The sequence below is a fragment of the Indicator indicator genome, chromosome 7 (assembly GCF_027791375.1).
Source record: "Indicator indicator isolate 239-I01 chromosome 7, UM_Iind_1.1, whole genome shotgun sequence".
Lineage (NCBI taxonomy): Eukaryota > Metazoa > Chordata > Aves > Piciformes > Indicatoridae > Indicator > Indicator indicator.
Window position 1 is genome coordinate 11641458 of NC_072016.1, and position 253125 is coordinate 11894582.

The following is a 253125-nucleotide window of genomic DNA, read 5'->3' on the forward strand; positions in this document are numbered from 1 at the left end:
GGAAGAACAGCCGGGACGCGCCCGTCCCACCTCCAGGCAAGACAAGAACTTGTTTTTTATTATTACATTAAAAAAATTAAATATTTCCATAAACGCAATTTGCAGGACCCCTCTGGAGGGCAGGGGGGTGGGACGGAGTCGGCGGGGACGTTTCAGGCCTCCCGGCAATGCCAGGTTCTGTGGATGTCAGAGATTTAGCAGCTCTCGGGATCCCCCTGTTCCATCCCAATCCTGGCGGAGGCAAGGCTGGGTCGCGGGGCAGGCGGAGTAGACCGGTCGGAGGGGGTCGTCACAGCCGCCACCCTAGCTGTCACCTAGGTCACTCCCGGTTTGGGACGCGACACAGCCTTTCCCCCAGCCCTCTTCAGCTACTGGAGAAACCGGTGCTTTGAGGCAGCGGAGCTCGCTCTGAGACGGGAGGGAATGGGCGTAGGGGAGTTGAGAACAGGCTGCGCCCGGGGTCAGCTGGGTTTCCCTATCGCTCCCGGGTCCCGCGGGGCTCGGATGCGTGTGGCGAGCCCCGGGATGATGCCCACCTAGGCCCCGAGAAGAGCGACGGAGGAAATGCCCCCTTGTCCCACACCTTCGCTCTGGGCTCGACAAAACTTTGTCAGACAGGGCGAGGGGACGACGACAACGATGACTACGACGATACAGCCACCCAAGGGCTGTGACAGCCGAGCCTCACTGGCTCCTCCGAGACCTGTAATATTTCCGCTGCTCCCGGCACGCGTGAATAATTCACCAGGCTGCCAAGTACAAGTAACATTTGTGGCAGCTATGAAGGAGCTGGGGAGGCGAAGGTTCGTTTTTGGGGGGCAGGAGGAGGTGTGGAGAATCAATTGAAACTTAATAAAGGGAGTGTGGGGGGGAGAATGGCGGAAATAAGCCAGGCAACTTTTAATAACAACTTGGTGTTAATAATTCAGGAGCAGTCATTGGATTATAGAGCAATATCCGAAGTACGCGTTGCCGGCACAGTGCGGGTGGATAATGTAATCGGAGCTCATTTTGCCTTCCAATAAATTACAGCAGCAAAAGTTTCCTGTTAAAGCAGTTATTTGTATTTCTTTTTTTTTGAAGGCAACCCCCCCCACCTCCTCCCCTGCCAAGAACTGTAGCAAGGAAAAGAATTAAAGACTAATATTTCCACCTTTCACAAAAACGGCACCAAGATGCACAGCCAGAGTTTGGCTGCGATCGCTTCCAACTTTGAGTGCTGCTCCTCCCTACAAGTCACTTTTCTTTCTTCCAGTGTTCCTATTTTTTCGTCCCTCATTTTTTGCATCCTACCTCATCTGACCTCAACAAGCTCAGACAAGTGCTGCGAGAAAGAAAAATGTCCCTAAAAATCCATCCCTTCATGTTAGGCTTGCTGTGTTTGCTCCCCTTGTTCCTCTTGGGTCCTATTATGAAGTGGTAGGAGCTAGAGATAAGGTCAAACAGCAGTCCATTTGTTGTTCAACTCACATGTGAGGTGAGTTTGCAAGGCCTCAGATGAATCTTACTCTTTTCCTTCCAAACCACAGCACAATTTAGCTGCAGGTACATCAGCCAGCGTATTGCAGTTTTCCTCTTCTCTATTCCCCTCTTTATCTTGCCAAAATCCAGACTATACTATTGCATCTTTATGGCCTCCAACCATGGCAGGGGTTCACAATATGGTTCTCAAATCTCTCCCAGCCCTTGCTGCTAGACACAGGGCTCCTGTGCACTGTTTGTCAGTGCCAAGGTGCTCTCTGCATCCTGCTTGAGGCTTGTCTCAGACCTGCCTTGAAAATCTCAGACCTGCCTTGAAAAGTGACCTTTTCCCAACAGCTTGTCCATGGTCAGCAGATCCCTCTGATGGGACACTTTACAATTGTTTATTTTATGCTGCTTTCTGCCCCAGGAATCTTAGACACATTCCTTGGATGGGTTCTTTCTTTGGGTACTTTTAGCATCCTGTAATGGTGGCTGGCATTTCCCATCCTGCGTAACAGCTGCTGTCACCTTACATTGTTTCAGTACCAATTTCTCCTGGGTCAGGCTGTCTCCTTGTTTCCAGTGCTACCTGGCAGCATGATGGAGAGAGAGAGAAGAGCTTCCTGAGGGAGGCTGGGGGTAAGAAAAATCTCTCCTGTTAGGCATTTTCCTAATTCCCACTCTTCAGGAAACGATTCAGGCTCTGAACTCTGAGGTTAAATATTGCTACAAAAATGCCTCATCTTTAGTGATTCTACCTCTAGGCTTCCTGAGGTCCAGCCCATCTCCCTTTTGTTCAGCTTGTGCGATCTTGTGGCACCAAATTCCCATATCCTCCTGCTTGGCACTCAGAGATCTTTCCAGCTGATGTACAGTTGCTTGTGATGGTGGAACTTGACTGCCTGGGCTTTTATCTTTATCTTTTTTTTTTTTTTTTTTTTTTTTTTCCCTGAGTAAAGCATGTATAGTGAACAACATCAAGATTTCTCTCATTTTTCTGCTCGAAATCTCCTCTGGGTCTATTTAGCTGTGCTGCTTTTTACAGGTGTGGAAAGAAGGTCTTTGCTAATGCCAAATATGCTGCAACACGTGGCTCTGGATTCTGCTTGTCTATGACAACACCAGTCAGGTTCTCCGCATCTGCCATTGTTAGTGTCACAACTTAATGAGGGCCTACCAGTGTTCCTCAGTAATAGCTGTGGGTGGTGTGCCAGACCCAGAAAGGGAAGCGTTTAAACTGCAAGCAACAGGTAACACAGTCTGGGGCATGTGAGGAGTTGTCATGGAGTGAGTGCTGAGGAGGGCAATGAAGCTGGTGAAGGGCCTGGAGAATTAATCTTATGAGGAACGACTGAGGGAGCTGGGGCTATTTAGTTTGGAGAAGAGGAGGCTGAGGGAAGACCTCATTGCTCTCTACAACTACCTGAAAGGATGTTGTAGAGAGGCTGGTGCTGGTCTCTTCTCACAGGTGATTAGTGATAGTATAAGAGGGAATGGCCTCCAGCTATGACTGGGCAGGTTTAGACTGGACATTAGGAAGAAGTTTTTCACAGCAAGAGTGGTCAGGCATTGGAATGGGCTGCCCAGGGAGGTGTCTGAGTCACCAACCCTGGATGCGTTTAAAGGTGGCTTGGATGAGGTGCTTGGGGATGTGATTTAGAGGTGAACTTTGTAGAGTAGGGTTATCAGTTGGACTTGGTGATCCTGAGGGTCTTTTCCAACCTGAATATTTCTGTGATTCTGTGATTCCCTCACACCAGGGAAAGGCCACGGCTGGTTTGTCAGGCCTGTGGCGAGTGGGGCTGGAAATCTTGTGAGGCATGGAAGAATAATCCTCGATGCGCAGGACCCAGAGGGGAGCCTCTGGTGGAGGGGTGGCTGGGCATCAGCCACTAGAGGGGGCGCACGGGGTGTGCAGGGTGCGCGGCCGCTGCCCGCCGCCGGTGGGGAGAGGGACCCTAGGCTCACGGCCGCTTCGGAGGTAGGAATGAAGCTATGGAGGGGTCAGTTCGTTCTACGCTGAACCATGAGTTAACTTTCCAGGAGCAACCCTTCTCCTGCACTTTAAATTCTGTGATTTCCTTCTTGGAAATTTGTGTGCCTGCTGCTGCTTTCTGTCTCAGTAAAGATCGGGGTGTGTGCCCTGCAAACCCATTGCCAGACTCTAGACGGTCCTTTATTATACCTGGAGTGTCTGTGAGCCTTGGAGTACATGGACTCCAGGACAGGGTAGATAAGTGACTTCAATTTCCCAAGGTTAAACACTTGTCTGGTTAAGCACAGTAAAAATTAGGGAAGACAGGATTTTTTTGAGATGAGCACAGATTCTGAGGTGGTGACCTCGTTACATACAGGGGCTGTAATCAGAGTGTAAGGAGCAGTGAAGTCCAGTAGTGGGAGAAGGAGTGCCCATGTTCCCCATGGCTACAAAGCAGTTGCAATGCTGTGGGTACACCAGGACCACTCTTCTCTTTGGTCTCTGCCCTTTTGCCCTGGGCATGTGTGTAATCTGTGGACCCACTGGCTCAGCTTTGCAGAGGTGGGCACGTGGTGCTGCAAGAACATGACCTTTTGCTCTGAAGATGGCAGGAGCTTTATGCTGGCAGCAGAACAACATACCCAGTACAAATAGAATCATTCTGATAATAAATCACCATCCATAATAAGAAGACATCGTTAATAATAAGTCATCCGGGGGCCTCTGGAGACCAGTGTACAACTTACTGTAAAAATAGATAGGAAACATGGTGTGATCATTACAAGCAAGATAACAAATAAAAGAGAAAATGACTTTTATAGGCATTTAGCTCTTCTCTCCTTCCCCCAGCTTCCAGCCAGTTCTGTTATCAGTCAGGATGGCTGTGATTTAAGTTTGGTCACAAACCAAGACTGGATTTTGTAGAAGCAGAGCCCTGGGTTCACAGCACCTGTGAGCTGGTCAGATCACTACCTGCAAAGAAGTGCCTGGCAAAAATCCCTCCTGTTGTTTTTTTCTTCTTTCCTGTGTTTCCCCTTCTGTTCTTAGTTGTCTCAATTTGTCCAAAGATCCTGGATACAGGATCCAAGCACTCCCCACTTACGATATGCAGGAACCAGCTGAGGGCTTGCTCATGGATGTCAGCTCTTTCTGTACCTCTTAAGCAGGCAGGATCTGTTGCCTGGCTCCCATGGGTCACTGGACTTCAGAAACCAGAGAATAGTGAGGAGCAAACACATGGCAAAATCCGAGCTTTGAAATGAATGAATGTCTGCATTGAGAAATTGCCAGACCTGGGAATATTTTCACACATAAACTGACTGGGTTCAAAAGACACATGAAAATTTCTCCATGTGCAGAAGCCAAGGGAATCTGACATGTTTGTGTAAGTACAAATTTTGCAAGTGGTGCCTTGCAGTGTTCTGTCAGCTCTGAAACAGATCTGCTCAGGGTGTCAATGCTGCTTTCTTGCAGCAGAGGGGAAAGAGGTTAGGGCTGTTCAAATCTTTCTTGGTTTCTCCCCTTGTTTGCGTTTGCCAGGCAAACAATAGCAGATGTTATATAGTCAGTTCAGTTCGCTACTAGTCCCATTATGTTCTATTTATGTTTCACTTTATTGGCTTTTTTATTTTTTTTATTTTCCTATTATTGTTTCACTCTGGGGGAGGCAGAGGATATAATATATTCATCTTTATTATACAAAATCTGTGTGAAGCATTTAATAAAATGCTGTTTCCACACAGCTAGGAATATTACTGTTAGCTATTCTTAAGTTAATGCTCCTATTAAAAAATGTTTGATGGCTGCAGTGACTGGAACTTGTGTGGACAAAAACCACACACACCACTAAATAAGGCACTCGTGGCAATTTAGAGATCTCCCAATGCCTTGTGGAAAACTTCTGTTTAGCCAGATTTCTGCTTACTTAGCATATTTCCAGCATTGTTCTTCCTGGTTTTATTATTAGTTATACTTGAATAGAAAATAAGTTTTGCTTTTTCTTCCCACAACTTTCTCCTGGTATTGAAGGGGTCAAATGTACACCCCATCCCCAGGTCTTTTTCCCAGGTGGAAGTTTCTTCAGAGGTAGGAGCAAAGGCAATTAGGGCAGGGTGCTGACAGGCACGAAGCCATGTTCGTTATCTGAACTAGGACCAGCTTGAGTCAACCCCATGATGCTCTCCTGCTCCAAAGCTGCTAATTCAGTCCCCAAAATGCCTGCATGAGGTAAGCTGATCTCATTCTGCTTTGCAAACCTGTGGACAGGGGAGGGGGGTGGGTGGTCTTCACTTGCTCATGGAGATGTAGCAGGGAAGTGTCTGAGACTACATGTCACAGCATCTTGCTGTGCCGGGAATAGGAGTGGTTCTTCATGGACCAGGAGCACAGGAGGTGCTGCTGCTTCTGGGGGTGCTGAGGGGATCATGAACAACAGCAGTGAAAAGCCAACATTATTACATCAGATGAGAGGATATGGGTGTTAGAAAAGAATATGAGTCTGAGAAAAAAAGCTGTTTTCAGAGGAAGGTCTTTCCCCAATTGATAATTTTCCAGGAAGGACGAAGACATCCACACCTGAGGCAGCACTGATTTGAATTTGGTTTTAGACCCAGAGCTCAGTTAAACACACAGCTTAACAGCACGATTCAGCCTTGCACAGGCAGGGGTTTGACATGCAGATCTAGGTTCAGGAACCCTCCCAGAATCCCTGCCTGTCTCTTCAGAAGATCAACCAGGAGTTCGGTGATGTGAGTGCTACGTGTTTACAGGAGTGCAAATGGCAGCAAGTCTGGCAAAGATCACCACATACAAGGGACTGAAGAAGGCTATATACATCTAATGAAGGTCTGCCTGGTCCCATATCCTGGCTCCACCACTGGCTGGTGATTGATGTCTGAGACAGCAGAAGACCTGAAGTATATAATTATCACTGTAGTATTACATTGTAATATTATATAAAAAAAATATAAACACTAGCAAGTGTATGGCATGCTTCCCTGGGATACTTACCCAGCCCCTGGCACTTTGTGGTTCAGAGAGCCCTGAGCCAGAAGTGATACCTTAGTGTTTTATAGCCTCAGACAGATTGTACTTCCATGAACGCGTCTAACCACTTGTTCAACCCATATAATCTTTTGGCATCCCTGATATCCTGGGGCGATGAGCTTCATGGCTGATCTACAAGCTATGCAGATAAGATCTTCCTTTCATTTGTTATAAATCTACCTCCTCATAACTCCATGTATGCTCACACTTGTTCAGGGAGAGGTGACGCACAGTTAATCCCTGCTCCTCTGCTCTTCAGCCTGGCTGACAGCACAGGCATCTGTAGTCCTTGGTAAAGCCTGGCAGTCTGGAAACATGGAGCTGGCTGTGGGAGTGGTGAATCTCCTATCGTCCAGGGACAAGGAGACAATGGAGTAGACCAAGAAAATCCAAGATGCAACTCAAAGGGAGAACAGCATTCGTGGTCTAGCAGGTGGTGGGGAGCTCTGCAATGTCCCAGTTGGGCAAACACCCAGAGAAGGTGTTGGGCCACCAGGATGAGTTGCAGGAATATGTCTGCTGGGCTGATGTGTGCGAGGAGACGCGTGAGAGAAGATTGGTGACAACATGAAGGGTTAGTTATGTGGGGCTGCAACATTGAAACAGAAAAAGTAGGTCAGGGAGCTCATCTCAGTTGGCAAAAACCTCCAGTTTCCTGGAGAGGCAGGGAGAAGCACACACTTTCTTGTGGTGGACCTAAGATGGGCATCAGTGCTTTGAAAAAAAGTGGACAGCATCTACTGACAGCACCCACGGGAGCACTGCTGGGATGAGAGACTATCCTCAGGCTGGCTCCATCATATGCTGCACTGCTCTGGGTTTGTTCCCTTACCCATCCAGGGTTTGGTGCTTTTGTGTACCCCACATTCCCAGGCCCAGGAGGGCTTTGGCAGATGTAAAATGTATCATCCAAGCAATTTGGATGCATATCAAACATCTAAGGGACTTTTGGCCTATGCTATGAAATTATCATGCTTTGGGATTGTAGCAGAAGTGCAAGGACAAAGGTCCCCAGCCTCCATGAGGTTTTTCTAGGCTGTTCTAAACATGGTGTCCTGTCTGTTGGATAGGGAGAGGAGCTGGGGGAGGACATGCCTACTGTCAGAGCAGTCATTTAATGACACTGCATTCTCCAGATAAGAGCACCTGTGAGACAGAGAGCTTGGTGAGCTCCAGAAAGTGGAATTTTTTTTTTTTTCTTATATAAAAGCACCATAAACATCTGCTGAGAGGTACCTGGGAACGTGACTATGAGAGGGAATGAGGAGGTGCAGTGAGGAGGGAGAATGGGTCTTTGAAACAGGTTAAATCCCTCATCCCTGTGGGGGTGATGTGAAAGACTTGCTGGCACCCTGGGGGGTACCAGCCTTGCCAAGCTGGGGATGAAGCCCCTGGAGAGACTTCCTGAGGCTTTTTCAGTGTGATAGGAGTGAGGAGAGAGCCAGATTTGCTTGAAATACTTCATTTTAATTGCAGAAGGCTGCCTGCCGTCTCCCTGCTGCCTTGCTGGGATGTGTTTCTGTCTCAGTCATATGCATGCAACTTTTGGACTGGTGAATGATGCCAGTGATGGGCAGGAACCAAAATATCCTTAATGTAGATGTCTCCCTCAAAACAGTCCTCTAGGATTTATGCCTTAGGGCTGCACATTGCCCTGCTGGGTAGACTCCTTGGGTCACACAGTCTCATTGCTTCACTGGATTTCTGCAAATTTTTAAATGTGGGGAGCAGATTGGCTGGCATATGTGAGATTTTTTTTATCTGAGTTTTGTGGTGATAGAGGTACCCTTGAAGATGAGCAGATGTTATGGACAAACCATTCAGGACAAGGGACAAGAATAAATCACACTTCTTTACATTGGTTTAAGCATTGTCTCATGATCTTGAACTTGCTTCCCAGGATTTTTTTTTTTTTTTGGCTTCTTGGTGTTGACAGCACTGAAACAGAGCATGGGTTTCCTGCCAGGATCCACAATTCTAGTGATTTTCCAAAATCCCTCAGTCTCCAGAAGCCATTAAACAAAATCACTTTCTCCCCTGCAAACTCTCATTGCAGTTCCTGATCTGATGATCTGCACTGTTGTAATGCACAATACCCAAAGCTGCATCCCAAAGGACAGCTCTTAAACCCTGGGTGTTTGCTCAGTGCCTCACAAATGAACTGCAGGCTTAGCTGCTGGCTGCCCTCAGCTCTATCATGCTCCCCTGGTACTTCAGTTTCCAGCAAATTCACTAGCAGGAGGTGAGCGGCACAGGGAAATTTCACCTCTGTTGTTCTGTCTGTCCATCTCTCTCCATATAAACCTATGGTTGAGAGAAAAAGACAAAGTTGTATTTCAAGTGCTCCTTGTTGCTGAAGAGTGATCTATACAGGGAGCAAATTTGTGTGCCCTGGAGGCAGAAATGTGCATATGGTTTGGGGAGATGCTCAGGGAAGGTGTGGTGCAGCTGTTTCACCCCTCAATGTGGGCCTAGAAGACCTAGCAGAAACTGTGTGTTTATCCACCCCTTCATCTCCTAAGGATAAATTGGTCCTATTTGGATTTGTGGGAAATATAAAACCTTCCCCAGCAAGTAAACAATGATCTGCCATTGCTTCAGGTTGAGAGAGATGATGATGCTGGTTTCCCTCTTGTGCTGTTTCTTCTGCTCTTGCTTGTTTTGAAGGCTGTTATGTTAAAAATTCCTCCTGGATGTAATATCCGAAATAATTTCCCATAACTAGCATTGGATAGTACTTTTCTATCACCCATCTTAAAACACAGACCCTACACTCTACCCCTGAATTAGCCCAAATCAGATGCCTCTACACTACTGTATTCCCTTCCATTAGCTTAAAAGTTATTCAGAACTAGTGGCAAATCTCCCTAGTAGGGCCTGGGGTGGAAGCTGCCTCAGGCCTGTCTGTAGTGGTATCCTGGTGTGGATTGTACTGAGGGAGATCATCATCCCACGGCAGGAATCTTTCCTTTCCCTGGACCCCCAGCTATGGTGTCCTAGAACTGTCCCGTGGAGCAGAGCCTGGTGGGGTTTGTAGATGACATGCCCAGTCCCCACTGGTACTTGAGCTCAGAGGAGGGCAGTTGCCATAGCTGTGGGGCTAGGAAGAGCAGGAGCTGTGGCAGTGTGGGACAGTCCCCAGCCCGTGCGGAAATAACACTGGGGGAGTGGTGAAACAGATGTGGGAATTGGGCATTGTGAGTGAGCAGAGCATTGCAGGCAGCCCCTTCCCAAGGTCTTCCTGTGTGGGAATAGCCTCCTTCTTATCACAGAATCACAGAATGTTAGGGGCTGGAAGGGACCTCAAGAGATCATCCAGTCCAACCCCCCTGCCAGAGCAGGATCACCTATACCAGATCACACAGGAACTCATCCAGGTGGGTCTTGAATACCTCCAGAGAGGGAGACTCCACAACCCCCCTGGGCAGCCTGCTCCAGTGTTCTGTCACCCTCACAGTGAAATAATTCTTCCTCCTGTTTCCATGGAACTTCCTGTCCCTCAACTTCCACCCATTGCCCCTTGTCCTGTCCTTGGGCATTTATCCCCACAAAACTCCTCTTCTCACGCACCCCTTTCCTTTCCCTCTCCCGTGCAGCGCTGCGAGCAGCCGGTCAGGTGGGTGCACGTTTGCTGAGCCCCGGCTGCTTGCTATCTCTCCCAGCGTTTGCTCTGGGGAAGGCCCCTGGCGCTGTGCTCTGCTGTCTGCCTCGACGGCTTTTGAATCCTGTTTCCCTGGTTTCGCATGGCAGCAGCCCACGTTCGCCTGTGCAAAGCCTTCCTCTGCATTTGCTGGCAGCCGTGCCTCCAAACCCAGCTTGCCAGTTATCCCCAGAGTGGTGGGATTGATTGGCTCCAGCCGGAATGGGCATGGCTCTCCGCTGCTTGGACCGAAATGCAACCATCTGTTACACCTCTAGTTAAAAGTACATAAAGTTGAGCATTTGCGTGTAGACAATACCACCCCTGATACGCTTTCCGCCGCACATCCCTCTCATGCTTTGGCAGGATCTGGCACCGCGATGGGCCCAGTACAGGCAAAGCCGGCACTTTAGCTCTGCTGGAACCGAGCAGCGTGGAGACGGCGTGGGCGTAAATCAGCCTTTCCTTCCCCTGCTGCAGCCGGCTGCCGTCAATTTTGCAGCGTGCCATGCCCCAGGCTTACCCCTGGCTGGGCCTGGTTCTGCTATCCTCTCCCCACTGGGCTGAAGCCCTCCCGATGCTGTTGGCCAGGCTGCTTTGTGATGACTGTGGAAGCGGCAGTGCGTCGCTGCGACTTGGGTGGATGCTCCTGTCAAGCAAAGACGCTGAGGGTAAAAGGGCAGCAGAAATGGGGGAAGGTGAGAAGGAGCGTACAGGATGACCTGGAGAGTGGTGGTGTGGAGGCTAGTGTGGCAGATGCAGTGGTCCACATAGCCCTGCACCTGCAAAGGCCTGGCCCACACACCTGCTCTGCTCACCACCCTGTGCTGCCAGCATGGCCCCATTTGCTGTCTAAATGTCCCTGCACAGCAGTACCAGAAGGGAAAAAGCAAGGCAGTGGTGTGGGAATGTGGCTGAGCCATTGTGCCCTTCCTGAAATGCTGAGCACAGGAAGACTCTGCCATGGCTACAAAGAGATTTCCACGGGCAAAGGAATTCTGGCTTCTCCAGTATTACTTCCCACTTCTCTTCCTTTCCCAGCTTTGTGATTTCCCTTCCCTGAAAGCCTCAAGCAGACGCTAGTGGGGTCAATGGCTGTTTGCCACACTGCACTATAGCAGCATCTGCTTTACATCTGCCCATCCTGCCCCTACTTCCTTGCTGTAGCTTTCTGTGTTAACCACCAAGTCCATGCTCAGAGATCCACCAAAGCATCTAGCAGTCTCCTATTGAGGTCCTGAATGGGCATAGCATTCAGCTTGTGTTGGATGGATATGGGTAGGCAGGAAGACTTTCAGTGTCTGCAGGCTGGGGGAAAGCCCAAGTGTGCAGCAACAGCCACCGTTCTTGCTCTTCCGGAGGCAGCAGATATTCCAGGCGAAATCAGCCCCCCTCATTATTCTTGTTTTGCTCCACAGAGGCTGCATGCTGCATGGACAAGGCAGAAAGGTTAAGGAGAAACTGAGGCACAGGGGTGGAAAGTGACCCCTCCAAGGCCAATGAGCAGGTGAAAGGCAAGGAAATAAATTACTTTCCTCCAACCCATAGATACTGCTGTATGAATGTTCCCTTTGCTTGGCTGTTCAACTTCACCAAACCATGGAGCTGAATTGTTTCAACGGGATACCTCCTTTTGGAGAGACTTAGGACAGAGGCAATCCAAATTTTCCAGCCTGCCAAAGGCCACAAGTTTGGGACAACATGTATCCTCAAAGTGCAGCAACTTTCCCCTATCACTGTCAGTAACTCACTCTGGAAATGATGGTCTTTTGGTGCTTTCACTGGAGCTATAGCTTAGATGAAGTGAGAAGAACATCATCTTTGCAGCATCAGCATAAGTGATGTCCCCGGGAGCTAATGGATATTTGTTAGCTAAGCCTTCTCCTACATCTCTCCTGGATTACAGAGGGACTGATGGTGATGTATCACCCATCACTGACCTCCTTTGTTTTTGTGGAACAGTGGATGTGGTGGGAGAACTGAAAGGCTAAATGCATATCCTGGGAGCCAGGGTGGCACTGAAAGCTGAGAGGAAAGCTGGGGGCTGGGGGAGAGGGAGAGACATCTGAGCTCAACACAGGGACAGCAGATGGATTGAAAGGAGCATAACCTTGTGGCAATGCATGCTCTAGTCCCTGCAGCTAGCATTAAGGGTCAATTATTTTCAGTGTAACAACTCATTTCTAACTGGAAAGAGAGCGACCTAATGACACTGATAAGGCCTGCTGATGTCCATCTTCCTGCTGTGGGAGAAGACAACAGCACAAACCTTGATCTTTCTTTGTCCTTGATGTGTGATCAGAGATCATTGTGCCTGGATTCCCTTCTAGACCCTTCATTATGCTGGAGCTGGCACATCCAGATATACCCAGGGGGAGATCAGGCACATTGAGCTCTGAGAGGGCAGCAGGGTGGTGTGGATGCGAGGGGGGGAGGCACATTTTGGGCATCTATCCCTTTCAAGAGCTCTAGGAAGTGCCATCTCCTTCTTCCAAACCATCCACATTGGATAGATTTAGACCCTGTGTCTGAGGTCAGAGCCCAGACCAGGTCAGAGTCATAATGGCTGGAGAGGGCTGAGACAGGATCCTGCTGTGGTGGAGGCTGGATGCCAGCCTAACCTCCAGCCCCAGGTCTCTCTCACAAGTAAGAGCATGTACACCTTGGCTCTGCTTCTTTTGGAAAAGAATCTCCTCGAGGACAGAGGAGGTGCAGTTCAGCAAGGCAGCAGGGTGTGCATCAGGCCTGCTTAGAGGCAGCAAGGCAAGATCTGGGTGCTATCCTTGCTATGAGGCACTGGTCACTCATCTGCAAAAGGCCATTACTGTGAATGATGACCTGGTATGGGCCACATTTGCCTGCCAACGTCACTTGATTAACATCTAATATGCACTGCTAGAGAGATGGAGACTTGACTTTACAGACACAGGCAGCATCAGAGTAACAGACTCAGGATAAGCACTTCTCTCCTGCAAGTTCAACACCTCCCTGGCAGGATGGCCGTCTCCCAGGGGCTGTGGTGGACAGCTCTGGCAGCCTGGCTCTGCCTGTGCTACAGCCAGCGCTTGAGCAAATTGTTGCCTTGCTGTGCTCCCCCACTCCTGCTCCCAGCAGCCTCCTGGCTAAACTCAGGAGCTCTGTGCTACTCAGGAAGGGGTCCAGTCTGCCGAGATGAGGTACATTACTCCAACCAGTGCCATCCACGTCTGGATGTAAGTGACACCCTCAGCTGTGCCAGGTCCTTGACCTGGGAAGAATTGCTTGTGCTGGCAGAGTGCTCTGGGCTGCACTGACCACCCAACCACAGGGGCAACCTGCTGTGGACTGAGTCCATGGCACAGTCTCATGCCAGGCTGGATGGGCTCCTTTGATCATCCTTCCCTGCTGAGGTCACATGACACCCATGGAGGTCCACATGACACCTGTGAGGTCCACAGGTGACCCACCTGCCCCACAGTGTGAGGAAATGGGCATTTCTGGAGGAGGATGCTGGAGCAAAGTACCCTCTTGTGCTCACAGTTTCCAGGATGCAATGTGGTTCTGGTTCGGTCACCTGGTTTTGAGACCTATACTCATCAGCACACCCCAGCATGCCAAACCAGGTAAACACTGTGGTGGTTGGGTTGAGCACCCTAAATCACAGCAAGGCTGTGACAAGGCTGTGACAAGACAAGGGAGTCTGCTGGCCACCTAGTTTGGTAGGGAGAGGATCCGCGGAGGCAGAAAGCGTACAATAAGGAAGGGCAAAAAGGACCCCAAAAAGAAATGGGGAGAAATAATCAGAACAGATGGCAAAGAAAAAGAGAGAAGCAGGGGGAGAAGACGAAAGGAAAGATCAAGGTCCTGCTGTCAGTCACCCCTTCAAAGGCCAAGTGTAAAAGGATCTCAAAAGAAGTGGAGGCAGGTCATGCCAGCCCACATCCCGGACAAAGGAGATGATGACAAGCAGCTATTTTAGCTGATGGCTTTCAGCCATCTCGCCTGGAGCAGTGCACTGGTCAAGTCCCCTAAGCTAAGCAGAATTCGGCCTTGGATCTGGAGTTGGGGGGGAAAGCCAAGGCAGTGGGATGAAGGGCTGGTCTCCGTGGGGCACTATGAATTAGCAGGGTGCCCAGCTGTGGGGCTATGGGGAACTGCCCCCTCTGAGGGGGTCACCTTTAAAACAAGGTATTTGATGCAGTTTTGCTATTGAGGACTTCTCTGCTTTTACAAGGACAGGAATGTGAGCCACAGTGCCATGTCCCAGCGTGGGGGATCCTAGCATCTGGGGGGATGCTTCGGGATCTGGGGTGCCTGGGGATGAACAAGGGGTGCCTCTGCTCACCCACTGATGAATGAGGCTTACAGGGGACTTCGGCTTTCTGAAGGGGTATCTTTTTCTTTGATGAAACAGAAAATTAATGGGGTCCATGCTTTTGCTGAGATGCAGAATGCACACCTGCTCATGAGGTGCCTTGGGAACCGGTAAGGAGAAAAGATGCTTTTCCACGTATTTTAACTCTCTTTCTTTTTGTAGTTTTTGTGCTGTAGCAAGAGCTGTGTGGGAGTCAGGCACATCGGGAGTTGCTGGAGTGCCCTGCTGTGCTACACAGCAGGGGGCTGTTGGGAAAACAACCAGCAAATAACCTGAGTATCTGTTCTAAAATCTCTCGGTGTTGTCTTCCGGGGATCATGGGAAGATAGTGCATCTGTTAAAAGGACGCAGGACTCAATCCACAAAGCACCTGCTTTACTTAAAGCACTTAAAACTCCTTGAAAGCCAAAGAGATTTAAACACGTGCTTGGAGTGAAGCCTGGCTGTCAGCATGCTTGTTGAATCGGGATGGAGTCTGTTACATAAACATCAAAACTGGTTTGCAAACATGACTGCTTTGAATGCACCATACAAATCCACATGTAGGCACCTTTCTGGATATCCCAATAGCCAAAGCAGTGCTGCTGGGTCATGGGAAGCTGCCATTTATAGAAGCCAGACCCTAAGCCATGCCAGGCAGGCATGGAGCAAACCCAAGAATCTCACACTTTATTTGAATTGAGACATCATTGACAGCGAGAAAAAAAATCCCACCCAAAGCTCCTAAATCTACCAAGCTCTAAAATGCCAGGAGAGAAGAAGCCAAGGAAATTACACTCAGGATGAACTTGGCCCTGCTGCTCCCTCAGCAGTGATACCTGAGGCAATGTTGAGTCTAGCATCTCCTCTGGCATTTTTATCCTATTTCGTTCATTCTGTTTATTCCTGATCCTGTTAACGTTATCCTATTGATTTAAATGCATTTTCACACTCCCTTACGGTTGCCTTTTGCATCACTTTCAGCTTTTAGGCAAACAGGACAGGCTCTTTGGGAAAAACAATGGTTAGCCCAAGAGCACACTTCTAAACTCCCCTCCTGGGGTTTATTTATTTATTTTGCTTAGACAAATAGCTTCATTTTCACGCAAAATAGGATGTGCTTCTGAACACACAGAGAAGAGGTCAAAGGGTTTTAACCATGCAAAGGGCAAAATCTGAGCCTGTTGAAGTGATGTTGGTGTAGTTGAGTGTCTCTTTGACTGGAGCCATCCCTAAAGGCTGCAAAAATACTGGGAGATGGAGATTTACATACCCGCCTTCTGCTGCAGAGGAGACCCAGTGTTACTGCTGCCTTCTGCTTTGTGTTAGCTGCTGGTTACAGATTTTGAATTCAGGAATCTTGGAGGTGTTTGATTTTACTTTTGTCTGTTTATAAAGATACCTTTGGTATTTAGATAGACCTGCAGCAGAATGCTGAGCACCTCCAAGACTCAGAGAGATGTTCTGGTGCAGGTTTGGGTGTATGAATACTAAAGAGGAAGGGTGACAGAGGTGCATGGCTATCTGAAATGGGGGTTTTGTGCACCCAGATTACTCACCAGTAATTTCTGTTCTAGCACAGGCAAAGACCTGCCTCAAGTGGAACCACAGATATTTGGTACTATGAGACTGGGAGAATGGGGCAAGCAGGGAATTTGTCATCTGCAAGAGTCATTATTTCCCATAGTACTTTCCCTAGCCTGGCCACCTCTGCTATGAGCAAACTGGGACATTTAACAAGCAGGTCCCAGTGGATCCAGACCTGGGAGCAACAAGTGCGGCTTACACTGCTTAGCTCTCCCTACATCCAAATTTTGCTTTCAAGTACAATTTGTGGGAGCCCAGACTCCCATGCCTTCCACATTGTCCCTTTGCTTGTGCTCATTTGGGCTAAAGACCTATCTTGTGGCATGTACATTCAGGCTGGGAAGAGGAATAAAAGACCTGGCTGTAAATAAACACAACCCCCCAAATGGCATGCACAGCGCCTTGTTCAAAGCGCTCGGTGTGTTTGAAATCATCAGCCCCATAAAATCTGGATGGGTTCAGAAACTCCTGTAGTCACAGGATCTCCCCACATGAAGGGCCTGCCTCAGCAGCTGCCCCTCACTGGGGTATCAGAGCTCGCTTCTTGAGCCAGTGAGGCTCCACTGTTCCCCACCCAGTAGCTCAGGGCCGTGTCTCAGGACACGTAAATCAGAGCCTTCGACCTTCGCCATGGCTCTTGGCAGCAGGGCTGGGGGGGGGGGTCATGAGCTCACCTCTCAAAATAATCCTGGACAATCAGGAAGTGTTTCTTGTTTGATGAATTAGGTGTATAAAATCCGTGAAGGGCTCACGAACGGACAGACCTTTTCCTTTCTTCATGGGGATAATATTTCATGATTCAAGGAAGGAAAGAGTGTAAAGGGAGGGTGGGGGGAAATAATTAGTAATTTGTGATTAACTCTTTTCATGGGTATTCTGTTTCTTTGTTCTCTGATGCCGCCTGGAGCCATTTAAAAAATGACTTAATGACAAGACCCAAACTAATCGCTCTTTGTAACTAATGGCTGTGTCAGAACTTGGAAATCAAACCGAAGGGATCTTGGAAGAAGTTGCAAGGGAGATATTGAGTGTGGGAGAGGGGGTAGAGAGGAATTCCCTCTCTGGTGTCGGATGTTCAGAAAGGGCCTCAAGATCTGCAGCAACAAAAGGAAAGACAGAAAACCTCCCTAGAAAGCTGAGGACTATTCTCCCTGATCCAAGCCAATTAAACTGCCTGTGATGTACCCCTTCCTCTCCCCACAGACAAAAGGTTTTGTTCAGTCACGCTTTGGACCCAAGTCCTCCAAGAGTTCCACTTCAGCTCTTTGCCAGACATGTTGCTTAATATCATAGAGTCATGGGATCACAAAATTGTTTAGGTTGGAAAAGACTTTCAAGATCATTGAGGTCAACTGTTAACCCAGCACTGCTAACTCCACCACTAAACCATGTCCCTCAGCACCACACCTACATGTCTTTTAAATACCTTCAGGGCTGGTGACTCCACCACTCCCCTGGGCAGCCTGTTCTAGTGCTTGACAATCCTTTTGGTGAATATGTTTTTCTTCATATCCAATCTTAACCTTCCCTGACTCAACTTGAGGATGTTTCCTCTTGCCCTGTCACTTGTTATCTGGGAAAAGAGACTGACAACCATAGATAATTGAATCCTTCAAGTCTGGAGCTTTGGGTTGTTAGGGAGATTCCCAATGGGAACGAGAAGGTCTTGATGGCACTCTGGTGTTGTCTCCTAAGATGAGTTCATCTTCATAAATGGCTTGGAGGCCTGTTCCTATGTAGACCTGGTACATGAATCAAAGACAGAGCACCACTGCCTGCCTCTGGCTTCTTGAATGTGTCTTTTGCTGCAGACCTAGGGCAGCTCTTGCTGTCAGAAGTTGAGAACTGAGGAGTGTGGGTGATGGGAAGCGCAGAGGGATGGGGTACAGGGTGAGGTGTCTTCTTAATCATGAATGCCACCAACAAACAGCACCTGTAAAGCAGTCTATCAGCAAGCAACTGGGGCTCAGAGTCTTGGGGTCTCTAATTGGGTCACACATAAAATAGAGATTCAGGTTGAAAGCCTTTTGCAGCTATGATTTAGAAAGGCAAATCCATCCAGGTATCTGATTATGACCCTGACATTAAAAGCACTGAGAACCTCTAATCGATGGAGGTTAATTTATTTAGATCATAAAACAGGAATTAATTTGAAAGAGGCCATGGTAGAGCAGCAGATGAGATTCCAACCATCCCCTGTGTGGTGCTAGCAGGGTGACACGGATGTGTTGGTCAAACTGAAGGTGGAGACCACAGCTTCTTTGAATGGGAATCTCTCGCTGCCTATCCCTTGTTTCAGCCCTGTGCTGACTGCAGGTTCGGGACATCTTATTACAGGGATGGTAGAAGTTGAGTCTTAGATGAGGGTTATCTTTGATTTACCCTGCAGTGGAAACTGAGCACACTTGTTAGCACACAGCTAACATGGCTCAGTCTTCCAGCAAGTACTGGTGTGTATTTTGTCCACTGTGGAACCCCTTGGGTAGAAGTGACCAGATCCCTTCGGGTTTGGAGGAGTCTGGATACAAAGGGTGATAGCAGGTAGCTCTGGTCTAGGCCAGCAAAGTTCAGCTCTTGGCTCTTGCCTAGGGGAGTGCGAATTGGAAGAGATTTCCTTAGCCTGCCGTTTATATTTTCCTTGGTTATTGTTTAAAATGCAGAGATTATGAGGTCAAACTTTCCTAGCCAATATTGTTCCTAATGAAAAATGTAGTAGGGTACAAGTCAGTGACTGAATCTATATGTTGAGTGTTCCACACTACAGTGATTTCCACAGACAGAACTTCAATAAATCTTGTTTTCGGAGAAATTATATGAGGCCAATGCTCTATTTTTGCCAGTTTAAGATCACTTTTCTCCTATGGTGTGCTCTGTCCAGGTGGAAATTTCTTCCAGCTGAGATGAATCTTTGCTACAGCAGCACTACATCCGCATGGCTCCAGAGCGAGCAGGGCAGGGAGATGAAGGTGGCCACCAAAGTTTCTCTGGGGTCACTCCACATGGCAGAGTGGTTGTGGGGGTCCCTTTTCCAAAGACCTCACAGATTCTCCTTAGACTCAACAGCACCGTTTCCCTTCAATTTTCCAACCTGAGGCATTTAGGCTGAGTACTGACAACCCTGGGTACACCACTGCCTTTCCCATGGAGGGGGAAGAGACATAGGTGTAGGATGCACATGAGTAATGATGCTCCTGCTACAGACTTCGTGGGTGGCCCATCACCAAGCTGTGTTTTGTGAGGGACACTCACCTTTGTCTTTCTGCCATGCACGGTTCTGTCTCTTGTCAATATTATGTAATGTTGGAACTGCTCTGGCCTCAGTCAGCATCTCACTGTGCTGCTGTCCCAGCCCTGCCAATCTGCACATACCTGCCTGCAAATTCCCCTGTAATCACAAGATCACAGGATCACAGGATGTTAGGGGTTGGAAGGGACCTCCAAAGATCATCGAGTCCAACCCCCCTGTCAGAGCAGGACCATAGAATCTAGCACAGGTCATACAGGAACACATCCAGATGGGTCTTGAAAGTCTCCAGAGAAGGAGACTCCACAACCTCTCTGGGCAGCCTGTTCCAGTGCTTTGTGACCCTCACAGTGAAGAAGTTCCCCTTCACGTTGAAGTGGAACCTCCTATGCTGTAGTTTATATCCATTATCCCTTGTCCTGTCACAGGGTGCAACAGAGAAGAGGCTGTCTCTTCCCTCTTGACAATACCAATGGTGCTGTTGGATGGATGGGAAAGTCCTTCAACATCCTCTCTCCACTGCAGCTTAGGAGTTTTCCCCTGATTTCCAGGCTGGCTTGGTGATGCCCATTGGGTAGGCAGAGGTGCAGGGGGCAGCGTGCTCCTCGTATCGACTGCCCTGCTGTCAAGTGCCTCCGCCCGTGTGGCAGATCCAGCCACAGCCCATGCACAGCAGTATTTCACAGCCTGTCCATAGGATCAATATGACATTTCCATTCGTCATTAAATATGTCTTCTTTACTTTGTGCTGCATAAATCAACCTTTCAAATGTGGCTCCCAGAGTGAAGAGTTGCTCTCAGGGACCACTGACCCAAAAGGCGTTTTTTTTCTTAGTGGCCTCAGAGTTCTCATGCTCTGCTGGAATAAATGATGTAAACTTTGGGAAGAAACACAGAAATTAGATGCCTCTCGCAGGTGTTGGGAGAGGTTTAACCTTCCTGCTGCCCCTGCATGCTCTGCTGTGCTGCTTGATGCAGGAGGTAACACGCTGGAACAGCTTGTGCTTGCCCCAGGGGCTGGGAAGGTACCAAGGTCACCGGTCTCAGACTGTGCTGGATTTTGTAGCCTTAGACTGATCACAAACCAGCTTGAAGTGAGCAAGGTCAGGTGCAAAGGCACTGGGCTCAGGCCAGCCCTAATAGAAACGCTATTGGTCCATAAAGGACAGGGGCTCCTGACAGGGAAGGAACAGGGCAATTGCTGTGCTGAGGTGAGTTACCCTGTCCTCTGGAGACAGACCAGGAGGTGTAGTAATAGTTATCTCGCCAGATAAACACAATTCTGGCTCAAATCCTCTCCCAGAGAGGGGCTGGGGCAGGCTGGAAATACAGTCCCTTTCTCACCTGCCCTATTAGGATAGACAAAAGGCATCCTATCCTTCCCACCATGACACACAGGCCTTCCATAGGATCCATAGGATCCATAGGATGTCTAGGCAGACAGGCATTTTTGGATCTCTCCACAGCCAGCCACTGCCCTCGGTGGCAGTGGAGACAAAGGGAATGACTTGAAGGGTGAGCACAAAGCTGGCTCTGCGGCACACTCCAATCTCCCTGGAGAAGAGTGGAGCCCTCCCCGTGCTCTGGCTTTTTGTCAGCAGGCTCCCTTGTCCCTGCCAAGCACACACACATTTTAGCACTGTCTGCAAAGCAGTTTGGGAATCGATATTGCAATTGTGTTGTAAGTGAATTAGTTATAGATCAGCTTGGGGTAGGATTAGCTTATAGATCAGCAGGCTGGCAGGTTGCAGGGAAGGAGCACAGGCAGACATGCATGCACACGCATCCCCCAGCATGCTGCTCTGCTGATGCCCAGCAAGAAGAGGAGGGTGACCAGGGCTCTGTGGGCCATGGACTGCTGCTATGCAAAGTGCTGCCATACACAGACATTGTGGGAAGGCAAACACTGACTCTTGGGCTTTGCAGTACTTAGAGCAGAGGGGCAAGGCTTCAAGAGTAGCAGAGGTTATGCTATACACTGATCTTGAGTCTGCAGATGTGGAATGAATATCAGCTAGCTCCATGCAGTCCTGGCCTTGTGGCTTGCATCCTTACTGTGAATGCTTGCACCTCAGCCAGGGAGCTGGACCTTCATCTGCTAAAAAAAATGTCTAAAAAGACCCCAAACACAATGCAGTCCTCACAGATTCCCTTTTACCTTTCCTCAGAGACTGAAATAAACTGTTCCTTTTCAGCTGCCATTTGCAGACCATGGTTACAATCCCTTTAGCAACCTCATGTGAAAGAAGTGTGCCCACACAGGGATGGGGAAACTGAGGCACAGAACAATAAGCTGCTTGCTGCAGCCAAAGTGGCTTATTCAGTGCATCCACCCAGGCTCCCAGCAGCAGTCCATACACGGTCTGCCCTGGACCTCAGTTTCTTTTGGTGCACTGCCCACTTCTTAAAGTCCTGTTAGTCCTGTTGTGTCCCTTGTCACGAATCTAGGATATTCTGGCTTCTAAAATTAGCCCAGTGCTTGGGTCCATGCTCAGGGGGTTTCCTTTTAAATAATCCCCCTGCCTCCCCTCCTGCTTTTACTTTGACTAAGCATGCTGCAAAAACAACTTGCTTCTAAAATAAGCATCTCCTCTAACTCCCAGTTTAAACCTGAGTAGCCAAGCATGACATAGCGGGGTTGGGATGGCAGCTGTGCCATCTCTCCAGCCACCTTTTGCTGCAGCGGCACCTGGAGTGGCTAGGGTGAGGGTGCATATGGGTGAGGGCTACGTGGGCTTCAAACAGGAAGGGCTCTGCCAGGAGAGGAGGAGAGTGGTGGGGCATAAGGACAGATATCTCCTGCCAGTGGTACACTCACTGCTGGACAGCCCATATTCCCTGAAGAAGAATGTCTGACATCATGACATGGTTGTTTGACACCAGGACATGTTCATTTGATGAGATAAAATACAGGCAGATCTCCAAGGAATGCCAGCCCTCTAGGCAAGGGATAGCAAAGTGATTTCTCCCTGGCAACTTGCACTGACTTTCCTAACTAACCCTGTCTCCAGCACCCTTCTCCTTATGTCAAAGCATTTTTCAGCCATGGGGCCAAGTTGCTGGAGCTCAGTTTATACCCACTGGATTTGAGCTAGGGCCAAATTCCAAGCTCAGTTTCACAACCATAAATCTGGAGTAGTTCCACAGAAGTCAGGAGAGTTAATTCCAGATTTACACCTAGTGGCACTGAGGTGGGACCCAGAACCTCTCTGGCTTTGAGGGCAAAAGGGGTAAAGGCAGGCTATAGGGCATTTACCCTGGCAGGCTGCCTTGCTTGATCCCTGGAAGCTTAGGGTGAGTATTTTGAGGTTGAAGTTATTAGAGCAAGCCCTCTCTTTATTATTTGATATAATTTACTGCTATCCCGTTGGGTTTCCCTCATTCTGCACTCCGTGAAACCAAGTGGAACTAACCCGAATAGGAGGATTACGGACTCCAAATGGAAACAGTCACATCAAGCCACCAAGCGGAGCACCTCGCGCTGAGCAAAGAGGCCGGCTGACAGCCTCAGTGACATGGTAGCACTTAAAATGCTGATGATGGATGAATGTCATCCTGCTGGGAAGGGAAGGGGGGCAGGAGAGAAGGGAAAAGGCATAATGGGGAGGGGAGGGAGGGTGGAAGATGGGGGTGGGGGGTGGTGTGGGCAGGGAGGGGAAGGAATCCAGCCCGGAGGAGCCAGGGAAGAAGAGCTGGCACCAGAGTTGACGTTCACATTGATCCTCATCCGTGGGCTGTGATTCATGGGGAAAAGAGAGGGCTGAGCTTCTGTCTGCAGGCCCTGCTGCTTTCTCCACGCTGGATTGAAATTTTACTGCTTTTGGCAGCGTTCTTGCCCACAGCACAGGAGCATGCCCAGACATATATATTTATGTATGCACACACAGGACACGTAAGAAGAAGGTTGAACGTGTGCAAATGTGTGTGTGTGTGTGTATTTACATGTGCAAATGTGTGTACATGTCTTTATATACAAACACCTCCCCTCGACACAGGCACAAACATAGGAGATTTCCTCCAAGACACTTCATTAAAGGCCGTCCTTGTTCCCACCTTTCACTGTATATTACGTTTCATCCACAAATCACATCTGCTAAACGACTTTAAAGGTTTTCTGTTGTGTTGGTTTTTGTATTCCCCAGATGTCAGGGATGTCAGTGAGATGGCTGCATTACTCAGAATATTGCGGGTATGTCTCCAGAGTACCCAGGCAGGGGTTTTCTCTCTGTCTCCTCTTGTATTCCTGACAGCAAAGTAATTTGCTTGTATAGATTCTGGCAACAAGAACAACACATAATCGGGCTGCTTGACAGTGTTGCATTTTTAACTCAAGGTTGAGCAGCTTCAGTCTGAAAACCTTTGGGATCCTGTTCCTGGCTTGTTGGCTCCTGGGATTTGCTCTGCTGTTGGGTGACTCTAGATGGGACCACGCTGGTCCCTTCCCCAGCACCAGGGCTTTTGAAAAGGGCTCTACTGTAGGCTGTGGCCTAGGTTTAAGGCAGAGCATGATCCTTCCTCTGGGCCAGTGTCCTACACTGTGCCACGGTCCCTTTCTGATCAAGAGCCCATACTGCAGGCATTGCATCCCACATGGGGCTCCCATAGCTGTTCCCAGAGGGACAAGTCCTAGAATGACTGGAAGTTCATAGTTATGCTGTAAAGATGTGAGCCAGGAGGAGAGGGATGTCATGCCTAAACATGCCTGTGAGGAGAGCACGTGTCCTCCAGGTGTGTGAGCAAATCGATGCTCTGGCAGCTGGTGTCTGGCCAGGCAGCTGACGTGCCAGAAAACGAAGCAGAATCCATCTCGGTGTGTGCTAGTCGTGGTTCTGCAATGCAAAGAGGGAGCTAAGCTTGAGAAAAGAGTTTGTAGGCACAGCTCTGGGAGAGGAGCTCCGTTCGGGGCTGGGCGCGGCCCCGGGGAGAGGCTGGTGCACGGCGCTTCGGCAGGCGGCGCTCCCTGCCCTCTCTCAGCTCTGACCCCAGCACCCCTGAGAGCAATCCTGTCACCCACCTCCCACAGCAGCTGCTTAACCGCGCACAGCGACTCTTTGCAGCAGTTTCAGCAAGAAAAAGAAGGAGCCTGTATCCAATTGAAACCGCAGGGGGGATTTAGAGAGGCAGAAGGTAATTTCCCAAGCTGGAATATGGCCAGGATACAAGGACTAATATCCTGGCTCTTGGGGAAACAATCATGGGATCTTTGCTCACTAAGAGTCATCCTGATCTCTGCTTTAAGTGAGATCTGGAAAAAAAAAAAAAAGAAAATGAGACAAAGGTTTCCAAGATGCCAAGGCTTTAGGGCACTTCTTAAATCTGCCTACACTACAGGGGAGAGCTTTCTGGGGAGAGCTGCCCAGCACTCCAGTCATGAAGGCCTGGCATCTGCTTCATCCCCTTGCATGGGCAATCTGTGCCCGGCGCTCCTCCGAGCACCCCAATGGGGCTAAGGAGTGCCCTGGTTCCCAGGAGGGAAGCAGAGTGTTAAAGTCCATCAGCAGTATCACACAAAATATTGCTATAACCTGGTCATATCCTTGCACTGGTGCTTCTCTCTACTGGGAGATACCATGGAGGCTCAAAGGGCAAAGCAGATTTGGGGATGCTGGCACCAAGCATCCATCCTGCAGCCATTTTCCCCTTGGAATGACTTGCTGGTTGTGTCCAAAAATGATCCTAGTGAAAAGATAATTTGCTGAAGAAACTCCACAAAGGGCAGGAGCATGACTGTGTCATCCAGACTACCTTTTTTGATGTCTTTGTGGACTCAAAGAGGTTGGGAAGCTGTAGTCATAAAGGGATAAGCTCTGTTTTCTCCTTTACTTCCACAGAGCTGCTGGGCTCGGGGCTGATCCTTCAAGGCACCATGATCCCATGGAGGGAGGTTTCTTGGCTGTCAGGATAATCTATTCTGAGATGCAAATACCCCAGATTAGTTGTCTGGGAAGGTCTAAGCTGGTGATCCAGGTAAAGGGCCAGGGGAGGCAGGGAGAAGTGGTGCTGCCTTGCAGAAGCTGCCCTGGCCCTTCCCTATCAGCACAGACCTCTGGCTTGCAAGGAGAGAGCTGGAGACCTTCCTGTCTCGGTTGTCACCATGTCCCTGCTAAGGACACAGGGTAAAGCAGACATAGCTCCCTTGCCTGTGGGTGCTGCCACCCAGCACTCGTACATACAGAAGAATCATAGAATTATAGAATGCACTGGGTTGGAAGGGACTTCTAAAGGCCACCGAGGCCAACCCCTCTGCAGCAAACAGGAACATCCCCAACTAGGTCAGGTTGCTCAGAACCCCATCAAAACTGACCTTGAATGTCTCCAGGGATGGGGACTCCACCACCTTTCTGGACAACCTGTTCCAGTGTTCCACCACTCTCGTAGTAAAGAATTTCTTCCTATTGTCCAATCTAAATCTACCTTTCTCTAGTTTAAAACCATTGGCCCTTGTCCTACTGCTGCATGCCCTTGTGAACAGTCCCTCCCCAGCTTTCTTGTAGGCCCCTTCAGGTGCTGGAAGGCTGCTATAAGGTCTCTCCAGAACCTTCTCTTCTCCAGGCTGAACAGCACAATCTCTCACAGACTGTCTTCACAGCAGAGGTGCTGCAGCCCTCTGATCATTTTCATAGTCCTCCTCTGGACTTACTCCATCAGGATCATGTCCTTCTTGTGTTGAGGGCACCAGAGCTCAGGGAGTGTGTAACACTCAGTGTGTATGACACTGTCATCCTTTGTTTCTGATCTTCCTCCTCTTGGGCCTTGGGGAGGTATGAGAACTGACATGATCCTAAACTGCCATCATTCATGAAGCAGGCAAGTCCCAGGTTTCCTCCTTCCACATCTCCACAGAGCATCATATCTTTCTGCTGTTGACCCTTCCAAATGCCCAATCACCCAGCAGCTGCTTTAAAGTCTCTCTCAGGGACTTCTGAGGTGGCTCTATGGCCCCAGCTTGGAAACTTTTGCAGAGAGGCAAGTGGGGAGGCAGCCAGTGACAGGAGCAGCAGTGGTGTGAGCACTGGAAAATGCTGCTCTCCATGCAGATGTCTCCTCTGATGCTGGTTTCTGTCCTCAGGAAGGGATTCCACCCACTCCTCAGTGCCACTGAACTGGCAAAAGGAGAAACATCCCTGACATGTTGGGGGCAAGTGAGGGCAGGCAGCCTTGAGAGCTGCCTCATTGTGGCTCCCTGGCTTTTATACCACTGCTTTGGTTAAGTGCTTTACTCAAGCAGGGCAAAGCAACCCCAGCTTGTGCTTGAGCTCAACCATCTCGGTGAGAGGTGCTGAAGTGCTGGTCTAATGGAAGTGAGGGCTGGGTTAACACTGCTGGGGCAGACCGACAGCTTCCTGCCTGTGGGAAGGAGAGAAAAAGTCTGCTTTAAGATTTAAAACTCTTAGAGACAGCACTGGAAGCCCCCAGGTTAGGAATTACTGCTATGCCTGCTGTGGCTAGAAAGCCTTGAATGTAATCTATAGGATAGTGTCTCTTTAATCAGTGTCTGCAGCAGGTTAACAGCTAGTTCTCTACTCACCTTTACAAGTGATCCTTTCAGGCCGTTTTTTTCCTTATGGTTGGGCTCCTGGGTGGCTGGCAGCGACTCTCCACGTTGTCCCCTTGTCTGTTGCTGCGACAGAGCAGAGGATAACAAGCAGCAGCCCATCTCACTGCTCCATACATCACAGCCAAGGTCTGTATTCTGACAGTTGCATTTTGTCTCCTCCTTTCTGAGCAATGTGCCCTCAGAAAGTCAGGACATGAAAGTATCCTCGGGTTTGATTGAAGATCCAGGGCAGGCAGACACATCCTCCAGACCACCTCAGGAGATCTGGCTGCTGGGAGTTGTTGTCCTCCTAAATCCTATCGAGAGAGCAGGAAAGCTGCCAGAGCTTTGCTATGCTGTGTAGTTTCTCTGTCTTGCCCGTTCCTCCACCCTGGTTCCTGCCTTCTGGCGGCCAGAAATGAAACCAGCCAAGCCCTAGTATTAACAAGCCCTGACCAGTGCACTGTGCTTAACTGGGTTTGCATGTTTAGCAAGAAGTGCAAATTGGGAATAAAGGTTTTGCTGTGGGGAAGTTTGCAGCAGGCTGCTTTCTCTCTCACACACATGCACACAGACACACTCAATGTCTCTGGGGTTTAAATCCCCCAGGCACAAGCTGATGCTTGGTGCTGAGGTGCTGTCCCACCATAGGGGACTTCATCAAAGTGGGTATATCTGCCTCACATACAAAAGTGAGCTTTCACAGCCCCATGGACAGGCTGGGACCTCGTATTTTTGTAGGCGGTATATTCTCTCAATCCAGACTCTGAAAATGCTCTTATGCACAGACCCCTAATGCAGAAGAAAGGAATGATTTTCCTAACAGCTGAATTTGCTTGTCCACCCATCCATCCATCCTTGAGTCCCCATAAGAGGCAAGATCTGAAGTCTGCTCATAAGTGTTTAGGGCTGGGTCTCCACAGTGAGGCGCAGTGGCTCGGTGGGCACCAGCTGCCCTTGTACCTGTTTGCAAGCCACAAGCAGGTTTGAAGTTTGGGACAAGAGGTTGGTTTCCTGTGGCCGAGGTGACTGTGAGGCATCCCTGTTAATGAACCTGTCTGGAAGGCCACAGCTATGCTTCATGTGAGGTCAGCAGGCAGCTGTGGTGTGGGTTTGGAGGAAGCAGGGAGATTTTCAAGACATGAAGGAAACTAAAGATCCTGCCAGGACCTGTGCATCACTGACACAGTGATGTGGTGATTGCCCAAGAGCCACAGCCTGCCTTTGGTATACAGAGTAAGACTATTCTGGCCATTATTCATAACACTCATGGTGGCAGCTTTATTCCCAGCTATGCCTTCTTGATGGATCAAGTCTGTTTTACCCTGCCTAGCAGAGAAACCAGCTCACAATCTTCTCACTGTCCCTCCAAGGAAGCTGTGTTTCAGAAGCAGTGGAAGACATGGCTCCATCACGCTCAGTGGGAGACAGCGTGAGCACGTGTGTGAGAGCAGCACTGTATCGGCCACTTGCAATTCTCTGAGGGTCCTGGGTCTTTGCAAAGGCAGCTCTGTCAATCAATAAAAAGCAATCACAGTAATGAAGTATCAAGCAGGAAGAAAAGGTTTCAAGCTCTACATTGTTGGGGGATTGGGGGGTTTGCTTTGAATGAGGTGAGAGAGGCTGGGAACACAGAGCCTGCAGCAGGGACGACAAACCTGCTTCTTTTGCACAGGGCAAGTGGCAGGACCGCAGCCCCTCCGACCAGATCCAATGACAAGGGAAAGGCTGGGAAAGGACCTTGTTTCTGCAGACACAAAGGGCAAGCCCATGGCGGCGACTTTCTCTCTGAAAAGTCACGTTTGCCAGGAGAGGTTGTGAAATCCAAGCCGTTCCCAAGAGCTCATTCCTTCCCCCCCCCCCCCCCCCCCACTCTGGGGAAAGGAGTCCTTCTAATTTTGTTTTTATTATCATTATTCCCTCCTTGGTGAGTGCTGGGAAAGTGGTAAATTTTGCAGCTGCCCAAGAATCAGTGGGAAGGGAGATGTGAGGGACACATGCCAGAGTGAGGTTTCTTCTCACCTTCTTCGTGGCTTCCCATGGGACCAAGCATAACAGAAACCAGAGCACCTCCTGTTGTTTCTCCCCTCCATCTCAGTCATCCCCACCCACTTTATTTCCCCCTGCACAGGACCCATGGACTGGCCTGTGGCATGCAAAGTCAGCAATGCCACCAAGCATAGAATCATAGAACCACAGAATCATAGGATCATAGAATCACAGAATCAGAGAATCACAGGACATAGAATCAGAGAATCAGAGAACAGTTTGGGTTGGAAGGGATCTTGAAGATCATCTGGTTCCAGCCCCCCTGCCATGGGCACGTGGGACTCTGCTGGCTGTATTGGCAAAGGGACAGGGAAAGTTATTTGTCACAGCAGGCTTTTAAAAACTGAGCCATGAGCCTTCTTACACTGCCAGGGAAGTTATTGTGGACTTTGGGTAGCAAGGCTGGTTAGAGATGGGAAGCTCCCTCCCAACAGTGCTTGCCAAACTGTCCCACCTTCCTGAGGCAAGGTTGGTCTTAATAGAACTTTTTTAATGCCAAGGCATGCCACTCAAAACATATTTTCTAATTAAACCTCCCACAAACTGTAGCAGTCTTTAGTTGCAGCCAATGTGGTCTTCGATAGGGCAAAACTCTTTCCTGCTGCCATAGCAACATCAATTAAAAAAAAAAAAAATCAATGAGATCTCTACCTGGCAACCAAGATCTCCACTGATCCATGGCAGTAAGGGCTGGGTGCAATTGCATGTAGTCTGAGAAGGCCTGAGACAGGGTCTGGGATTGCTGTGAAGGCATATAGGTCAGTCAAACTGTGTTTCACATCTGTGATGCCAGCTTGTGAGGATTTTCAAGTGGTGCTTTACAGATATGGATTAATCATGGCCACAGCCCAGGGAGGTCAGTGAGTTAGAGAAAGGGATATATCCATGGCCACTTTTGCAGAGAGGAAGATGCTTACCCTAAGCCTAGGTGTTCATGCAGGGCAGCTGTAGTCTCAGTGCCAGCTTCACCTCTTGCCTCTCCTCCTTCCACCACCTTGTGCTCCCCTTTGCTTTGCTTGTACTGACTGACAGATAAATGCCTGGGGTATGAAAGCTGTGGGCTGTGGGTACCTCACCAGTGTCATAGAATCTTAGAAAGGTAGGGGTTGGAAAGGATCTCTGGAGATCATTGACTCCAATCCAAAGCAGGACCACCTAGAGCAGGCCACACAGGAATGTGTCCAAGGATGTTTTGAAAGTCTCCAGAGGAAGTCTTCAGAGAAGAACGCTCCACAACGTGGATTTTTCCTTTGTGGATAACTCTGTCTTGTACTACATCTTAAATGGAACTCAGAGAGCAGCACAGAGAGAACAAAATCCCCTGACTTATTGGATGTCCTAATGCTGCTGCACCTTGATCTTCAGTGCTACAGGCATTGGGTCCAAGGCAAGCTGTTCCAGCTGGGGACTTGGCTGCAGCTTGTCCCCTAGTAATGGCCTTGCAGCTCAGCCCAGGGAGCCTCCACCCCCTTTTGCCTTGAGTCTTGATTCGTTATCAACGAAGACCCTGGTTCAGAGACAGGGCCAGAAGCTCTTCCTGTCTTCTGTGAGCTTTGTCCTTGCCGAGGAGATGAAGATGTGGGAGAGAGATACACTCTGGACAGCACAGGCACATCTGTACAGGTGCTGTCTGAAAGGCATCTTCTTGCCTTTTTATGAGAGGGAATGATAGCAAATACCACCAAACTCTGCTTTCCTGGCATGAAAGGAATATTTGCTTTTGCTCTCACCTTTGTCAAATTGGAGGGACTGTGCTGTTGCTGGAGCCATCTGAGGTTCCAGGAGAGGAGCTGAGCCAAGAACAGCCCTGAGTTCCTCTTTGGTCCTCCCTTCCAGCCCAGCACACAGCCTCCAGCTCAAGCCACGAGAGATGGGAGGAAGAAAAGAGGGCAGATTTACTCAATGAAATTAATGGAGTGACACTGGGTGTTAATAGCCTATTTACCAACATCTCCTCCTCTGTCTTTCACTTAGCCAGGGAAACTGCTTCCTACCCTCAGCTGTGCCCATGGCACTTGCCTCCAATTTGTTTCAGACTCCCAAGGAGAGGCCTCACTCTAAGGGAAATGGGAGGAGAACCCCAGAGTAAGGATACCCCCCTTCCTTCACCCCCCCCCCCAGACCTGACTCAGTTTACCTGAGGGTATCAAGTCCACGTGCACTCACTCCCACCTTGTCTATACTGGCTGGAAGGAAGGATGAAGTTGAACAAACCATTTACACGCCAAGTGGATTAACCAAATTGTGTTAAGCCCCCGCAGGGATGTCCTTGTTCACAACCTTCATTTGATTTCTCTTTCAAAAGCCCACCAAGCTGAATGTGATTACAGCCTCTTAATCCTGCCTGCACGTGTCCACGTGGGGTTAATGCAGCGTAATAGATGCCCTTTAGAAGTGCACACTGGTGACTGTTCCTGCATGGCTAAACCCTCAAGCCCAGATGTTTGGCAGAGGTAAACCCAAAGCACAGACCCTGAGTGCTACTGCCTGGACAAAGAGTTGCTCTCACAACCAAAATATAGAGGGGAAACTCCATCTCCCCAAGGCTGAGCAACAAATCTGTCTCAGAAGCAAGAACCACTGGTAGCACTCAGCTTCAGATCAGTTCAACTCCTGCAGCACTGACATCCTTGGCAGGTCCAGTTTGTGATCTCAGATTTTTGCTGCCTTTTTTTCTTTTTCCTTTTTCTTTCCCCCTGGAAGTTAGGAAGTGATACTGGAATCACCCATCTGGATGTGTTCCTGTGTGACCTGTGCTAGATTCTATGGTCCTACTCTGGCAGGGGTTGGACTCGATGACCTTCGGAGGTGCCTTCCAACCCCTAACATCCTGTGATCCTGTGATCATGGCTTCATCAGGACTGCCACTCTCCTGGTCTGATCCCTACTTGGCAGTACCTGCAAGACTCTGCCCAGTGTGTCTTTGCTGAATGGATGTGTTTGCTTTTAGAAGAGTATGGTGCAGAAGCTACAAAGTGTCAGTGCAACCAGACGTCAACAGTGGAAATCCATAGAGCTGCTCAGCTACTTAATGCAAAGCTGTCCAGCTCTGCACAGCCAGGCATGGGAGACTGCAAAACACAGGGAAAGGGATTTACATCAGTTCCCTTTTGCAAGTAAGAAACCAAACGGATGCTGCCTTCAAGAAGGGAGAGCTGCAAAAGGCAGAGGGAAGCATTCTCCAAACTCATTATTAGCATCAGCCAACACCTAAAAAGAAATCTAGGCAGGTGCAGCAGGATTTGCCCTGGCCAGGGCACCTCACCCTGTTTTCACAGAAGAAACAGCCCATAGCCATTGACACCTCCGTAAAAGTCTGCCACAGCAAGATGTGCAAAGTGCTCCATTCAGAGCGAGAAATCAGCCATGGTTCAGTCCTATTATCATCAAGAAAAAAACTCAAAGACCTTCTTGTCTGGAGACAAGGGGGGGTGAAACCGCAGGGGGTAATTCCCATAACCCTTTCAGCCAGAACTCAACACACAATTTCTTTTTTCTCATAGTCAGACTGCCAGCCAGGGGAGCAAATCCATTCCCTTGGTATCTCAGAACTGTACCACATAATCCCTTTAATAAAGAAATCAAGTTCCAGACTAAAACCAGTCAGATTTCTACCATGCTGGAAGGTTTTTTCCAGAATATCACTAGTAGGAAACCTCCTTCAAATGTGCTGCTTTTTTGCTGGACTGACCAAAAAAAAAAACAAAAACCCAACAACTCCACAAGTAAACAGTAAAACCTTTATTTCCCCATGGAAATTGTTGGTTTTGCCAGAATGATATTTTCCATTAAAAATGTTTTGTTGGAGAATTCCCAACAAGTCAGGCTGCTGCGTCACTGATTTTAATCACACAGAATCACAGAATCAACCAGGTTGGAAAAGACCTCAGAGATCATCAAGTCCAACGCATCACCTAATACCTAACACCTCATGACAACTAAACCATGGCTCCAAGTGCCATGTCCAATCTTTTTTTTGAACACCCCCAGGGATGGTGACTCCACCACCTCCATGGACAGCACATTCCAATGGCCAATTACTCTTTCTGTGAAGAACTTTCTCCTCACCTTGAGCCTAAGCTTCCCCTGGTGCAGCTGGAGACTGTGTCCTCTTGTTCTATTGCTGGTTGCCTGGGAGAAGAGACCAACCCTCTCCTGGCTACAACCTCCCTTCAGGTAGTTGTAGACAGCAATGAGGTCTCTCCTGAGCCTCCTCTTCTCCAGGCTAAACACCCCCAGCTCCCTCAGCCTCTCCTCATAGGGCTGTGCTCGAGACCTCTCCCCAACCTCATTGCCCTTCTCTGGACACGTTCAAATATCTCAAATACAGAAATTCTTGTTTCCCTTTGTTCTTAAACTTCTGTTCAGGAGAAGGGATGGTTACAGATCTGTCTGCCCTTCTCACCAGCAATGTAATGTAACCCACCAGGTGACTTGTATGAAGAAGGAGCAATGGCTTTTGCTACAGCCAGCTCTCACCAGGCAGAGGCATAATCTTTCAGAAGGCTGACTTGGCTTTCAGAACCTCCTCCATCTCCAGCTAGTTTTTTGGAGATGCCAGTTTTCTTAAGCATAACTCTAACAGTGTGGCTGTGCTGAATTCACAGATAATCAGTATCTAATTGGATTAGGAGCTGGTAATATCTTTGACCTTTTTTAATGGCTTCTCTGGCCTGCTTTTCTGCAAGACTGAGGCTTAATTTTAGGAAAGAGTTTTTTCCACAAGTGAAGCATGACCCTGTTAACCTCAGAATCAGAGAGGTGACCTTCCCTCACCCCAGCTGTTGTGGGGCTGTTGGAGATGTTGACGCACACACAAGCTTTACACATCTGTGTACAAATAGACTGAACCTACCTAGAGAAGTCAGATTCAGCATCTGATTTTCAGTTGGAGCTGGACTGTTGCAAAAACTACATCCTCAGGCAGAAATGGTGAGTCAACGGAGCGTGAAGCTCCTGCAAGGCCAGCATCCCTGCTGGTTGCTCCTGCACAAGCCATATCCTTACCAATTCTTCCATATGAGATGTGGAGAAAATGGATTTCCACTGTGACAAAAGATCCAAAGATGGAGGTAGTGGGTGCTTGCAAGACAAAGGCACAGGGATGCTTGTGTGCTTTTGTGGTTATGTCTTGCTCTGGTTCACCTAGTCCCATGGCTGCATCTAAGTATGTAATCCCACACATGACCAGGCTCATACACCAGCCAAACACACTAAGAGCAGAGACTGTGTTTAAGTTACACTTGGCTCATGCTCTTCACAGACATGCTCTGTCTGAACACAGAGATAAGATGACTGCAACCACAAACAGACAGACCTCTACCCTCGTAGTCTCACCTGTGTGAATGCATCCCATGAACACAAAGGGATGCCTCCTCCCATGTGCTATAAACATGTGTCATCATCCATCCATTCATCTACTCATCCATCCACCCATCCATCCCCTCCACCTGCCCTAGCTTCTTTCCTGAGGCTCAACCAGGCACTTAGGATCTCTAACTGCTCTTCATCACACTGTCCTCCTTCATCTGCTGCCTATCCCATATAAACACACACACACACATTGCTGCTCCCCAGGACATGGAGCAAAATCCCATCTTTCCTCTCTTGAACCAACACACAAACACTTTCTTTTTCATATCCTCTCTGCACATCCACCAACTTCTCTTCTGCTCTCACTCGCACAAAGTGCTCCACATGCTCCATACAAACTCCCTGGCTATAGCAAGGCTTTCAGACCAGCTTTGACAGCTCCTTCAATAAGGGTTTAACAGGCTGAATTTTGGGGCACTGGGATTTAAGGAGACAAAGGGAGCAGGAGTGAGGGAAGGCTGCCTGATGAACAGCAGATGTTGGTGATCACTGGATGAAGCTGTTAATTTAACTGGAATTTATTGAGTGGCAGTTAGGTGGGGCCTCATTACTGTAGCCAAGTGGCACAAAAATATGCTGTAAAAGCCCAGGGAACAGGGATGTGCACAGGCAGGATAACAGCACTGATGCAGTGTTTAGGATCTGGAGCAGTTTATGATCTCATTCACCCAGAGGTCCTTCTTCGGATGGTGCCAGCTGGAGCTTGGGCACCTGAGCCCAGCTACTGGACTGCAGATTCAGCAAGGGGCAGTGGGTGTGTGTGCTCAGGGGAACAGAGGATGGGAAAGAAACAAAGGTCTGAAAACAGTGACTGTACTGAGGCGTGGGTAACAGCCTGGGTAAGGTGGGCAGTTCTGTAGCTCAGTTAAGGAATAAGGTGGAAGCAGAGCAAAGGGTGAAAGAAGAATTTGGAGCTCTGTAAAATCTGGGTGTCTCAATCTGTCAATGGGCAGGACAGGCTGCCTTGGCGTTTTAGACATATTACCCCCAGACAAGCAGTGCAGAATCCCAGCAGGGCAGGTTTCTACTTCATGTGTTTAACTGCTGCCCCTCCAGCAAGCTGAGCATTGTCTCTCACACCTTTCCTGTGTGGGGTGGCCCTGATATTGCTGGGGAAAAAAGCCAGTGCTGTATTCCTGCTCAATGTGGGCATAAACCCCACCAAGAGTGTTTCCCAAGAAAGAACCAAAGATGCCTGTGTCAGCACTGCCTGCACATTCGGTGTGGCTTGACCAGTGCAGAAAGGGCAAGGAAACTTTACCACCTTGTCCGACTTTAGCCTTTTAACATCCAGTGGAAAGGAGGATCCAATGAGAGGTTAGAGATAGCACAGAAGAGTTCTGAGCAGACCTTGCTCCTAGCAGAGGAGGCAGTGGTACACACACAGACGCAAAGCCACGCTCACTCCTGTAGTGACATGGTTATATTTTGCTTCTGTCTTGTGGGAAAAACCAAATGATCCAAATTCAAATACAAACAACAACTTCTGCTAAGGAACAAATTGCCAAACTAGAGCACAGTAGGGGATTTGGAGGGTTAAAATGTTTGGGATTAACTAACTAATTAATTAAGCCCTCACATCAGCCTCCATCCCAGCAGCCCTGCTATGGCAGGAGGGGTGTACTGGGAGTGTGTGATCTTGTCAGCAAGATGCAGGAATGCTAGGGGGAAGGTGCTCAGCAAGGGAATTCAACGCAAGCGTTTGGGATTGTGGGGTTAAATCTGGCTGTGCCCCGCAGACCTTGTGTGAGACGCTCTTGCACCTCTGCTCTGATCAGAGTAGCTGTACACTAGGACTGCTGACTGCTTTGAGATCTTAAAGGAAAAACTTAGTCTGAAGAAGGCAATGGATTTCTATCCCCTGCGGGGCTTCCCTTTGCTGAGAATGTGACAGCAGCCATGCTCTGCTCAGCAGCCCACGATTCCCATCACCTGCTATCCTGGAGGAAGGGAGCAGTGGGTGCTGCACTGTGGTCTCAGAGGACAGTAGATGTGAGAGCATTTTTGCACTCTCTGAGTTTTTAGTGTTCAAAATTGGGTGGGACTTTTCATGAATGGCCAGTCTACTGCATGGGTTAAAAAAACAAAAAACCCTATTTATATCTATATCTATATATCTATATCTATATCTATATCTATATCTATATCTATATCATCTATGTATCTCTCTATCTCTATATCTATCTTTTAGCTTCTTCCCTCACCATTCCCAACCCACAAAACCACCAAAGGAAATCTCCCCATGCCATGAAGCCATGTGCCCAATTCCCATGTCCTGGCTTAGTAAAAATCTCTCTACCAAAGGTAGCACTGGTGGATCTGGTGCATAATGTGCTTGTTGGGTGCTAGTAAGGTTTTCAAGACTTGAAACGCTGTTGTATTCAGTGCTCCTAGTGCTTAGGCCATCTGTGTCCTGTGTTTTTCTTCCATCAATGGATCTAGTGTCTGGAAGATTGCAAGTAGCCTTTGTTCACTAGTGAGATCTGGCCTGGACACTTCCAATGACATTCTACAGATTTCACCTGGGTAGATCTCTCGTACATCAAGAACAATATTGGAAACCTTGACATGAGAATCAGAGCGAAAAGAAAGAAAAAACCTCATATGGACCTGCATATACAACATGCCATTAGGTACTTCACACCATGAATCTCCACTGGGCATCTGCACAAGCCAGGAAAAAAAAAAAACACAAAACAAAAGAAGGGTGGTTAAAGCAGCAGATAGAGGATGTCCAGGCAGATTAAAATAGCCTGCCTTGGAGGTGTCCCTCTGGGAGTAGATGGTACAGGCTTAGCTTGTCTCACATGTTTTTATTTTGCTGGGTGCAAGCAACCAAAAGGAAATGGCAACCGGAGCTCAGCCCACCACTGCTCCACAGCTTGACACTATAAATAAAAGTATTGAGCTCTTGCACCCACCGAATTCTTCCCTATCTTCCGGTCTATGGCAGTGCTGGGTCTGGGCTATGTATAGCATCAGCCCCTTTTGCAGTGTCTGCTGTTTTCATTCAGGTCCTGGCTCCTGGCTTCAGTGATTACATGGGTGGCTCTGATGGTTTTTCATTGTTGGTTTGGGGTTTTGTTTTGTTTTGTTTCTGAGGAAAACAAATCTGTTCATAGCTCAAATGGCCAGGAAGAAAAATTCAAGATTAGAGTACAAGTGTACCTAAATAGAAGGAGTTTATCTATTTTTCTTAAGAATATGGGGTAAAAAATGTGGTTATTCCAACATTAAGATTCTTCTAAAGAAAATATTTTGGTACAGACTTTTTATTTTCTCATCAGGAGAATCAAAGCAACAGTATAAATCATTCTACCTTGAAGTTCCCAGGCCAAGCACTCTTCATTTTAAAACATGGCAAGAACATTCTCCTTTCCAAGTTGCACTTTCACTGGCAAAGTAGAGAATTTTCTTGCTGATGTTTTCACTTTCCACATTTGCTGTTTAGCTGCAATCTGCAGTTTGGAGACTGTTTTCTTTTGCTTTCCGACATTTCAGCTTTCCCTTCTGATTCACCACAGAGATTGATTGGGAAACACTTTTCTGTCATTTCTTTTTCCTCCCCAGCTATGCTGAAAAACCAGAGGGTAAAGAGAAGCAGCTCCAAGCTTCAGGTCAGATGTTGTGGCTTGGGGACTGTGTATGAATGTTGAATTCCTGGTGCTGGCAGCTTAGACAGCCCTGAGCCCATCCCAAGTGAGCTCTGTGAATATGTGGAGGTATCACAACAGCTCTCCCTGGTTGCTCTGCCTGCAGAACAGTTCATTGCAATGGTGCAGCACTGTCCTGTAGAAAATAAGCAATTTCCACATTGCAAATCCCACAAGTGTTGCACCATTCATACCAATCCTCAAGTGTGGTGGAGTTAAAACCAAGGACAGAAGAACTGTACTGTTCATCAAAGGGTAAAATAGGTGGCACAGGCTGTAAAGTTTGCAACATCCACACTTGAGTCCCGGTGGGCTTACCTGGGAAGGGATCCTTCAGCTGCTGAGCTCACATGGGGACGAGAAGCACCTGTCCCACAGGGCACAGGCTTGAGCTCACTTTAGAAGAGACTCATTGCTATGCCCTGAGCAGCAGCAGCACTGCTACACACTTGCTCTTTTTATTTACTCCAGCCACGCCTCTGAGGGTCCTCATAGTCCACATAGGATCATGCCTGATTCTTATTCTTCATGAGTTTATTGTGATTGCAGCAGTGCCTGGAGACCTCCAGGGAGATGCTGGCCCTACTGCTGGAGCTGTTGCATTTCTCCAGGGCACTAGGCAGGTCAGGATCTAAGCAGACAAGATGGATGCACAGTGCAGCAAAGAGAAACACAGTGACTCCCATTTCAGAGACAAGAGAAATGGAGCAGAAAAAAAGATTAAGGCCTGGTTTCCTCCAGAAAGTTTTGCTGACATGAACTGGAGTGTATTCATGAATCACAGAATCACAGAAACATTCAGGTTGGAAAAGACCCTCAGGATCACATCTAAACCTACCCAGTTGTAGCTTGAGGCCATTCCCTCTTGTTCTATCACTAATTACCTGTGAGAAGAGACCAGCACCAGCCTCTCACAATGTCCTTTCAGGTGGTTGTAGAGAGCAATGAGGTCTTCCCTCAGCCTCCTCTTTTTCAAACTAAACAGCCCCAGCTCCTTCAGCTGCTCTACAAAAGGTTTATTCTCCAGGTACATTCCAGGATCAAGTCTCTCCATTTGCATTGCCTAGCTTCATCATCACGGGGAAATATCTGGGTTCAATACACCCTAGGAGGGCATCAAGATGTACAAACTGCTTTTAGTCCCCACTGCCCTTAATCTGCAACTGTGGCTTCATTGCTGCCCTGAGGAAGGCAGAGCTGGCAACGTAGTAGTGCTGGGTGCAGGGTGTCCAGCTCTGTGCAGGCAGCCTCAGTGCCAGCTACGCTGAGGATGGGGTGCCAGGGACAGGGCAGTTCTCCTTGTCCAAAGGGCATGGGGATGGCAGCCAGGACAGCCTGGAGCACTTGTTGGGGTGTCATGATTTCTGGGCACTGGGAGAGGGCATGAAAGGAGGCAGCAAGCTGCAGCCAGCCATGAGGTGGAGAAGTGAACTCAGCAACTGTCCTTGCCGATCTGTTGTTGAGTGGGTCAGGACTTTACATGAGCTGTGAGATGCACCAGCCTGGCAGGAGGTCAAAGCAGACTCCAAAGCACGCTCCAGCAGAAAGAGGCTGCACAACCACTGCCCATCCAGAGTCACCCTCTATGCCTTTGGGGAGTGGGAATGGGTAAACAGCAGATAGCCAGCAGTCAGGGTGTGCTGTTCCGTGTCGTTTGGGGAGAGGAGAAGGGGAGGAGAGCTCAGGAGCTGACGCAGGAGGATGCTGCTGTGAGTCAGAGGCAGGATACTCTGAGCACAGGGCTGAAGGCCGGGGGAAGGGGAGGGCGAGCTGCCAGCGCAGCCCCCCGGTGCAGAGTGGTGACACTTCTTTTTGTTCAGCCTGACAGCAAGCACCTGGTGCCCCCAGACGGGGGGCTGCTGGCCGCCCCCGGCCCGCAGCGAGCGCGCAGGCACAGACGCGTGCTCGCGCGCAGCCCCGCGGCTCGGGAGCAATGCAAACATATGCTGCCATTAATGGGAAAATCACTTCTGCAAACATGAGGGTCTCTATTCATGGTCTTCCCCTCTCCCGGCAGGGAGGAGGAGGGTCAAGTGCAGACCTTTTATTTGAAATCCCTGAAAGGGACAAGGGGGGGAAGGAGGGGGAGATGGATGAGGCTGATGGTGATGGGGAAAACACGGCAGACTAACCTAAGGGAGCTGATCTCCTGCCATGAACTATGCTAAACCTGCAGTGCTGCTTTCTCTTCTCCCTCCAAACACCTCCCTGATGCTGCCCTTTTGTATTGCTGATAAATGTTGAAGGAGCATATAGGTCTCAGAAGAATGATATGACTGGATGCCACAGTGATGGGAGATCATATAAGAGCTGAGAAGGCAAATTTCTGAGAAGGTGGCAAGCTCCCCTTCTGTGGTTACAACAGTGCTGATGAAAGGTGCTAGCTAGAGCAGCTTTGATGACCAGCATGGGAGTAGCTAACCTTCCCCCCAAATCACAATGTATATTTTGGTCATGCTGATGTGCCTGTGCTCTGTGCACTGTGCTGCACAGGGCTAAAGTAATTTCAAGTCAATGGAGGTTGGTTATCTGGGTGCTGCTCCTCTGTCTGCAGTGCTTCAGTGAAGAGTGGGACTTGCTCCAGACAAGAGAGCTTCCTCCTCTTTGGGCAGCCTGGCTTCTCTGATGTCCTCCTCTATTCCGGTGTTCTCCTGCTGTGAAACACTCTGAGGTGCTTTGCCCTGGCAGCAGCGTTGTGGACATGGTGGGTGGGCAGATTTGGTTTACAAAGCATCAATGGTCTTTAAAACAGCTGGGAGGGCCTCACATGCATCTGAATGTGAAAGGGAACACAGCTGACACCAGAAGAACCAAATGGAGTTTCTGGACCTTACAGTCATTTGTCAAAGGCTTTAGAGCAACACTGTGAGATTTCATTAAGGTGCCTTGCCCCACTCTGCCTCCAGCTGCCCCATGAGATGGGCTTTGTCCATTGTTCTCTACAGAAACACCTTTATATCAGAGAATATCTTCTAAATACCTGCAAAATCTCTACTCTCTTTTGACTGTTCCATGCTGCTGCTCTCATACAAAAAGTCTTCTACAAAGCTGCAGTTTCACTGCCTGAGATAACACTTCCTTTCTTGGTATCTTGTTTCTCAGCCCTAAGCTTTGTTTTAAGGGGCAAAAATTTCCTGGCTCAGCTTTATGCCTGTCTTAGACTCATCCTAAAGCACCTGGTACTTTACAGCCTCTCCATTTTGTTTCCTTGCAATGTTCCAGCCCAAGCACGTGTGCTGAATTCCCCAGCATCTGGCCTTCACTCATATCTATCTGTTGGAAGCTGAATGCATCTCTGATTTGGGAAATCAATCACACTTAATTGAAGGCTGATTGTTTTCACATACGAGCCTGCCACATCACTTTCATCTTTATCACATTCCCTTTCTCTCTGGGTTTTGTGTGACAAGATACTGCAGTGCAGGAGGGAAGAGGTCGCTGACCTTGGACCTGGATATAATTGAAAGAAGGAGGGCAGCGTCTCCTCTCCTTCCTCGGCTGGATCAGTTTGCATTTCCTTCAGCTGTCGGATGGAGCACATGCGCACGCACCCAGAGCCATATTTAATCCATTCTTGCACACAGCTGTTCTGTGATGCCATGCAGCAGAACAAGCTGGCATCCAGAATGGCTGGTGGCTCTTGCAGAGCCATCGTGGAGATCACAGGATCACAGGATGTTTAGGGGTTGGAAGGGACCTCCGAAGATCATCGAGTCCAACCCCCCTGCCAGAGCAGGACCATAGAATCTAGCACAGGTCACACAGGAACACATCCAGATGGGTTTTGAAAGTCTCCAGAGAAGGAGACTCCACAACCTCTCTGGGCAGCCTGCTCCAGTGCTTCGTGACCCTCACAGTGAAGAAGTTCCTCCTCATGTTGAGGTGGAACCTCCTGTGCTGTAGTTTATATCCATTACCCCTTGTCCTATCACAGGGTGTAACGGAGAGATACGTCTCCTCTGTGCATCACAGTAGGGAAAAGGGAATGACACAGGATGAGGTCTGACTTGTATCAAAACATTTTGAGTGCCCAGTGTTTCTGGGTGACTCCAGGCATCGTGAAGAGCATCCTCAGTGAGAATATCCTGGCTTTTTAATGAGATACTAGGCAAGCCTTTTTTCTGTTCCCTCTTACCTGGTCATACTGAAGATGTCTTGCACCAGTGTGGTGGGTTGAAATTACCCCCCAACACAAAATTGACAGACCAGCTCACTTGAAAACATGTGAAGCTGTATTTACAAGCAAAACTACAACCTAGAGGTATGGAATGCAATGAATATGTACAAAATATACAATATTTACATATATTTATAATTTATAAGCAACACAACAACCCCCCTGGATAAACCAGGGGGTTACCAACAGTTTCCCCTTCCCTGCTCACTTCTGCCACCCTGTACAAGGTAAAAGAGAGAGAGAAGAGCGGAGAGTAGGCTGTTCGTACTTAGCCACAATGTAGAAACACAGCCAAGTTCAGGAACATCCAAAGGAAAGCTACCAGCTAATACCTGCTAGAGTGAAAAAGCAGAAAAGAGCAAGAGTTAGTTTATACAACTAACTTTATATTACTAATCAGACCAATGGAATTATTTATACCTTATTATTATTTTTCTTTTGCATCCAATGGTAACTTATTTACATTCTACCATTTTTCTACTCAAGATCTGTGGAAAATTTTCTAGGCACAGCCTGAAACTACCACACACCAGGACTCAGTTTTTGTTTTTTTTTTTTACTGGAACATTGCAATGCATGGCAAGGCTCTCATTTCCTTCAAGAGCTCCCATAATACAGACAGTGCCTGAGCAATGCCGTGTGGTGCGCCTCTGCTAAGACTTGTGCCCAAGTCCGGTCCCATGTAGCTGCCTGTCGTGTCATCCCACTGGGATGTGCCAGTCCAAAGTGTTGATGAGCTCTCACCACACAGTGATGCCTTCCCATCTGTACCAGCAAGCTGAACTGTAAGCTGTTCCCCAGCCTCCAGTTTGAAGGTCTCTATAGTATTGACTTTCTCGCACTTGGAAGTGCCTCATTTATCTTATGCTCTGCATTTGTCTTTGCTGCCAGTGCACTAGTAAGTGACTGAACCTCACTGCCAGCTTTTCTGCCTTAATGACATATCACATATGCAGAGAAGGATCTGAACAAGAGCTCTGGAGTCAGTCCTTGCTTCCTCGCTTTGGTGAAATGTATCTTAACACACTATCCTTCCTTCCCAGTTTGTCTTGGGGCTTGGCAATGAAACAGCTCCAATAGCCCTGAAGGCTGTGTTCCAGGGCACATCTCCAAATTTTGGACTCATCTGAAGGCTGGTGCTGTCAATAGGAAGGCTCCTGCTGGCTCTGATGACTCTTGGACCAGGCAGTCCCAACTATCTCTGACTTTGGTTCTTTTTTCCATTGTGGTCGGATTTGTCCCTTCCAGATGTGGGGAGAGCCTTTGCCAGCAAAGTCCCAATACAAACCTTCTACCAGACAAAGTGCCTTTCCTAGATAGCATGGAAGGAATTTTAGGTGTGACCACATGGCGCCTGTATTTTCTTAGGTCCAGTATGGGCCTCTCTTTCTGACAGGTGCTGATGGTTTGCAGCTCAGGCAGACAGGGCCAAAAAGGGTAGAAGAGCTGGAGCTTGTGTGATGGAGCTGTGAGTTTCATTGATTTCTAAATAAAGTTTTCATCAAGACACAGACCCTTACTTCCCTCCCAGTTTTCTAAAGCTCCTGTCAATCTCTGACACAGATGCTAGGGGAAAAAAAAAACCCTCTGCCAAGATCCCTGTGAAAGGGTGTACAGAAGCAAAGCAGCAGGAGGGAAGTTGGATGTCTTCCCTCTGCAGAGAGGAACCACAGCCCAAGCCATGTACCTAATATTGCCATGTACCTAATATTGCCATGTACCTGCTACCTGGCTTTCCCTTTGTGCCAAGTTACCTCACTGTGCTGAGGATGCTCTGGCCCAGAGGTCATTTGTGTTTGGAATGAACTTTGTGGTGCCTGTGTGGGTCACAAATGACCTTTTGCAAAGTCATAGTACTGGAACTGAACAAGGAATTGTGTGATGTTCACCAAAGGTTCAGAGGGGTACAGCACTGCTCAGGGTCAGGTACTGAATGAGGTCTCTGGGGCCCCCCTGCCATGGTAGCAAGTCACCATCCTCAGATATTCTATTCTGAAACCTACCAGGAGTGATTGCATGGAGCTCGTAGGAAAATCTTTTATTGCAAACTGTGTGGCTGTTGTCTTGAAGGGTGGAGCCTTTCCTATCAGCGTAGAAGGCAGTGGACTTGCTCTTCCCAGGCACACCAATGTGGAAGACACACCAAATCCCTGCCCAGAAACTGTTATCTTCTGGATGGACCAATCAAGCCAAAAGCAATGATCCAAGCATTATTTGCCTCTTGCACAACATTTTGATGGAAATATGAAAACAGATTGAACATTTTCAGGGTTTTACTAAAAACACAAAGTCCAGAAATTTGAAGGCAATTGAAGAAATTTTTAGACTTCCCTGCCCCCATCTTAGCAAAAAATAGCTGATTATATTTTCTATCACCAAACAATTCTCCCCCTGAGACTTAAATGTAACATCTTCTGTGTTGAGTAGAGCTGAGAGGAAGAAGAAGCCCTTCCTATTCCTTTGGCTCAGGCCAAATGGGATTGGTGATCCCTTGCTGAGAGTCTTTCTCTCTCTGGCTGGAACACAGAGAGAGCAGAGGCTCTCCAGAGTACTCTGAGTGACTACTGTGTCTCAGTAAGATGGCAAAACCTTGCCTTTGTGATCGTGAGCAGCACCTGCCATTTTAGTCTGTGCTCTAGGAGCTCACAATGGCCTGAGCAGTCCACTCTGCCTGGCAGAGGGAGCCACTGGGGCTTTTGGGAAGGCTGAGTCCCCTCTGAGCTGAAGGAAGGAAGAAATCACAGCAGGGGTACATGGTGGCATGGACCAGTGGGTGTCCTGGGGACATCCACAGGAGAGTGGGCTTCCCTTAGGCAGCCAGAACATCTTGTCCTTGGCAAGATCTTTGCCTGCAAGAGTCGAGAGAGTGGAGCTGAACACCTCCACCCTCATCCACAGCCTCCCTCCTCCTTCCACTGGCATTCAATTCAGACATATACTAAAAAAAGAGCTGTCCGTTGAAATAAGATCTGCTTTCCCAGCTCCCAGAGGACCCTCTGACGTGACCTGCAAGGTGTTGCAATCCCTCTCTGCCACTGGCCTGCCTGTTTTGTTTTGTTGGGTTTGTTTGTTTTTTTTTTTTTTTTGCCACACATGCACACACCTTTCTCCACTTTCCACAGTGCCTCTCACGAGCGTTTTGGTAGAACTGCCCTTGTCATATAAATCTAAACATAATTCTCTCTTTCCTGTTAAGCTAAAGAAAATAAACGTGTAGGGCTGTTACTGGAAGCCAAGCTGTAGGACTGCCCTAAATTCTCTTCTTATTGAGTCTGGGCTGAAAATCACTCAATTCTGCTGAGGACACACATCTCTGCTTTGCACACGCAGGGAGGGAAGGCGGGAGGTGGGGCGGCGGGGTGGGGGGGGGTGGGTTGAAGCTGAAAGAAAGAGAGAGAGAGAAAGAGAGGGAGAGGACGCAGTGTGTATAAATATCTCCAGCTCTCTAGATAGTCGGCAGATTTATTCCGCTGCCAAGCCTGCAGAAAATTGACTTGTTTCATGGAGGCAGGCTATTGACACATTACCGCGAGGAGGGTTAGGAGAGAAAGCGGTGCGGCTGGCGCCCCTCTATTATACGATAATGTAATCAGCATTGTGGGAAATGACTGTGGGTAAAATGGCATCGCTGACATTTATATTAGAGGATATTGATGGCAGGAACTGTGACCACATCTATCGTACCTCCCGTTTGCCAGGATTGACACAGACGGCTCTTGTTGGCTGGATTTCCTCTCTCTCTCTCTCTCTCCCTCTCTCTCTCTCTCCTTCCTCTTAGCTCCGTTGCTCACTGCTGTCACTGCAGATAGATAATTGAAAAATGGCTCTCACCTTTCCAGCAAACAGGAGTGGTTCAGGCAATTACTGCAGAGGTTATCTACTCAATCTCGAGGCCTCTTCTCCGAGAGAGATTCAGAGGAAATTGGATTTTACATGGATGTTTTATTCTGCAAGGGCTTTAGTATAAATAGAGGCAAGGAGACACCAGTGGACTGCATGGCTGAGAATCACATGCAGAGGGGTAGAGTGGGGTTTTGGCAGGGGGGCTTGGCTTTAGACATGGTGGTAATACCATGCTGTGGCCCTCTGCAGAATTTCTGATCTTGATTTGTTTGTTCTCAGGTTGCTGTTGTATTTTTTTCGAGGTTTTTTTTTTGTGTGTGCTTTTTTTGTGGAGTTTTTGTTGGTTTTGTTTTTTGGTTTTTTTTTAAGGTGGAGGCAAGAAGAGGCTATCCTCACCCACAGCTACCTGGTTACATTTTGCTCCTGGAATCTAAAAACAAAAGGGAGACATTCCCAAAGGAAAGAAAGGCAAACAAATGGCAAAATTCTCTGAAGATGTGGAAGGGCAGAGGAGAGTGAGATGTATGAAAAGAGCTCTGGAAACCGTCTGGCTCTTAAATGAGAGGAAGTGCTCCTGGAGAGGGGATATTACCTAAAGTCCTGTGGCTCAAGAGCATCCTTAAGAGGGCTAGGTCTTGAAGTGTTTGGCTATATGAGAGGCAAAAATATACCCATGGTCCTTCAGAACACCCTGTGATGCCAGGCTTTGGGCCGTGCTTGGTGGGAATCCAGTCCTTGAAAGCACTTTACAGGAGGTACCCTTGCCTTCAGAAACTGCTGAGTTGGGGAGGTCAGAGAAGGACCTTGAGGGTCTTGGTGGCCTTGACAATTTGGTGTCGCAAGAGGAGAAAGAGCACCACACAGGCTGCAGCTCACATGTAGATGCATGTACACGTGGGGTGATCACACCTGGCCTTTGCTTAGAAACCTTCGTGGGAATTCTCTTGCTGGAATTCTGGTCTTGCAAAAACAGGGCATTATTGTTACTGCTGTAGGACCCTTAAAACCGTTTCATGGATAACTGAGATACATTGCTGTCCAGGGATGTCAGTAGAGCACCTTTCATCAGCACCGGACTTTTTAATTTTAAAATTTAAAATGAAATTTTAAAGAGAAAAAAATTTGGAAGGTTTTTTTTCTCTCAGTGGCTTGGTAAGCCTGGTGGCTGAGATAGTTTTGTCTGGAGGAGTCTGGGTCATGCAGGCTGTTCTTACTGCTGCTCAGTGAGCTCAGAGGAAAGCTGTGAGGTGGCCCACAGAAAGGCTCAGCAAATGTGCCTTATGGGTGAGAAAGGCAGGGTAAAGTGGGATCTGCCAGGAAGAGTTTGGACACAACTGATTCCCCACTTGGGGAATTCATCCATCTTTTCAGAGGCGATATACAATGTGTGGAGTGTTTGCACAGAGGGGTAAATACTCAAGTGTGGGGGTAAGAGCAAAGTGCCCTTGCACCATCTCTTGCTGGGCTTCACTCCCAGCCAGTGCAGGATGCACAGGGACACAGCTTTGCACCAACAGTGCTTGAACTGTTATCCCAGGTGGAAGCAGTGGGGCTGGTTTTGCACAAGTAATTCAGCATAGCATCGGTCTCATCAACCTCTTGGCTGTCCCCAGCAGAGGCTTTTGCCCTGTTTGTGGGTGCTGCCCCCTAGCCCTGAGTCTCCACACCCTGCCATGCACTGCAGTCCTGCTGTCCATCACCAGCTTTTTCGCACTCTCCTCTGCCTGTCCCCTGATGTCAGTGCTAGAGGTGCTCATCTCTCTTGCTGATCAAATCATTCCTGACGTGCACAGCAGCAGCTTCTTCCTTGCTGAAAATCTGTCTCCAGGGTCCTAGGTGAGGTCCTGCTCTCTCTTCCCCATGCAGAAAGAAGGCAGAGATGGGGGAGGGTGGTGAGTAGGGGGCTAAGAACAGTCTCCCCTACTCTTCACACCACTTCTCCCCATGATACTGAAAGACAGAGGGCTCCCACAGCCTGTTGCCTGTTCTGGCAGTGAATGCAGGGCTGGAGATGAAGCCAGACGGCTTTGAAGGAGCAGCAAAGCCCATGTTTTCAAGCAACTGAAGAGATGAGCTGCTGGAGCTCCAACCTAAGGCAGGAGCAGCTGTTAACTTTCCTGGAGATCCCTGAATCTGGGAGGGATGTTTTCTGGGAAGCCAAACACAGGTAATGTGGCCAAGATTTAGCTGAAATCTCACATCACAAGGCTGGCAGTTCAGGAGGGGGAAAGGGGGGCCAGGACAAGTAAGGCTTTGTGCTTGTGCTCCTTCCATATCAGCCGTGGACTTCCACTGGTGTTCACGACAAAAGGCCTGGTCTCCTACAGTGGAACCCCAAAGCATGGTCATTCATGTTCAGCAGAAGTAGGTGGCCAAGCTCTCTGAAAATGTCTTAATTAAAAAAAAAAAAAAGAAAAAAAAAGAAGAAGAATAGAAAAGTATGCACAAGATCAAGCCTTTGGAGTTAAAATTTTCATCTTGCTTTTCCTATCTTTTGTAAGTAAAGAAAATGCTGAGCTTCTATGATGCATCAAAACCTTGCCTTCTCTGAAGAATGACAAAAATCTGCTTTTTTGAGCTGCAGAAGATAAACTGAAAGAGTCCGGCTATGAGGAAGAACTGTTTAAAATATCAAAAATCAGCAAAAAATTTCAAATCACAGTGAAATAACACACTGGCTTCATTTCCTTCTGAAATTTTTCATTTAAAGAAAAAGGCATTGAAACACTGCTGAAATGACATTTTTGACAAAGTGCCATTTTCCAGCATGACCTCTTAGACCCACTCACACCAGTGCTGCTAACTAGTTCTGTGTTCATCAAAGCCTGCAGGAGTGGAGGGCAGCACACTGAGCAGAAATTCTTTGGCTTTTTCTCTGCCAGCACCTCTTGGGTTCTAAGTCTCAGAGCAGCTTCCATTAGAGATGTTCAGGTTGGGCTAGTGGTGCATGCAGTTTCAAGGCCACAGAAGAAAAGGCAGGGACTTGAAGAATCACAGAATCAACCAGAAGCTTCATAGTCATCAAGAACCTCCTCTTGTGGATGCCATTTACTTCTGGGTATTGTGTGCTCCTGACAAGCTTGTAACAACACAACCCTGAAAGGGGAACACGGTGTTCAAAAGCCAGCAAGATTTCCATCTCCAAGCTTGTGGTGTCAGTAGATAGCTTTAAGACAGCACATGAAGAAATGCCTCCTGCAGAGTGGGGAGTGCCCAGGGTGGGGCAAGAGACCACACTGGTGCCACAACTGAGGGTCTCTGTGAGGGACCACATTAGGTTGTGCACACCACAAAAAGTCCCCTAATGTATCTAAAAGCCTAGCAGTTCTGCTGAGTGTCCTGGTTCATTGTTTTCTCCATAACCCCTGTAATTGCCCTGGCTATGGAATTTGCTTTCATTTCTTGGCCTAGATTGCTGTGGACTGTTATTGCATGCTCACAAATAGCTGCTGTGTTCCACCTTGGAGGAGACTACACTCCACAAAGGTGGTGAGGAGGCTTTGCCGTTGTCTAAATAAGCTTTCCTAAAGTGAGATGGATGCCATGAGACTGAGTCTCCTTCAAAAGCTTTGAGCTCCTTGGATGGAGGAGTACAATATTATTTTATTAGCATTACCACAGTTGTTAGTGGTATTACTAATATCAATCTTATGATAGTCATAATATCTGGTGAGGATCAAAAGCGATGAAGCTTGGGTAGTTGGCTGAAATGCTGCCACATGCCAGAAGTTTCCCTGGTGGGCATGTAGCAATAGTCTACCAATGATCCCAGCCCCACTGTGGGAGAGGAAATAAAACCTGGAAATCTTGTACAATGCAAGACACAAGCATGTCGCTGCTTTAGAGTCAGTTTTCTCCAATATTACCCTACTGTGGTGAGATCTTCACCTTGGATCAGGGTCCCCTCTATCTCTCCAGCCTCAGAGCATAAAGAGCTGCCTCTAAATTGCTCCCAGTTAAACATGCTTAGAGACACAGCATTGGTGAGCTTGGGTGAACATGTTCAGCAGGCAGGGAACAGCTGAATGCTCCCATCAGCAAGCATTTCCAGCACTGATCACTGGGGGACCACATGAGGCATAGAGTTGCTGCAGCCCAGCCACCCAAAGGGAGATGAGAGAGGCATCAGCACCTTGGCATGTCCTCTGACCAAATGGATGAAGAAACACTAATCCCCCCCTTGCTCACTCCTATATTTGCAGATACATTTGCTCAGCCACAGGGTGAACCACATCCACCTGCAGCTCCTGTCTGGAGGCATTTAAAAAGTTGTGTGCTTTGCTCAGTTTGTGTTTAACCTCTCCTCATGTCCTTGCCCCAGCCCTGCCACCCTCCCGCTCCTGACCAGACCATCTTTCAAGCTTTGCTTTCATTCCCACCTCTCTTGATATGCATTACATCCACCCTGGGGGCGGAAGGAAGGTGGGAAGGTTTCATGGCACTGATCAATAACTCTTTCCTGCCCAGCTAGGAACCCAACCCGCCCCAGCTTTATTGCTGCAACCAGATCCTGGCTCGAGGCATGTTACGACAACCCGCCTGGGACGAGGGGGCCAGAAGAACAAATACCTCCCTAACAGGCATGACTTCAGCCCGCACATGCCCCGCTCCCCGGATAGCTCCTCTGACAGAGGAAGCCCCCGCGAGGATTTACGAGTCCCAAGCACTTCCTGAAATCGCCACTTCTGCTTCTTATCTCACCCTCCCATCACCTGCACCGCTCGGCTCCGGATCCCTGTTTGAAGCGAAAGGAGAGCCCTGAGAAGGAAGAGGAGGAGGTGTGCAAGTCTGGTTGATCTGGCCACGGGGCTGAGGGATGGCAATGGACCCCAAAAGTGAAATATCTGAGTGCTCCAGCCAAGTGCCTTTACTACCTGTGATGGAAAATGAGTGCCAGCTGCAAATCAGGGATTTCAACAGCCTCTCGAAAGCATGTCAAGCATTTTATGGCTGTAAATACATTTAGGGTTTATCATAGGCTGCCCACTGATCTTTCTTGCATGAATGCAGTGGCCAAACCCTGTTCCCACCCTCCCTTCAAGTGGGGAGGGGTCCCCCAAAATCAATCGATTTTCAGATGGCAAATTGATTGGTTCCATCTGCTGCTTCTCTGCTTTCCTGCTCCTGAGAAAGGATTTAACCTCATGTTGAGACAGGATGGGAGCTGATTCAGAAGGCAGCCCTGTCTTGCAGCAAGTTGCAGCATATGTTGCAGACCTGTCAAATGTCACACACAGCAACACTCACCCTATGGCTCTCTTTGCAGCAGGACAGGGCTCTCCCCAGCACTGTGCCCTGGCCTCCCCATCCTCCAGTACCCAACATGTGTGAATCCCACACCTTCATGTGAACCCATGCTGGGTCTTGGGAAAGCAGGCCAAGCAAAGGGAGCTGGGCCTCCTGGAGGTCAGGAAGCTGCTGCAGCCAGGATGCAGCAATATGGCGTTGCAAACCAGCACACAAGCTCTCCTGGAGCCTGGGCACACTGGCTGCTGGACGGAACACCTCTTGGCTTCACTGCTGGATGTGCTGCAACCAGGTATTCATTGCAGTGCAGTCTTCTCTAGATAAACCAGGACTAAACTTTGCAGCAGAGCAGTCAAACTATCTGCTTCAGGCGTGCCTAGCTATACTGATCAGTGCAAAGGGGATAATGGTCTTTCACGACTTGAGCTCTTTCTGTCAGTGAAGGTGTTCATTTAGGTCTCTCCTCTTACATCTGCTTGCACTTATATTTCTAAACCCTGCCATTATTTCACACCTTTGAAGCCTCCTCCTTTCTGTCAAAATCATTTGAAACTGTCCAATAGTTTCCATAGGAAACCCGAAGCTAAACTCCAAAACTGCAGACTTTTGGGCAGTGACTATAAATAACAGACACTGGGGCTGGGAACAAAAGCATTTGGCTTGTAGGAATAAGATGTATTGGTAGCCAGTGGGACAGATCTGTTCCCAAACTCTGTAGCAGATGACTATATCCCTCTCTCTATATGGAAGACCACATGTCTGGCTTTCTCAGCAAGACTTCTTGAAGGAACCCTCTCCATGTGCTTGCCAAAATGGTAATGTAGTCTTCTTACCATGCAGCAAAATAAAAGATTCCCTCAGAAAAGCAAAACAGTTGATGCTCTTGCTGTTCATCTACCCTCCTCGCTGCACCTCACTCCTGCTTGCCCCATTATGAAGCGGTAGGGTTGTGGGCACCAGAGCATCATAGGCTGGGTGCTGAGAGGCTTGCTAGACAATCATATCCAATCCAACCCTGTTCATTAATGCACCCAGCAGGATACCACTGGTCTTCACTCTGCTCAGCTGTCAACCACATCCTTTAGCATTGGTAGCTCCCTGCCTGTCCTTCTGTCCACCCTCAGGCTGGGTCTCTCCTCTTTGCTCTCAACTCAGGTTGCTTAAAGAATATTCTTTGTCCCTGCTGGAGAAGCAGATCCACATGTCATGCACACCTCAACCATCCAGGTCCTTCTGTTCAGATGCTTGTTTAATTGCTCCTTTCTATGGATTAGTCTCTATTCTTCATATTTTCAAGCTTTGTCTGCCAAAGTAAGAGTGACATGGAAATTTCGCTGCAGTGTCCCGGTGCTAAGAATTTGAAAGTGTGCAGAAAGTCATTGCTGGGGATAAATCAGGAGAGTGTACGTGAGGAAGGAGGAAGAACAAAGTAATGAAAGGAGGAGAAGAATTGGAGTAAATCTGAGGAGCTCCAGTGAAGGATGAAGCCTGCTATCATGTCACCTCCTGAGGAATCAGGAGTGTGAGGTCCAGGGTGGAAGAACCACACTCCACATGCATCTGGGGACAGTGAGGTTGTAAATCAGCTCCTGCTGAGAGCTGTGGCAGCTGTCTTAGACTCTGCCTGGCCACCATCTTGACTGACCCACCCTGGCTGGTCTCTGAGTCTATAAGCACATCCCCCTGACCTTTTATCTCTGAATTCACTGTAGGATTTCATTAGAATCACACTGTCCATGGCTTGGGTGCCAAGGAAGGGCTGTAGCACCCCAGGGTGCCTTGGCTCCAAGTGCTGCTTGCTTGGCAGCTGTTCTCACTGGATGTTTGCCTTACCAAGAGGAGCAGATCATGGAGTCCAGTCTGGGGTCCCAGTGTGGATGCCCATCCCCTTGTATATTCCTGCTACCATCTGCTGGAAGGAATCAGCCTGCACACTCACCTGCCAGACAGAAACCCTGTTGGGAGCCATAACTGAGACAGATCAAGGATGAAGGCAGCACTGGAGTGAACCTGCCTGCTCACTGCCTTCACACCCAACCTGTGCTCAGGGGACCAGGATGCCCAAGTCTCTCTCCTGCCATGTGGGCTCCTGTATGTTGTTTAAAGGCTGCAGTTCCAGAGAGCTTCCTTAGCTCTGACACTGCTCTGCTCCACAGTCTTGCACTGATTTTGTCTGTACCTTCATTTCCCTTCTGCTACTTAAAACACCAGCCCTTGGTGTTGATCAGCCCCCTCCATTTGACTTACTGTGACTGTAAATATTATCCCTTCCTAGACAGGCACCATTAGCTTCACCATGTTCCTATCCCTGCTCCTCCCCACAATTCCGAGTTCCTATCGAGCAGTGCTCCCCTGCCACAGAATAACAATGATGCCTTGAGTAGGACACGTGGGCTGCTCATCTCTGACTGTCTGGGGGTGAAAAAAAAAAAAACAACCAGTGCCAAAAGCCAAAATATCAGCTCACCATGCTCTCCTCTGCAAGCTGGGCCAGGGACCAAAGACACTCAGTACCAGGCTGGAAGCTTGTGCATTTTTGTTATGGGTTGTTGAACAAACCACACAGTTTTACCCTACAGGGTATCATAAATAAACAATGAAAAAGCAGAGAAGTGAAAAGGAAAAGTATCTGCCTGCAAAAAATATGCCACGAAGTAAACGAGTCAGAAGGACATAGGCTGCACTGTGTAGGGCCCTCTCTGACTAGAAGTAATGCATTTAGAAAGTAGGGAAAGTGATTTAAGAGACTGCAGGTAAACATGGACTCCCACGTACCATTCTGGGGAAAAGTGGCAGAATAAATATGCAAATCCTTCTTATGTGACAGCTAGGATGGTGGAAATGATTATGAAATGGACCTGGAGAAGGCTGATTAATAATTTATCCTCAAATGGAAGTTAATTCTTGGCTGAGCAGTGAGGATAATAAGGCTGAGGAATCAATAAGAGCATTTACAACTCTGTAAAATGTGTTTACAAGTGCAAGAAGATGGGTTGCTTTGTGGCCATGCCTCACATGAGCTAGGAGAGAGGAAAGGGAGAGCACATGACAGTGATTGTGCAGCATTGGTCATGCAGTCAAGTCTGGAGAAGAACCCGGTCATTGGCAGATGCCAGTGGAGCTGAGCATCAACTCTGGATCACTACTGCAATCTGAATGGTCCTCCATGGTTAATATGTGCCTTGACAACCCATGGAGTACACATTAACTAAGTCCAGTCACTTATGGAGGTCCCCATAATGAATGCAGTGTTGACAGAGCAGTTCAGTGGGGCCTCCAGCCAGAATATGACAGTCCTCAGGGACACAGAGGAGGTGACTGGCTGGGACACCATGCTCTTGGGTGGCCCACACACATCTAGCTAATCCACCTCTTTACCACCCCTTGCACCACAGCACACATGGCTAGGGAACCCACCTTGATCTTACAAAGAAGCAATATCAGCAACCTCCTTTGGTGTAAATTCTTTAAAATGTGTGCCTCAGATCTCAAATAATATCCTCAGTGAGATCCATTGGCAGTTGGATGTTCATTGTGTATCCACCCCATCCTCTCTGGGCTGCAGAGAAAGCTGCTGTAGCACTGCTCTGGGCAGCAAGAAGGCTGGAAGTACCTCCATGTGGCTTGGCTCAGAGCTAGGAGTAGGTATCTCTGCCTTGAGAATGGGGGTCTCTCAGCCTGGCCCCAGATGCCTGGCAAGTTTTCCTTCAGGGTTTCCTCTGTAATTAGAGCAGTGACATTTTGGGGGAGCAAAGGGAGGTGAGAAGGCAGTTCCCACTAAAGGATGTGCCTGATACTGAGACCCACCCTGCCTTCAGCAGAGAGTACAGATAATAGATTTGCACAGATTTCCTCTTAGTGCTGTTCAACCCCTCAGGGCCTTTGGCAGAGCGTCTCCAGCCCCCGGATGGCATAGTCTGTCCTAGCCGAATGGTTCGACAGAGGGAACATGAAGAGAGAAATGTGAGGCTGGAGGGACCCTGATAGATAGTCTTGCAAGACAGCTCTCCTCAAACCCTCCCAACAGATGGGTGTCCAACCTGCTTGTAAATACTGCCAGTGAAAGAGGCTCCATCCCTTCCTGACAGCTTGTTCCAGGGTTTGTGTATGCTCAGAGGTGAAGTAGTTTCCTAACACCTGACCTAAATCATCTCTGCTGCAAATGGAGCCTTGTCTTGTCCCCATGTGTAATATGGAGAGCAATCCATCCTTGTCCTTGTATAAAAACTCTAGATATAGAAATATTTTTTACTTGCTGCCTTCTGGTCCTTTCCTTTTTGGACAAAATCAGTCTAGTTCCTTCAATTTTCCTTTCAAGGTCAGATTTTCCAAGGTGTTTATCTTTGTTAGAGAGTGATGCCGAGAATGGCACACAGCCCTCTGGAAGTCCCACCTGCTGTGAGCAAAGAGGAGTAGTTATTTCCAGAGTGTGCTTCTGGTCTCCCTTCTCAAAAGGGCATCTAGCAGGACTTCATGAGAAACAGGGAAGGGCTGCAAGGATGGTTCAGAGGATTACTGCCAAGCATGAGCTGAGACCCTTCAGCTGGTGAAAGACTAGAGGCAGACCAGTGATGGAGGTGAATGTGGTTGAACAGGTAAATAAGGAATGACTGTTCACTGTTTCTTTCAATACAAGAATCAGGGCTGCCAAGTGAAAGCAGCAGGAGAATAAATGGAAAGATAAACTCTTTGTGTTGTGTAGAGCTAACCTGAGAGACTCTTTCCCTTAGGGTACTTGGATGTTAGCTGTTTAAGGGGGTTCAAAAAGGAACTTGAAAAAGGCACAGGGAAAAAATCACTAGAGCTGGATTAAATACAAACCCATAAGGTCTGGCTGAAGAAGTCCCCTACCAAAGATCTCTGGAGACTGAGAAACTATCCTGAAGAACCATCATAACACATCAACCCTCTTCTCACACAGTACGTGTCCTCTCAGACATGGTGCAAGCCTGTATGGACCTTAGATCTGATCTAGTATGGCTTCTCCTGGTCTAGCTCATAGTGCCCCTGTTGAGTATCTCATCATGCTGTTTGCTTTAGTGAAAAACAGGTCTGATAATAAATGAGTTTAGCAATAGCTGTCAGAAAGGTACTTGACTGACTCAAGTCATCTAGATTCTCTCAATACCCATATAGAGAGGAGACCTGAGAAATATGAAGAGAGAGAAAGAAGATGTCAATGCATCTTGTATAAACTCACATGAGGACAGATCAAACTTGGTCCAACTTAGGGTTTTCTTCTCTAGCATAATAAGCTGTGGACTTAAAACCACGGCTCAGCTAAAAGTGCATGCTGGGATGCTGGGACACCGGGTCACAGGGAAGGTGACCTACCTTGAAGTCTTGTGTGGCTACAGATTTGTTCATGTCTCTGCCCCTGAACTTGAGGCAATTTACAGTGAGATTTTGCACATCCCATCTCAGCTCAAAACCACTGAAGGTGATGTTTCCTGTGGGAAAAAGTATGTTATCTGCTCTTAGAGAGGCTGGAGTCATTGGTAGAGAGGGGAGGGTCATTCCTTAAACTGCATAGGGCCCCAACACATGGAGTGAGAGGAAGGGTGGACACAGATGTGGTTTTCCAATGCTTTATTTTTGCAGTTCTCCCTTTTGCCACCTTTCCCTCTGAGGTGTCTTGGAAGCCAAGACTGACACCTGCCAGCATGTGAGATGTCCAGATAAAATCAGAATGATCCTCTACAAAGCTGGAGCAGGGGGGAACCAGCTTCAGCCCCTGCAGAGATCAAAGGGCCAGCTGGGTCTGGGATTGCAGAGCTGGGCAATTCCCAGGTGTGGAGGACCAGGGAGGTGTCAGTCATGTCTCTGTGCACATGCTCCTGCAGACGCTCAGCGCATGACTTTGGGGCAGCTGGTGGCAGCTAAACCTTGGCCTGCACACCCCCTTCCTTGAGAAGCATGACGGAAGGGATTAAGTGGCTTGTAAGGTGACACGGGCTTGATCAGCTGTCAATGGCCTGGTGGGAGGGGAGATGTTGAACTGGCTTTCCATCTCTGCCCTTGGTCTCCTGTCCTGTTGCTACCCAATGCCAGAAGCTTGTTCTCACTGGAGCTGGAGGAACAGCAGCTCCTGTACAAGCCATCTGTCTTTCAGGACTCACCTCTATGTCCTTTTCTTTCAAGGAGGGCAAGATTTGTCCCTCCAGCCTCTTCTCTGTGTCTCCAGCAGTGATCCTCTCAGTAGGGTGCCTCCAGGAGATGGAGGTGCAGAGGATGTGTGGGGGCAAGTAGATGTAATTCAAGCACAGATGTGCCCATTTGAGGGAAAACAACTGAAGTTTTCCATCTGCATATTGTGGCCTCCTTTCTATCCTTCCCTCCCTGTGGCAAGGCTTCAGCATTGCTCAGAAGAGGAGGAATGATCTGCAGCACAAATCTGCTCCCCACTTCAATCCCTCTGTGTCTGCCCACTACAGGGACACAGGAGCCAGACTTGTCCAAACCTAGCTCAGCTCACACAAGCAGATCAACCATCACATATCACAGCGCAGGGGACAGAGCTTCCCAGGGGCTTGAGGATAGCCCTTGCCTGGCCATTAGGGTGAGAAATCTCTGAACGCAGCCCTGTGTTGAAGGTGTGAGCATCACTGATTTTGATCCCCCCTTTCCTTACCTTGGGTCAGTCCTGCTACGGTCTTTTTTCCCCACATGGCACACAAACATAGTAGGACTCTACCACGTTCTGGGGGTGACACAGAAAGAACGTGCCACATAGAAAGCTTTCCTGCATGCACAAGTGTTTCCAGCATCTCCCCACAATCCCTCCTTCAGCCGCACTGGTCTATCTTTCTTCCTACTGTCAGCCCCCTCAGCAGGTGTTTCTGGATTACTCCCATGCTCTTCAGTGGACCAACTCTTGTCCCCCTCAATGGGATGCCAGCACACAGGTCTTGCTAGCAGAGCCCTAACAAGGATCAGGATTAGCAGCTCCTGAGTTATCTGTATTTTCACATGTTCTTCCTGCCCTGGTACTATCTGCAGCCTTCCCACACTCCAGTGACACCCAGAATTCCTGTAACACTTACTCCTCTCATAGGGAGGCACCAGAGAGCAGGGAATGAATTTATGGGACTAGTTCCAGTAACTGGTGAGGGCTGTCTACTCTCCACTGCTAGCTCAGGGGCAGTTACTGAGCTTTCGCCTTCCCAGAGCAAAAGACAGGACACATCAAGATGTTAGTCAAGTGGTGGAGCATGGAGCAAGGCATGAGGCTGCTGCTGGCATGGAGACCCCCTCCTGTGGTCTCCATCATCTTTCCTTGCTGCTATATCCCCTACAGTCTCCCTTCTGATTCAGGATGCTATATGGAAGGCACGGCTGCACCAGTAGTAGATGTCAAGAAGCAAGAGAAATGCTTGGTGCTGCAGACAAGTGATATCCAGACTGGCTTCAGGGCAGGAGACAAGGCTGTGTATTTAATCCTTGAAGCTCGACAGCTTGGCACTGCCCTGTAACAGGATTCCCTTCATTGTGAGAGCCCACTGCTGAAGGCTTAAACCAAAAGAGGTGAAAAGCCTCATGAGTGGCACCACTAGTGGAAAAAAAAAGCATCTCTAAGCAGCATCTCTAGTGGAAAATCTGGCATTGCTAGTGGAAAAAATCCAGACCGTCTAAAAAAGAAAAAAAAAAAAAAAAAAAGAAAATCCAGTTCATCTAGAGAAGAAAGCTCAGACAGTGCTGCACTGTTTAAATATATCTCCATGAAGGTCCCCCAGTGGTTGCGTCGCTGTCCTGCCAGAGGTGATGGAGGAGCAGAAAGGAGCAGGTGCAATACAAACCTGACAACATTAGAGGGAGCTTTGGGAAGGGGTCTGGGAAGAGTCGGAAACAATAAGTAGATGTAAATTACATTTCGTGAGTTTGTTTAAATAAGGGATCCAGTTTAATCCTATTGACTGTTTGTTTAGTGTACAGCTGAAAATTAGCATCAACAATTTTATGCACACTAATAAATTTAAGCCATTACTCTCTCCATCTGCAGCTTCATTCATAGAGTTTAAGAATCAAAGTGATTTCCCTGCAAATTTCTAAGGCTCAGTAATTTGCTCCAAAGAATATGAATAGAAAGTGCCTGAAGGCCCAGCGTGTTGGTCTTGTAAGCCTTCCCTCCCCTTCCTCCTCTTTTCTCTTATCTCAGGTGAAGGAGATGCAAGATGCCCGACACGGGGAACAAATGCAGATGCCAGGATGTGGAACCCGACCGCCTGCTGGTGTTCTGCTAGATGATGATCTAGGGAAAGGGAGCCCTTCGCACTGGGGCATCGGCGTGGGTGCCACATCGTGCTCCAGGGGTGGCCGCACGGAAATCAATCATCTTTATTGTTCTTTGCTCCTCCGGTCCGAGTGGAACATTCCTCCTAAAGAGAAACTTGTTATCCTCCCTAGCAGTGTCCCTGACGAATTCCTGGCATCGGCGGCTATAAATAACCCCCCGTACATGAGAACAGCATGTGGGCAAGGCTCCCAGGGACCGCAGGCAGCACGGGGCCATCCTGCAGGCACAGCGGACCCTGCCGTCAGACCGCAGGGAGAGCTTCGCAGCAGGCTAGGATAGGTGCTTTACTCATTCTTAGGTTAAAAAACAAGGGAAAAGAGGCAAAAAACTTCCAGGAAACCAGCTAGCTGGATGTTCTGACTCCAGGGGGTTTAGGTTTGGCCCGTCTAGCTGGGGCAGGGACAGAGCTGCAACAAAGATCTCCATCGTCAAGAATTTTACAGCCTTGAAACATGGTTGGCATTAAGGTTTAGAAAAAAACCCTCTCTTTTTCTTTATGAATTGCAGAAGTGTTCTATCCCAAGTCAGGAAAAAACCCACTGCAAGCCACAGCAGTCTCCTTCCCATCCCCAGAAATATGTGGTCAGAAACCTGGATGAATATTTTTGTATGTGCTACTTTGAACCACTGGGTTTCAATTTTCAACCTTTCATCAAACAGTTTGAAAGAAAAAGCTCATTTTAAGCAGAAAACAACTCATTTTGTTGTTGCAGAGCATGTAAATTATTTAAAAATGTTTATACATATACATATATAATTTTATAAAATAGAAAATATATCTAAAACCAGGTCATTAAATAGTTTAATTCCAGCAAATCAAGAGATAAAATGAATAAACCACTATTCTTCTTAGGCAAAGTGTCTCTGTTTTACAGTCAAGGAGTCAACTCAATATGCAAGAGGTTTGTGGCAGAACAAGGAGCTGTTTAGAGGAAACTACGGGGTGGCAGGAAAAAGTGCAATGGATGCTGAACAAAGATACAGCAAGAAATACCTTCCTAGAAGAAATCCATGCTTATAAATGAAAAACATTTGGTTACAAAGAACTGAAGCTCTGGGATTTGGACTGGCATTGGGACTACCAATTTTAAAAGCTTGTATAGAATCAAGCAAAATAAAGAGCTGCTCAGAGCTCTGCAAAGTGCAGAAGTTTGCAAAATCCAGAGGGGAGAAGGAAGGCTGAGAGTTCCAGATGTGCAACACTTAATTAGAAATGTCCATCTTGTTCCCTCTCTCCTTTCACTGATTTCAAAACTATCTGCAAAGAAAAGTCCTCAAGGACCACTCATTTCAGATCAGATTAATTAATTTCATTTGAAAGTCAAGGTTTAAAAGCATCATAAATGTTAAAACAATAAAGCCATGTCTAAACACCAAGCAGAGTAATTTTTGAGAATACAGAAGTCAGGTCCTTAAATACTGACTAAACTTTTCCTCTGGATTTTCTTTCAATCTGGAACAGCATTGGAAGAATGGACTATTCTGATAGATTACTGTCCAGCAGAAATTTTTTTAGACATCTTGCACTATGGCTGATTTTTTGAGCCCTGCAGAGCTATGTCACAAGGGAAGATAAAAGCTGATGGTGTGTTTCGTATGAACAGATCTCATCTGAGACACCCTGGCACACTGGCATCAAGCTGTTGCATTGCCACAGAAGTTGAGACAAGCTGGATTGCTCCCAGAGGCCATGGGCACCACAAGCCAGGTGAATACGGGTGGAAATGAGGTCCTGCAGGTAGGGATGAGTGGAAAAGTTTGTGATAGTGTTCAAAATAGGTAATAAACACTGTGCTCTCCACTGGGTATAAAAAGAGGAGATGAGAGGAAATAAAAAATCTGAATGGGAAACTGGATGCCAACACCCCACAAAAGCCAGTGAGAGAAAATCAACATATACTGTTCAGGGTACACGTTCTTATGGAAAAAGAAAAGCTGATGAATGTCCTTATGGAATGATGGTGGAACAGGCTGAATGACTTCTAAAACTGACAGACTATCACTGTCTGAAGACAAAGGTTCAGAAATGGATGAAATGAACAGGACAGAGGACATTGATCAGCCCAGCATCTCTGCCCAAAAGAGAAAATATCCAGGCCCAAGAGCATCCAGTGAGAATAGTGCCATGACTGGGGTTCTGAAGAGTGTAGCAAGAGGACCAGCAGGACCTGAGGTATTCCATACCATGAACGCAGATTTAAGAATCCAAAAGATGAGTGCTAGGGAAGAGGAAGCACCATCAGCTAGTGGATTTCTTTGGGGCTAGATTAAGCAGTTGTTTTGGGATCAAGACATGATTTACCAGCTGACTTTACAGAGCTGGACCTTACCCCTGTTCACAGTGTCTGGGCTTCATTTGGACAGACTCTGATTCAGCTGCAGCTAAACACAAGGTTACTCTCCTGAAGGTGACAGGCCAGGTCAGTAATGCAGTCAGCAATCTTTTGAGCAGGTTATGCTAGCTGTGGATCCAACCAGACTGAGCTGGAACATCTTTGCAGACCACAAAGGATTGATTCATACTAGACATCAGACCTTGGTGGTTGGATTGCTGTACCACCTTCCTCATTGCTGCATTCACACGCAGCCTGTGGCTAATCCTACAAACATACTTTCTCTCTCCAGGCAATAAATTGCAGGCGCTGGGGAACAAAGCAAATGTCAGGGTGATGTGAACCCCTCCATCAAAGTCTAAGTTTGATGCATCCTCTGTTTTTCCAGCACCTCATTTTCCCTTCCTGTGTACCAGTTAATAGAGTTGTTACCCTGTTAGTTTAAAGGGCTGCTTGAATCCTATTAGAATATTAAATTATCTGGTATTGTGCTGCTGGCAAGAGCCAGCACAGAGGGCTGTATGTTAGCTTGACAGATAAGCTGCCATTCTCTTAGGTTAGCTACATTTAAAAGCCAATGTCTTTGTTAGATCAGAGGAGAACAGCAGGGTGAAGCAATTGGAGAGAGGACATTCCTCCTTACCTACTGACACTGTTGTGCTCCATCAGGTGGCATGGACCAGCTGATATAGTCTTCCCACAGATGGGTTTGGGAAGCCTCGTCTTCAGGTGGTGCTTCCCTTGCCTGCTTCCATGAGAGAGATGGAAGTGCCACCACTTGGCCCAGGATGTTGTCTGGGTCTCTTTGAAAAGCCACGTTGAAAAGCAAGGAAGGTATGAAAGGGAAGCACCACAAGAAGCATCTCTGTGCAGCCAGAGAAAGAATCCTCTTCACATCTGTTGGATGGACAGACACTATCTTGTCCTGAAGTTCTCTGTTTCCCTACTAAGCTTCTCCAGGAGCAAGCAAAGCTTTAGGTTTTCCCTGAGAAGATCCTGGAAGTGCCTGTCTTGCTTAGGGTGACTCCTGAACATCTCTGTCCTGGAGTGGACATGTGAGGCACAGCATCTACCCGCACTCCTAGCAAGACCATGTCAGCCAGCAAGGCATGGGAGCTAAGGTGGTATGAACTCAGCCCAGATGTGCTCTCATCTGGCTGCAGAAGCAAAGCAGCTGCACTACTTCAGTGCCCGATGTCCTTATCACTTATGGAGAGAGGAGGCTGAACGAGCTCGGCTTGTTTAGCCCAGCATGACACCTGCTGAGAGGGGATCTGATTGCTGTCCATAAATACATCAACAGGGCTAACAGCAGGGAAGAGCTGCTGCAGCCAGAAGAGGACACTGGCACTGGAGCAAACAGGGCTAAAGCAGAAGGAAAGAAATGTAGACTGGAAATTAGTGGCAGATTTGTAACCATCAGAGCAAAGAGCAGCTGGAATAGGCATCCCACAGGGCCAGAGTGGGTCAAAGTCAAGGCTTGTGTAAGACAGAGCCTTGACAAAGCTGCTGTGCTGGATGCATTCAAAGCAATAGTCCCCAGCACTAGGAATGTTTCCTGTGCAAGTCAGGCATTGCAGGTGAGAGGCACCTTTCTTTGGCTTGTGTCCCTCAGTGGAACTGATGGCACTGGGAATCCCACTTTCTCAACCAGGTGTACCATCTTCTCTGCTGGGATGTGGTCCTGCTCCCAGGTCTCCAAGGGCAGCTGGATGCTCCACATCAGGTCCAATCCACCTGAGGCATGGCTTAAGCTGTGCCCGTTCGCTGTGCTAGTAGGAGCATGTTGAGGTATCATTTGGTACAGCTAAGCTTGGGTGAATTGATTTGCAGCAACATCCCCACTGCCTGCCCTGCCTCTCCTGGAGGGACCATTCCTGGAGCAGTCAGCAGAAGGCACTAACAGCATAGCCCATTTGCAGCCTGATGTTTGAGGTGGCAGTAGTGGAGGCCACGTCCCCTTCCGGTCTTTCTGCTCCCATATCCAGCAGAAGGGCAAGGCAGCCAGCAAGGGAGAGCAGGAAACAATCCAAATGCTGCAGACCAAGGTCAGATGGTAGATGTGCTGTACCCCTAACCATCTGACTGGCCCCAGACAGCTGGGTGGCTGTATACTTGCTCCTGAAATGCCACATCTTAAAACCTAACATCAACACTGCTGATTTCACTCTGTTGATGCCTTGGAGGCTAAAAGCTGGGGGTGGATTGGGGTGGCTCTGGGTTGGGTGCGTGATGCTTTCAGCTGTCCTGGCTGTGGAGGGCAGCAACATCTGGGCAAGCATGAGGGAATGGCTGTGAGCTGATGTTGCACACATGCCTCCCACTTGTGTTGGGAGCTCCAGTGCACCACACTGACAGAGTCTGATGGGTTCAGGCTGCAGCCAGACAGCTGGAGCCTGGGGAGAACAAACGGACAGGATTCAGCCATCAGCTGGGCACAAGGAGCCTGGATCGGGTCCAGTTTCTGTCCAGCCCTGGAGCAGGGCTAACTGGCAGCTCGGCTGGAGGCCCTGCAATGTGAGCAGCTTGGGTGGCGTTTAGATCTCATGGGGTTTTGGAGTGGGCAGTGCAAGCTCAGCAGGTTTGTGCTGGGTGACTTGGTTTGCCTCAGGCTGCAAGTGAGCTGTGTGACTGGGTGCATAGCAACCCCAATCCCCACTATCAGCTTGGGCCAGGCATCCCTTTTGTCCTCTATGCGCGGTGCAGCTCGTGTTTTATGATGAATTGAATTTAGTTACGTGGTTCATTGACTCTGTGCCCTGGAATTCCCTTGCCTCAAGCACCTCCTCCCTCCAGCACGTGCTGGAAATCTGCTCTGAAGCAAATCCCCTCTGATATTCACTAATCCTTTCTGTCTCACTCCACCCCACCGTGCCCCAAGCTGATACCACTCTCCCCTTGGATGAGCAGATCCTTCCCCAGCGACTTGCCTAACAGGAGCTGCTGCAGACTTCAGCACTGTCTTGTCCTCTCCTAACCAGCCACTGGTGCTGGTTTGGGCTGATGGCAACAGGAACCATAACTGGCGTCCGCAACACTCCTCTCCAAACAAGAAGTTCCAAGGCAGCAGTAAACCCTGAAAGCTGAGAGTGGTGCTTCTCCTGAGCTTGATGCCTGCCATGAAGTTTATATCCTGGTTCAAACATCTCTTGAAGCAAAAGCCACTCCTCCACCTGCAGCAGCATTATCACCTTCCGACCACCTTGCCTGATGACAAATTGCTGTTTCGTGCAGGCTCATGACTAAGAGATCAGTGCCCAGGGGTGGCGCTTTCCCCGGCAAACGCTGTGACGGCAGCTCTGTGGCAGGCGGGGGAGGGACACAGCCCCGGCCCCTCTCCTGGTCTGCTCTCCCGACGACGATGTTGTGTAAATGTTGAAATATGGTCCTTTTTTACTCCCAGTTATGAGAGGTGGGTACCCTGCTTCGATCTGTCTCTCTCATACACATTCATAACATTCAAATTTATAATGTAATCTTACTTGCCGTTCCATATTTATGAGAAGTTTTGATGGGTGTTTCTTTATGTGATAATATCAAGCAGAATGCTAACCCATTGCCTCAAACCACTGTAAAGTCGTTTTCTTACATAATTGACACCAGCATATTCTTTCATTATACAAGATTTAGCATGCATCTGCTCCAACATTGCACGGCAATAGATGACTTTTTCCAGAGTCTCCTATTATCAATTCAAATTAGCCCCATTTCCCGAAGCTACTGTATGGATTTTACAGTTGACAGTAAGGGAAAAACACAGGAGCATAATGACTCTATTAAATTATTCAGGCCTAGTTAAACCCAGTTTGGTCTGAACCGGAGAGCAAGAAAACGGGGAAGAAGGGAGAGAAAGGGGGGGAAAAAACCAGCCTTAAACTCCACGCAACTCACTGGTTATAAAATGCAGCCATCTTTACAATGAGTTATAGAGTGCATCACCTGCAAGAGGCCTGGAAGTCCTTAATCAAAGAGAAAAGTCTGTCATATTACAGCACATTCATTTTAGTTAGGGTAATTGGGTTCAGCAAGAGGCTAAGAGGAAAAGTTTGGTGAAGAGATGGATATCTATCACCTTTTATCTTCCCCGGTTTTTGGTCCCTGCTTGTTTTTCTTTCCAAACTGTCTCATAGGATTTTCTGCCTCCTGCTAATCCTTCATCACTGCTTTTCCTGCTGTTAGGATGTGCAACTGGACAAGGTGCCATTTGGTTTTTCCCACTGGTGTCATCCTAACAAACCATACTCTGCTTTGTTCCCTTGGTGGACAGACAGACAAGCAAGTGACTTTAGAGAGGGAGATACTGTGTGGGAATGGACAGGTAAAGGGATGACACTTGGCTGCTCGTGGATGGATGACTGGAAAGACAGTGAAACAGGACTAGTTTTGTAGGTTCTCATACTGAAATGTATGTTGGATGTGATCAGCTGTAAATGTTAAACAAACAACCCCTTTGATATACAGCATGGCCAGGCAGCTGTCTCCCCTCCTCTTGGCAGCCCATCATCTGGTCTCCTTGGCCCAGCTGTACCTCCAGGTTTGGCTTTGTGTTGCATAAACTTTAAGCTCAGTGTAGACAAATGCAAAACAGCAGCCTCAGGTAGAGTGGTGCTCCTGCCACTGTGCCTGAATTACTGACAAGCCCCAATGCTTGTCCGTGTCCTGCAAAGCCGTGCACAGTGAGATGTTAACAACTTGTAGCTTGCCCAGCTATGCCCTTTAACAAGCAGCACCAAACCCACAGCACTATTCCAAACCAGGCCCACCATGGCATCAAGATTTTCATCTTCATGAGGAAAGCCTTCCACTAACCCAAGGTCGTGAAAAAACGGGTGAGCATTGGAGCAATATATTCTTTTTGTAGCTGCTGGAGGAGCAAAAGTGATTCAGAGATTGTAGGGTTTTTTCCTTTCTTTCACAGGACCCTTTTTGGGAGGCAGAAAACCAGCAAAGAAGACAAGGGTCAGAAGAAGCTTTCTGGGAGTCATTCTGCAGCCTTGTCTTGAGATCATGAAAGGCACAAATGAGCTTCTCACAGTGGCTTTCTCCTGCCTTAATCTGTTTGCCCAGATTGAAAGCAATGACTCCAGCACAGCATAAACTTGTTGCCTGACAGGTTGTTATAATGCAGCGTGTCCTCTCACTGCTGGTGGCTTTACCTCACATATTGGCTGCTGGGTCTTTTACAGAATAAAGATTGTCCTTCAAATCTGAGGGCTATAGGTTGAGCCCCCCTGAGGAGCTACACAGGGAAGTGATACTTCCTGTTCTGCAGAGACACTCTCTTTTCCTGTTCTTGTTGCAAACAAGTATTTTGGCAGCTTTGAAGCAGTAGCCAGCTCTGGAAAATCTAGAAGAGATATTCTGTCAAACATAGCATGCTAGCACCAACCACCATGGGACGAGCTTGGTCCAGCAGCTGTGCTCCATCAACCCCCCAGTGCCTGGGTGACAGCTGAGCCTCGATGTATGGATTCCAGGCTTGCAATGGCTTGAAATGTCTCGGGTGTGCAGAAGCAGGATGGGAGCTGACGTCACCTTGGACGTCCTGGCCAACATAAATTGCTCTCTGTTAACAGAAATGAGGCTCTGGGATCAGGAGCAAAATGCTGCTGGAGAGCAACATTAACCCTTCTCCCCATGATGGGCTAAGAGGAGCTGGTAGACTTGCCTCACTTGGGACTTCCTCTCAAATGGGATCTTTCTCTTCTTTTCCTTTTTGTGTTCAGTCTGTACTCTTCCTTCTTCATCTGTTGTGACCTGCTTCAGTAACTGTTTCTTGCTGTCTCTCCCACAGCATGTGCCTGGGGTCTCACTGAGTGCTGGGAGTTTCTTTCTCTTTTGCTTCACATCAGTAGATGATAAAGCAAAAAGAGAATGCCCTAGGGAACTGTGCCCAGCAAACTCCTGGTTGGAGAGGATCATTTAACAAAGCAGGGAAGTGAGTGGCTCAAATCTCAGGGCTGTTAAGGACAAGCCCAGACTGAGGACCCCTGTCCCAAGTTCCTGCTGTCTCCCCTTGCTCAGCAGATCCCAAAATGTTTTAGATCCACGTTTGGTGATGCTGCCTGATTTAACAGACAGGCAGATCAGAGGAGCCCCAGCAGCAGAGCTGGCAGGGGCTATAAATCTCCCCCAGCTACACAAGTGCTTTAGCTGTGGGATGGTTTGGTGCTCTTAGAGCAATGTCTAGACTGAGCTGTGAGTGGCATGGTGCTCAGTCCAGCTGGCTGGATACACAGGTCCTCAGGTTCCACCCTTTAGTCCATGCTTTTGCACTGCAGGGCAGGCTGCCCTGACCATCCCTAGTCTAGCATCGGGGTGTGCAGGAATCCAGCTTCAAATTCCTCCAACCCAGATCATGGCTGATCTCTTCAGAAAATTTGTGTCGAAGGGCAAAGTCTCTGCATAGTTTAGCAGCAGCTGTTTTGCCTGATTTATTGGCTGTTGCAAAGGCCTGTGCAAATGTAGCAAAGTGGTCTATTAGCGCAAGATATATCCAGTGCCCCCTGCCTCCCAGATGACTGATGCCCTGATCCAGCAGCTTATTTAACACCTGTTCAGTTTTAAGCACGTGGGCCCAACCCTTTGAAGTCTTCTGGGGGCGGTGGCAGAGCTCACAGGCTCACGGTTTGAGTGTGTGCTTCGATATTTTGCATGGATTGGGGTCCCAGTGGGGATTAGCTTTAAAAGACAGCAAGGGGCAGGACAGAAATCAATCTGTGCGAGGACTTTAACCCACTTACTGGGTGCAGAGCTGCGTAGGGTTAGGGTACACTCAGACAGAGGCTCAGCTCTTTGTGCCAGTGTGAGGTTCAGGGTAATGTCTGTGCTCACAGACTGCAAAATTGCAGAGCAATAGGGCATGAAAACCTACAGAAGGGAGGCTAGCAAAGGCAGTGAAGGTACAGCAACAATTTAAACCCCAAAATGTCTTGCATAGGACAACAACTTTTGTTTCTAATGAATAAGAATGAAGCAACACCAAGGGTACCCTCCTATTATTCTCACCTCCCTTCTGGGTGAGGAGTTTTCTGGATGCAGGGTTGATGTGAGATAGGGCTTTAAAGAATTTTAAGGGCAGGAAAAATTACAGGAGGGGCAAGTTGCTAAAAAAAAAAAAAAGAGTTGGAGCTGCCATGAGTCCTGGAGTTAGGGATGAAGAAAGCATGTTCTCATCAGGGAAATGAGAAGAGTGTGACCCTGTCACCCAGTTGCAAAGTGGACTACCATTTTCCAGCAATGATGTCTGGTGTTATGACAGCTTTTAATTAAGCTGTTAATGATCTGGGAAGAGGCTGCTTCATTCCTGAAGCCTGTAGGTGGTAGTAAAGGCAGCAACAGACAGTGAAACGACACCAAAATATTTAGCACCCTGTTTTATTCCCAGTGAGAGCTGGACAGAGCCCACGAGAATGCTGACCTAGGGTTTGAAATAGCAGATGAAGGTCAGCCTGGGAAAACACAGCTGATCTGTAAAGGGGAAAGTAACAGATGGGCCCCATCAGCTTCATTTCAGCTCACAACCCAAAATACCCAGCAGTGGCTTGTCTTGTCACGGAGGGAAAGCCTCCTGATCTTTTTTCACCTGTTTCACTTTTCAAGTGAGTGGCCACCCATTCCATTGTGAGCTTAAAGGAAACCAGGCTGCCTTTTTTTCTTTTTTCCAAATGAATAAACAGAACGAAACGTTATGATGTGGGTTTTTTTTCAGGCCACATTGGTTCAGCTGGTGTTAGAAAGGGAGAACATCATGCCTGGGCATAGCCATGAGTAGCTAGCAGAGAGAAGGTTGCCATGGGAAAGACACCAATATGATTTGGGATCGAACACAGATGCACAGAGGGAAAAATTAGTCTGGGGACACCCTGAGCAGCTCTGCTTATGGTCCAAGTAGAGTTACAAGGGTTGTTTCCAGGCCTATGACCTGAAAGCCACTGGCATGATTGGAAGACACTCAGGAAAAGTGATGAAAAGAAGCAGAGGTGCAAAGGGAAAGATTTACAAGGAAAGATTAAAGGAGCTAACTGCAAGAGCTTAGCCTGATGATGACTCACTGAAGATACGATGATAGCTTGCAAATATCTGAGGGGTATTAGCACTAGGAGCCAGGCCTGGGGGAATGAAAGGGTATAATTTAGAGGGACAGGCGGCAGAGAAGAGAGATAAAATAGTGAAGGAGCTTCAAGCTCCTTCAAGAGAACCAGGAGCACTAGGAAATGGGACGTGCTCATCCTGGCAGGATGCAGCCTAGGACCAACAAACAGCTTGAACAGGGAGCTGGAATGTGTGCTGGGGGCACACCTGGCATTAGGGACAAGAGTGGGCTGAGATCACGAGCTTATCACTCTGCTGGTCCATGTGGTTCCTGGTGTGATGGGCTGGCACGCTGCTAGGGAGCAATAAAACACCAGGCACAAGAGGCAAGCAAATGTTGGGGGCCTGTGCCAGCTGGGCATGGCTGGAAGCCAGATAAATCCATGCCTTAGCTGAACTCACACATCAGTTGGGGTACCAAGTCCAGCTCTTTGATGTCTCACCCTGATTTTTTTGCTGGTGCATCTTCTGCATCTCTCCCAGAGCTCCCCAGTACCATCTCTGCCATTGCTGCTCAAGCTCAGGGACCCTTTGCTCTCACTGCACCCCTGGGCTCTTCCTGCACCCCGCCTCTCCTCTCAACCTCTGCCAGGGGAGTTCTGCACATCTTCTGTGCCATGGCTGGGCTGATCTTTACCATCTCTGCTATTCAAACCCTCTGTCTTTCCAAGACAAGGATTCTCAGCTACCCTAAGTAGCACACAGAGGGACCTTTCCATTTTTTGTGATACTGAATATCCACTGTCAGCAGGCTTTGGGGTGAGCAAGCACCCTCCAGCCACCTCCCTGCGTGTCCCCATGCATCCTAGCAGTGCCAGATACAAGGTCACCTCCAAAGACAGGATGCCACATGGAGCAGAGATATGTCAGCCTCGTCAGCTGATGCAAACACTGCTCCTGCACCCAGGGACCAGTGCCAGGCACAGAGAAAAGAGGAGATGGGAGAACAGGGGAAGACTGATTGCTGAGTCTGATCTTACATTTGGACCTCCAGAAGCTCTGCCAAGCTTGCCCACCATATGGTTTCCTGAGGAGGAAGGCCAGCTCTCTCCTCTGCATCTCTTCCAGGCAGAGATGAGGCCCTGGGGATAGGAACCCCTCAATCACATCTTGCTCCTATCCATGGGTTGACAGGTGGCCCTTGCAAAAGGCCCCTCAGCATCTCTCCAAAGAGAAAACCTGTCCCAGACTCGCTGAGATAGTAACCTTAGAGGTGGGGATGGGGTGGGCACAGGCCAGGGGAGCAGAGCTGCAAGTGGCATGTTGCAGAGGTGTCAAGGGAAGCGTGATGAATCACCTGGTGTCTCCACTGCAGGACAATCAAAGAATTCTGCCAAATGGTTAGATTTATCCAAAAGTGATGTGCATCTGGGTTGGGGGTGGGGAGAGAGGGCTGGCAGGAGACTCTTCTTGTGGTAACAGCTGGGACCAGGCCTAAACATGATTAATTAACATTGTTAAAAAAAAAAAAAAAAAGGAAAAAGAAAGAGCAAGACAGAAAGTAAGAGAGAGACGAAACAAAAATCCAAGTCGCAGACACAATTAAGATTTATGGGCCCAGAAGGATGAGGAGTCTAGGGATGGAGGAGAAGAAGGAGGCACGGAGAAAGAGTGCCAAGGAGGTGAATTACAATTTAATGCTTCTTCACGCTCAAAAATTACAAGAAGGGACTCTGTCAATCCTTGAAGTGGAGACTTCTGGTGGTTGTCTGGGCATGACTGATGATGCAAGTAGAGGGGTGAGGACTTGCTGTACTTTTTTTGGGGGAAAATATTCTGAGTGAGATCCTACTAGTGGAATGTGCAGGCATGATTTACAACCTGCAGGACAGCCTGCCTAGTTACACCATGCAGTGCTTCTCTGAGTCATGATGCCTCAATGCTGTGGGACCCCAAGTGGTATGGGGCAAGGGGGCTGGCCAACTTAATCTCCCAGGCTACGCCCATCCCATGAAAGGCTCCTGGGAAGGAAGGGCTCAGAAAGGCACTGAGAAAGATCAGAACTTGTTTTGAGCAGAACCAAAGTGCCGTGATGAGGCATCCAGCACTGCCTGAAAACTTTCGCTAATGGAAGCCGAAGCTGAAAGTGAGATGGAATAGGAGCTGGGACAGGTGACCCACTTTGGACAAAATAGGAACCAGCTGGGACCTCCTCCTGAAACTGCCCATCACCCAGCTTTGCTCTACCCCACTCAACGCATCAGTAATTTATGGAACAGAGGGTATATGATCCCAAATAGCCCTTTCACATCTCTGTCTAAGAGCTGTCTCGTACCAGCTAGAGCTGTGACAAGGCATTGACATTTTCCTTCTGCATCTCTGAGTTTGTGTACAACTGCCAACAGCTTCACTTTTTCTCCCTCTTCTTCTTCTTCTTATTTTTATTTTTTTCCTTACAGATGAGCAGTGACTGGAAGCACCACATCCTTCCTCTCTCCTAAAATCAGTTTTTAAAGCCAGATGTTGTTAAATGTGCTGGGTTTCTCAAAAAATCAGAACAAACCTCTGGTTGTAATTTTTTTCTTTATTTTGCCTTGCTGAGATCCAAACTGGACACAAGGGCTCTCTAGAATTATGAAAAAGCAACAAAGGATTTTAAATGAAGTTTCTGCAAAGGGTTGGGTTTGCTTTAAGAAATGTTTTGTTCAAAATGTCACCCAGCTCCATCAACATTTGATGCAGCTGTGCAGAGCTCATGAGCAGGGTTATCCTTTGCCCTTCCCTGTTAACTATTTGGTGTCACCAGTCTCTTGTCTCTCATCTCACTAGGAAAATAAGGCTATGTCTCCCCTGACTCCATCCAAATAACACCTTGTGGCTTGTCCTGAAACCACTTGTGGCATGCAAAGCACCGCCCTTGCAGGATCTCTGCGTGCCCTCTGACCAGCTTGGCTCCTGTGACAGGCAGCAGATGCAAGACGTGGAGAGCCAAGGGGTTGAAACCTAGTAAAGTGGGGGATTGCTGCTGTCTTGTGCCCATGATTTGTGGCCCTGGGTAACTCCAGCCACACTGCAGACCAGTGAAGGAATATTAGCTTCAAGCCCCAGAGCTCTGCAGACTTTTTTGATGGTGTAGGAATCACATGGTGTTTGGAGGAGACAGGGACTAGCAACCTTCTCTGTTTCCCCAAGTCCTTACATATTCATGTCTATTCAAGGGTGCAGAAAATCAGTGCAAAGGTCTTGGTGGCTGATCACACAGTGCCACAGATGGCACAGGGGAAAACACAGACTCAGGAGTATCCTGTATCTGGCCCTGTGGGGACAATGCACTGGCAGGAAGGACATTAATCCTGGCTGCTTTGCTGCAGCTCTTCATGCCACATGGAATGGGATCCACGAGCAAGGCGTCAAAAGAATGGCATCGAATTGTTCTCAGAAAATGGAATAAGGAAAAGTTTGGGGTGTTGGATTTCACTACAGCAGATGGGAAAGTAAACTAATATGAGGAATTTGGGAATTTAGACCGGAACCTTGACTGGATCCACCATCCATCTGGGCTGCCCTTCATTCATCCTTCCATCCAGGGATCTTTCATGAACTACACATTCATCTGTTTCTTTTCCTCTTCCTGCCTACAGTAATTGTTGGCACAAGGCATTGCACAGAGGAAACCAGCTGCAGAGCACAATGTCAATTTATATGGGCACTAATTCCCCAGGAATGATGCTTCATGGTCTTACAGGCATTCTAGTTGCCCTTTACATGTTAACTGTTTGCATGTAGCAGAGCAGCCGCTTCAGCATTTCCATGCTGAGGGGGCTTACCCAGAGAGGAGCATCACACTCAATCTGCTCCACATTAAATCAGGATATGGGGAAGCAAAGAAGCTGGTGGAAAGACCAGCAAACAGAGCAGAGAGGGAAGCAGAGAGGGAAGCAGAGAGGCAGGGGTTGGATGCAGGCTGATAGGAGATACCTGGTGGGATGAGGTGAGGACAGGAGAAAAAAGGAGTGTTTACAGGGAAATGGGCAAGAAGGAGAGAAGCAGAGTTGGCAGCTGCAGTGCTGGGAGCAAATGGACTCATGCTGTGCATGGATGTCTTTACAGGGTCCCCCAGTGAAAGAAAGAGCTGGAGAGGTAATAAGAAAGGCAGCAAGACCTGTCTTCTGCATCCCTTGGAGGTAAAAGGTACTGCTGGCTCCCCATCCTGGCAGGTTGCTCTGTCTCACGCTGTGCCTCAGCCCTATCAGTGTATTCCCATTCCTTCTCCAGGGAAAATGCTAGGCCTTCAGCAGGAAAACAGAAAGAGAACAGGTGTCATAGTGTCCAGAGTAATTCTCCATTGGACCCTGGAGCAGGTGATAATGACAGGTATACCAGAGGTGAGCCACGTGTCACTTCCATCAGGACCAAGTGGTTATCCTGTCTCTGCAGCACTGGCAAGCTGCTCCAATTCTGTGTCCAGTTTCATAGGGCAGTGGAGAAGCCACTTCTTCTGCTATTCTGCACAGTTTTTTTCTCTCCCTTTTCCTCCCCCTCTCTACTCTGCTCTGGTGAGACCCCACCTGGAGTACTGCGTCCAGTTCTGGAGCCCCTATTACAAGAAGGATCTGGACATGCTGGAACATGTCCAGAGAAGGGCCACAAGGATGATCAGAGGGCTGGAGCACCTCTCCTGTGAGGACAGACTGAGAGAGTTGGGGCTGTTCAGTCTGGAGAAGAGAAGGCTCCAAGGAAACCTTATTGTGGTCTGCCAGTATCTGAAGGGGGGCTACAAGAAAGCTGATGAGGGACTTCTTAGGATGCCAGGTAGTGATAGGATTAGGGGGAATGGAGCAAAACTAGAAATGGGTATATTCAGATTTGACGTTAGGAAGAAATTCTTCTCCATGAGGGTGGTGAGATGCTGGAACAGGTTGCCCAGGGAGGTGGTAGAAGCCCCATCCCTGGAGGTTTTTAAGGCCAGGCTGGATGTGGCTGTGAGCAACCTGATCTAGTGTGAGGTGTCCCTGCCCATGGCAGGGGGGGTTGGAACTGGATAATCCTTGAGGTCCCTTCCAACCCTAACAATTCTACGATGCTATGATTCACATTTTCCCCTTCCCTGTCCTCTCCAGCTCTCCTATGACGGAAAGTTTTTCCAGATTCTGTCAAAGGCTTCAGCCAGACACAACCAGCCAGGAAAAGCTGCAGTTTCAAGATCTTTGTAGGGAAAAGAAATGGCTTAATGCTTAAATACCCTCCCTGCCATGTTGACACCTTCCTCCCCCCCAACCTGGCGCGTGTTGAGCGAGCAGCAGGGTACCCCAGGGAGCTCTGCTCCAGCTGCACACTCATCAGCCATACGGGGAGCGCACAGCGGTTCTCCGCCACTAACGCTCGCTGTGTTTAATCACACATCTGTGGGTTCAGACAGATTTAGCCAGTGTGGGAAGGGACATGCCAGGTAGCAGCAGGTGACAGAATTTGCTGATTCTGGTTAAAGTGTGAAAAACGGAGAAGTTAGGGAGAGTAGAGAGGCAGCCTCGTGAGGAGAGAGGAGCCACAGGTATCTTGGCCTGGGCATCTGGGGTAGCAAAAAGGTCTGGTGTGTGTCTGTGTGTGTGTGTGAATACACCCACGTGCATATGGGACTATCCAGATCTTTGCACCTACATTTTGATCACCTTAGGGTGTGCAGCCTGGGTCTGCCATACTCCCACTACCTTGTTCACACATGGTTTGGCAGCACCTGTGCATGTGGGCGACACCTCCGTACACATAACAAACCCAATGTCAGTTTGGGCTGAGATGTTCGTGTAGCAGTTGGCACAGCCTGCTCTGATCCCACTTGGGTGTGTTGGGATAACAGTGTATTTCTGCATGTGACAGAGCCCTGTGTGGATGGTTAGCAGGAAGAAACCTTGAATTTCATGTAGCTGTTTGCTGAAATCTGTGACTGTGAGAGGTTTTCTTTACTTGTTTGTGAGCACCAGCAACAGAAATGATCAGGAATGGAGAGTCTTAAGCACCAGGGGAGGTCAGGGATGGGAAATGAGGTTTTTGGAGCTTAGGCTCCTTCCTTTTGCATGCACGTGCTCGTTCACCCTGCTGACAGGCACATGTATGCAGGGAGCAGGTCTGTGTCCCACATCCACACATGCACTCAGCCAAACACCTGCACTCAGGGTCCTGAGGAAGGAGGCAGGTGAGTTGTGGTCTCTGGCTGCTGGCTACAGCAGAATTTGTATGGCAACATAGGCAGCACAGAGCAACCCCTCTCTCCTTGTGCCCCTGGCACAGCCTCCTCTGTGGCTAGGGAGGGGAAGAGGACTCAGCCTGAGGGCTCTTATGGCCAGCAGGGCTGCCATGCCCAGGGATGGGGAGCTGGAGTGTAGGGGCCTGATGCTGCAGCTCATGAGCAACTATTTAGGCAGTTCCTGCTAGCTGTCAGTATGGGCAGTCAGAGGGTGCCCCAGGATCCATTTTCCTCCAGGGATGCTCCCTACCTGCCTGTGCACATGGTCTGACCTTCACTCTGCTGTCCCTGTTCTCAGCTCCCTGGTGCCCCACTGCCACCTCTCCTCTTGCCTTCAAGCCCAGCCAGCAGGCTTCATGTTCTCCCATTTCTGAGTGTATCCAGGCAGTCCCCTGCTGCCTCCTACCCGTGCCAGCCCATTGCCCTTCAGTTTCAGCCTACCCTGTGTCCGATATAAGGGGTGTCCTGGCTGGCAGCCGTGGTGTGCCGGCTGGTGGAAGGGACAGGTGGGGTCAGAGGCAATCTCTGCTCTGCAGCATGGCACAGTTCAGAGCCACATTTGACTCTCTCTGCAGGAGGGAGGCGGGTGAGGTAATGGCTGCTCTTTCGGGAGCATGAGCATCCATCTGGTGTGCTGAGGGCACAGGGGGTTTGGCACCCAGGAGCTGGCTCTGCCACCATGTGTCCTTGGAAGGGCCAGGGATGAGCTCTGCCTGGAAAAGGAAAGTTGTCCTTCCCTCTGACCTTGGGGCTGTGCAGTTCCTGTGGAACACACTATATCCCTCAGTTCCTCTGTTCTGGAGCAGCTCTCTACACAGACTGGGCATAGTCTAGCCTCTGCCTGTCTCTTCCCAGGCTGTGCCTTGCCCCTGATTGTGAGACCAGATCTGGGGGCTCTTGCTCTGAGCCCTGCACCTAGTGCCATTCCTCACATCAATGCAAAATATGGGTGTGACAGCATCACCTTGGAAGAGCATTTAGTAGACCTGATTTGTCTTTGCAAATGACCAAAGGGTAAGGAGTCTGGAGATGCAAAGAAATTCCTATCATAGCACTGCAAACTCAGCAAAGAAAGAAGAGGATTTAGCTTATTCTTCTGCTCTCACCGCTTCTGCAATATCTGCCTCACTTTCCCCATGCAGAACCAGCTATTTTTATTTCCCTCTTCCGTTACCTCACACTTGGATTTTTGTTATTCTCTCAAGCAGACCCCAGAAACAGAAGGTAAACACACCCCTTGGATACCAACACATCTCTGCAGATGCAAGAGCCTGCTGGAAGTTGCGTCCTTGGGAGGAGATGGCAGGGACACCTGGATGCCAGTGTAACCTCAGTGTTACTGCTGACAGATGCACAGTTAATCGTCTGTCCTTTTAATGTGTGGCACTTTGGGATCTAAAAGCCCAAACCATTGAGTGGAAGCCCCCTTGTGCTGCAGCATCAGGGCACTTGCTTGAGTCCTAAGCAGAGCAGTGAATGTCCACCCCTGGATCTCCTCTGTGTAAGTGCCTAGGGGAGCCAGTGGCCACAGTATTGCAGCAGAAGAGGTTTCCCAAGTGCTGCTGTGTGAGGAATTGCAGCTCCTGGAGTGGAGTGTGCTCTTGGGCTTACAGACTCTCCAAGGCATCTGGGGTAGGACAGGGGACAGGGCTTGCAGTAGACAGAAATGTGTGCTAGGGCTGGCAGAGGAGGATTGTGCTTGAAGATTTAAGAGCTCCTTGAGCATCATTCTTTCCTGAGGATGGATTTATGACATAAGGATTTACCTGTGTCCCCACTACTTGCTGCTGCACAGAAATCCAGCACTCTCACATGTGCCATGGCAAGGGCTGGAATTTGGAACAGAAAGGTCCAAGGCTGCCCTTCTCCACAAGAAGTCTTTGAGGACCAAGGGGGAAAGTTGGATGATGGATGTGACATGCAGGGTCCACAGGTTGCCACACTGACTCTCCACCTCACAGAAAACACCAGCAGGCATCGCTCATGCCTTCAAAGCACCATGACATTTGCATCATTCCCCACCTTTCACTGCTCCATGCTCACCCTCATGCTGTACCTGCAAAACCAGACCCACGGCTCTGTTTCCCCTGGCATCACCAACAGCCAGGGCTGTGACTTACACACAAACACAGCCGGGCGCTCACATGCAGTGCCCCCCACCCCGCTCACAGCACGGTGCCAGCCCACGCTGTGCCAGGAGCCCAGCGGGCAGCAGGCACCAGCACTGCCTGCGGCCCCATGCTCCAGGAGCCCCCCACGCCTGCTCAGCCGCCCTGGCTGCTTTCAGTTTCTCCCTACTGAAGAATTATGTAGCATGAAGAAGCAGGCTCCACCATCTTGAACTGGCAGTGAACTTTGCATTCTACATATAAATACAGATAGCAATCACACCCCAATCAGCACACAAGCTTCAGGGCATCATCACGGCAACTCTAACTTTCCCATTACGATAATGTGATTTTCACTCAGTCTATAATATCACCAGCCATGAATAAAACAACTGGCTTTTTCTCTCTTTCTCTCTCCCTTCCCTCTCTCCCCCCTCCCTCCCTCCCTCTTTCTTCCTCTCTCCCCCTCTCTCAGATCACAGTCTTTGCATACTAATGATGGCTGAATATGGCTTCCAGGATGTGATCGCAGATGGAAGGGGGAGGTCAGGCTCTGGGTGGATCTCCGGTGCCCTCAGGTCCACTCGTGCATCTCTCTTCAACCCTCATGGATATGTGGAACCCAACTGGACAGACAGACCTGGCTGGACAGACAGACAGTCACTTGCTTCTTGTCCTGTCTGCATCATGCACCTAGAGTGAGGTGGGGACACGCTGTGGCTTGTGTGGCCAAGTGAAAGGGAGTTTTGGTCCCCAGAGCCTTCCAGCCCCTGCCCAGCTCCCTGGAGCATCCTCCTTTCTGCTTGGCGGCTCTGGTGTGTGGGAAATGTGTCAAGCTGGGATTAATCCTGCCCCAGGGTAGCTCACCCCTGCCGCTCAGCCAAGCTGTTTGTCTAACCCCGTTCAGGTCTGCAGTCCCTGAGGATGCGTGGAAGCCAGATCAGGAAAGCAATCCAGCTGAAAATAACCCTATCACAAACACACACATACACACAACAATAATTCCCAGGGCATCAGGTCCCTGAACCACCCCACTGTACAAAGCAGGGCTGTCCAAGGGGCCTGCCTGGATTTTCCCTGCAAAAGGCAACCTGCTGGATCAGATTCTTCCTCTTCGGGGTGTTCTAGTGCTGCCAATATCACTAAAGGCTACTGCAGAGCAGAAACCCCTTTTGCAGCCTTTTAGGGAATAACCCTGACCAGCAGTTCCTGCTTGTTTTGCCACCTCCAGAGCTGCATAAAGAGCTCCTGGCTGATTTTGGTGATTTCCAGCAGGCTGAGCGTAACTGTGCATGTTCTGGTGGAACCAGGGAACCAGGGCATGTGGTATGACATGCCCTGCTCTGCATCTAGCCCCAGAAAATGTCCTATGAGTGCTCTGTACACCTCTGGTTGGAGCTGGTATGAGGATAGCATGGAGGGGAGCACTGCTATATGCAGGAATTCAAACAAGATGTATCAGAGTGATTTTATTTCCCATTCACCCTCTGGAAAATGCCATGCCAAGACACAAAAAAATAGGAGCTGTTTTGCCCTTCCCAGGCCATGCCGATCCAACACAAAGCCAGAGCTCAATTCACTTGCATCCTCTTCCTGGTTTGTTCTCAGCCACCAAAGTTTCCAAATGTCTTGTTTGGGGACAGAGGTGGCCTGGAGCACTGTGACATTCTCTAACACCAAATCCCACACCAGAGCCAAGCACTACTCCTGCAATTCTTCCCCACCTAGTGCTTTAGTTAGGGTTATTATCTAGGGGCAGATAATTAATTCCCTTGAATGTCATCAGCTGGTCCTAGGTGGGAACTATGCTGGGAAGAGAAGAGGACAGGAGTGGGTTATAAGATTCAAGAACACCTGTTTGTGTTTCTTTTTCTCCCCCTATAAAGTGGGAGAGGAAGAGTCAGAATCTCTCTCTACTTTATACCAGAATGGTGTCTGTGGGCAGGCTCCAGCATGGAAGTGACTGGCTCTCCTTTTTGCAAGGTAAAGGGATACATACATCACTGATTGCATGAGTGGCTATCAAAATTCCCATGTTGCTGAGCAGTGCTGCTGCTTGCTGTGTTGGAAGAGCTGCTAAGTGAGCGTTGAGTTACTGAAGTTCCCCTAAAGGGTGTCTGAAGCATCAACAAAAGGAATTGGGACCACAAATGGAATAGATTGGTACCTAAACTTTGCAGAGAGCAGATGTGGATGTTGTGGCCAAAACTAGTTACTGAGTGAGTTGTCTTGCCAACTTGCAAGCTTTGAGTGCCTAAAGGGGGGAAAATAGTCAAGAAAACAGAAAGGAGCAGTGATATCCTAATTTGTGTTACAGGTCTCTTGCAATGCATGAGGGGTGACAAGAGTGCACAGGGTAGACTCTGCTTCTGCTAACTTGTGCCAGTGCTTCACTGCTGGGGGCTGGGTCATGGCTAACCTGGCAGGACAGGTGCACACAAAACCAGCTTTGCCCATCCTTAGCCTGAAAGTGTACTGCCAGGGGTTGCTGTGTTCACAGAGCTGCTGTGCAGCATTGCTACTGCTCCTGATGGCTTTGCTGGAAAGCCACACAAGGAGGTGGGAGACTGCCTCTGCAGCCTCTTTCTGGGACAGGATGAGCAAGAAGATGCATATTACAGGCACTTGCAGCAAAATCTGGTACTGAACCCTCCTGGTTAGGACATACTGGTGGGGTGGCAGTCAGGGCATCTCCCAAAATGAAATACCTGGACAGGCTGTCTGTTCACTCCTGTGTATGAGCACTCACAGCTTGCAAATGTCGTCATATAAATGAAGCTTCTCTCCCAGCTGGTGGCTGTCCCTGGAGTCTGGATGACTTTAGGGGTGGCTCTATCTCTGCTGTCTCTCAGATGTGAGATAGGCTCATCCAGAAACTGCAAGGGGTTCTGCTGCAAGCAGCTTGGAAAACGTTCACAGATGAGAAAAGCATGCTGGGCTGGCGTACTCCAGGAATCTGTTCTGGAGGGCATCATTTGTCCTTTTTTTCCAACCCCAAGTAGTGCTCTGGTCCTGGGATGCAGGATGCTGTGGGGTTTCAGAGCCAGGCAGGGCTGTCTAGAGCATCACAGCTGTCTCTGTGTCTTCTTGAGCTGGTAATGGCTTCCTCACCTTGCCTGCCATAGAGAAGAGCAGAGGTGTTTCAAAATCTGGCACCTCTGCCCACTGATCCTCCCCCCCAATGGCCTTACCCCACACAGTAGGGGACATGCCCCCTGGTAAGTGACAGAGCTGGCTGAAATGGATGGGGCTGTAATGAAGGCACCTGCCAGCAGGGCTACCTGGGAGATACTCTTATCTGTCATCTGATTTATCCAGGTTAAAAGGCTGCAATCAGTCACCAAGGTAGATTCATTCCCCAGTAAATAGTGCCCGAGGGCTTCCAGGACCTATTTTACTGCTAAGCACTCTCTTTCCAATGCTTGAATACCTTTGTTCCCAATGGAGCCGTTGCTGGCTGATATATATATGATATGGGGAGTCCTGGTGACTTTTTTATTTTTGCTCTGCACAGCTCCTAGCTTTGTCTCAGCTGCATTGGACTGCACGATGAATGGTTTGTCCAAGGCTTCCTGGTGTCTGGGGCAAATCCAGCTGAGACTGCTGTTGGCTGCTAAGGGACCTGCCTTTGGAACAGGCTTTGCCCAAATCCAGGGGGATGGGCCCAGTGAAAGAGGAGGGGTTTGGAGGAGAGCGAAGCAATGCTCAGAGTGCTGGTGAGACTGATCCAGGTTTTGGGCTGGGTGCTGTGTATGGCCCAACTCTCCTGCCCTCACTGCTGTTGCTGGAGCAGCTTGGGGGGTGTGGGGTGACAGAATGGGCTGAGGATGGGACACCTGCTGTGAGTGACCAAGCAATTGCTTTCTCCAGTGGCTCATTCCTGCTGGACCTGCCCAGAGCCTGTCCTCTGTCACAGCTGAGTTCCTTCCAGGTTTGGGTACCTTCAGGTTCAGGAAGGTCTCCCCCAGCTGGGAAAAGCAGTGATTTGACATAACTCTGACAGTGATGTTTGGACCCCAGTGATCCCCAGAAAAAGGGCTGCCTCTGCCTTCTGAGGTTCAAGTGTCACCTGTCCTGACATATTACAAAGCCATTCTGGATTCCTCTGGGCACTGAGCTGTATTGCTCTTTGTGAGCAGGTTTGTAGCTGACTTAATGGTGTAGGAGAGGAAATCTCAGGCAAGGAGGCTATGGATACAGTATCAGTTTCAGTCCTCGTTTCAATTTATTTTACTATTTTTCATCCCAATTGAAAACAACAAAGCAGAGCCCCGGAATTGCTGGCAATGGATTGCCTCTCCATTCAAGCTCCAGGTGTTGCCTGCCTCCTCATCCCAAGGGCCAGGGAAACAGCTGCACCCTACCCTCTCCTGAGGGGAGAGCTTTGAAGCCCTTTTCTTATGCACCTATTTCCTATATACCTTTCAGGCACTTGTCCTATGATCATCTGAGATTTGGCTGCTTTTATTCTCTTTCTTATCTTTGACAAACCTCTTATGTAGTTCATCAACCAAAATCAGTTTGCTAACTTCCTCCCCCTTTTCCCAATTCCTTCCCACTCCTCCCCCTAATTAGAATGAAGGGCTAATGGAGTATTACTGTGAGGGACTAGGAAAGCTTCCCAAAGTGCTTACCTAAGGGGAGAGCACTTTGACTAATAGATGAGCATTAAGGTTCTGCATCCTCTTTGTCCTGACAGTGGGAGGAGGAGGGCAAGAGCCCAGAGCAGAGCTCCAGATATCAGACTCCCTTCAGGTTTCCAGACTGTGCTGTGTAGTCGGACCATTAATGCTCTCACATGAATTCTTAGGATGGGTTTAAAATCTAACTTGCTCTTTGGTTACATCCAAGACAGATTGATTTGTCTCCTACTAGGTGCATCATGGTTCTTTGCCAGCTAGAGATACGAGGCTGCCTGGTTGGGGGAAAGATGACTTTTTCCTCATGCTGTGTTTGTGTGGCACCTAGTGCAGGATGGATCCCTCAGTCCTCTGGGGGTTTTCTGAAGTGTACTGGATTGCCCAAAGCTGCCATGGGACAAGACTGGGATGCCAGGAGAGCAGAAGGGTCTGCTGATGGTACAGAGCACTTCAGGAGATACAGTATACCCATATCTTGCTTCCAATATAATAAGAATTTTTTTTCCTGCTGGTGCTTTGACTTTAAAGGCTCCTGTGCATTTTTCCAGGGACTCCACCCAGCACTGGAGGGTTGGAAGCTGGAGCCATGCAGAATCAGAGCCTGAGCTTTGGGGACATGCTGGGATGATAGGCAGTGATGATCAGTTTGTTTCTCTCTCTGCGCTCCTGCAGTTTTGCTTCTGAACCTGTGCTAGGGTGCAGAACTGATTGGATCAGCCTGGCAGCCATCACCAACGTCATCTGCAACCTTCAAGTGTTTTGTAGCTCAATCCTCTGGACCCCTGGAGGGCATCACACTGACATTTTAAACTCTGTAAATGGCAGAAGAGCTGGGAGGCACCAGAAAAAAAGTTAAATGTTTCAGTAAGACATGGACAGGTGTGGGTTTCCATGTGAGTGTTTGCTGGTTAAGTGGACTGGGACACCTAAAATTGTGAGAGAGGTAGAAAAGGGAGCTTGGTTCAGATGAAAACCAGGGGTGGGCAGAGGGGATGGGAGAGGACAGGAAAATGGGGAGGAGTGAGATGGGGATGTCATGGGAGAAAGGCTTCCCAAAAGCCAGGTTTGGAGAAAGTCATGGTGTCTATGAACTGTGGTAGCCAGGTTCAGGGGACTCCCGATGGCTGAGTCTGGAGGTGGAATCAGAGGACAGCTTACGACGTGTTTCCAATACTCCTTGTTTGACCAGGCACAGAGCATCTCGCTAAGCAGACACAGCATGTGTGTGCAGTCAGCTCATCATCCGTGTTTCACTTGGGCTTTCCAGGTGTTGCCACATTTCTCTCTGCCACTTCTTACTTGGAGGTAGCCTTTTGGTCTCTGACCAATCCTGCCTCTGGCTCTTTGGGAAGCTTTTCATGTGCTTCTGGCTTTGTTCCCTGGTTAGCTGTAGCTCTTCAACAGAGAGATGTAGGGATAGATATAGGCTGGGTTCAACTTGTCCAGCATCACTCACTGAAGTCAATACCTGTTCCAAATCTTCATGAAGACAAACTGAGAGTTGGGGCTATTCACTCTGGAGAAGAGAAGGCTCTGAGGAGACCTTATGGTGGCCTTCCAGTATCTTAAGAGGGCCTACAAGAAAGCTGGTGAGGGACTTTTTAGAGTGTCAGGTAATGATAGGTCTAGAGGGAACGGAACAAAACTAGAAATGGCTATATTCAGATTGGATGTTAGGAAGAAATTCTTCTCCATGAGGGTGGTGAGATACTGGAACAGGTTGCTCAGGGAGGTGGTAGAAGCCTCATTCCTGGAGGTTTTTAAGGCCAGGCTGGATGTGGCTCTGGGCAACTTGATGTAGTGTGAGGTGTCCCTGCCCATTGCCCGGGGGGTTGGAACTAGATGATCCTTGAGGTCTCTTCCAACTCTAACAATTCTATGATTCTACAGAAAATACCAGGAGTTCAGGGGATGCTTCAGGAGGCAGTTCATCTCTCAGCAGTTCCCACCTCTCAGGCTGCAGGCTTCAGCTTTTTGGATTCTGGTAACTAACGTGGTGTGTGCTGGGAGAAGCGAAGAATCCACTGTAGCAAAAAGAGCATCCCCAGGATGGCTGCCTATGTGCACGCAAAGCTGAGAGTGGGGGTTACAACACCCTCCTGTTACAGGGAGGGCAGCTACCACCATTCTGTCCACCCACCAATGCAAGGGGTCCCCTGCAATCTTACTTATCCCAGCACTGGGGAGGAGGAATATCAGAGCTGGCCACCGCTCCCTCCTTGCCTTGGCGAAGCCTCAATGTGCGGGCACGGAGTGGGGTCACTCGGTACTGCTCCCATCAGGGAGGAAGCCTTCCTGCGCCCCGGCAAACCCCTAGTGAAAGACAATCAGGCTCACTGTCACTGAGCTAATTCCGACGGCATAAAAGCAGTAATGAAATTCACGGCAGGATTAGCCTCTCCATCCAATGGGCCGGCGCCGCAGTGACATATCGTGCTTCTTGCCCGAATGTAACACACCATCTAATTTACGTCGTGTAGCGAGCGGGAATGAAATGTTCATAAAGAATTGCTGAATCTTGTCACCTTAACTGCGGCCCCAGGCTCTGAGGCATCTGTCAGGGAGAGGAGAGTGGAGAAAGGAGGCTCCTGCCTTGCAAAGCTACGACCAGGGCTTTGGGAAAGGGGAGATGGCTGCATTAATCTTCCGGGTCTGTGCGACGGAGATGCAGCATGCGGGGATGAGGACTCCAGGCTGGAGGAGGGGGGCTGTACGTCTCCCTTGCCTGTGCATGCTGTACTGAGTGGTGGCAGGGATAGGAAAGGGGCTATTTTTTTCCATCCCCAAAACTGTATGTCTGGAATGCATGAGAGGGGTTCTGTGGTGGTGTGGAAATAAGGGGCAGTATCCCTGGAGATCCACGTGCTCACAGCAGAACACAAGTTCTCAAATTCCATGTTGGGTTCTATGTTCAGGTACACACTAGTCAGCACTCACAGATGCTTGCCTGTCTCAGGAAGCACATGCATGTGTGCACAATCCTTCTGCTGTGGCTTAGCAACCCCTTTCCCCCCCTCTCCCCAAATGTTTATTTGCAGTTAATTTTCATGGATCCTAATGGCTGAGATCCTGCTAGGGGGGATTGTGCTTGCCTCTTCAGTCAGAAAGGTTGCAGAAAAAAATAGCCCTTTCCTGTTGTGTTTGGAGTAATAGCGTCTTGGTGTCCGGAGGGGAGTTGGCAAGGAAACAGGGAAGTTTATTAAGAGTAAGAGATTGAATTCCACTGGGTTTAATTGGAAGTGCTTGAGCAAGTAGGGGAGGGAGCTGTCCCATACAGCCCCATGGAAACAGCAGCGCTGTCTGCATGTTCCACGCCCATGGGGCTGGCTGGTCCCAACGCCACCTCGTCTCCTGGGGAAGCTTCAGGCTCTGGCTTGTTAGCTTCCTTGGGGTTATCCATGTACCTCAACCTTGGCTTCCTACTCCATCACGTGGCAGGATCCCCAGTAGGCTCTGGAAATGCTGGGCTGAGAGGGATGCAGCTCTGGGAAAATGCACTATTTGAGTTTGCATTTTACTTTGAAAGCTGGTTTAGGGACAAAGTGTGCAAGTGAGACAGGAGTATTGTCCCTGCTGTACTGACTCAGTTGCTTCCCAAGAAAATCTGGGTTTTCTCCCTGGGTGAGGACAGCACAGCTCCATACTGGGGCTCAGCAATGGCTGCATAAGGTGTAGGTATCAGGTATGTAATTTGCAACTGGAGTATGTTTTGGGAGAGTAACATAAACTTGAGCAGCCTTGCTCCGCTTTCCCATTTTAAAGCAAAGGAGTGAAGCTACTTTTGGATCCTAATCCCCACACCTTCCCTCAGGGCACACAAATGTTTTCAAGTTGGAGTCCCATGGGTGAAACCATTCCCTTGCCTTTTGCTGGGCTGGACTCTGCCTGCAGAATGAGCTCCAGCATCTTTGTGCCTCTACAACACTGATTCAGGCATGTAAAGCAATGTAGAAATATGCCTTCATGGCTGCAAAATGAGCTGAGCACCAAAAGCCTGGTCCCCTCCTAGAGAAAACTTCTGCAAGATTACATCATATCCCACACTGAGTTGAGAGTATTTAATAACTCTTTCTTTGCTGATGAAGGCAAACAGGGGCTCAGGCGTTTATTTTACCTTAAATTCAGCCGATTGCTCTGCTGAAAAATTACAAATTAAAGAACAATAAATAATTTATCACTGTATTTACTTTAATTCAAAAAATTGCTTCCCCACAAATTAAGATATATTGCTTCAAATTAAATGTTTCATTAAATCTGAGATTAAATTTTTGGGGGCTGGGGAAAGGAATACTTCAATTTGGCTGAAAACTGCCATTTCCCATTGCTTTAATTGCAAACTCTGAAACAAAAATTGACAGAAATTTTACAAAGCTCAGTTGTGCTGGATTGGTCTCTGCTCCTGCCCTTCTGGGAGTCCAGTGGGTTTCTCTTTCAGATTCTTCCAGGGTGCCACATGGCTGCAGAATTTCAGCTGCAAATCCAGAGTGAGCATGTCTCTAATTTCAACCAAACCTCACAGGAATGTGCTTTAATTGAAGCACTTCTGAGGCTCTCTGGCTTTGCAAAGCCTTGTTTCTCCACAACCTCACTTCACAGGTAAAATTGCCAAAGTGGCTGGCTGTGCTCCAGCTTTCATCTTTAAGAAGAAAGCTGGGAGTTTCCAAGCTACAACTCTTCCCAACCTTGTCCTCTTTTGTGTATAACACACTGTATGCACTTTGGTGTATATGTATACACCTTTTTAACTTCCTTTTGGCTGATGCCCTGTGCTGGGACTTTTAAAGTTGGTTTTTCAGCCACGTGCTCTACCCCAGACTCCATATGTGACCTTCACCTCTGATGAATGTGTTATTATAGAATCATAGAATTGTTTTGGTTGGAAAAGACCTTTAGGATCATTGAGTCCAGTCATTATCTAACTCTGCTAAGCCTGGTGCTAAACCATGTGCCTTGACATCACATTTATTCCTCATTTAAATACCTCTAGGGATGGTGATTCAACCACCCCCCTGGGGAGCCAATGCCAGTGTTTGAGAACCTGTTTGGTTAAGAAGTTTTCCCTAATACCCGACCTGAAGATCCCCTGGTGTAACTTAGTGCTCTTTCCTCTTGTTCTACCACTTGTTACAATGGAGAATGGATGAATACCCATCTCACTACAACCTTTCAGCAAGAAGGTCTGCCCTGAGCCTCCTTTTCTCCAGGCTAAACAATCCCATATATTTCAGCCTACAGCTGAAAAAAGATTTGTCATAAGACTTGTTTTCCAGACCCTTCACCAGCTTCGTTGTCTTTCTTTGGATCCACTCCAACACTTCAATTTCTTTTCTAGCAGTGAGGGCCTCAGAACCGAACCCAGTACTCAGGGTCACCAGTGCTGAGTACAAGGGGCCAATAATTTCCCTGGTCCTGCCTGTCACACTATTCCTGATGCAGGCTAGGGTGCTGTTGGCCTTCTTGGCCACCTGGACACACTGCTGGCTCATGTTCAGCCAGCTGTCAATCAACACCCCCAGGCCTTTCTCTGCTGGGCATCTTTGTAGTCACTCTGGCCAAAACCTGGAGCATTGACTGAAGTGCAGGACTCAGCACTTGGCCTTGCTGAATTTTACCTAACTGGCCTCAGCCCACTGATCCAGCCTGCCTAGGTCCCTTTGTGGAGCCTTCTTGCCCTCAAGCAAGTCAACACTGCCTTCCATCTTAGTGTCATCTGCAGACTTACTGAAAGTGCACTCAATCCCCTCATCCAAGTCATTGATAAGAACCTGATAAAGATATTTGAAGAGAACTGGCCTCGTACTGGGCCCTAGGGAACACTTGTGACTGCCTGCAACTATATTTAACTCTACTCACCACCATTCTTTGGGTTTGGCCATCCAGCTGTTTTTTTTTACCTACTGAGGTGTCCACCCATCCAAACCATGAACAGCCAGATGTAATTTCATGTTTCTGTTTTCTTCTGAACTTGTCCGTGGGGGGGTTTTCTACAGGTTCTCACTAGTGTCATGACCAAGACATGGAGGTGAATGGGACAGACATTCCTGCACAGGTAGAAATCTACGTAGACTGAAGTGAATGACTTTGCTAGTTCTATTGGCAGTAATCTGCTTTGTATTGCCCCTAGAACATTTGAGTCTGTTATAGGGTGGGATTTCTGGGACCTATCTGGCTGCTCCATGTAAGTACAAGCTTTTGTAATTTATCAGGGACTGCTGGAGTCACTTTCAGTTCAGCACATGTCTCCCTAGGTACTCCTGCACCTACTTACCAGTATCACTGCAGAGCACCTTAGTGCCCTGTGTCCTTACACAGTGAAAAACTCTGTGCTGCTCGATTTAGGAACAACCTACACAGACACAATTACAGAAGCAAATAATTGCTAAGAAATCCTATTCTTTACCCTCATATTTTGCAAGAAAACCCAAGTTCCAGGTAAAGGACAAGCAGAATTACTGCAGGTCCTATGAAATGGTGCAGGAGAAACACTCTCTCCTTTGTCAGAAGTAACACTGGCTGACAGGCTTTGAATGGCAGAAGTACACAAACTACTTGGTCGTAACTGCACCCTTCCTGGTGATTTCCTCTCTTCCTGTTGCTGCAGACTCACCACTGTTAGCATATCCTTCACTTGTGATGGTATCTGCCCCAGGTTTGCAAGATTGGAACTGCATTTGTCTTTTACAGGAGGGTTAGAGTAGAAAAAGGAGTGTGTTTGGGATATTGGGTGGTGTCTGATGGAGGAAGAAGGCATTATGATGCCTACTCTGGGCTGTTCTGAACCAGAGTGGTAGAAACCTGGGCAGAAGTGAGGCTGTGTTCTCCACTTCCCTATGGGTTTAAAAAGATTTCCCTAGAGGGAAAGCTCTCCTGTGAGGGTCTTTTTGCTTTAAGGAGAGGTTACCCTCTAGAAAACATTTTGAAGGACTAGGAAATTTTCCTTTCCTGAGCTGTCCTTCAGGCAGTGAATTTCAGGGACATGCCCTGTGAGGAAGACAGCACACAGGGTACAGGAGTTGGCTTTGCAGGCAGGATCCCAAACTCCTATCCTGAGCTGGTGACACACTGCATGTTTCAGCACCAGGAAACTCAGGTCACTCTTGGACTCATTGGGACCACAGCAGAAGGCAATTGCTTTTGGATCTATTAATTGTAATGTCCTTTCAAGACATGGGGAAAGCTACAATTGCTGCAGCAAGTTGGCTTTTGCCAGGCAAACTCCCTTACGTACTTACTATGCAAGTCAAGAGTATTTACAGGAGATCTTGCTGCCTGTAACTTAAAGCTTTAGCGAAACAAATTGGAATTGCCTTCTGGAGGCCATTGTTATAAATTACAGCCCCAACATCTGTCCACATCTGCAATGTCTAGACAACATGTCTCTGCTAGGAAAGTGAACTGGGGGAGGCTGTGATCGCAGAGGGGAGAGGAAGCAAAGGGCTTACACAGGGGCTGGCTTGTGCTGCCGCTCTGCTTTTGAGCATGGTGCTCAAACTGAGGTCCATCTCAGCCCGGGTGGGTGGGACTTCTAGGGGCATCTGAGCCAGAAGGAGCCCACATCTGTCTTCCCCCATCGCAGCCTGCAGATTGACACCAGCAACCGATTTGGCCCTTGGAAGCCTCGACTGCTGGTGCCTTATTTATTGCATGTTGGAGGATGTGAGGGAAGGCAGCGCCTTCAGGCAGGCTTGTTCCTGTCTTAGCCTGGCCCCTGTGCAGTGCTTGTGACGAAGAGGCTGGGCCTGTCAGCTGAACGATTGTATTTTTTTTTACAGTTCCTAGCGCAAACCTTCTCATTTATATGTAAAGTAGCCATTAGTCATAGCTCTGTTCCCTCACACTGCCTGATGTACAATCACATTTTGCAGTGGATGAATCTTTCCACACAGCTGCTCTGCTATGAATAATCCGTTGCCGGGCCCATAAATCAGAAAAAAATCATGCACCTCCTTTGCCTGATCCTTACACAAAGTCATATATTTTACATGAGGACAAGCTAAATATTCATAAGGCTTTAAAAGGGCTGTTCTGACTACAAGGTACTTGTTGGGGTTGTTGTGTTCTGTCGGGTCAGGTGTGGTGGTTTGGGGTTTGTTTTTCATCCACATAAGAAGAAGCCTTTCTTCCTTCTTTGCCACCCTTCAGGCAGTAATGCTGAGCTCCTGGTGATGCTCCTCTGGGCTCTTGTGTATGCCAAAGGACTGATGAATTCATCATCACTTCTATCTTAAGGATGGGCTGACAAGAGGTGCTGCAAACACTGGAGTATGCATTCCAGAAGTATGGAGAGGTGGCCAGGAATCAGAGAGCAAAGGAGATGCTTTTGGCAGTGAAGAAGCATTTTCAGATCTGTACTGGGGGTGCCTGACCAGCCATGAGCCAGGGTATGTGTTTCTGTATGTGCACAGCTTTGCAGGGCAGTACAGTGCTTTACACCAAGGCCTCTGGCAAGGTTTTGGGGGAAACTGGGAAGGCTGCTGACAATGGCTAGAGCCCTTGTTCAAGAGCTGTCACCCAGATTTATTTTAATCCATATTTTATACAAAGTACCTACAGAATCTATGGTGTGGATTAGAGCTGGGGCTTCAGCTTCTCCTGCTTCCCAGTAGCCAAGCAAATCTGGTGGGGGATGGAGGAGCAGCACCATGTAGTCCTAGTGGAAGGATGGAAATTTGGGAAATGAATTTCCAGGAAATGCAACCAGGGTTACATGCTCAGGATTCCTGCAAGGAACCCAGACTCTCAGGATTTGGCCTTCTTGAGACATTCCCCCACTGTCTGAGCTGGCCATCTAGAGATTCCAGTGGCAGTGATAATGCTGTGTGAGCAGAGAGGGCTCTCATCCCCTGGAAAGGTCAAGAAACACTGACAGCATGAAGATAAGAGATTTTTTTCACCTGATATTTTCTGAATTAGCAGCTTCACCATAAGTGAGAGGGACCAACCTCATCTTTCTCTCCTTTGCCCTGGACAGCAATTCCCACCCACCCTCACAGTAGCTCTGCCATTTGATCACAAGAAAAGACAGTTTGATTCACTGACAACTAGGGGCTTAGTTTGTATTTCCTGATTATCATTTTTCTGTACCTGTAGTGAATTCAAACAGTCCATTGGGCTACCAAACACCTGTCAGAGCTGGCACAAGGTGAGAAGGGGAAGCATATGACTGGCAGAGACAGGATAGGGGATGCAGCTCCCCTTTTCAGCAGCACAAGGGATAAATTCAGCTCAATCTGCAATGCCAATTTATAGCCTGACTGTTCTGATTTCTTTGCAGACAAGTCTCTCTGGTCATCTCCTCCACACGTGCAGCCTTATACATCTCCTTAGTAGAAGGTAATGCATACTGTCCTCCTTCAGCCATACAGTGAGCTTAATTCATAATACATAGTCTTGGACTCTCTTCTTTTGTTTTTGTATGACTGAGTGGCAATGTCCCTTTGCTCTGAAAAAGCCCCTTTACCCCCTGGCTGCAGGGAGCCATCCTGCACCCAGATCCCCCAGGGCGCTACATACCAAGCTGAGATGTCTGCGCCCTGTGTGAAACATACTCCTGTTATGGGATGTGCTGGGATGGAGAGGCTGAGCTCAACCACTGGGATGTTTCTGGGTGCAGAGCCACCTGTATCCCTCTCTTGAGTTCTTATGTTATCAAATGTCTGTGTGCTCAGCCCCGTGAAACATACCCACGATAAAGGTTGCTGCTGCCAAGAGCTTGCAGGACAAAGGGAATAACAAAAAGAATAACAAAAGGTTGCTCCACTGGTGCTCTCCCCTCTTTTCTCTTTCCTTTCTGCTGCAAGTTGGAAATAATGAAGTCAAAGGACTGCCAAAGCAGAGGAAAACAAGGCCAAGCATAGGCAGATGGCAAGCCCACAAATCGAATTTAAAAATCATCCTTTATTATTCAGAATATTAAAATTCAGGCAATAATGCCCAAAGGAACTCTGCTGATTAAAGCTCCCTAATGTTTCATGGCCAAATCTTGCTGCTTCCTCCAAGGGTCACTGGGACAAGAAGTGGAAACCCCTCTGGAGCGCAGAGAGAGGTAGGGCTGTACCTGCTGTAGATCACTTAACCAAACAGTTACTTACTGACCCAATCAGCTTCACTTAAAGCAAAGCACCAGCTGTTCCTTACCCAATTAATGACTGCCACAGCAAATTAACATGGCGTTACACCAGGCGTGGATGTGGTCCGCAGAGTCTGGAATGCACAGAGCAATATGCTGTTGCAAAAATAATCACAGTAATATCTTTACCATTAGGTAGCATCCTTCATCTGCAGAGATGCTGAGCTCCCAGTGTGCTACATGGCTTGCTTCATGCAACATGCTCTGCAGTGAGGGGATGAAGGGCAGGAAGAGTGGGGGGTATAATGACTGCTGTTTCAAGGGGACAGTAAAGAAGAAGTGGTCAGGGCAGATCTGCTGTGGTAGAACCAGCACTGATCACATATGTTTGACTCCTGGTTCTTGCAACCCAAGCACATCATTATTTAATTGATTGTAAATCAATCAATAATCTGAACTCATAGTGTGCCTTCTCCCTGCCCTATACACCTCAGAGCTTTCCAGTGCCTCTCTTCTTGCTGTGTGATGTGTGATTCCTGCAGATGCAGGAATCCAGGTGAGGTTCATGTGGCAAACCATTACCTCTGTGCTCAGTGCTGCCAGAGCAAGTGCTACTCTCTGAGTCCTTCCTTGGTCTCTCTGTGCTGTGGTGGAGACTTTTGCCCTGTTCCTCTGCAGTCGTCCTGCATTGTGGGGTTCCAGTGGCAGTATAGCAGAATAACTGAGCCACTCTCTTCTGCCAAGGTGAAGTCCAGCACCTAAACACCCATTTAGTTTTTACTCCAGTTCATTCATACTTATGACCTAGAGACATTAATCCCCTACAAATTACAGTCCAGACAGATCAATCAGCCTAGAGGGCCTTGGGACAGTGATGTCTAGTGCTAAAGCATTACGCTTTTCCCTTTTCCTACAATTAGACCAGCATCAGATATTATTGACAAATAAACTGTCCAATCAAAGCCTTGAGCCCATCATGCTGCTACAAAAGGGATCCATTTACACCCCAGTCAACTGTAGGATGCAAAGAAGGAGGAGACACAGAAGAGCTATGTCCCAATTACCAGCAGCCTCTGGTTGCCTGCAGTACTGTTACAGGAGCTGTCCCTTTGTAATTATAGGACTCCCTCATTATAATTACTGTTATTTATATAATTGTGGGAAGTGTTTTCAGTTCTGTCAGCAGTCTGGAAAATGCCCAGCCCCATTACAGCCAAGCGTTTCAGGCGTTTCACTGCTAAGAGTCTGGGCTTAAAGTATGATGACCAAGAGTATGGCTGGGCCAGTCTAAGAATAGCAGCCCATGTCCCGGTGACCTGAAAGCTTTCTTCAGATTTCTATGCCTTGGAATTGTAGAGGGAAGACACGACGTTATCCTTGCCTCCTCCTTTCAAGCCACTGCTCTGGGAGCATAGCTCATTCCAACATCACACCACAGATGGGCTGGCACTCCTTGTCACCTCTGCTGGGTCACTGGCTTGAGGGGATACTCCTGGCACTTGGTCATGAAGCACCATCTAGGTCATATGTCCCTGCAAGGAATCCAGCAGAGGGTATATTCTCTGCATCTTTTCCTCTCTGATTATTTTGTTTAAAAATATGGAGTAGATGGGGTGCATGGAGAAAAGGAGGGAAGTGTCTGGTGCACAGGAGGTGACAGTTTCATACCTGCAACTCAAAGCTTTATTTTATAGGTCAAACAGAGGAATGGGCTGCATGTCAGCAAGCAAGTGCTGGTGTGTGCATCTAAATAGGAAGAAATTCAGAGTATCTCACTTAAGATGCAGGGTGAAATATACAAATGGAGCAAGGAAAAGAATCTTGAGTGTTTCACTGGATGACAAACTGTGTAGGAATCAGTACTAAAGAAACAGGAGGTGTGTCTTTGCTCATTGCAAGGTGGCCTCAGTGTGTGGGCACACTGTGAAAAATGTAGGAAAACTAGAAAGAGATTATACAACTTTAACAAACCCCAGAGGATTAGAAGCGATGGCTGCCAAAGAGTGAGCTGGTCTTTTTTTAGTGTGTAACAGAAACTAAAGAGAGATGGTGAAGAGGGAGGGCATATGGTAAATACCCTCCAGTCTGTGTGCAGCTACTATTAGAAGAATGCTGATCAATTCTATTTATTAATTTTTTTAATTCGTTTGCTTCTTGCTACAGCAAAGAGGACTTGGCCCAGTTTTCAGGGGAAAATAGAAACATTAGAAAAAAAGAGTAAGGAAAGCACCACAGGAGGCTGGCTATATGATTTTTCTCCAAGGAAGCCCTGGGGCTGGGAATGACTCCCAGCTATCCCTGCGAAGCAGGGCGTCCCTCGGTCCCCTCCCCGGCTGCTGCCCTCCCGTCACACCGGCACAGCCAGCAGCAACTACAACCCTCGTCGGCCCCCTCTCCCGCGGACAGCGCAAGCGCCAGCCGGCTCCCGGCGTGCCCCCGGATCGAAGCCTTCTCGGATTTGTAGTTTTCCTGTACGAATCGAGAGCTTACCGGCTCGTGGTCGGGGACTCCATTTCCCGTGGGCCTTCGCGCAGCGCATGAGCTTTGCCGGCAGCGGGGCGAGGTGGGGTGGGGGACGCGGGGCAGCGCAGGTTCCTGTCTGCGCTGGCTGCGGCCTGGCACTGAGGAGAGGGGCGGCCCCGGCCCCGGCCGCGGAGGACTATGGACCCGGCTGAGGCCGTCCTGCAGGAGAAGGCACTTAAGTTCATGGTGAGGGGCCGCGGCGTGGCTGGGTACCTATGTGTGTGTGTGTGTGTGTGTGTGTGTGTGTGTGGAGGGGCAGCCGGGGAGGAAGGGCGAGTAATGAGGAGGGGCTATGGTGGAGGGGCTATGGTGGGGAAGATGGGGCTGGGGGCATGGAAAGGGGACCCCTGGGGGAGGCCGGGCCTTTACGGTATGCTGGGCCTAGGGGCGCCGGGTTGGCAAGGGGCCGCTCGTTCTGCGGGCAGGGGAGGGCAGGGAGCAGGGCCTCGGCAGTGGCGTGGGGTGCGGGAAGGGGGCTATCTGCTGGGGGGCACTACGTGTCGGAGCGGGGCCCTCACATACCTGAAGTATCGTGTGTTGGAATAGGGAGGCTGTAGGTGTCATCCGGGAGCAGGAGAAGTTAAACTCGAGTGAGGCAGGAGCTGGCAGAAGGGGCCCATGTGCATCGGGGGGAGGATGGGTGGATATGTCATTCTTAGGGGGTTATTTTTTATTTATATATTTTAGTCTATCTTTCTGTACTGTATAGTGTCTCTGCAATTTTATTTTGTTTTTCCTTCCATTCTGTCGTAAGAGTGGTAAACACAAAATCTTTCACCTGCTGCTGCAGGTGTATCATCAATAGTCAACCTGAAGAGCAGTTCACATTGCTTAGGTTTTTGAGTTGGTCTTTGGTGTGGAAAACAGCCTTGGGTGCACTTCACTGCGTCCAGGAAGCTCTTCAGATGTGTCTGTTTTGCTTAGGTTTGAGACATGATGCACGTAAATTGTAGTTTCATTCTCTCCTTTTTCATTTGTTGATATTTGTGTTTTGGGCAGAAACATAAGAACTAGAAATCACGATAGAAAATATATCGTTGCCAGCTGAGTTGAATGTAAATTTCAGGTGCCAAAAACGTGTTTTGTTTGTTTTCCTGTAAGGATGTCATGTAAATGACTAACACCACTAGCTAAAAGTTTGTGTTAGGTTAATACTTCCAATGGTATGGAATTAAATCTAGGTTTATCAGGAAGAAGCAATTCTAGTAGGCCTTCAGAGTGTACGCCCAAAATGAAATTGAGGAAATGCTGGTTGCAAATTTTAATTTCTAATTTAGCTTTGAAACACTTGTTTGGCTTCCCCTTTTTTAATCTTGCAAAACTTGTTTCTCTTGAGACTTTTTGACCCTTTTGCTAGTAGTCTCCAAGTTTGTCAGATTTATAGAGTTTCAGCTCAGTGAAGTGGGAGAAATGCTATGGATACCAGAAAAGGCAAGGCAGCAATTAGTAATAATAAACTACCCTCTTTGGTGTGTGATTGGCCAAAGGAGTGTCACAGATCCTGTTGCACTTGTGTTGGGCCGAGCTTAGTAATTACAACCTACCTCTAGATAGTTTCATATCCTGAAAAGTTTCTGCTGAAGTGTTTTTTGTCGTCTGCCAGGCAGTACTGTGAACATGCTATGCTGTATTGTCATATGCTGCTTTTTTCACCTCTTGTGCTAAGAGTCCTATCCAAAGGCTTAGTCCAGTTGTTTGAGATAATCTGTAAGGCTGGGCCTGAGGGAATCACTGTCCATCTTGGGGCTGGCTGTGTTCCACTTGAACCATAAAGCTCTGTGATACTAGGGAGAGACCTGAGTGTGAGAGAGAGCTGCTCTTACAGGAGATGGATCTGTTAAGAGCACCAGATAAAAGGGGGAATTATCAAGATCAGGTTGCACTCAGAACTAAAAGCTAAACCAAGTTCCTCAATGTTTTATTAAAATGCTTCTTACATGCAAAATGCTTGTAAAAAGTGCAGTGAAAGATGTGGCTTCCCTCTCTCTGCTCTGAACCTTTTTAAAAATTGTTGTTGGGTTTTGTTTTTTTTTTTTTTTCTTCTTCTTACAGGTTGAGAGGAGAGTGAGAAAAGCTTTTTTTTTAGCTCATCTCAGGCTTTTGCTTTAGTGCATGTCTTTCTAGAACATGATTCTTAGTTATGCTGAGGAGGTAGTTTTTGTCAGACATGGATCTTTTAGTGTTTGTGGAGGCGTGGCGCAGGTAGGTTGTGTTGGTCCATGGGGTATCATTTGCAAGCATCAGCTTGGCCCTCCTAGGAAGCGCCTTGTTTCTGCCTTTTTAGCACTCAAAAGTGCTTACATACTGCAGTAATAGCATTGGTACAATTGTCTGCACAGAGGTAGATGATCATCTCATGTGTCCTCTCAAGTAATGCTGAATCACTCATCGTGTGTTATCTTGTTCATCCAAGTGTGTGATATGCTTCATGTACATCTTCCTTGTTAGGTGAACTGCAGTTTAGATTGAGATGGGCTTTGCTATTGATTAGTGATTTTTCCCCTGAGAGTTTCCCAAGTGCCATCATGGATAAATATTCAAGCATCTTTTGGCCTATTAGCTTTCCAGCTTTTTGTAGTTTTGTTTTTGACAAGGATTTGTGTCAGGTTTCACTTAATGTTGAAAAGCAGTCATGTAGGTTGTAGTGGATTTGTAATTTTCCAGAAAATAATACTTTTTCCACTTAAAAATGAGAGTACCTAATTTTTGGCACCGAGTTTGAGCAGCTTTCTTGAGTCACACATAGCAGTCAAGATAGGCCTGACAATTTGGGTATTTTTAATGTCTAATAAAAAAAAAAGTCATGTGGAGACATCATGCAATGTTAATGTTATGAATGAAATCATCTTGCTTTAAAGTATCTGTATTTGATACTGGACTCTCTCTGCTGCTCATATGTAACTTTTTGGTAGAAGTAAAACAAAGTCACCTTCTTACTGCTGGGCATGGCTTGATTACTTGCCAGTGAAACAGTATTACATTTAGCTAGTATCTGCTACCAGTTTCTTGGTCTGTGATCAGCTACAGCATGTATATGCAAATACTTTAAGGTTTAAGTAATTTAACTTCATTTGCATGCTCAGTTTACCTCTACATTTTAAGAAGGCCTAATTTATTTCTGATATTAAATTACTGTGTATTAGCATTATGCAATACTAAGCCACTGCTCACTAGGTAAGACTGTTCTTGCTGGTGTTTTCTGTCTCATGTATGCCACATGTGATCTTTCAAAGACTTTTTTTTTTTTTTTCCCCAATGAAAGTCAGATCGTAGATTTAAAGTATGATTTTGTAAATTATATAGTCCAGTGTTCTGCAGCTACACTAAAGGTTTTACCAGAGTGGGACATGTCTCAGTTCACCTCATCTCCTTTTCATGTTTCTACAATAGTATAGATAAAGTGACACTCTGAAAAGTACAGCACCTAGAAGACTGATGCACAAGCTAAAAGAAGAGATTAATGTGCCCATTATCTCCACAAAAACCCAACCAACCAAACAGAAAAACCCTCCCCCAAATCCTTGCCTTAGAGAGTTCTGTTTTCATGCCTTCAAGAATATGGGACTTCTGTTGTCATAACCATTTACAGAAGTGCTGGAAACGAGGTGCTCAATTAGTAACTTTCCTATTTGAATAAAGTGTTTAAAACTGTAGATACAGTAGAGTGCAATAGGCTCAACTGAGACTTTGATTAAATGTCATATAAAGTAAACTACATATGCCTGCATAGAATAGTAGATATTTTTTCAAAGTAGCTTCAAATGGTTCTGTTAAGTATTCGAATGTTCTGATGATTATCTTTTTAATTAAAATGAGAAATCTTTGTTTAAAGTGGCATTCTTTTTTTACGGCCTGTTACAGTCTCTGTAACAATCATTTCTTAAGTCTGAACGTTTTTAATTCCAGGAATCCATTTATATAAAACTATGTTTAGACTTAATTAAGGAACGATTCTTACAAAGCTTGTAAATAGCCAGGAAAAAAGGGACAGAAAATAAAACTGACATTCACACTTAACAGAATGATTGTTACAAGGTATGTAATATGCTATAAAAATACAATAAAGCCCTTTTTATAAGAGTTCATATTTTTTGTTCCTCATTTTGAAGGGTATTTAAGAAAAATATCAAAGCTCTATGAAGCAACATCTGTTTTCTTGAACGGACTAGTGACAACTCTAGTCGTGTTTAACACTGCTTGGAGCTGTACCTGACCAGTTTGGGATCCTATCTGGGATGGTTTGGGAGACAACAGTGTGATATTTAACAAAGTTTCACTTTATCAGTTTTTCTGAACTGATCAATTTGCCATACTTCATTTAATTTCCTGCCTTATGAATAGGAAGATGTGTTCTTCATGAGGGTCTCTCTTCCATTCTCCTTTTCATTTCATTTCCTCAAATTGCCATTCTCCTTTTCATTCTGGGTGATATAGGGAGTCCTGTTGGCCTTCCAGTTTCGCAGGAGAGCCAAAACCTTTTGGTTGCTTTTAAAAATGCATCTGTGTTTTATTGTTTGTTTGTTTTATGAGAGAAAACCCCTGAAGTTCCTTAATTTTAATATTCTTGGTTTTATTTGAGTGCACTTCCATACAACCAGTAGGTAATACAGTCAGGAGTAGTCAGTGTAATTGGAGGCTGAAGGATAACAGGCTAGGAATCACCCCTCCTCCCCACCTACCTTTTTCATACCCTCTGTGTGTATGTATATAATATATATGGAACAAGGCTTATACTTTCAAAGAAGTTCTGTTTGCACTGAACTCAAATGATTTATGCTGTTGGTAGGACTGGGGTTTTTAAGACTTAGGACTTGTTAGCTGTTGTTTTGAAATTCTTGAGAATGTTACAGTCTTCCTAATAATCTATTTGTGTTGTGGTCGTTGTACCAGAGGATCCTGGCTATCCAAAGCCAGGGTGGCATGAAGGCAATAAAAGTAATTTTGTAAAATAGCTGGAATAGCAGTGAGTTGCAGGGCCGAAAATCCTGCTTAGATATTAGACATTAAAAATGCTTACTAATTTTTTCCAATGGAACTGAAATAACATCCTCTTAGTTTAAGACTTTGTTGGGCCTACTATGTTGTAAAGCAAATGTTGATTTCTTTTCTTTTATTCCAAGTCTGTGCTGTAGATTTTTCTGCTCCTGGTACAGGCCTTTGGTACTTCCGTAATTTCACTCTCCCTTCTGTGGCAATGTTTCTTTTCAGCCACTTTGCTCCATTAAATATTTGCAATTACAAAAGCAAATGGCGAATTTGCTATCACATCACTGAAGTATTTAGCTTCATAGACTTAAAAAGCAGAATTTGTTGCACTGTGCTCTCTGCACTGTAATATATACTATAAACATCAGAGGGAATAGGCTGACCTTAATATTTGCTTCCCAGACTAAATCGCCGCCTTGCAGCAGTTATTTCCCACTGAATAAAAAGTTTAATTTCACGCCCTGATTAGTGCTAGTATGTGCAGGTGGATATTTATTTTATGCAGCTAAACTAATCTGCCTTGGCAAATTATTTGCCAGTCAGCAGAGCTATAATTCCTCATGAGTATTTGGTACTAAATTATCATTCTCATTAGTAAGATAAAGCAGACTGTTCTAACCACAAAGTTTGGTTAGGCAAAGGGTTTCCTAAATGAACGTTGGAAGATATAAGACATGTGCAGTGGCATCAATATTCTCAATATTCTGAAGTGATTTGTGATAAGGAGGATGTAAAGAAGATCTCAGAGGAAGAAAATAAAATTATCCTGTGTTTGTGTATTATCTCCAGAGGCCAGGTAGGAATGTACAGTGTTTGAGATCCCATCCTTAAGAGGTGCCTAATGAAGAAAAAATGAAATGTTGGTCTCTGGAGTATTTCCAGTGGCCAGCAAAATTATGATCTCTGGGCCATAAAAGAGATGCAAATATAAAGTTACATTGTTTTCTTGTTTATTCTCAGCATTAGCAGCTACTGAGGTAGTGGAAAGAATGAACTGAGACTAGAAGTAAAATGTCAGAAGAAACAGGAAACTTCATGGTTTGGTCTCATTTAAAGTTCACTTCATGCTGTAAAAACACTTCAAGTGGAGATCAGAAAGTATTTCCTGATGTGCAAATGTTGACTGGATATGCTTGTCAGGTGAATCATGGAATCACAGAATGGTTTGGATTGGAAGGAACCTCTCAAGGTCATCTAGCCCAACCACCTCAGCAGTAAACAGGGACATCCTCAACTAGATCAGGTTGCCCAGAGCCCTGTTGAGCCTCACCTTGAATATCCCCAGGAATGGGGCCTTACCCACCTCCCTGGGCATCCTGTTCCAGTGTTCTACCACCCTCATGGTAAAGAACTTGTTCCTAAAATGAGTTCATCCACTGTTTGTTTTCTCTCGATTTTACTGTATTGGTAGTTTGTATCATAAAACTTATTAGTCAAATGTACTTATGTTCTATTACAAGGAGAGTAATTTGTATCTGGAAATAATGAGTTTTCATTAAGAATTGAGTGAAGGCAATCCACTGACTTTCCTTCATCTGTTTGTACCCACTTCTTGTCGTATTCACTTGCTGCAACTGTGTTTAAGGTATAAATGATCAGATCATGTGTAAGACCAAAACCAGCAAACCAAGCGATTTGATTTGATTTTCATGCTGAATTCACCAATGCGGATGGAATGAGCTATTTCTTCACTTCCTTGTCTGCTTATGTTGTGTCATCTCTGACTTCCATGTGTGCTGGTGAGATCCGTGTAATACTTAAAACCATTCTTGGAGACAAACTTACCTTGTGTTTTTAATACTCAATATTTTCTTCAGTCTCTCCTAATTCATCTTTCTTGCAATTCAAGAGGTGCTCAACAAGGCATATTATTTATATATTTTAAGTTATTTTGCACAGAAGGGCTGAATCCAGTGTGCATTTAGCTGTGGAAACTGAAAATGAGTTGCAGCATAGCATAGTCCAGTAGCAGTGGCTGCAGCTACATAGTAAGTGCTCAAAGTACAATTAATAAGCAATCAAACATGAAACTCTTTTCTTGACAGGATGCTGATTAGTGCAGAGGAAAACTTGTTGATCCCATGGAAACTGTTGAAAATAAACATCCTGGGAGTTGCATTTAAATGTGTCCTGCTTGTTAAACAACAGTGCTTTCTAATGGTTCTTTATCTGAGGTCTTGAGGAACTCTGCTGTTGGATGAATACTACCCTTGCTCTGCAGAAAGAGAAAGCTGAAGCTCGCAAGTTTGGCTGGGGTCACGGACTGGAAGAATTTGCATAGAGTTGTACAGTACATTGATAATAGAAGACAGAATAAAAAGAAACCTGTTCTAATAGCTAGCCTTGTGCTTCTGACCATGTATTGGTTAATTTTACAATTGGCTAGCCACCTGGTAAAATAACACATTTTATCATTAAACAAAATTAATTTTAAAAATGGCTTGAAACTGTCTGTTTTTAATGGGATCTGAATATTCTTAGTTTTAATCTGCCTCATGAGGCTTGTCTTTCTTCTGGGAAGTACATTGTTACATCATTAAAATATCATCCCCTACTGAGAGAGAAATCGGTCCCATTCACTAAATGGCAGTGCTGCAACAATGACAAGTATTTCTAACAACTGCATTAAAATTCATTTTTTCCTCTTTCATCTGCAAGTTCTGTGGTTCCATTAACCAATGGGTGCTCAGCCTGCATGCAGCTGCATGTGCACAGCCAAATTTGCTAGCTGTGATGGCAGAAGGTTTGAGAAGGGGCAATGAAGACTTTCAGTCGTAAATTATTTCACTTATCCACAGTAATTTTGCTTGGAAACAAACAGCTGATCGTAATTTTGTGCTCTCTAGCTGCTTCTAGTCCTCCTCTGTAGTAAGAATTGAGAAACCTCCAGTTTAATTTTTCTCTTCCCCCACCACCACCACCCCCTAACTACTGAAGTAGGGTCTGTGCATTCATCTTGATGAGAGCAGCCGGAAGGAGAGAATGAGGAAGAATGAGAAAGCACAGCAAGGGGTCTTTCCAGTCTTCCTCAGGGAAGGACAGAAGTGTTTACAGTCTGTGAGCAGGAACTATGCAACCTCTTGGCAGAATCCAGTGGAATAACCAGTTTGGACTAGCAGAAGCAAAGAGCCTTAGTGCTGATATAGTTTCCTTCATCCTATAGTAAGAAGGGGGAAGTTGTATGGACGTACTGTGAAGGAATGGAGAAATTCTCAAGTGCAGTTTTATGTTAGCAGAACAGTAGCATGTCCTTCTAACTGTAGTGTAGATAGACCATCTTCAGAAGCACCTGGAGCAAAATAGAAAATTCTAGAAAGGGAGTTTGGGAGATAGCAGCCAGTGTAGAACTCTGGTGTGTTTTTTCTGTCAGCTGGCTTTGTGCTTACATGTAGTCTCTCTGTTTGAAGAGTTCTCTCTCTTGATGTTCCAGCTAAGGACGTAGTTATTCTTACAGATTGTGATTTTTTTTTTTTTTCTTCCAAATACGGGAGGATGGATTAAATACTAGGGAGAAAAGTGATGACTGTCTTTGCTTGGATACAAAGCAGGGCTAGACTGTACTCTGAGTAGAAAAGAAAATCTTAAATGTTTCCAGGCCTGTCTTTATAGTGACCAAAACAGTCTCTAGTTGTTGCAGAGAAAAATGGTCTAGTGTGAAAGTCCGTCATACAATACAGTCACTCTCCCTTTCTACACACATCATTTGTAATTTATTGTGAGAGTGATGCAGAATGGAGCAGTGTTTATGTGGGAGTTGCTTTTAGTTTATGGATAGTTGGCCTCGAATTCTGTCTGTTAGGAAGATGCTGGCAATTCTCCAGGGGGGTTGTTCGTTGGGTCTATTCAATGCCCTTCTTATATGCCAATACTCTCAATGGGACTGAGAAATGCAGCCAGTTGTCATTCATCTCCTGCAAATTAGAACAATGAGAAGTGGGTGTAGTCTCAAGAAATGATAGATCGTTCCTGTTTTAGAAGATGAGGCTTGGAAGCATCTCAGCAGTTTTCTGAACGAAGCAAAACAATGTTGATGCCCTCTTCAAATATGACAGAAGGTGTTTTCTGGTGCTGATAGGTTTGAAAGGACGAAAACTGCATTCCCTCTTAATTTTATTTTAGTATTTATTTTTTGTTTATTTTCCCCTTCTTTTAAATGGGATGACTCCAGTGAAGTGTGTTGCTCTTGTACTTTGTCACAGCTGTTGTTTATAAGCAAACATAGATGTCCTGAAAGCTTTTTTTGCTGACAAGAGGTTCCTATGGATCTGTATCTCACTGACCTTAAAATAAGAGGCAAAACATTACAGAGTACATAAGTGAGAGGAAACAGCTCTGCATGGGATTGGAACAGGTCTTGTGGAAGATGGGTTCAAGGCTGATGGTGCTAGACTGAACACTCTAGTCTCTTTTGCAAACTACTCAAAGCAGTTCTTAAATGAGTCGAGTTCTCTTTGCTGTGACTTTGTAGAGCTATTCCACTACTTTGAAAGCTATAATCTTTGTTCCTATTTTCTAGGTTAACATTGTTCATAGCTAATTTATTCTCATTTGGTTTTGGGCCAATGTTGTTTTTGATCTGAAGTATCTCTTCTTGCTCCCCTGTGGTCTTCTGCATATATTTGTGGTGAGCAGTTACATTCTTCTCTGAGCTAGATCTGGTCAAACCAAACCAGCATTTTATTTTATTTATTTATGTCCTAAGTTGTTTTCTGTAATTCTTGATCATCTTAGCAGACCTTTATAAAAAGCTAAAAAACTTGGTTAGTCAAGAAGATGAGTGACCAAAGCTATAGTGAACATTCTAGAAAATGTTTTACTGGTTCTTTGTACCTAAGCAGTAATCCTAATTTCTCCCTTTTGGAAAATCTTTTGCTTTATGCAATATCCTGTAGTAATATTTGCCATCCTCATGGCTGCATCTTATTGGTGAACCATCATTATCTAGTGAGTAACATATCCTAGGGCTTTGTTTCCTCTTGTTGGTTACTGAATCCTTAGTTTATAATGGAAATAATATTACTTTTTAATTTATGTACATCTTGGGTTGATTCTGTTACCTAGATCTTCAGGATACTGTGTCTTATATCTTTATGATGTCTCTTAAATTTGTCTTTAGCCAATTTCACTATCACTGTGGTAACACTGGTGGGGTTTTTTAGCCATTAGCGAGAGGACTTTAACATTAATTTCAAGATTAATAATGGATTTCAACAAGGATCAATCTCTGTACAGCTTGATGGTTCTTTTTCTGAAATAACCTGTGATCCTCTACCCATTTTAGTTTCTTATCCTTCTTACAACTCTGGTATTAATCCTAATCCTCTCCATTTTAACTACTAACTTCCTACATGTCATCTATCAAATGCTTAACTACTTCTAATTTGTCTGGACTTCAGTGATCTTCTTAAAGAAGAAGATTGGGTTAGTCTAGCACTAATTCTAATTTGTTCTAAATTGGGAGTAGATTTACTTACGCCTCCTGTGGTGACTGCTTTGTTTTGGCAATAGTGATCAGTCTCAGTAGCTTTCCTTTCTTAGGAGACAGGACATGCTATTTGTTATTTTTTTGTGTCTGTGAGCGTTTTTGGGTTGTTTTTTTTTTTTTTTTCCTTTTAAGGGTTTGCCAGTCATTTATGCAACATCTTAGACTCATTCTGGTTAGCATTCCTACAAATACTTGATCTGCTTAGGGATCTTGTCGGTGGGTTCCTGCTAGGTAACCTCTTCTGTTGCCTCTGGTTCATTCATAGTCCTCTGAGACAGGTAGCTTCTTTGGTACTCTTTTTTTTTTTTTTTTTTTTTTCTTTTTAAAGGAGGAGTTGCTTCTAGTTAAACCTAGCAAAGGAGCTTTTACATCTTGTGCTAGTCTCAAGGATTTGAGAACTGTCATTGAGCTGACCTCAGTACAGGGCATTTAGGTCAGGAAAGGAAATCTAATATGTCTTGGTAAATACTTGGGGCAATTAGTTAAGGATTCTGAGTTACTTAAAATGGATGAAGAGGTCCCACGTTGTAATTGTAGCATGGTGCTTTCTGAGAGAGATGAATTGGGATAGAATGTCCATTTCTGCAAAACCAAAGTTTCTCCGTTGTTTTGTTGAAGAGGACATTGTTTGGTTTGAGTGCTGGAGTCTGCTCAGAGACAAGAGCTCGCTAGCTAAGCAGAGAATGTCGTGGTCGAGTGCTGGAGTCTGCTCTTGAAAGCATTTCCATTTCTTTAGAGAAATAGATAAATATATATTCCTTTTACAAATGCATCCACTAAATCTGTGAACTGCAGATTTCTTTCCAGGATAGTTGGCACAGACCTGTAACCCATCTCTTTTGCAGGCTTTTTTAGTTAGCTACCTACAACTAAGCAGGAGATCAGAAAGGTCAAAGTTAGCACTGTGGCTTTTGTTAGTTATGGAGATTGCAGTTCTCCAGACTTCTTGATTTTGTTCACTTTTCCTTTATTTTTTTTTCTCAAGCACAGAATTTTCTATTCCTGATGCTCTGAATTTCAGTGAAGAATTAGAATCCATGTGAGTTTCCTGACTTTTCTATGGACTTAGAAAAAGGAGGCATAATACTTAAAAAGACATCAGCTTCAATTTATTGATCTGTACACAAGCTTCCAGCTTCTCTTTTATACCTAATGCTTGCCCTGTGAATGCCACTGTTCTTGTTGGATACTTAACCTGGCACAAGTTCAGGCAGTAGCATGAGAAGTGTAGATTCTCTTCACTACAGATCTGGCAGTCTTGAAGGAGGCTGAGTATAGGACTTGAATTTCATATTGAAAATGTCAAGTGGTTGTGAAATCAAGCATGTTTTTACTTACGGGCATGAAGAGGATCTCTTTACACTGCATGTTTGCAGAGCTTGTTTTTACTTTGTCCAGAGATTAATGGAGTGCTGTCACAGATCTGCATTTGGTTTTGAATACTGTAGTGCAGGATTCTTGTGAATGCTTAAGAAGGTTTCCAGGTGTTTCATATTACAAAAGTAGTTCTCCTGGCAGCTGTTACTCTTCCAGGATATATAAACTTCTGTCTTTTTATCCATCAAGGAATACAAATAGACGTTTTCCAGTGGGAGCTGGTTTTGAGCAGATCTTGGTCAACATACTCACTCAAGATTCACTCAAGAACTGAAGCAACCATGTTCTCCATGTGGGGTGAATTCATTAAGTTTGCAGGCAGTCAGAGCCTACTGTTGGAGTGCTGTGCCCTTCAGAAGGAGTTTGTATCAAACTGTGAGACCTGACAGTCAACCGACTCGGTGTTTGTTCATTCCTTCTACAAAACCTCAGAAAGGACACACTTGAATATTAACAGCTTCTGGTTTTAGAGTCAGAGAGCTCATGGATTTCTCTCATAATAGTAAGGAAAGATTTTGAAATCTTATCTTTGTTTTTGGTGAATTAGTGCTCACAAATCTAACTGTGCCTTATTTTGAGTACTGCGTTGGGCAGTGGATTAAGGTGCCTCCTTGGGCCATGAAGTTGTATATTCTATATTAGGAATTCAGTTTATTGCTGTAATGCATACAAACTCATTAACAAGTTTTAGGCCACAGGGGCTATTTTCCTGTGCTATGGAAGTTATCTCAACTGGACAATCTTCAGTGCAACTGGCCATGCCCTTCCATGTCAGTGACTGACAGATCTAATTCTGCCTTTGTAGCCAAGAGCCTGTTAGTTAATGGAGTCGTGAATATTGTTACTCAGAGGCAACCTTCAGAATATTAGAATGCATTATTCCTGTTCTTCACTCGATATTTATGAAACAGGGTGTTACACCTAATGAATGCAGTGTTATCGTCAAATAAATACTCTGTGTGGATCATAACTTAAAAGAAATGAAAATGTAAGTAGCTTCACTATTGCTTTGCACTGACAGAGAGAGATGGGTTTAACTTGCCTGTTTAAATCCTATGTGATGGAAACCAGAGTGAATGCCCTCTCTGAGGGAAAAGGAAGCATTATGGGTTATGTGATCAGATTCACAAGATCCTTAGTACAGATATATTTCATACAGGTCTCAACTTTCTCCCCCCCCCCTTCATTTCTTCTTACATGGAAGGAGATGAAATGGAGAAGCAGCAGTACTGCCTTGCAAGCACCATAGTAGGCTTCCTTTAGTAATTATCGTTCTTGACATATTTATTCTTTCTTATGGAAGGGAAGATGCAGATATTTAAGAACCCTTCTTGCACAGAAAAGCCCAATTTCCGCTCAGTACTTAATTAGCACTTGTTTATGACACGGCATCTGATTTGATTTTCAAAACAAATTGCACAGTAAAGAGGCTGATATTTAAACTGTATAGTAACCACAGCTCCAGCTGTGACTCAAATATTGTAAGCCTTCAGGGGTTGTGTTTAGGCTTAGAAAATAGGAACTCAGGCCTGTAATTAAATGTCCTCTAAAAAATCAGCCTTTGTAGGGAAGGGAAGAGGGTACCACTGAATTTTAAATTACTGGCTTGTTCTCAGGAATCATTCTGTTGTTCTGGGCTTTGCTAGGGACAGCAGAAATCAAATGGATTTAAAATGGAAGAGTAGGTTACTAAAAGAAAACACATCAGGGGTTGCAGGAAAAAAAGATGAGCAAAGTAAGCTATTCTGGCTCATGGGTTTATAGACAATTGCAATGTATCAAATAATTTTAATATATGGGTAATATATAGATGACAAGTTCTGTGGCCACCAAAGAGACTAAAGAGAAAGTAGGCATTTTATACAAAGTAAAATTGCATGTCAGAACTCTGAATAAGTTGCTGATGGTTATGAAATAAGCCATATGTGGTGACGGGAGGCTCATTTTTAAAACAAGTCCTCAACAATAAACGTGAATGTCTTGGCAAAGGAAGTAGACAGAGTTATATTACAAATTAGTAACTTAGTCACTTAGATAAAAATGTGAAATTTTCAAAAAATTAGTATGACATAAATTAGCAGTTAAAGTGCTTCCAGAGTTACATTTTGAGGAAAACAAACACTTGTGGCTATTGAAAAAGAGAGGAAAATTATCCTAGCAGCCTGACTTTTAGTCATGGAAAATGCTGGAACAGATGCCAAGAGAAAATATTATGCTTGTGAATTATATTGAAACATGAGCATAAATGGTGTTTTCCCATGAAAATACAGAAATGAGTCATTTTTACAAAAAGAGGCAATTAATTGTATTGCTCATAGAATGGCCTTGAATGGATGCTGATTGTGGAAGTGTTGATTGATGAAACAGTACAGCTTTCAAACAAGGCAGTTCTCTGCATCCCACACCTTTTAAAGGCTGGTGGAAGAGGGGCATTTTTACTTCACTTTTTAAATTGCCAAGCATGTATGAGTTTCGAGTTTGGTTGTAAAAGTTTAGCCAGTGGTGAATCTGTGAGATTTTAATTAAATTACATATTCCTGTCCTTGATGTGATTGGGAGCTCACTTGTGCAAATACTGCACTTTAATGCCTTACGCAGCAATATGTGGCTAAGTGACATACCTCATACTGCTACAATTTGCTTCTCCTCTCCTGAGATGAGGATAGATTTGTCCAATGTAAAGCAGACATTCCTCACTGAGAGGATTTTGCAAATATGGTGTTGAGGGATGAGTGATGGGTCTTAACCTTCTCCTATTTGTATATTTAACCTGTCAGCACTGAAAAATAAACTGAGCTTTCAATTAGTGCTAATCTGCTAGAAACCCTGAATACTTCCATTGCTAATACTCATGCAACTTTGTTGAAGTCACATTGAACTTGTGTTGGTAAGAGTTGTCTAGATAGAAGGAGCTGTCTTTGATATTGGAGGCACTTCTGTAAGAGAGTATTCCTGTGGATGGCAACAGATCTGTTAATACACTTACATATTTGCAGGACCAGGATCTTCAAATTAAATGGTTTAAATCGGTGTCTTAAACCAGTCGGCTTTACAAATGTTAAGCAGCCTTCCAGTCCTAAGAGAGAGCTTGACTGTTACCCTTTAATTTGTAGGTTAGGTGGCAGAAAGAAATGAAGTAATTTTTCACAATTGGTTGCGTGAACCCGGGCAGATCTGAGGCTGGCGTTCAGGTTTCTGTACTCCTGACACTGATTTCAAAAGATTATTTCTGCTTGTTTATGGAGGCTTTTTTTTTTTTTTTTTTTTTGGTATTGAGAGGTATACTGTGTTGTGCTACTTTGAAAGAGCAACCAAAGCACTTGTGCCAGAAGCAAAATGTGGTTTTCTGTGGTCTTCTTGCTAGATATGTAGCACTTCATAGAGTTTCTTGCGTTTTCAAAGCACATAGAAATGTCAGCAGTTCCTCTCAGCAAACCTGTGAGGTGGGTTAAATGAGTGTCGTCCTCATTTTGCAGTAGTAGAGAGGGTAACCACCCATGAAGTTAGTGCTGAAGTAAGGATTAGGTCTCAGAGCACGATGCTTCTAGCTGTGTGAGAAGTCCCCTAAAACATAGTTTGTTAATGTGTTAAGCATTGCTAGTCCAAACTCAGCAGGTGAATGCAGTAACCAGATATACTTGACTTTAATTTATCAGCACAATGGTGGTTATTAAAATTCATGTTTAACTGAGATTACTGGCAAGGACACCAGGGCATAATCTTACTACTGCTTTGAAAGATTTAGCAGGATTTAAATTCAAACTGGAGAGAAGCAAAAATAACTAATGTTCAATGTGTATTGTAAAATCCTGTATGTGTACTTCTCTTTAGAGGCAAGATTTTAGTCTGTTCTAATTCTTGCCTAATTTGGAATTCTAGTGCTGGAGTACTTTCCCACCATTGCTGTGAAGGTTTGTCATTAAGTGGTGACAAATTTCCTCTTCAATCAACTGTTTTTTAGTGTTAAGAGTATCAAGATGGATACAGTTTGTACAAACTAAACACTGTGTTCACACAAGGACAAATAGGAGTAAACTCATCTGGAATTAGAACCATTCTGAAAAGGAGTAAGATTTTTTTTTTTCCAGCCTTCCAGAAAGAGCACACATCCACTGGTTTGGATGGGAAGTACAGTGAATTAAGAAAGAGATTATGAAGTAAGTTTCCAAAGTAAGAAAGATCACTGGAGTTTCTATTCGCAGATATTCTGTTGCTTAGATGTCAGTTTTATTTCTAAGCATCTCCTTTCTTTTTTTTGTGTGTGTAGGGGGGAAGAGGGCATAAGGGAGAACAATGAGAGGGAACAAGTGAAACAACTTGATTATGAGAATATTTTTGAACTGCAAAGGAATGTCAGTACAGGCAGTATTTAATTTTGTTGTTGCATATATTTTTCTAGCTGTAAGTTATGCTATATATGTTTCTCCTTCAAGAGCAATTGGGTATCTTGTCTTTTTTCCAACCTGATAAAGCATGTAAACAATAAATGGGGAGGAGATTGTATTTGTCTGTGAGTTTGAGGTATAGTTTATGACAGTGTGTGAGAATAGTTTCCTGTTAGCCCGGTATTAAGGCTGCACCTCTTCAGTGATTTTCCTTAATCTTTTCATGTTGTCCAGTGTCTGGTCTGACTGTGTTCAAGATGGTGACTGTAGAAACATTCTCATAGCTTGACTGCTGCTGTTTTGACACCATACAGCTTTATGTAGCAGCAAAAGCATTATTGAGCATTAGTCTCTGCTAGTGCACCCACCACAGAGGCTGTGCTTATCCAAGTGCATTTGTGTGGAAATTGTAAAGAAATACCTATAATCTACTGAGTTGCTAAGGACAGTGGTGCAAATCGTAAAGATTATGTTGGCTTTATTCAAAAAGTAATATTAAATCAGCAAATATCAGAGGAGTAAACGAGAACTAATCTGGGGACTAAACTTTCATATGTTGCTTAAAAAGATTGGCATTGTTTAAAATGCTCCAGGATTTAGACTTAGGTTAGCTAGGTCCCAGTGTAAAAGGAGGTCTCTCTTTATGTCTATTCTCTCCTAGCCCCGAATTCACATGCCAAAAGATGGATTCCAACTTATATCTTCTGGATACCAAGCATGGCTAAAGCAGGTTGGACTGTATTATTGTTATTCATCTCATGTGAGGGACCGTGTTGGACACCTGTGCTTGTCTCATTAGTGAAGTACATAAATGAGGGTGTAATGAAGTTACGGTGCCATGTTAGCTGATACCCCTCATAGCCATCACTGTTTTGTGTTTTATGCATGCTGTGTTTGTATAACATTTTCTCACCAGTCTTATCAATGTGCACTTCCTGTAAATAAAAGTTCAAAATGCAGTCACCTAAAAGCAAGAAGGGTCAGAGTTTGAAAAGAAACCTGCAACAACAGCTCGAATTACAGAATTGAAATGGGCCTTCAAACACAAAGCTGCATGGTTGTGATGCTGGTAATAATGGGGAGGCCACTGGGTTAAAACTCCAGAGAATTGCATCGAGCGTCTAATTCAGATCTGCCTGGGTGAAACACGTATGGACACTTACTCGCATCACATAACAATTGTGCAGTTTGACACAGTCTGACACTGTGGGGAGTCCCCATTCGGAAGTGGCCTAGCGCTATATTACTCTGGCTGTTATTAAAGGCCAGGCTTCAGATGTCTCAGCAGTCTGCCTCTAGCAATTGATGTCAACTTTTCACTTTTGTGAGTGAAAAATCCCCCCTTCAGAAAAAATAGATTAATTTACGAATTGCTTGTACAAATATCTTCTCTCATGAAGATACACATATGGTGAATCCTACCTCCTTGAGAATACGTGGCTAAAAGTACCTGTTTTTGTGGAAAGCCTGAATGATTGTGTTGTTATGGCAACAAAAACTGGAAATATGAAAACAACACAGATAAGCTTCATCCTGTTGTCGTGGCAACTGGGGTTGTGGCATGAAGAAATGTGGTGAAGGCGTCTATGGTATCCTGAGCTCAACGAAACAAAGTGCCAAGTCACTTGAGCGTAGTGGGAGAGAATGAGAAACTACAGCAGTACAACCCCTTAAAACAAGAGTTTCATTGCAGGTGCTAACAGGATGGCTCTACAGTCTTGTCTCAGTATCTTGCAAGTAGTAAGTAGTAATATGTTTGTGCAATTTGCTTACTGCTGTCAACTTACATTGACTTCTGTGAAACTAAGAGCTTGAACACATATAAGAAGAGCAGCATTGAGTCCTGTGTTATGTTTGCAAACCAGTTCTTTGGATGAGCGATACTGCAAAGGTGGAACGTGCTTTGGAGCTTCTCTCTGAGAGACCATTTCTTTCTCTCTTCAGGTCCACACTAGTTGAAGGTCAGCTGGGACACTGAAGCTGATGTTTTCTTGATTTAAACTTTGCTGAGCTGGAGGCAAGGTGTCTCAGAGGAATCTCAGCTCTGCAATTACCGTCTCACAGAGCTCAAGTTTGTTGACCTGTGGGGCATGGCATCAGTTTCTTATGTGGTAGGTTGGGAGAACAATAGGAAGAGGACTGTGTGGCTGTTCTATTTTCTTTTACTTCTGAGGCAAACAGACCTGCATCTCTTCATGCTAGGTTATATTGCCACTGCTCTGATGCAGGTAGATACATGCTTTTTTGACTGAAAAGTAAATTTTGGGGTCAGATAACCCCCAAATGCTCAGTTAGTGATTTTTTCGAAAGACACTTTAACATTAAGCAACCTCAAATAATAGAAGAGCTTATGTTTTTTTTAAAAAATATTTTTTTCACATGGCTGCTTCCTTTTTGGTTTTTAGTTTACTGTTAATGGTTCTAAAGTCTGTCTTAGATTTTCTTACTCCTTCTTGAGCCAACAAAAAGTTACAAGCCTGGGCTTGTCATTAGCAAGTGCTGTCATGAAAATAGCACTGAATTTAGAATAGCAAAGCTGTGATTTTACCACAGGAATTATATGGGTGAAGGGAGTTGACACAAAAGGTGGAAACATTTAATCAAAAGAAAAAGCTTTCATGAGAAACAGAGAAGCTGCTTTGAGTTGAGGATGATTTGGTATAGGGTATATCAGAAACTCTATCTGTATGATTCCTTAAAACTGTATATTGGAAGGAGAGCTGCTTTTGATGTATTTAAAAACAGTAAGCTACATATGCATCCAGATGGAACAGTGCCTGTGCATCAGGTTTATCCTTTTGGTGTCTGTGTTTTTAAACAGGATTCTAACATAATGATTTAATATTTTTTCCCTCAGCATAGCTGAGGATCGATCTGCTGCCTGGCTTGTAAAGAATGTGAGAAGTTAACCCAGTAACACATTGTATTAATGTGGGCTAAAAGCAGTTTATATTACAGATGGGGTGGAGGAAGATGGAGTTCTGCAAGACTGGACACATACTATAAATATCCATAAATCTGACAATTTTATCTAAAACCAGTGCTGACTGGATTTGCGTATTTTCAGCCTGCTTAAACTGGAGATAATAGTTGAACACTACCTGAGCATGGGTCGCCCACACTGATGCCATTACCCTCTGCCCTTTAATGGCAGGGTTTTATATTTAATGGGGCTGTGCTGCGGTGGAGAGCTGTGTTGTGTTCCTATGTGTGCTAGTGGAAATCAATGCCAATGCCCAGAAATAAATGTTGTTTTAAGAATAGCATTCGAAGTAACCTGAAAAGCTCTCTTTACTCTGTTTCCTGTGCGTTTATGTTCTACAAGAAGGCAAACACCTACAGTTAATGTATTCAGCCTTGATCTTCATTTAAGGCTTGTTTTTGAATGGCAGTAACATGCTGCTAGAAGTCTGTAACATCCCATCACCTAGATGTTGACCCTTTGAAGATAAACTGCAATTGACTTCTGAGAAAAGGAGGGGAGGGAATGTTTGTCTATAAATATGATCAATAGACATGACATTCCAATTCCTATATTATATTGACACTTTCTATAATGAAAGCCAAAGTGTGAAATCAGGCAAATTAAGCTCTTAATTAGCTGAAACACTTACAAAACATTATTTTGATTACATAAACAGGGAAGTTAAAAGTATCATTTTACATGGCTTGTGACGCATGATAATTCAAAGGTAAAGCTAATGCCTCCCCTTTGCAATTTTAAGGAGTTATCCTTGGAACAGTTTTGTGTGGTAGGTGCTTAACAACAATCCTGAGGGATCTTAGGAATTAAATAAAGCTAGAGGTAGAAGAAAATCTGGTGGAGCCTCCACTGCATCTCTCCACCAGTGTAGGTTTGTTCTCTGGAGTTTGTGCAATGGACCAAAGTTACGGAAGTGTCCTAAGCTGCAGAGGTTTCAACCCATTTCTTGGAGCAGGGTTGGGTAAAATTTTTAAAGCCTTGATAGTTGTTCAGGTTCAGTGATGGTTAGGCAGTAGGTATATTGCCCTTTCTGCTTTTTATTATGAAGGTGATGATTCACTGTTCTCCTTGGCACTCTTTTATTTTCCTGGTTTTGGTGTTCATATGTCAGAGCTCATGACACACACAGTCTCTAACACCTCTGTGAAGGACGGACCTTGCTGTATGGATGTGGAACTGAGATGCCATGGTACTCTGCTCAAACTCATGTAGAATGTCTGTATGAAATAATTAGATTTATCTCATGTGCCATAACAAGATTTTAGATTGTACAGAATTGGGGCAAATTCAGGCTTTCAACATGATGGAGTTTAATAGCACATGTGTGTTCTTGCTAACAAAAGAGCCTGGTACTCTTGGGCTTGTCAAATCTCCGTTTTGAACCCTGAGATAGTTTCATGGTATAGGCCTTGGAAATTGCTTTTAGCCAGTTTGGGTAGGGCTTGCTTTTGGCAACAGTGTCTTTGGTGTTGCTTAGAGAACCACATACAAGTCTCTGCTTGTTACACTCCTTAAAGAAGGGTATGGCATCTGGATAAATGCTCTGCAGGTGCATTGGTTTAGATTTATCAGTTTCATGGATTAAAGAGCTACAAGTATGGAAATGCTATTGTTTAGTTCAATTATGATCTACACAAGTTCCCTCAAGCATTTGGCAGTTGAGGATCTTGCATGCCTTATAAGTGGGAATCTATGATCTGATCCTTCTGGATCCCACTCAGATGAGAAATTATTTGGATAATCTGAACATGTAAACCCTTTTCTGTGTTCTTTATCTTTGATATTAAGAGTAGTTAGTGAACTGGAATCTCTTGTAAGAAGTTACAGTAAAATAGGGAGATACCAGAAGATTAGAGAGAAGAGTTTGCGTAATATGAGTGCTAAGGAAAATTTATTGATTAATTTCATAAAAAATGGGAGGCTGAAGGAAGAGGAATCATTTAAAGCAGTTTGAGCTGCATGTGCACAGCAGAGCCTGCAGAATGTGGTAATCCCTTGAGCCAGAGAGTGAAGGGGGTGACCTCTGTACTGGGGTAACAAGTCCAGTAACTCTGTTAGGGATCTCTGTTGCAAGTGAACTCTGGTAGCATGTTTCAGCTTCTGATTTGTGGGACCTAATTGTGTTGAAGATAAATCCTATGGTTGTCCCAGGAACGTATTGACAGCTTTCCCTGTGAGGTATTTGGGTTATTTGGTTTGCTTCAAAGGTCTTTATTTAATAGGATAGCTCAATTACTTTTATTATAGCAAGACAGGAGCACAGACCGCTTCTAATCATCCCCATACATGTTTCTGGAAATGTGACCAAAATGTCTGAACATAATAGAAGCTGAGAAATTGTGAAAAGCACTGGTTATGACAGCAATTGCATGTTGCCCTTCACAATTCTGGTGCAGTATGTGCTGTCTAGAGGAGCTGACAGTCTGTGGGTTAGTTGAACCATGGGAGATCCTTCCCATGTTTGCATTCTGAGGAGTACCGTAGTTGCCTCTCTGTTTTATAAATTTGTTTTCTTACTATGGAAAAACTTCCACAAAAAACTGCCAGTGACAAGGAAAGTCAGAATTACGTTGTTTTAAATGCAGGGGACAGTGGTCTGGGGTGTAAGGAGGTGTAAATTTTGACTGTATGGGTCTGGCCATTGTTTTTGTCTTAATTAAGACTTACAACTTGTAACTTCTTCTTCTTTTTTTTTTTTTCTCTTTAATTTTTAAATGAGAACAGACAAAATTTGGAGAAAGTTATCTAAGTATTAATTTGCTCTGAGCCACACTAGTCTCTTTGGTAAGTTCATAATTAGGCAGGATTTTCTTTTTTTTTAAATGGGTATTCTTGTCTCTCAGGTATATAAATGCTCCATAACTGGTAAATCTGTATTCATGTTTTAGGGTTTTTAAAGGCATATTGTTTACACAATTCACTGGAATGGCTCCTTTGAAAGCTGGGTGGCTCTCCAATGTAATTGCATATTTAGTATGCCTCGTATCCGCTGTTGGGATGGGGGGGGAAGAGAAAAACGGAGCCCCACCAAAAAAAACCCTACTAAAATAATAATAAAAAAGAATATTCTCATTCAATTTTTGCAGGTTTTTCTTTTTTTTTGAAGTTGTGTCATATACCTTTTTCTCAGATAGGAAGCCTGTATGATCAAGTGCTGCCCAAGCTAAAAAATACGTTTGGCAGGTTTTTTAATTGTGAAAGTACACAAGATTCACTGGGAATTGTAGAAAAGGGGAAGAGGGGGGAAGATAACTTTTCATTTTTATGTGTGAGAGATGGAAAAAATTAAAAGTGGACCAAAGAAATGAAACAGTATCACTTTTCAGCCAGAAGTAAATTTCTGGAATTGTTACTAAGTTTCATGAGATGAACATTTGTAATGTAAATAGTGGCTGCCTTGTCTGATACATTTCATACAACGTATTGCATCCTCTGTGCACATTAGACACACAATGTGCAAGTGATTTGTGTTATACTTTTGGCATTGGCTTAGTTAAATCTGTGACCTGAAAAAGTAGAAGAGGAACTGAGTGGGACTGAAAAGCATTGGTGTTTGTTCTCCAGCTTGTTGTGTTACTTATAACAGGCTGGGGTATTTCATGCCTCCTTTGCCTCAGTCTGTAATAGCAGACCAGTTGTTCTATTGGTACTCAGGCCCTGTGCTGGAGGACAGGGATAAGGAGCAGAATGAAGCTCCTATAATCCAAGGGGAAATGGTTAGCAACCTGCTGCACCACTTAAACACAAGTCTCTGATGTCATGTGGGGTCTACCCAAGAGTATTGAGGGAGCTAATGGACGTGCTCGTTTACCAGCAGTCCAGGCTAACCAGGGAGGTTCTAGATGACTGAAGGTTAGCAAATGTGGCGCTGTCCTACAGGAATGGCAGGAAGGAGGATCTGGGGAGCTACAGGTCTGTCAGTCTGGCCTTGGCGCCAGGGAATATTATGGAGCAGATCATCCTGAGGGCCATCACGTGGCACAAGATAACTAGATGATCACGCCTGGTCAGCATAGGTTTATGAAAGGCAGGTCCTGCTTGACTAACCTGATCTCCTATGACAAAGGGACCTGCTTAGTGGATGAAAGAAAGGCACAGCATCCACAGCCTTTGACAGCATTTCTCACAGCATCGTGCTGGTGAAACTCATGGAGTAGTTGGGCCCAGGGAGTGGTGGTGAATGGAGTTAAATCCAGTTGGTGGCTGGTCCCAAGTGATTTTCCACAGGGTTCAGTATAGGGGCCTATTCTCTTTTTCATATCTTTATCAATTATCTGGACAAGGAGATTGAGTGCACCCTCAATAAGTTTGTAGACAACACCAAGCTGGGCAGGAGTGTTGATCTGCTTCAGGGTAGGAAGGCTCTACAGAGCAGGATCGATGGGTTAGGGCCAATGAAGTTCAACAAGGCCAAGTGCTGGATCCTGCACTTGGGTCGCAACCTCGTGCAATGCTACAGGCTTGGCAATGGAGTGGCTGCAAGGCTGCCTGAATGAAAAAGACCTGGGGGTGTTGGCTGACAGCTGGCTGAGTATGAGCTGTGCCCAGGTGGCCAAGAAGGTCAATGGCATCCTGACCTGTATCATAAATAGTGTGGCTGGTGGGACTAGGAAGGGGATCGGGATTGTCCCCCTGTAGTTGGCAGTGCTGCGGCTGCACCTTGAATATTGTGTTCAGTTTTGGGCCCCTCACTACAAGAAAGACATGGAAGCACTGGAGCATGCCAGAGAAGGGCAACAAAGCTGGTGAAGTGTCTAGACCATAAGTCTTACGAGAAGCAGCAGAGAAAACTCGGATTGTTTAGCGTGGAGAAGAGGGGAGACCTTATCATTTATTTCAACTGCATGAAAGGAAGTTGTAGCAGGGGTGTTGGTTTATTCTTCCAAGTAACAGGCAATAGGACAAGAAGAAATGACCTCATGTTGCACCAGGGGACGTTTAGATTGGATGTTAGGTTAAATTTATTTACTGAAAGGGTTATCAAGCCCTGGAATAAGCTACCTGGGGAAGTGGTAGAGTCACCGTCCTTGGAGTTATTTAAAAGACATTTAAATGTGGTCGTTTGACAGTGCTGGGTTAACAATTGGACATGATGATCTTGAAGGTCCTTTCCAACATAAATGTTTCTATGAAGAGTAATTGTGACTGTTAGGAATCCTAGTAACATCTGAGCGTGTTTGATAAAGCATCGTAAAGGATCAAAACCCTAAGGCACATTTCCTAAGAATTCAATTTTAGAGAGCATGCAGGAAACTACTGCAAAAGAGACTTTCAGGGAGAATTATATTTGCCAGCCATCCTATTCTTGCTTTCTCAAGTGATTAAAAAAAGAAAAAAAAGAAAAAGTGGGGAAAGACCTGTCTCCTCATAATCTCAAGTCTGGTGTATATAATTTTAATACTCTGCAGAGCACCCCTTACATTTTATATGCTCCAGTTTGGGTGGTAGAATTTCCAGCACATCCCTTCCCCTCTTGTCCTGGAGTTTGTAATAGTTATAACTTGTGGTTTTGTTTTCGTTTTCCTTTGTACAACCATATCCAGTTCCCTGGCTTACAGTCACCTGGACCAACCAGAAGCAGCACTCTTAGCACACTAGAAACTCTTAGTTTTTACACTTTGCAGCTATTCTCAACATGTGTCATATTCCATTTATTCTCCTTAATGAAAATACTGGGTGAACAGGATCTTAATTTCCCATCTCCCAAGGGATGTAGGAATTGTTGTAGATGTGGTTAGTAACTGAAATTGCTTTTAGGTACAGTTGACTGAAAACCAGCCTTTGGATGGAAAAAAAACCTCTTCTTTTGGCTTTGCCACTAACCTGTGGAGATGTGAACAAATATGTTTAGGTTGCCTGTAAATCAAAACCATCTTAGGCACAGAGGTTATCATAAAGTTGAGTGCAGGGTTCAGACAGGGATAATAGGTTATTGCACTTCATTATGTTAAAATGCACCACAGTTAAAGACAGTCTGTCTGAATTACCAAGTAATTTCTCCAAAGTGTTTATAAAGTAAATATCCTTAACCTACTGACTTGTTTTTGTTGTTGTTGTTCTCGTTTTACAGTGAGTTCAGTACAGTGAGTCTGTGTTTTCACACCTGTACACTATAGCTGTAAATTGTAATAGTCCAAGAACTTTTGTTTTTTCCCCTTTTGTAGAGCCACTTAGTTTTACAGGACAAGGTGATATATTTCTGACCTGTAACACAATTCTGTAAAACTGTGTTAGTTACCCTTAGTGTATTGTATTTGCTGAAGGACTAGAAGAGAACAAATTTGATAAGAAAACCAACCCAAACAGTCTGAAATGGTAATGTGTAATCTCGTAATGCAACAGCAAATAAATAATCAATTTTTAGCACTGGCAAAAATTTAGCCACTGAGCGTGCATTGAGATTTGTCTTTAGGACATGAAATAATTGGAAGAGAGGGTGGGCTATTAGAGGCAGAACATTTGATGTAGTCAAAAATGGTCTTGCAATATAGTTACAAGACTAATTGAATAGGTTAAAATACGGCTTCCTTTCATCTTACAGGTGCTGCCCACTCAGCTCAGCTAGTGACTATGGATGTTTCTATCACACTTTAATTCAAAGTAAAGCAAGCCCATTTTAATCACCAGTGGAGCAGCTGGTACCAGCTTCTGTCAGGAAGAGAATGCTGGTCTTTCTCTTTAGTGGGAAAATACATTTTAGAGTTCAGGGAATGGGATACCAAAACCATTTGGAAAAAGAAATTGTGGCTTTTGTCACATAATTGCCTGTCCTATGCCATTCAACTTGTATTAAAGATGCTTAGCTTTTATATGACAAAAGCTTTGTGTCTCTCTGAAAGTTGTGGAGATGTCCCAAGTACTAGTGCAGTCAGGAATCAGGAAAGTAGAGAGACTGCTGCATCCTGGCCTGGTACTTAACAAGCAATATCAGCATTCCCATTTGGCTATAGTCCAAATGCTGTGCCTCTGTATCTATGTTTTGAAGAATCAATGTAGATTGACTTGAGTTCAGGAGAAGATTTTGTCAGTCAGCTTTCAAGTGGTGAACATTGGAGGCCAGTCCCTTGTTTGTGGAGCTGACAGTACAAAAGTGAGCATTTGACACGTGGCTTGTTCAGTAGATGGGGATAGAGGCTGTTGAGATTTTCCAGAGATCAGGCTGTAAATGAAGTTGTTCTGTTGGGTCACTCATCTGATTTACACACAAGCTGTTTCTATTGAAGCACCTGGGGCCTTTTGTTCATGCTTGTGAATAAGCTTCTTTCAGTCACCAACAGTAATTTAGTGCCTCTGCTTCCTTCAATAGGTAAAAGTCAAGTAAAGGAATGACATTTTCTCCCAAACTGTGTGCAGCTTTACACTTAATTTTTTTAAGATGGGTAACAGAACTGTGTCAGTAATATAAATTTTGTTATATACTGGAGCAGGTTCAGAAGTTATCTAAGGTGTTGGTAATATTTTAGCATATACTTCCCAATTCTGTAGTAATGCTGAGCAATGGGAATATATGGGTGAGTAATGATATTCTCTGAAGGTACAGAGAGTTCTGCAGAACAGACCTCCAGTGTTTTCTTTTGTTATTGCAGCAATTTTAGAGGAAGACATTTCATTACCTTGTAAGTGCCTTGGCACAATGGAATGCCCTGCCTGCAGTTTGTAAGTGACTCTGGTTTGAGCCATAATCTCACACATTTTTAGGCACTGTAAGCTTCTCTTTCCACTAACAGAGTGGCCCTCACTTTTCCTGCCTCTGTGTCTTCCCACACAATACAAACGTTGAAAGTAACTTCTTTTATGTTGTCAATTGATTTCAATGGCAATCAGTTCTTTGAGTTCATTATTACAGCATGAAAACTTAACCCAGCATAAGAGGTGGGAAAGCTTGGAAAGAGGACATAAATGATCGGAACAAGACTTTTATAAGTCCGTATGTAAAACCAAACCAACAACAACAAAAAAACCCTAAACAAGCAGAGACACACACAAAAAGGCACACCTCTTTTTTTATTTTGTTGTGAATCCCAGGGTGGGTAATGTTGAGCAGTTAATGCTTACCAAATGAACATGCTTATATCCTCAGAGATACTATGTTGTAGTTAGTCTCCCTTGTTACTGTGATAACAAAGGAGAGTAATAAACAACTTTGATTTCTGTAAGTGTATTATTAAATTGGTGATATACCTAACCATAGATGTCTCCTTCATATAGATATATGGAGATCTATCTATTTATCTATATCTATATATAAAATTTTTTAAGGCTGATTGTCACAACACGCAACAGCTTTTAATAGTTGCAGTGATACATATTGCATTACAAAGAAAAGATAACTTTTTTTTCACAGTGTTTGTTTTCACAGAGGATTTGGTTTCAGACAAGGAAGTATGGTTCAGGTTTTTGTTGTTCGTTAAAATAGTATGGCTGGATTGATGTTTTTATCTGCAGGAAAGGCATTATCTACACATTGTGTAATACTGTCAAGTTGTTGAGTTTCAGTAGCTTTGTAAAGTGTATTTTTTTTTTTAAACAAACAAAAAAAAAAAAAGCAAAACCCAGACAAACAACCCAAAAAACCCCAAAACAAAACACCAAAACCCACCAAAACAAACAAACACAAAAAACCCAAACAAAATGAAGAATGTATTTTAAGGTATCATAAACTCCTCATAAGGGCATTTGTTTAGGTTGTTCCCCAGCAGTCTTTTAATACTGTTTCTCAACAGCAGTGTAAATTGCAACAAAGTATGGCAAAGAACGTGATGATAGACGGGGTTAATCTCTCTGTGGCTGGCTGCACAGTACCAGATTATAGATGTTGGTGATCACCTTTCTGCACATTCAAGGATGGGTTATGCTGCTTTTACATACTAATTTAGTGCAACATTGTAAAGGGTTTTCTAGCCCTCTTAAGAGCAGCAAGAAATGGTGGCTCAAAAGGCAGCTGTCATTTTGTACCCATTTCAGCTGCCCTTTCCACTCAGATTTCCTCCCGTCCACCCTTTAAGAAAAACAGGGAGAGGGTGTGCAAAAAAGAGAGTGAGGGTTTGAAACCTCTAGCATCTAATCTATCATATCCTACAGTTTTCATAGCTATCTGCCAATGTAAAATACACTTGCTTTTTCCTGACTTGCCAGTAATTAGACAGAAGCAGCAGTGCTTATGACATTGAAAACTCTGTGGCTGGTATAAAAGCAATTGCTATCATAATGTATCCCTAAATTTAATAGTAGTGGTGTAAAATGAACAAGCATCTCTGTATTTCAGAGGGTAATGGCTTTAACTGTCAAAATGGTTAGTATTTTCCTTGATTGGCTGCTTTGGCTCCTTTTTTTTTTATTTGAAGGAACAGAATCAGTTTTTTATAACAATTTTATTTAATTAATAACAAGGCAAGCAGAAACATGAAAATCCTATAAAAGTGTCACCAAGTTCCTGTTCACCTTGGATTGCAGGTTCTTCCTTTCAACTCCTTTATCAACAAAAAAACCCCAACCTTTTCTTTTCTTGCCCATGTTATACCTAAAGTTATCATTTCCTTTTCTGCATCCCTTGCAAAAATGTCTCACTTTGTATTGTGCCTGGAGTGTGGCTGTGCATGGACAACAGGTCTGATTAATTGAAAAGACACTTTTTTTTTCACTGGAAAAAATGGCACATCGGTGTAGAAAATTGATCAAAAATTTACTTTCTTGATACATAGTGCCTTTTTCTTGCTACTATGGCATCTCTAGAGCTTCTCTCAAGGAAAAGACTCAGCAGCAGTTTGTGTTCTCTTAAAAAGTCTCAGTTAAGGCCAGGTGCAGTTGTGTTGATGCCATTTGGCTAAGCCTTGAAAGTTCCTGTAATCTGTGCCATCCTGTCTCATACAGTCCCATCTCATAGTTGTCCTTTCTCTGCAGTGCTCTATGCCCAGATCTCTGTGGCTGGGCTGCTCCAGCCTGGCGGACAGCATGCCCTCGCTGCGATGCCTGTATAACCCAGGGACTGGCGCACTCCCAGCTTTCCAGGTACTTTCTGTCTCTCCCCACTCCTCCTATTCTCTCCATCCGTGTACGTGTGCATCTCCTTCACTTGCTTGCTTTACCTCCATTTATTCTGCTTCATACTGTTTGTTTCTCCTACATCATTCAGATCTCTGATATTTAAACTCATCTTGTGTAGTTTCAGGGCAGCTCAGTGCTGGGGTGTTTCCATTGCCTCGATATTCTACAATTATTTTGTCTGAATTGGCTTGGTACCATCATCTTTTCTGTGGGCTTTCAATTGTGTCAAAAATACACCACTTAATTATATTTGGCAAACAGGATTCATCACACAGTGTCCAATCTGGCTATTCATGTAGTGATTCCCCTCCTATCTTAAGTTTTCTGTATGCCACTCGGAGGACTGAGGGGGTGGGTTCATTGCCATAGTGATAACTGATGCCAGCATTTGTTTACTTCAGGTTTGTTAGCAGTAGTCTGGACATTTTGACTACAGAAAATTATTGTACAAGCAAACTATCAATCAAAAGGCAAATAAAGGAAAGCTGTTATTTTCCTTTGGCCTCAGAATGTGTTACATTCAGGCTTTTCTCCATCATGAGACAGTGTTACGCTGAACAGGTTTGTTCAGACCCTTTGGGTGAGCAGTGGATCTTACCCTTTTCTGTGGGTAGAGAGTAAGGTGGCTGTTGAGTAAGCATCTATTAACCTAGACAACGCTTTCAAGGTCATTGTGAACATTTAACAATAACATGTGGATATAAACAGAGTCTGGGCAGCCAGAGATACTCTGTTCATGTTGGATACTTGGTCTCTGAGATGATGTGAGAGCTGCAGTGACTGAAGGACCTTAGTAGTATGTCTGTAGGGAACATATTTGTTGGAGTTTGTGGTAGCAGGAACGTTTACTTCAAGGTTTATGCTCCTGGATTATACCACTAACCTGTGGCAGAGTTTTATTTACCAGCGTCTTGCAAAAAAAATCATAATGGATGAGGTGGAATATTTCTGAAATTTTCAGTTGTTTTGGTGAAAGTTCATTATCTGCCTCTAGAGGACAGCATGTGAAGATTATTTTGAATTTGACTTCTTGCTCCTAGGGCTAGGAGAGTACTGTGGAAATAATCCTCTCAGGTTTAGGGGAGGCTTAAGTGTCTTGCATCATTTTGCTGCAACTCTTTTTGCTGACCTAGCAGCAACACTGATGGAGTCTGGAAGGTGTCCTGTCAGACCTCCTTTGCTGAAGCAAGCTTTTAGTGGAGCTCTCCATGGGGGAGGGTGAGATGACTTTTTATTAGTCTAAGAGGGCTCTGGAGACAACAGGCAGAGTTTAGATTCTACTTCTAATCCTGATTTGCATAATTTGACTAAATCAGATGGGCCTCAGTTTTGGGTTTTCTGCTGTTGAATAAATCTGAGATCTCTTTAAGATGAGGTTTTAGAGAACCTTATCAGGATACGAAAAGCAATAAACTTAGATTGAAACTCTTTGTTTCTACTTGAATTATTTTTAATTTCTCAGAATAAGCATATATTACAAAGGGAAAGGTAACTTAGCCTCTTTTAGCTGAAGATGTGCTTGCTATTGATAGATATTAACAACTTTCCTGCTAATGCAATGCGTTGATATTTGGGGTGAAATGAGTCAGCTGCACAGCCACTCACACCGTGTGCCTTCTTGGGAGAGTAGTAGGGCTTCTACATTTGCATTCCTACAGATTTTGAGAGACATTTGCATACATATTTAGTGACTGTGGAAATTAGGGAAGTCTGCCCTACTATCCATCTAAAATTGTATACTGGTACTCTTCACAGCACTCTTGACTGCTATGTTGAGGTACACCTTCTGCAGCAGCAAGTTATCCACATTTCGATACATTTTTTATAACAGGCTTGGATCCCCATTAACTTGCATGGTTTGAATAAAACTGTGCTCTGAGGCATGACTTCTGCATTTTCCAGTGCAGAAGTCTACATGGAAATGGTTTGGAATCTGCTTGAAGCCGTGATATTGCAATATTTCATCGTTCTTTAATGCTTTTTTTTTTGTATCAAATCTTCAGGAAAGCATTAAAGACTTTCATGTAGACCAGCAAATTTTCTCATATTTTCTTTTTTCTGTAGCAAGCTTGAAGTAACTGGAGAAGCATATCAATGTTCTTTGCTTGTGGCAAAAGAGAAGATGCCATCTGGAAGGCTACTTAGTCACTGCTGAATTTGTCTAGTTATTTACATGCTTACCTTCAGATGCTCAGACAGAAATGTGGGAAGAGGCTCTTTTTGAATAGCTCAGTTAGAGATCTTTTGACTCCTCATGGGAAACATTGGCAGATAGTCAATTTAGAGATGATTCTGTTAATGTCAGATAACTCCATTTTTCTTCTTTGTGTGTTTTTGTTATTGGAGACACATGTGAAAACAGGATCTTCTGGTTCCTCAGCTCTGTTTGGCAGTTCTCCCACAGTGGGAAAGGTTTTAAGGCTAAACCCATGAATGGGAGAATAAAAAACCAGAAACAGTTCTTTTTAACATCTTTTATCTCAAAGGGATTTGCAACTGATAGTCCGTTATGTAACTAAATTTCATAGAGATCATGGTGGAAGATGGCAGTAAATTGGAACATTGGAACACAAAGCACTGTGGGAATGGTTCAAAGAGAATATTTTAACAAGAGAAAAAGGGCAGCCATTCAATTGTCAGTGTGTGTTAGATGTCAAATTTTATGGTACTGTTGTTCTGCAAAGCAGCTAAAAGCTAGGTTACATGTAGATTCTCTTAATAATAATTAAACAAATGCAGAATATATTCTTTTTTTCCTAGAAATCTGTGATTTGGAAGTGTACCAACAAGTGTCTGTTTTCATGACACTTAATTTGAAGATAATTATTTTCCCTTTTAAAATATATTCCATGCATGCTCACAAGACTATGTTGCTTCTGGTAGTTGCATTTCTTTAAAAACTCTAATTTAAAATTGCACCCCTCAAGTATGCCAAGGAGATGATTAAATTGATCCTTCCAGGTTTTCAGAAAACCATAGTATTGCCTTGAATTTATTTCTGTAAGCTACTGCATAAAATATGGAGACTCAAGAAGCAATTGAAAAGTCTCGCCAAAGGTCATGTATCAAGGTAATCGCAGATAACAGCCCTGTTCTTCCTTTTTACCTGATTGACATCACAAATATCAGTTACAGTTCAGATTGTAAACTTCTGGGACAATAGTTGATGCTTTTACATCTTTGGACCAGTGAAAAAAGCAGAGTTGTCAGCTTCATTTTGCCAAATTTGAAACTATTTCCTTAATAGGTTCCTGTAGTCAAAGAGGAGGATAAGCTTTCGATGGAGGTAGCAGCATCTTGTTGACTACAGAAGTATCTCCTTGGAATGCCAGAAATTCACATTTTGCTTTATCTGAAGTGAAGATGTTGATTGTAAAGAAAAAAAAAAAAAAAAAAATCCAAAAAGCTGACAAACAACCAACCCACAAAACCAACCTGCTCATCACGATTTATGAGATGAAGGGGACTACCTTATGCTTGGTTTTGCATATGCAAGATGTGTCCTCTTTGTTCTTGGGAGAAAGCTCTCTCCTGATTGAGGGAAGCAAGAGTGTACTGTGCTGGGCAAATTGAGGTAAAGTGGTACACTTCAGGTTGTGCAGCATGGATGTGATGTACATTGCTCCTTTCCTTGGGCTGAGACCACTTACGGAGGAAGGTGAGAGTATGAAAGATTTAAATAGTCTATAGTGATGGAAGCCTGTTGCATCCATGAGAGGCTAAATTATCAAATTATTTTTTTCATCTATTTTTTCTAATGTTGGTACTTTTGTGTTAGAAAGTGGGGTATTTGTTAAAGAATCGTTGTCAGCAAATTGTTAGAAACAGCCTCTGTAAATTTCCTTCAGCCTGGTCATGCATTTTTGCTTTAAAAGTTGACATTTTATTGCTGGTAAATAGTGTAAATGTGAATAGTAGTACATCATTTATGGTTATACAGGAGGTTGAAGCTAAAGTCTTGGCGCGGGCAGACCGTGCCTGCTCAGAAACACGTTTGTGAGAAATGCATTTGAAGGAAATCGTTTGGCTTTGCAGCCAGTGTTCACTGGTGTGCGTAGCTCTGTCTCTAATTGGGAGAGAGATGGGGTGTACAGTAGCAGACTCCATCAATGTGGAGACATGGCTCCACCAAAGCCTGCTTTGTATTCCCGCCTCGCTCTCTCCCAGCAGCCGTGTGAAATCTGCCCAGGGGGTGTTTACGGTGTGCCTCTAAAACGGAATCATAATTTTGGTGACTAATAGCCAGAGCATGTGGCTCCAGCACCCCCCGGCTGGCGGCAGGCTCTCCCCTGGTTATGAACGTAGTTAGGTGGCCCCCAACTGTTTACAAGACAGCAGAGGTGAGATCTTTGATTGACAAGTCAGAAATGCATTAGATCATTCCCTCTGCCAGTCTCTGGTTCATGCTGTTAAAAATGTCAGCCTCTCCAAGTTTGAATGGCAGCCCGAGGGCCTCAGAAGCTTTTTGTTTTCTGAGATGGAAACACAAATTGGATGTGTGCCTGAGCGCTTCATCCTGGGCTGTAATTTCATCTTTTAGCTAAGAACCACAAGGTACATGAGCAAAGCACCCTGTAAACAATAATACTGGGGAAAAAAATAAACAAGGTCGTGTTTCAGGTACGTTGATCCACTGGTGTCCTGACCTCTATCACGTTGAACATCTCCACTCTGATTGCTGTTCCCTTTGGCATTACAATGAGAGGAGAGAGACTGACATGGGAGGCAAAGATTTAAAGTTGCAGTGTTGTTGCACATTCCTTGTATTGGCTATGAAATATTGAACTGCCACAATGTGACACCTGTATTTTTTTAAGCAAAGTTTCTTGTTGGAGGTGTTCAGTAGCAGTTTCTTCTGCTTCTCCTCGTTTTGCCACCTGGCAGCAGCAATTATAAAGGCATGAGAGAAGATACAAGAAGGAGTAGAAACGAAGCCAAATTAATGGCAGAATTTTTAACATTGAATATAGCCCTTATCTGCACTTCATATTTGGGGAACTTCTCAGAGGACCAAGAGGGTTATGCTAGCAGGGGATTTGTGGTTTTTTTGTTTTGTTTTGTTGTTTGTTTTTTTAATAAAGTATCTAGGGTTTATCCCCTATTAAATCTAATGGCCTTGTCTAGCTGGAAGCATAACGTGCTGTTGCTCACGATGCTGGGAAGCCTACCAAACTCATGAGACCTTCTAGGTGGTGCTGCAAGAGCTCAGCTCATGGGTAATAGCAACAATGAGAGGCTTCCCCCTTTTCTGGTGGCAGAGACTTTTGGTTTTCTTTTGGTAGTACATTACAATTCAGTAATTGGAAATTGGCATTTGTTCTGCACCTGTATTGATTGTCAGAAGCTGCACATGCTTTTGTTAGTTCTTCAGTCTGAATATCAAGAAGTGTGACAGTATCAGTCACTGAGAAATAACCACCCCAGTATGCCCAGCATGATGGTGAATTTAAACTGCATCCTAGCTAAAAGGCCTGCCCTCCTTCAGCATCTGCATTAATGGGCTCGTTACTATGTGGTGTGCCCTTCCTAGCAAGGTCTTTAGTGCACCCGCATCAGTTTGGCTGATTAAAAAAAAAAAAAGAAAAAAAAAGAAAAAGACAAAGAAACAAAACTCCGACGAGTTTTCTCTCCCCCCTGGTTAGAAACTGTAAAGGTGTGTAAAGCCATGGCGACAAGTGGCACAGGCTCAGAAAGCAGACAGGTATTTTGAAAGCTAGCTTCAGCTCCTCAGGACCGCCAACATCTGCTCGGAGGTGTCGCGGAGCTGCACAAGGCGCTAATTGAATTACTCTTTTTCTGGAGTTGCAGGCTGTGCTAATTGAATTAGAATCAAGCTCTGCGTGTGCGCGCACACTGCGCATGGCTCGGGGAGGGGAGCGGGCCAGCGGGGTCCGGCCATCCCCTGGGCTGGGTTGGGGCTGCTCTGCGCTGGGCTGGGCTGGGGCTGCTCTGCGCTGGGCTGGGCTGAGCTGAGCTGAGCTGTGCTGCGCTGCGCTGAGGCTGCTCTGCTCTGCTCTGGGCTGGGCTACTCTGCCTGGGCTGCGCTGCCCTCTGACGGCCCCGGCCGGTACTGCAGGGCGGAGGAAGGCCGGAGCCTCAGCTCCCACCGAGCCGTTCCCGTAGGCCCGCAACGTGTCGGGACAGGCAACGAAACGCTGCTTCCTGTTTTTCTATATTTAGTGGGTTTAAATAACGTTTTACCGACCTTCCCGTGATCTTCTAGGTTCTAATCTTAATCTTCTTTGCTTTGTATGAAGAAAGGAGGCACTGAGTGTACCCCACGGCAGCCCCCTCACAGCAGCTGCAGGTGTTTCTGCTGTAAATCACTGGCCTCGGTTATCATTTTGAATTCGGTGACTCTATGGGCAGTGCTTCAGAGACAGCAAGTTGGACAAGGTCAAGTTTATTCTGAAGAACAGGCAAAGAGCTAATACAACATTAGGTAGTAATTTTAATTTAAAAATTTGCCGCAAATTTGGAGATGCCATGAAGTACTTTATCATCCAGAATTTAAGCCAACGTTAGTCAGAATGGAGTGACTCTTGGAAAATATAAGATGCAGAGGTTGATCTGAATAACTTGCATGTATAGGGAGAACAAAATCAAATACTTCTTTTAAATCAGGTATTTGTATGACCATATGCAAATTTCAGGGAAGCAAACCCAAACACTCAAAGTATGCACTTGCTCTTCTTAAAAGTCATAGCTCGAAGAGGTACTGACCTTGCTGCACTATGTCAGGTGGACTTCTTTTTATTTCTTCTGCTTTTTATTTGTTGCTACTTGGTGCATAAAAATAGTCAGGTATTTTCTTTCTTATATTCTGTCTTCTGTAGACAAGCAGATGACTCAGTTTGCTATAAAATTTCAGCCATTTCTGTGAAGCTTTCTTTGGTAGGTCATTTCCGTAAACCATATCAGAGAGAAGATGGTATTTACTTTGCTTCAATGGATGTTTCTTAGATTTTGTTACTTTATAAATAGACAAAAATAATTTCTTGGAATGTTCTCCCAGTTGGGTAAAATTAAACTATAGTTGTAGAGGTACATAGATAAGGTTCTGTGATGTGCTTGATTCTTTTTTATGATATTTGTGTACTTGCCTGGTATCTGGTGATGTTAAACAGGTCTTCTAATTACCACTGAGAATTAGCGAAATGCTGCTATACACAGAACTTGGAAATTTTCAGTTTCATTGAAATTTAAGAACTTGCTGATCCCCAAAATGGAAAGCAGTTGGGTTTTTTTGTTTTTTATTTTTAATGTATGAAGTATTTTTTTGTAGCCTTTGGAGGAAAATTCCCAGATAAATTTATTCATTAAATTAGTTTTGATTTTATTTACATTTGTAGTTGTTTCTCTTTAGTGTTTACATATGCACTCATGTGCACATATGTAACTACTAAAAAAAAACAAAAATAAAATCAAGTTGTCAGCCTTCCTGACTCCCTTTCCAAGTAGTCAGGTAGACTTTCTAGTAGCCATTGCTAATGAAATATCCAAGTAACTCATTGGTCATTGCAAATGTTTATTTTGGGGTTTGTGTTTAGTTCTTAAATGATTGCCAGTATGATTTTGTATCATTATGGAATTTTCTAAGCTCTGTCTGTATACAGTAAGATCAACCAGCTGCCTTTTGTCTACCTTCAACGAAAATCCATGTGATTTATTCTCTTAAGATTCAACTGTATACCCAGCAAACAAAGGAAGCAACTCTTCATTCAGCCAATAAAGCTGCATATGTTCTTACTCTTTCAGGAATATGCCTTGCTCTTCTGTTCCATCTTCAGAGTAATAAACTGTGTAGCATCCTTTGATGTAGGTAATAACATTTGACCTTGCAACAGAGTATGTTCCCTTGTTGAAATGAAGACAACTAACACGTTGATGTTTTGGGTTGTTCTTAATGTAAAAAAAACTTATGTTAAAATATTGGTATGTAGCATAGGACACCTATATACAATGCCTTTTTTTTTTTGGTAAAAGTCAGAAGTGAAGATGGTTGTGTTAGAGAGATTAGGGTTGTCACCTTTAAAGTGATGTGGGAGTGAGTTTGGTACTGCCTTAAGCTGTAAGTGGGAAAGAATCCATTCCATCCAGTGTATAAAGTGCTTTTAAAATCAATCTATTTCTAGAACCTAAATTGTCCTGGGACCAGCTCTTGATATAAAAATTCATAGAAACCTGTTTTTCCGAGTGTGGTAACTTCTTGCCATAGTGCTGTAGCGTTAGAATTCACATTGGCCAGGTTGTTCTGTAAATTAAACAGTGACAGCTTCCCTCGGGGGAACAGCCAATGTATTTATGATGATGTGCTGATTACACAAAATACACTGCAAGCAGAAAACAGCTGCAGAGAACAAACCTCTTAAAAGAATACAATTACAAATAGCACCCTCAGTATTTCTAGTGGTGAGAGTAAAATACAGCATGCTAATGCAGTCTTCCAGTTTGCTTCCAAAGAAGAAAAGAGATCTACAAAGAAGAGGCTGAAGTATGGTTGGATGCACATGCAGTGCCAGTACAGAGAGGCCTATCATCCCTTTCTAAAGGTGAAGGGCAAGAACATACCTTAGGCATGCTTTTTAGCTGTCCTTGTTTCTTAAAAATGTTGTGGTGGCTGCAACTCCAGCAGCACTGGCCGGTGGGACACTGGGGCTCTCTGGCTCTCATTGGTGGTGCATGCCCTCTGTCCTGGTTAAAAATTGAGATGTGATGAGGTGAGTAATAAACAGTTTGCGCTACTGGTCTGACTGTTATGAAACAGATTGTAGGAGATGTTACAGAAACAAAAACAATTCCCAATGTAAAGCTCATCTTTCTTCTGTTGCTAATTGCTCACTTTGAGGGAACTTTTAGAGATAAATGTCAGTTGTTGTTTTTTTCCTAGACTGCAGCATTTCATTTTCAGAAGGTCTCTGATTTGTTTGTGTAAGGCAGGGTTTCATACAAGCCAGTTTAGGATCAGTTTAGGGTATGACAATACAACTTGAACCAGAATATTACTGGGAAGATAGTGAAGGGGTGGGACTGTGCCCACAGACTCAGGATGTGAACAGATCCTGGAAGGCCCTCTGAACCCTTCTTCACCTGGATACAAAAGTGAGAAGTAACTGGAATTGTTTTGTATATTGTGGCAGTATGCAAGAGAGAAGTTGTGCTGTGGTGGGGTACTGTGAGGGCTTGTTGAAAATAGGGAGAATGTAGCAGTGGCAACTCCCACAGCTGCTATTGTCTCACTTTGGAGGGCTCCAAAAAAATCTCTAGAAATTCAAAGCACAATCTTTTTTATGTCTGAGATGAGCTGTCACACTTCAGCTTTTATTTAAGGCTATGTCAAGTACTGAGAAAGCCCTTTCCATTTACTTCTTGAGAGCCATTGGTAGGTAAGTATAAAGCCTTTTAAAAGTCTGGGATTCTTGTGTTTGGTGTCTTTTGTTATGTTCCAAGACCAGCATCAATACAACATGTTTCAAATACTGGGCAAGAAATCATCTGCTTAAAGAAATGTTGCCCTTTCAGCTTAGAGATCTGTTTTTTAAAGCAGATGAAGTAACAGCAGTGGCAGTCTAATTTGGAAGGACTTTAATTCACTTGCTTAAAAAGAAGAATTTCCATCTATGGATTGCTGGCATGTCCTAATAGACTGTTATTCATCTGTCTGTATTTTCTTTAAATCGTTTTTGAGCCTCCCTGTGTTGTCCTGCTCTGCTGACATGTATCCCATGTGGCAAGAGGGAGTTTTGTATAATCACCCTGCTTTAATCAATAGAATAATTGATAAACCAGATAAGATTTAAACTGATTACCTCCCCGAGTAGAACTCCCCGAGGGCCTTGGACTCTCTTAATTTTGACATGTATGTTGTGTACCCCGTGGATGAAGTGCAGTTTGAATTATCTGTTTTTATTTGCTTAATGATGGGGAGGGTGTTAAAGTCAAATGTTTAATTAACCCAGCAATGGGCTGCGCTGTCACTTACACACACATCCAGCTGATTGAGATATCTCACCGAGAATACTGAATAGGAATGATAATGCGGCACTGAGACGGAAGATTGCTTTTTCAATCCATTTGCTGGGTCACTGCTTTGAATGTCTTATTGGATGAAAGGCATTCAGCCTGGAAAAAAAAAATTACCAAAAAAAAAAAAAAATCAGCATTTAAGTACATTTTGTTTTCCTGGCCCCTCTCTACCAAGAAGTTAACTAAAACAGATATGTTGTAGGTTTAATAAGCCATTCGTGTTGTAGCAAAAAGCTGCAAATAGAGGATCTCTCTAGGCAGTGATGTAAAGCTGTGTAATTTGCTAGCCCCAAGGTACCTGAAGGTGAGGTACTATATATGCCTTTATCTTTCCTTCTTTGATTGCTTGACTAGCCCCCCACCCCGTTTGATGGACTCCATAGCAGGTTCAACTCTTGTTCCTTACTCCACAGAGTGGGATTTGTAGTAATGTCTTGTAACCCCGTGCTCTAGTTCAAGAAAATGGAATTTTGGAGTTGGAATAATTTTGTAGTAGCAGAAGCTAATATTGAACTTTTAAACTGAAAACAGGAGAGGCTGCTGTGTTGCCACATTCAAATTTGTTCTAGCCAAATCAGGAGGACCCAAGGGTTTGCGTCTTTGGCAGTCGCTGTTAAAAGACAGCAATGCTCACTAGCCAAAAGTTGTAATATGCAGTGCTTAATCTGTGATTTTCCACAATTTTTTTAGGAGATTGTAAATTTTTTTTTTTTTTGCTTGATGTGATCAAAAGCCAGGATATGTTTGGACTTGCACTTAAAAAAAAAAAAAAAAAAAAAGAAAATCAGCCATAAGGTTTTTCAACAACACTGTATGGAAGTAAATGCACCACGACTAAATTTACTCAGTAGTCCAGTGGTGAATGATGCTTCCTGTAGTAAGCATAGCTTTGGAAGCTAGAAAAAGCACCAAAGCCTGCCTCTATGGAGAAACTACTACTGTGAGACATGTTGGGGAGGTGGAGCTGTCACCTGAACTGCTCCATGCTGACTCTGTAGGTACTTTGGGACTGTTCTAGATTGAAAACCGAGTCACTTTGGCTGCAGGCTCATCTGCCTCACATTGTCAAAGGTATAAAGATGTGTATGCCTCTACATTCTGTTGTGTAGACAATGTGCTGTGAATTCATGTCCATCCAACACTGCAGTGAGATCACTGAGTAGCCGTTTCATTAAACAAGTGAGCTACTTTCACTATTCTGAGGAGTAACTGTACCTAAAGAAGTTAATTCTGTGGGACACAGAATTTGGAATTTGTTCCCCCGTGCTGTCATTTCGACTTTGAGCAGATGTCTACTTCATACCTTTGTTTTGTGTCTCTTTTTTCCTGTTCCTACAACCAAAAAATGGGAAGCTAACAAATCAGAAAAGCATAAAACACTTACACAAAATGAAGACAGTGTGGTTGAATTGGATGTTTAGGAGCAAGAAGGCCTTGAGCTCAGAGGAAGGGGGGATATGATGACAAGTGGAGGTCTTTTTGTGTACTTGGCAGGAAAGCTCGGAATGAAAGGCTTTGAAAACACCAGCAAAATAGTAAATGTAGGTGATGACCAGGGATGGGGAGGCAAGGGGTTTTACAGTCATACCAGTGAGATTATTTTGGTCCTTTGAGGGAAGAAGTAGTTGTAAAAAGTTAAAAAGTAATACTTTAAGAAGGACATGAAATCTGCAGCAAAACTGGTCAATTTTACAACCCATTTCTCAAAGCACTTGCAGCCCTTATGCAGATGAAGCTGTAATGAATATTGTACAAATAAAGTGAATCTGTATCTGGAGAATTTTAATAAATAAAAAGTTTTTTAAAATTCTCCCCAGATCCATTAGTTCTTGCTAACTCTTGTTAGTACTAGAAATAGGGTTTTGACATCCTTTTTTTGGGTGTTGGCTTATGTTCACAGCCTGTAAAAGCTGACCTTGTGCTTCCCCCTGCCCCCCGAAAGTAGGGTTAAACATCAAGAAAATATTTTATTCCAGCCTACAAAAGCACTGACAAAAGCTGCAATTTGTGGGTGTGGGAGGGAAGAATCCTGCAAATGAGAGTGTGTAATTTCAAACTTTAGTAGTTTAACACCCTGGGAAGAGTACAGAAAATGAGTTTTTGTGAAAGGAATGTAGCAAAATGAAAACAACAAAGAAGTGAGACTCAAATCTCGACTGATTTCGATTCTTCTTTAAAAAGCTTCTGTGGCATACAAAATCCTTCGTCCCAAAGTATGTGTGGCACAATTCTGCAGTGTGGTGGTGGAGTTTAACCTCAGCTGAAGCTGTTTAGAGAAGAATTTGAGCAGAGATTAAAAAGACTGGAGAAATTGTTAAGGCTGTCCTAAAGAACAGAAAAGGAAGACTACTGTTTTGTTCAGTATGGGGAGCAGCTATGCAGGCTAAGTCACCAGTAAGACACCATCCAATGCATAGTGTTAATGTGATTCAGAACAAGCCTTTCCACTAGTCTTACATAAGTAGCCTGGTTGGATATTTGGAAATACACCCATATTATGTGTATCATAAGGTTAATTGGATGTTTTCATCCATGCTTTTTGGAAATCTGCAGTTTCTGTTCCTTATAAAGATGTAGATAGCTTTGAAGTACTATAAAATCTTGGAGTACAAGATGTACACTATAAAACCATGCATAGAAAGTGCTGGCTATAAAAGCCTATGTATACCTGTGTAGGTGCTGATCAATTTGTGCTATTAAGGAAAAGAAATTCTGAAGCAGACCTGGTTGTGAGAAAATGCAAATAATAAAATTCAACTTAGAGGTCCTCGAGGCTTCTTAAGCTCTAACCTTGCAATGAGGAATAGGGAAGTTGAACTGCCTAATGCAGATGTCTGTGAGTTACAAAAATAACCAGATGTCCTGATTAGCAGAAGCAAATGTTCTTCCCTTAATCCACGTGAAATTATATTCAAAGGCTCTCCGGATGTAATGCTTGTGTAAATAAGGCACCAACAAACATTGGAATAGAAAGGGCCATTGGCCAACTAGCTTGCGAGGCTTGAAAGCTTGAATATTAAAAACGAATTTACCACTGCTGACTCTCTTAAATTCACAAAACAGAAATGTTAAACAGGGCTGCTTCCCGGGGAACGGAGAAAGACTGTTCTCATTAGCCATATTTTCTCTCTCACTTTCTCCATCTCTCTCGCTCTCATTTGAGAAATGTGTATGAAGTGAAGCTAGCTTTTTAGAATTTCCCTAAATGGCTTGTTCTCAGCATCTGAATTTCTGTTTATTTTTTAACTGCAACTAGATTTGTGGTCTTCAAGATGGGTCTGTTCACCATCTCTTTGATATTTGTGCTGGCTTTTGGTATTTTAGCATTAAACTGAATTTACTGTTGTTCTAGTAATACTGACTCCTCATACCTTTAAATCACCTTTTGTAAGCAAGCAGTGGTCAAGTTAACTTGATAAAAGAACTTGATCTCATGAAGTTCTGTTATCAAGTCCCATTGCTTTTGAAATTTGTTTCTAATTACTGGTTTGAATGAAAAATTAGGAAAGACCTGAAGGATGCATTCCAGAAATGTAAAAGTCACAATCTTTTCCTGGTTTTCAACTGCAGAAAAGGTTACTGAAACTTTCATGATTATGGGCAGCATTACCATGGATTTAGACCAAACTCATACATGTGTGTGTGGTTGAGGAAGCAATGTTGTACTTTTATATTTTCACTGCTGTCAGAGCTTCAGTTTTAAGAATTTAGGTTATAAGGTGATACTTGGGCTGCTTGGGCATGAATTTGAACTTGGTTTCTTTGGGCAGCACATAAATGGTCAGGGTGGGGGTGGAGAAGTCCCTGTCATGGGGAGTTTATAAATGTACTGGAGGAAGAAAGGCCAGGGTTCTGTGCAGCTAACAAGGTAATATATAAACAGGTAATATATAAACATGATACACGTGTATAGCAGTCTGCAAAGCAGGCACTGAACTGGAAGGCCAGGTTAGCTTCCTCCCTTTCCTTTTGCGTTATCAGTCACTGCAAGGCAGGCTGTGGTTTCTCTGCCTTCTCCCTCCATCATTCTGATCCTTAGCCATAAAGCCCTTACAAAAGTACCATTTAACTTTAAACTTCTAAGAACTGGGAAACTTGTCTGTGTCTTCACTCTGGGCTGAAGTCACCCCCTTGTGCCTACGCATTGCAATTTATGGTGTTCTCTGAAAGGATCTAATCTCGGTGAATGTTCAGAGCAGCAAATGCCAAGGAGGAATGGGGTCTGATACTTATCTCTGCATTTTCATTGCTGTGGATCTCCCTGTGTGTTACAGCTGTCATTTTTGTTTTATCTTCCAAACAGGCAGAGAATTGCCTTCAAACATGCAGCTTTCATAGTATTTTTTCCTCAAAGAGCATTACCAATATTAACCTTTTATATATTGTAGTGACTAGCCGAATAAGCATGAATTTGAATATTTTGAGCCTTATGATAGGAGAAAAGAAGAGAAGCTATCATTAAATCTTTTTAGTGGATGGTAGCCCCATTTTTTTAAATCAGTAACACTGCTTTCAGGCTGACATTGGCTATGCCAAGATTCATCCTAGCACTGTTTGAAATGGCTGAGATATTTATAAACTGACAGACAGCATTTATAAAATCAGGATGCTGACAGTCCCTTAACGGTAACAATGGGCTCGGACTCATCTATCACTTACAAAGGTTATTGGAAAGGGAACGTAAGGCTTATATGTGCCTCTAGTCTTAGATTGGCACTTATTTCCACACATCTCTCTTTTTCTCTCCTCCCTACATCCCCTTCCACTTCTCAGTCCACTCTAGCTGACATGGGCTATTGCAGGCAATTGCAGCTAATTTATCCAATGATTCCTTCTCCTGCTTTCTGCAAGATACTGATGCAAACTAGAAGACCTCAAACTTCATAGCAACATTCCCTGCCTCCCAAATCTCCCCATCGCAGACAAGAGAAACGTCCTGACTGCTGGCAGGCTACTGGCTTGAACTGGGAAAGAATAACAGAGTGCATTGACTGACACACTTAACCTGGGGGTGGGCAGCAGTCAGACAGGCCTTCTGCTTCCTTTCCCTTGCATATAGCAGCAGTCTGCAGGCAGAATGCTGATGTACCTACTTTATTCAGTGGCTTCCTCTTGGCTGAGACAGTACCTCTCTGTCCTTGGTGAGGAGGACCAAGTACAGTGCAGGGATGCTTCCAAGAAACACGGAAGAGGATTTTCAAGCTCTGATAAAATACTGTGTTCACTTAATGCACCTAGGAGCTTGAGGGTCAGGTCATATCAACAGTTTGCAGTGGAAAAGGGGAAAGGCACTGTCTGACTGGTGTGTGCTAAGGCATCTGTTTTAATGTGGCAACAGAAATACCAAGGCAGCTATGTTTGGCATTCAGTTTGCCCTTGAAGCATTTACTCTACTGTAACTGTTTGGACACTGTGTTCCCACTGTATTATTTGCTTAGAGACCTGAAATGCCCAAGTAGATTTCCTACATGTGGTGGGATCTGCTGATACCACTAAAAACACACCCTGCCCAGGCTTCTGTTCCAGCTGATGTGTACGCATGCAGTGGCTAGAGCGAGACTTGATTGGCTTGAGGGAGTCTATTTATCAGGGAACTCGATTAAAATACAGACTGCACATGACATCAAATTTGTAATCATTTTTCCACAGCAAGCAAGCATTTTCTGTATTGGATGCAGGTGTTTAAAGCAATAGTGTGTTTTAAGGGCCAGTGCAGCACAAATTCTGGCCTTTGGGATAATGACAAGTGTTTTGCCTGCATAAACAATATATTATTTTTTGTCCCCCCCTCTCTCTCCCCCCCCCCCCCCCGAGGTCTGCACACACCTAGTTTCCCTCAAGCTCATCATCTCTGTCAGGTTAATCAATAGGCACCGTATGGCAGAGGGTCAGTAATCAGTGTCATCGTGCCTTTAAATCGTGTTGAAAATTTGCTTAAAGCCTGGGCCAATTAACATCGAGATGATGAATGGATGGGTAGATGGGAAGAGCCTGGCGCTCAGGGGCTTTGTGAGAAGGAGATGCTCAGCTGTTGAGCAGCAGACACCAGCGAATAAAATCAGCCATTCATGTGAGCTCAGTCCACCCACTCTTAATGATAATGTCAATCTAGCAAAATATATACACATTGGAGTTGTCATGAGTTCATAAATCAAAGGAGTTTGTCAAAGGCATTCAGATTAACGAGGCAGCAGCAATAACAAGTCAAATTTGCATAGAGAATTGCCCGAATCTCAGTAAATTATGATCCTGTTTTTCATTTGATTATTTGCTAATGTCTCAAGAGGGAGAATGATTATATTAGCATGCAAAATCTACTCCAGAAGTAGAAATCCGAGGTATAGCAGACCAGCACACGATGACAATTAATCAGTTTCTGCATACTAGCATAAATGCACAAGGCCCAGAAATGAACTCCTTTTTTTATTATTATTTCTCCTTGCTACTGATCCAAATGGTTCAGCTTGACAGAGACTTTATATTGCTTTAACAGTGTTCTGAATTGTGCCTGCAGGCAAGACATAGTTATGCAGCTATAACCAACCTATCCATCTGCCAACCAGATTGGAATTCTCCTATCCAAGGCTTCCATTAACCCCCACTGACAGCTCCAAACAGGATTAAGAATTTGAAAGCATAAAAAATAGTTGTGCTTTTCACATAGACACACGCTTCTCCCCACCTCCCCACACTTGGAAAAAGGCTGCGTCCATACTCTTATAATTAGTGCAGGGTAGAACAGCACCAAAGAAAGCCTCCCCCAGTTGGCAGGGCTTTGATTTCCACCATGACGAGCGAGGCGGTACTAAAGGTAGCTCTGCCCAATTGGTAGTCCCTGGGAGTGCATTTCTCTGTGTATTATATCTTGTTCCCAGCAGTGTTTTGCTGGGCTGTGTGCACAAAATACTGCGTGTCATCTCCTGTCAAACACTTCAGTCTTGGGATTTTATGCGTGTTGTAGCACGTTGTGTTTAGTGGTGGAGGAGTCTTCGTGGGGAGAGTTAAATAGTAATAATTTTGCAGTGGTCTTTAAGGCAACCTGTCATGGAGTTACATTCTGTTAATTACAGGCTGAAGTTTTAAATGCAAATCAGATTTAAAAGGATCTCATTACAGGCAGTAGCCATTTTAGGAAAACTGAGCTATGGAGAGCACAGCCTCTTTCCAGGAATCTCCTGCAAGAGAGAAATGTTGAAGGTTACAAGAACTGAGAGCTTGGGTTTCCTGGCTTCTCTTTCCAATGCTTCCACTGTCATTGTGTGACCTTGGGCAAAGGAAAAAAAAAAATCTACCTGCCAGTGGAAAGGTGGGGGCAGGGGGGCTGTGTTTATCTTGCCAAGATTGATCAGTTTGTGCTTTGGAGACTTCAGCACTTCTCAACTTACCTTGCTTGTAGCTTGTTCAAAAGGAGAGACCCCTGGAGGCAAGCCCAAAAGCTTTTGGCCAGCTTGGCTTTATGAAGAAAGGCTTGCCTGTGGGATTTAAAAGTTTTACCTAATGGAGGTTATGGCTTTTCAGCTTTCTGTATGCACCTGGTGTTTTTTGCTTCTTTCACCCTAACAAATTCCATCATTTCTCTACTACATATCAAGTATAGTCAGTGCAGATCTTTAACATTCCCAGTGAGTACACCCAACTTACCGTCTGGATACCAAATGCTTCTTTCCTGGTGTGCCTGAGATGTGTGTTTCAGTAACCACGAGAGGGTGCTCAGAGCAGTTTCTCCCTTTGTCTGCCTCTCTTACAGCCAGAGCATCAGTGAAGTCCTGCTGAAGCAAACCTTATTGTGACCTCGCACATGTTTCTCCCTCCTCCCACCTTGTTCAGCAAGGAGAAATATATAGATGTACTGCTTCAGTCGATTACATTATGCTCTTCCCATGGCCACGGCTAAGTGTTGCCATATCAGATGAAATTCACTTCCACATGGCTACGGTTTGTCCTGAAGTAACGCAGGGTCTGGTACCTGCACCTGGATTGATGGGTTTCCTATTCCTGAGAAATGAGCGGGACTTATAAACATCTGTGCTTTTTCTTCAGCATAATGCTTTCCAGTCATTCTGTCTTCACCGAGCGTAACTTACTTGTCGACAAAAGTGCACGAGCAGCGCTCCTCTTTAATAGTCTGCTATCGGAGCTGCTGTGTTGGTGCTGTAGAATGGTGAGACGCCAAGCTGTGAACCACCATATGCACTTGGCAGTCTTTGTCTGGTCTTTGTTCAGCCAACCTCTTAGCCTTGCCACCTATAAAGATAATGAATGCAAAATGGTCCTCTGCTTGCTCTTAAAATTAGATGCTCAGCTTAAAGAAGAAGTAGCTAACCTGATGCTCCACAGTAACTAGAAATTTCAAAATAATGGTTGACAGTTACCAGCAGCACTGATTTTTCTGCTTTTTGATTTTTTTTTTTTTTGAGGGAGGATCCTTAACGGCTTTGAAATGCGAGAAGAATGCAAGATTTCACTCTTGTAGAAACATTATTTGGAAGTTGTTTTGGCAGTTGTAGGGAAGGGAGTAGGTGCTGGAAAAAGCATCCAAAAATTGTAAGCAACCCCCTCACTCCCCACAAAACAAAATGCATTTCCTTGAAATGTGTAGTAACTCAATTCAGATTTGTTTGTCTCGCATTTTGTCTTTTTCTCCAAAGCACAACAATTAAAATCCTTGTCTGAATGAATCACTTACTAAACTGTATTTCATGAGGAGAAAAGAGCAGCTTTTGATGTCTGACCTTCCTTTTTGGAGATACATGATTCTAGCTTGTATGTTTTTACGATCACAGTCCTTTCTAAACTGCATGTAATGTAATAACTTGGTCCTTGCTGAGACCTCACATGAAAACTTTTTAAGGCTGGCCTCCTACAGCAATTTATCAGCCTGTTTAGGATTGATTTCCATTTTAAAACCCTGGTTACTGCATCTCAGATGTCATGGTGCCTTGCAGGTTTTATATCTATATGTTTAAATAAAAATACTAATCCAAAATCACTAGTTGGTCTGCAAGCCTTGATTTACACAGAATACGTCTGACCAGATTGTGACATCCCAAGTGTTTTGTGTGTTTGGTTTGGGTTTTCTGGTTTTTGCTGTTGTTTTTGTATGTGTGTGTTCCACTCACTGCCCCCTTATCTGCAATTTCTCTGCAAACAGCCTCTACCCCAGCCCTGTGTCCTGGCTGTGCCTTTTTTTCCCCTTCACCAGACCAGCAAACCTGAGCTGCCTAGATGAAGCCTGATCACGCAGCACTGCAGTGGGCACACAAGCGCACTGCTCTTCTGATGGCTTCCTGCAGCCTGTTTGCTTTCTGCTAGCCTTGCTCTGCCACGCTGGCTGTTTGCTGGGCCCAGCTCCTCCTTTGCCAGCAGATGCCACTTCTGTCTCCTGAGGTGTTGGGCTGGAAGCTGGCTGACTCTGTGAGAAGCGAGGCAGAGCTTCTGTGAAGGACAGGTCATTCAGGGGAGGAGAGGGGACAGGTACAGAAGGCAAACTTCTGCATTAAAATACACACTTCTGAGCTTGTTTGCAAGTAAGTGGGAAAACGCTATTCCTGGCAGAGCTCTCCCTAAGCAGTCTTTCTGTATCTCTTTAAAACCTGTTTAGTTGCTCGCTACTGAATGCATGGGAATGTGGCCTAAGGCTACGAATACTGTGGTGATCAAACTGACTTTCGATGTGTGTGTGGGATTCCCCCAAAGCTGGCTGTTGTTACTCTGTCAAGGCGGTGGCTGAACCCATGCAAAGGAAAGCATTCCTCCAGAGTTGATGACTCTGGCAGTGCAAACAGGATTCCTACCACATATCCATCAGTTTTTAACCAAATGCTTGCTACAAACTGTGCATGTCCTGAGCTAAACTATAGCCTGTCTGCTCCAAATCAGGTAATAATTGGTTTTAATCATGAGGTTAACAAGATAAGAGAGTCCTGGTGGTCTTTCTTACACTGAAAAAGCCCTTGTATTTCTTCTTGTCTACTCACTCTTGTCTAACTGATGCCCTTTTTTTGGAGGTAGCAGCTTAAGTTTTGGAGCATCCATCTTTCTAGAAATTTTACATGTGTGTATAATCAAGAGTCAAAAGTGAACAACACAGTCGTGATACCATAACCTACATCCACAATTTTTTTTGTTAAAGACTCTCCTGACAACCTCTCACCAGAATTTAGGTCTATTGTCATTTTTCTATGATTTTTGGCAACCAAGCAAACTCAGTGCAATTAGTAGTTTTTAGGCAGATTAAAAGCATAGGGGCACAGAGAACCACAGTTGCACCCATTAATAACCTTTTGTTTTCAACAGATTCCACTGTTTAAAATAGTTCTGGGCTGTTGAGCAGCACTGGTGTTGCTGTGCTGATCCAGCCACTATTTCATCTTTTAAAAGTGGCTGTTATTGACAGTTTCAGATTAAATCCCTAAATCCAGGCTTCTTCGGTAGAAACCTGCACAGTGGTGTTTTGTTGTGTTGAGGAAGAGAAATTACTCTGCCAGTACAAGCTGTTTGGCTTAAAAGAACAAGTTAGCTTCTGAAATATGTATGTGTAAAATACTAGTCTGTGTAGTACAGATATTCTGCTTCTTTTCTCCTTACAAAGTAATATTAGGGATAAGAACTGAATTAAAGCTTACTTTCTTTCACAGAACTCCTCTGAGAGAGAAGACTGTAATAATGATGAGCCCCCTAGGAAGATCATTCCTGAGAAGAATTCACTTAGACAGGTATGTGATCAGTCTCTTTAAAAATACAGTAAAACTTTTTAGCTATTCGAATCTTTAAATGCTTCTGGAAGTTGAAGTCTGACTTGTGCTGATGGAAATTCTTTCTGTTTTCCTTTGAAGTCTGAACAAGTCACACTGTACTCTGGAAAATCAGGCACAGAGATTTAGCTTTCAGGAGAGTTTGATGATGCTTTCTAAAGAAATCTAGACTTCTGTACAGCACAATCAGCTATGACTCTCCAGTTATACCTTTCTCCATTTGGTGTTCATGAAGACCTCTTCAGGCTTTTTTTCTGTCATTGTTCCTGGTTTTGCCTTGCCTCAGATCAAGAGCCTTAAGTGTTCTCCAACAGTTAAGCTTTGCATTGCCCTTGAAGGTAAATTTTCATGGAGGTGATGTCCAGGCTAATAATCTCAAGAATATTGTTTCTTCTATACTCATATAAATCAATGGGTAGAAAGAGTGGTCTGATAAGACATCACCTCTTTGTCCTTTATATATGGTAAAGGAAATTTCTTACCATTTCAGATTAATTTTTTTTTTAATCCCCATGTTCCACAAAGTAAGTCTGGCTTGTGATTTCTGGGGAATTTAAGTTGGATTTAGAGATTTCAGATCCTTTTCCACCTTAGTCTTTCTCCTCACTGCAACCTTCAGGTGGCAGAAGCAAAAATACGTCTTGTCCCTCAGCTGCCCAAGGTTGTTGTCTGGAGTATCAGAGTAAAACTATTGATGAATGTGACTGAAGTGAATACCCCAAGCCACCCATTGCAACAGCTGAGGAACTGGCACATTGCTGTCTGCATCTCAGCCACAGGAGCAGCAGTCATAGGAAGAGCAAAACTATACTGCCCCACTGCTTCTATTTCTAAGTGAAGTGTAGGTCAGAACTATAGTAAAGGAAGAAGCATATTTTTGATACAGTGTTTGTGCTCAGAGTTTTTTATTTTTGTTGTTGTTTATGTTGTTTGCTTTTTTAAATAAATAATGTTTTAGAAGTGTTTGATTTTGTGGGAGTAAGTCTTGTGAAGGCCTAGATGTGGCTAAGAAAGGTCCATCTAACAAATGTAGCCCATGTAAGTTTTAGAGAAGAAGCATTATTTAGAGCATTTAGAGAAGAAGCATTATTTAGAGAAGAAGGATAAGGAGTGAGGTTGCAGATATTGCTGAGAAGGATGACCTTGTGTAATTGATTAAATATGCTACATCAAACTTAAAATATTTCTGGCATTTAGCAACTCACAGAGAGAGCTAGAGGAAGAAGGCAAAGCTACTGGGTCCTTACTGTGTATCACCAGGATAGCCAAAGTGGTCCCCAGCATGCTAGGAAACTTCTTTTTTTTTCACCGTAGAATTATCTTGTTGATAGCAAGCCTTCAGGTTCATCAAGAAAACATGTATGTGTCTTCTCTGAGAAAAAGTTTGTAGTAAAAGGTGTTAAGTCAAAAGGAAGACAAATTGCCTATTTTATGTGCCTTCTTATCACACTGAATCCTTCCTCAGGGTTAAGGAGGAAATAACTCCTAAGCACTACTCAACAGGCCAAGAAGGTATAGTTTCTTGAGTTGGGTTTCCCTTCTGTTTTATTTCAAGCTGCAGAAGTATTCTTCATGTCCAGGGAAAGCTGTCTTTCCCATAGGCTCACAATTTGTCATCACCAAGCTGACCAGATATCAAGAACAGACCTAATAACCACTTGTACTGTCCTGATAGTTCCTATTGGAAGTAGCTCATGTGGACATTGTTTACATCAAAGATGCTTAGCTGCATTTCAGAATATTGCTGAGATGTTGTATAAGTCTCCATCTTTGTGTTCAGTCTTTACAGTGACCTTGACAAGCTGGAGAGGTGGGCACAAGCCAACCTCGTGAGGTTCAACAAGACCAAGTGCAAGGTCCTGCATCTGGGTCAAGGCAATCCCAAGCACAAATACAGGCTGGACAGTGACTGGCTGGAGAGTAGCCCTAAGGAGAGAGGGACTTGGGGGTGCTGGTGGATGAGAAGCTCAACATGAGCCAGCAGTGTGCACTTGCAGCCCAGAAAGCCAAGCAGAGCCTGGGCTGCACCAGGAGAAGTGTGGCCAGCAGGTCAAGGGAGGTGATTCTCCCCCTCTACTCAGCTCTGGTGAGACCCCACCTGGAGTACTGCATCCAGGTCTGGAGCCCCTATTACAAGAGGGGTATGGACATGCTGAAACGTGTCTGGAGAAGGGCCATGAGGATGATCAGAGGGCTGGAGCACCTCTCCTAGGAGGACAGACAGAGGGAGTTGGGGCTGTTCAGTCTGGAGAAGAAAAGGCTCCGAGGTGACCTTATTGCAGCCTTCCAGTATCTTGAGGGGTCTACAAGAAAGCTGGTGAGGGACTTTTTTAGGATATCAGGTAGTGATAGGACTAGGGGGAATGGAACAAAGGTGGACGTAAGGAAGGAGTTCTTCCCCATGACAGTGGTGAGAGCCTGGAATGAGTTGTCCAGGGAGGTGGTTGGGGCCCCATCCCTGAAGGTGTCTAAGGCCAGGCTGGATGAGGCTCTGGCCAGCCTGATCAAGTGTGAGGTGTCCCTGCCCGTGGCAGGTGGGGTGGAACTAGATGATCCTTGTGGTCCCTTCCAACCCTGACTGAGTCTATGAATCTATGATTAATGCAGAAGAGAGTCCTTGGATATTCTGATTGCTTTTTGTGTTGAGAAGAGTGTTTGTGAACAAGTTCAAGATGCAGTTTTCATCTTAAAGCAAGTGCCCTTTTGTCTAGATCATCTGAGGTAGTCATCTGTGATTTTGTGCCTGTTGTGGAAGGAATTTTGATTCTTCACGTGGGCATAAGTAAAGCTGAGCATCTGGAAGCTCAAATTGCTCCTCTTCTCTGTTAGGGGTGGGCAAGTGGAGAGTTTTCCAACTCCAGTAGCAGAAATCAGACACACATGTGCCCATATACTCACAATGTGTAGATTTGTGCTTGTTAGAAAGACCTGCATCTCCTGCAGAAAGGTGTGCAGGGTAGCTACCCTGTCTTACATCTATCCATACTTTGTAAAACAAAAAGGTCTGACCTGCAAATACTGCATAAGCAGTAACACACAAAAAGTGCTTTCCATCTTAGTGGATAGATGCTAACTTGGTAAATAAATACTGAGAGCACAGTTTCTATTTTCTGTCCCTCCCTTAAGACACCACTGTTAAAATTTTATTATTGGTGAACATGGATTTACATGCACAGAGGAACTGAATGTGTGTATGTGGGTAGAAGAGGGGTCTCTTCACTTAAATGCTCTTTTCAGTGAAAGTGTCCACAAGTTCTGTACCTCAGTTTGCTAAAGCTAATCAAAAGGAGATGCATCAACCCACTTTAGCAGAATTATGATGCCTTAACATTTTCAGCTGTTTAAGCAAAGGTGCATTAACTTTTCTTGACTTGTTTGCAGTGCTAGTATGCAGCCTTAGTCATAAATGTTGTCTCAGGTGGGCTTGTGGAACACGCATACCAGGTGTATGGAGGTGTAATGGCTACTTAAACATCTAAATTTGCAAGCAGTGGCTGAAGACACCCATTGCTCAGTGCTATGGACCTTCTTACTAGGAGAAATAATCGTTCTTCTGTTGATCAAAATGGGTTTTGGAGAAGGGTGTCATCAGAAGTCTCAACAAGTGGAGCTGTGTCCTTGGTGTGCTCTAAGTTGGAAGCATGGTTAGGCATTCACAGGTGCATGAGGGGCAGCAAGGCAGAGGAGGCATTGAGATAAGCACTGGGAAAGGAGACAGTAAAAGGTAATGAACTTGACACTGTCATCTTCACCATGAGGGTGCTGAGATGCTGGAACAGGTTGCCCAGGGGTTGGTGGAGGCCTCATCCCTGGAGGTTTTTAAGGCCAGGCTGGATGTGGCTGTGATCTAGTGTGAGGTGTCCCTGCCCATGGCAGGGGGGTTGGAACTAGATGATCCTTGAGGTCCCTTCCAACCCTAGCAATTCTATGATTCTATGATCTGGAGCAGTAAAAATATCTAAGCTATGACAGACTTTGAAGTAAGGATGCAAACATTCAGTTCTGGAGTGCTTGATCTTGAAAAAGTTTAAATTTTGAAAGGGTAAACCGAAAATCATAGTATGAAAACAGACTTCAGAAAAAAACAATGACAAGTGGCAAAAGTTTCTGGCAACTTTATTTAAGCTAACAAACGAATTTTCACACTGCAAAGTTATAAATTAATTTTAATAGGCTTATCCAGATGGTCCATTTGGAAAATGGATAGCTTGATCTGTTGAAAATTAAACTAAATTTATCTCTCTCATACTTCAAACTGAAGTAAGCATGAGAAGAGTGCCCATTAAGTCCAGCTCATACAGATGGACCGGCAGGTCACACATGGGACTAATCTGATTCATTTTAAAAATAAATGCATGAGTTATTGAATCAGGTTCCTGTTTCAAGCCCTGCGTGTGAGTGTGTGTGTGTGTGTGTGTGTGTGTGTGCGCGTGCATGCTGCCCTTTCAAAGGGACTGGCAAATGCTTCAGTGCCTTTTTAACCTGTGTGTTTCCATTTTAATTCAACTTCCTTGCCAAAAAAACATAATTAGTTTTCAGTGCCTATCATTTAGCGTTAGACCCAAACGCTAGATTGATTAGGTCAGGCATTTGTTATTTTAAGGGCTATGTCTCCATTCTTCATTTATGAAGAACATGAACTCAATAGTCTTGGGGAGAGAGCTGGCCTTTAGAAACAGGGAAGGGGAAGCTCTCTGGGGGCCCCTCCAGCCTTTTAGCTTCTGGGTGTTTTTAACAGAGCCATGAATGCAGATTTGTAAATTTATTGCAGTGCCATCTGTTTTTTTTGCGGGAACCGTATTATTGTTGGCTCGTATCTGTCTATTGTGGTGGTCACTCCCTGGGAGCTTGCCCTCATAGTCCTAAGGAAAGTGATGAATAGTGGAGGTCAACATGAATAGGTCACAGGGCAGCTGTCCAGGGCTGCCCTGAACTTGATTACCCCGCTGGTTTTTAAAGAAGATGGGCACAATGCAGGTTGTTTAAAACCTTCCCGTCTCTTCGGTGCAGCAATAATGAAGTGCCTTTTGCTGCTGTGGTTTGTCTGTGGGCGAAGGTGCCTTGTGGGGAAATGCTGGCAGCAGCAAGCCTGCCGCACCCTACCCCCTGCAAACCTCACAGTGGAATCTGCTGTCTTTCTGTGAGCTTCCAGATGGAAGTCCAGGGGAAAGAAAAATCTCTTGTCTGTTACCCCATCCAAACAGGCCCCTTAGCATTTTCAAGAATTTTCCGTTACTGTTTTGACACAGAATATTGCCTCAGTTCACTCTTGCAGATTTGAAACAATTCTGTAAAATCACATGTAGCACCTGAAACATGCCCTAGGCAGATTTCAGAGTTAATATTGGCAGTCTGATCTTAAGAATTTAAAGCCAATACTCAAGCATACTGTAAGAAGCAGAAAGTGGTTAAAGAAGGTAGAGCAAAAGAAAGACAAAAGTAGCAACTGTCAACCATTTATTCCAACTGGTAGCCTCATCTTGCTGCTCAGGGCTCCTTTCCAGGCATATTTCTTCTCTCCAAAAGTAATTCTGCCATGCAAAGTTGAAGCCATCTTTTCAACTCATGAGGAAGGCTACATGGCGGAGGGCGAGTGAAGGTCCTTCAGCTTCCTCTTCCTCCTTTTCTCACTCCCTCCAGGGAAGATGCTGCAGTTCAAATATGCCTTTTGTTGGAGAGTTGGCCAAGGCAGGGCGTACCTGGTTTATAAAGTTATCCTGGTTACCTCATCTTTTATGCTGTTAATGCTTGCTAGTAAGGAGTTGCTGGTTGAAAAGCCTGGAATTGCTATATCTTTAATACATCCTTAGTCTTACTTTTAAGATTTTTCTTAAAGATTATTATTTTTTCTTTATTCTCAGAAAACAAACAAACAAAGTTTCCATTCCTCTGTGACACTTAATGCGTGTTAAAAAACTTGCCAAGGCAGGTTGTGCTGGAGTCTCAGTTACAATGGGAATGCTGCCTTGTGGCAGAAAGGCCACTGGGCTCTTTCAGCATTAGTGCTAATAGGAATCTGTCACCCTGCTGCATTGCTGCATTCCTCTGTAATTGAGTAAATTGCAAGTGTTGTCTGCTCCCCCCCTGCCCTTTGTGTCCATGTCCACTTACCATCCGAAGAACGTGGGCAGTGATAAATAAAGCACTGAACAGGGCTCTCAACTCTTTGAAAGCAGCATGTTGCCAGCCTCCGAGTTATATTTCTTTAACTGTTTATGTTTTTCAGTATTCTTTCTCTTGTGTGGCTGGAACCCCGGGGATCCAAAGCCATGAGAGAGGCCAAGCAGCTAACAAAGTAGCTGTCCCCTTGTTAGCTTGTTCCTTTCTTCTTTAAAAAAACAAGATGAAAACCATCTGGCTCAGGGCCTTACATTTTCCTCCCCCATGCACCTCTATAGATGAAGAGTTTCACCTGCAGTGAGGGTTTACATTGATTAGGGAGGGAGCAGTAATTCAAGCCTCCATCCACTTCAGTGGTACTTTGCAGTCTTTAAAGGTGCTGACCCATTGAGTTAAACTGTCAAGGGAGGATAAAAAAGGAGCTTCATCCCAGGAGGTAACAGCTGCCAGGTTTTCAACACCTTGCACGCTGCTGGAAAAATGTCACAAATTGTCAATAGAAAGAAAAATCACTTGGCTGCCATCTTCCCTTAATGACGTGCCTTATAAAATGAAAGATTTAAGGGTTTAAAAATCAGCAAGTAAGCTGTCGAGAAAAAGAAATCCTGAGGGGTTTTGAACAATGGGCCCAACAATATGTATCCCAAAAGGCTGCAAATAACGCATCCAAGATGGAATAACCGGATCCGATTGGGATGACCATGGTTATCTTTGCACAGTGGGACAGGAGGGAAGTGAAAGATGGAGCAGCACAGAAGTCTAACATTACCATGCTTGTATTAACCACAACAACAAAAAAAGAAAAAAGAAAGAAAAAAAAGGAAAAGAAGGGAAAAAAAGTGATTCGTAAGCCAGTGAACTGAGAGAAGACATACTGTATTTCTGCTCTTTTGAGGACAATTTGTTCTCAAGCAGCTACCAGATGGCTAAATACCACGACATTTCCTTTTGCCTTTTGTTTTTTTTTTCCCTTTCTTTTTTTTCTCTAACAAGCGATCTAGTTCTCCTTGCGCTTTGTTTTTGTTTGTTTTAATGCTTTTACGTTGCTGAACAACCCCATGGTGTTTGGGCATTGTGGCATACTCTTTTTTTTGTTTGTTTGTTTCCCTCTTGTGCATTGATGGATGAGGAACAAGAGATCTTCAGCTTTAATGTAATTTCAGATAACAGGCAGATTGGTGTAAGGCTTTTTGTTTGTATTGTCTTGAGTTTTTTTTGTTTTAGGGGCCCTTTTTTTTTTTTTCTGTTTGTTTTAGGTAAGTCATTTTAATTGTACTGAGTAATTAGAAGGTACACACAGCCAAGGGAGCTTTGTTATGGTAATTGCTCAAGAAAACCCACTCCCCAACTACCATTGCCATGTGTTGAGACTCGTCTTCCCTCTAGTGGCAATATTAAGGACTCTGGCTTTCACAGTCGGCAAGGTGTAATTGCAATATGACAAACTGTGCTTCAGGGAAAATCCTGTAAACGATCTAATTTTTTGTTTGTTTGTTTTTTGTTTGGCTAGTCTTTATTTTGTCTTAGGACTTTCCGTGGAGATTACCCTTCCCGAGGCTGGGCTAGGGATAACAAAAATTTCATCTTAAGAAAATAATCGCAGCGAATCCTGGGTAATGTCTTACAGCTTGACTTAATTCTAGTCTGCTTTTTAATTACCTGTTTATAAAAACGTTTTTAAATTTGTTGAGATTACTTAATTCTTTCCGAAGAAGCACCTCATTTGAAATAAATAAATAAATTGCATTTATTTTAAATAGTCCATGTGAAAGACCTTTAAAGGGTAATTAATGCAAGTCTCCTAAGACTCTAAGATGAAAGCGATCTTTCCAAATCTGCTGGAGTGATTTGTTTATATAACTTCCCACTTCTGCTGAATCCTTCTGAGTCTAATAACTTCTTTTTTTTTTTCCTAACTGTTTGGCAATTTGTGCTTAGCTACAAAAGCCCTTGTTCAAGAAGAACAGTTTAATAATCTTTTCCCTGAAAATGACTTGAAGGGAGGGTATGAGTTTTGTCTTTTTGCTGTGTTTTTATTAGTGTTATCTTTCTCTGATAAATCATGTAATTATTAACTATTGGGGGGGGAAATCTTATTGAACTCCTGGGTTGCAGCTTCTATTAAAAAGTGGAGTTTTGTTCAGGGACTGGGGATACTCGGAATAAATGGCCAAGGAAATGGATTTCAGCTGGTGGAAAAGCTGCACACACACAGAGTTCTGCCTTGGGTTTGAGGCTTCAGGTTGGCATTCAGTATTCATCCAGAGCTACGCAGACAAGAGCAGAGATGCTTATGTGTTTGTGTCAAAGAGCAGGATCATGCTTTCTTTAAAAAGAAAAATGTAACCAAAGATACTTACAGAATGAGATCAGATACAGTTCTATCTTTAGTGAACCATAGTCTAGCATCTCTGTGGCATTTTAAGCCTTTGGCTGAGAGTGAATACAGCTTTGTGGTTCCCCTGCTTCTGACATGATTTGGTGCTCCCATATATTTGTAGGGTGGGATTTTTTTTTTTTTTCATTAGAGCTTGTTTTGCTATAGGGCTGCTTAACACTGTTCTCAAACGGCTTTTGCAAGGTTAAAGGAATGCAGCTTGGTAACAAGTTTGTGTCATTTTAAATGTATACCTCCCAGTAAATAAGGAGGAGCCCTGCAATCAATCCCTTTTAGTGTGTTATATGTTTCACCTGACAACTAAACCCTCTATTGATTAGCCATTACTTTGTTAGATAATCTCATGTCATTGGAGCCACTGTAAAAATTAAACTCTTTAAAATGTTTTACCCTAGCAGCAGTGTGAAAATTGAAAACTTGTTCAGAATTACAGCCAGCTTCCACAAAGAAGGTACTTTCAACAAACTGGGTTTTGTTTGCATGCTTTATATGCAGTATAAAAGCATATTAAAGCACTCCGACGCAGAACTATCTGCCGCTGGTGTTGAACCAGGCTACCATTTCAGACCATTTTTCCTTGGTGAAGAAAACTCTTATCTTGATGAAGGGTGAGGAGAAACATGAACAGTTATGGTGCAGGTTGGGTAAGATTTGGAAAAGGGTCAAGCTTTAAACGTGAGCTTGAGAAACTTACTTTTCTGAGGCTTGGTTCTGATTTTGATTGTCTTGGTTTTCTTCCAGGTTAGTCAGTGTTCCCATAGGCACTGGAATGAATGAAAGGTGGTGTTCTGATGTTGCAGCATAGCGTGAGACACCATCAAATATTTCACCTAAAATGTAGGGCTCTGCATTATTGTTATTACCTATGGTATTCATTCTGCTTTCAGTTAGATCCATTCCCTAGTAAGTGCTAGGGTACAAACACAAATACGACAATCTCAGATGACGTCAGGTCTCCATGTCCAGCAGTAATCTTGTGTCTCACAGTAGCCAATAACTGCTGCCTACGGAGAAATGTTAGAAGGCAACCATGTAGTTCTGCCTTCACAATACATTCTCTCAGCTTCTTATGATTTGACTTCCTGAGTCAGATGTGGCTTCTTTGCAACTTTATCAATACATTTCCACTGAAACCTATTAAGCTGAGTGACATTACCTGTTTTCCCCCTGAAGTTTAAGGGAGAACTAGACTTTCTTAGTGCATTGTTGCTCTAAAAATTTTTGAACCTATTGTAGAACATGCATGTGAATCTTCTTTACCCTTTGTATTCATTCTACAAAACTAATCATGAATTCCTCTGAGGGACTGTGAAAATAAGATCAGAAGAACTTTGTAACTTTGCAGACATAATGGGCATTAAACTGAAGATCATTGTATGTTTTATTCTCAAATCTGCATTGTGAGGGGCACTTTTAATATTTTTTGTTTGTTTTTCGTGACTACTTTCATGAAGAGACAAAGAACTGCTGAAAGACTTAATTGGCGGTCTGGTAATTTGGCAGGTACATAGACCTTTATGTAATAAAATTACTGTGTAAAAGCTGATTCTCACAGTAAAAGCATGTTCTTCTCTCCTTTGTGGCTGAAAAGATTGAGAAGGGGGAATTTAAGTGTTGTTGTCATGTTGTCAAAGAGCAGAGAGGAATTGATAGAATGGGAATGCCCAGGTTAGTCAGACCCAGCCTGCTCATAGGCTGCTGACTCCAGCACTGTCAGTGGATGGTGCTTTTCAATGAGAACAAATGGGTCTGGCTGCTCTTTCTGCTCCATTCCACTCCTGCATCATCTCCCACTGTTGCACTGGGGATTTCTGGGGCATATCTCTGCCAATTACTCTACGGACTTGCTGCCCGGGAGTTTATTTAATCCCCTTTTTTTCACTTGCTGGTGTTGTTTCCCTCCACTGTGTCCTAGGGCTGCAAGCTTCAGAAGTTCACTGCTTGCTGTGTGAAGAAGTGTTTAATTTTATCTGCTTCTCTTTTATCCTGTACTAGTTTCATCAAGTGTCACTAGTCTTGGTATTGTGCAATGTGATAAACAAGTTTATGCTGGAAGTTCAGTTCATGCTGTTCATACTGAGATACAATGCATGGAGCAAAGGAACAAAAACTAAGTAATACATTGTAGTAATTATTTGTATCTACATTGACATGCATACAATTTTTGGGTAGTGCTATAGTGAGCTTCCTTCTCAGAAAGTTCTAAGGTTTTTGATTTAGCATCTAGTATTTCACATGGTGTGTTTGGATTGTCTGCTCCTGCCCATTTGTAAATGTGAAAGGGTAACACTGGCTTTTAAAAAGCTGGCTTGCTACCAAGGATTGTTCATACCTGTCTTGAGAAGAAAAAAGTACTGACAATATCTGAGTTCAGTTCATGGTTCAGTTCATGGAGCCGCAGGCTTCCTTACTGCTTTCAGTAAACGTTTTTGTGGCTGAGCTTTTAATCTGCAAAGTGGAGTCAGTAGTAGGTTTCTTCGAGTCAGGGCTCCTCATAAAATTTGCAGTATGTAGCAGATAAATTGTGCTGAAATACTGCTACTGGAATTAAATTGAAAATGAAAGAAATCACAGATTTACAAGAAATGTGTTAAATTACACATTAAAATACCAAACAAGAATCTTATCAACACTTCATGTTTTTTCACCTTCAGAATCTGATTGAATTTAACTAAAATGATGCTTATAAAATGGAGTTTGCATGGTACTGTCTGAACAGCAGTGCGAAGCAGACGGTGTCAACTTTCTGTCCACCAGTTGGGCTGCTACATATAAGTCACAATTTATAATACTTTATGCCATTCTGATCTTTCTTCTGACGAGAAAGTTCTGTGCATACCAAAGTGATGCTTTTATGATGTTGGCAAATATTTGCAAGAAGCTAAAGTTGAGTCCATCAGACTTCTGTTTGCTTGTGGCCTAATCCTGGTTTGAACCTCTTCTGCTGAAAGATGTACTCTGTTCATCTACATGACACTTTTAAAGGATTCATGTGTTTGGATTTTTAAATTTCTCCTCCTTGATCCAGAGTCAGAAATTGCTAGCTGGCTGCTAGTCAAAGCAGATATTAATGTTATGACTTGTAAGGAGATCTGCTGGAGCCAGGATATTCTGCATTCCTGTCTGTCACTGGTTTTCTGCTAAGAGAGCTCACTGGGAAATAAAACATGAATTGCTAAAGCAATGGAGAAGATAGGGCTTCTGCACTCCTTTTTGTTTCTGTTTCATGGTGAACTTTAAAGGGGCTCTGCAAGGAAGTAGGGTGGGAAGGACTGTGATTTACTGAATTTGCCCAAGAGTGTCTGTGCTTTGCTGGACCCCAGTATGAGCCGGTATACTGATTTCCCATGGTAGGCAGGAAGGAGTGTTTATTGAGAGGATCATAAGAACTTAGGTAAATAATGTTACAAACTGACTGTGAATGCTCAGTTCCTGTCAGTTGATGCTTACTGTGCTCCTGTGCTGGAGACTGTTACGAGCACTGGGTTTGTGGACTTAAATCCTGTCGCTCAGCGTAACCCAGTTTTAATCTCTCTGCATTCCAGCCTCTGAAGAGATCCTTTGCAACGTGTTCCCGTGATGGTTTATGTGTTGCTGCTGACTACATCTTGTGCAGTCAGACCCTTGTCAGAAAGACAAAAAGGGGAGATCATTTCTTCGTGCATGGTTCTGAGGGAATCTTGCTCTGATGACATAGATTTAGAGCAGATGGAAAGGTTTAGGAGTCCTTAGCATGCCAGTGTTGTCCACAGGTTTTGTAACCTATGGCAGGCTTGGGGTTGAATTAGTTTCAAATCAAACAAATAGAAATCTGTAGCAAGCCCTGAAAGAAGGCTCTTGACAGATTGCCAGTGAGTATTACAGGGAGAGAACCCACAGGCAGGTTCACTGTGAATCCTTGTATGTCCTTCCCTTAGGGCAGTGTTACAAATACCATAAATGTTGGTATGTTTTACTTAGCGCTCTTGGAAACATCTTTGTGGCAAGTTTCATTTCTTTCTCTTTCAACATGCTTCTTGGGTTTTCTCTGCAATACTATTTGAGGTAGGAGCATCTTTTCTGTAGTCCACTTAACTACTCTTGCAGCAAAGCAAATTTGTGCTAGCTTTTGGGCACTTTCAGTTGGGAGCAGTTTCCTGTAAACGGTGACAGGCGCTGGGGTGTTAATCCAGCACTGGAGCTCTTAGATGCTACTATACTCCTCCTAACTAGAAATTATGAACTTAAGTAGTAATGAAAAATGTGTTGAAAGTGGTGGTGGGTAGCCTTCATTAAAAACTCCTGAGTTCTTCAGGCATCTCAGTTTAAATGGATGAATCAACCAAAGTATAATTTTAAGCACATTTCATAACTACTACTCATATACAGCCCTGAAAAATGGAAGAGACTATGAGTAATGTGTTCTGCAAACACTCCAAAGTCTGCAGCCCCAGATGAGGGTCTCCTGTGTAGGACTGTAGATGAGTCTTAAAAGTAAAACAAACAAACAAACAAACAAGATTCTACTTTAAAAGAAAAAGCTTTCCAAATTTTGGAAGATTTAAACAAGTGAGATGTGGTCCACTTTGCTGTCTTCTGATTATAACCTTTATACTGGCCCATGTATTTTTACCTGATAAAGATATAGGATGTTTATGAAGATTACACATATGCTGTGATAACTACTGTGATGAAATCACCTTGCTTTAGTTGGGTAGCATTTTGGGAAAGACTGAACAACTGAGATCACATCTTGTTTCCTTTTTTAAAGGAAGAGAGGAGAAAAATAGGTATTTTTTTTCTTTGTATCTCAGAACTATAAAATTGTGCATAGCTTCTGAAGAGGACAAGCATGCCCTGAATATAGGCTTTTGCTGTAAACTACTTTATTCTGGCTTGAAATGTTTATACCTTAGGAAAAAGGAAATGTAGTAGAGTTGTTGTGGGTTCCTGTGCCAAAAATGTGGTGCCTGAAAGAAAATCGTGTTCTTCTATTCATAACCATTTTAATCTTTCTGCAGACCTACAACAGCTGTGCCAGACTGTGCTTAAACCAGGAAACAGTATGTCTAGGAAGCACTGCTATGAAGACTGAAAACTGTGTGGCCAAAGTAAGTAAGAGAATGACTTTGGTTTTGAGGGGTTTTTAGCAGATTGTTCATTGATAATCGAAGAAAAGTTCTTGTTAAAAATTAGAGTTAGGAAAAAATATTTAAACAGAAATATGAGTAGGCTTTTCTGCCCTTCAGTTTAGAGATTTCAGACTTACTGTTTTTTCTCTGTTGGAAGTGTTTGAGTCCTGAGCTATGTAGGATTGAAGGGTTCATTCTGCTATACAAGTAATAGGCTTTTCTAGTGGGATGATCGATGCCTGCCATGTTACTAGCTGTGGCAACTTCAAATGATAGATATCCAGATACACGCTAAAAATACTGCTTGAGAGCTCTTTGTATCACGGTTCTCTTTCTTAGCTACCAAAAGGGAGGAGCAAAAAGAAATAACTTTCAATTAAAATGTAGTAAATGCTGTATTAAAGAGAAAGGGAGGAGGGAGATATGGCAGTCAGAGTGGTAAAAAGAGGGAATAAGTTATCTTGTCAGAGAAAAGTCATTCCTTGAGAATTGTAGATGTGATTGGAAAAGTGCTATTAACCTCCTTCTTTTCTTAAAATTCAGCATAACTAGAGTAAAACAATGTACATGTAGGGCTGTTTGTGAATGGAAAACTTTTAAAGCGTGATGCAATATGTATAGAAAGGATGCATTTAAGCCTTGTGTGAGCTTCGTATTTCCATGGAAGGAAAGTTTAGAATGGGCTTGCAGGACAGATCAGTGCATGCAGCCATCTGTTACCAAGGCCAGCTGGCATTTTGTAGCTCCTCTGTCACCACAAACCTGACCACTCGAAAGCTTGTTTTCTCTTTCAGTTATTTACTCCTTGATCTTCTTGAAGTCCTTTTTTCTTTTTCTTTCTTTCTTTTTTTTTTTTTTTTAATACTTAGAATGGTTGTTGAAGGTGCCTTGTCCCTTCAGGGGCCACTTTTATGCTGACCTTTAAGACAATTTCCCAGCTAAATTTTTGCTGAGATTTCACTGGTGAGATTTGGATGTCCCATTACTTTTGATTCCTGTCAGGGAGTTAGCCATCATAAAAGTTTGTTGTGGTGCTTGCAGGTAGCTTAGCATGTATGTATGTAATGGCATGCCAGGTTACCTTCCACTGGAGAAGCATTTCTGAGAGAAGAAACAATCTTGGTACAAAGTTCTAATACTTAATACCAGAACCTCCATCCTTAGCTCAAGATGACTGGTATTGCACACTGCTTCTGAAGTTGCTTTATGATTCAAAGTAGGAGCAGCTTTTTAGGCAAGGTGCCAGAGCAGCTCTGTCTGAGATGTGTTACCATACAGCATCCTTCTGAAGCCATGAAGCAGCTTCACAGCAAGGTAACCAGGGTAAACCCTTTCAACCCCATTGGGTTTATAACATTTTGTTTGACCTGATCACCTTATGAAAGAGAAAGAATGTATAAGAACTACAGCTAATTCATCACAGTATCACAGTATATCAGAGGTTGGAAGGGACCTCAAGAGATCATCAGGTCCAACCCCCCTGCCAGAGCAGGATCACGTAGGGAAGTCCGCTCAGGAACGCATCCAGGTGGGTTTTGAAAGTCTCCAGAGAAGGAGACTCCACAACCCCCCTGGGCAGCCTGTTCCAGTGCTCTGTCACCCTCACTGGAAAGAAGTTTCCCCTCATGTTGAGGTGAAATCTTCTATGTTCAAGTTTGAACCCATTGCTCCTTGTCTTATCACTGTGAACCACTGAAAAGAGCCTGGCCCCCTCCACTTGACACCCACCCCTCAGATACTTATACACGTTGATGAGATCCCCTCTCAGTCTTCTCTTCTCCAGACTAAATAGCCCCAGGAATCTCAGTCTCTCTTCATAGGGGAGATGCTCAAGTCCCCTAATCAAGAGGTGTCTTTCTGCAAGTCCCCTAATTTAAGAGATGTCTTTTTAAAATGAAGTGACATACCTTTAACATCCTAGTCCCCTTAAGCTGCATTTTCAGTGGCCTTGTGGTAAGAGGTGTGGGTAGGGCTTAAGGTGTGAACGGCAAGATATGTTTCATGTTACTGGGGATTAATTGGAACCATCACTTGGAGATGAAAAAGTGCATGTTTTTAAGTGTGGTGTCTCTGTATGCTGTAGGACAATCTGCATTCACATATATGTGGAAAAGCATATATAAATAAATGTATACATGCATATATATACACAGACACATGTATATACATATATGAAAAAACGTAAGGAATTTTCTGGTGACATAATCCCTCTAGTATAGCTTTCTTGGCTGTTTTACTCTTTTCCTTTGCCTTTCTAGATACAAAACAAAATGAAATAGGTTCTTAGAAAGCTTGCCTTTAGAATTCCAGAATTGTTGAAGCATTTATAATTCCAGTTAGCTAAATTCAGATGGCTCAGTGATGGCAGAGGCAAATGGCACAACTGTTTAATGTTCCCTAGGTGAAGAGCTTAAATGGGATTTAAGGAGTTTGGTGGTCTTTTCCTAGCCTTATGCACATGGCAAGCTTTATCCTCCATGATTGATGTGTCTTACAGCCTTGGCCTTTAAAATGTTTCGTCAAGAGGATGAATACTGGAAAATACAACTGCAGGTTTCTTTATGTGCAGCACTTCTAAAAGTATTGTAGGGGTTATTTTTTTTTTAACTGACAGTGAAAGACAAAAGGGATTACTTTGGAAATCATGATTTACCTTTTCTGACTCTGCATTGTGGTATCAGCCCTGACTGGGTGCCCCCAGTCAGCACTATCACACTTGTCAGATGTGCCAGTCAGTCAGTCTGCAAGAGGCCATAGTTTTTTGAAAACAGAATTTCTGATTTTGCATTCATTTGCAGAAGAAAGAAAATTGTGCTCCATTAAGACTGCATTAATGCCATTCACTGATTGTGTGCCTGATGTTTCTCAACTTTCTTCAAAGAATGAAATTCAGTTTCCCTTGAGGCCACACACATCAATATTGAGATATCTCTTTTTCAGGCTGAAGCACTGTCCATCCATCAAACTCTTTTGTGAATGAGTGCTTCTATACAGGACATCCAGATATATTTTACCAACCTAACAACTGGCATTCTTCCTAAAATGGAGGGAAAATAACTTTGTAATAAACAGACATTTTCAAATATAGAAAGCAGCACAGGACTACTGTCTTCTTGATTACTCAAGGAAGTCTTGTCTACCTGATTTTCTATACAGTGTCACACTGTCTGTTCAGCCAGGCACTCAGTGGCTTTTGCAAGCCTATGGATTAACTAGTTTTATTTAGACATTTAAAAACAAAACTAGAATATCATATTCTGATGAGTCTTTGTCTGTTGTTCTTACCCCTTCTCTTCTGGTATTTGTCCTCTGAAACTCCACTGATGGGACTTGGGCATAGCTGGGTAGAAGCAAATAAGGAGCAGCAGAAATTGTTTCAAGCGTGCACATGTTTTGACTGAAGAGGTGGGATCTTGAATTAAAAAATATACATGGTGGTGCTCTTACATCATTTGCATGATCTGCATTCAGGTCTTGAGGCTCCAGCTCAAGAAAAACATGGACCTGCTCAAGAGAGTCCAGAAGAGGACCGCAAAGACAATCAGCCTATGAGAACAGGCTGAGAGAGTTGAGGTTGTTCAGCCTGGAGAAGAGGAGGCTCCAGGGAGACCTTATAAGTGACCTTCCAGCACTTAAAGGGAGCCTACAGGAAAGATGAGGAGGGACTCTTTACCAGGGAGTATAGTGATAGGACAAAGGGTAGTGGTTTTAAACAGAAAGAGATTTAGATTAGATATTAGGAAGAAATTATTTACTGTGCATATGGTGAGATGCTGGAACAAGTTGCCCAGAGAAGTTGTGGATGCCCATCTCTGGGATCGTTCAAGGCCAGGCTGGATGGGGCTTTGACCAATCTGACCTAATGGAAGATATCCCTGCCCATGGCAGGGTGGGGAACTAGGTGATCCTCAAGGTCCTTTCCAATTCAAACCATTCTATGATTCAATGATCTGTTACATCTGTTTTCTTCTGTTCTCAGGAGTTTTTCTGTTAAAATATTAATGGGTGTCATTTTGCCCATTGCTTTCCAGTGATCAACAAGTCTGATGTATATTTAACTTAACATCTTTAAAAATTGCAGTCTCTAATTGTTTTTTCATGTATGTGCATACACTCACACACATATATATAAACTCCTCCTGTTTGTCTCTTTAGAAACCAAGAAACTTCTGTGAGAGGATTTCTTTCTATGGTGCTACTGATGTGCAACCACAAGTGGAAGGCTTTCTCAGGAATCGGTGCTAGGTGCTTAAATAAGGTAGAAATGTAGCATGAATCTGAGCTCCAAGGACAGGGTGTTTGGTTTTAATGAGGCTTATTGAAATCTGGCCAAATGAGCATCTGTTCCTATTGTTTGTTCCATATTTTGTAAGCCAGTATCTTCAGGCCAGATAATAGTGTTGGTGTGTGCTTCATCCTCAATTAGAGAGAGGCACAGTTAAAGTCCCCTGGCATCTGGTATGTCACTAGGATTCTTGTGATATGCCTTGGTGTGCAAACAAGTTTCTCTTCTGTTTTACACCTGGGACCACATACTTACTTTCTGTGGTGACCTTTGCACTTTTTATTTGCTGTGCAGTGAGGGATGCCCTGGTGTCTCTCCAGTCTCCTTGGCTGAGTCTTTGCTGGGATGGTTTGTGTGTATTCCTGTTTTCAGAGATCTTGCTGCTTCACCTTTTCATAATGTGAGCTGAATTAGGTTTGAGTTTTGCTGTTTGTTTGGATCCAGTTAGATTTTGCTTTCCCTTGGATTATGCAGATACCCTTGTGTCTCAAAGTGCTCTTTTCTTTCCCAGCAAGATACTGGTCTACAGCTGATTTCACAGAGTTCTACATTCAGTACCCATTTCTTGCATTCATTAGATCTTTACTGCTTTATTAACTCCTACAATCAGTTACAGTTTGTATCTGCTGTATAAGGAAGGGTTCTCAGTTTCATTTTGCACACTGAACTCTTTCCTACATGTGCTAGAGTTAAGCACCCTATGACATACCTGCCAGAGACAGGACAAAGACACCTTCTACATGACATAGAGCATCCCCAGGTTTCTACTTAGTTCCGAACTCATGTGCAGCTGGAAGAGGTTCTCTGCTTCTACCTTCATCTAGGTGAAATTGGAGGGGTCAAAATAGTCATGCACACCACCCTTTAAAAAACAGGCTGCTGTTTCAGGCCACTTCTCGCTACTCATATGTAATAAATTGGTATTGCTTTTTAAGGCCCTGGCTAAATAAGGGGCTTCTCAGAGTCTTTTAAGCATGTTGTGTCTTCTAGGGAATCTTTGACTGCTGTTAATTGTACTTTTTAATGTGCATGCTAATCTATACCCTTTGTTTTTAGCACTGTGATTTCGTTCTGTGACCGTGATCGCTTTTCATGCTCCCCTTTAAAAAAGGAAGTGAATAATACTCTCCTTATAGAAATGTGTTTGACTATATCGTGCTTTTTGGACCATTGGATGAAAAGTCCTGCTTAAGCATGTAGTGATGTTCTGCCTGCTCAGCAAGCTGTTGGTAGTGTACAGGGGGACAGATCTACGTTCTGCTCAGTTCTGAAAACAGAACAGGGCTTGACACTTCAAGTGTGCTTTGTGAAATTTTCCTTCAAAAATGCATAGTATTATTTAGCCATAGCTACACATTTTACATTCAAGGATGAATCAGCTAAAGCAAGGTGTGGTGGAAGTAGCTGGTAATGGATATCTATCTTCCTTTGTCAGTTCTTTCTGCATCACTACTTCCAAATTTTTAGAACAAAAGTAGTCTCAACATTAGTAACATGGAGCTCAGAATTTTTACCTGAATTGAAAGGAGAAACCAAAGTACTATTTAATAAAGAAACATTTAGGGTTCCAGGCTGGATGTTCCAGTTGGCAGTAGGACAAATTGATCTGAAGAGTGTCCCTCTTGTACTCTTAAGTCCCTTTATATCACAGATTGATGGCTTCTCTTTCCTGCGAGTGTCCCTGCATTTACTTTATGTGAACAACACAACCAGCTCAGAGTTCTGCTGTGATATACCATGGCATTGGTATATCTTCAGATAATGCATAATTTTCCAGTGTTTCTGACGCCTTTTCAGTCTTTGAGGTTGAAATTAGACCAATTTAATCATGACCATATATTATTTGACTAGCTACACTCAGTTTCCTGATAGTCCTCCTGATATTTTAATGAAAAAGTATGTTCCTTCATACATTCATTTTTGGTATTAAGCTTCTGTGTAATGATACAGCATTGTCAGCAGCCATGCTTTCAGCTCCAGAGCCCTCAGCAGCAGTGCCCCCTTTTCTGGCTTGGATGTACCTTTCTCTGTGACAACAGTTTTTGAGGCCATTGCAAACTGGGTAAGCACTGTCTCAGCTGCTGTCTAATAGAGATTTAAGCATGTCATTTTACCCTTCTGTTGTAGGCACTCTCTGTAAGAAGAGGGGTTTGCTAATGGTGGGTATTGCAGGGACATTCCTGGGATTACTCACAATTCAAAAAGGGCTTTGGAACAGTGAATTCTGAGTATTTAGACAGCACAAGTAGAACACACCATAGGAGCTTTATCTAAAAGCTTTGACCTGACAATGATCTTCCTTTCTTACTAGTATGTCTACTTTTATCTTAATTGCAAGCTTCTTGTTGTGTGTGTATATATATATATATATATATATAGTGTGTATATATAGAGAGAGATGGATTTTGTGTGCATATATATATATAGGTCAAGACAATCTTTATGCTTTAGCTTCCCCTCGGTCTAATAACCTCTTCACAAATGACTGAGAAAGAAATGTGATATTCTTGCTCACCCCACCCCACCATACACATTCTCTGTATTTTGATAGACTTGTTTTATTTATTTCCAAAATTATATCCGCAGGAAACAAGCTGTTTAAATTCAGATTATGCTGAAGCAAAATGGTCCTGGTATGAGAAGCAACGTGCTGTTTTATGAGCGCAGAGTCCCTTTTCTCATAACTGATTGATAGTAAATATTTTCCTGAAGAATTATTGCCAACCATGAACAGTGCAACTGTTTCACTTTTTTTTTTCCGTGCTACTTGCTGTACCAGCCATTGTCTGTAATTAAGATCTACAATTCACAATGCAGACGTTTGCACTTCCTCTGGGTCTGAGCTATTTATAAGGCATTTCAGCTGTTCAGTTTCTTTTGAGTGTTAAACTACATGTAAACAGGCTTCTTTAGGCTTCGCTTACGCAAACACTGTGGAGTGATTGTCATTTCTGCTTCTCTTGCCACCCAAAATGACTTTGCCTGTCAATGAAGCCACAAATTAAAAAAAGAATTACACTTGGCATTTTTTTAAATGCGAAGGAGACTTTGAAGGAATGCTTTATAGCTGGGGGGGGGGTGTGTCTCTAAGTGTATTCTGTAGATCAGTTTTCAAAGCTCTGCAGTAAGGAGGGTCAGTCAGGTGATAACACAAAATCTCAATACGAAGAATTGTTTCCAAAATTCCTTCAACTTGAGGAGACATTTCTACTTTTTGGAGCCTTGGGTTTTGGAATATCAAGAAAGCAAATTACATTACCTGTGAAGTTGAGTTCAGTAAATACTGTGAGGGCTCCTACACAGATCTTAGAAAGTCCTTCTCAGGTTAGACTGGTTATAAGGGAAAGCTTTTCCACGGCGATGACAACCAGCCAGAACAGGTTGCTTTTGCAGGCTCTGCAGCGTCCATCCTTGCAGGTTTTTACAACCAGTCTACATGAAGCCCTGAGCTAAGGCATCCTGCTTTGAGGAGGAGCTCGTGCTGGAGAGCTCCTGATATACCTTCTAAATGGAATCATCCTGGGATCCTCTCAGTATGCAGGAAGTTATGATGTCATAGAAATCTTTTAAAGTTTACAACTTGACCTGGGATCCTTAAATCTCCCCTGCACCTATATTCTGTGTAGTTTCACAGGCTGTAGTTCCACCCTAAGTGGTTGCTGATTTGGTGATTGATAACTGCATAAAGAGTTACAGCCTTGAGGTCTTCGTTCGAGTCCTGTCACATTAAGCTTGTAAGGAATGTTCACCAGGATAAGAATTATGAAACAAACTGGACATGCACTTAAAAAGTACTTTGGGATCTTCATGCTGAATGAAACAGCTTGGAATCCAAATCACTGGTGGCTTTAGTGGTAAATGGTGGGAAACACAAAGAGAAGCATTGCTTCTTGAGTAGTCACCTGCCATGGCAGCACTCTCAGATGGTGGAGAAAGGAAATACCATGAACTATTAATTAGATGCGCTTTCAGTATCTTGCAAATGCAAGAATTGAAAAATAGTTTTAACCAATTCTTATGCTAAAGAATCCTCACAGAATGTTAGGGGCCAGAAGGGACCTTGAAAGATCATTTCGCCCAACCGCCCTGCCAGAGCAGAATCACCTACACCAGATCACACACAAATGTATCCAGGTGGGTTTTGAATATCTCCAGAGAAGGGAGAATCTTGTGGTGTGAAACACTGGAGTAATTTCATAGTGTAGCCCACTGTAGGAAAGCCATTGGTGAGGCCAAGTGTCCACATTTCAGAAGACAGAGCGAGTTTCGAGTTCAGCTTAGCAAGAGAGCTGCTGAAAATGAGGCTGTTTTTTGTAGACTGATGGGGGTTAACGTGGGGTGGGCTCCAGCATCTTTGCAGGGGGAGGGAAATAGCGTGGAGCGAGTTCATCGTCATCATGTACTGCAGCACTGCCCACTGATGCATGCCGGATCACCCGCACGCAGAGATCACATGGCTCCTCCAAAAGTCAAACGATCAATTCGCCTCGTTTTGGCTCTGTACTTAATGCACAAACAGTGCGATCTGCAGGGCTGTAATTGCATTGTTAGGGCCAAGGAACAAGCCTGTGCCTTTTCAGCAGACAGCTGGCAGGGAAAGAGGCATGTTGTTAGGAAAGAGAGAGGCAAGGCAAATAAAATTACTGCTAACGCTCAGAGATCGGCAGGAGTCCTACTTGCCTAATCTTACCGGTGGGAGCAAGCGGCTGTTGTAATCCAATTATAGCAGCATAAGCAATTTGTTAGACACTCCGCATAATGTAACAATTTCCCAATAAACTCTGACTTGTAATAACGTCGGCAAGAGCCCACATAAATCTGCCCGAATGGTGGGGGCTGGAGTGTTCGGCTGGGGGCTTGTAATTTGTGCCATCAGCACGTTTTGTAGAGTGTGGTGCGGTGCAGTCTTTCAGTGCAGGAATTTTAAGGAGAAAAGCATGGCACGCCCCTCCAAGAGAAAACCATTAGCCAGGGTCAAAAGAGATACCAAACAAAGCTGGGAGGTGGCTTTTCTAGGAGGGAGGAAAAATCAACTCCCAAACGCAAGGTTCTTGCTGATGAGGATTTAAAAATATTAAAAAGCAGGAATGAATATTGTAGCATTTTAAATTACAGCAGGGGGAGGAGGGAGGACTAGAACTACATCTGTTTTCAAGGGGGAGGGAGGAGAATACCCTTCCTTATACTTAAGCTGTTTAAATATTAAAAAAGAAGCTCAAGTATTGAAAGGGATGCTCTGTGCTTACAAGACAGAGAAGCCACGGATCCTGTCCCAAGCAATTCATAATCTACAAAGGGAAAAATTAAACCTCAGCTAGTATCCAGTTACTCTCCTGTTGTCTTTCTTGCAGCTCCTAGCTGGCTTCATGCATATTGGCACAGCGTCTTGATGATGTGTCTGAGAGATAAAACGCAGGTCTAGAACCATTCACTTTGAGCATACCCCAGTGAATTTAACTTTTTTGGCACAATGATGAATGTCTCCTCTGGTTCATGCAGATCTACACAAAGAACTAATCTAATTTAGATATTATTTAAAAGTAAAATCAGTCTGCTGCACTCCGCCTGTCACTCTTAGAGCACATTGCGAATTACAGCATCATAGACACCCCTCCCCTTTAAGGTTTATGTTTAGCAAGATTTAAGGTATCGTATTTCTGTTAATCCATCTATTTAGCATTTCCCTTTGCTAAGATGCAGATAGGCAGCAGGCAAAATAATGTAGGTCCCTTTATATACAGCATGGACGCTGTCAGAGGTCCAGGATTTTCAGTGTAGTCCTTATAACTGCTGCAGTGTAAAATGCCTGACTTCATACTGCTAACAATACTTTGTTCATCTCTTAGCTATGGGATCCTGTGTGGCTTCAGCATGGAGTGACATTTCTGCTCTGACTCATTCCCAAGTTGTGGCAACACAATCCCTTTTCATAGGGAAGAAATAGTTCCCAGCTCTACAAAACAGTTTGTCTTATCCTTTAGAGTTCGTGCTCTCAGTACCTGTGTTTTGATGCTGGTCTACATGGACTCCTTTGCTTAGCAAAAAAAAAAACAAAACTCAAACTAAACTGTTGACCCTGTGCATACGGCTCACACAATTATGCATGTATCGTGTTTGCCTTTACAGTGGTACCACACTTTGTGTGGTTTTGGGGTGTATTTATGTACCCACCTGTTATATTAGTACTGAGCTGATTTTTATTTAAACTGTAAAATACTAGGTGACATGTGGAGACAGGCTGCTGTGCAGATAACGCTGTATATTTTGCCCTTCTTTATGTGGAAGTCAAGCTTCCATTGTTCTTAATCTTCGTCGTCTGCCAGCCTATTCACAAAACAGGCTGGGACAGCCAGCATTTTCAAAAGTATCCTAATAAATATCTTCTTTCAGCATAAATACACCTAAAAAAGTGTCTTTAAGGAGAGCAAGGATTGTCTTAGTTTACCGAAGCTGCATCAATAAACTGCAGTGCTTCTAATAAAGCCACTCAGTGTCTGGGTTTAACTAATGGCTGATTTTCATGGCTTTGACAGTGAGCTGTGTGCGTTATTTTCTCCTGATATTGTAAAAATAATGAGAGCAAATTAGAACAATCAGTTTACCCAGATAGCTGCTGATTGGAGGTGATGGGCAATATGGCAGCGGGTAATCCATCTTCGGGCTCCTGTCACATTAACTTCAGCAGTGTGGAAAAGATCAGGCGGAGCAAGCGGGAATCTTGCCCAATCAGAAAGCCGAAATTAATGAGAAGAGCATTGTTCTGTGATCAACCTTTTAATTAGCAAGAGTGGAGATGGAGGGAGTGATGAAGCTGGCAGCACAGCTGCACAGTGCTGGGCATGCTTCGGTGAGGGGGAGGAAAAACATGGGTTTTAAATTACCCCTTCTGTGCTCTCTGTACACCGGCAGTGTGTCTTCATTCTAAACCCCTTAAAAGATCTTAATAAACAGCCGCATCCAGGTTAATATTGCAAACGTGGCTGTTACTAATGAGTACTTTCGAAGCAGGTCCTTTCGGGGGTCATTTAGGAAAATGTTGATCACTGTTTACACAAAAGAGAGAGAGAGGGTTTGGTGTTGGATTTAAAGTTTCACTGCATCAAGGAAAGAAGAGGAGGGAGATGGATAAAATTAGAGTAAGGGACTGCCTGTTTTTTTACTCCCCTCCTTGTTTAGTATATGTTTGAAATAAGATTCCTTGGCTTATATTTGAAATGAGACTCCTCAGTTAAAAATACTGTGCATGCCATGTGGCTTTCAGCAGGAAAAAAAAAGAGGAGAGATCAAGTACTGCATTGGTTCTCTAATGCTCCTTTATTTTTTTCTTTTCTTTTTTTTTTTGGTCCTTGGGTTTTTTTACACCGATCACAGGATCACAATTTTTCAATTCGTTCACTTACCAACAAGAAATTGGCTTATGTAATTGCTAAGAAGATTGACTTCATTGTTTAATTTTTTTTCCTAGTGGTTTGATAAAATTGCAATTTTCTCAAGTACCTTTTGAAAACAGACATTGGAATTAATGATTTTCAGATCTGAATGCTAGTCTTTGGCAAATTGGTATTTGCATAAAGGAAAAAAAAGGTCAAGGAAAGAGTGATATTAGGGAGTAAATTTTGGGAAGGAAAATGGGAAATCGTACAAAATACTGTTAATGTTTACCTAGCAGGGGAATACAGCTACTTCTCATTCAGATAGTTCCTATTCTTCCTTCCCTCCTTCCTCACTCTCTGCATTGTATTTTTCAGGCATTTCTTTTCTCCTTCCCTTAATTCCCAAAGAACTTGTAATGGTTGGAGAGTGAGACTCCGTCATTCTGCGCACGGGGTCTGTGCTGCTTTTCTTTCCTTTTTCTAATCAGTACACAGGCACTTTTCATTTCTAGGTATTCTACTTTCTGATACTGAAAAGCAGGTAAAATCTTAGTAGTTTGCAGGAGAGGCTAAAAATCAGCGCTCTGCACCCAGCAAATTGTGCAGGCTGTTTGTGTGGCTCCGCAGTATGCTCACACCCACCCGTCAACTTCTTGTTGCTTACTCTGAGGTGGGTAGCAGTAAATAGATCATAGAATGTACTAGAGAGGAAAGCTTGCATGGATGAGGTTGATTTCTTTGGATTTTAGTTGTAAGCTGATCTCACTATCTTTGCTCAGTGTAGTATTATGACCTTTCTTACTGTGTAACAGTGATGTAACCTCTTTTTAGAATGAGGGGATTTTGGATAAGAAGATGATATACACACAGCTTTTTTATAGCAAAAAATTAACCTGTTAAATCACAAACCTTTTGTACCATTTAAAACAGTTGTATTTCTAATGTAATGATGAGTAGTGATTGCAGGTCTGCCTGTAAAACTTGTCTAATAGATTCCTTTATAAGAAATGGTTTCAATTTTTTGAAACTTTGGGACTATTTAACCCTTTGAAGTACAATTTTACTTAGGCTTCAGTTTGATTCCCCTTTACTCCCTACAGCCTGAAGCAGAGTCAGGTTTGATGTGTGAGATGAACAGTATTCACTTAACAAACAGCTGCTCAATATTTTATTTTATTCATGTTGTTTGTTCTGTGCCCCAGGCTGTATTTATTGCATGCCTTTCAAGCCCTGGTCAGGATATGGAAATACAAACTTCCTCCTGGGGGTTTCCCCTGTAGTTTGAGTGCTTCACAAACCTTAATTAATCCTTCCAGTGTTTTCTTGGGGTGAGGGCTACCCCTACAGGGTCCCCTTTTTTGCAAAGAAGTTCAAAAGTTACTTTTACAAATGAAATCTAGGGAGGAAGTTGTTTGTTTATAGCAAGCAATGGAGGCTCACAGGAGGAACATTGGATTAGGAGTTATGGCTCCAGATTTTGAGACATCTTTTATCTTTGTCATATTCTGCTTTTCCATCTCAGTTCTTCCATCTGTAAAAGGGGATAATGCTTCTTAACATTTCCTTATTAGACATATGGGGATCTGGAAACATGGTGTCAGTTGAAGCATGTTTTCTACTTAAGCATTCTTTTTGTTTATGTACACCTAATGTTGGTTTGGGCTCTGTTCCTCTGGCACCTTCTCTCTCCTCAGGTCTGCCTCTATTTTTAAAAGGCTGATAGACATGCATCTTAGGAAAGATGCGCTTGCCAATGGTTGCAGTCAAGTTTGCAATCAAATATGATCCTTGTGGGAGGCAAGGGGAAAGTCTAAGAAAAAGTGGATGCTTTTTAAGCCAAACATCCTTCTTGTCGCCGCATAAAACACCAAAAGCTCCAAAGCCTTTTGTTCTCCTTTAATAAAATGCAGAACCCAGTAAATTATTCCACAGCTGCTTAAATCAGTTTCAGTTCCCAAAGAGATTCCCTTGTGGACTGAAACCAAATGGTAAATTCTTGCCCAAAAGTCTTACTGCAAGAGAATCACAGGAAAGAGGCAATGTGTCGCAGAATTCACCTTAAGTATGGAGCCACTACCGTGACTCTGTAATGGGATGTCCCAGCATGGGGTAAAAATGTCATAAATATTGTAAATATGCCACATGTGAATTAATAGGCAGCCTAGGATTGTTAAAGTTTACATACATGTTGAAAATGAATGTATAGCTAATCTTACCCTTTTTTTTTAAGCTAATAAAATAATTTTATGCTAGCTGTTAGTTGGGTTTTGCAACTGGATCATTTTCTCAGTGGTAGAAGTTCTTGTTTTTTTTAAATCCTCTTTTCTTCTAATTTAATTCAAAATATTTTACATATTTTTCATAGTCAGTTGTCTGCGTTCTGCTTTTTCTCCATGCAGTTTTCCTGTCTCTCTCTTCCCACTCCTATGTGCAGCTCATCCTGTTCTGGCCCCTTCAGTTGAGAGCTGCTCTAAGTCTGGCAGACATTTGCTCTGCAGCAAGCTGGGGAAAAAGTAATTCTCTGGGGTGTCTTTCCTTACCTTTTTTGTCTGACCTCTCTGAAGTTACTCTGTACCATCTCCATGGTAGAGCTGTCTAGAGTGTTACTACTTAGTGCCTTCTTCCCGAGGTTTAGTCATTAACCTATCTCTGCAACACCCTATGAAGTAGCCACGTAGTATCTCAGGAGAAAAGGCATGTTTTAACCAAGCTCAGACAGAAACCTGTGGAGAGCCAGGAGCAAAAGTTGTCCTCTAGCTCTACTGACAATTTAGTCTTCTGCTTTAAGTGCAAGCTCATATTTCCTTTCACAGATATGTGTCCTTGCTTTCTTGACTCCCACCAGTTTTAAGCACAAGTTCAGTGACCAGGACCTTGTCATCAAACTCTCTCTACAATACTCTTTGTATGAATATAACTTACTGAATGTCAGGACTGACATGAAAGGGAATCCCACAGAGCGAAATAACTTTGTCTGCAAAGCTAGTGGTGACCTGAAGCCACCTCAAAGGCTTTGATGTACAGCCAGGTTCTCAGACAATGTACTGTGTGCTCTGAGATTACAGCCATATCAGCTTCTGTGATCTAGAGAGATCCTCACCTAGCTAGGACTCCTCTGTAGAGAGGTGGCTTTCATCTTTGAATGAGCTGCCCAGAATCCCTGTACAAACTGCTGCAGGGCGTACTGCTGCAAGACAAATCATATGGATAAGTTAGTCTGGATCTAATAAACAATATCATTAAGTCATTAGAGCCTATATAGGAAGACATTTTCCCAGAACCCTTCCCTCTCTCTTGCCCTGCCCTGTAGCTGTCAAAGAGCACCCACAACCTCAGTAAACACTTGGGCAACCAAGCATACACCAGACTGTGTTTTAAGTAGCAAAAGTTCCCAAAGAATTTCCCCTGTAATGGCTCAAAGCAGAATGGTATAGACTCCATGGATCCTATATCTGCCTGCTTCTTAGAACATATATGCTTTGGCCAGCACATCAAAAGCCTTCCAAAGGTAAACCCAAAACCAAGCCTATTTGTATTATGTGTTAGAATTTTCCTACCTCTAGGTAAACTCCCCCTCTTTTATTTGTTCTAATAATCCATTTATTTCTTTGCTCTTCGAGGACTAGCACCCTGTCTGCTGGCTGTTGACAGAATGCCACCAACATTTCTTTAATGTCTTTTTTTTTTTTAAGAGAAAAGAGGAGTTAAACTGGGTCACAATTTTTAGACTCAATTTAACTTAGATTTTTTTTGTCTATTTGAAAAAGTAGTAGCAAGTCCATATATCTTAAGGTTATATGTGTTTTTTTCCATCTGGATAATCAGTACTACTATTCCCCAGAAATCCTTGCTTGCTTGAAAATTACGGTAGTAACTTTTTATAGGTGAAACACTTTAAAATTTAGAAGATTCAAAGTTTTCACTTGATTTTAACTGTTGTCTTTTCACATAAACATTAGGAGTCAACGTGTGACACGTGATACTTGTTTCGTAAGCTAGAGGAGAGTAGGTTTAGATTAGATGTTAGGAAGAAGTTCCTTCACCATAAGGGTGGTGAGACACTGGAACAGGTTGCCCAGGGAGGTGGTGGAAGCCCCATCCCTGGAAGGTTTAAAGGCCAGGCTGGATGTGGCTCTGGGCAACCTGATCTAGTGGAAAGTGTCCCTGCCTGTGGACAGGGGATGATCCTTGAGGTCCCTTCCGACACTGACAATTCTGTGATTCTGTGAAACGTATCTGATCTGTAAAATGTAAGTACATTAAACTTTTTGTGGCTGATACAAAGGCACAAGGAGAACATCTGTTTAAAGACAAACTGTTTTGTAAGTTTACCTGTTAAGGCTTTAATAGCTAAACAGTTATTTATAAACTATCACAGAGTGTAATGTGTCTTTAAAGAGATTATAAAACCTTGGCTGTACTAATGAAATCAATACATATATTGAAGTACTGGTCCCTAAAATACATTGTGTCCTTCCCATGAAGGTGGTGGTATCAGAGAAATGTGAATTTTTTGGTTATGTGGATAATTTGTCAGTTAGGAAATACAAGCAGCATTGTTGATCCTGCAGTCTCATCTCCTGCATTAGTGTTTAACAGAATAAAATGTTTCTCCTTGGAACACTTAATGGCTTACCTTTGGTTTACTTCCAAATGTATACTTGTCTTTACCTTCATTTCTGATCAAGTGCTGACATTTAGAATCCCTTCTTATATGAAAGACCAGATCAACAGGCTTCAAATCATGTCCTCAGGTGGAGATGCATTTACCTTTGGAGTTTCCTGATAGTGAACTAAAGAATTCTTCATCTTATGTGGGACCTCTAATGACTCAACATAATTAGTCTATATGGAGTTGCCTCCATCATTCCATCTCTCAAAGGAGCTCACCATTGGCTGGCATGATGAGTTTTCATCCTGATGGTTGTAGAAATTGATTTGGAGTCATACTGGATTCCAGCTGGTACTTGAGATTTTGTTCTTCACAGTCCCAAAAGGGCAGATACCCACTGCAACCAGTACCCACACAACTGGTCAGTTAAAGGTCGAAGCTAGCAGAAGACAGCAACAATGTTGAAATCAACCATGTATCTTGTAATTATTAAGACAATAGATGATTGTCTCTGGAGACAACAGAATTTATGGTTACAACAGCTGACTGTCCAGCAGATCACAGCCCAATCTTCCCAGCCAGTGGTGACTTGGAGGTAACTGCTCCAGAAAAACTGCGTCCATATAAGGCACTCTAAGGTCTTTTGCATTACTAACATCTAGATCCTATCTTCATCTAACATCCAGACTTCACGTGCATGAACAGCTTAAAGGTTTGCCCCAAATCTTATGAGAGTTGACCTGGAGGCAATGAATGTACGAGAAGAGATGTTCTGTGTTCCCATGTAGGACATTTGTTAAAATGCTTCAGAGAGAGAGATCCTGTTGAAGTTGTTGACCAGCTACAGACACAGGGAATATGGCCTAAAGACAATCTGAAGTTATCTATGAAAATCCTGGAAATGAGACAAATGGATAAAGCCATACCAGAATAAGTAATGTTCTTGTGTGTCAGGTACAACTCAACAGTTCAGCACCTCGTGGGCAGGTGTGGGTTGTACATTTCCTAAATCTCAGACATGCTCAAGCTCATTGGGCACATGCCAGACTGAAGATTGACAGCTCTTTTTCTGCTTTGCCCATCATCCATGATAGAGGATTGAAGCCCTGCCTTTGTGTATCTAACAGTGGAACCCACAGCCCCACTGATACTCTACTCATTGAAAGTCAGTTTGCTCAGTTACCAGTCAACAAGTTTTCATCTGTGCCCTCTCAGGTATACTCTGAGCTATAAGGTGATGAATGTCTTTTTACAGAGAAGGACATTGCCTGATTTGTGTCATTCTGTCTTCTGGGACCTTGCAGGTCACTGGTTTCAGCCTCTTGTCTTGCAGATACTACTTTGTCCCTTTAGTGAACTTACTGAGTTTCATCTTACAACCTACTTGAAGCTTGGTCTGAACTATTTTTTTTTCTAATCTGCTTCCATTAGAAGATAATTCCAGAATGCATTTGTTCCAATGACTGGAAATCCTTTCCCAGTCTCCAAGCTGGCTTATTCATGGAGAGATTGTACCACTAGTTCTTCAGTTTGTTTCTTCTGTGCTAATGGTGGTTCTTCTCTTTTTGGTCTTTATTCTTATCTATTTTTAGAGAGCTGTAATATCCTCTTTGTTTTATTAGGATAAATCAAATGATCCTTGAGGAATGGCTTAATTTAAGGAACGAGGGAAGAGAAACAGTGAAGATGTTTGAGCATTTGTGGTTGAGGAGTTTGTTTCATAGGAGGAGTTTATTTAGGTTTACTTTTCTGATTGCTCTCTCTCACACATAAATTGTTAAATTATCGCCACGAACCGTACTGCAGCTATTAACAGTTGTATGTACATCTAAAGATATAATTCTCCTGGCTGATGGGAATCTGATGGTTTACTGTCCCATTAAGGTAGTGACACAACCTGCAATCCTGAAGAGAAAAGGAAGCTTGGGCAAATGACTTCGTACTCCTTGTTATTGGCATAGCCTGGTTCCTTCGTTCTCTTGGAATGTTGCTTTGTTCTTTGCAGTACTCGGCAAATACCACTGCTTGACTCGATTAGCTCTCACCAGTTGTCACTACCACTAATTGGCAGATTTTAAAATTTATGATTTTTCTCAGAGGGAACCTAGAATGGGGAATAACTCATGTTGTGCAGTTAGAGAAACCGTTCCCCGTTTTCCTTCATGTATATTTAACGCAATCTGTAATTTACAAAAATAGATTTGAATTACGCTGCCTGTGGATGCTCAGACCTAAGGTAACTTCAACAAGGCAGGCCGTCCCTCACTGCGTGTGACTGAAAGCTTAGTTGAGGCTGCAGCTTGGAGACAGACAGTGCTACTTACTGTATACTTGGCTGAACCTTATTGTTGAAGAAAATAAAAATGAGCATCCAGCTAGCTGCTCTCACAGACATGAAAATAATATTCATAATAGCTGCAATTACTTATTTTCTCACAATAATTAATCTTGACAGGCAAGTAGTCCTTACCTGCTCAGCTCACATAGTAGTTTGAAATTCAGGTATGGAAAGGGCAGTGTATGTAGCCAGGCTGTTTGGGTCTTGCATCCGACAGGCAAACTTGCCTTCATGATGTCAAGGATTTGTGAAATAGGATAGGTCTGTCCTGATAGTGTGCACAGGTTCAAATTCAGCTGTCTTCTCATATCCATAAAGTCTGAGATCCTCCTGTTGCTTCTCACCACAAAATGAAACTCTTGTTACAGGGATTGAGAATGGATCTTATCAATACTTACCAATATCTAAAAGGTAGGTGTCAAGAGGATGGGGCCAATCTCTCTTCAGTGGTGCCCAGTGATGAGACAAGGGATGGTAGGCACAAACTGGACCACAGGAAGCTTCACCTAAACATAAGGAAAAATTTCTTTCCTTTGAGGGTGACAGAGCATTGAACAGACTGCCCAGAGAGGTTGTGGAGTCTGCTCTAGGTGAGCCGGCCTTAGATGGAGGGATGAACTAGATGATCCCTAGACATCCCTTCCAACCCCTATCATTCTGTGATTTTGTGAGCACAGAATAAGCACAGTTTACTCTGTGAATAAACTGAGGATTTAGTTAAAATATATGATGATTAAAGTATTTCAGCATTGTTTTTCCTGACCCCAGTTCTGTCAATTTAAACAACAGCTTTTGTGCCTAGACTAACATTCATTTAGAAGAAAATAAAAGTGAAAAATACTTAACTGCTATACTACCAAAAAAAAAAAAAAAAAAGATCAGTTTGTTAATTAATTAAGACTTGGAATTTCTCAGCAAAGAAAACCGTCTTTCTGACAAATAAACCTTCCTTAAGTCTTTGATTGCAGGTAATAAAAATGTTGCTTAATTAATGCCAATTATGTGCATGTGTTGTTTTCTTTCAAGTCACTGGATTTTACAAAACTGCATGAACTACAGAGTTGAATTAGGTTCTCCTGCATGGTAATTTAGATCTTTCAGCCCTGTTCTGGATCATAATTTGTAATGGTGAACAGCTCTGAGGTGCATTGTAATGGGAGCATTTTGAGATTTGATTGAGAAGATTGCAGGTGATTAGGCATTGTGGTCAATTAATTTGTTATTTGAGACCCAAGTTTTGAAAATGGTGCAGGTCATAGTGAAAATGTTTGGAATTTAGTACTTTGTGGAGAATCAGCTGCAGTTCTGAGGGAACAGATGCATCATAACAAAACCAATAGTTTTTGAAAAATTTTAAATAACTGCATGGATGGAATTGAAAGTTAAGGTTAGATGTCCAAACAGGTCCCTCAAATACTGCATGCTCTCCACTTGCAAGTAGGAGTATCTGCAGTGCTTTTTGAAGCACCTGGTTTTTGGTTGCTGCAAAGAATGAATGATACAATAGCAGAGTCAGAAAGCCTTTAAAGAACCAATTCCCTATGCAGCATCTTTTACAAAGAATTCCAGGTTCTGGTTATGACAAATGAAGTACATGTACATCGAACAGCTATAACTTGTCCTCTACTGCTAGGTACCTGCTTCTGCCAAGGTTTACATACACAGGACATCTACCTTAGACTTCAAAATTTCCCACTAAGCCAACACTTGGAGTACATAATGTGTTGGCATGAAAAAGGCTGCATTTGGCACTAGCTGCTCCCTCCCTTTATCTCCTAAGACAGCACTAAGGGTTTCATTAAGTTATGCAGTCTGGAAGTAACAAAGGCATGAAAACAATGGCTGCAAACTGATTCCTGGGTAAAGATGGGAGCTGCATTGCTTCTAATACACAGAAGTGATCAGAGATCTTGGAAGTTTCAGTACTTGGCGGGGGGGCGTGTGTGTGAGAAAGTGCTGCTGCCATGTCTTACTGCAGCTTGGGTGTCACCACCTTTCTCTTACCTGTCTCTGATCTGAATCCAGGCCACAACTATGGTGGGGGCACAGGGTAGAACAGGTGGTTGCCAGCATCACTAACAGATCTGCAACTGCAGAGGTTTTACTTTCACTTCAGATGTCCTTTCACTCCTGCCACACAGGTCAGATATCGGACTGTAATCCTCTCCTGCCACATGTGAGAGGTGTGGGCAAAGAGAAGTTGTTGCCAGAGCTTTTCTCCAAGTCCTCTTAAGGGGATAAAAGGAACAGCCTTGGATGCCATCTGTACCACAAGAGGGAAGGTCTGTGTGTCAGGATTTGGGTGCAGCAGCAGGACTGGGTGCAGAATTCTGGCCCAGAATGGCAAGGACAGCTGTCAGCTGGGACTGAGGGACAGTGGCAGGCAATGCTGGGAAGTTTTTGTCAGGTGCTTCTGTCATCTACTCGGGTCTAGTTACTTCTAGTCTTTCTTACTGAACTTGTCACAGACGTAAAAACATAGCTCTGGATAGCCCAACTCAGCCTATTGTATTTCCTCATCTCTGTCACACACTAATATTAAAACTGCAAAAGTCTAAGCAATGTCCAGCAGTCCCCTGCTGGCTAGGTATGGAACTTGGTGTGATGAGTACAGGAACTTAACTAAAGCACACCCTCCCTTGGGTGCTTACCTTCAGAGGGGTGTTTCCACGTTTGTCTTGGTTTTAGGAATGGTATCTGGATGCCGAGTCTCAGTTTGAGAAAATGAGGTGAATTTTTTTCTTAGCACTCAAATTCTGATTCCATTTTGGAAGGGAGCTGAAACAATTAACACGGCTGCATTTTTTCTAGTTGGTGAAGTTGAGGCCATGCCTTTTCTAGCAATTCAGTTTTGGTTTGCTTTTAAGTGACAAATTTGTTTGCTGGCGCTAGAGGAGAAATTTGCACTTGTGTGGAGTGCAATGTGGTGTCACCTGGTGACATTGCCCTCACTGGGCACCTTTCATGCAGAGGCCTCCAAAGATGTTCTCTACATTAAGCTATGCTTGGTCTCTGTGTGAAGTGCATTAGGATACATCTATTTAACAAATAGACTCATGAGGTGTGTTAACTTGCCTGTGGCAGTGCGAGAAGCCAGTGGGAGAGTTAGGAGTAAAACTGGAAGAGATTTTACTCCCATTTTCCTTTCTTATTTTTACATTGTACTGCCAGCTTTTAGTTTACCAAGGATTAATAAATAATAACCTGTGATTGAAAAATGCTGACACTTTCTGTCATGAGATGCTTTTCTGTCTTCAGCATTGTGCAGAACTCAGCAGAGTTACACCTTTTGAGTTTTACTTAAGCAGCATTACTCAATATTTAATGCTGAAATAGAAACATGTAATTCACAGCTGCAGGGGACCTGTCAGCTGCATTGGGATGTGTGTCAGCTGCAAGGGAGGGTGAGGTAGCAAGAGGGTTTTACACCACAAAAATTGAAAATTTTCATCAACTTTTTCATTTAATTTCTTGCTACATTTCACATTGTACACACAGCTGACATGATAATCCTTCAACTGGCCTTAAATTACATTTTAAAGTAGAGATCAGTTAATTATAACAATCTGAGTATTTTTAATGGGCTATAGAGAGTTTCTCCTGGCACTTGTTTCTCCTAAGTTTCAAATAAGCAACTGGATGTATTCTTAATTATTCATCTGACAGCAAAAAATAAATCAAATAAAAATTACAGACAACCCTACCAAGAATGCTTTGGATGAGACAGATATTCACATTTTAGCATCTATGGATTTTCTGTTTGGAGAGTGCTAGAGGGAGCTCTAACTCCTTGATCAAAGGAACGGGCTGTGAATGGTGCATCGGATAGTTTGGTCTATGGTAGGAAACATTGAATTCTCTTGATCTTTAGTTTAATCTTGCATTGGAAGGTTACATGTTTGGGTTTTTTCCCCAGGCATTATCCCAGATTGCTCTTCCTAGGTGAGAAGATGCAAATAGTGTGGGTTTGAGTATACCAAAACTAGATCTAATATTATTGCGAGCTGCCTGAAAATACAGGAAACAAGTGAGAGGTGTCACAAAGGTCTTTAACATACAGCATGCTATGGTAAAGTCTAATATTTCCTTCCTTTCACAAAGAGGACAATTCTTCTAATAGAAGACCTAACACTATTTAAAAGAGAATGTATTTAAAACTGTTGGAAGGAATGGCTACTTTACTTAGCATGTAATTGGTTCTTAGATGTTTAGCCAGTTATTGTACTGGAAGTTGAAGAAAGGATTGGTGATTGTTAGATAAATTTAGAATGGGATGCATTAGTGCATGAGGGTGGAAGATGCATCTCACGTGATATGCTCAACACTGATTGTGTTTTTGTATGGCAGGAAAGTAAAATGGATGGCATTAAGAAAAGAAAACTTAGCCTGTGTTTGTAGAAAGGGAAATGCAGGCAGATTGATACTTTTCTCACTATTTACTAATCTCATTAAAAGGAATAGTAGAATCATGCCTTTGAGTGAAAGAATGTCATGGAAAATACAATATGTTGAAGGACTGAGTGGGACTAGCAGCCCTGTTCTACCACAATTTACTGGGGATTTTATGTTGCTTATATGTTATATTCAAACATTTCCTCTTTGAGCCTACTACAGGGAGTGGAGTATGCTGGAAGGCTCCCTCCCTTCTTTAGTTTGAGGTTTTTTTCTGAAAGTTTATTTGTAGCTAAGCAGTGAGCCAAGGAGTAAATCCTTACCGCAATAGTGTGTGAATAGTGTGTGGGTTTCTGAGCTGTGCAATTTGTGTATCAGCTGACAGGGACAAAGTCTGCTCAGCTGTGGAACTGAATGTGCCTTCCTAAAGCCCTGTTATGGTCAGAGCTGGTCACTTGTGGTTGTAGAGGGCACTATTTTTTGCCTTTCTTCTATTGTATACTTTCACCTATCAACAGCATTCAGCCTAACCCAAACAAATGCAATTTCTGAATATTCAGTGTCCTTAGCTTGCATTTTATAAGTCTGTTGCTGTCATGGATCTCTTGGCAGGTACCAGTGAAAGAATGGACCAAGATAGTCTTAAACTTAAAGTGAAGGTGGACCTCTGGAGTCTCCAGTCAAACTGGAGCTCGTGCCTCTGGCCTCTCTTCTTGTCATTATACACTTCTGAAAGACTCTGTCTCACTTTCCTCTGTAACCTCCCTTTAGGTAGTAGAAGGCTAGTGCATAGTCCCTGGTCTTCTCCAGGCCAAACACATCCAGCTCCTCTAGAAATCTTAGAGGCTGTCCATGGGATTCACCCCAGATTGCTGGCAAGGTAAGGTTTGACTATAAGGTTAACTGGACAGCTCATCTTGAGAGGACTTTGCTCATTAGTGAGTGAGAATTATGAGATGATCTTATAGGGTTTATAGGAGGCTACAAGACAAAACCTGTCACGATTTTGGCTGCAGGCCAATGACCAGCTTTGACATAACACTGTGTGAGAGTATTCCATGGACTCTTCCTCTTATAGCTGTCTCCGTGGTGGCTTCTAATAGCAGTAGTATTGCTATCAGCCAGTGTGAGCTAATGAGATATCCTCTTCTAGATATAGTTATACTGCTGGAAAAGAATACCACTCAGCCCTCATCTGGCTGCTGCAGGTTGCTGCCCTCCAGGATCTGTCAGCAAAACTGCAAGCCTGCTTTCAGTTAACATGAGGTGTTTTAGCTCAGACAGTTTAAATATCAGGTCTTTGCTAACAAAGCTTATTTTGACTGAAATAGGTTAGGAAGTGCTTGTGCAGCCAACCTTGCCAATGGATCTTAGGAGTACAGTTGCAGTGGGAGCAAAGCACATATGGGAATCTTGTGGTTCTTCAGAATGCTGCTGTGGTTTTCGTTTGTTGCATCTCTCTGGTATGCCTGGAAATATGTAGTACTCCTGCAGCTGGGAAATGGTATATGATATCCAGCATGTACATTCATGACTTCCAGTTATGAATCACTCACTTTACCATGACCAGGTAGCTTGGTGCCCTTGTGTCGTCTTTGTTGCTGGCAGCAAAATGCATCTCCAAGGAGAAAACTTATGGAAAACTATACTGGCTAAATTATCTTAGAGAGCTTGTGTTTCTTTACAATAAAAGCTTTACATAGAACCACAGTGTTTGGGGAGTAATAGTGTTACTGAGAGCAGATAATGGGTCCTTTGGGTCATTTTCCCCTCTACTTGTGTGTTGTTCCCAGTGGTAGAGTTCTGTTCAGCCATGTTTAAAATCACTCGAGTCCACCTACCTGTTTCTGGCTGCTTTTCTCTTTGAGTTAAGGGAGTACTTGGAGCAAAAAGAAAATCAGCAGTAACACCAGTAAAGACTTAACTTCACTCAGGCAGTAGATCATGCTTGGGAGTTTTAAAAACAGAAGCAACTGTTCCAGAAAACTATGAAACTGCTGCTTAGAGTGTAGCTTATGCCTTCCTCTACCATAAATGAGCCCTTTGCTGCTACTGGCCATTACCCAATGACTTTAGTTGACTGGTTCTCAAGTGATAATGTGCATATTCCTTCCCTCCATTAACAGTAATAACATGTAATGGTCCCAGCAGTTCAACTGTGGTTGTGGTAGCCATGCCGAAGAAGAAAGCTTTTCCTTTGTTGACTTCCACTGGAAGTGATTTGTCATTAGTAGAAGATCTGCTTTGAAATTTGTTTATGATTGCTTCCCAACTAATAGAAGGTGGGTTCTGCAGTCTAGCTGTCTGAGAGTGATGGTGTCTCTGCCCTCCCTCCATATGTCTAGATATGCATTTGGTCAGGGATTGTAGTTTGGGAAAGTAACATATGCCAGTGCTGTGCTGATGCAAGCAGCTTTCTCATCAGTGCTTGTTATTTGCAAAGACAACTTGGAGGTGAGGAAAGAGGAGGAGAGGGACTCCCAGTTCACATCCATTGCTGGCATCTGAGAAATTTTATTTTGGAGGCTTTTGCTAGCACTTAAAATCTAGATGGGAGACCTATATCAAAGGAAAGTTTACAGTAAGAGCTACAAGATTCCAGACAATTAAACTTTATTAGTCTGTCTGAAACATTAAGTATTAGCTTAAAAGAATAGTTTTTTAATCTCCTCTCCCTGTTGCTGTTTACTATGTGGCAGTGTGGGAGGGGAGTAGCTTCTCCAGCAAGGCATTATTGCTGCTTTTTGTATAACCAGGGTGCAAGTGCCCATGGCTCAGTCCTGCCTCCCCAGTCCTAGTGTGTTACTTCTCTGGTGTCTGCAGCTTTCTCTGTCCTTAAACCAAAACAGCATTCTCCCTTTTTCTGTATGTGAAGTAACATCCTTAGTCAGATGCCCTCCAGGCTGACACCATATCACAGGTACTTAGATGGTACCTCTGAAAACTATTGTCCCCCTAGGATTTCAGAAAGTACAGCAGGTTAGGCTGCTGTGCCCAACATAATTCTAGTGATCTTTCATCTAGATGCATCCTTTCTTATCACAGGTTTTCTGCAGTGTGATTAGAAACCAGATGTGGACAAGCACCTAAAAGCCACAGACAGGCAAAATTGCTGGTTCCTTGGGTATCCAGGGGACTGTTAATTTCAGTGTGAGGATCTATTCTGAATTTTCTCTTGGAAATAAATAGTAAAGATGGCTGTGGTTTCTTTCATGGTGCTTTCTTTTTGACTCTCAGATGTGATTGATGATCATCTGCTTCTGGGTTATGTTCGTTTTTCAGAATGTTTCGGTGAGCTTTGCAGCGTGGAAACTAATTCAGTACTGAGCCAGTCAGTCCATATATGTGCTAAACTCATGGTTAACCTCACAGAGACTGTTATGGGAGATGGAGGCAGACAGAAATGGGTAGATTCTAAACTGAGCTTTTAAAATAAAAGTAAATGGAGTGAGTTGTTTAATGACCTAGCATTGTAGCCTTGCTGTCAAGCCAAACACTGGAAAAGAGGTTCATCCTCCATAGGAGAAAAATGAGGAGCTGGCTGCCCTGCTCACATGTTTCAGGTGCTATGGCTCATGAGATCCTGTTCTTCATGGTGAGACAGCCACCTCTCCACCCCCCAGTTCCCAAAGCAAAGCAGCTTTTCAGTAGGAAGCTGCCAATAAGGAGCAGCATTTGGTAATTACAAGTCTAAAAAAAGGAAAAGGGAAAAAAAAAAAAAAAGCCAGCCATGGAAATTGAACCTGCATCCTCTTAATTATGCTGTTATTGGCTTTATGCCATGCAAAAAGCACCTTTTCACAGGATTCTCAAATAGCTAGCTTTGCCCTTGAGCACAGAGGCCTGGCATACATTCTCAGCTCCGTTTCACCGTTTTTGTTACACCAGTGTGTTGGAGTGGTATCGAGTGGTACTTGCAGCAGTAGCAAGCAGTTTCATGGCCACACAAGTAGCTTTAGGGGAAGCCAACCATGCTGAGGTTCTCTGGCGAAGAGCAGCTTTACAAGCATCAAACCAAATCGTCTCGCTGCCACACTGGTATTTTTAATCCTTCAGCTTTTCTCACACAGCTCCTAACGTGCTCCAAAATTCCAGAGCTTTGAGTTGCTGCTGAAACTAGTTTCGCTTTCTGGACTCACTGTTGTGGGCATTTTTAATGTGATTAATCTTGAAGAACATCCATGATAGAGAGACAACTATGGTTTGCTTTCATTGTGAAGTTCCCATCTCCCACGCACACACACACACACACACACTCTGAACATAGATATCCATGGTTCCTTTCTTTGTCATCCCATTGCTTTTTTTTTTTTCTCCCCAGTGTCTTTTATCTTGTGAGTAAAGTTTGAACAGTACGTGGAAAGTTAACTGCCTGGAGTCTTTTAAATATAAGTAACACGCACCCAGTAATAAGCTGTCGGTTGTTTTTTTGCTGCCTGCAAAGAAACATAAACACAGCGCTCATTTCTGGCAGGTTTTTACTGTCAGAGTTTCTCCTATTATATTTATCTTACAATTTGCCAGGGGGTGAAGTTATTAAGTTTTAGCAGCAGCCATCGATCAAGTTCACAAGTTAACACGATAAAGGCTCTGTGCCGCTCCGATCCGGGAAAATGATGATCCTCACTCGGTAATTAACTAAATGAGAAAGTTAAATCTTACTTGAGAGCTGGGAGAGATGAAAGAGAGGTGTTTGTCAGTTTCTCAGTGGAAATTAGAAGCAGTTTTCTGCAATTCCCTAGGCTGCTGCTCTGTCATATTTTACATAAGCACTGGGAAAACGTCTTGTAATTAGTGCTGTCATGGAGGATTTTTTTTGCTGAAGGATGTTGGAATAATTCATTAGATTATCAAGAAAGGCTTGTGTCCTGAAATGATTAGCACAGTGAAATTTAAACCATTAACGATAACAAGTTTAGAGCTTGCTGCAGTGCAGAGGCACCCGGGGTATGTCTGTGCCTATTTCAATCATTTCTTATAATTAAACATTATGTCCTCTTTTTGCCTCCCCTTCACTAAGACCCATCCAAAATTCCTGTTAAGGTGGCTCTGTCTAGATCAGTGACTTAACCACAACTGGTGCTTGCAGTTGGAGGTGAAATGCTGTGACTGCAGATAAGCAGTAGAAGACATCTCTCTGTGTTAGAGCCTCTAGTCCCAGGGAGTCTAGGAAGGAGGGGAGCAGCACAGTATGACCTGTGGGTAAGGGAACATTGGAGAGCAGTCCCTCCCTTTTGTCTATAGAGAAGCTCTGAGAAATTGCACCAGTGTTCTAAGCTCTGTCTTTTCAGAGCTCCAGCATGAAGATGTCTTGCAGGTTCAGAAGATCTCAAACCTTGCTGGGGTCGTTCTTGATATCCTAGGAGATAGCTTCTCTTTTTCTTTGACTTTAAGAGATGTCTTCTTACCATAAGAAGCATATAACCTGAATTCATCCACCCTGTGGAAATTGCCTTAACAAAGTCCTCAGCAATGATAAGGACATGGTGGCTTTTTAAAAAAGACATACAAAAATTGTGACCACTCATATGGATGGGGGAACACTATGTATCTATGCTAGAATCAGAGAACTAACCTTGTGTTTGGTTTTTTCTGTGTTTTAGGAGGCTCCCTGGTCCCCTGTACTGAACAAAACCACAGTAACCTTGATTGTCACATACAGGTTACAGCTGTGATATACCACAGCTGTTTTGTTTTATATGCAGACGTATCCAAGCTTTATTTATCTGTGTTGAAATATTGCACCTTCCTATTGTTGCCAGCCATTATTTAGATTAAAGTCCTTTCATATATTAGTCCTCTTCTACTTCACTGGGCATACAAATGTGCTTTGTGTTAAGTGTAGCCATTTGGAGAAATGGTCTTGTAATTATGGGCTGCAATGGAGCATAGTACGCAGATCTCTGAGCTAGTACCAACCTGAGGCACTCAATCCCCTGGGTTTCCTGGCACAGCTTACTGGCTCAGGCACATTGTTGTATGAGGACACCTCTGCTGTTCCTGCAGATGAGCTGCTGTGCCTATAGCCTGATGAGGCACCTCTCATCTCTTGCAGGACTTTGTGAAAAAGGAGTCAGAGAAAAGTGTTACCTGCTCCAAATAAGTAGTTTGCTCTGTTATACCCAAACTTCTTCCCAGGTGATGGACTACCAGAGCTTTACCTCTTTTGAATCCATCCATTTGGATAGATATTTACCCTGACAGTATGAGTGAGACAGTTCATTTTTTTTTCAGGTGAGGTTATTGTACCAGGAGAGAGAGGAGGCTGTAGACAATTGTATGCCCTAGGAAATAGTTGCTGATATTGGTTGGTTGTGAACTTGAGGCAGTTGATCAAAATCAGGGTTCTCAGGAAGCCAAATCAGTTCTCTTACTGATCGTTATCACTCTACCACCCTTCCCCACACTTTCATAATACAGGTGCTTGCTTGTTTTTGTTGTTAGTGTTTTTTGTAAGAAGTCTTTTTCACTGAACCCCTAGTGGATTTTTAGGAATCTTCAAATGGAAATTCTGGAATTCTGTTCTAAGCTGTGTCTACAGACAGTCTAGGGGAGGCATATGGGCATGTATTGTGATGAAGTGATTTTGACAGCCCTGTGAATTCATGTCTTTACTCTGCAGAACTGGTATGTTTGTGGCTTCCCCTGTCCTCTTAGTTCTCTGCTTGCACAGACCACAGGACCTGCTGGGCTACCTCTAGACTTGGCCTTTGCTCCTTTGGATGGGAAACCAGAGCAGGCAAAGATGCAAACCAGGTCTCCAGTTGTCTTTGTCAGAATGCAGCTAAAGTATGTGCATGAATCTAAAAAAAATGTGACGGTCTCCTCTCCGCTAATTTGGACATAACTGTGTTTGGAATATGTATAAATAAATAAATATATATTATTTTAATTTTTTTCTTTTTTTATGTTTATAATTTATACTGTAACATGTATAGTGCTTCTTTTAGCAGATCCACCATATAAACCTGGAGTTTGATTTCCAGAGCTGTTACAAGTGTTGGTCTATGAACTCTTTAATATAGTCATTATTTCCACACAAGAGGCCTGTATTCACTTGGGATCCAGGCAAAATGGGTTGTTTTGCCCCATCTAAACCATCTGTTTGTACACACATGAGCCATTACTTGTTTTTGCAGATGTTGCAACTTCTGTTTGTTACCCTAGACTGGTGTTTTAGAGGTAATTGGGGAGCTTAAGGCTGCTGGGAGAAGGGTGCTCAGGAGGCAAGGAAAGGCCAGAACGTGGTGCCACCCCAGCAGAGTTGTGCCTTTTGTGGTCTTTGCACATCAGCTGTCTGCTCTGCTCTGGCTCAGTGTATTAGTCAGACTTCACAGCCTCTTAAATTAAAAGCCAGAGGTACAGGTTTCTAAAAAATGCTTTGTAGAGTCAGTCTGTTAGGAGATGCACAGCAAAAAAAAAAAAAAAAAAAAAAAAAGAGGAATGAAATGAGATCAACCTCATAGACTGCAGCAACTCTCTGCTGTCTTAATCCAGCGTTTTTATAGGGGCGTCTGTTTTGCAAGCAGCTTAACTGCAGCAAAAATGACCAGAATCCCTTAAGACCAATGCTCAATGCAGTCCATTGGTAATAAATTTTTTGCCACACTGTTGCATACTGTGGCCTTTGCTAGGAAAGGACCAGTCCTTTACACCCAGGACATCATGTCCACAGTCCCTTTAGAGATTTCTCTATATAAAAATGTGGCCCCGAGAGAGTATTTCTTGCCTGCTGCCCAATACTGGCTCCATGACTTGCAGTCAGTGCTGTCTGTGTGATGACTACATGAAAGTAGTAGCTCAGTCACAGCCCTTGTCTTGCATGATCTTACTGAACACACACAGGAATTCCCAGGGGGTAAAGGTAAAGTTGAAAACATTGAGCTGCAGGATTGAGAAGTAGTGATATGATCCCCATGTTCTGTGTGGCTTAAGTCAAACCATAATTCAGAAATAGAAGAAACTATTTGTTAAATGACAGCTAATTACTGACTTTTTCTACCAGAAGACAGTCTGTCCAGCTCTGCTGGGAATGCTGAAAAAAAACTATTTGAGTGGATTTTCTCTAGAAAATGAAATGTGCATGGTGATTAGTTGAGTAGATTTTCAAATTGAGAGGGTTTTGGTGTTCCAAAGTCAGGATTGCTGTTGGGGCTGGGAGGATATTGGAGTACAGGAATTACTTACTCCTAAGAAATATGAAACGCCTGCATTCCAAACACAGCTTTGATAACTCGATTTTGTGGTCTCTCAATATCCCACTCTTCTGGCCCTTGCTGAAAAAAGACTTTGTTGTTGTTTTTTTCTTTTCCTGTAAGGCTGGTTAATCCATGCATTTCTTCTAGATCACTGGATATCCTTGCTGAGATATTTAGGTACTAATTTTTTTCACTTAAAGTTAATATAAGTCTCCTGATGAGGCCGATGCCTGGAATTAACATCGTAGAACAGAAATATGGCATCTCTGCATTATATGTTTGTATATCTGTAATTTGTTTTTACTTATTTGATAATTAATAAAGAACCTCTACATGTATTTTTTAAATAAAAGCAGTGTAATGATCTTAACTGTTACTGTAGTGATGTCTGTTGTTAAAACATTACAGTGGGAGAAAAATCACATTTTCAGCATTTAATACAATTTGACCAGTATGGGAAAAAATAATTTCCCTGCAAACAGTTTGGATGCATTCCAGTGTGCTCTGGTATAGGTGATCCTGCTCTGGCAGTGGGATTGGTCTAGATGATCTTTCAAGGTCCCTTCCAGTCCCTAACATTCTGTGATTCTATGAAACAGTTAGATCTTGGACAAAAGCTATCCTTGTAATGCAAAATGTGCACTTCCAGTTAAATCATTTAGAAAGCAGAAAAGGTATTTTGCTATCAAGTCATAAATTGAAATGTCAGTGTTTTGTTTTGTCCCTGAAACTTCTTTCAGCTAAGCCCTTCTGACAAGATGGTAACAGTGCTCAGAAACTTGAAAACCTTTTATTCTGTGAGAAAAAAAGTACATACCAAATATCAGGGTGTGTTTTATCTGGCTTTGCTCTCAAGGTACAGTTTTATACTCAAAAAAAGTATTAGCAGGTTTTTCTCATCCATTACGTTGTTCCCTATGAATTTTAGCAGCAGTCTGTGCTTTAGGAAAAAAACAAAAAACAGAATACAAATGCAATTTTCTGTTGATGCTTTGAAGTTACTGATAACTGCAGATTAGGAATCCAAATGCATTGTACTGTCTGCATGATGTAATTAAAATTGTGTTTACATTAGACTGCCACTCAAGGTTTCTGCCACTCTGACCAGAGTGTGTGTGCACTTTTGTGTGCATGAGCCAGTGCATTGTCTTGCAGGGGGTACAGCTCGTGGTGGCCACTCTCCAATGACAGCACCAAACAGGACATGTGGTCTCAGCCCACTTCATGTATCAGAGTGCTTTTTTCCTTTGATTTTCTTCCCCCTAAAAAAAATTGTAAAACCACCCGAGCTTCTTTTAATGTGTGTGATTTAGGTTGTTTCTCTCCTTCCTGTTTCCAGACAAAACTTGCCAATGGCACTTCCAGTATGATTGTGCCCAAGCAAAGAAAACTGTCTGCGAGCTATGAGAAGGAGAAGGAACTCTGCGTCAAGTATTTTGAGCAGTGGTCTGAGTCTGACCAGGTGGAGTTTGTGGAGCACCTCATCTCCCAGATGTGTCACTACCAGCACGGGCATATAAATTCATACCTCAAGCCCATGCTACAGCGGGACTTCATCACTGCACTGCCAGGTATTTGTGCAGGCAGAGGGAGCTTACTCCTCTGTCTTGTCTTTCAGAAAACTATTCCATACTGGCCTACCCTGCTGGAGAGGTCTCTTCTAGGGTCAGTTTGTGAAACAGAAGATAGCTTTCAAATGAATAGCTCTACATCACTGTGAAATGTAGTTATAAAGTTTATTTTGTATTTCTACTGTCTCACAAGGCATGATCTAATACCACCACAGTAAGGCTAGGAGTAAATGATGGCTCATATAGGTATCAAGGATAGTCATCACAAGCCACAAGACAATTAGTTGTACTCATAGTGCCCACAACGATGCATGAATAATGAAAATTTTGGGCCCTATTTTATAGATGAGAAAACTGAGGCAATGGGAGATAATATATATACAGCAAAAGAGTTTCAGAACCAAACAAATTCCTGGCTCTTTTTTTTTTCAGACCATTAGATTGTACATCTGTAGACAGATAGTTAATAAATTGGCATTCCCATATCATGGCTCCTGAGTTTGAAATGGACCTGAGCACGAAGTGCTACACAGGTACTGTCTCTGAATGGCTAATTGAAGAAAAGTTTCTTGCCAGAAGCTTGTTCTGTGAATATCTTTGAACTGCTGAACAATCGGTCCAATCCAGTCATTTGATCATTCTTCAAAAGGGATTTCTCAACATGAAGTTCAAGTTGTAGGGTTAAAAGACAGGGGGGAAAAAGCATGTTAAACTGTGAATTGTACAAAGTGTATAAGGGCACTGCAGGAGTTTCACTATCAAGTTAGACGCATAGACTCACTGGATTTTTAAGCTCATTGTGCCTTCTAATCAAATGGCTGTTGTAGCATTGAAAGAAAAAACCTAAGTTATGCTAAGTACCTGCTTTATGTTAGTTTTTAGTAGTCCAGTGGCAATAATCTCATGTACTTAGAGCAGCATTGTAACTTGTGGAGCTGTTCAATTTCAGAAAAACAGAGAGGATTTTGAAAGTGCATTTGTTTCCCCACTTTTAAGGTGGAGGTATGCGTATAGTTACATACACTATTTTTCCAGATCTTTCTCCACAAAACTCCATCAAAGCAAGCTAACACTTCTCAGTATTTGCTTAATTTCATCCTGCAGGCCCTTTCCTGAAAATTTTGGGTGAATGTTACACTCATTTTTCAGAGGCATTCAAAGTTTCCTAGCTATACCATATTTGTTAGTGGCTTTTTCACAGTTACCCAGGAAGCAGCTAGCTTGAGTATCACAGAATGCAGAACAGATAGGAATCAGGCAGCTAACGTGTGAGTATTTGAGTAGTTGTGGGAACTGTGTGCTTAAATAATGTATGTCCATCAGTGTGCATATTTTCAAAGTGCTAATGTCCTAGCGAATATAGGTATTAAGGGAGAAAATTAATGACCAGGAATTACACTGGCACAGATTCTGCAGTCTGTGCAGGATGTCCTGACTATAGACAGGTTTCTAATGAAGGGAATGGGAAAGGGGAAGGTAAGAAACTGCCTAGGAATGAACGAAGAACCCAACATTTTCAATTAAGTCACATGATAATAAAAAATGTAAAGTTTTAAAGTAATTTTTAGCTTTCTGAAATTTGCAAGTGTTCAATATTCTGGTTTCATTTTTACTTCTTCATTCTCTCTCCTGCTCTCCCCCTCAAGTGAATAAGACAGTAAAGCTACTTCAAAATCATGAGGCATCTTATCTCTGTCCTCCTCGCACTGTCCCAAAGAATGACCAGAATTAAAGGTAGTTTTAGAGCACATTTTACTAATATAAAGTAAAATTGGCTCAGATTATTTTCCCAGTACTTTGACCAGAATTAAGGTTGTTTGGAAAATGCAGCTTAACTGTGTGCTTAACAAACTTTGTTCTGTTTCTGAAAAAGAAGGTCTCTGCTTAGCATTTCCAAGCTGTTTAACATTTTTTATGAGGAAAGTCATTTTTGTAAGGGTTTCATTTGTGAAATAACTGAAACATTCTTGTTGGAGTGAAGAGCTAATCGTGTTTCACATCAATTTAGAAAAAAATTTTGTGGACAGAGATTTCTTTTTTTTTTATTAAGGAAGCAGTACTTTGTTAGATGTATGCCTCTGTGAATTATTCTGCTCCTAAGAAATTAAATAATTGTTCCCTTCCTAAGAAATTAAATAATAAAATTCTGCCAGGCCAGAATAGCTCTGCCTACTCCACTTACATCATAAGTGCGAGAAGGAAAGGCCGAAACATTATTCCTTCTCTGCCAAGGGTCTAGGCTTAATGGCAAAGGATGACTTACAGTCATAGAAGTAGTTGCAACACCTCATTGCAGCAAGATTAAAGTGCAGCTACTGATGATCCAGAAAGAGCAGGTAGGTCAGAGATAGACTTGTGAGTGAAAATTACTGTGCCCAGTTCATGCAGTGTAGTCCTTCTTTCTAACGCCACCGATTGTTCCCCATATAAAATAATTTCTCACTATGACACTGGTGACATAAAGCCACCAGTATGCACACTACCCAAATTGGGCATCTGTAAATTTCCCAGTGGGTCTGTAAGTGTCTGTGGGCCCGTTGGAAGTGGGAGCAGACTGGGAGAACATAAAATACCAGTTCTGCCCAGTGGAGAGTGCTTAAGCATGCAGGTGTCAGGTTGCAGAAGCTGGGGGATACAATGTCCATGTCTGCCCTACCAAATTGCAAGGCTCCTGCAAATTTCAGTTCACTTTCACTAAAACACTGCACCTTTCTTTCCACAAATTGCTGTAGAGTCAATCTAAGTTTACAAACACTTGCCTTTTTTTTTTCTTTTTTTAAAAGAATTTTATGTAGTGGCTGTATATATCTCTTCAGATTAAATACATAATAAAGGCTGCTGATGCTTTTATTTTGCAGGTTGACATCTAATTTTGCATCTATAAAGATAAGAAATGTCAGACCTCTTTCTGCACTCTCTGGTGGTGCATGGTATCATTAACATGTACTTTTTCTGCCTCTGAATGGAAGCATAAAATACTGGGCAAGATGTGTCACCCAAAGTATACTAAGATGTTGGAATGGGGGGAGAGGCAACATGCTGCATTTTCTCTTTTTCTTTCACTGGGAGATAATTTTGAGATCTTTCAGCTAGTGAAAACAAAGGTTGGACCTTTTGTGTCTCATGAACTCTAATTGGAACCAGCTGATTGCAACCCAGTTTGGGCTGACTTACTCTTTACACAGTCTCTCCTTCCCTCTCAACTTCCCTACGCATCTGCATATCTTTCCCTCCCCCATGTCTAAAGGTACCTCTACCCTTCAGGGCACACATTGGGAATATATATTTTTTTCTTCATTACGTTTAAAAGCTACTGCTTTAGCAAAAACAGCTTTTGAGCCGTTGGAACATGAGAACAGCTGTAGCAGTGAGATGAGAAATGGTCCTAATATAGAGAGATTTTGGGGGCTGCGTTGCTGAGTTGGAAATGCCATCCATAGAATATCCCCCTAGTGCTAAAACCCATCGAAATAGATTGGAATGACTTCTTGGATTCTTTATTATTTTTAATGACTTGTTGTGTTATATCCAAAGGAAGTTGGAGAACGCTGTTCACTCCTGAACTTAGCTGCAAATGCTCTTCTGTGCATTTGGTCCAGCTCTGCATGCAGAAGAGGAGATGGAAAGAGAGAGTATCTTTGTACTAGCAAGGGGAGTTGTTTTAAACTCTGTCTCCCCAGCAAATAATTTTTCTTTTTCTGGGTTGTTGTTTTTTTTTTTTTCTTTCTCCCCCCCCCCAGCTCGGGGATTGGATCATATTGCTGAGAACATTCTGTCATACCTGGATGCCAAATCGTTGTGTGCTGCTGAGCTGGTGTGCAAGGAGTGGTACCGGGTGACGTCAGATGGCATGCTGTGGAAGAAGCTCATCGAGAGAATGGTCAGGACAGACTCCCTGTGGAGGGGATTGTCAGAGAGGAGAGGATGGTGAGGAAACTACATCTTCACCTCTTTTGCCCCCACTCAGGACAGTAGGTGCTGTATGTTTCAAATTGTATTTGAAGAGGGTTATTTAGCACCCTGAAGCATCATGTTGGTTCCAAACCTAACAGTTGCTTCAGTCATTTCAAGTGTTGGGAAGTCAGGGCATTGTTTGACTATGCAGGCAATAGGGGGACATTTTCCTTACCTTCCTCATCTGATCGTGTTCTTATCCCACTGTGACAAGTGAGATATACAGACTGAGATTTTTACACCCAGCTGTCATTTGGTTCAAATTAAGAAGCTGTGTACGCCCCAGGGGAACACTAAACTAGTCAGCAGTTCAGAGCAGAAGAGCTTTTTCAGAGGTGGCAGTGGGGCAGCATGTGCTATGAATTAGTTGTTTCCTGATAGGTCTGTTTGTTTTCCTCAGCAGATTTTCACTATTAGATATCTCTTTAATTTTCAAACTGGAAGCTGAGGGTAGGTACCACAGAGAATAGGGGACTTTAGAAATGCAGATAGATTAGTTAATAATCATCTGGAATAGCCTTACTACAGTGTGGGTCTCACTCAAGTTTGAAGCTGCTCTGTTAACATTTCATTAGAACTTTCCCTCTCAGGGGTATGTCCTTTAATACATAATTTTCTTTTCCAAGGGTGTCCCTAGGATGCTGGCAGAAAGGAAGCTGGGTATGAATATTTCATAAACAAGATAAAAGTGACAGCTCAGGCATTTTGGTTGCTATTAAAAAGAAAAAGATACAGAGATGAAAACAAAGACTCCTTTTTTATGGTTAATTTTGTTATATTGTTTGTCTCAGAAAGTAAAATGGAGTAAATCAGGATTATGAAACGTTCTTTAAAAATTGTACTCTTTTGAGAAGGGCCATGAGGATGATCAGAGGGCTGGAGCACCTCTCCTATGAGGACAGACTGAAAGAGTTGGGGCTGTTCAGTCTGGAGAAGAGAAGGCTCCAAGGTGTCCTTCCAGTATCTGAAGGGGGCCTACAAGAAAGCTGGGGAGGGACTTTTTAGGATGTCAGGTAGAGACAGGACTTGGGGGAATGGAATTAGGCTGGAAGTGGGTAGGTTTGGACTGGACATGAGGAAGAAGTTCTTCACCGTGAGAGTGGTGAGAGCCTGGAATGGGTTGTCCAGGGAGGTGGTTGAGGCCCCAGCCCTGGAGGTGTTTAAGGCCAGGCTGGATGAGGCTCTGGCCAGCCTGATGGAGTGTGAGGTGTCCCTGCCCATGGCAGGGGGGGTTGGAACTAGATAATCCTTGTGGTCCCTTCCAACCCTGACTGATTCTATGATTCTATGATATGCTTCCAATAGTGTTATGTTTATAAAGTGAGTAAAACAAACACAAGCATGGCAGTGGGCACTTTGGCATTCCTTTCAGTGCATTGTTCTCTTCAGGACTGGTATTTTTGCTCTGCATTGTTGAGGTCACAGTAAGTCAGAAGAGCAACCTTGAGAGGTTATTTAGTCCCACCTGTTTCCCAGAGGCAGACCTTGGGTTCTTTTAGGTCATCCCAGATGATTGTCTGCCTTATTCTTAAAATTCTTCACTGATGGAGATTGCCTAGGTCTTACCTGAGCAAGTAATTCCACTGTTTCACTGACTTTAATGTTAGAAGGATTTTCCTAAAATCTAGGCTGTCATCCTAGCTACAGTTTGGCATGTTATATTTAGCCTACACAGGCACACAAGACAGTTTCTTATTCTCCTTTTTGCAGTAATCTTTTCCACATTGGAAGATGATCACGTATCTTACATTTTGGATGTACTAGGCAACCTTAATCTTGTGTTGTCTTGTCATATTGTCATTCTTGATTTTCTCTGTTAAACCCTCACAAGTTGTTCTACTCTGTTCTTGGAGGATGCTCTAATCAGCTGGGTGTCTTACTTCAGCTGAAGCATCATCAGAGATTTGGTGGTGAGGGAAGGACTGATTAGCATGTCACATTGGGGGCTCTCCACTTTGTGCTTTCCAGCAGAACTTGTCCCCCTTTGTTTTTTAAACAGTGGTATAATACTGTTACAAAATTAATTACACTTTCTGTGGAACTTAGCCTTTATTCTTCATTTTGCATGTTGTTACTCAGTGGTGGACATGGCACTTGTCCTTACTGAGTTAGATTGTACCTACTGTTTGGTGTTTCTCCATTCTGTCACGAGCATGATGAGTTTAAACTCATACTCCACCAAAGTGCTTGTAGCTTCTCTCAGCTTTAGTAACACTGCCTGGGTAATAAATACACTCCCTGTTCCATTCTTTGTCATTAATGAAAATGCTCAATGACACACACAGGACAGACTCCATAGGAGATACCGGTTGCTATCCTGTTTCACAGTGCACCATCAGTAGACTCTGCTCTCCAGCCATTTGTGTGTCCACCTTTGAGCTCTTTTAAGATCATATTTCTTTAGCTAAGTAATGTAAGTAGCTCATGAGAAGAAATCAAGTCAGTTTAACATGGTATGTTCTGACTGATCAGGGTTGCCTGTTGTTTGTCACTTTGTCATCTAGGCACTCATCTGATTTAGTGCTCTAGAACAGTGCTTTAAAACTGCAAAGCTGTCAAAGTTGAGTTAGACAGTCTGCCGTTTCCTTGGTGGACCTTTTCCCCTTTTTTTAAATTTAAGAGCTACATTTGTCTTTTTCCTGTTCTATGGAACTTTGCCTATTCTTTACATCTTGTCAGAGATTGTAGCTAATAGTTCTCAAGTGACTGCCTGTGGATTTTAGAAACAACGTTAGCACCGATCACAAGTCACACAGATACATGGCATTTCTACAGAACAGTTGCAGAATCCTGCTTCTCGTCTCAAAGGACAGTCACACTCTCTTACTGCACCTCCTTCTCCAGGTTTACATTCTGTCTTGGAGGTTGCTTTCGGCACAACAGGAGCAAGTTGTGCTCTGTCTTTCACGTTTTTTCATTAGCTCCAGAAGATACAACTGCATGCATGAATGGGGTGGTTGGGAGAGGCAGACAAGAAATGCATCATTTAATTGCATCTCTACCATATAGAGCTTTATAGCTTGTAGTCAGTGCTAACACTGTGCATGGCACAAGGAGGTGGCTAACTGCACAGTTCAGAATAATAGATGACTGGTGCTGTTTGTTTACAGCTCCTCACTTTGCATATGGGGTAATTCATTTCAGCATTTGCAGTTCATGGTTTACAACAGAAACACCCATTTCTACATCAGGGTAGCCTTCACTGACAGCTTGTAAGGGAGTAGTAAGTAAGGGCTACACAGATTTAGAGAAATAAAAAACAGAAGCCTGAAATCTGGGCATGATTATGCCCATCTGAATATTTGATTGAATTGGACAGTCATCAAAACCTGTAAACAATAGCTCCTTTTATCCCAGAGCACAAGGGCCACTGGGATGCTGTGGAAATTCCAAGCAATCCTTTCACTGAACTGTAAACATCTCTCTCTACATGCAGCAAGGCAGCAACAAGACCTTGTATTAGGTCAGCTAGTGAAGGTGGAAACCACAGGCAGGTTTTCAGACACATAGGCTTCGTACAGATTGTCATAGACCTATCTCAGGTCTTCCAGGATGTGTCCTAGGTATTCTGTATATCTCCAAAGCATTTTTTGTCTCCCTGGACGAGTAATTTTAATTTTCTTGTATGCCCTTCCAGACTGGATCACAGTAAATAGGCAACTATCTAGTTAGTGGTTTGCCTCCCTCTGTGTGTCCCTTCTTCAGGTGTTTTTGTCTCCATGGGAGTGGCTGCCAGTCACTATATTTGAAGATTCAGATGATTGCTTGCTTTGTCCAAAGTAGAAAGCCCCTTTTTCTCCAGTTGTATTTTATTTAAAGAATTACCAGAAGTTCTTTTCCTGAGCATTTGTGATTTGGTTTGTTCAGTCCTATGGTTTGCTCTGCCTGACAATCTGAACATTTTGGTTCGTTGTTGTGATTTCCCCACTTCGAATACCTCATGGCAAATGATGTGTGGTCTCTCAAATGAGTTTCAAGGTGTACTGTATGGAAAGGACAAGAAATGCATGCACAGGCAAGTATTAAACAATTAATTATGCCATAATGGAGCAAGGGAGGGAGAAGCGGAGAGCTGGCCCAGTGTAAACTCTGTGCCTCTGATGCCAGGATTACACTCAGAGGCATTTGTGCCTGTCTCCATTTTGCGAGGCATGTTGCCAGGCAGAGCAGCAGTTAGCACGCCCATGGTGGGGTTTACTAGCTTCCACACCGTGTTTGGTGCCTTCTTAACTTCAGGATGAGGAATTAAAGTTTTTTACACAGCAGGTAGTGATTGCCATTTACGGATGTTTTTTGGTAGCAAAAATCCAGCTTGGGATATGAGTATTCCAAATCAGTGTTGAAATGAGGGAGGCACCACAGATGAAGTGTTGCTTACCAAAATACAGCAGTAACAGTAAAATGCCCATGCACCAAAACTGATTTCATTCCTGCTAGTGCAGATAAAAGCTAGCCCTGAATGCATAGTGAAGTTGAGAGTTCTTTGGCTTCTTTCATTTCCTTTTTACATTTTATTTGAAAGATGACCTCTGATATGGGTATGTGTATTGCAGGCATGAGCCATTCTCACCTCCTAATGATTTAATTGGGCTCATGTCCATAACATGTAATGTAATTCCCTTCCCTGAGTGACTAGGCACAGATGCTTCATGAGTATTTCAGTGTCAAAATGCAAGACTTGCATGGTGCAGGGCAAAAAAAAACGAACCACCCCATCTTACTGAGTAAATGAAGTTTGAACAGGAATGTGTCTGTGCTTTTCAGCAGTGGTTATCCATTTTTAAATTGCCAGGAAGACTGTTCTCCAGTATACTGAAACATAATTTGTGTTCAGTGGGACTGTTCTTTATCTTCCAGGGGACAATATCTATTTAAAAATAAACCTCCTGATGGGACTGCACCACCCAATTCCTTCTACAGAGCACTTTACCCCAAAATTATACAGGACATAGAGGTAAGAATCAGCTTCCAGCTGTAGTGGTGTTTGGTTGGTTGTTTGAGTCTCTCTGATTTATTCATGATGCTGAAATTCTGAGAAAACTTTTTCTGGTGAAATATTTTGCTAAATATGATGTGTCAGTGTCCAGAGTTTGTAGATCTAGATTAGTTACATAGGGTTCACTGCTCCTTTGGACAAAGGATGAGTTGGATTGTTTCATGATGCTGAAATTCTGAGGAAAGTTTTTTCTGATGAAATATTTTGGTAAATCTGATGTGTCTGTGTCCAGAGTTTGTAGATCTAGAATAGTTACATAAGGTTCCAGGCTTCACTGCTCCTTTAGACAAAGGATGAGCTGGATTGTTTAGTGAACTGTTTGCAGATAGAGATTCTACATCTTGATTCTCAGGTGTCACAGCAGCACTGTGCTGTCTTGACTTCATGTTTCACTGTACTTGGCTCTACCCAGTGCAGATGAGACATAGTAAGATGCTCTTGGAGGAACTGAGCCAGGGAGGGGGAAAAAAAAAAGGCATTGCTAAAGGCTGCAGTCCAAAGATTTGGGGAAACAGAAAGTGACTGAGTGTGGCTGCTTTGTATCTAGTGTGAACAAAATGCCATGTTCTGGTGGCTCCCTAGTGGCAAAAGTGGTGCTCAGGCACGGTGGTGACAAAACTGTATAAATGCTTAGCTAGAGCTTGACTGAGACTTTCTCTTCAATTGTGTAGTTGTTGAGTCACAGATGGTTAAAGGCTGGAGATAAAAAAAAAGCTTTTAGATCACTTCTCCCTCACCTTTCCAGATAACACAGATGAGTTTAGCCTTGATATGTGATACGTTTTACAGGCTTTTGTCCGTTGATTAGGTTTGTTACGTGTGTTACTTCTTCTAGAAAGCAGTCTGGTTGCAAGAGAAAGTGTGAATACAAATATCTACTGTCCTCTCAACCAAACAAAAAAAAAGAGGAGCTAGTTCTGTGCTTTATTTTTACTTCTCTTGTCTTCCGTGTCTCTCCTCAAGACAATAGAATCAAACTGGCGGTGTGGAAGGCACAGTTTACAGAGGATCCACTGCCGAAGTGAGACAAGCAAAGGGGTTTATTGTTTACAGTATGATGATCAGAAGATTGTAAGTGGCCTACGAGACAATACTATTAAGGTGAGAATGCTCCAAAATGGCATACAAACAGCATGAAGTGTCCATGCCATAAATAATAGTGTCTTGATTTCAGTGACACCTACTCAATCTCTCATTAGTAACCTAGCCTTCTCCTTCCCCCACCTCACACCTGCACAGCATGTATGCCTCTTATCTAGCAAGAGAGAGCCCATTTTCTTAAAAGCAGACCTTGCTAGCAGAGTTTTTGTTCATCAGTAATTACAGGCAATGTAATTAGTGTACCACATACCCAGATGAGAAGTGTAAAACCAGTGTTCATAGTAAAGCCAGTAATATGAAATGTGTTAATCTATTGCACCAAAGAGCCTGCAGAAGACTCCTCAGATGCCATTAAAGATGTTCTAACTGCACTGTGGATAACGTGTTGTAGTAAAAAACAGACCAGTCAAACCAGTAAGTGCTGAAAGGTGAAAAAACCTTACTGAGCTGTTGGGTTTTGAATGTTTGCTATCTTAGATCTGGGATAAGAATACATTAGAATGCAAGCGGATCCTCACCGGACACACGGGTTCCGTCCTGTGCCTCCAGTACGACGAGCGTGTCATCATTACTGGCTCCTCGGACTCAACAGTCAGGTGTGTGCTTGTGATTTGGAGCTTTTTGTTTGCCTCTTAAGATTTTAGCCTTGCAAGCTGCTGAAATGTTTTTTCTTAAATGTGTGCAGCTCTATAGATTCCATGAATTAATTCAGCATATTTGTTCAGGAGTCTACTGTCCTTGTTTATCAGACGTCCATGCAAATGGCTGTCAAGGAGAAATGGGAACCTAAGCAAAGACTCCTAAGCAAAGGCCAGTCGAGGTCAAGGTGTCCAAGGAAGGACATCTGACATTTCATCAAGGTTTTGCATGTTTTGACACTCCCTGGGAGTGTTTTAAATTATCCCTCTGAGTAACTTTTAAAAAGTTGATGGAAATTCTCAAAGCAAATTTAAAGGTTTAGTCATCCATTGTCCAGTAATTTTAACAAAAGATGCATGACTAGATCTCCTGTGACTTTTAATTACATTTCAGCATGATGTTTCTTTTCATTCATTCTTTCTAAACTCACTTTCCTTTTACTTTCCAGCAAAAGGCTGGACACCATAAGTCAGCTCATGTGGTGCACATTGTGAAGTCCTCTAGGCATATTACAGGATCCCAGAAAGTCTTAAGACCTGCAGTGTAAATACAGGCACATGTGAATGGCAGTATGAACTTGGATGTGAAGGAGTAACTCTGCCTTCTCCATGTTGTTATATATTTTCTTCTTGTCAAGCAATGCCCACACAGTGAAGTAATAGGCAGCAAAAAGCTGTGGCAGTAGCCTTTTCTGAAGCTATTAGCATGTGTTCCTATGTCTGCAAGCTCCTCATTGTTATCACTGTGCTCACATGTAAACTGCTAATGTTAATCTAATAACTATTAGTTTCTGACTAATAACTATTTAAGTTTCTGACGTGATGCATGCAGTCTTGTGGTGCTGCTAGATTTTGGCGTCCTATCATAGATTCATAAATCAAAGCATTGCTTTGGTTGGAAAAGACTTCTAAAATGATCAAGTTAACCATTGACCTAACATCACTATGGCCATTAAACCACATCCCAAAGTGCCATGTCAACACATTTTTTGAACATCATTCGTAGGAGCCCAGAACTTTGGAAAGCCACCTGCGTGGAGGTGATGTGGGAACTGCACTGTGCTAAGCAGACCACAAAAGGAGGCCAATTTCTGTAACAAGCACTATCATCTTCCATATAAGGCCAGGCAGGCCAAATTGCAGACTGGCTACTTGCCCAGAAATACTTTGTTTCCCACTGTATCTATAAGTGTTCGTGCAGACCCCAGAGGCACACAGGATGCATCACTTTTATCCTTGCGTCTCCTCAGGAAGAGTAGCTTCATCCAATAGACAGTACAGATGGGATTTTAATGCTTCCGAGATCTCAGGGATGCACTTGTCCGAAGAAGTCAGTAGGTCTCCAGCTCCTGTTCAGTTTGGCAGCCCTGTCTGCAAATTGCTTGTATGTTAATGGCTCAGGTCTTTATTCAATGGGTTTTTCTCCTTTGCATTTTGTAGTTGGAATGTAGTTTTCTTTCTCATTTGTAGTCCATAAGTTGATGTACTTCAGCTTCCATAAGTTAGAAAAGAAGACATTAGAAGTCTTTCTCACACCTTCCCATTTGTTACTGGCCACCTTATTGAGAGGGAAGTTTTACCTTGTGCAGTGTCTAATGTGCCTGATTATACAGCCATTTTCTGCTCTCATGTAGTGTCTGGGATACAAATGTGATGGTACCAAGAAAATGTCTTAATGGAGGTTGAAAGAAGCTGGCCAACAGAACAGCCCAAAAGAAACATTTTTAAGACCTAAAAATCTGCATTTCAACTCCTAGAAGTTCTGTATAAAACCTTTGTCTACCTTTCATCTTAAATTATCTTTCAGCTGAAACAGTTGGCTCCAATAACATTAAATTGACATAAATGCTACGTCTTAATTTGGATATTCAGCACATTCCAGGAGCGTAGCTGTATACCAGATGCACTGCTGGGTAAACGCAATTCAGAGTGCAACTTGTGGCAATTACTGATAGTCATTTTAAAAGCATTATCTTGTCTTCTGCTTCTGTATAAATTATCCTTTTGAGTTGATAATCCTGTGGGAGAAATCAAAAAGTTAAACTTCTCACTGAACTTGCATCTCCACAGGTTATGATTAAGTAATCATTGACTGGAAATGGAGTGTGTGGTAGGCTGACACAACCAGGAGACCTGAGTCTTTAAGGCCATCAATCTCATACCTTTTCTTGGTACTAAATTCCCTTAATTAAAGAATGCCTTTTTTTCCCCCCGGCTGGGTTATTTTTATGGTGTTAACTGCATTGCAGAGTTTTTGGCTGCTGGACTGTCTCAGTGTATGCATAATCAACAGGTTTATATAATGCATTTTTTAATGAACTATTTAATAGATGTAGATACAACTTGTGGTGTTTGCTTTTCTAATATTGCTAGAGAGTCAATTACCTCTCCCCATGCCTCTCTCACTGCAGAAAATCCACTCTACATTGCTTTTTTAACTCTTTTCTCTCTGGTTTGAAATTTGGAATGGCAGGGTGTGGGACGTGAACGCGGGCGAGATGCTGAATACTCTGATTCACCACTGCGAAGCTGTGCTGCACCTCCGCTTCAATAACGGCATGATGGTGACCTGCTCCAAAGACCGTTCCATTGCTGTGTGGGACATGGCTTCACCCACAGACATCACCCTCAGAAGGGTGCTAGTAGGGCACCGAGCTGCCGTCAACGTAGTGGACTTTGATGACAAGTACATTGTATCAGCGTCAGGTGACAGGACTATAAAGGTGAGGTGTTTCAGAGGGGTTTTATTTGCAGCACTTGGTATTAAATAACCAAGAATAGTGACCAGACAGGGAAGATAGTCCTTGGCAGATCTTCCTTTAGAAGCAGTGTTCTTCCTGCTGTTCGTTTCCGCTTGTCCCTCCTCTCTTGAGCTTACACAACTTGTTTACAGAGCTGTATGGCAAATCAGATCCAGGTACAGATGCAGTTGAAAAAGAACTTTATTTTTCTGTGTTCTTTTTCAGCTTGATCGTTTCCATAGTCTGTTTCAGCCTCAGTCATTCAAACAGTTGTCAAGAGTTGTCATTCAAACATGGGAGCAACAGTGAAGGTCCATGGATAGGAGTCACTTAACTGTTACTGCCGTGATCCCATCTGCAGCATTTAAAACTGAGGAAAATCAAGATCCCATGTAGACTAAATCATAGCCCAAGAGTGCAAAAGCCTGAATTTGGAAGCTAATTCTCATACCATGTGGCAAAAATCTTCTGTGCACTGTAACCCAAGCTGCTAACAGTTGCAGACTATAGTCACAAGCCATCAGAGAGATTATTTTCTCAAGCTTAATGGTGGCATCTTCAATTTAAAAGTCTTCTGGATGCACCTATATATCATACAGATACCAACTTTTGTTAGTCTCTTCTTAATAATTTGTCTCTGTGTGGTTCCCTCCCCGCTTCCTGTCACAGGTGTGGAACACTAGTACCTGCGAATTTGTGCGCACCTTAAACGGCCACAAACGAGGCATTGCATGTCTGCAGTACAGAGACAGGCTAGTAGTGAGCGGCTCTTCAGATAATACCATCAGGTGAGAGACACGCTCCCCATTGCAGAGTTCTGTGCCAGCATATTGTCTCTGATTCCCTGGGATGTGCAGAGGTTAGGCCACTGAAGGGCTCTGTACCCTTGCCGTCTTTGAAATATGCTTTCTTTGGTGTAGAACATTGGGAACTGCTGGATGGAGATATTAGCAGCCTGTTTTACTGCGTTGTCTTTCATCCTCTGTATCTCAAGAGTCCCATACTAATCAACAAGTTGCATTGCTCTGGCAGTTCTGGTGTATGAAAGAGCTGGCAAGTACCGCTTTCTGTGATGTCCTCGTGTGATATTTTAATTGGGCTATGTGTCTAGTTAAAGGGGTCAGATTTGCAGTAAGAGGCATTTAATCCTCTGCAGAAATCCTCCTGGGCTCTTGCCAAACTCTTCTTGTGGTACTTGGCACCTGGTTAAGTTTTGAACAGCTGGTTTAGAGCATGAAGTTCAGTTTGCTGCCTTTTGCACTTCTCCAGTTGCCCTTGTTGCAGTCAGAGATTTAACTCCTTCTGGTATCAAGAGCCAGGATTTTCCCCTACGTCCTGCAGCTGCTGGCAGAGGGATGTCCTATTAATCTTGGGATGTACAGAGGAAACTTGAACAATAGTGTGTGTGACATGGGGAAATGACTCTGTCATGTAAACAGATGTAAGAGCAATCTCTGTGTTGTCCTTGTCATTGCTTTAAATACTTGTCTGTCTTCTGATAAAACTTGAAAGCTGAACAGTGTGAGCAGAAGCCCTTTCATTTGCATGTCCGTAGTAATTTCTCCTTAGTGAGAATGATTCATGCTACTGTTTGCCTGTGGACTTGGCTTGCAACACACTGCCTCTCCCTGCTTTGCATTCTGTAGGAAAACAGTGGTCCTTTGGTGGTCATCACGAGGTCATTGTGCCAGATTTTAATACAGGGCTGTCTGAGAGCATGACCAAGAGAGATAGGATTTCTGTCTCTTAATCAAGGAAAAAAGTATAACAGGCATTGCATAAGAGTAGTGCCACTTCTATGTGACGAGAACTCCTGCACTTCAAACAGAAAAAAATGTCCCTTTGCAATTGTACTGTGAAACTTGGTCTCAGAATTAGAGTAAGAAATAGTTAAATATTACAGTGGTTAGTGAAGGATCTAAAATATGATTTGCAATGCTAATAAAAATAAATGTCAAAATAGTGATAACTCTAAAGAGGAGTAGAGTCACTTTATACTTACATTGGGCAAAATCCCTAGCTGACAGATAAACTGTGCTAGAATTTTAGGAATGTTGGCAGGAAATCTTAATGGAAGTCAAGTTTGGCAGCTGTGTGAACAAGGCACAACACTTACCTGGTCACATTGTTTTCTCCTGGCCATTAGGAGAAGGCACAAGTCAGTAGAAGGACAGATTCCCAAGTTGCCTTTGTGGATGGGTCAGTGCTTTGTACGTTTGATTGTAATCCACTGTGAAATGCCGGAAGTGGCACGTTGGTCTTTACTAGAGGCTGCCCCAAATACAGAACTTGAAGTTTATTGTTCCTCAGTTTCTGGGAAACTTTTTTCCAAAAGATGACTCTGTGATTTCTAGTTTTGCAACTGCAAATGTAAGGACATGTGAAGGAGCTGAGAAATCAGTATCTTTCCTCTGGAGATTTACATGGAGCAGGGAGACTCCAATGTATAAAAACTGTTTCGATTTTATGTTAGGCCAGAAATTTCACCTGTATAAGAGGACACAGCTACACAGGCATCACTGTCATTGTGTGCTTTTCCATCTGGTAGAAACTGTTCCACCAAGTTTAATCCCATCACTTCAGTATTTTAACCTCTGGGGCCATATTTCTTAATTGCTACAGACAAGAATGGTATAGGGGAAAAAAAAAAGAAGAAGAGATAATTTCAAGCAAGAAAATATAATCAGACTACATCATCTTGGGTTAACTCTTAAATGAGTGTTTGATTTACATGTGTGTGTGTGTGTGCTCAACCTCCAGTGTGTACACACATGGGGATCTGATACTAGACCATTTAGACAACAGCATGCTCTCTAGCAGATGGGGATTCAGGTTCACCTATCTTCTGTACATCTTCCAACTCTAACAGCACTTCAAGTGAATTAAAGGCTGAGATAATTGCAAACCTCCCTCTATTTCTAGACTTTCTCCCAAAGCTATAGGAAGACAGGTAGTGCTTTTGACTGTATACACTTTTACTGATTTTTTTTAGCTAGTTCTCAAGCCTTAAAAGTAGTTCTCTTACTGTATTTGGTCCTGTGACTATATGAAGAAGCACATATTTGAGGTTACCAAATCTGGGAGGTACCCTTGGCACCAATTCTGCTTCAAGATTCTGCAGTTATCTCTTTTGTACATGAAGGGCCATTCCCCAGATGGCTAGGGACATGCTCAAGAGAATGGTCAACAGAGTCCCTTGGGAGACAGTCCTGGAGGTCCAAGAAGTCCAAGAATGCTGGATGCATTCTGAAAGAATGGTCAGGCATTGGAACAGGCTGCCCAGGAAAGTGGTCGAGTCACCATCCCTGGAGATGTTCAAAAAACATGTAGATATGGCACTTCAGGGCATGGTTTAATGGCCATAGTGGTGTTAGGTTGATGGTTGGACTTGATAACCTTAGAGGTCTTTTCCAACCAAAATAATTCTGATTCTATGGTCCTCTCTTCTAGTCCCATTCAGATTCAGGTGAAAACTCAAACTGGGACCTGAAATTTTTCATATAGACCTGATGAGTGCGATGCAGCCTCCCAGAGCTGCTGGCAATCTCAGGATTGATGGAAAGGAATGGAAACACATGGCACTGATGTTTCTGGCACAAGGTTGTTCTCAAACCTTTCTGCAACAGCTCATTTCTGGCATTTTCCATCCTCTTTACAGTTCTTGAGAGACTTAATGCTCTCTGATCAGACAGAGTGCCTTTGGCTGACCTTTGCCATGGAGTTGCTTGCTCTGACCTTGACTGACGTGCCAGCACTCATATGAAAACTATTTGGATCTTCACAGATTCCTGAAAGATCAGCTTCAGAGATCAGAGTCACTTTGTGCTCCTCCTTGGCCTCAGACATGTTCATAGTCAAATCCTTTCCCAGCTCTGTAGCAACAAGAGTGTTCTGTTCATTCCCCTGATGTCCAAAGTGAGAGCAGCTTGTTGTGGCAGGAAAGCTGCCATCATTATCCACCAACCTTGCACTTGATCTGGATTATTTCCTGGGGGACCTCAGGAGTAAAATATGTGGGGACAGTTTATCTCTTTCTTTGTCTGCCTGTTAAGGAAAAGAGACCTGACACCTCAGCAGCTGTGCTGCTTAGAGATGTGTCACCCAGAGAAATTCCATGAGCCACCCTATTTCTCACTACAGTGAAGTTCATGTCGATCTGAACGCTAACTGAATGAGCATTTAAGAGTGTGACTGCTTGTTTTCAACTGTGTATCAGGGAGCTGCAGTAGGTGCTGCTATTGTGAGCAGAGCATGCCTCAACCAGAGGTGGAGCACCTCTAGACAATACATGTCAAAGAATTTCAGTTCCTGTAGGCAGTCGTTCTTTACCTATGATAATTAGGAGTTATGTCAAAGAGCTGCCAAAAGTATGGAAAGCAAATAGACTGCATGAGTATTTCAAGTGTTTCTTAAGTATTTTTTAAGGTAGAGTGTAAGTGTAAAAATTAATGTGTTCTATATTATTCTTCATGCTAAAAATCCTTCACAAAACCTGAAACTCTGGGATATTTACAGCTGGGACAGTAATGCATTGCTGGGTCTCTTACTGGGATACTCTGTACTGATTTTGATGCCAAAACATTTTTAAATATTGAAGAGAGCCACAGGAATTATTTGAGAACAAGAAGCAAATGCATTAGTAACAAATAATAAGCATAGAGTACCCATTTTAGCTTAGGCATAAGATACTTATATTTGAAGTAAACATACCTTCAGTGGGAGAAACGACAAAGAAAAACAGGCTTGTCAATTCTTATACTTTTCACTGCTGTGTTGATGTCTTAATTAGTGTAATGGTAGTCTCCAAATCAGAAATAGTCATGTAGGACTACAGAAAGGGGGAGTGTGCCCCATAAAGGTGATCTTACCCACTGAAATGAGCTGTCATGGGGATTGATGAGTCTCCCTCTCAACAAAACCAAGGCAGGATATTTTTATGAAAAATCAACTTCAGTAGTATAAAAGTCATTAAGCTCTCCATGAAGGTAACTGTGGTACTAGAACAGTAGATACTAGACACAACTGCTCTTAATATGGTGGGATCTCTGACTCATTTCTTGTCTGATGCTGTAAGATAACAGGGTCGTGTTGAAAAGCATACACCCACTCAACAGCAGGAAAGGGAGTGATGAATGTCATTTGTTTCTCTGTTGTGGTTGTTTCATCATCATCTTTATTTCCAAGTTTCCATTAACTGCAAGCAAAGAGCAGATGTTTTGTTGCAGTGATTGGATATTCAAAAATTCTTAGTGCTTCTTTGTACTCTCTTCCAGGCTGTGGGATATTGAGTGTGGGGCATGTTTACGAGTGCTGGAAGGCCATGAAGAGTTGGTGAGATGCATACGCTTTGATAATAAGAGGATAGTCAGTGGGGCATATGATGGGTAAGGCTGTCACTCAATGCCTTGCATCTTCCTGTCTCTCACATCCCACTTCACTGTGTTTTCCTTATAAATATTAGACTCCTTGTCTGTCATATCATGAGGACCTTTTTATGGCCAGTAAATCAGGGACATGCTACAAAATTTCCTTTTTTTTCTTCTTTTGAAATACATCCATGTGGTTTTATGTGTGTGGTCCAGTTCTTCTCTTGTAAGAGTATCTGACCAACTCAACCTGAAACCTATTCTAGCTGAACCACTTTCAAGAACAGTCTTTCCCATCTGTGGTTACATCTTCTAACCATTTGCTGTTACAGACTAGGGGTCTGCACTTCTATATTTCTGTTAGTTATTACCACCTGCTTTTTATATGTTTTACTTGGTTGGCAGCACATTTCTTTTTTTCTCCTGCCATAAAGCTCTATAAGGTTTACAAAGAGGAAACGCAAGAACCAGGGTTCAGGAGCAGAAGGATTACTGTAATTTTCTTTGAACTGGTATATCAACCAAGATGATACAGTTGCTGGTGTTTTTTTCTGTGAGCACTTTTCAACAAAGCCATGTTGTTTGTCTTTTTATCTTTTTTTTTCACTACTAGGAAAATTAAAGTATGGGATCTTGTGGCTGCTTTGGACCCCCGTGCTCCAGCAGGGACCCTTTGCTTGCGAACCCTTGTGGTAAGAGCTTTTGGTAGGGATGCTGGAGGGGGCAGAAAAATGTACTTGATCAGGGCTGTCCTGAGCTATGAAAAGTCAGCTTATCCCCAGTCTACAGGATCTAGAAATCATTTCTAAGGGGTTGGGTTTTTGGGTGTCCAACTTTTTTTTTTTTTTAATGCTGCAAACTGTAAAGCATTCAAAATTAGGAGCTGTGGCTCTAACTTTTAAAAGATTTTGTTCTGTGATTTGTGGTTAACAACATAATCCAGTTCTGAGACTTGTCCTTCATGGGATCCATGTGGGTTTAGTTTAACCTGTGTGTGCCTGAGGATATAGTAGTAAGTCATATGAATTTTTGTCATGGCATTTCTTAAGAAAAGTTTTACATTCCCAATTTGAGGAACAAGAACTTGAAATTACCTTTAACTGGCTTTTGGGTATTGAAGGAAAAAGCAGGCAAGGACTAGAACAGACAGTGAAATTGCCTTATCCTTGAACAGCAACTTTCATGCTGACCATTGGTATTCAGTGCAAGTTTGATGGTGTGGTTGCAATGTCATGCTTAGCAGTTGGGAAAGTTGTGAGAAAAATGCCAGTAAAGCCAAGGTCACAGGATGGTTCCTGTAAGCATTCCTCCATCCCATTCACTCCAAAAAACTTGCACTGTTTCTGGAGATAAAGGAGGATTTCAATCCAGTACTAAACTATTATTGAAAAAGAAGTACTCAATGTATTTATTTGTTAGCTAAGAAGTGTTTGGGTAGTGCTTGGGTTGGTATACGTTAGACCTTTCCTGCTGTGGCATGTGGCTGTCATCTGTGCTCTAAACCAAGATCATACTGAGGCTGTTTGATTCTCTAAGCGTGGTTACCTCTCACCAGCTGAGCTGTGCTAGCTGACCTTCTGCACACTCATCTACCACCTGAATTGCTGCTGCTCCTGTGGATTTTAATAAAGTGTTTGTTTCACTTCACATTTGATGCAGGCTGTGAGGGTTACTGTGGCTCAGCTGACAGGCAGTAGGTCATTAAGCCATGCTAACTCTTTTCCAATCATGTTTGGACCATAAGCTGTGGAATAAGAGTCTGGAGAGTCTTGGATGCCTGCAAGTACTATGTTGAAGAACTTTCTTGTTAGCCAAATAGAACTACAGATAGTTTCCTGGCTGAAAGCCAGAAAAACCTTTTGCCATCAACCACCCAGTTCCAAACTATGAAACGACTTTGTACCTATGAGCACATATTCTGAGAGTCTAAGACTTCAGCTTTGTATTAGTAGTGTTCCTGCTCCAGCCTGAGACAAATGTGTGCCTAGTAACCTGTAGACTTAATTTAACTGGTGTGATTTCCTCTGCATTTTCCAGCAGTGGACAGCCAAAGTGCCCCAGCTAATTGTATTATAAATCAGAAGCAGTGGGATGGAAACACTGTAGGAATCTCAACACATGGATATGATAAATCCCCATTTGATAGCAATGGAGGGGGTAAAAATAGGGGAGGCAGGGGAAGCTGTTGTAGTGCTTTTAAGACTTGTCATGTTTATGACAACAGGACGTCCTTATACCCGCTTACCCATGCTTTGGGGTTTTTTCTCTCCTCCCTTGGCCTCCAAAATTAAACCTGGCTGCACAATGAACATCGTGAGTCTCCTGCTGCTCCTGTTCAATTTTCAAACAGTAGGAGGAAAGTGCACAGATAACAAATGTTCTCTGCATGCCAGGTCCCTTTCAGTTTTGTCTTCTGTTAGCTGGAACAGTGGCCACATGAATTTGACAGAAGCCTTCCCAGGCACAGAATAAACACACAGTTCAGCTTTCCTTATGAGATAGTGTCCAGGTCTTTGTGGCCTCAGCTCAGGGTGTACATTCTGCTTATTGCCCCTGCAACAGGACAGGTTCTGTGTGGAATTTGTAGGGCAATCTCTGCCCACAGTGACTAGGAGAAAAAAGGGGGGTTTGGAAACAGTATTTGGAAGTACCTCTCTCTTTGGGTGTCTCTGAGCAATCCCTCTGAATCTTACCATCATAGTGATGTTTTTCAGCAAGACCTTCTTTACTTCTGTGCTGCAACACACTGTGCAAAAAAATTTCTTTTTGGAATGGGTGGGAAGACAGAAACCCGTAAGTTCTTTTAAAGACAGATTTGAGTTACCAGTTAGAAGATCAGAAAGGTTCAAATGATTAAACCTTCTAAAAATGTATCTTAAAAATAGCATCTGACTTGTGTGTGTTTTCAGTTAATTTAACGATTGAGAGGTTCACTTGAAAGCAGCTGTTGAGCTTTGCAGACTGAGCTGTATTTTTCTAGTTCTGTGCCATAAGACAGAGGATTCCCATTTAATAGCTAACATTTCTCTTTTGTCTAAATGTTTCAGAACCCTGTATTTTCAGTACTAAAGTATTTTAAGATGTGGGGGTTTTCCTGACCCTAAGGCCTTTGCAATCTATGAGCACTAAAGAGAAATACGTATTTATGGAAGGCTTGCCCCAGTTGAATGGTTTCTGTTCTCTTCTGACCAAGGAGGAGGCCACTGCTCATTAATGCAGCAGTGTGAGTACCAGGCAACAGTACATGGAAGGGAAGGCTTAGGGGATTTACTCTGATACCCAGGATCTTGCCATTGCCTCCTCTTAATTACAGTCTGAACTCTTGCCAAATTGTCATGCCATTTCCACTCAGCCTCAGAGCAGAATGCAAACTGCCTATAAAGAATGCCCTTTCTAGTTCATATTTTTAGAACTGCTTAAGAGGAATTATTACTGTGTCACTGGACTTCACAACAGGCTCCTTAGTGTCCTCCAGTATTAAGGTCTTTTCAGCAGTGGCAACAATACCAGGTCTTGACTATAAAGTTCTCATTTCTCCCCATGTAACCTACTGCATCTGAGAATGCTGTGATTTCAGGAAGGAGAGTTCCTATCAGCCTCACCAGACTGAATTGTATGGTGAAGGCAGCTTGGTTAGTTCCACACAGTGAACGTCTAGTACTGGGATTTAAGGAGTGATGGGATAACTGTAATGTAAACTTCCTGCGAGCCAAGTACTCAGATATGGAAAACTCTTTTCAACTGAAAGAGGTCTTAATTTATGCTTTGGTGGTGATGCAGAGTGTGTGGTGTGGAGTTTACTGAGAAATTAATGTAACACTGGAATCCAAGTTCAAATTCATCTTCCCTTCTCCATCCCAGACACCAGCAAGTTTGTACAGTAACAGGCTGTGTCTCCCACTTGCATTTAGGAGCATTCTGGAAGAGTCTTTCGGCTTCAGTTTGATGAGTTCCAGATCGTCAGCAGCTCACACGATGACACCATCCTCATCTGGGATTTTCTGAATGACCCAGCTGCCCAAGCAGAATCCACTCGTTCCCCGTCCAGAACATACACCTACATCTCAAGATAAATAACACTGCACTGTACCTCACACTCACACAGGTAACAAAAAACATTAAAAAGCTTAAATGAGACTCGGAAGTGACGCTGGATGCAGTGCGAGTTACTAGCTGAGTCTTACCAATATTTCTCGTCCTGGCTGCCCAGTAATTCCAGTGTCCTGTAAAAGGTCAGGAATGGGTTTGATACCTTAGAATAGGGACTTTGTTTTAGGATTTGTGGCATGTGGTGCCTGCGAGTTCCCCTGAAGAACTTCTCCTTCTCTGTCCATCATCATCAATAATTAAATCAGCTATTCACTGCTGTCCAGAAGGAAGATGGGTTTCTGCAGAGCCACTAGAGCAGCTGCTGCCTAACAAGGGGATGCAGATGGCCTGACCCTGGGCAGTTGTCATCAGGCAGGAGAGTTTTGCCAAGAAGTGTCAGCTTTATTCCCTCCCTCTGAAGTGGTGACCATTCTTCTCACTCTGCAGCAAGCTGATTCAAGAGAACAGTTTGGCTAGAGGAGGAGACACTGAGGCACAAGCCCAAGTGAATTTAATCGAGATGCATCACCGTGCAAAATTGTTTACTGATAGGACACAGTCCTGTTCTCTCTAGAATAGCACAGGTGTTAAATAGTACAAATCAGAGCCTGACTGGTTTGCTCATCACCTTAACCTTTTGTCTTGGCCATTGTGGGGAAGACATAATGTGTTCATACGTATGGGTCAGTTGTAGAGTGGATTTGATGTATATGAGTGGAGTGGGATAGCATGATTGCCCACCTTGGTGTGGGTATGTGCACAATTGCTGTTAATAGCTTGAAGAAAATGGCAGAAGAGCTGACAGGCTTCTGCAAGGGGATGTCCACAGTGACATTTTCCCATAAAAATGCCCTGTCATGGGACTCATCCTCTCTGTAGGTTGGTAAATGTACAGCAATGCTCCAGAGCTATCAGATCAGGCACCTTGATTTTCTCAAACTCTCTGGTCAATCAAATGTTCCTTTAAATCATTAAAAGGTTTAGTAAAAATGGGATTTGTTTGGTTTGTTCTGTTTTGGTTTGGGTTTGTTGTTTTTTTTTTTTGTGTTTTTTTTTTTTTTTTTTGTTTTTTTTTGTTTTGTTTTGTTTTGTTTTGTTCCCAGGACTCATTTAAGCTGCAGTATTTAAATTACCTGCCAATGCCAGGACAAAAGAACTATCCACGTAACCAATACTTGCTGAAGAAAGAGGCTCTCAGACTTGTTTCTGGAACAAAGTTGGCATGCGGTCGATCTCAGACAGGGTCTACTCAGCGTGGCTGACTGCTAAAGTGCTGCTATATCAGAAGATGACTTTTATCTTTCATGAACAGTTAACATTTTTAAACCTTGCCATCCCTTTCCTCCCTTGTCCCCTACTTCCTGTTCACTCCTCTTCCTTTTACCCTGTTTGGTTCCCCTCCAAACCCAGTCACAGATGTCCTATGAATATATTTAAAATGTTGCCAGAATGTGTTGCTTTGCTGTTAAGCAAAAAGACTTACAGCCACAGTGCATCCTGCTGAGAGAGTCACTTCAGGGTGTTGAGGGGGGGGGAGGAGGAGGGGGGAAGTGAGGAGGAAGCTGCCGCTCTCAGACTGAAATCAATATCCATTGCTAGACCTTTGAAAAAGCATTCAGCTCTGAAGAGCAACAGAAACATTTAAAACAGCCAGACCAGCCCCACCCCTCTCCACAACTTCCCTGAAGCTTTTGGCTGTTCAAACTGCAGACCTATTTTTTGTGGAGAGAGGACCCTTGAAATTTGACTATTATGAGCCAAATCCATCTCTTTCCTGCCTGCTATGCTAAACCTTTGGAAGCTGGATGTGTATTGTAGCCTCCCTTAACATCTGCTTGGCTGGGGAATGTTAGTCAATGAAAAGTTAAACTCTCTCCTGCCAAAGTCCCAAGCATGGTGGACTGGGGCTGAGATCCTGTCCACCCCTGCCCTAGGTGGAACACTGGCCCAGGGCTGTGTTTCACTAGCAGAGGGATTTTCTGTACCATCTTCCTCCTGCTGTTCTCCCTGCAGACAGTGTGTTGCTGGTAGCTTACGAATCATTCTGTAAATTGAAAGAAGTTTGTGGCTGGGGTGAGGAGGAAAGATGGATATTGCTCCTTTCTTTCCATTTCTCCCCTGAGAGAGGCCATAGCCGAGTACTGGAAGAGGGAGCTGCTAGAAACACTGTGGAGCTCTCAAGACAGCCACACTAGAAAGGAGACGTTACACAAACACTCTGGCCATGACAAGAAGACTATGCTCACATGAATGAGCAAATGCAGATAGGTAAAATGTGTATGGCCATGAGTACAGTCAGTGCAGTTAGCAGTGGCTCCAGGCCAGTTCTGCAGCATTTCTGGGGCTGGCCTTGCTAGGAAACTTCATAGGGAGAGCCTTTGTTGTGCTTCTCTAACCTGCATGCTGCATTGCAGTTTGGGGATACAGGCTGATTAGTCCCTTTGCTGGTAGCTGAGCTGGATCTTTGCTTTCTAGCTGAGGCTTTTGCAAATTGCCATTGTTTAAAAGATAAAAATAGCCCTAAAGAGGAGGGACATGAGAAACAATTCTGCATAACTTTGAGCTAGACAGAGAGGTCTTGGGGGGAAACAGCTGTTTACAGAGCTGGAAGGAATTGCAGCAGGCCTGCATTTAGTTCAGGAAAGACTGTGGAGATCAGTCCTTGGCCCTTCCAGGCTTGGGCCCAGATTTTCCACTGTAGGTCTTGAATTAACCCCCAGTACCTTAGTGAGGAGTTGCTCCACTCCCACAACAGGAAATTGGGGCACTTCGCCTCCGGGCTGGAGGGGTTTTAAAAAGGCTTTGTTAACACCCTCTAAACTTGGAACTTGGCAAATAGCAATGTTTTATTAAGTTATTCTCATCAACTTCATTTTGCTGGGGAAGCAGTTGCATTGTTTCTATTGCTTAGGGTGCACTTTTTCCACCAATGAAATTTGCAAGGAGCTGGGCCAAGGGTTCCCAAAGAGCGGTCCAGAGGGCTTAAATCATTTTGGTGATAGCTAAGACAGAAAAGAAAGTGATAGAGTTATGGTTCCTGGGGACATTTCAAGTACAATTCTTGAAATATGTGGGCAGCAGTGCTGAACACTCAGCTCCCTGTATTTTCATTGGGCCTAGGGACTACATCTGAAGTGTCTCGGAGTGCTTGGTGATACTCCTGTTTTCTGTTTGGACTTCTACTGCAACAGAGTTAAACAGGTTAACAGCTCAATTCTGTTCAGCTAACACTGACAGTGTGACTTACTTTTGCAGAGTCATGGAAGTTCTGAGTCACAATGATAAGTTCATCCACACTTTTCGCACTACTTTTACTTCCAGAAAGGCTGTTTTGGATTTCAGGCTGCTCTACGTATCAGGCATAGTGCAGTCCCAAAGCCAAAGTGGCAAGGGAGCAGAATCAAAGTTTACATCCCAAACTTTGCTGAGTTGAAGTACTGAGTCTTATTCTTAATGTCATCTTAACACTGTTCTTCTAAGTTCAGTTAATAGAAGGTCTGCAGCATGGTTGCCTATCAGCACAGTTTTATATGGCTTTGGCTGGGTTTGCATTCCTCAGTTTGGTCATCCTCTCTGTCTTTTACACTTAGGTTTTATTGTAGAAAACAACGAGGCTGTTACTCCAGCCTCTGAAAGCTACAGAACTTCCTACTATTTTAATGGCATCTTTGTGAGCAGCACCTACCAAGGAGACATTTTCATTTGCTAGTTGAGAGCTTTGGGGAGAACTGGAAGGTTGGCTGGCCAAACACAGAGACCACCCCATTGCAGGCTGTCCTTGGTTGGCATAGCCCTGCTGCTCCATGCTGCTATTCTGTAGCTTCTAAGCACTGTTGGGTCTTCAAGTGGTACCATAGTTTGGACTCTGCTGTATAGAGCTGTTTAAGGTACAGTTAGTGAGCAACAGCTGAAATCAGGTTTTGGCACACAAAAACCCCAGTGTCTTCCCCTCCAGAAGGGACTGTGTCTGGGTACTTCAATTGCAGAAGGGTGAGGACTCCTGCCTCACTCCCTGAGCTGTACAAATTTTCTGATAGCTAAGAAGGAAACTGAAGTTAACTGATCTAACTTGAACTTGAAACTGCCACAGCCTGGCATTTGGTGGTGGTGTTTATTGTGCACCTAGGGAGGAGCAATCTGGTAAGTAGATCTCCCAGTGTCAGAAGCAAGTGGCTTTTTCAAACTTACCCCCCTTAGGATACGTGTGCATGTGTGTGTGAGTGTGCAAGAGTGCCTGTGAGAGAGAGGTTTCAGCATGAACCCGATGGATAATCCCTCAGCCAGATTGGAGTAATTGCAGAGTTTATAATGAAAAGAACTAGAAATGTGCCTGCTGAAAGGAGATGAAAAAAAAAGACTGGAAGTGTCTGTGGGCTTTAAGTGTTGCACATCGCTTTGAAATGAAATTAAATACCTCTGCTGCATAGAGATTGGCACTTCTTCCACAAGCAGGAAGCTCACATTAGCCTTCCCCTTGGACTGTGGGATGGAAAGTACTGGAGGTGTGGGATATTCAAAGCAGGACAGCCTCTCATGGCCACACCATCCCCTGCTTCTGACTCCTTTGCCATAGGACACAGTTTTGCTGCAAATGTTTCTCATCCTGGGAGGGATAAAGCTTGCTTTGAAATGAGCAAATAGAAAACGGCATGAAGAAGTATGCAGCCAGAAAGCCACTGTGGCTGTCTCATCTGGAGCAGCTCCCCCTGCTCCCTGTTAACATTCAGAGGCAGACACATCCACTGTTGGAACAGAAGGATTCAGGGAACAAGTCGAGAAGTCTATGATCATCAGAAACATGGAAATACCTTACACTTGTTTCTAAACTGGAAGCTGACCTGGACCGCCATGCTCTACCTACCCATCAGTTGCTCCTGCTCCAAAGGATCCTTTTTTCTTTTTCTTACTTTTTTTTTGAATGCTGAAAAAGCTGGAGAGTATCATGCACGTTTCTCTGCTCCCAGGTATGTGTTTCATGTCCCTGCCACACATTCCTTTCTCAGTCTGAGCAGAGCTGAAGGCTTGATTCTGAGGTTTTTGGTATCCTAGCTCTGATGGGAAGCACATCTCCAAGTTGGGCTCTTTGCTTCACTTTGTTAGCTTCCTGTAACACCGTTTTCGATCTGCTTTTTGTGGCTAATGATTCCTAAGTTCTCTTGGGGAGGGGTATTCGTTTTTGATAAATCACAAATACTAGCAGTTCTTCCTAGCTAGCAAAGCAGGCAAGAAGGAGCAATGAGCCTTCCTACTGTAGGCTTGTTCTTAGTTGTGGGAGGAAAACGAGACAGCCCAAGTGGTTGAAAGCTAGGAGGGCATGTGGGGATGGAAATGGATCTCTACAGAATTGGGGACAGTGCTAAAAATAGATCTCTTGGCTTGTGTAGTTGACTCAGAAAAACAGAGGTTTTCTGTGAGAATATCAAAAGTCATCAGGAGGTTATCAAGTAAGGCCTCCAACTGTTGGGCTTGTAAGATGATGCCCCTTCTAGGTTGTACTGGAGGCACAAGAAGAAGGGGATGGTCTAAACTATACTTGCCAAGAGAAGAATGAACTTTGCCAGGGTCTCCAAGTGGCATGCATGATGCATCTGACATGCTGAGCCTTGCCCTACTGTTGGTCCCTCTGAAGCAATAAGCAGAAGCTTCCCTGAAGGAGAAGGGAACAGCAAGTGACCCATCTGTCCCCAGAGGAGGTCTTCATATGAAATCCCTCCACCCTCCTGCTAACAAATCTCTACTGGATTGATTGTCATGAGCAGGCAGCAGTCTTTCTGTCCCCACTTTTAATTCAGAAACTCACAGCAGCAGCAGGTCCCCCAGGTATGTTCCTTCTCCACAATCACAGCAGCTGAGGAGCAACAGCTGCCTGCTAAGGCTGAGCATTTGGTCTCCTCCTTTCCCCCTCAGCCCATTTTTTAAAAACGAGGTATAGCCAAACTACTGACAAATTCCTGAAGCATCTCTCTTGGGGTGGGCTTGGGCACACTGCCAAAATTAATTGTCCCTTGTCTTGTCAGAAAACTCTTTGCATGACTCTCTGCTTGTTCCCAAAGACTGCCGGCCTTCCAGTTGTCTGACACATATCCCATGGGAGCTGGCAACACTGGTTAATCCTTAGTGATGTTGTGGATGCCCCCCTCCCTGGAAATACTCAAGGCCAGGTTGGATGGGGCTTTGAGCAACCTGATCCAGCAAAGGCATCCCTGTCCATGGCACAGGAGTTGGAATTGGATGATATTTTAGATCCCTTCTAGTCCAAGCTAGTCTGTTTCTGTGTTGATACTCTCAAAATCAGGGGCAATTCAGTGTGAAAATCTGGAGCTACTTTTGAGCATAAAAGGGTTTTTTCAGCTGCTTTACCTTATTGTATGAGGCATTGCAGGGATCAGCCTAGACAGTTTTAACATGGCAGAAAAATAATGTGGACCTCAGCAAAGTGTAACAGATCTCCTTTCTCCCAGCCAACTGACATCACTGCATTTAAGAAAGCTGCATGCCTGCCAGGCCAGCCTATGCTGCATCACTCCTGCCTGCTCAGGCTGAGGTGGGTGTGGAAGTGGGAGAGGTGAGAAAGAACATGGTTTCTCCAGAGTTTTCTGTTTGTTACTCTGCTCTATTTGTTATCTGGATTCTTAAGTAATGAGTGCTTTGAATTTTGTGATTATGTTACGGTGATGTGTAGTTAATGTACTAATGTTCACTTGAGCTAGGATCATGGTAACAGTGTGTTGGGTTTTGGTTTTGTTTTGTTTGTTTGTTTGTTTTTTTAACTGTTCAGAAAGTAACTTAAATACAAATACAAAGATTAAGCTGTGAATCTCTCCTGTATTCCTTTTGGGGTGAAGGGTACTGTCAAAATAATCAAGCCTGTATCTCGAGCCCGTTGTATGTGGGTCACACTTCTGCTACAGGTGTATTGCACACAACATGCAGTGCTACAGCCCTAAGGTGGGCAGCTTTGCCCCCAGCCCTGAGTAGATGCAGCTTCACAGGACACACAAAATCTATGGTCCCACCTTGGAGCTGCTGCTCATTGATGGATGCAGCATAAAAGACTGTTGTAGCAGTTGGAAAAAAACACTTATTCCTAACACCACAGCATACTTTTTAATTAACAAACTCTCCATTCATAGCTGATGGCTTCTGGCTGGGGCAAATGAGTCTGCCCTGTAAGCCAGAGGATGGATGTGACTGAAACAGAAGAGCTGGAGCCATCCTGCCCATTAAAAAAAAAAAAGTGGGAGGGAGAAGCTATAAAGGCTTGCACCAATTTTTTTCTGGGTACTGGTGCAAGATGCTGGTAGGAGAAGCACAAATTTGTTTTATAAGCTAATCAGAATCCTGCTGTTCAATAATGAGTGAGTAATTGACATATCGCAGCACCACCATGCAGCTCCATGGCTGAGGATGCTGTCATGCTTCTGGCTCGCCCGAATTTTAATGCAAGCACCCTTGCCCTCAGAATACCTTCCTCTTAAAGACTCTCCTCAGATAGCAGCCTCTGATATTTCTGTTTAACTTAACAGCCCCTTTTAAAACAAAGGCCACCACAGTTTTAAGATCCTGACTCCTGGGGTGGTCAGAAAACAAACAAACCCTGCACTCCTGCCGTCTCTCTCCCTGCTGGCTCTATTCTTGGGAGCCAGCAGGGGACTGGAGATTGCAAAGGCTCCCGCTTTTCTCAAGTGCTGGGAGCAGGATTCCCATCACATCCAATTCCCATCTCTCCTTCTGACTGAGTTCCCAGCAGCTGTGTGCTTTGTTTGGCAAAGGGTTTGGGGATTTTATGTATGTTTGCATTATATATTTACATATATTTACACCACTTTAACCTTTTCTGTTTCTCGCCTGCTCTTTCCCTCCCATCAGATAATAGATTTGGAAGAGGAATTGTAGTGGCAGGCTTCATCCATTGTTCTGGCTTGGTCTGTAACACAGGATGCTGCTTGATGTAAAGCAGCCTGTGACTGCCAGTACACACGAATGAGACCAAGACCTCTCACCTTTCATACTTACAGTCCCAAGTCCCTGTGTGTACCTAAACAACACACTTACTACCCAGTCCTGTGAGAGACAGGTTCTCCTCATGATATGTTTCTAGTTGTTCCTTAGCTAGTCCTTTCCTTCCTTCTTGATGCTTAAAGAGGAGGATCAGAGTATTTATTTTTAATTTATGGGACTGGGACAGTGCTGTGCTGCAGGGCACAGGCTGGAAAACTTCAGGGATTCTGGCGTCCCAAAACTTAGGTACTAAAGAGTACCTAAGAGTACTTAGATAAAGTACTCTTTAAAGAGTACTTTAAAAGAGAGTCTTTGAGAAAGTAAAGCAATCTCAATTGTAAATTTCCACTGGAAAAGAATGAACATCAAGACAGCTTATCTTAAATAGATTCAGTGGTTAATTACCCTTTCTGTTTAAAAATGTGTGGCCTTATTTCCACTTCAAATGAAGGAGGAAAGTAATGTTAACCATAGCTTCAAATTAGCAGCATTTGATCAGCCTACAGCTTTTAAATGAAATCTTCTTTTCTGGGGTATTTTTTATTGTTGTAGTTATTATTATTAATAATAGTGCTAGTAATACTAGTAATAGTAATATGTGAACACTTTCAAGAGTATAGTAAGCTAGTTTTTGGAAAGGGGAAACAGTCCCATTTAGACCTGGCAGGCTAGAATTAATGTAATTCTTACCAAACTTGTTCAGGGTGGGTTCAACATTTGGGTGGTGCCATGTCACTTTGAAGAGGGTTAGGGTGGTGAGCTCATGGCAGAGGAGGCATTGTGGCTAGGCAAACAAGCCCTGAGCAGAGAGACATGCTCTAGTCCTGCCATTGATTTCTGCAGGTGAGCTATCCCACTCCACTGGCAGACCCAGGGGTGTGGGCTGCAGCTGGCTCCAGCAGCGACCTGGCCCCAGCAGAAATCCTCCCAGGCAATGGCAGGTTTGTCAGCACCCAGGAGGATGTGAAAATGATTGAGCATTTGGTGGGAATAAGATGCCATTGGTGGGCTTGAGAGCCTGGTGCTGTGTGTAGCTGTCCCTGCAGATCAGAGAAATCTCTTTTCCAAGTGCTCAAATTGCTTCACAGCCAGTACTCACACTGCCCAGGACACTGTCCCAGGAAGAATGCACCTGCGCTGTGGGGAAGTCATCTAGAAGAGGAAACTTAAGATCCTATTTGTTCTAACTACCCACTGCATATCTAACCTAACAGACCACAGCCAGATGAGGTCTCAGTCTGTCCCCTTTGCTGGCTGATCCTTCCTTGTTGAGAACAGCTGAGGACATCTGAAGGGCAGGGGTGTGATGCTCTTCTAGCAAGTGCATGTATGTGAGTGCCAACCGCTTTGCTTTGCCTTAAGAGAGCTCAGACACACATTGGTTGTTTTCCCAAGGGATACTCTGTTTCCCACCACTGTTACCTTCCCAGCCTGAACTTTGTCTCCAAAACACTTCGCTGGCATGCACCTGACTAAGACAGAGAGAAATCTCCAAAGCAGCAAGGTTGCTGACCTGTGGAGCTGATCTGCTGGGGACCACTGAATTTGGCTAATGATATGAGCAGGAAAACCTGGGCTTGGAAAGGTCTTGTACAGATAAACAGCCTTCCTGCAGCTGCAGAATGGGATCAGAGAGGCTTTCTAGTGCAGCAAGGCAGACAGCAGACTGAGCAATACTTTTTTGCTAGGGACATCACTGAGTTTCTTCTGAAAGCCACTGTGGTTTGCAGAAACTCAAGCCCCTGGTTAACATCATAACAGCTAATGAGTTCAAAGCTCCCATGCCCAAAGCACCCTACTGGCATTTGCAAAGGCAGCTCAAGGTAGGCTTCTTCTGCAAGGGGAGCAGTGAGGCAGGGAGGCTGCTGGACCATCTGTGTTTCTGCAGTGTCAACTCCAAAAGGGCAGCACCGACAAACTGCTCTGACCTTTCAAGCTGCAGAGATGTCTGCAAGCAGCTCTGGCTGCTGTGCCTGTGGTGCCAAGTTCCCTGTCCTCCAGCACAGGGAAAGGGGTCAGTGGCTGCTAAGCAATACATCTTTTTGCCTACATTTATTTGACCCACTTACTGCTTCCCACCAAGAGGTAGCACTGAAGGCCATGTCATCCCTGAGGGATTTCCGTCTCATCTTGGAAAAAGGGGTGGACTCTCTCAGAGGGTCTTCCTTGCTGCCACATTCCTCAGTCCTTCAGAAACCCTCATACCATTTTTTTTGCAAGTGTTTTATGTCTGGTGCAGGGTTGGGCATTGCTGGTTCATGGATGCTAGCGCCCGGCCCTTAGGGAGCTGGGCAGTGGCTGTGGAGCAAAGCACTGACCTTGGGGATGGGTAAGGACTTCAGTACAGAGGATCTGGGAAGCTCCAGGAGGACTTTTAGGTGGATAATTGCTGGGATGACTCAGGGTGGGGCAGAGATGGCTGCTGCTGTTTCGCCCTCCCCCCATGGCAGAGCCTACTGGACTGAGCACATTGAATCCTCCAGGTGCTGGACCCAGAGACAAGCCATGACCAGTGAGACAAGTGAGAGCCAGCTTGACAACATCCTGTCCTGGGCTTGCTGCTTTGCCATCTTAGTGCAGGACTTGGGATGAGTCCTGGCGATGTTTAGGGCTCCCCTGCAGCACTGCAAGTGGTTTGGGCAGGGCTGGTACCTGCAGGCTGCATGTCCTCCTCCTACCTGGTCATCTCATCCATGGGCATGTCCGAAAAATGAGTCTACAACCCACTACTCTGGGAATGAAACAGGATCATCCTCCAGGAGAATATTAACTCCCCACCGTGGTCCTGGCACTGAGGTCTCTGCAGCTGCCCAGCACACCTGCATGAAGGTAAAGGGCTGCCCCTACACAGACATGGAGGAGGTGAGTCTGAGCAAGAGAGAGGAGCTCTTGAGCAAGTGCCCATCCTGGGAAAAGCTGAGCACGGGCAGGGCTTGTAGCTGGGGGAGAGGGCATAGTGCTCTCCCGGGAGAGCTGGAGGCTGATGAGGAAGGAGGAGACAGGAGCTGGAGAACTCTGTGTAGGAGGATGAGGCACCCAGGCTCTCCATCACCCAGGCTACCCGGCTGGGGTTGGGCACGGCAAGCCCGGAGGTGCTCACGCCCGTGGGGCTCTCCCAACCCTGCTCCTCTCTTCCCTTTCCCTGCGTGACCCCTCCCACAATGCGGGGCCAGCCTGTCGAGGTCTGTCCCTTTTAAGCCCTTGGAGCTGTTACCAGTCCTGTCTTAGTGGGGTCCCCATCCTTTGAAGTGGCTGTTCGGCAAATTAAGAGTTTGCTATTAGGCTGCTAATTAAAGGCACTTCATTAGCAGCAGGGGAGGCAGCTCCTGGCCGCAGCAAAATTGGATTCCTCTGAGTTGCCATGAGCAGAGCCCCTCCTCTCAGGCTGGGGGCTGTGCCCCTCTGTGTCCGGGCACGGCAGCTGCCCCGCGCCGTGGCCAGGAGGGTTGCCAGGCTCCAACCCAAGCCGCAGGGGATGGGGCACGCCAGCCCCGCACGTCTGACAGGGTGGGATAGGGGCTGAGGTGTGATGGGGGTGTTGGCTGACGTGGGCCTGCCGCTTCGCCCTGAGCCTCGGGGGCGATGCAGGGATGCTCCCCTGCTTGCGGTCCCCCGGGCCACCCCCACTTCGGAGGGGACATACGAAGGCTGAGCCGTGGCAAAACATTACCTCGGTGTTCCCGCTGTCGCCACGCCTGGCCACGGCTCCTCAGCGGGCTGGGCAGCCCAGAGGTGTCGACCTGCCTCTGCCCTTGTCCTCGGCGAGGGGGGCAGGCCTTCGGACTCCTCCTCCGGCCGCCCCGACGCCTCCAATAAGCCCCGGGGGCACCCAGCCTGTGCTTGCCTTGCCCAGCCCTACTTTCCCTTTCCTTTCCCCCTCCTTCTTCCATCTAAAAATGGGAGAAAGGAGCCAGGCTGCCGGATCGGAGCTACCTTCCTCCCCCCATCCTCCTTCTCCTTCCCTCCGCTTCGCCTGCAACCTCGCCCCGACGGTCGGGAACGGGACCCAGCGGTCCGGCGGGGACATCATTGGGGTGAGCTCCCTGCGGGCTGGGGGGACTGTCCCATCCCCGCTTCCCGCCCGCCCCTCGGTGTGTCCCTCCCTCACCAGCCCCTGGCCTGACATCCTCCCGCTTCCTTTCCCAGCTCGGGATTCCTGATGGGATTAGTGGGGATTTGCTGTGCGTGAGCCGGGAGCTGCTGGGTGCCACAGATCTGGCTACCGTGCTGGGGGGTGCGGGGAGGGCTGGGCTCTGGGTGATGAGACGCGAGGCAGTTCCTGGGGCTCGCAGGCTCACCCTGCACCCCTCCACAGCCCTATCGCTGCGGGTCGTGGGACGCTTATTGCTCCAGCCGAGACAGCAAGGTGCGGCACCCAGGGGTGCTCCTGCGGCTAGGGGTGCCCTGGATGGGTTTTGCTGCACACCCTGAGCCCGGGCTGGGTCGAGGCTGTAGGATGTCCCTCTGTAGCCGTCGGCTCCACACAGCTTGGTCCACCCTGCATCTGGAGCAAATGACAGAGGGGGTGGTGGTGGGAGTATAAATTTAGGATGTTTGTGCATGTAGCATTTTGGGAGGGCTGGGACCTGCTTTGGGGAGCTGCATCTTTCAGTGATGCTGGGTCCCCCAGGCCAGAGGGCATTGGTGTGGCAGATCACAGCATCTGTGTGCCCCCTTCTAAGTCCCTTTGCCCGCTGTCCCCTCCCAGCCCTAGGACAGGGATGCCTGGGTCAGGCAGCCAGGACAAGCAGCCTGAGTTGGGCCTTGGCCAGGGTAAAGCCTCATGCTACAGCCACGAGACCAGCCACGGGGAAGCCAGATTGGATAGGCTGGGTGCTGGGCATGGCACGATGCCAATTAGGACTGTGCTGATCCTTCCTCCTTTCTCCCAGCACCTCACCTTCCCACTCCTGTCAGTCACCCTCTTGGTGTCCTTTGGCTCCTCCATGCTCTATGGCTACAACCTGGCTGTGGTGAACTCACCGGCAGTGGTAAGGGACAGGCAGCATCTCTGGGAACAGGGAAAGGGCTCTGTGTCCCTTCCTAGAAGGGTAGAGGGACTGCTACTCATCAGCCCCATATCAAAATGCTCGTGCTTCTCTTGGGCAGTCACCCAGGGAGAGAAAGGTCTGGAGAGAGGCAGGAGAGGGGTATGGGAGCCTGCATTCATGTAATCCTCCCAAGACTGGCCGCTCCTGGAAGGCAAGGGCTGGAGAAAACTGCCCACAAACTCCTTGCTCCAGCTCCAGCTCTGCCTGTGGCATCTCTAATTTGCCCGTAAGCCCCTCTGGTGATGAAGCTGGCTGAGCAACCAAACCAGCACATCCAGCCATACCATCACATCCTGCCCTGAGTCTGCAATGTTGTTAAACCTTTGACATTTTCTGTGGCCTGTCTTTTTTCCTTTCTCCCAACACGATTGGTGCCTGTGTGTCTCTCTCTGCTTCACAGCACATAAAGGCTTTCTACAACACCACATGGGCCCAGCGGTATGGGCATGGGCTGGCCCCTGGTCCTCTGACCCTCCTTTACTCCCTTACTGTCTCCATCTTTGCCCTGGGAGGGCTGGTGGGCTCCTTGCTGGTGGGGATGCTGGTGAACCGATATGGCAGGTAAGTGAGTGGCATGAGACAGGATGGTCAAGTGAATGGGGTGGGGCTGGAGGGGCTGCCCTGCTGCTTGTGTCCTGCTAGGAATGGCACACTGAGCCGCAGCGCTTTCCTTGTTCTCCTGGCTGGTGGCTTCATGGGCTTCAGTCGGCAGCTGGGCTCCCCTGAGATGGTGATCATCGGCCGCTCCATCACAGGGCTTCACTCAGGTAGGTGCTGCCTGGAATAAGAGGTTGCATATGGCCCCTTCCCTACAGCCTGTTCCCAGGGGGCTGGAGAAGACTTCCTATTCCCCGTGGCTGCAGGCTCTGTGGTGGGTGTCTCCATGGGGCAGACAGGGCCACCTCCTTGGCCATAGTGTCCCCACTGTGGATGGTGCTGGGCATAGGAAGAGTTGTAGTGATGGTCTGGCTCAGCACCCTTCTTCCCACTGCCTTTCCCATCCTGATCCCTCCTGTCCCCATCCAGGTATCTGTCTCAGTGTGGTGCCCCTCTACCTGGGAGAAATCGCCCCCAAGAACTTACGGGGTTTCCTGGGCCTTGTGCCCAGCATCTTCATCTGCCTGGGGGTTTTCTTTGCACAGGTCCTGGGCCTCCCAGAGCTGCTGGGCAAGGTGAGCACAATAGCCCAGCCCATGCACACTGGACCCTGCTCTACCTTTCCTGTGACATGTCCCATTTTGACTCCTTAGGACAGGTTCTGGCCCCTTTTCCTGTCAGTAGTGGTCATTCCTGCCTCCCTCCAGCTCCTGCTGCTGCACTGCTTTCCTGAGAGCCCACGGTACCTGCTGATAGAGAGGAATGATATCTGTGGGGCCACTAAGGGTGAGAAAATGTCTTGGGGGAGACTAGCTCTGGGAGGTGCTGGGCACTGGTCCAAGGTCTCTCAAAACCAAGGTGTATCCTTCTAGCATTCTCCCAAACCCAGACCTGAGAGGCCCCCCTAGTCCTTACAGTTCAGCCCTTCTTGTCCTAACCCAGTTGCACCATATCATTTCCACGGTGCCCATATTCATGGTGGGAGGTATCTCCTCAATTCCCATGGATGCACAGCCCCATGGTTCGGGGTTGGGGGGGTCCTCTGGGGAGGCTGAGCCAGGGCAAAGCCGAGCCGCTGCCTCTAGCTTGTGCCCACCCATGAGCATCCATCCTCTGCCCTGTGATGGGGAGACATGCCTGCAGCTTCCACTCTCCCCACAGCACTGCGCTGGTTCCTGAGGACACCTGATGTGCAGGATGTGATTGAAGAGATGAAGAATGAGCAGCGATCCCTCTCCTCTGTGAAGATGGTCTCTGTCTGGCAGCTGCTGCAGGACCCCTCCGTCCGCTGGCAAACCCTCTCAGTGGTGGTGGTGAATGCTGGCATGCAGCTCTCAGGGATTGATGCTGTAAGTCCTGCAGTGTCTTTACCCCAGGACCTGCCTCTGCAGAGCCCAATGGCTCCATTGGCAGGCTCACACTAAGTCCCCTCCCTGGCAGATCTGGTTTTACACCAACACTATCTTCAAGAACGCTGGGATCCCTGTGTCCCAGATCCCCTACACCACAGTGGGCACTGGTGCCATTGAAGTTGTTGCTGGGCTGATTGGGGTGAGTGATGGATGGACAGATGTTTACAGCCTTTCGATGTCACCTGCCATCAAACAGAGGGGGCTGGTTGGACCCCCAGATGCCACCCGTTGTAACAGCACAGCCCCTTTGGTGGAGGACAGAGGGTTTACCAGGGAAATGGGATGGAGAGAAGGGATGGGAGAGGCCCAATCTGTGGAGCCATAGCTAGGAGGAGTAAGGGAGTTTTGGGGTAGGTGGGTAGCAGGGAGGTGAGGTTGATGTGAGATGCCAGGCAAAGAGCAGGTAGGAGGTGATGAAGGGGGCTAAGTGGTTCCTTCTGGCTCAAAATGTAATTGTCACTCTCTTAGCAGAGCCACATGTCCCCATCTGCCCCCCCAGCCAAGCACCGGCCTGGCCCCAGGCTAGCAGCCCAAGCTCCCCCCCCCCCCCCCAGCCAGGCCTCATTTAGCTGGAGAGTTAGCACTGGGCCAGGCAGATTTATAGCCATCGTCCCATCTGCGAGTGTCACCCGGGGCCAGCCTGAGCCACCCGGCACTAAATCCGCTGTCTGACAATTAGAGAGATGGATGGGGTGTGGCTCCGCCCAGAAAACCAGGACCGCGTGGGGACTGCTCCCCTCTCCCCATAGCTCAAACCCACGGCAAAATGGGGCTCCCCCGTCACCCCCTTGCCCCTCTGAAGGGTCTCCCCTTCTTCCCTCTCCCCTCCCTTGCCCGTGGGGCTGCCACAACCCCCCACCAGCCGCCCCCTCTTGCAGCCAGATTGCTCGGGAGCAGCCCCGCAAACAGCCCCCGACGGACCTGCCGAGATTGGTTATAAAATTACAGGCATTTGTTCTGCTGTCAATACCCTGCCTGCTCCAGCCGCTGCCGCACCGCCCGCGCCCGGCCTCCGCTGCCCCGCCAGCGCCCGGTGCCCAGCCCAGCCCCGCACCTCTGCTCCCCGCTGGTGCGAATGCGACCGCAGGACCAGCCCTGAACCTGCCCCCTGGTGCATGCTCACCCCAGGACCCCGGAGCTCTTCCCATGCCCCAGCCCCAACCCTGGAGCTCTGAGATGGGGCTGCCCCCAAACCCAAGATGCCACTGAGAACATCCTTCTACCTTCAGCTGGATCTTGGGTTCAGGATGTGACCACACGCTGGTAGGGAGCTCACACCCCACCCCCCCCCCACCTCCCCCCCATCAGTCTGTGCTCTCCCTCGGCAGTGCTTTACCATTGAGAAGCTGGGCAGGCGGCCCCTCACTATCACCGGGTTCTGCGCTATGGGCATCTGCTCAGCTGGCATCACTGTGTCCCTGCTGCTGCAGGTAGGATCTGGCTACCACTCCCCTCACCCTGGGCTGCTGCCATGGTCTGAGGCTGCAGCCCTGGGTGCATCAACGAGGGGTGACAGAGGGATGGGCATCACTCCAGGGCGGGGAGCTTGTATGGAAACGAGGGGAGATGGTGCTTCCGTGCAATGTTTGCCCTTTACAGGAAAGGAAAATTCAGAGAAAAATCCCACCACTTCTAGTAGCTTTTCTACAGAAATAGTTGTCCCAAATACAAAATGCTAGTGACGGTGGAGAGCTCTGCAGAGTCCTTGTGCTGCTCTCTGCTCCCAAGTGATGCTCCCAGCAGCTCTGGGGACATTTCAGCATCACAAGTTCCTAAGCTTTGCAGAGGCTGACCCTCAACAGCTGTGCCCAACACCACGCATTCCTTGTCTGCATCTCCCCCATGTGTCCTGCACGGCCACCATCCCCAAGGGCTGTTGCCAAGCTGAGGGGCAGGTGTGGAATCCCATCTGGGGATGCTGGGTGCAAAGTTCAGGGCAACCACCCCAGCAGCATCCCCCAGCCCTGTGTCTCCTCACAGACCACTGTGCCCTGGATGCGCTACATTGCTGTCACCTGCGTGGTTGGCATCATCGCTGGCTTCTGCATGGGACCAGGTGGGTCTGGGGCCAATGGGAGGGAGGTGTGGTGGGCATGAGGGTACTGGGTGAGCAGGCAGCAGCAGGGTTTGCAGGCAGGTGGCAGGATTAACACCTTGCCCCATTCCCCACAGCCAGGCCCTGGGTTAATTTGCTGCACCCTGCAAGCAAGTCTCCATCTCAAGTGCCTCCAACCCCATATGTCCCAAGGGCACACTCCACCTCCTTTCCTTCATCTCTCCTTTCGAGTCAAGCAGGGGAAAAGCCCTGGCAGCCTTCCCCAGACCTCTCTGGAGGTGTCAACTGCTCTCATCACAGTGAGGCTGAGCATCATCCCACCCCAAGTGAGAATGGGTGAGAGACTGGGCTCAAGAGTGGGCAGTGAAACCTGGACTGGTTTACCCAGATGATGTATTAGCAGAGCTGTTAGCAGATCTATAATTCATCCTCAGCCCAGACTTTACTCACTGTAATTACATCTTTAATTAGGATTTTAATGGCTCATTGTTCACAAACAATGATGAATAGGAGTTTTAAAACCAAAAAATACATATCTCTATTCTTGGCGAGCTGTCAGTAAGAGTCCATCAGGGGCTCCACTCCTCCCTCACTTCTCAGCACTACTTTTTCTTTGTTTATCTTTTCCCTTGGAGCACCTTTTAGAAAGAGCCAGCCCTGTCCAGGCAGTAGGACCCTGAGTATGTCACCATGCCAAACAGTCCTCTGTCAGATCCCCATGAGCCCTCAGATTCCTCCAGAAAAGGAACAGTCCTGGGATCCAGGGCTGCTGGCTCAGTGGCATGTGGCAGGAGGAGCTAAGTCTGATCAGGAGAAGTAGCCACAACCTGTGTCATTTCTAATGGCCAAGATAGCTTGGGCAATCATTTCCAGTCATTCTGGTTTTCACCCCTGCATATGAGAAAAGCCAGTTGGAAAGTGGAATTTTGGTGTCCTATGGGAAATTCTGGTATTTGGAAATGTCCTACCTAAATCAGTCACAGTGTCCAAGCCTTTAGCTAATCGATAGAAGGAAGCTTCCTAAATCATTTGATTAAGGGAGGCTGGAAAGGGCATTATGGAGGATACCAGGACCATGTTTCTCCAGGCTTGTGATCTGTGTGAGATTTAACATATCAGCATCAAGGCAAATTGTTGTGAAATGAGGATCCAGATGAAATGTTCCACCTTGATTTTGACTCAGTCTGAAACTTGCCAGGCAAGCAACTTGTGAAATTGCTTTCAGCACCCAGCAAGGTGCAACTGTGGTCTATCAAGGGGAACATCACTCACCCATGGAGACAGATCCCAAAGAGAGATCAAAGACAGACCACTGGTCCACCCATCTCCATGGTCTCCATCTCCTCCAGCCCTCCCAGCACCACCATTTTAACCCCACAAGTGGTGCTGGCTTCAAACCCTTTGGTCACAACACTGAAGGAGCTGTTGACCCCAGGGGTACATGAGGCAGCCTGTTCCCCATACCCTTGATCTGTCCCCTCCCTTTGCAGCTGGTGTCCCCTTCCTGATGACAGCTGAGCTCTTCACACAGTCACACCGTCCTGCTGCCTACATTGTGGGGGGATCCCTCAACTGGCTCTGCAACTTCACTGTTGGCTTTATCTTCCCCTTCTTGCAGGTACAGGTCTGGAGGGGTCATGGGAGGAAGAGGGAGTGGACACACCTTACTGCTCCCCCAGGACAGGATGCCAAACTAGGCTTAACCCAAGGGACATCCATGCTCCTCACTTAGCTCAGTGCTGGCAAGAGCTAGCCCTGGGAGGGGTGGCAGGAGGGGACACTGATTTGGGCCATGCCCACCTTGGGGTTTCTGGCTCTCTGCCCCATCCCTGCTCTTCTGTTGTTCCCAGATGTCAGCTGGTGCCTTTTGCTACCTGGTTTTCTGTGGCATCTGCCTGCTGGTGGCTCTGTACATCTACCTGATCATCCCTGAGACCAAGAACAAAACCTTCATGGAGATCAGCCACATCTTTGCCACACGCCGCTCCTTCCTCTGCATCCCAAACCAGCTCATTGGGATGATGAAGCTCAACGGCTACGGGGCCTTGGAGAGCAGCTCCCTGGAGGGCTCAGGGTCCAGCCTGCCCTGATCTGGATGGGCTGGTGGGGCAAGGATGGTGGAGGAGGCTCAGGGCTGAGGAGGGGAGTGGTGGCTAATTTACACAAACTCAGTCAGCTCTGGGTCCCCAAGGACATCTCACCACGCTGCAGCCTGTGGTGAGGATGAGCTCAAATGATGCACCAGGCCTGCATCAGCTGCTGCACATTTCCTCTGTGCTGGAAGAGACACCCACTCAGAAATGAGGGAACCTCCTGGCTGCAGGGGGTTCACATCTCTCCTGGGTATGGGAACTTGCCAAGAGCTTCGCACACAAGGTGTTTAATAAAGAGCGTTGCCTCCAGAGCCATCGTTTAGCAAGCTCAGCCTAGGACAGCAAAAAGCAGAAAGCATGGGTAGGTTCCCCCCCAGTGCTGGGGAGGAGCAGAAAGGGATGAGAGGCTTCCCTGCCCTGCCTGGCTAGAAAGGTCAAAGTCTCCCCACATTTCCTAGGAAGGGTGGCCAGGGTGACTCCCAGGCTCTTGTGTCTCATCTGGTTTGGTCATGTAAACCCAGAGGCTGTCACAGAAGTAACAGGGAGCAGCTCAGAGCTGGGGGTGACTACCCAGCCACTGTGCCCCGCCACAGCCTGCTGGAAGCCCCTCACTGCCTGGCCTCATGTTCTGACCCCGCAGAGAGTGCTGCTGTGGGACTCTTGCACTCTTGCAAACTGCTGAAGCAAAAGGTATCTTGGGTACACCCACATCCCTTTACTGGGACCCTGAGGTGCTCCCCAAGCACAACCTCTTCCACGTGTCTTCCCTGAATCCTGGAGACTGTGTTGGAGGCTGCCATGTGTTCCTGGGACTGCTGTGGGCATGGCAGTTGCATGACCGAGGACCCTCACAGCAGCTCCACAAACACCACAGGGCTGGGAGCTCCCAAGCCAGCAGACCCCCAGGGAGGTAAGGTTTGTAGACAAACTACAATGTTTTGCTGTGATAAGAGGCAAAGCCAGGTGGTGTGGAGGGCTGCTTGGCCCAGCCCCTCCTGCTGACACCTGGGTGGGGTGATTCATTTTGTTGCAAATGATGAAGCCCTTTTCTCTCCAGTCACCCACGCTCTGGTGGGCCTATAGCTTGCATGTTTTGTGTTCATGGTCACTTGGTGAGGAGTCCTGTGTCCAGTTCTGGGCCCCTCAGTTTAAGAAAGATGTTGAGTTGCGCAAACATGTCCAGAGAAGGGCAACAAAGCTGGTGAGGGGTCTGGAGCAGAAACCCTATAAGGAGTGGCTGATGGAGCTGGGGATGTTTAGCCTGGAGAAGAGGAGGCTCAGGGGAGACCTTACTGCTCTCTACAACTACCTGAAGGGAGGTTGTAGCCAGGTGGGGGTTGGTCTCTTCTCCCAAACAACCAGTGACAGAATGAGAGGACACAGTCTCAAGCTGCACCAGGGGAGGTCTAGGCTGGATGTCAGGAAGAAATTCTTCACAGAAAGAGAGATTTGCCATTGGAATGGGCTGCCCAGGGAGGTGGTGGAGTCACCGTCTCTGGAAGTTTTAAAATAAGTCTAGATGAGGCACTTAGTGCCATGGTTTAGTTTATTAGATGGTGTTGGGTGATAGGTTGGGCTTGATGATCTTGGAGGTCTTTTCCAACCTGGTTAATTCTGTGATTCTGAGTCATCCTTTCTGCACCACTTGGCAAAACCTCGGGGTGCCTCTGGGGATGGGTGGGCACTGAGCCCATGGAGACTGAGGACTGGACCATACTGGATTCCCAGTGCCAGCCCCTCCATCCCCAGGAGCCAGCTTGGGGCTCTCCTGCATCCCGAGCCATTTAAAGGCCATCAGTCTAAGCAGGGGTCAGGGCTCCACAGCAACAGCAGCAGCAGCAGCAGCAGCAGCTTCTTCCCACCCTGCCTCCCTCCCGCCTCGGCTGCTCTCGGCAGCAGAACAGAGCGGTAAATATGTGCAGCATTACATATGTATAATGGAGTGTAAATAACCCCAAAAAGTGCATTGTAAATAGACTCCAAGTTTATCCTTTATTAATGAGGCACTGAGTGCCCTGCTGTTTTAGAGCAGCGAGACTTTCATAATATCAAAACCTAAATTACACTTGTGTCTCTCATTCCCAGCAAACGACAGCATCATTTCAGGCCTCTTTGCCACTTGTATTTATTTATTCTGCTATTTATTGATCTCTCCCACCCAGCATGTGGGGCAGCTTGGAAGATGCCCCCCATGCCCTCCACGTGGGGAGGCAATGGCCCCCCCAGGAGCAGCCCCCCCATCCCAGGGTCCTGGCACAGCCAAGGAGATGGAGTTCTGCCATACGGCTGAGGACTGCTCTCTATTGACTGCAGGCTTGGGAAATGTGGGGTCAGGACTCATTTCTGCTGGGGCTCAGGAATCACCACAGCCAGAAGTCCCCTCTTTCCAAGAAGTAGAGGTCACTGGCAAAATCCTATAGCATTTATTCGGTGCATTTGTCCCAGGAGTCCTTTTAGAGGACATCCATCTTCCTTCCATCAAAACCTGGAAGAGTGTAAGCAAGGAAACCCCATGGTCAGCTTCTCTTCAGCTTTTTCTTTAGTGCATAGGGGCAGGTTGTCTCTTTGGGGCTGTCAGCTCAAGCTGTCTCTAGCCACTGATCTGATAGGGTCAGATTAGGGTTTGGGCTTCCCCTGCCCAGGGAGGCATTCCCAGCCCCTCCACTGAAGGCTTCATGTGAAGACACATGTGAATGAACTCTGAGGTGCTTCTCCATGTCCAAAGCAGCTCTCTGGGTTCAGACCTCCAAAAGCACTGGTTCTGCTCAGTAAAGGTAAGTCTGTATCCTTTAACATGTTCAAACTGACCTTGAAAAATTGCAGAAGGCACGAAGAAGAGGCTGCGAAATTACTTTGATGCTTGGAGATGCTCCTAATCCTCCTGCAGTTTGCAGAAATGAAGATGGAAGTGACTTTCTCCAAATGTGTGACTTCTTCTCTTGATGTACCCAATGCTAAAGGGTGAGTGAGTTTAAGCACTGATGTATACATGGGGAGGGCTGGAGCTCACCCTGGCCAAACTGGAATGGGAAAGAAGTCCTCAGTTTGAACTCTCTGGTTACTTTGAAATGAGGTCCCCAAGGTCATGGCCCATCACTGACTATCTCCAGATCCTGCAGAGAAGCTCTCCTGGGGTGTGCCTAGTTCAAGATGAGTGATCACATACTGACTGGGAAGCTTGCAGGACACACTGGTGTCTGTGTCCTCAGGCCATGGCTGGACAAGCCAAGGAGCGTTTGTTCCCTACGAGTCCTAATGGTCACTGTAGGTCCAGCAGGGATGGGCTCCTGGAGAATGGATTCTGCTAATGGCAGGGACCTACTAAGCATCTGAGGCTGAAACCTTGCACTAGTTTCATCAGGTGTCCTATTAGTGAACTGTCCCTGTCACCTCAGCAAGGGTTCCTTTGCTCCTCCAGAATCTCACCTGACTCCGGAGGCTCCATCAGGGACCAGCCTTGAGTGAGGTGTGTTTTCCGCATGCTCTGAGAAGGATGAAAACTCTGCTCCTGTCTCCTTCAGTGTGGAGAAAGGAGAGATGGAGCAGCATCCAGCTGCACCATGGGGGTGGGTGCAGGATTGGTTCCTGCCTCTTGTCTTACCAATGGAGGAGTTCTGCAGCCAAGGTGGTTTGCTGCTCAATGGTACCCAAAACTGCACTGCAGCATTGTGCCCCAGCCCAAAGCAATTTGTGGTGCTGTGGTGGAGAGTTGAGTCCCCAGCACAAGTCCTCCTGGGACAGGCTGGCACTGTAGTCCCCTTCAGCCCAGGTGGGTTCCTCATCCATGCTTCCAGTGAAGCAGCCACAGGAGGAGGGTGCTGGACACAGGAGGTGTTGCCCAAGGGGAGGCTGGTTTGCAAACACTCCCTGTGTTGGCAGCATAGGCCCAGGATGTTCACGTTGGGGCACTCCACATCTTTCCAGTTGCAGCCTTGTGTGCAAACACACCTTCAGGAACAGCATGGAGGGGATAAAGTGAGGGGGACTCTTTCCCCTTCAGGTACAGGGTTTCTCTTGCACCAGAAGCGAGCATCACAGGGGAAAGGAAGTGGCAGCAATGGGGTAGGACATGGGGTAAAAAATGGAGCAAGGATCTGGGAGCAGCACCTCCCTGGCCAGCCAGCACCAGACCCACAGGCACTGCTCATGGTAATAACTGCCAGAACACAAGGGACCTGGAGAGCAAAGGTTGCAGCCCCAAAACTCAACAGACTTCAGTTTTGGCATAGAGTGGAAGGCTCTCTGCACAGTCCCGTGGCATCTTCTGCTTGGGAAGGGCAAGTTCAGCTGGGCAGGGTGATTTCATTCAGGAATGGAGCCTCTTGGTGCAGGAGGCCTCTCGGGGAGGAACAAGGATGTGGTGGTGCAGGGTGCCTGTTCCAGGTGCCACAGCCCTGTGCACACCCTTGTCAATGGGTAACCTGGATCACTTCTAGCCAAAAGTCATCCCACAGCAGAGTCTCCCTGGACTGAGCCTGCAGCTCTCATCTCCATCAAGTACAGAACTGGCTCTAGCCATGCCTGTGATTCACACAGACCCTGGTCAAGAGTCTTTTTGCAGGTAAAAAACAAAAATGGGTGATTTGTTTTTTTACTGCAGTCTGGGTAATGGGCACGCAGCTGAAGCCCAGCACTCCCCAGAGGGGTGGAGACTATTGATTTTTTTTTTTTCCAAGTCTAAACTATCTCCTTAGTATCAGCCAAAATCCCTGAACCTTTTGGGAAGGAAGGGAAAAAAAAAAAAAAAGATGGATGATGAACAATTTAAGAACATATTTGGAAGGGGGAAATAGTGTTTGTGAACCTATAGGAAAAGAAAGTTAACAATTCTGTATTAAACCTGGCAGGTCCATGGGCAGTCCTCTACAGGAGGAGGTCTCTGCAGCAGCAGAGGATGCCAGAGCTGGTCTGGGTGTGGGTGCTTGGCATCTAGAGTGGCCAAGGCAAGGGTGCCCAGCTGAGGGTGCACACCAGCAGATGGCACTCCCAGAATTTATGGCTACAGCAAGCTGCCTCTCAGAGAGCAGTCATGTAGGAGATGTCCTATTATATGGGCAGTTGACTTTAATAGTCATTGTGTGCTTAAAGCACAGCAAAACAACAGTGGGAAAAAAAAAGAGAGAGAAAAAAAAAATCCCCACTCCACTTGGATGGCCCTTTTCCCCCCAGCCCTGCTAGTCTATTTGTACAGTAAATTAAAAATATGAATCACTTCTCTCTACTGCCTCCCCAAACACTCATCCTGTCAGGCTCTGTGTTGTCTTCATTTGTATTACCTTAATTTAATGTTAATTATGTTCTTCATTTACAAAGAACAAGCATTTACACTCCCTGTCTTGGGATTTTTCCACACTCATGGTCCCCACGGACTGGGAGGAGAACGGGAGCAGCAGAAGCAGCAGGGCTAGGGAGGGGGCTGTTAGCATGGCCACGGGAATGGGGGGGAGCAGGGCTGCCACCCCCCGAAAGCTGGTGATGATGAGTGCTATTGCCTTCGGATTTATGAAACCCCACTGTAGCCTCTGCTTAAAGCTCCCCTAATAAATCCTTTTTAAAAGGTCCTTGGCCAATGGAGGGCAGTGATTTATGGCAGGGAGCTGGGGTGGAGGGAGGGTGCGGTGGCAGGGTTCGGTGGCAAGGGTTCTCTGCCAGCAGGGCTGGGGACCCAGACAAGATGTAAACAGGGTTGGGAGTCCAGCTACTGCCAGGCAGCCCTGAGGAAATTTCCCAGATGTCTGCAGACCTGTCGGATGCACATCCCATGGTGATGAGATAGATAATCTGTAACCACAGTGTGGGTGAGGATCACAAAGTCCTCGATCCAGGCCTCGGTTTCCCCACCAGCACCCAGGGATGTTTATCCACTCCCATCTCTCCCTGTCCTAGAAGCTCCTCATTTGGGTGACAGCCCCAAGTGCTGGCCTGGAAGCCAAGCTTGTGGGTGCACTAATAGGAATGACTTGAGGTTGGGGGGGTGAGGGTCCATATGAACACAGGTAAAGGGCTCAGGTCTCTAAAAAACCCCACATCTTCCCCCAGACCTGAACCTCCCATGCACAGAGCCTGTGTTTGGAATAAGGAAGGACAGAAAAGAAAAAGAAAAGCAGAGAAAAACAATGAAAGTAGGCACCAGGAAAGAGCCTTCCTAGGACATGGGATGCATGTGGCCACCTCCACAGCCTGCCTCTGTCTTTCCCCTGGGATGGGGGATGAGGGAGGTTGTGCTCTCTGTACAGCCACATTTTCAAACCTCATTCCTTCCACGCTAAGGAGGATTTGAGGGTTACCAAAGCCTACCTGAGTGCTGCATGCTCCCTGACAGGGCCCTGGCCCTTTGCTTCATGTCCAACCACAGGTCCAGAACATCAGAGACTTCTCCCAGGAGACCTGCAGATTGGAATTGGGCAGAGGAAGAAGCATTTTGATCCCTATCTCTGAATACCCTGGCCCAGCTGTGTCAGAACTCCTAGAATCACTTTTTGATGTGCAAACAGGGGTTATCCTGGGGCTTTGCAGGAGCTGGGAAGACAATGGGTAGAGCTGGCACCCAGTCCAAAACCCTCCCAGACACCCCAAACGTTAATAAAAAAATGTAAAAAAAAAAATTAAAAAAAAGAACTCAACCCTTCCTGTTCTGTATGATCTCAGGAACCCCAGAAAAGCACAGAAAACAGTATTTCCCCCATCATGAACATCCAGGGTGCCACATCCCCTCCACTGCCTGCACTCCTCCTCATCGCCCCCAGGGGGGTGGTGAGATCCACGTCCCTGGAGGTGTTTAAGGAAAGACTGGATGAGGCACTTAGTGCCATGGTCTAGTTGATTAGATAGGGTTGAGTGATCGTTTGGGCTTGATGGTCTTGGAGGTCTCTTCCAACCTGGTTGATTCTGTGATTATCATCACTGCCTGTTTCCATAGCAACAGCCAAATATTATGGGGTGAGCATCAGAGCCCTCTTGCCACTGAGTCGGCCTCGGGGCCTGGAGCAGGTCTCCTCACTGGCTTTGACCCCCTGCCAGACTTCTCCTGCCCACGTGCCTGGCTTGCAGCTGCAGGGCCCTACCCCAAAGCCCAGTTTGTGGAGTGCTCAACCCCCTTTGCCTTGACTCCACAGCCCACCCCACTCCTGCCCTTGCAAGGGATGGAGCAACCCCACAGCAGGGTCACCTTTTCCCCATTTTGTCCTGCTGCCCTGTAGCAGTAGGGCCACTCACTCAGTGGCACGAGCAGCTGGAATGCCTCCCGTGGGACAAACCATGCCCTCACAGAGGGGCGACTGTCCCTGCCATCCTCTGCTGCCCGTGCCCATGCCCTCCCCGCACTGTCCTCCCCCACGCTTTCCCTTATTAACAATGACCTTTCCTCCTCACTCGCTGCCGATTCCCCAGTCCCAAATATCTTTTAAATGGGTTTCAGGAGCTGATGGGCGCTCCGTTAAAAGGCCACTGCATCGAGGGCGTGCCACCCCCTGTGCCCCCAGCGCCGCAGCCCTCCCCGTCCCCGCGCAGTGGAGGAGCCACCCACGCTAATATTGTAATTAATGACAACAGCTTTTTTGGTTTGGTTTTGTCTTTTTTTTCCTTTCTTTTTTTTTTTATTATTTTTTCTTTATTATTTTTCCCTTTTTTCTTTTTTCTTTTTTCTCTTTTTTCTTATATTTTTCCTCTTTTTTCTTTTTTCTTATATTTTCCTCCTTTTTTCTTTATTTTTTCTCTTTTTTCTTATATTTTTACTCTTTTTTCTTTTTTCTTATATTTTCCTCCTTTTTTCTTTATTTTTTCTTTCTTTTTTCTTTTGTTCTTTTTTCTTTCTTTTCTCTCTTTTTTCTTATATTTCCCTCCTTTTTCTTTATTTTTTCTTTTTTCTTCTATTTTCCTTTTTTCTTATATTTTTCTCCCTTTTTCTTTCTTTTTTCTTTCTTTTCCTTTCCTTTTTTCCATTTCTTCTTCTTTTTTTTCCTTTCTTTTTTCTCTTTTTTTCTTATATTTTCCTCTTTTTTTCTTTATTTTTTCTTTTTTTTCTTCTATTTTTCTCTTTTTTTTTTTTTCTTTTTTCCTCCCCTCATAAGCACTTTAATGTGTGTTCGCAGCCCGGCTGATCCCCACAGCCATGGAAATATTAGGTTGACGGATGTGGTCTGTCGCCAGTGCTCCCTCAACGGGTCTGCCTGTCAGCTCGCCGATGATGACATTAACACGGGAAGAAAGTGATGACAAATGCCCGTTATCAGGGAACGAGGCCTGTGACAAATCGCACGGCGCCTCGCGAGCAGCCCCATTACGCTGTAATAAAAAAAGATGGATGGCTCAGCGCACCGGGGCCCCGCGCTAATGCGATTTCGCCTGGTCTCTCCGGGTTCTAATTAAGGCAGAAAACCAGAGAACGAACGGGAGGCTCCGCTGCCTGCACCCCACACGCACAACCCCGGAGAAACGCCCTGCGGCGATGGGTGCTTCACCCTCGGGGATGATGGACTCCAGCTGTCCTGGTGCCCCAGGCCCTTGGAAGAGGGGTTTGGTGGGGATGAGGACAGAGAAGGAGGCGCAGATGTCCGAGGGGCTTGCGGCAGAAGTGGGGGCTGGGGGCGGGGGCGGAGGGGGAACCTCTTAGGCTGTGCCTGCCTGTCCCGCCTCTGCCAGATAGGCTCAAGGCTCCTCCACCCAGGGCAAAGGGAGGAGGGGGGGACATGGCCGCCGTCAAGCACGTCACTCGCAGACAAATGTCACCTCCACCATCTGCTGCAGCATGAGAAGTGGAGGGGGGGAGCGCTGCGTGGCAGAGAGGGAGCAGGGTAGTGTCACCCCGGGAGAAGGCTCAGCCACTGTGGAGCCGGGACACCGACAGCGGCCACCAGGTCCTGCGGAGATAGAGGAGGTGGTCATCGGGGTAGGGGCGGGGAGGGGGGAGTGGGGTGGGTAAGAGGATGGGGGCTGAAGAACGCATTGGGGTATCTAGGATGCTCGTGAGAAGCAAGGTCTTGCTTCGGGATGGGACTAGGGGAAGGCAGCTGGAGGGAGGGGCAGAATCGCCACCCCGGGGGACACGGCCATCAGGAGCACACCAGTGGCTGTGACTCTGGTGGCAAGAGACGGCCACAGCTGCCAGCAAGGGTGTGAGAGGTCCGCATCCAGCACCTGCTGTGGAGGAGGGGCTGTGAGACCCCCGTGCGGGATGCGCAGTGAGGATGAGCACGGCACGGCCCCAGGACCAGGTGCCGGTGCGGTGCACGGAGGCTCTTCTCCCGAAGGACCACGCAGCTCCCTGCTGATACCCACCCGTTGCAGGCAGGGGTGCCTACACCCACTCAGCTCCCTGCAGCGCCCACCCCCTCCCAGTGCTCCTGCAAGGAGGTAGGTCCAGTCTCCATCCCTGCCTCTGCCCGCGCTACATCCTTGTCCCCGCAAGTCGTGAGAGGAGCAAGAGCACTGTCATCAGGGTTCCTCTGCGTGGTTGGATCCAGCCCTGCTGGCACCTTGCTGACATGCTGCAGCCACAGTACTGGGGCTTTTCCATCTTCTCTTTGTGAGGGAAGGTCTAGGGAAGCCCCCAGCCTTTGCCAGACCTGGTAGCAAAGTAAGTGATGCCAAGGGGATGCAGCCACTGCACCCACTCTGCATCCTGCAGTACAGTATCCCACAGGGCTACTGCAGGTCACAGCTGGATCCAGACTATGTTACCTACCTTGTGCCAGGCAGTCTGTAGGCTCAGGTTTTCCTCTTGTTTTGTTTTGTGGCATCCATCCCCACAACATCAGACAAGACACAGCAAGGCATAGGGAGTGGGCGTTACAGGGATATCACAGAATCAATAAGGTTGGAAAAGACCTCAAGGATCATCAAAGTCCAATGTCATTGCACTTGGATGATGGAGAAAGAGGCTTGCCTTGCTTGTGCTCTGCACCATGCTGCTCTGATCATGCTCTTGAAAGAACTTTTCCCTCTCAATGAAGAGCTGGGTTTGTTCAGGGAAGTCTGTGAATGACCCCTGTCATGTCCTGAGAGATTTACTAGTCATTATAAGGGAGATTTTAAAGCTTACAGGTATTTACAGCTCCCTGTGCCCCTTCCACCTGCCCAGGTCTTCAAAGGGGGATTGACAACTTGAAATAATGCTGGAGGAAAAATGGTAGTTTTTGGCAACTGCTGGATCCTGAGTGGCAGATGTTCTCAGTGGGAGCATCTCAGCTCTGTAGTAAAAACTCTTAATCTGAAGCTGAACTCCCCTGCCTTTTACATCCCAGATTGAATTTTAGGCCTGTCCAGAATAGGATATGAGAAATATCCTCCAACAGCTTCTTCAGGAAGAAGCTCAGCCTCTGAAAGCTGATTTTCCAAAGTCAGATGCCAAAATAAGTGCAGAGGCCATGGAAATAGTTCCAGACAAATCACCTTTACTGAGAACAGGCTGGGAATACACAGAGCTCCTGCCTCTGCAGCAGGTTCAGACCAGAAGACAAGCTTCCCCAGCTGGACTGAGATTTGGATGCTGCACCTGGACCTGTCAATGGCCAAAACTCAAGGATGGTGCAAGCCACTAGTTGCTATTGCCTGAATGAAGCTTAGCCCTAAGAAGAACTCTAAAAATAAAAGCAAAGGGTAATCACCCCCTTGATGGTGCAAAATGACCTGCGATGGGGTCATGTGGAAAACTTGACAAACTTGCTGGGGAGGGTTTGCTTTGCAAGAATGCCAGCTTTCACTGCAGCCTTGCAAATTCAGTACTCCTTGGTTGAGAAATGGGAAGCAGAAATGTCTGTTATGAGTTGTTAAAAAACAACAAGTGGTAGCCTGGACACCAGCAGAGCCCTCAGTTTGCAAACAGCACCAGGAAGCTTGGTGGGACCACGACAGACCCGTTGCATCTGCACAATGGCCAGGCAGCACCAGGAGAGGTTACAGAGCTCTGTGTGTCTGGCTGAGGGGTTAGCAGCCAGCACACCCCAGCCTGTGGCAACACAGAACACTGAAAAAGAGTCCTTTCCACTCCAGGAGGGCAGGCAAATACTGCTTATCTCTGGCAAAGTCCTAATGTCTTGCACAGATATGGTTGGCTACCTTCTCATCCTTCCCCAGCAGAGAGCAAAGGCAGGGTGCAGCATCAACCTGAAATTTGGGCAAGACCAGTGGCATTTAACTCCAGAAAACAGCAGTACCAATATTTGCTGAAAAACCTGGCCCCAGCCGTGTCTCAGGCATGATCTTAAGGGAGAGGTTTGTTCAGACATCTCATGAGGATGCAGTTTTCATCCCAGGGACTGTCTCGGCCTCAGGACCCATGCTCTGCCCTGGAATCATATGTGCCACCCTGTGGGTGAGCCCTCTGACAAACCAGTGCATGCTGTGTGGAAAATGCACTCTAGAGAGAGCTCCTCCTGGTAAAACAAAGCCAAATCAGGAGGAATAGGAATTTGAGCAAGTATGGACCTCCCTCAGTGCAACTGAGGGAGGGGAGCTCTCTAAGCAACAGGACCATCAGCAGGTTTGTTCCCAGTTTCCCTTCCACTGACTTGGCAAAGCTGGACTCCTTCTAGGGCAGAGAAATCCTGGCACAGGGCACTCTGATGACATTAGCCATAGCAGTGTCACCCCGGGGACACTTAGATCCTGCCCAAGCACAAGACAGTGTGAGCAATGCACACTGTGCTGTGCAAATGCTCCTGTAGAGCTTCAGGAGTCAGAACTCTTCTGCTCTCATCATTTGAAAAAATGGTCTCCCTTATTTATGGACAGCTTGGAGCTCTTGGTCTGTGGCAAGGAGCAGGGCAGGTGGTTTTTGTACCATCCCCAAGGGCTCCCATGACCCATTCAGACCACCTAGGCTGGCAGGTCAGTATGGCATCATCTCAGGACAGGGAGCAGCTGCTTAATGGGTATGCAAACATCAAGACATACAGCTGTGCTGAGGTCCCACTTCAGCACTTGCTGCTGGCAGAGATTGGGGTGAGGCTGACGGAGCTGTCCTCAAAGCTCAGTTCCTTAGTCTGGCTATGTTGCTGGGCTGGTTCTCCAGTCCAGCTGAGAAAAGAAACAGGGCTTATTGTCAAAACTCACTGAGAGGATGCTGCAGTGGGGCTGAGTGACACAGGGGTCATGTGAAGTGAGGCAGGGTCTCTGGGACCTGAAAGAATATGTGCCCCATGCTGGGGACAGGAAGAGATTTCTGCAACACAGGACTCACAGATCAAGTAGGAAGTGGAAGCAGCAGACCCAGGTGGGTGCTTCATGCCACCAACTGTGGCATTGCACTCTGCTGTACCTGTGCCAGGTCCTTCTGATCCCTCATCCCAGCAAGTCTTGGAAAGGAGCTAGGGTCAGATACCTGGTGTCTTCCCTGGACCTGCTGTTAATGTTCATGAAACCATCCGTCCCCCCAACAAGGCTCCAGGCTTGATACTCTTGACACAGAACCCACGCTGGTCTAAGCAGGAGCATGTGGTCAGGAGCAGTCCTCAGGAGCATGTGGTCAGGAGCAGTCCTCAGGAGCAGGGTAAAGGGACAGGGTGGAGGAGGACAGGCTAGGAGCTAAGTCCCTAACCCTGCTGTCCCTGGCTCTGGATACTAATGCCATTGCAACCAGGAGCCTGAGCAGCCCCCCCTGTGCTGCAACCCCACCTCACAGGTTCCCTACCAGCCACTTCACTTTGCTGTAGCTCTGCTGACCTGCCATTAGTTATAGTGCCTGAGCCAAAGTAGGAGGTCAGCACAGACTGGCCCAGACATAAATCAGCTCCCTATGGGCAAGGAGATGGGGAGACAGCAGTGACAGGCACCCAACACGTGCTGCAGGAATCCCCCACCACCCCTGGCATGCTACCCAGTGTTGGAGGCCTTATTCTTCTCAGTCACATCCAGCCAGGCTTCATAGGGACCCTGCTGTCCCCCCAGCAGGTCCTGAGGCCAGTGGGAAGCACTGTGACACCTGTTCCAGCTGGTTATGTGGAGAGGGAACAAGGGACACGGTGGGGTCCAGCCAGAGAGAAGTTGCATGCTCCCCACCCAGAATGGAGCAGGAGGGCTGAGCCCCTAAAAGCCTAGCGGGAGGACAGAGGAGCAGCTCAGGAAGTGTCCGCAGCAGAGCTGGACAGCTGCAGGGGTGGTAGTGTCCATAACCGAACTGGAGGGGTAGCAGCGTGGGGCTGGGGGGACAGCCTGCAGACTGGGGATCCCTCCTGCTGCCCTGCTGGTGGGAGATGGGTGGAGGTGAGTGTCTCCCCGCCCACGGAGCTGGCTGAGCTGCCCAGCCCGGAGGACATCCCAGCACAGGCCCGGGTTGGCTGCAGCCTGCCCATTGCTGCCCATACCCTGTCCTCCAGCTCCCTCTGCTGCCTGCAAGGACGGCGGCCGCCCCGCATCGGGGCTGGGCCGGCCGGATGCCGCTTCTCAGCTGCCCAGGGTCCCCAGCAAGGTCCTCTCCCAGGAGCGACAGGGAGGCTGCACCGGCATCTCACCCTCAGCATCGCCCGTCTGCTTCCCCGGAGAAGGGGTGCGGGCCGGAGGTGCTCCCGGCACGCCGCGGGGAACAGGGAGCACCCAGCCCTGAGCAGGCTCCAGCGCAGCTGGGTGGTCCTGCGAAGGCTGGTTGGTGGCCACAGACCCCAAGGAGGGGCAGACCAAGGAGAGAGCTCAGCCTCAGTGTTAGATAGGGAGACTCCAGGCAGGGACTGCAGCTCGGAAGCCCAGGCGCTTGCAAGCCTCTCCTTCCAGCCGAGGCGATTTTTTCTCTCGGGGTAGACACGTGTGGCCACGCAGGCAGACTGTGAGTGTCAGGAGCTGCAGCGCAGCCGGTCTATTTCTTTTTAAAACTTGACATAAGCCGGTAAATTATCCCCAAGTAAGGCATTTACCATGGGAGGGGACACGTCGGCACTGCCGCCGAAGCAAGCTTCCCATTCCCTGCCGTGACGGGAGCCTGAGTTATGGCACTGCTGGAGAGACAGCAGGTTTGTCAATGCCTCTGCTCTGCTGGTTTCCAGCCTGACCAGAGCCCATTGATCACCAGGGCAGAAGTAAAGCCAGGAAAGAGAAGCAGGCACAGGAAAGGCAGAGACATGCAGCCAGAGCTATGCCAGGAGCTGGGCACACACATGGATGCTTGGTCTGCCCTATTCCAAGACTTTCATGTCCTTTCCCCTATGGGAAGAAGTCCCCATGGGACTTCTCTCTGATCTGAGGACACAGCCTTCATTTTTCACCCCTCAAACAAGCTGTTTTGGCTGCACCTGAACAGCCATCATTAAAGGATTCAAGCTGGGACCCCAGTGGAAGGTCCTTGTACAGGGGTGGCACAAACAGGGAGCCTTATGGCTTTCAGTGGGAGGCTGGAGGGGAGGTGAGGATGAGACCTTTATTGGGCCACCTCTCACAGCTACTACGTGCTACCAAAGTTCCTTGAGCCCTGGGATGCTGTTTGCACCTAGTGAAAACCAGACCCTGCCCAAAGAGCCTCAAGCAATGCAAGATGGAGGGAAACTGAGGCCCAGAATGGCAGTGAAGCAAGTGGGGCCATCCACCTTCTCCCTGATCTAGGCACAGAGTTGAGCTGCTTCACACAAAGGTTAGAGATGGCCAAGGGGCTGTGTCAAATCAGGGCACTCCACTCATGAGGCCTCGCCTTCAAGTCACAAGCAGGTTGTTTCCCATTGAGCAGGTAGGGAAACTGAGGCAGAGAAGGCTGCTGGGACTTGAAGCAGGGGAAGGTAACAGGGGGCCTGTCCTGGCTGCACTGTCATTGCTAAGCCACAGGGAGAGCCACCTGTCTACCAAGAACAAGGCCTCTGTGCAGATCACCTTCAAGGCATCAGGGTCAGCATCCTAGTGCGTGGCTAGGAGGACAATGCTGGGGTGCCCAAGAGTGCACTGGCTCCAGGCTCTGCTCCTCCAGATACAGTTCATGCTGACCCCCAGTCCCTGCCACAGCTAATCCACCATGGGACATGGCACAGTATCCCACCACATACACATGCCCCATTCCCACTAGGGCAGCATTGCCATCACCCAGGTGGATCTTCCTCCAGCCAGAGACTGTCAGTGCTGGAAACACAGACTGTGATACTGAAAATTAATTCCAGGACCTGGTGCATCCCCTGCTGCACCTCTTGCTTCTGCTGCCCACCATCTGTCCAAGCAGTACTCTCCCTCTGCACCCACTGGCCCCAAGGATGCCCTGCAGGGTGCTCTTCCCCTACCCAGGCACCCCTCAGCTGCACCCCAGCAACCCTTCCCTCATGCCCCACACTGTGCCAATGTCATCAATAGCGCTTGGTTAATTAATTTGGTGGGAACAGCAGGGACCACGCTTTGCATTTAGCGAACTTCCGAGAACTTCCAACCACATCTTCCTAATTTGCCTCATAAATTTGAGGAAAGAGAGAAATCAGCAAAGCCAGCCGAGCGCGGGAGGCGGCAGAGGCCCTGCACGTGAGAAGTGACTCTAGTTGGTGTCCTTATTTAATTTTATTGCACAGATCCATCTTTGCCCTCCCCCTCCCTGCCTAGCCCTTGCTTTCCCTGCTGGGTTCACCTAATCATGATAAATTCATATTCATTTCCCTCCCTGCTCGGGCTGGGGGAGCAGCTCCCTTACATTCGCCCCAGTTGTGCTGCCATTAGCAAGTATTTACTCATGAATACAAAGCACCAGTGCTAGCAGACAAACCACCCCCCCTGCACCCCTTTTCCTCCCAGCCCTGGCACCTTCCCACCCCTGCACAAGGGCAAGCATGACAGCTAAGGATGGGTATACAGCAGGATGGGAAGAGCTGCACAGGATTTTGCTTCCTTATATCCCAGGGGGTGGAGAGATGCTTGATAGAGGGACAGAATCTGCCTGTGCCCCCAGTCTGGACCCACCTTAGGGATGGAGGTATTGGGGATGTGAGTAAGGGGCTCTGTGGTAGGAGCTCAGCACCAGTCCCAGTTCCCTGACTTTCCACTCAGTCTCTAAGTGCTGCTGAATTTGGGGTTTTTAATTTTCAGGATGATCAGACTCACAGCCAGGGAGGGCAGGAAGGGTTGGGGGTGGGGTGCCAGGGAGGGGGAATAGCCAAAGCCCCTTCCTGGGAAGCAGGAGCCAGGCAACACCTGATTAGAGATGCCTAAAACTGTCCTTGCTCACTCTGCCTGCAACCACCCTGGGGGCTCAGCACCCACCTGTTTCCAGACACCTCAGGAGCACCATCCTTTGTACCTTCTTCACAAGCGTGTCATCTCAGGGTTCAGAAGAGGAAGGTGTGCTGGGGTGAGAAGGTGGCCAGGTCTTGCCCTGCTGCAAGGGTAAAAAGAGGAGTCTCAGAGGAGCATGCAGCCTCAGCAGATGCCTGGCTGGAGGTAACCCCTGGCTTGGGGTCTACAAGCAACTGGGGGGATGGAGGGCAGGATTATGGTCACAGAGGATAGTCTGTGGGGTAGCTCTGTAGCTTCCATCCAGGACATGACAGACTGCCCAGCCCAGGGCTGACTCACAGTGGACAGTACAGTCCAGGACCTTTGTGTTTCTCTCCTTGCACCAGGATGAGAAGCAGGAGCCTTCGGCATCCAGAAGTGTCACCCCCCAGCTGCTCTGGACAATCTCTTCACCTCCTGCCCTTTTTCATCTGCTGCAGCTGCACCCATATGTCCTTGGCCCACCTGGCTGTAGCTGGCCACAGGAGGGCCCTCTGATCCCTCCAAAGCCCCTGGACAGGGATTCCTGACATGGGAGGAGACACCAGGCCCCTTCCCTCAGACTGGCAGGACATCTCCCCTAGCAGCCTCCACATGACATACATGCATTAGGGCCACCTTCACTACCATTTCCCAGTGAGCGGGGCCAACAGTCCTGCTCCTGAGCACATCCCCCATGTCTGGCCTGCCCCCCAGCAAAAGTAGCACACACAGCAGGCCAGGGCTTTGATGTGCTGCTGCAGCACCCATTTGGCATCAGGGTGTGAACTATGTCCCTAGAGAGGGGGGTGACAAAGGGGAAGAAGGTGGGAGCCAGCAGTGCCACACTTCCCCCACTTTTAAGCGATGTCTCCAGTGTGGCCCCAGTGAGAGGTGCAGACGCAGCCCTGCAGGGCAGCTCATCCATGGCATCGAGAGCTGGAGGCAAACCTGTGTTCATCAAGGCACCAAGGTGAGCAACACCCTGCTTCCTGCCCTAGCCCAGAGCTGCCAACCATAAGGGTCTATGACAAATCCTCCAGGATCATCCCAGCAGCACTGAAGGGATACAGAATCCTCATTCTACCACCTTTGGGGGCAGGACTATCCCCAGCCCTGAACAAGGCCAGCTGGGATCCTGTCCAGCCAAGCCTGGCTAACCCCAAGGATGGAGTCCCCTCTTCTGGGGCTGGTCCCTGGGTGCATTGCCCTTCTGGGGAGAGAGCTTCTCCTGGACGTCCCAAGGCCTGGTCTGGGATGGATCTCCTTTGCTCTTGGATAACCCAGCCCTTGCTGGCTTTGCCCCAGCCTCTGTCCATCTCAGCAGCCCCTGTCCCTCTCCAGCTTCTGTGTCTCCCTTTTGAGCCAATTGTTCTTGCTGCTCTTTCATGTGCTCCTTTGCCTTTCAGGCTGTTTAGATTCCCCTCGGACAACCAAAGTTTTTCCATGCTCAGGAGACTGAGCTGTGTTCCAGGCACAGGAGACAGAGCAGCAGCCAACTCTCATATACCCTCTTTGAAATATGGAAAAGCTGACAGCAATCCCTTCCTGACTCCACACGTGAAGCAACAGCTCAGCCCAAAGCTCAGAGCTCAGAAATTGCTCCTTTCTTTCAGCATCCCAGCTCAGCCATGTGGGCAGCTGGATGTCAGGACAAAGCCAGGTCCTGCTCTGCCATGAAAGGACGGTAGTGGCCAGCAACTCCCTGCTCTGAGAGCCAGCAGTGATCCAACAGCATCCACGCTGCCTTCTGCCTGCCTGTCCTGAAAACAGGGAGACAGCCCAGGAGGGGGTCCTGGTCAGAGTTCCAACAGATACAGGGCAGAGAGCAAAAAGACAAGGGAGAAAGGATTTATTATACTTCAAAGTTTCAAAGCATCAAGACATGCCAGAAGACATTCATTTCCATTAGGTGCTCAGCAGAAAGGCTGGGCTGATAAACGACCCTGATGGGGTGAAGGCCTCCCCAGCACACACCTCAGCCCCACTACTGGTGCCCAGCAACCACAGTGGACACCACAGCAAAAAACTGTGCAAACCGCCAGGGTTAATGCCCTCGTGCCTGCCTTGGCAGCAAACACACAGCTTGTCATCACACATGACAAACACATGGCAGAGTGCAGAGCCAGGCTGCCCAGGTCCCCCACAAGACAAGGGAGCAGGAGGCCAGCCCAGGTCCTGAAAGTGGCTAGAAGGAGGCCCAGAGTCCTGGCACAAAACTACCCACCACGGCATTCCCAGCAGTCAATGCTGCAGAGCAGCACCTCTGCCAGAAGGACCCACTGCAATACCCATAACAGAAACACAGCACTGCCAGCCTCTGAGAAATCCATTTCCACAACTCCAAAAAGAGTTGAGGTTTCCTGAGAAATAGAATTCACTCCCATGGAACTAACTGGGCCAGCCACAAGTATACTTAAATACACATTCTATGGCCAGACTAGATGATTCCATGGCATCCACACACACAAAATGGAAAAGCTTAGTTCTAATTTAGAGGAGGCAAAACTATCTCCTTGTGTTTCTCTTTCTCCAGGGCTCTTGTGCACAAACACAGCCCTGAAGGATTACACTCAGTGCCATTACATTCAAACCCTTCCTGAGCACAGCTCCCTGAGCCATGAGGTCTGCTCCTCTCCCATACAGAGGAGAGGGAGCCCTTGGGGTCAGACCAGGGGCTTCACAGCTCTGCACTGGAGGATCCCTGGGACGTGACCAGCTGAGAGTGAGTACACCCAGCACACTGGGTCCCTGGGTCTCCTTCAGGGCTTACCTGGCACCTGGGGAGACTGATGACAGTCACAGCAGCCCAGCACTGTGCAGTGAGACCCACCAGAGACACAAGTCAGCTGAGATGGAGAAAGAACATAGCAGCAGCACAGAAGGACCCTTCACAATTCCAGCAGTAGCAGCTGTCAGCAGTAGTGAGAATGGGAAAGACTGTGCCAGGGCAAAGCCAGACCCCTGCTGCCTTCACATGTAGCTCAGGACAGATTTTGGAGTGCCTGTGCTCAGACACAGAGGAAGATGCACTCCACTTC

The 253125-nt window shown here is 45.3% G+C and overlaps 2 protein-coding genes across 2 annotated transcripts; both read left to right on the forward strand.

Moving 5' to 3' along the window:
• The first annotated feature begins 95569 nt into the window (after positions 1-95569).
• On the forward strand, positions 95570-214718 carry BTRC (beta-transducin repeat containing E3 ubiquitin protein ligase). The gene is made up of 13 exons (XM_054382104.1): positions 95570-95597; positions 145335-145412; positions 158970-159059; positions 191618-191849; positions 195590-195776; positions 200661-200757; positions 201763-201900; positions 202378-202496; positions 205012-205261; positions 205949-206067; positions 210553-210663; positions 211259-211337; positions 214557-214718. Exons 1-13 carry the CDS (start codon positions 95595-95597, stop codon positions 214716-214718), a joined length of 1665 nt encoding a protein of 554 aa, XP_054238079.1. The 5' UTR covers positions 95570-95594.
• An 11599-nt stretch (positions 214719-226317) lies between these two features.
• LOC128968033 (solute carrier family 2, facilitated glucose transporter member 9-like) lies at positions 226318-233941 on the forward strand. Its single transcript, XM_054382354.1, is given in 14 exon segments — positions 226318-226467; positions 226502-226576; positions 226578-226769; positions 227628-227726; positions 228187-228347; positions 228429-228553; positions 228813-228958; positions 229037-229169; positions 229545-229732; positions 229824-229934; positions 231124-231225; positions 231776-231851; positions 233342-233469; positions 233702-233941. Coding segments are annotated over 14 exon segments (1926 nt in total).
• The last annotated feature ends 19184 nt before the right edge of the window (positions 233942-253125 follow it).

Bases quoted from the DNA above. Each gene is read 5' to 3' on its own strand.
- BTRC (XM_054382104.1), top strand. The intron at 145,413-158,969 runs GTATGTGATCAG...ATCTTTCTGCAG, and splicing joins AGAAGAATTCACTTAGACAG to ACCTACAACAGCTGTGCCAG. The intron at 205,262-205,948 runs GTGAGGTGTTTC...TTCCTGTCACAG, and splicing joins CAGGTGACAGGACTATAAAG to GTGTGGAACACTAGTACCTG.